General features: G+C 46.6%; 2 protein-coding genes across 2 annotated transcripts; both read left to right on the top strand.

The window, feature by feature from the left end:
• Positions 1–51,406: 51,406 nt before the first annotated feature.
• Positions 51,407–89,102, top strand: B3GNT7 (UDP-GlcNAc:betaGal beta-1,3-N-acetylglucosaminyltransferase 7). The gene is made up of 2 exons (XM_073675274.1): positions 51,407–51,543; positions 87,306–89,102. Exons 1-2 carry the CDS (start codon positions 51,533–51,535, stop codon positions 88,486–88,488), a joined length of 1,194 nt encoding a protein of 397 aa, XP_073531375.1. The 5' UTR covers positions 51,407–51,532; the 3' UTR covers positions 88,489–89,102.
• On the top strand, positions 51,428–243,029 carry LOC141259379 (testis development-related protein-like). Its single transcript, XM_073675275.1, has 4 exons — positions 51,428–51,543; positions 139,842–139,999; positions 238,465–238,568; positions 241,428–243,029. The coding sequence occupies exons 2-4, from the start codon at positions 139,985–139,987 to the stop codon at positions 241,771–241,773; spliced, it is 465 nt and encodes a 154-aa protein (XP_073531376.1). The 5' UTR covers positions 51,428–51,543; positions 139,842–139,984; the 3' UTR covers positions 241,774–243,029.
• Positions 243,030–277,570: the final 34,541 nt, after the last annotated feature.

Genomic DNA, 277,570 nt, shown 5'->3' with positions numbered 1-277,570 from the left:
ACAAACAGCAGGTACTGAAGCAAAGTGTGCAGCCTGGCCTGATAGGTAAGATTGCGGTCTTGCATAGTGGGAGGTGGTAAGCCATGCAAGCACGCCGCCAGGGATGTTACAGTACCCCCCCCCTTTACGCCCCCTCTTCTTCAAGCCTGCAAGGATTTCCTGCAGAAAATTTGGAGGCCGATCCTTCTCTTCAAGAAGATTACCTCTTCTGTCCACTAGAGGGAACGAAACTGGTCTCACCATCTTGGTGACTAGGATGCTTCCGCCCATCGAGCCATCCTCAGCAACAGATGAAGTGGGTGAAGTACCAGGAACAGGACACAGGAAAGTCTCTCTCCATTTGTTAATATTGGGTAGTACCCCAAAGGATTCACGGGACAACTGGAGGTCCTCCACCAGGTTGGAGGGGTGCAGAGACTCGGGGTTAACCACCACTTTGACGTAACTTTGCCAAGCTTACTCGATGATGTGGGCAAAGTACCAGGTACAGGGTGCAGAAAAATCTCTCTCCATTTGTTATCAGGTAGCACCCCGGAGGATTCAGGAGACAACTGGAAGTCTTCCGCCTGGTTGGAGGGGTGCAGAGACTCGGGGGTAACCACCGCCTTGACGTACACTTCGCCAAGCTTACTGGATGAAGTGGGCGAAGTACCAGGTACAGGGTGCAGAAAAGTCTCTCTCCATTTGTTATCAGATAGCACCCCGGAGGATTCAGGAGGCAACTGGAGGTCCTCCGCCTGGTTGCAGGGGTGCAGAGACTTGGAGGTAGCCACCTCCTTGATGGACTCATTGCCAGATTTGTTAGAGATGGAGGATCCTTGCTTAGGGACCAACTTCAGTCTGGTTTCTGAGATGACACGTCTGCAAGGCGGGGCGGTGCCTAAAGCTAGATCATTGGTACAATCGTCGAGACTGTGTGGGGACAATGCCTCTGCTTCCCTTCCTTCGGAGACTTCAGCGCACAGCGAGTCTGCGACTAGCAGATCTGGTGAAGAAGAAGAAGAAACTGCTGACTGTCCTGAAAATATGGGGACTGGACACCCCTTGCACCTCAGCAGTCCCCCAGGAAACACCATGCAGGATCTCCAGACCTGAGCAGGCACTAGATCTCTCGGCTCTGGACGACCTGTGGGTATACCAGACAGCACCTGAAATGTGAACTTCTTCATGTGTAATGCTCCAATCTGGAGCTTAATTTGTACAGACATATTTTGACTGTTTCTGAGTAGGGCTCGTCCTTCCGCTGACAATGTCCAAACCAGCTTCTGGAGTTGTCGGATGGGAATCACACACTAACACTGCAAGGCACAAGGAACTAGCAAAGCGGAGCGGAACAACAGGTGCGGTGAACAAGCAGAGCAGAGCGGAACCGCAGGTGCGGTGAACAAGCAGAGCAGAGCGGAACCGCAGGTGCGGTGAGCAAGCAGAGCAGAGCGGAACCGCAGGTGCGGTGAGCAAGCAGAGCAGAGCGGAACCGCAGGTGCGGTGAGCAAGCAGAGCAGAGCGGAACCGCAGGTGCGGTGAGCAAGCAGAGCAGAGCGGAACCGCAGGTGCGGTGAGCAAGCAGAGCAGAGCGGAACCGCAGGTGCGGTGAACAAGCAGAGCAGAGCGGAACCGCAGGTGCGGTGAACAAGCAGAGCAGAGCGGAACCGCAGGTGCGGTGAACAAGCAGAGCAGAGCGGAACCGCAGGTGCGGTGAACAAGCAGAGCAGAGCGGAACCGCAGGTGCGGTGAACAAGCAGAGCAGAGCGGAACCGCAGGTGCGGTGAACAAGCAGAGCAGAGCGGAACCGCAGGTGCGGTGAACAAGCAGAGCAGAGCGGAACCGCAGGTGCGGTGAACAAGCAGAGCAGAGCGGAACCGCAGGTGCGGTGAACAAGCAGAGCAGAGCGGAACCGCAGGTGCGGTGAACAAGCAGAGCAGAGCGGAACCGCAGGTGCGGTGAACAAGCAGAGCAGAGCGGAACCGCAGGTGCGGTGAACAAGCAGAGCAGAGCGGAACCGCAGCTGCGGTGAACAAGCAGAGCAGAGCGGAACCGCAGCTGCGGTGAACAAGCAGAGCAGAGCGGAACCGCAGGTGCGGTGAACAAGCAGAGCAGAGCGGAACCGCAGGTGCGGTGAACAAGCAGAGCAGAGCGGAACCGCAGGTGCGGTGAACAAGCAGAGCAGAGCGGAACCGCAGGTGCGGTGAACAAGCAGAGCAGAGCGGAACCGCAGGTGCGGTGAACAAGCAGAGCAGAGCGGAACCGCAGGTGCGGTGAACAAGCAGAGCAGAGCGGAACCGCAGGTGCGGTGAACAAGCAGAGCGGAACCGCAGGTGCGGTGAACAAGCAGAGCAGAGCAGAAGGTGCAGGCAGACAGGGCTCTGTTCACATGGAACAGACTGGCAAATACAGGAAGATAGTTAAAACACAGGAGGTAGGTACAGAGGCAGGGAAAGGGGACAAGCAGAACCAGATATACACTAGGTACTTACAATGAAGTAGCGGGTGGACACAAAACTCACAAACAGAAGTACAGAGACAACGAGTTGGAGTTAGGTGCAGGTTCAGACACTGCAGGAAAAGGGAAGGCTCGGACATAGAGACAAACAGGTAATGGGCTAGGACACTGTTCAGACAGGAACTGAACCAGGAACAAGATACAGGAACGAGCCTGGGAACTCAGCCCCAGGGTGGCAGAAACTGACTAGAAGTCACAGATAGGTAATAGGCCTGGGTATACAGCCCCCAGGGGAGTAAAAAAGATAAAATACAGGACAGGACCTGGCAACTCAGTTGCACAGCACACACTGAATGAAAGTGTTGCTCAGGCACCTCCTACTGGGTGGAGGGGGTTTAAGTATCCAGTGACTTACAGCAATAGGCTGGGGACGCATTAGGACTGCGCACACTGTAGCTTTAAGAATCAGAAAGTAACAGCGCAGAAAGATTGCGGTCTTGCATGGTGGAAGGTGGTAAGCCATGCAAGCACGCCGCCAGGGATGTTACACCTTTGAGTATCCAGCATCTGGTTCAGCCTTAATCAGCTGAACAAGATGAGCACAGACCACTCCCCTCTGGTTCACAGCTGAATGCATTCTGTTACAAATATATTGTGGGCCAGGAGTCTGTGGCCATTAGCTGAAGTGTGAGAAACATGAATTAATCCTGAATTGAACCTGAAGGTAACTGGATACTACGGTAAGTCACAGTAAACAATGTTTGTGTTTGTGTTCACTCTCACCCCCTTAATCCTTCACCTTTTCCAACCACCCCTAATCCCTACACCTGGTAACGAATTCTTCATCTCTCCCTCCATTCTCCCCACCCATCTCACCTCCTCCTCAGAGCTATTCCCCAACATACAATCCTTTGCCTCCAAACACAGACAGCCACCTCATGCCCTCTCCTGCTCCCACCTACTAACGCTTGCTCTGCTCCTCCTCACTGCCGGCGACATCTCTCCACATCCCGGCCCTCCTCACCACATCCCTACAATCACGTCCACCTCCTATCCACGATCTATCCCAAACTCTCGTAACCCTTCTAACCTTATACCCATCCGCCCAGCCCCCGCTTGCCCAGTCCCCCTAACAGGAGCTCTATGGAACGCTCGCTCTGTCTGCAACAAACTTTCCTACATTCACGATCTCTTCATCACTAACAAGCTTTCCTTCCTCGGCATCACTGAAACCTGGCTCACCCCCTCCGACACGGCCTCTCCTGCTGCACTTTCGTACGGCGGATTCCACCTCTCCCATACCCCCCGCCCCACCAGCAAGCACGGTGGAGGAATAGGTTTCCTCCTCTCAGATAACTGCTCCTTCACCCATATCCCACTGCCACCCTCAATTACTCTCCCCTCTTTTGAAGTGCACTGCGTGCGCATCTACTCCCCCTCAAACCTCCAACTGGCTGTCATCTACCGCCCCCCAGGATCAGCCACCACTTTCTTTGACCACTTCACCACTTGACTACTTAATTTCCTCTCCGTTGACATCCCCACTATCCTCATGGGCGACTTCAACATCGCCATTGACACTTCCCTCTCAGCTGCCTCTAAGCTTCTATCCCTCACTTCCTCCTTCGGTCTTACACACCCACCCACAAAGACGGCCACACGCTGGACCTCATCTTCACCCGCCTCTGTTCCCTATCTAACCTAACTCACCTCTCCCTCTCTCTGACCACAACCTACTTACATTCTCTACCCTCGCCTCTCCAGGGCAACAATCCCCACTCCACAAACTTGCATACCCTCGCAGAAATCTCAAACACCTTGACCTACACTCACTCTCTGAATCCCTTCTCCCTCTTACAGACATTAGTTCCTTACATAATGCAGATGTTGCTGCCACTTTATACAACACCACAACAGCTGCAGCTCTCGATTCAGTCGCCCCCCTCACACATACCAAAGCTCGCACAATCAACAGACAACCTTGGCACACCAGCCTAACTAAAGGCCTCCAGGGTTGCTGAGCATAGATGGAAAAGGTCCCACTCCAATGAGCACTTTATCGCATTCAAACAGTCCCTCACTACCTTCAAGTCCACACTCACTGCAGCAAAACAAACATACTTCTCATCTCCCATATCCTTCCTGTCTCACAACCCCAAACAACTATTCAACACCTTCAATTCTCTCCTCTGTCCCCCAGTGCCTCCTCCCTCTCCTCTTATTTCAGCCGAAGACTTTGCCTCATTCTTCAAGCAGAAGATTGACACCATCAGACAAAGCTTTTGCCTAAAGCCCCCACAGCCCCTCCCCACACCTACTCAACCCTCCTCCTCCAAAACCACATTCTCTACTATTACGGAATATCAACTTTCCTCTTTACTCTCCAAATCACACCTCACCACCTGTAAACTTGATCCAATCCCATCCCACCTCATCCCAAACCTTACCACTATCTTCATCCCACCCCTAGCCCACCTCTTCAACCTGTCACTAACAACTGGTGTCTTCCCCTCATGCTTCAAACATGCCTCAATCACACCAATCCTCAAAAAGCCCTCCCTTGACCCATCCTCTCTGTCTAGTTATCGCCCCATATCACTTCTCCCCTATGCCTCAAAACTACTGGAACAACACGTCCATTCTGAGCTGTCCTCCCACCTCTCCTCCTGCTCCCTCTTCGACCGCCTACAATCTGGTTTCCGACCGCACCATTCTACTGAAACTGCACTGACTAAAGTCACCAACAACCTACTAACTGCCAAATCGAAGCGACACTACTCTGTCCTCCTCCTCCTAGACCTGTAATCTGCCTTCGACACAGTGGACCATTCCCTCTTACTACAAACTCTCTCATCTCTCGGCATCACAGACTTGGCCCTATCCTGGATCTCCTCATACCTAACAGACAGGACATTCAGTGTCTCTCACTCACAGACCACTTCCTCATCTCGCCCCCTATCTGTCGGTGTCCTCCAAGGTTCAGTTCTAGGACCCCTGCTCTTCTCCATCTACACCTTAGGCCTGGGACAGCTCATAGAGTCTCATGGCTTTCATTATCACCTCTATCACCTCTATGCTGATGACACATAGATCTACCTCTCTGGACCCGATATCACCTCCTTACTAACCAAAATCCCACAATGTCTGTCTGCTATTTCATCCTTCTTCTCTGCTAGATTTCTAAAACGTAATATGGACAAAACAGAATTCATCATCTTTCCGCCATCTCTTTCAACCCCCCCAACTGACCTATCAATCAACGTCAATGGCTGCCCACTCTCCCCAGTCCATCAGGCTCGCTGCCTTGGGGTAACCCTGGACTCTGAACTCTCCTTCAAACCACATATCCAAGCCCTTTCCACTTCCTGCCGACTCAAACTCAAAAATATCTCCCAGATCCGCATTCCTCAACCATGAATCTGCAAAAACACTAGTGCACGCCCTCATCATCTCCCGCCTTGACTACTGCAACCTCCTGCTCTGTGGCCTCCCTTCCAACACTCTCGCACCCCTCCAATCCATCCTAAACTCTGCTGCCCGACTAATCCACCTGACCCCCTGCTATTCCCTGGCTTCTTCTCTCTGTCAATCTCTTCACTGGCTCCCCATTGCCCAGAGACTCCAGTTCAAAACCCTAACCATGGCATACAAATCCATCCACAACCTGTCTCCTCCATAAATCTTTGACCTAGTCACCCGCTACATACCCGCACGCAACCTCCGATCCTCACAAGATCTCCTTCTCTACTCCCCTCTAATCTCCTCCTCCTACAATCGCATACAAGATTTCTCCCGTGCTTCCCCCCTACTCTGGAACTCTCTACCCCAACACATCAGACTCTCGTCGACCGTGGAAACCTTCAAAAAGAGCCTGAAGACCCACCTCTTTCGACAAGCCTACAACCTGCAGTAACCACCACTCCACCAATACCGCTGCACGACCAGCTCTACCCTCACCTACTGTATCCTCACCCATCCCTTGTAGACTGTGAGCCCTCACGGGCAGGGGCCGTCTCTCCTCCTGTACCACTCGCCGTCACATTGTGTTCAAGATTATTGTAATTGTTCTTGTATGTATACCCCTTTTTCACATGTAAAGTGCCATGGAATAAATGGCGCTATAATAATAATAATAATAATAATGTACCGGCCAGGCTGGTGTGGTACAATTAGCAGGTGTTGCCCGTACCTGGGAGAGCGCATGGACTCCACCTCTGTAAGAATGTGGCCACACTCTCCTCCTCTTGCCGGCCTCCTCTCAGCAATCCCCCTGTACTCCCCTTACTTCGTGCCTCCCTCCTCACACAGCGAACTCTCATCCGTAGACTCGTCGCAGTCCAGATAAGATGTTGAAGTGGCGAGTGCTCTGTAATGGCTGCTCGCCAGCGGCATCCCAAAACAAATTGGATGAAGGTGTCCTGGGTAATAGTGCAGCAATAACACAAATGATAATAATAATAATAATAATAATAATAATAACAACACATTTGTGAGGCCTAGTCCCAGTTAGTTAGTATGTTAGTGTAGTGTTAGTGTAGGAAGTACAATTGGGGGAGGAAGGTTGAACTTGATGGACCTAGGTCTTTATTCAACCTACGTTACTATGTCACTATGTAACAGATGTGACAGAGTCACTGGTATGATATATGAGGGGAGGTATGTGTCATGCAGGTTGCTAGCCTGTGTGAACTGAAACCAATAAACTTTCTGCCAGCATGTTTCTGCCAGGGACAAGCGGATGTGAAGCGTTCTTCACATGCATTTCAACATGCGGGTTGTCAAGTGCTTTCCAAGCGATTTTAGCATCACTTGGAAAGTGCTTGACAACTTGGTCACGGCATGGATTTATATAGCGTGTCCGAAAGAATGTTAAAAAATAAAAAATAAATATCATACTTACCTTCTGATGGCCGCCGGAGTCTTTATTTGATGCGTCCCAGCTTGCCGGCAGCTCGCGGTACACTGAAAGACCTGCCGTCACATGACTAAATGACGTCAGCGCAGGTCCTAGAGTCCACCGTGATCTGCCGGCAAGCCAAGACAAGCACACCTTTTTTTAACATTTTCTATGGTACCCGGGTCCGGAGGAGAGTCTCCTCTTCTTCAGACCCGGGTACCATCCGCACATTGAAACGCATGGAATGTGCATGTACAGATCCAGTGATGCGGATTCCATGCGTTCCAATGCAAGTCAATGGCGGCGAAAACACAGAGCTTCCGCAAAATAATTGGTAGTGCTGCGTTTTTTTCCGCAATGATAATCCGCAGCGGAAACTTCCGCAGCATGTGCACAGCACATGCGGATTATCATTGGGGAACATGGCAGGCCTTCTACCAAGCGTTTTTTAAGCGTTTCTGCAGCGGAATTGCCGCTGCTGAAATGCTTAAAAAACGCATCGTGGGCACACAGCCTAAGGGTTAAATGTTGACCAGCGATTTCTCATTTTTACAGCAAAATTTACAAAACCATTTTTTTAGGGACCACATCACATTTGAAGTGACTTTGAGGGGCCTTTATGACAGAAAATATCCAAAAGTGACACCATTCTAAAACCTGCACCCCTCAAGGTGCTCAAAACCACATTCAAGAAGTTTATTAACCCTTCAGGTGCTTCACAGGAATTTTTGGAATGTGGAATAAAAAAAAATGAACATTTTTTATTTAAAACATTATACATCATAATGAATAAGTTGTCATTAGTCTTGAGTGCAAGTGCTCGCTACTTGATTTTGCATCGTGTACTTGGGTATGCACCAAGTATCGCGGGTGGTCCAGTGACATGCTCGAGTCCCCGCCCGCATGTTTCACGGTTATTAGACACCCCAAAAAAACATGCGGGGATCGCTCGTGCATGGCAGGCAATCCTCGCGAGGTTTTTTTGGCTGTATAGCAGCTGCAAAACATGCGGCGGAGACTCGAGCAAGTCACTCGAGCACCTGATGCAAACTCAAGTAGCGAGCACTTGCGCTAAACACTAGTTGCCATATTGTCGTCATTTTTTTTCTTTACTTCTGAAAAAAATCACAACCCCAACACAACCCTAACCCCAACCCTAATACAACCCCAAGCCTAACTCTAGCCTAACCCTAGCCCAACCCAAACCCTAGCCCAACCTTAACCCTAACTCTAGCCCAACCCTAACCCTAGCACAACCCTAACCCTAGAGTTTATTTTTTACGCCGTTCCTTGTGCGGTATAAGTGATTAGACGATTTTATTCTTCGGGTCGGTGCACACACTAAAAAACCCTTTTTTTTTTTGCAAAGACTAGTTTTTGTATTACCATATTTTGACAACTATAATTTTTCCTTAGATCGACTGATAGAGTCATGTGACAGCATGTTTTTTGCAGGACAAGTTGACGTTTTTATTGGTACCATTTTTGGGCACGTGACATTTTTTGATTGCTTTCTATTCTGATTTTTGGGAGACAGAATAAACAAAAACCAACAATTCAGGAATTGTTTTTTTTTTGTTTTTTTTTATGCCGTTCTGCGTGTGGTAAAATTGATAAGGCAGCTTTATTCTTCGGGTCAGTATGTTTACAGCGGTACCACATTTATATTTTTTTTTTATGTTTTGGCGCTTTTACACAAAAACTATTTAATAGAAAAAAGAATTGTTTTTGCATCGCTTTATTCTGAGAGCTATAACTTTTTTATTTTTCAGCCGTTGGAGCTGTATGACAGCTTGTTTTTTGCGGGACAAGATTACGCTTTTAGTGGTACCATTTTTATTTACATTCGTCATTTTGATCGCGTTTTATTCCATTTTTTGGGGGGGTATGATGATAAAGCATTGTTTTTTTTGCTTCGTTTTCTTTTTTTTTTACTGTGTTCACTAAAGGGGTTAAATAGTGGGACAGTTTAATAGGTCAGGTCCTTCCAGATGCAGCGATACCAAATATGTATACTTTTTTGGTTTGCCTTTTTTTTCATAAGATTATTTATTTATGGGTACAATATATTTTTATTATTATTTTTTACATTTTTTTTAAAATATTTTTACAATTTTTTTTTCACTTTCTAACATTTTTCTTACTTTTACAGATTGTCCCACTATGGGACTTTCACTTTTTACATTCTGATCGGCTGTATAGCACAGGAATGTGTAGCACCCTGAGGATTCGGCTGCTACAGGGGTATTGCACCTCAACCCAGAGGTGTGATATTCCACTCCCGGGTAAGGAAGGAGTGTGGAACTGAGCTCAGATAGACTGCATGCACTACATACATCCCATTCCAGAGGAGCAGGCCGACGGCACTCCCACTTAGAAATGTGCAGGTGCGACCGAGCCTGTTCCTGGCTGGAGTGGGAGGGGGGAGGAACATCCCATGTAGTGTAGGGGCAGATAGGGGGAGCAGTCTGGGTAGTGATAGGAGCTCATTGGGTGCTGGTCACCTGAGCTCACACATAGAGGGATATATAAGGAGGGCACCAACTTAGAATCAGGGTCAGTCAGTCAGCTGCAGAGGACAAGTCAGATGCAGAGAGCAGGAAACAGCAGCCCTGGAGAGAGAGAGAGTGGAGTGAAGAAAGACCCAGAGGGGGACAAAGAAGGGACCCAAGAACCCAAATAAGAACACCGGGTGAGGAGTCAGCAGAAGGGTACCGGAACCCAAGCTGGTGGGGGCAAAGACATTCCCCAGCCAGAGACCGGAGACCGTGGGCAGTGTCTGTCACGGTCACCCACTACATTCACCCTGAAGGCACACCACAGGAAGGGTCAGGGAACCTTAGGCCAAAGGTTGCCCAACAGAAGGCCCGAGGGAGCTGGACTTAGGTGAATCACTGGTGGGGACGGCTGAAGAAAGGACAGAGGGAGAGCTCAGGGCCACGCTCCGGACTTGTTTGGGGGTTGACCGGATCCAGGACCTGGTGGACGCAGCACGGCTCGGGAGGTCACTTGGAGCTAGAGTGACCAGGAACATCTGCAGTAAGTAAAGACCCTTAACTGCACAACCCGAGTCTGTCATCATTACCGGCTGCACCGCACCACCACAACCCCCATCCTCTGCGCCTGTCCCCTCTGAGGCTAAACCCCTCCCGTTGGGGGTTATCCCACCAAGCTGCGCATCCACCATCAGCCTCAGCGGACCCTGCTGCAGCGGCGGCCACAGTGACCGCATCACAACGGGTGGCGTAGTCGACACAACGAACTTTAATAACATCAGTAAAGACTGCCACATAACACTGAGCTTGACGCCCTGGGCACGGGACCGGGTCACAGCCGCTCGGAGACTACAACCCCCCATCTGATCCGGTGCCGGGTATTCCCCTCAGAAAGGAATATGTCCCAGGGGGCGCGTCAACTTTGGCGTAGTCGGCAGGATTACGTGCCCGCAACACCCGGGTACTGCGTGCCTGAAGAAAAGTGCAAGTTTACCTCAGAAAGAAGACTCCTGCCGGTTCCGGAGGGTCCACGCCATCGGACTCCATCACCAGTCGTTTCCCGCCGATTGTCCGCCATTTCCAGCTTGTTCCCGCCATCTGCAGAGTTTCCCGCCACTGGGCGACGCTTCCCGCCAAAACCGCAGATTTCCCGCCTTGGAAGAGCAGCGGACGCCATTATGGGCGTGCCAAAGGAGGGCAAGAGGCCACCTCCCATCGTGGGCCAGGACAGAAAATGGCGCCAAAAGTGGAAACCGCCCCCACCAACAGAGACTGTGATGCTGGAGGTGTCTGTCAGCGTGAAAGAACTACCCCTGGAGCTGACAGTCACCGAGTTGCCCCGGGACCGCCCTCGAAGTGGGAGGAGACGAAAGAAGAGAGAAAAGATGGGTGTCGCTTGGAGCAGTCTAGAACGAGCGCACCCGGAGGCAAGGTGTCCAGAGCGAGAGCACCCGGAGTCGAGAAGAGGAAGAGTAGACCCGGGAATGGAGCGGCAGCAGAGCAGCACCGGCCCGCTGGCCAGGAGCCTGCAGAAGGAAGAAGGAGGAGAGCAGAGCAGCACCGGCCCGCTGGCCAGGAGCCTGCCGGAAGCAGAGCAGAGCAGCACCGACCCGATGGTCAGGAGCCTGCTGGAGTCAACAACCCCGCTAGGCTTAGCGGAGATCCTGGCGCAGCTTCCCCGAGATCGGGAGTGCGCGCGGAGTGCCCTGGAGGGCCTCGCGGGAAGGATGGCCCGAGTGCAGAGGGAGATCCTGGCGGAGTGGGGCCGGGAGATGGCCCAGCAAGCTGGAATCCGTCCACGGAACCCGCTCCCTTGGAAGAAGACACCGACTACCTCTGCGGATGACGCGGGAGGACCCAAGGCCGGAGACGGCGCAGAAGAGGGAGCGAGACGTATGGCAGCAGGTAAGGGGGACGCCTATACCCCATACCGGAAGACCGCCCACCTGCCCCAGCTCCCCGTCGCAGAGCCCGAAGGTCCCCCGGCCGTACCCGAGATCGCCATGACACCGCCACCGACTAGGCCCCGACCGGAAGCCGCCGTCGCGACCCCGGTGACGTCACGCGTCGTGACCCGGAGCGTGGCTAAGGAAGAGGAGCCTCCGGCCTGGTCGCAGGGCCTAGCGTTTCCGGGCGCCGCATCCCCAGCAGAGCCATCTACATCCGCGGAGCCTCCGGCCTGGTCGCAAGGCCAGGTAGCCCAGGGCGCCGCCGTGTTAACAGTTCCATTTACCTTCCAGATGCCCCAGGCCTGGCCGCAAGGCCTGGGCAACCTGGGCGCCCCCACCATCGCGCCCGCACCCGCAACATCAAGGGTGCCAAATCTGGGAGAGGACCCCTTCAGCCAGCTAGCGTGGCCGGACGGGCGGCCTTTCATCTGGCCCAAAGAATTCTTGGAACTGGAGCGACAAAAGAAGTTAGGTCCCCTGTGTGAGCCCCTGATCCCGGCTCCAAAGCCCGTGACTCGGGTCTCGCCTCCACTCGAGGAAGCCCAGTTCGTGTGGGACCCCACGGGAGAAGATTTGATGGGGTTCACCGGAGAGACTCGGGCAGCTGCAGCAGAGCGTACCGAGTGTTGCCGTCAACAGCTGGCAGAGTTCAAGAGAGAGCGGGAGGAGAGGCGGGCCAGAGAGCAATGGGCCCGGACCCGCAGCGCGGAGCAAAAGAGTCGGACCAGAAGGGACCCCTATGCAGCAGATCGTCCCCGTACCATCGGGACGGTAATAAAGTTTAATGCGCAGCATGGGTGGGGCTTCATAAAGGACCGGAACACCATGGGTGACGTCTTCGTTACCCGACGGGATGTCGAGTCTCACCTGCCAGAGGGTCACAAAGGCCGTGACCTCTACGTCGGTGACGAGGTAACGTTCACCCGGCACAAGTGTGCCAAGGGACCTTACGCCCTCCACGTGCATCGCCTGACAGAGGAGGAGTTGCGGTGTAGGGAGGAGGAGCCAGAAGACCCGGACGGGTTCAAGGCTAGAAGGTACTATGACTGAGATAGTACAAAGGACTGTAAATAGTTACCTGTCGGGGTACCCAAGTAACCGTGGCTGCTTTAAAGTTTAGTCCCCGTTGGGACCAGTGAACAGTTTAACCCGTGTGTCCCCTACCCAAACCAGGCTGAGGACTGTGAGCAGCCATCCCATTCCCTTTACTTGGCCGGGGACTGAGAACGGCCAAAACTTCCCTGTACATAGTTGCGCTTCCTAAGGCGCCCCCTACTGGTTTTATGAGAAACTGCTTATCAAAAGACTGTCGCACTTTACCTGGTCACGAGTTGCACGGTGACCAGAGGAGGAAGAAAGAAAGAGACGACGAGAATGTTATAATGATGTCTATATGAAAAAGTTATATATATATAATATTTTATATGTTTTATATGTTTATAAAAATTTGTATGTTTTGGTGTTTTTGTCTTTGCAGCCCGAGGACGTGCTGTGATTTACCAGGGGGGAATGTAGCACCCTGAGGATTCGGCTGCTACAGGGGTATTGCACCTCAACCCAGAGGTGTGATATTCCACTCCCGGGTAAGGAAGGAGTGTGGAACTGAGCTCAGATAGACTGCATGCACTACATACATCCCATTCCAGAGGAGCAGGCCGACGGCACTCCCACTTAGAAATGTGCAGGTGCGACCGAGCCTGTTCCTGGCTGGAGTGGGAGGGGGGAGGAACATCCCATGTAGTGTAGGGGCAGATAGGGGGAGCAGTCTGGGTAGTGATAGGAGCTCATTGGGTGCTGGTCACCTGAGCTCACACATAGAGGGATATATAAGGAGGGCACCAACTTAGAATCAGGGTCAGTCAGTCAGCTGCAGAGGACAAGTCAGATGCAGAGAGCAGGAAACAGCAGCCCTGGAGAGAGAGAGAGTGGAGTGAAGAAAGACCCAGAGGGGGACAAAGAAGGGACCCAAGAACCCAAATAAGAACACCGGGTGAGGAGTCAGCAGAAGGGTACCGGAACCCAAGCTGGTGGGGGCAAAGACATTCCCCAGCCAGAGACCGGAGACCGTGGGCAGTGTCTGTCACGGTCACCCACTACATTCACCCTGAAGGCACACCACAGGAAGGGTCAGGGAACCTTAGGCCAAAGGTTGCCCAACAGAAGGCCCGAGGGAGCTGGACTTAGGTGAATCACTGGTGGGGACGGCTGAAGAAAGGACAGAGGGAGAGCTCAGGGCCACGCTCCGGACTTGTTTGGGGGTTGACCGGATCCAGGACCTGGTGGACGCAGCACGGCTCGGGAGGTCACTTGGAGCTAGAGTGACCAGGAACATCTGCAGTAAGTAAAGACCCTTAACTGCACAACCCGAGTCTGTCATCATTACCGGCTGCACCGCACCACCACAACCCCCATCCTCTGCGCCTGTCCCCTCTGAGGCTAAACCCCTCCCGTTGGGGGTTATCCCACCAAGCTGCGCATCCACCATCAGCCTCAGCGGACCCTGCTGCAGCGGCGGCCACAGTGACCGCATCACAACGGGTGGCGTAGTCGACACAACGAACTTTAATAACATCAGTAAAGACTGCCACATAACACTGAGCTTGACGCCCTGGGCACGGGACCGGGTCACAGCCGCTCGGAGACTACAACCCCCCATCTGATCCGGTGCCGGGTATTCCCCTCAGAAAGGAATATGTCCCAGGGGGCGCGTCAAATGCAACACCATCCCTGTGCTATACAGCCTGTCAGAGCTGCACAGGGAAAACTTACTTTGGTCGCGCACTGCGCATGACCAAAGTAACTTCTTGCCTCCTGGTGACCCGGTTGTTGTCATGATGACATCGGGTCACCATGACAACATCTGAGACCGGACTCAGATGCCACGGGACGCCGGAGAGTAGGTAAGTATCGGCGCTTACCTCCTCCTTGCTCCGTCAATGCTGCAATCGATTTCGATCACAGCGTTTCGGGGGTTAATATGCTGGGAGCGGTGCGGGCTCTTAAGTCCCAGGGCGCAGATACGTATTGGTATGCCTTGGGCCGGAAAGTGGTTAAAGGGTGTGGTTTTATGGGAATGACATAGAGATGAGAGGGAAGTCATTCCCCATACCTACACCTTAGGGTGTGGCTAAGCAACGTTTAAATGTTCAGTCCTGTTTTTTTTTCTCTGTTGTGGTTTGAAGAGGCAAGGTCTCCAGACTGGGAGAGCTTCAGCTCAGAACAGAGCTGAAGGCTGGGACTACAACCTGTGTGGGCGAATCCCATATGCATATGGACTCTATTATTGTTTATTCTTTTGTTTTGTCGTTTTGCCAGTAAGGTTGTGTTTATTTTGCTGGAGCGCAGGGATTTATGACATTTAATAAAGCCTGCAGAGAAAACCTGGGTTCCTGAGCCTACTTCCGGAAGCAGCCGAGTCAGTAGTCTACCACAGTTGGTGGAGAATGCGGGCAAGATTCCAGGAACATGTGTACCTGCTACAGAGACCGGTGGATGTCTTGGATGAAGGCTGCCAGCCAGCAGGAGACATGGAAGAGCTAATTAAGCACCTGGTGCAGAGCCAGCAGAGCATGCAGCAGCAGCACTTGCAGAGACAGCAGAGCATGCAGCAGCAGCACCATGAGCAGCTACAGCAGTGTAATAGTGGGGAAGAACGTAGCCTTCCTTTGGCACTGATGTAGTTAAAAGAGGATGCTCCCGGAGTTAAATCTCTCTGAACTGTTGTTAGGCCAAGCTAAGGGGTTAGCTGCAGTGGTCCAGTCAGTTGAGTAAGGTGGAAACTTAGTGCCATTATCAGACATTGAGTGAGTCTGGAGCTTAGTTTAACATAATTCATTGTGGGCTGCAGTACTTGTAATCAACCACAAGATGCCACTGTCGGGTACAGCTGTTAGTGAGAGTCTTCTAGCAGGATGACAGTGAAGAGTTAATTGGGTAAAAGGACAGCCCATAGAGGGTGGGTACTCTAGGCAACGAGTAGTAAGTTTGCAGAAAGGTTCAGTGAGAATTTGGACAATGAACCTTACGGACAGCCTAACATAGTGGCAGCTAGGGTAGAAGGGGACTCCGTACCCTCAGACAGTAGGATCACCAGTGTGAAGATCTCCCTACGCAAAAGTCCTGTTAGACGGCCGAAGAAACTCAACGGAGGTATTGAGGACCCGGGGCACTTTCAGTCTGCAGGCAGCAGAGGAAGATAGGACTCTAGGCTAAGACATGGGGGAGATATAGGATCCGGATATACTGTCGCTGGTGAGGAAGATTCTCTTGGGCTAGAGAATAGAGTCATAGAGGTGCTTCACTTAGAGAGGGAACCAAGGCTGAAGATGTTTCCAGCGCCTGTGAGGGAGATGACAACTTGTCAGGCCTTATCCATTATATCTGCCTGTAAATACTGTATATATTCTTCTTCCCCAAGTAAAGTCCCAGTTATGGTTAAGAACCTCGTGTCCTCTGAATTTATTGCTGCCCTGGTCCCAGAAGAGAAATGCCTGGAGACAGCCACGATCGGATGGTCTGAAGTAAGTGGAGAGCACCACATACACAGCCACACATCAGAGGGAGGACACCTATTGTCTGTAGGGTGCCAGAGCAAGCAGGGGCTACAGATCGCCCACGACTACCTCGCTGAGCCAACTTACAGCAGCAACAAGAGACCACTAAGCTGCTGATACAACAGGTCCAGCTCCAGAAACAGCAGCAACAGGATCAGCATCGCCAACAGCAACAGCGGATCGAGTTACTGGCAGAGGCAATCCGTGGCAAGGCGATGGCTCCGACAAGTCCACGTGATGACGCATACGTCAGGAAAACGATAAGGAGAGCGTTACAGAAGATGACCCCGGGGGATGATGTTGAGGCGTTCCTGACTGTTTTTGAGAGGGTGGCGGAATGGGAGAAATTGCCACTGGAGCAGTGGGAGGAAGTTCTGGCGCCATATTTGACTGGGGAGCCGCAGAAGGCTTATTACGATCTGACATTACAGGACGCAAAGGAATACGCTAAATTAAAAACCAAAATAATGGCACGCTCAGGAGTGACTATGTCTGTCATAGCACAAATGGTCCACCACTGGGCGTATGCTGGCGACAGACCTCTATGCACACAGATGTTTGACTTGTTACACCTTGTACAGAAATGGCTGCAGCCAGAGTCTTCCTCTCCAGCCCAGATGGTTGAGCATGTGTGTAATGGACAGGTTCATCCATTCTCTACCCTCGGAAGGCAGACGACCTCGTAGGTCTGGTAGAGAGATACCAAGTGGTCGAAAAATCCCTGGGGAAACCAGACATAGCCACCTCCCCTTACTGGAGTGCCCAAAAGGGGGTGGGTTCACCATGGAAGGGGTTCAGAGCCATAACTGGGGGGCGTTCCACTTCCACTGAAGGGGCTCCAAGGACTGTTGTGAAGAATGTGATCTGTTGGCGATGTCGAAATCCGGGACACATAGCCGTCCAGTGTCATACGTCTGCTGTGCCAATGAACTGCAACCTAGGCAGACGATGTTCATACTATGCTTACCCAGCCTGCAGTGTGGACTGTCAACCCGGCGAGGGGCCGCAGGTGTGTGCCATGTCCGTTAATGGAGTGATGGTCCTGGGGCTGTTGGATTCCAGTAGTCTGGTGACCTTGATCAGTTCCACCTTTCCCCACCAGCTGATCTCCGCCAGATCTGTGGGCGTCCGCTGCATACATGGGGATGCCAAGAACTCCCTGGTGCCAGAGTGACAGTCGGATACAGACTGTGGTGCCCATTCCCATGAGGTCGGGGTGGTCAAGGACCTGATACATCCCGTCATATTGAGGCGCGATTTTCCCTTGTTCTGGGATTTGTCGGGGAAGGGATCCAGACTCACGGGGACAAAAGCCAGGACCCTAGAGAAATACTAGGGAGAAAAGTGGATAAGTTTCCACTGTGTGTCCTTGTCAGTGACGAGGACGAGACTGTGACTAAGGAGGTCGACTTCCCTGAATTAGAGGTGCCCAGAGAGAACTTTGGGGCAGCTCAAGTTTGGGACTTGACCTTGAAAGGGGTGTGGGACACTGTTACGGTTTGTAATGGTGTTGCCCAAGAGCCGGGGATGGACACCAGGTACTCACACTTTGCAGTTCAGGGGGAGCTATTATAGCGGGTAGCCAAACTGAAAGGTGAAGAGGCAGTGGAACAGCTGTTAGTCCCAGGGCCATACCGTTGGAGGGTACTAGACATGACCCACTCATATATTCTGGGGGGACACCTAGGGGTTGAAAAAACTCAGGAGTAGTGATGAGCGAGCATGCTTGCTACTGCTCGGTGCTTGCCCAAGCATCTCACTGCTCGAGATGCTCGGCGGGAGCTCGGGTCCCCACCCTGCATGTTTGGCGCTCTTTAGAGCACCAATGAGCATGCAGAGATTGTCACTGTAATGCCGCAGCCATGTTGGTTGTGGCATTACAGTGATTGGCTGGCCGCACAGCATCATCAGGTCTATATCAGACCTGCCGCCGCCATGCTCGTCACAGTTTACTCTGGAATCAGGCAGTGTAGGGAGATGTACTGCTGAGCTAGGGAGAGATTTGCTTGTTTCTTAGTTAGTGTAGGTATATCACCATTTATTATTCACATATCCATCTCAACAAACAGTCCTTCTGAGGAATAATCTAGCTGCATAGATATCAGTGCTAGGCAGGCAAGCAGTGTATGTGGCAGACTGCAGTGCATATAGCAAGAGGCTCCATTCCAGTTCTGCCTGTTGCAGCTTCAATCAGGAGGTGGTGGAGGCGGAGCCTGCCGTGTGCTGTCTGGACTGTTTGGCTGTGTTTGGAGAGAGCTCCTGGGAAGGGAGGTAATCTTTTCCATCTGGGACTTTTTGTCTGCCCCCTTCCCAGGAAACAAGGCTCAGAGTGGGACTGGCCTCCGGGGCTGGGCCCCCGGCTCCCACCTCCCGGTCTAATCCGGCGGGGGGTGGGAGGAACACCAACCAGGCTAAGGCGACAACATCAGGCCGAGGCAGCAAGGGGTCCGCCATGAGGACCCGGAGGACCCCCGAGGCTACGACCGCGGCGGCTCCTCCCTCCGGAGGTGGGTCGAGTGCCAGCAGAGGTGCTGCAGCGGTGCCCCCTGATTGGGGTACCAAGGTGGCGAGGGAGGCAACCGTCACCTATGCCTCCCGTGTCCATGCGCACCTCTGTGAGTATGAGGACACCGCAAAAAAGCTAAGTTCCCTCTGGGGGGAGTTGAGGGTAGCTCAGGAGAGGTCCGAAAGGGCCTCTGGCACCAAGAAGCCTGAGCTATCCGCCGTGGTCCGGAAAATCAAGCAAGCCATCCAAGAGCTGCAGGACCGCAGGAGCACCATACTGGCAGGCAGTGGACCCTTCATGGAGAAGCTGCGGAATGATGACCGGTTCAGAGCCATGACCGGTGGGACTCTGGAGGGGTCGCAGGGCCCCGGCCAGGCGGTGGAGGAGGAGGAAGAAGAGGTATGCGTGGAGGAGGTCGCACCCTACCCACCGCCTGGTGGCCTGGTAAGTGATCTCCAGGCATCGCATAGCGGGATAGCCCCTGAGCAGATGGCTCTCCCGTCTGATTCTAGCCCTTCAGAGGGCAGCGGGAGCGAGGGGGAGGATGAAGAGGATGGGAGTAGCAACAGTGAGGGGGGCTGCCTTATCATGCAGCAGATCCAGCAGATCCAGCAGATCGAGTCCCCGGTACGTTTTGGTCAGCTTACGTTCGGGGATGAGATCTGCGAGGATGAGGCATCCGGGAGGGGGACGAAGAGAAAAGCAAAAAAAAAAAAAGAAAACATCTATTGCACATAAATTTGTGTATGTCCCCCTCTCTGGGGCCCCCCTGTCCCGTTGTGCGGCACCCGCCACCCACCCCGGCTTGGACTCTGTTGTGGGTCCACAGCGAGGGAGCGGGGAGAACATAGGCCATGGCACGCAGAGCGCTGCCTCTGTTTGTGGTAATGGAGGCAGCGGGTCCGAGGTGTCTGATATGGAGCATGGCGCGGAGGGCGGCCCGACGGTGGGTGTCATTGGTGGTGGTGCTTGTGCTGGAGCCCCTGTAAAAAGGGGGTCTGGCCTGGCACCTGGTGCTCCTGCTGGCGTGCAGGAGGCGGCGTGTACATCTGCCGCTGCCTCCTGCGCTGCCGGCGGCGCACCGACAGCCGGGGCCGCGTCTCCGGCGGCGTGTGCTGGGGTGTCTGGGTCCCTCACACACGGATCCACTAAAAAATCTGGATCACTTTTAGGGACCCAGAAACCTGGTAAGGTAAAGGGCGCGGGGCCTGCGGCTCCGGCAGAGCCGGCTCATAAGCGTAAGGTGGGGCTTGCTCCCCTGGCAAAATCCGTGGCGAGGTCGGGGCCCCCTGCGCAGGGGCCCGGTAATGGGTCAGCGCGGGGGGCTCCACTGCCGCTGGGTGCTGAGGGGGAGTGGCCTAGCCTGGGGCCGGCCGCCGGAGCTGGGGTGGCCAGGCTTTTTGTGGCAAAGGGTGTGACGGTAGGGGGTGCTATGCCCCTGAGAGCTGGTGCCGCTGGTCCAGGGGCCCCTGTGAGTAGACCCGGTTCTGGGTCGGCTTCGGGGGTCCCGGCGCGGCCGGCTTCGGGGGGCGTGGCCTCCCAGCCGTCCACGGCGCCAGTGGGAGTGGCCTCTGGGGCCCCCACCGTGCTGCCTGGTGCGGGGGGCGTGGCCTCCCTGTCACCAAAGGCACCGGTGGGAGTGGCCTCTGGGGCCCCCACTGTGCTGCCTGGTGCGGGGGGCGTGGCCTCCCTGTCACCCACGGCACCGGTGGGAGTGGCCTCCGGGGCCCCCACCGTGCTGCCTGGTGTGGGGGGCGTGGCCTCCCTGTCATCCACGGCACCGGTGGGAGTGGCCTCTGGGGCCCCCACTGTGCTGCCTGGTGCGGGGGGCGTGGCCTCCCTGTCACCCACGGCACCGGTGGGAGTGGCCTCCGGGGCCCCCACCGTGCTGCCTGGTGCGGGGGGCGTTGCCTCGCAGACAAAACCCGCGTGGCTCCACCCGAAAAGGGGCGGGGCTTAGCGTTGGCAGCTGCTGGGAGCAGTGGTGCCACAGCTGTAACAGACAGCAGAGGTGGTGCCTGCCTGTCGGTGTCCCCTGTGCTCGTGGGCTTATCTGGGGCAGGGGCACCGGCAAAAGTCTCAGCACCTGGCTCACAAATCCCCCCGGCAGGGAAGGTGCTGCCAGCAGGTGGCAGCAGTGGAAAAACTGCTGGGAAAAAATGCTTGCAAAAAATTAAAAACTGTGACCCCAGTGTGCATGTGAGTGAGAGTGGCCCAAGTGGGGTGACTGTTGACATGGATGGGGATGGCGTGGGTATGAATCTGGCTGTGGTTGAGGATACGAATGTTGGCGTGTCTGTGGCCGGGGGTAAGAATGGTATGTCTGTTGGTAGTGGGGGGAGTGGGGACAGGGCTGGTCCATCTGCCCCCCCCGGCTGCTGGTCCTCGGAGTTTTGCGGGGGTAGTAGCCGGGGCCTCGGGGTCTTCTCGGGGGGCTTCCTCACCTCTGGACCTCAGGGATGGTGACTTGCGGCGCCGTTTCCTGGAGGCCCTCAAGAAGGGAGAACGGACGATCCAGGTAGAGGGAAGAGAGGTGGACCTGGCCTTTTGGCTGGATAGACACGGCCAGGCCGCCTTCCAAGATAAAAGGGAGGGGGAGACAGCGTGGTCCCTCCCGACAGCCGGGCAGGGGGTGGCCAGGAGGAATGTAGTCCGTCTTCGGCGGAGGGGCAGTGAAGCGTGCCCGCCAAGAGCGAGGGTCGTGGAGCTCCTCCTAAAGATGGACTTCAGGGCGACTGACATCTTTGCCCTGATCCATCCTTTTGGTACCCCCGTCTTCGACATCAGTTTTGTTCGACCGGAGGGCCTAGAGCTTTTCTGGTCGAATTTTGAACTGGTGAAGGGGAAGCCCGGCTGGCGAGACTTTGCCGTGCAGGCAGTGTCTCGCCAAAATGGCGTAAAGAGGGTGACCGTTCTAACCAATAACGAGTCACTCTCTGGGGTCGATATCTTGACGTGGCTTTCTCGCTATGGGGAGGTCACGGACGTCCCAAAAAAGAACAGGGACGAGTTTGGCATTTGGTCAGGGGGCTGGACCTTCATGATGAGGTTGAAGGTCTCAGGCGGTACTGTCACCCACATCCCTTCCTCAGCATTTCTGGGGAGAGACAGGATCCTGATCTTCTACCAGGGGCAACCGAAGGTCTGCCACAGGTGCGGTGATCCCTGTCACTTCAGCGCGGGCTGCAAGGTGCAGAAATGTGCCTTGTGTGGCGGGGTAGGTCATCTTGCCGCGGCCTGTGGTGACATTAGGTGTCATCTGTGTGGTGACCTAGGTCACCCGTATAGCCGCTGCCCCCGCTCCGTTTCTAACACCATCTCTGGTCAGGCGGGGGAGAGCCGTGGGGGGGTCCCCAGCGGTGCATCCTCTGCTGGAGCTGGAGGTGGGGGCGGGAGAGGAGCAGAGGGGCCAGTGAGGGAAGGCGAGGCCAGTTCATCTGCCCACCAGTGGCAACAGGTGAGGCGCCGTGGGGGTAAGGGGCAGGATAAGCCTCAGGCGGCTGGGGTGATGTCTGTCCCCACCCCAGAAGCGGCAGCCGGAGCCCCTGAGGCCCTGGGGGAGGAGGCGGTGAACGAGGAGATCAGGAGGATGGAGAGGGAGGAGGTGGCTGCTTTTGATGATTCCTCCCAGTATGAAAGTCTGGACGAGGAGGTGGTGGAACAGCCTAAAAAATCAGGTGACAGTAAGGCCGGTAAGAGTCGGAGGAGGAAGAACCGAAAAGGGGCAAAAACATCTAAAGCCCCCCCCTTGGCCGCTAAGGTGCCTACGGAAGGGCTCACCGGCTCCCCTCTGATCCCCCTCTCCAACCGGTTCCATGCCCTCGATGACTCTGCTGTGTCGGAGGTCGGGGGCGAGGGACCGGCGGTAACATCTGAGGTGCCTTCAGGGAGCGGCGGGGTCCGTCCTCCGGGGGGCTCTCTTTCCTCTGGGGGGGGACTGCCCCGGGGTCCAGAGGTGAGGAAACCAGTACTGGGAAGGAGGTGTCTAGTACTATGGACACCTCTGTGTCACTAAAGAGGAGGGGAGAGTCTGGCTCCTCCTCTGAAGGTGAGCACAAAAAATCTGGGGGTACGGTCAAAAAGAAGGCCGTCTAACTCAATCACCCATGATGGCGGAACCTACCCCGCTGACTCTGGCGTCGATTAATGTCGCCAGTATAAAGTCAGATACGGCCAGATTTATGGCCTTTGATTTTTTCAACCGAGTTGAGGCTGACATTTTATTTTTGCAGGAGACCAGACTAACGGACATGGGGGCCATTTACAAAGCAAGGAGGGAGTGGAGGTGCGGGCCCTCATACTGGTCTCTTGCGGCCGAGCCGTATAGCGGGGTAGCGGTCCTTTTTAAGGCCGCTTCGGTGCAATGCAGACGGGTGATCGAGGTAGAAATGGGGAGGTGCTTGGTCCTTGACGTCTTCATGGGGGGACAGGAGCTCCGGCTCATTAACATCTATGGTCCACAGTCAAGGTGGGACCGTAAATGTCTCTTCCTGAAGATCAAGCCCTATCTTTTTACCAGCCGGCAGGTGGTCTTCGGTGGGGACTTTAATACTATAACTAGATCCCGTGATAGGGGAGGCCCCGGAGACCGAAGGCTGGCTTTTGATAGTAATACTCTTAATAGCATAGCAAGCGAAGCTCGCCTGGTGGATGTCCACATCCGGCACACCCCAGGTCACGGGGGTTTCACCTTTCATAGGGGTAGTTGTAGGTCTAGGATAGATAGGTTTTTTTTAAAGGAGGAAGCCGTCTCTTCTGCAGTGTCCGCTGTTGAGGTGGAATTCTCCGATCACTGTTTCATTTTCTTTTCCTTGAATGTTACAGAGACTCCCCGGATAGGGAGAGGCCTATGGAAGCTGAATTCGTCCCTGTTGGAAGAAGCGGATGTAAGACAATCCTTTGAGGATTTTCTTCAGAGCCAGGTACCTCTCTTGGGTCTCTGTAGCAGTAAGTCTGAGTGGTGGGAGATCTTCAAAAGAAGGGTTGCGGGGTTCTTCCGTCAGCTCTCGAGCCTCAGAGGCCTGAACAGGTACCGCCTGTATCGGGAGCTGGGGAGGAAACTCGAGCAGCTCGTCTCGACTGGAGGGGACCGTGAGGAAATCTCCATGGTGAAGGCCTTGCTCAAGGGGTGCCAGTATGATAGGCACACATCCTTAGTTTTTGAGAGGGATTTCAGGAGGTACCGCTCGCCCGACCCCTACAGGAACTGCAGGATGTCAGTGAGTTGCAAGATGGTAACAGGACTGATCGACAGTACGGGTTCCCTGAACAGATCCAAATCAGGGATCCTGGAGGTGGTCAGATCCTTCTACTCGCATCTCTTGGGAAGGAGGGATCCAGATCGGGATGAGATGTCGGCTTTCCTGGCTGAAACCATCCCTGAACCAGGGGATGACCCCTCTCTTCATGTTTTGGCAGAAGCAATCAGGGAAGAGGAAGTGAGACGGGCCATTGATGGGCTCCGGCTCAAAAAATCGCCCGGTCCGGATGGCTTAACATCCGAGTTTTACAGGACTTTTAGGGACTCTTTGGTCCCCCTCATGACTGAGGTTTTTAATGAATGTCTCTTCTCGGACATTCTTCCCGGTTCAATGAGGAAGTCCGCCCTGATTATCCTGTCAAAGGGTAAAGACTCGTCCCTTATTGAGAATTGGCGTCCCATAGCGCTTCTCAATACGGACCGAAAGGTTCTGGCAAAGGTGCTTTTCAATCGGTTGGTGAAGTTTGCACCCCGGCTCCTTTCAGGGGCCCAGCACTGCTCTGTTCCAGGCCGCAGTACTTTTAGTGCTGTGCTCGGTGTCCGGGAGGCAGTGGAGCAGAGCAGGGCAGGTCACTGGAAGGGGTACTTGCTGTCCTTAGACCAGGCGAAGGCCTTTGACCGGGTTAACCATGAGTACCTCTGGTCCGTCCTTCTGAGGTACGGTCTGCCCGGGAGGTTTGTTGATTGGTTGAGAGTATTATACAATGGGGCAGAGACTTTTCCGCTTGTGAACGGTTGGGTCGGACCCCCTTTTGAGGTGAAGTCTGGTGTCCGCCAGGGCTGTCCTCTGAGCCCACTGTTATACGTGTTCGCGATCGACCCCTTTTTAAGGAGAGTGGAACGCGGACCGTTGGTGGGAGTCGGGATTGACCGGGCGGAGCCAGAGACCACCTTGAGGGTAGTGGCGTACGCCGACGACGTTTCCCTTTTTGTATCCTCGAGAGAGGAGGCAGACTGGGTCATGTCTGAGGTTGAGCGCTACTCTGTGGCATCTGGGTCCATGATCAACCGGGATAAGTGTGAGAGTCTCTGGCTGGGAGGGGGAGATCCTAGTTTTGATCTCCCGGACACCCTTCCAGGGCCTCAGGCCACAGCAAAAATTTTAGGCATCAGTTTCGGCCCGGGGGACTATCCCCAGCAAAACTGGGAGGGCAGACTTAAGATTGCCGCCCAGAAGGTGGATCAGTGGAAGGGTTGGTCCTTGACCCTGAGGGAAAGGGTTAACCTGGCCAAGGGGTATTTGCTCCCTTTATTAATATACCTGAGCAGCGTCTGCATCTTGCCAGAACCTCTTTGGACACGGGTCTACAGCCTGTTCTTCCAACTATTATGGGGGAATAGGCTGAACCTAATAAAGAGGGAGGTCACGTATCGCACGAGGAGACTAGGAGGGTTGGGTATGGTCAACCCAGTGGTGTTTCTAGTAAACACCTTTCTTAAGGCAAACATCACCAACCTCTGGTTAGAGAGGGCTCCTCCGTGGGTATTCTCCTGTAGGGGGTGGTTTCGGCCTTTCTTCCAGCAATGGGAGACAGGAGGGCGGGTGAAGGACCTTCGCACGCCTCATGGGCATCTTCTGGCTTATGCTACCCTGGTTGTGAAGGTGATCCGCCGGTGGGGTCTGGGAGTGTGGGAGATCAGGACCTTGTCAAGGAGGTTACTTGACAATAGGGTTCTGTTGACCCACTTCCAGAAGCCCCTGGCCCTCAAGGATTGCCCAAGCCGGGATCTGGAGGTGGGGCTCGGGTTATTAAACTCTAAGCGGATCCCCTTGAAGTTTTGGGACTTGGCTTGGCGCTGCTTCCATGGGAGACTGTATGTGAGGGACAACCTGAAGTACAGGAACTCTGATGACCGGGATTGTCCCCGCGAGGAGTGTGGCGGCATGCTTGAAAGCATGGAGCACTTCCTGCTTCGGTGTCCTTTTAATACAGAGGTCTACAAGAGGGTGGGTGCTTCCATTGGCTGGCCCAGGCTGGCAGGCCTTTCCTATGCGGAGTGGGCCTATGGGGCATTCAGATCCCTTGGTGGCCGAGATCGGGGCACTGTTTTCTTAGTTAGCTTAGTGACTAGGTTTTACACGTGGAACGCACGGTGTTTAGTGTCCACCCAGCAGAAAGTCCTCCCCCGGGAAGAGGTGATTAGGAACATCCTGGGTGACCTGGCAAAAGTGCGCTCACTGGAGTATGAGAGGCTGGGTTCAGGGAGGGCTTCCCTTCTATGGAGGGGGTTCTCATTTAATGTGCCCTAGGGAGAGTTAGGGTATGTGTGTCTGTGATAGGGTTAGTTTAGTCCCTTTCTATATTTTATATTTGTTTGTAGGGTCAGATGGATGTGTAGGGTCAGGGAGGGACAGACAGGGACAGTCTTTAGGGATAGGTAGTTAGCATTAGGTTGGTAGTGAGGGTCAGAGAGGGACAGGTAGGGACAGGTAGGGAAAGATTGGTAGGGCGGTAGGGACAGGTTTTTCTTTTTCTTTAATAGGGAGGGACAGGCTGTTTGTGTGTTAGATTAGGGTGAGAGCCTCGGTAGTCTCCAGTTTCCTGGTGGTGGGCTGCTCCCCTCACATTATAGTTTTTTGTTTTACGGTATTGGAAACCCGAATATAGGGCTTGCAAGCACTGAACTTGGGTCTGACTTTTGGTTCATGTTTATGGTCAGTTGTTTATATTGTGCTATTGTTATGTTGTGTTTGCTTTGGTTATGTTGTGTAATGTATATACGTGTATAGTTTTGTGTATTGTATGGGTGGGGGGGTTTAGTGTAGGTTGGGTGGGGGGTTTCAGGGGGGGAGGGGTTTTGGGAAAATGGACGTCCTACGGGATGCGGGAAAAAGGACCCGTTATTTGTGATTTTGATGGCCACAAACTTTCGTGGCTTGCTGTGATAAGGCCACAAACTTTCGTGGGACCTTGGGTGTTTTAAAAAATGGTGGTGGGGAGGAAAAAATTATATATATATATATATATATATATATATATATATATATATATATATATATATATATATATATATATATATATATATATATGAAAAAAAAAAATAGGGTTGCTGTGTATTAAATTTTCGGCCAGGTGGCCTATTTCTTTATTTTTGGCGATGGGCCAGTTATTTAGTTTTCCTTTTTTGTTAGGGGGTTAGGTATGAATGTGCAGGTATGGATGTTGTGTATGCTGGGGGTCGGGTGCGTTTTAGGGCGCACCCTGGAGGTATGGTAGGGTCTTCCCTTGCTGGGGGGTCTCCTAGAGAGTCTGCTGGAGGACTTGGACTTTGTGTTGTCATATTTTTCTTTGTTGGACTCTATATAATTTCAGATTTTAGGTTATGTCTTGCTGGGTTTTTGTTGGTTGTTAGTTGTTTGTTTGTTGTATAATTGTATCTGTGGTTTGGTTTTTGTGTTTTGTATATGTGTTTTTGTACTTTTATAATAAAATAGAGTTCCAGTTCTGTCTGCTGCTGGTGCTTTGACAGATATTTCTAGAAATAGCTCCAGGTATCAGGGGCCAGGAATAATTTTTTTGGGGATCTTAATCCTGATTATTTGCTTAAAAAGCAATCCAGAGAACACCGTTTTTCTGCTCCATTTGCTTGTTGGCACTGCAGAATACATACACTTCCATATTACAGCGCTAAAAATTCATCTATTTAAAACTGTGGTTTGTCCGTCACACGGATCACATATAAGTGCACTGAAAATTCTGCCATCTCTGGCCTCCATTGAAATTTTGTTGCAGTGTATCAGTGAAGTTATTGACACGAGGTTGCTGTTAAAAATAGTTACCTACAGGCCAGCTATTTAAAACTGTGGTTTTCCGTCACACGTATCACATATCACTGCGGTTCAAATCCAGCCATTTGCAGTGAACGTGGAAAATATTGTCCTCCATTTAAAATGGGCAAGGCACGTGGCAAGGGACGGGGAAGTGGACGTGATGGTGATGATGGTGCATGCAGAGGACGAGGCCGTGGGCTATCTGAAATTGTGCCACAACAAAAAGCCACATCTTCTCGCTTGACCTTCCTGTCCCAATTAATAGGGGACCAAAGAACACCACTACTGAACACAGAGCAGTGTGAAAAGGTTGTTGGTTGGATAGCAGATAATGCTGCCAGTCACTTAGCCACCACCACCACCACCACCGCCCAGTCTTCCACACGGTCAAGTCTCAGTAGCCGTCAGTCTGGATTGCATATTCCTTACCCTGATCCTCCTTCCTCCCGCTATACAGAGTGCCCGGAGACAACTGATCCCACACTTGGACACACTGAAGAGCTGTTCACTTTTCCATTTATAGATTCGGGCCTCTCGCTTGGTCCACTTGAAGCGGGGCAAGAGGAGATCACATGTAGCGATGCCCAAATATTTGAGCAGCCACGGTCACACGAAGGCAACGGTGGGAAACTGTCACAAGAGGTGGACGATGATGAGACACAATTGCCAGAAAGTCAGGAGGAGGACCAGGATGCGGAAGTGGAAGACGAGGTGGTGGATGATATAGTAACTGACCCAACCTGGCAGGGGGACATACAGAGCGAGGACAGCAGCACACAACAGGCAGGAAGAAGCAGTGTGGTGGCCGCAGACAGAAGATGGGCAACCGTTCTCCGTAACATCAACACGACAGAAGTTGCCAGTACAACTATTAGGTCTTCCCGAGTCTAGTTGTTTTTTAAAGATTCTGCCAATAACCCCAAAAAGGCCATTTGCACCACCTGTCAGGCCAGCATCTGAAAGGGTAGCAAAACTACCAGCTTGACCACCACCAGCATGATCAGGCACATTGCAGCAAAGCACCCGACTAAGTTGGCCGAACCACAGGGCTCAGGAACAGTGTCTGCGGGTGGCGCCACTGCTTCTTCCGCTACTGTGCGTGCAAGCCAATCCTCTGTCCATGACGCATGCGAAGATGCCTCCTGCCCTGCACCTGTCGTTGCACACTCTCAAGTAGCACCATCAGCAAGAACGTCCTTGTCCCAGCACAGAATTCAGTTGTCCCTACCCCAGTCCTTGGAACGCAAGCGCAAATACGCAGCCAAAGACCCACAGGCCACACTACTAAATTCACACATTTCGCGACTGCTTGCACTCAAAATGTTGCCTTTTAGGCTTGTGGAGATGGAAGCTTTCCGCAACCTGATGGCGGTGGCCGTCCCTCGGTACTCGGTCCTCAGCCACCACTATTTCTCCTAGTGTGTTGTCCCCGCATTACACGAGCACATGTCCCACAACATTAGCCGTGCCCTCAACAACGCAGTTACTGGGAAAGTCCATCTAACCACGGACAAGTGCTTGTGGGTAGGGACGGTCCATCTCGCTGACGGCACACTGGGTTAACATAGTGGAAGCCAGGACCCAGTTGGACCTTGGGACGGAACACGTTCTCCAGAAGCCGAGGATTCGGGGCCCTGGGTCAATCAGGGTTGCCCCCACATTCTACAGCTCCTGAATATCCTCCTCCTCTTCAGCATCCATCTCCGAAATGACCACATCAGTCGCAAACTGGAAACACTGCAGCACTGCCTCAGCCAAGTGGCAACAGGCTGTGCTGAAGCTAATATGATTAGGTGACAAACCACACAATGCTGAAGGAAAGAGCAGGCAGATCTGTGGCTGACACCGCTGAACTTACAGCCAGGCATGGTCATGTGTGACAATGGCCGGAACCTGGTGGCGGCTCTGAGGCGAGGCGAGCTCACACGCGTACCATGCCTGGTCCATGTGCTTAACCTCGTGGTTCAGCGGTTTATCAAAACCTACCCGGGATCTGCTTGTCAAAGTACGCCGCCTGTGTGCCTATTTTAGAAAGTCACCTACAGCCTCCGCCGCCCTTGCCGTGTTTCAGCAGCGTTTGCAGCTTCCGGCTCACAGACTGGTGTGTGATGTCCTCAGCGTTGGAACTCTACATTACAGATGTTGGGAAGGATATGTGAGCATAAGAGGGCAGTTGTTGACTGCCAGCATCAACAAGGCCATCGGTATTCAGTTCACACTCAACGCATAAGACCTCAGGATTCGACATGGATGTCAGACATATGTACCATCCTCCAAAACTTTGAGGACTCCACCAAGATGGTGAGCAGTGATGATGCCATAATTAGCGTCACTATCCTGCTTCTCGGTCTTCTGAAATGCTCTCTGCTCACAATCAAAGAGGATGCACTGCAGGCGGAGCACGATGAGATGGAGCAAGGAACCATACAGGGTGATTACACACATCCAAGCCTCATCTCATCCCAACGTGGATTGGGTGACAATGAGGAAGAGGAGGAGGAGCTAGTTTCATGCGCTATAGATGGTACTACCTGCACAACTGTCATACCGCCTGTTCAGCGTGGATGGCCTGAGGACAGGGAGGAGGAGGAGGAGGAGGAGGAGAGCATGTTTAGAAGTCCTCTTGGTGAGGACACGAAAATCTTGCCTGTTGGCAGTCTGGCACACATGGCTGAGTTTATGTTACGCTACCTTTCCCGTGACTCTCGCGTTCTCCAAATTTTGGGTGACAGTCATTACTGGTTGGTGACACTTTTAGACCCACGCTACAAGGAGAACTTTCTATCTCTTATTCCCGAGGCGGACAGGTCTACTAAAATGGGGCAGTAACAGAAGGCCCTTGTGGAATTATTAAAAAAATTCCCATCTGAAAACGCTGGCGGTATAGGTCACAGTTCGTTGGACAACCAAGGAGTACAGGTGAGAGAGACACAACTCCAATCCAGCGGAGGCAGGAGAACACTGTCAAAGTTCTGGGACAGTTTTCTCAGACCCTCCCATCTTACAGGCCCTGAGGCGCGGGGTACTCTTACAAGGAGTGCAAAGTTTGGGAAGATGGTGAGGGAGTACCTTGCCGACCGTATCATTGTCCTTCGTGATTCCTCTGGGCCTTATTATTGGGTATCCAAGCTGGACACGTAGCATGAACTGGCTCTCTACGCCTTGGTGGTCCTGGCCTGCCCTGCCGCTAGCGTTTTGTCAAAGCGGGTTTTTAGTGCCGCTGGTGGAATTATAACTGATAAGCGCATTAGCCTGTCAACTGAAAATGCTGAAAGACTGACTCTTATAAAAATAAACAAGGACCGGATTGGGCCAGACTTCTCAACACCACCGAATGATAGCAGCGTAACATAAACTCAAATGCAGTGTCTTTTTTTGGGAGGTCTATTCCCATGCATCTCTTCACACCTACACATGGGTATACGCTTCCTGGTTTTGTCTATTTGCTCTGGTCCTCCTCCTTCTCCTCATCCTCCATCACCATATCATTCACCACCATATCTACCATATCACCTCCTCTATGTGTCTTGCAAGGGGCATTGGAGTTCCTCCAAATTTTTGGCAGCCCTTGGTTCACTGCATAGGCAAACACTATGGGAGACTCACTTCCTAATAATGGAAACATTGTTTTTAGGAGGCTCTCTGACCTCTACATCTCTTGCAAGGGTAATTTTTGGCAGCCCTTGCAGTCACTGCATACGCAACAACAGTATAGCAGACCCACTCATTAATAATGGGAACAACAAAACATAGCCGGCTGATGACTCTCTAACAATAGCGAGGGCCGACTGCTGGTCCTTTAAGAATAGTAAGGGCCGCCTGATGGCCCTATAAAAATAGGCTTTGTGACTTTCAGAGTCCCTCCATCATAAATGAAACAGGATGTGTCTGATGATGTGTCACACACATCATGGCCAGATAAGGTTGTAAAATGTTAAAATGACATTTACCAGTGAATGCATTTGTCTTGGTTGAAAGCAATGCAAAAGTGCAAAAACGCATCAAAAAAGCTACGTGTGAACTTAGCCCAAGGTGTGGAGGAGCATTTTTGTTTTTGTATATTTATTTTGCCTAATATACAAGTCATTACCCTGGAAAGGCTGTTCCTTAACATATTTCCCAGGAAAATCCATTTTGGTTTAGTTTTTGTATGTTTTATTTTGAGTCCGTAAAAGTGGCGTAATACCTCTGACAACGTTGTTGACAGAAGTGACACGGGAGTCATAAATGCTTCCAGGGGTCTTCCCCATGCTGTTCCCATGTCATTTGAGCACTGTTCCCATCAATTTAGGCAATTTTTAGGCTCTCTGCAGACCGCCGGGGGGAGCCGCCTGAAAAATGCTCCAGTTTCTCATAGACTTACATTGGGCTCGTTGCTCGGGTCGAGCACCTGAGCATTCAAATTTGCTCGACCCTAGCATCGAGCACCCAAGCATTTTAGTGCTCGCCCATCACTACTCAGGAGAGAATAGAGAGGAGGTTTTATTGGCCAGGATGTTCCTGGGAGATCTTAACTATTGTAGGTCCCGCCCCACTTGTCAGATAACAGCGCCTATCTCCCACTTCCCCTACTTCCGCAGTCCTTTAGTTCCACTACATGTGATAGAAGTTCCCTTTGAGAGGATTACCATGGACTTCATGGGTCCCTTAGTTAAATCGGCCCGGGGCCATCGATACATCTTGGTCGTCATGGACTATGCGACCCAGTACCCCAAAGAGGTACCCTTAATGAACTCGTCCAGTAGGAACATAGCCCGGGAACTTGTTCACATCTTTGCCAGGACTGGCCTGCCAAAGGAAATCCTGATGAACCAAGGCACTCCATTCATGAGCAAGGAGATGAAGGAGCTGTGTAAAGTTCTTCAGATTACCCAGCTGCGAACCTCCGTTTATTATCCGCAGACCGATGGCTTGGTGGAGCGCTTTCATAAGACCCTGAAAGCGATGCTCAAAAAGGTCATCGAGAAGGATGGTCGAGACTGGGGCTGCCTGCTTCCGTTTCTGCTTTTCTCTGTCAGAGAAGTTCCTCAAGCATCCACTGGCTTCTCTCCGTTCGAGCTTCTATATGGCCGGAATCCAAGGGGTCTCCTAGACATCGCTAAGGAAACCTGGGAGGCCGAGGCCACACCCCGCCAGTCGCCCAGTTACAGGAGAGAATGGCGAAAGTGATGCCCATCGTGAAGGAACATCTCCTCTGGGCGCAGAAAGCCCAGGCGACGGTGTATAATCGGTCGGCAATGTTGAGACAGCTCCAGCCTGGGGATCACATTCTGGTTCTCATTACCACTGTCGAAAGTAAGTTCCTGGCCAAGTGGAAAGGCCCGTATGAGGTGTGGAGAAACTCAGTGAAGTGAACTACCGAGTCCACCACCCTGGCCGAAGAAAGCCACACCAAGTATACCATGTGAACTTGCTCAAGCCGTGGCGGGACCGGGAACCTGTGGAAATTCCTTGCCTGGGAGCCGCTACCGAAGGCAAGTTGAAAGAGGTCACTACAGCAGAGACTCTATCGCCAGCCTAGAAGCAACAGTGTCGAGAACTACTACAGCGGAATTGGAAGCTGTTCTCAGAGTTGCCGGGGCATACTCAAGTGGTAGAGCATGACGAGCTAAGAGAACCACATATAAGAGTGAATCGGAAGCCGTATCGGATTCCGTAAGCACACCGGGAGGTGATTTCGGCCGAAGGTGAAGAGGATGTTAGACCTTGGTGTGATAGAGGAGTCAAAGAGTGGGTGGTCGAGCCCAATCGTCCTCGTGCCAAAACCCAACGGGGAGTGGAGGTTTTGTAATGACTACTGCCGGCCGAATGAGGTGTCCAAGTGTGACGCATACCTGATGCCCCGCATCGAGAGGTTTGGACGGCGAGATATATCACCACTCCTGACCTGACTAAGGGCTATTAGCAGATCCCCATGTCCCAGACGGGCAATGAGAAGATGGCTTTCTCGACACCGGATGGGTGCTTTCAATAGACTCGGATGCAGTTCGGGCTACAGTGGACCCCAGCCACCTTCCAGAGGGCTATGGATTGGATCCTAGTCCCACATAAGAAGTATACCACAGCCTACCTTGATGACATCTACCTAAACTACAGGTCGTTCTGGATGCTCTAAGGAAGGTGGGATTTACAATAAATGTGAATAAATGCGCCATTGGAAAAGAGGAGGCCAAGTACTTGGGCTATGTCATCTGAAAAGGCAAAATAAGGCTGCAAGTTAATAAAATGGAGGCAATCCAGACTTGGCAGCAACTGCGCTCCAAGAAGCAAGCGAGAGCATTCCTGGGAGTGGTGGGATATTACCGGCGGTTTATCCCAAATTTTGCCATGATGGCTGCACCACTGACGGATCTCCTAAAAGTCACCAGGTCAACCATGGTGAAGTGGACAGAGGAAACAGAGACCGCGTTTCAACTGTTGAAGTCAGTACTGTGTAAACAGCCTGTCCTGGTCGCACCAGACTTTAAGAGTTTGTGGTCCAGACAGACGCTTCAGAGCTTGGTCTGGGAGCAGTACTCTCTCAAGAGATAAATGGGGAAGAACATCCCATTCTCTATCTGAGCCGGAAGCTTTTCTCCTGCGAGAAAAACTACGCAATAGTAGAAAAAGAAGTGTTTAGCGATAAAGTTGGCCGTAGATACACTAAGGTACTACCTACTAGGCCGGAAGTTTAAGTTGGTGTCAGACCATGACCCGTTGAGATGGTTGAGGGAAAAGAGGGGTAAAAATGCCAGGGTAACTATATGGTTCCTAGCTCTTCAGGATTTCAACTTTCACATACAGCATAGGCCCGGGAAGTTACACGGGAACGCTGATGCCTTATCTAGAATTCACTGTCTAGTATCGGAAGGTGCCCAAACCGCTGGCTTTGAGCAGAGGGGGGGGGGGGATATGTGACAGTCACTGGTATGATATAAGAGGGGAGGTATGTGTCACGCATGTTGCTGAATGGACAAGTGAGTTGGCCATCTCTCCTGTGTGTGCTGTGATTTGCATGGAGAGCTTCTTTTATTCTGACAGATGGTTGTAAGGGAGGGGAGAAGAGGGGCTTGGAGGAGAGAGATTCTTAATATTTTCTATGACAGTACATATAACTGATTACACACATGTGAGGGTTGTGTGAGGTACATATAACAGATTACATACATGTGAGGGCTGTGTAAGGTACATATAACAGATTACATACATGTGAGAGGTGTGTGAGGTACATATAGCAGATTATATACATGTGAGGTACATATAGCAGATTATATACATGTTAGGGCTGTGTGAGGTACATATGACATTACGCACATGAAGGCTGTGTGAGGTACATATCAGGGGCAGACATACCACCAGAGCAGCCGGTGCAGCAGCATCAGGACTCAGAGGGTCAGGGGGACCTATGCCGGGCGGCTAATATTGAGGGCAATCTGGCCTGCTTCTCGGAGCCCGGAGCGATCCCTCCGCTCCGCTGCTGACAGGAGCAAAATAGCAGCGGAGCTGAGGTATCCGTCCTCTGCTTCCTGCCCGGCGCTTCCTACTTGACACAGACGCTGGTAGCTTGATAACGTCATCATGCAGCGCACGCCTGGGTCAGGGAGAAGGTTGCTGGCAATGAGGATGCTGCAGGGGAGCAAGGTAAGTGGTTTTTTTTTATTTTTTTAACTGAAACGCTGGGGAGAGGAACAGGAGAATGAGGGGAGGTGGGGGAGAGCTATGATGGGGATGGTGGCGATGGGTAGAGCAATGATGGGGATGGGGAGAGCAATGATGGGGATGGGGAGAGCAATGATGGGGATGGGGAGAGCAATGATGAGGATGGGGAGAGAAATGATGAGGATGGGGCTGGGAGAGAGCAATGATGGGGGTGCTGGGAGAGAGCAATGATGGAGGTAGTGGAAGAGAGCAATGATGGGGTGGTGGGAGAGAGCAATGATGGGGGTGCTGGGAAAGAGCAAAGATGGGGGTGCAGGGAGAGAGCAATGATGGGGGTTTCCCTTTGCTTGTACTGTAAAGCCTTGTATATTTTCTGTGTGCACGTAGCCTTACAGTTAATTGGGGAGAGTCACAGAGACTGAATAATTTATATTATTGGCCGGTGGAGATTATAGTTAATGTGGGGCACACTGCTGCTTATCACTTTATATTTTGATTACTAAGTGACTAATAGTATACTAATGGGGGTACATACAGTACAGACGAAAAGTTTGGACACACGTTATTTAAAGATTTTTCTGTATTTTCATGACTATGAAAATTGTACATTCACACTGAAGGCATCAAAACTATGAATTAACACATGTGGAATTATATACTTAACAAAAAAGTGTGAAACAACTGAAAATATGTCTTATATTCTAGGTTCTTCAAAGTAGCCACCTTTTGCTTTGATGACTGCTTTGCACACTCTTGGAATTCTCTTGATGAGCTTCAAGAGGTAGTCACCGGAAATGGTTTTCAATTCACAGGTGTGCCCTGTCACGTTTAATAAGTGGGATTTCTTGCCTTATAAATGGGGTTGGGACAATCAGTTGTGTTGTGCAGAAGTCTGGTGGATACACAGCTGATAGTCCTACTGAATAGACTGTTATAATTTGTATTATGGCAACAAAAGAGCAGCTAAGTAAAGAAAAATGAGTGGCTATCATTACTTTAAGAAATGAAGGTCAGTCAGTGCGAAAAATTGGGAAAACTTTGAAAGTGTCCCCAAGTGCAGTTGCAAAAACCATCAAGCGCTACAAAGAAACTGGCTCACATGAGGACCGCCCCAGGAAAGGAAGACCAAGAGTCACCTCTGCTTCTGAGGATAAGTTTATCCGAGTCACCAGCCTCAGAAATCGCAGGTTAGCAGCAGCTCAGATTAGAGACCAAGTCAATGCCACACAGAGGTCTAGCAGCAGACACATCTCTTCAACAACTGTTAAGAGGAGACTTTGTGCAGCTGGCCTTCATGGTAAAATAGCTGCTAGGAAACCACTGCTAAGGACAGGCAACAAGCAGAAGAGACTTGTTTGGGCTAAAGAATACAAGGAATGGACATTAGACCAGTGGAAATCTGTGCTTTGGTCTGATGAATCCAAATTTGAGATCTTTGGTTCCAACCACCGTGTCTTTGTGCGACACAGAAAAGGTGAACGGATGGACTCTACATGCCTGGTTCCCACCGTGAAGCATGGAGGAGGAGGTGTGATGGTGTGGGGGTGCTTTGCTGGTGACACTGTTGGAGATTTATTCAAAATTGAAGGCATACTGAACCAGCATGACTACCACAGCATCTTGCAGCAGCATGCTATTCCATCCGGTTTGCGTTTAGTTGGACCATCATTTATTTTTCAACAGGACAATGACCCCAAACACACCTCCAGGCTGTGTAAGGGCTATTTGACCAAGAAGGAGAGTGATGGGGTGCTACGCCAGATGACCTCGCCTCCACAGTCACCAGACCTGAAACCAATCGAGATGGTTTGGGGTGAGCTGGACCGCAGAGTGAAGGCAAAAGGGCCAACAAGTGCTAAGCATCTCTGTGAACTTTTTCAAGATTTTTGGAAGACCATTTACGGTGACTACCTCTTGAAGCTCATCAAGAGAATGCCAAGAGTGTGCAAAGCAGTCATCAAAGCAAAAGGTGGCTACTTTGAAGAACCTAGAATAGAAGACATATTTTCAGTGGTTTCACACTTTTTTTGTTAAGTATATAATTCCAGGTGTCTTAATTCATAGTTTTGATGCCTTCAGTGTGAATGTACAATTTTCATAGTCATGAAAATACATAAAAATCTTTAAATGAGGTGTGTCCAAACTTTTGGTCTGTACTGTACATATAACAGATTACATACATGTGAGGGCTGTGTGAGGTACAGTGGTGGCCAAAAGTATTGGCACCCCTGCAATTCTGTCAGATAATACTCAGTTTCTTCCTGAAAATGATTGCAATCATAAATTCTTTGGTATTATTATCTTCATTTAATTTGTCTTCAAAGAAAAAACACAAAAAGAATTGTCCTAAAGCCAAATTGGATATAATTCCACACCAAACCTAATAAAGGGGGTGGATAAAAGTATTGGCACTGTTTGAAAAATCATGTGATGCTTCTCTAATTCGTGTTATTAACAGCACCTGTAACTTACCTGTGGCACCTAACAGGTGTTGGCAATAACTAAATCACACTTGCAGCCAGTTAACATGGATTAAAGTTGACTCAACTTCTGTCCTGTGTCCTTGTGTGTACCACATTGAGCATGGAGAAAAGAAAGAAGACCAAAGAACTGTCTGAGGACTTGAGAAACCAAATTGTGAGGAAGCATGAGCAATCTCAAGGCTACAAGTCCATCTCCAAAGACCTGAATGTTCCTGTGTCTTCCGTGCGCAGTGTCATCAAGAAGTTTAAAGCCCATGGCACTGTGGCTAACCTCCCTAGATGTGGACGGAAAAGAAAAATTGACGAGAGATTTCAACGCAAGATTGTGCGGATGGTGGATAAAGAACCTCGACTAACATCCAAACAAGTTCAAGCTGCCCTGCAGTCCGAGGGTACAACAGTGTCAACCCGTACTATCCGTCGGCGTCTGAATGAAAAGGGACTGTATGGTAGGATACCCAAGAAGACCCCACTTATTACCCCGAGACATAAAAAAGCCAGGCTGGAGTTTGCCAAAACTTACCTGAGAAAGCCTAAAACGTTTTGGAAGAATGTTCTCTGGTCAGATGAGACAAAAGTAGAGCTTTTTGGGAAAAAGCATCAACATAGAGTGTACAGGAAAAAAAAAAGAGGCATTCAAAGAAAAGAACACGGTCCCTACAGTCAAACATGGCGGAGGTTCCCTGATGTTTTGGGGTGGCTTTGCTGCCTCTGGCACTGGACTGCTTGACCGTGTGCATGGCATTATGAAGTCTGAAGACTACCAACAAATTTTGCAGCATAATGTAGACCCAGTGCGAGAAAACTGGGTCTCCCTCAGAGGTCATGGGTCTTCCAGCAGGACAATGACCCAAAACACACTTCCAAAAGCACTATAAAATGGTTTTAGAGAAAGCCCTGGAGACTTCTAAGGTGGCCAGCAATGAGTCCAGACCTGAATCCCATAGAACACCTGTGGAGAGATCTCAAAATGGCAGTTTGGAGAAGGCACCCTTCAAATATCAGGGACCTGGAGCAGTTTGCCAAAGAAGAATGGTCTACAATTCCAGGAGAGCATTGTAAGAAACTCATTGATGGTTACCGGAAGCGGTTGTTCGCAGTTATTTTGGCTAAAGGTTGTGCAACCAAGTATTAGGCTGAGGGTGCCAATACTTTTGTCTGGCCCATTTTTGGAGTTTTGTGTGAAATGATCAATGATTTGTTTTTTGCTTCATTCTCTTTTGTGTTTTTTTCCTTGCAAGCAAATTAAATGAAGATAATAATACCAAAGAATTTGTGATTGCAATCATTTTTAGGAAGAAACTGAGTATTATCTGACAGAATTGCAGGGGTGCCAATACTTTTGGCCACCACTGTACATATAACAGATTACATACATGTGAGGGCTGTGTGAGGTACATATAACAGATTACACACATGTGAGAGCTGTGTGAGGTACATATAACAGATTACATACATGTGAGGGCTGTGTTAGGTACATATAGCAGATTACATACATGTAAGGGCTGTGTGAGGTACATAAAACAGATTACATACATGTGAGGGCTGTGTGAGGTACATATAGCAGATTACATACATGTGAGGGCTGTGTGAGGTACATATAGCAGATTACATACATGTGAGGGCTGTGTGAGGTACATATAGCAGATTACATACATGTGAGGGCTGTGTGAGGTACATATCACAGATTACACACATGTGAGGGCTGTGTGAGGTACATATAGCAGATTACATACATGTGAGGGCTGTGTGAGGTACATATAGCAGATTACATACATGTGAGGGCTGTGTGAGGTACATATAGCAGATTACATACATGTGAGGGCTGTGTGAGGTACATATAGCAGATTACATACATGTGAGAGCTGCGTGAGGTACATATAGCAGATTACATACATGTGAGGGCTGCGTGAGGTACATATAGCAGATTACATACATGTGAGGGCTGCGTGAGGTACATATAACAGATTACATACATGTGAGGGCTGTGTGAGGTAGATATAACAGATTATATACATGTGAGGGCTGTGTGAGGTACATATAGCAGATTACATACATGTGAGGGTTGTGTGAGGTACATATAACAGATTACATATATGTGAGGGCTGTGAGGTACATATAGCAGATTACATACATGCGAGGGTTGTGTGAGGTACATATAGCAGATTACATACATGTGAGGGCTGCGTGAGGTACATATAGCAGATTACATACATGTGAGGGCTGCGTGAGGTACATATAACAGATTACATACATGTGAGGGCTGCGTGAGGTACATATAGCAGATTACATACATGTGAGGGCTGCGTGAGGTACATATAACAGATTACATACATGTGAGGGCTGTGTGAGGTACATATAACAGATTACATACATGTGAGGGCTGTGTGAGGTACATATAACTGATTACACACATGTGAGGGTTGTGTGAGGTACATATAACAGATTACATACATGTGAGGGTTGTGTGAGGTACATATAGCAGATTACATACATGTGAGGGCTGTGTGAGGTACATATAGCAGATTACACACATGTGAGGGCTGTGTGAGGTACATATAACAGATTACACATATGTGAGGGTTGTGTGAGGTACATATAGCAGATTACATATATGTACCTCACACAGCCCTCACATGTATGTAATCTGCTATATGTACCTCACACAACCCTCACATGTGTGTAATCTGCTATATGTACCTCACACAACCCTCACATGTGTGTAATCTGTTATATGTACCTCACACAACCCTCACATGTGTGTAATCTGCTATATGTACCTCACACCGCCCTCACATGTGTGTAATCTGCTATATGTACCTCACACCACCCTCACATGTATGTAATCTGCTATATGTACCTCACACAACCCTCACATGTGTGTAATCTGTTATATGTACCTCACACAGCCCTCACATGTATGTAATCTGTTATATGTACCTCACACAGCCCTCACATGTAACAGATTACACACATGTGAGGGCTGTGTGAGGTACATATAACAGATTACACACATGTGAGGGTTGTGTGAGGTACATATAGCAGATTACATATATGTACCTCACACAGCCCTCACATGTATGTAATCTGCTATATGTACCTCACACAACCCTCACATGTGTGTAATCTGTTATATGTACCTCACACAACCCTCACATGTGTGTAATCTGCTATATGTATCTCACACCGCCCTCACATGTGTGTAATCTGCTATATGTACCTCACACAACCCTCACATGTATGTAATCTGCTATATGTACCTCACACAACCCTCACATGTGTGTAATCTGTTATATGTACCTCACACAGCCCTCACATGTATGTAATCTGTTATATGTACCTCACACAGCCCTCACATGTAACAGATTACACACATGTGAGGGTTGTGTGAGGTACATATAGCAGATTACATACATGTGAGGGCTGTGTGAGGTACATATAACAGATTACACACATGTGAGGGTTGTGTGAGGTACATATAGCAGATTACATACATGTGAGGGTTGTGTGAGGTACATATAGCAGATTACACACATGTGAGGGCGGTGTGAGGTACATATAGCAGATTACACACATGTGAGGGTTGTGTGAGGTACATATAGCAGATTACATACATGTGAGGGATGTGTGAGGTACATATAACAGATGACACACATGTGAGGGCTGTGTGAGGTGCATATAACAGATTACATACATGTGAGGGCTGTTTGAGGTACATATAACAGATTACATACATGTGAGGGTTGTGTGAGGTACATATAGCAGATTACATACATGTAAGGGCTGTGTGAGGTACATATAGCAGATTACACACATGTGAGGGCTGTGTGAGGTACATATAGCAGATTACACACATGTGAGGGTTGTGTGAGGTACATATAGCAGATTACACACATGTGAGGGCTGTGTGAGGTACATATAAGAGATTACACACATGTAAGGGCTGTGTGAGGTACATATAAGAGATTACACACATGTGAGGGTTGTGTGTTCCCAAATCCTGGATCTAAGTGCTCAGATAGCGGTACTGAGGAGCATCGACAACATGGAACGGAGTTTGCTGCTCACCGAGCAGACACTCAATGGGTCAACACTGGGGGTGGAGCTTAGTGGGGAAGCGCAGGCTGAACAGGCAGGGAGCTGGGTAACAGTTAGAAGGGATAGAGGGAAGAAGTATAGGAAGGCTGGTTCAGAACCGGCATTATTGGAGCACGACAGATCCTCTGACCGCCGGGGGAGTGTATGCTCCAGTAATGAGGGGGAGGGGGGAAGTGTAGGGCAGGCTAGACAGGTCCTGGTAGTGGGTGACTCTATTATTAGGGGGACAGACAGGGCAATCTGTCACAAAGACCGGGATCGCCGAACGGTGTGCTGCCTCCCTGGCGCTCGAGTCCGGCACATCGCGGATCGGGTTGACAGGTTACTGGGTGGGGCTGGCGAAGACCCAGCGGTCATGGTCCACATTGGCACCAATGACAAAGTGAGTGGTAGATGGAGGGTCCTTAAAAATGATTTCAGGGATCTAGGTAGGAAGCTTAGGGCAAGGACCTCCAAGGTAGTTTTCTCAGAAATACTACCAATCCCGCGAGCCACACAGGAGCGCCAACGGGAGGTTAGGGAGGTGAATAAGTGGCTAAAGAGTTGGTGCAAGGCAGAAGGGTTTGGGTTCATGGAGAACTGGGCCGACTTCGCTGTCGGCTACAGGCTCTACCGTAGGGACGGGCTGCACCTCAATGGGGAGGGTGCAGCGGTGCTGGGGAAGAAGATGGCTAATAGGTTGGAGGAGTTTTTAAACTAGAGACGGGGGGGGGAAACCAAGGAAATAGGTGGGATGTGAGGCAAGCAAGGGGGAAGGGGAGAAGTGAATATAATGAGGGTGGAGAGGGGGGTGGGGATAGTACAGTTAGATCGTTAGAGAAGAATAGGATGCTAAATAACCCCAAAGTTTTATCTTGCATGCTGACCAACGCAAGAAGCCTGACCAATAAGGCGGATGAGCTGCGGGCGCTTATATCGGAGGAGAGGTATGACATCGTAGGTATAACAGAGACTTGGCTAGACGATAGCTACGACTGGGCGGTAAATTTAACAGATTATAGTTTATTTAGAAGGGACCGGAAACAGGGGAAGGGCGGAGGAGTCTGCTTATATGTAAAGTCACGTCTAAAGCCCAGACTAAGGGAAGATATAGGAGAGGGAGAAGAGGGGGTCGAGTCCATGTGGGTAGAGATAGAGGGGGCAAAAAATAATAATAAAATATTACTGGGGGTCTGCTATAAGCCACCCAATATAACAGAGGAGAATGAGAAACTGCTATTAGGACAAATAGACAAAGTAGCAAAACATAATGAGGTGATTGTAATGGGGGACTTCAACTACCCGGATATTGACTGGGAAACAGAAACCTGTAGATCGCAGAAAGGAAAAAGGTTCTTGACAAATATCAAGGATAATTATCTCTCCCAACTAGTGCAGGAACCAACGAGAGGGAAGGCAGTGTTGGACTTAATATTGACTAATAGGCCTGATAGAATAACTGAGGTACAGATAGGGGGGCACCTAGGTAATAGCGATCATAATATTATCAATTTCAAAATGCCCTTCAGTAGGGTTATCAATAAGGGAACAACTAAAACATTAAACTTTAGGAGGGCGAAGTTTGATCAGCTGAAAGAAAACCTTCAACTTATAGACTGGGACAAAGTTCTTAATCAAGGAAATACGAATAGTAAATGGGAAACCTTCAAAAGAATTCTGAATACTCAGTGCGAGAGGTATATACCGTATGGGAATAAAAGGGCCAGAAATAAGAGGAAACCAATATGGTTGAATAAGAACGTAAAAGGGGCGTTAAATAGCAAAAAAGAGGCATTCAAGAGATTAAAACAGGAAAACAGCAAGGAGGCACTAATGTGTTACAAGGAAAAAACGAGAACCTGCAAAAAACAAATAAAAATAGCAAAGGAGGAAACAGAGAGACGTATTGCTAGGGAAAGTAGATCAAATCCCAAACTGTTCTTTACGTATATAAATAGTAAAAGGATTAAATCGAATAATATTGGACCGATAAAAAGTGATGAAGGCAAAATCATAGAGAAAGATGAGGATAAAGCTAATCTATTAAATAAATTTTTTTCGTCAACTTTCACAAAGGAAAAAGAACTAACAGGCGAAATGAGAAGTGACAAGCTTAATCCTCCACTAAGTATGACAAATGTAACCCAAGCTGGGGTACAGAAACGCCTCAGTAACATTAAAATAAACAAATCACCAGGACCTGATGGCATACACCCACGGGTACTAAGGGAACTAAGTAATGTGATAGACAGACCGTTATATCTTATATTTAAGGACTCTGTTGAGACTGGGTCTGTACCACTTGATTGGCGACAGGCGAATGTAGTGCCAATATTCAAAAAGGGAGCAAAAAGTGACGCCGGAAACTATCGGCCGGTGAGTCTGACGTCCGTTGTGGGCAAAATTTTTGAAGGCTTTATTAATGAGGCAATCATGGAGCATCTTGACGCTAATAATCTATTAACCCCGAACCAACATGGATTCATGAGGAATCGCTCCTGCCAAACAAACCTGATTGACTTCTACGAGGAGGTTAGCTCTCGAGTAGATCAGGGGGAACCAGTGGATGTCGTGTATCTCGACTTCTCAAAAGCGTTCGATAGCGTGCCACATAATAGGTTGGTATACAAAATGAGAATGATGGGGCTGGGGGAAAATGTCTGCAAGTGGGTAGCTAACTGGCTAAAGGATAGAAGGCAGAGGGTGGTTATAAATGGAATATACTCAGATTGGGTAAGCGTCACTAGTGGGGTACCACAGGGGTCTGTACTAGGCCCAATGTTATTTAATATCTTTATTAACGACATAGTCAACGGGATAAATAGTAAAATATCAATATTTGCAGATGACACAAAGTTATGTAAAACAATTAATACAAAAGAGGACAGTGCAGACCTACAGAGGGATTTGGATAAGCTGGGTAGGTGGAGCATTAAATGGCAAATGAGGTTTAACGAGGAGAAATGTAAGGTCATACATATGGGAAGGAAAAATGGAAGTCACCAGTACTCACTGAATGGGAAATCATTGGGGAATTCAGAGATGGAGAAGGACTTGGGCATCTTGATTGATAGCATACTAAATTGGAGTGCCCAAAGTCAGGCCGCTGCTGTAAGGGCAAACAGGGTAATGGGATGTATCAGAAGAGGTATAGCTGCAAAGGATGAGAACATTGTTCTTCCACTGTACAAAGCACTGGTCAGACCACACTTGGAATACTGTGCTCAGTTATGGGCCCCAATATATAGAAAGGATATAAATGAGCTTGAAAAGGTAAAAAGGAGGGCAACAAAATTAATAAAGGGAATGGAGGGACTGCAATACCCAGAGAGGTTGGCAAAACTAGGACTATTCAGCCTGGAAAAGAGAAGGTTGAGGGGGGACATAATAAATGTGTACAAATATGTTAGGGGACAGTATAGAGACCTTGCCCGGGATTTGTTCAAAAGGAGGGATATTACGGTAACAAGAGGGCATTCACTAAGACTGGAAGAGAAAAGGTTTCAGCACCAGCATAGGAAGGGGTTCTTTACGGTAAGAGCAGTGAGAATATGGAATTCACTGAGTGAGGAGACGGTAATGTCGGATTCACTACACCAGTTCAAGCGGGGACTGGATGCATTTCTAGATACCAGGCAGTTTTCTGCATATACTTAAAAATAGAATAAAATAGTAGGTTGATACAGGGATTTATTCTGACTGCTGGTTTCAGAGTCGGGAGGGAATTTTTCCTCAGGTGAAGATTGGCTAAATCATTTGGGGTTTTTGCCCTCCTCTGGATCAACTTTAGCAACTACAGAACTAACAGGTCGAACTTGATGGACGCAAGTCTTTATTCGGCTTTACAAACTATGTATGAGGTACATATAAGAGATTACACACATGTGAGGGTTGTGTGAGGTACATATAAGAGATTACACACATGTGAGGGTTGTGTGAGGTACATATAGCAGATTACATACATGTGAGGGTTGTGTGAGGTACATATAACAGATTACATACATGTGAGGGCTGTGTGAGGTACATATAGCAGATTACACACATGTGAGGGCGGTGTGAGGTACATATAGCAGATTACATACATGTGAGGGCTGTGTGAGGTACATATAACAGATGACACACATGTGAGGGCTGTGTGAGGTGCATATAACAGATTACATACATGTGAGGGCTGTTTGAGGTACATATAACAGATTACATACATGTGAGGGCTGTGTGAGGTACATATAACAGATGACACACATGTGAGGGCTGTGTGAGGTGCATATAACAGATTACATACATGTGAGGGCTGTTTGAGGTACATATAACAGATTACATACATGTGAGGGTTGTGTGAGGTACATATAGCAGATTACATACATGTAAGGGCTGTGTGAGGTACATATAGCAGATTACACACATGTGAGGGCTGTGTGAGGTACATATAGCAGATTACACACATGTGAGGGTTGTGTGAGGTACATATAGCAGATTACACACATGTGAGGGCTGTGTGAGGTACATATAAGAGATTACACACATGTAAGGGCTGTGTGAGGTACATATAAGAGATTACACACATGTGAGGGTTGTGTGTTCCCAAATCCTGGATCTAAGTGCTCAGATAGCGGTACTGAGGAGCATCGACAACATGGAACGGAGTTTGCTGCTCACCGAGCAGACACTCAATGGGTCAACACTGGGGGTGGAGCTTAGTGGGGAAGCGCAGGCTGAACAGGCAGGGAGCTGGGTAACAGTTAGAAGGGATAGAGGGAAGAAGTATAGGAAGGCTGGTTCAGAACCGGCATTATTGGAGCACGACAGATCCTCTGACCGCCGGGGGAGTGTATGCTCCAGTAATGAGGGGGAGGGGGGAAGTGTAGGGCAGGCTAGACAGGTCCTGGTAGTGGGTGACTCTATTATTAGGGGGACAGACAGGGCAATCTGTCACAAAGACCGGGATCGCCGAACGGTGTGCTGCCTCCCTGGCGCTCGAGTCCGGCACATCGCGGATCGGGTTGACAGGTTACTGGGTGGGGCTGGCGAAGACCCAGCGGTCATGGTCCACATTGGCACCAATGACAAAGTGAGTGGTAGATGGAGGGTCCTTAAAAATGATTTCAGGGATCTAGGTAGGAAGCTTAGGGCAAGGACCTCCAAGGTAGTTTTCTCAGAAATACTACCAATCCCGCGAGCCACACAGGAGCGCCAACGGGAGGTTAGGGAGGTGAATAAGTGGCTAAAGAGTTGGTGCAAGGCAGAAGGGTTTGGGTTCATGGAGAACTGGGCCGACTTCGCTGTCGGCTACAGGCTCTACCGTAGGGACGGGCTGCACCTCAATGGGGAGGGTGCAGCGGTGCTGGGGAAGAAGATGGCTAATAGGTTGGAGGAGTTTTTAAACTAGAGACGGGGGGGGAAACCAAGGAAATAGGTGGGATGTGAGGCAAGCAAGGGGGAAGGGGAGAAGTGAATATAATGAGGGTGGAGAGGGGGGTGGGGATAGTACAGTTAGATCGTTAGAGAAGAATAGGATGCTAAATAACCCCAAAGTTTTATCTTGCATGCTGACCAACGCAAGAAGCCTGACCAATAAGGCGGATGAGCTGCGGGCGCTTATATCGGAGGAGAGGTATGACATCGTAGGTATAACAGAGACTTGGCTAGACGATAGCTACGACTGGGCGGTAAATTTAACAGATTATAGTTTATTTAGAAGGGACCGGAAACAGGGGAAGGGCGGAGGAGTCTGCTTATATGTAAAGTCACGTCTAAAGCCCAGACTAAGGGAAGATATAGGAGAGGGAGAAGAGGGGGTCGAGTCCATGTGGGTAGAGATAGAGGGGGCAAAAAATAATAATAAAATATTACTGGGGGTCTGCTATAAGCCACCCAATATAACAGAGGAGAATGAGAAACTGCTATTAGGACAAATAGACAAAGTAGCAAAACATAATGAGGTGATTGTAATGGGGGACTTCAACTACCCGGATATTGACTGGGAAACAGAAACCTGTAGATCGCAGAAAGGAAAAAGGTTCTTGACAAATATCAAGGATAATTATCTCTCCCAACTAGTGCAGGAACCAACGAGAGGGAAGGCAGTGTTGGACTTAATATTGACTAATAGGCCTGATAGAATAACTGAGGTACAGATAGGGGGGCACCTAGGTAATAGCGATCATAATATTATCAATTTCAAAATGCCCTTCAGTAGGGTTATCAATAAGGGAACAACTAAAACATTAAACTTTAGGAGGGCGAAGTTTGATCAGCTGAAAGAAAACCTTCAACTTATAGACTGGGACAAAGTTCTTAATCAAGGAAATACGAATAGTAAATGGGAAACCTTCAAAAGAATTCTGAATACTCAGTGCGAGAGGTATATACCGTATGGGAATAAAAGGGCCAGAAATAAGAGGAAACCAATATGGTTGAATAAGAACGTAAAAGGGGCGTTAAATAGCAAAAAAGAGGCATTCAAGAGATTAAAACAGGAAAACAGCAAGGAGGCACTAATGTGTTACAAGGAAAAAACGAGAACCTGCAAAAAACAAATAAAAATAGCAAAGGAGGAAACAGAGAGACGTATTGCTAGGGAAAGTAGATCAAATCCCAAACTGTTCTTTACGTATATAAATAGTAAAAGGATTAAATCGAATAATATTGGACCGATAAAAAGTGATGAAGGCAAAATCATAGAGAAAGATGAGGATAAAGCTAATCTATTAAATAAATTTTTTTCGTCAACTTTCACAAAGGAAAAAGAACTAACAGGCGAAATGAGAAGTGACAAGCTTAATCCTCCACTAAGTATGACAAATGTAACCCAAGCTGGGGTACAGAAACGCCTCAGTAACATTAAAATAAACAAATCACCAGGACCTGATGGCATACACCCACGGGTACTAAGGGAACTAAGTAATGTGATAGACAGACCGTTATATCTTATATTTAAGGACTCTGTTGAGACTGGGTCTGTACCACTTGATTGGCGACAGGCGAATGTAGTGCCAATATTCAAAAAGGGAGCAAAAAGTGACGCCGGAAACTATCGGCCGGTGAGTCTGACGTCCGTTGTGGGCAAAATTTTTGAAGGCTTTATTAATGAGGCAATCATGGAGCATCTTGACGCTAATAATCTATTAACCCCGAACCAACATGGATTCATGAGGAATCGCTCCTGCCAAACAAACCTGATTGACTTCTACGAGGAGGTTAGCTCTCGAGTAGATCAGGGGGAACCAGTGGATGTCGTGTATCTCGACTTCTCAAAAGCGTTCGATAGCGTGCCACATAATAGGTTGGTATACAAAATGAGAATGATGGGGCTGGGGGAAAATGTCTGCAAGTGGGTAGCTAACTGGCTAAAGGATAGAAGGCAGAGGGTGGTTATAAATGGAATATACTCAGATTGGGTAAGCGTCACTAGTGGGGTACCACAGGGGTCTGTACTAGGCCCAATGTTATTTAATATCTTTATTAACGACATAGTCAACGGGATAAATAGTAAAATATCAATATTTGCAGATGACACAAAGTTATGTAAAACAATTAATACAAAAGAGGACAGTGCAGACCTACAGAGGGATTTGGATAAGCTGGGTAGGTGGAGCATTAAATGGCAAATGAGGTTTAACGAGGAGAAATGTAAGGTCATACATATGGGAAGGAAAAATGGAAGTCACCAGTACTCACTGAATGGGAAATCATTGGGGAATTCAGAGATGGAGAAGGACTTGGGCATCTTGATTGATAGCAAACTAAATTGGAGTGCCCAAAGTCAGGCCGCTGCTGTAAGGGCAAACAGGGTAATGGGATGTATCAGAAGAGGTATAGCTGCAAAGGATGAGAACATTGTTCTTCCACTGTACAAAGCACTGGTCAGACCACACTTGGAATACTGTGCTCAGTTATGGGCCCCAATATATAGAAAGGATATAAATGAGCTTGAAAAGGTACAAAGGAGGGCAACAAAATTAATAAAGGGAATGGAGGGACTGCAATACCCAGAGAGGTTGGCAAAACTAGGACTATTCAGCCTGGAAAAGAGAAGGTTGAGGGGGGACATAATAAATGTGTACAAATATGTTAGGGGACAGTATAGAGACCTTGCCCGGGATTTGTTCAAAAGGAGGGATATTACGGTAACAAGAGGGCATTCACTAAGACTGGAAGAGAAAAGGTTTCAGCACCAGCATAGGAAGGGGTTCTTTACGGTAAGAGCAGTGAGAATATGGAATTCACTGAGTGAGGAGACGGTAATGTCGGATTCACTACACCAGTTCAAGCGGGGACTGGATGCATTTCTAGATACCAGGCAGTTTTCTGCATATACTTAAAAATAGAATAAAATAGTAGGTTGATACAGGGATTTATTCTGACTGCTGGTTTCAGAGTCGGGAGGGAATTTTTCCTCAGGTGAAGATTGGCTAAATCATTTGGGGTTTTTGCCCTCCTCTGGATCAACTTTAGCAACTACAGAACTAACAGGTCGAACTTGATGGACGCAAGTCTTTATTCGGCTTTACAAACTATGTATGAGGTACATATAAGAGATTACACACATGTGAGGGTTGTGTGAGGTACATATAAGAGATTACACACATGTGAGGGTTGTGTGAGGTACATATAGCAGATTACATACATGTGAGGGTTGTGTGAGGTACATATAACAGATTACATACATGTGAGGGCTGTGTGAGGTACATATAACAGATTACACACATGTGAGGGTTGTGTGAGGTACATATAACAGATTACATACATGTGAGGGCTGTGTGAGGTACATATAAGAGATTACACACATGTGAGGGTTGTGTGAGGTACATATAGCAGATTACATACATGTGAGGGTTGTGTGAGGTACATAACAGATTACATACATGTGAGGGCTGTGTGAGGTACATATAACAGATTACATACATGTGAGGGCTGTGTGAGGTACATATAAGAGATTACACACATGTGAGGGCTGTGTGAGGTACATATAACAGATTACACACATGTGAGGGTTGTGTGAGGTACATATAGCAGATTACATACATGTGAGGGCTGTGTGAGGTACATATAGCAGATTACACACATGTGAGGGCTGTGTGAGGTACATATAGCAGATTACATACATGTGAGGGCTGTGTGAGGTACATATAGCAGATTACATACATGTGAGGGCTGTGTGTGGTGGGCATTCAATACACATACTCAACAAATATAGAGTGTGTATAGCCATAATGACATTTCCCCTCCAGGTTTGTGTGCAGGGTACACAGCTCGCCATGTACCTGCCAGGCTGGTGTGGTACAATTAGCAGGTGACGCCCGTACCTGGGAGAGCGCATGGACTCCACCTCTGTAAGAATGTGGCCGCACTCTCCTCCTCCTGCCGGCCTCTTCTCAGCAATCCCCCTGTACTCCTCTCACTTCGTGCTTCCCTCCTCACACAGCGGACTCTCATCTGCAGGCTCCTCTCAGTCCAGTCAAGATGTTGCAGTGGTGAGTGCTCTGTAATGGCTGCTGCCAGCGGCATATCGGCTCCTTCTCCTGGTTACGTCCTGGGTCTTTTAGATGAGAGTACTTGGTGGCTCGTTTATCTCATTCGTCATGTTTAATACCGGGTTATTTTGCGGTTTGCTGTGTTAGATCACATTTGAGTTGTATTAGTGTGTACAGAGACGTGTGGACTGCCCGGGAGATTAGTCACTTTACCTGGGACTTTCTGGAGCTGCACGTCCATCAGTGGCTCGTCTGTACGTACAGGCAGCAGCAGTGTTTGGAGTCCGCTACAGCTCTGCCTGTAGTATGTGGCGGCTGATGGAGCCCCGTCCATGGAGTCATAGTCTTCGCCCTGTCGGACTCTGCTGGTGGCACTGACAGGCCATTACAGCGTTATTGAGACTGGTGGTGTACTACAGACCTGCGGCTAGGTGCGGGTTTCAGACTGGTGGTGTAGTATAGACCTGCGGCTAGGTGCGGGTTTCAGACTGGTGGTGTAGTATAGACCTGCGGCTAGGTGCGGGTTTCAGACTGGTGGTGTACTACAGACCTGCGGCTAGGTGCGGGTTTGAGACTGGTGGTGCAGTATAGACCTGCGGCTAGGTGCGGGTTTGAGACTGGTGGTGCAGTATAGACCTGCGGCTAGGTGCGGGTTTCAGACTGGTGGTGTAGTATAGACCTGCGGCTAGGTGCGGGTTTCAGACTGGTGGTGTAGTATAGACCTGCGGCTAGGTGCGGGTTTGAGACTGGTGGTGTAGTATAGACCTGCGGCTAGGTGCGGGTTTCAGACTGGTGGTGTAGTATAGACCTGCGGCTAGGTGCGGGTTTCAGACTGGTGGTGTAGTATAGACCTGCGGCTAGGTGCGGGTTTCAGACTGGTGGTGTAGTATAGACCTGCGGCTAGGTGCGGGTTTCAGACTGGTGGTGCAGTATAGACCTGCGGCTAGGTGCGGGTTTCAGACTGGTGGTGTAGTATAGACCTGCGGCTAGGTGCGGGTTTCAGACTGGTGGTGTAGTATAGACCTGCGGCTAGGTGCGGGTTTCAGACTGGTGGTGTAGTATAGACCTGCGGCTAGGTGCGGGTTTCAGACTGGTGGTGTAGTATAGACCTGCGGCTAGGTGCGGGTTTCAGACTGGTGGTGTAGTATAGACCTGCGGCTAGGTGCGGGTTTCAGACTGGTGGTGCAGTATAGACCTGCGGCTAGGTGCGGGTTTCAGACTGGAGGTGTAGTATAGACCTGCGGCTAGGTGCGGGTTTGAGACTGGTGGTGCAGTATAGACCTGCGGCTAGGTGCGGGTTTGAGACTGGTGGTGCAGTATAGACCTGCGGCTAGGTGCGGGTTTGAGACGGGTGGTGTAGTATAGACCTGCGGCTAGGTGAGGGTTTCAGACTGGAGGTGTAGCATAGACCTGCGGCTAGGTGCGGGTTTCAGACTGGAGGTGTAGTATAGACCTGCGGCTAGGTGCGGGTTTGAGACTGGTGGTGCAGTATAGACCTGCGGCTAGGTGCGGGTTTGAGACTGGAGGTGTAGTATAGACCTGCGGCTAGGTGCGGGTTTGAGACTGGTGGTGCAGTATAGACCTGCGGCTAGGTGCGGGTTTGAGACTGGAGGTGTAGTATAGACCTGCGGCTAGGTGCGGGTTTGAGACTGGTGGTGCAGTATAGACCTGCGGCTAGGTGCGGGTTTGAGACTGGTGGTGCAGTATAGACCTGCGGCTAGGTGCGGGTTTGAGACTGGTGGTGCAGTATAGACCTGCGGCTAGGTGCGGGTTTGAGACTGGTGGTGCAGTATAGACCTGCGGGTTTCAGACTGGTGGTGTAGTATAGACCTGCGGCTAGGTGCGGGTTTCAGACTGGAGGTGTAGCATAGACCTGCGGCTAGGTGCGGCTTTGAGACTGGTGGTGTAGTATAGACCTGCTTCTAGGTGCGGGTTTACAGATCGCTGTACTCAGTGAATGTCTTCTGCGCGATCTGGAGATGTTCCTTCTTACACACAAATTAATTCTCGTGTTTGATTGTCATGGAAATTAGTGAGCGTCAGATATATTTCAAAAGTGATTAAACTCTTTGTTTCCTAATTAGTCACCTTTCCATGGCATAAATATTTCCTAAAAAATAATTCAGGGAGTATATAAATGCTGGGAAAAGAGAGTCCAGATCACCCGCATGCACTATTTAAAGATCTGGAACAGAGGAAGCATCCGCGCCTTGGATGTGTATGATTGCAAAAAAAAGAAAAATTCAGCTTCACGGAAATCCCCCAAATTTTTTCTTTATCGGTGTGAATGGAAGCACTCCCGTTGGTGAATTTAATGGATTCACTATCTGAAACCAGTTGTTTTATCCATTTCAGTGCCATTTTAAATTCACCAACTGGAGTGCTTCCTTTCTCACCAATAAAGCTATGTGCCCACGATGCAGATTTGAAGCAGAAATTTCCTGAGCGGTTTTGGCTCTCCCTGGCAGAAAAAACACATGCAGATTATCATTGGGACACATGCCAGACCTCTTAACAAGTGATTTTAATGCTTTTCCACGGCGGAAAATCATAAAAACCGCATCGTGGGCACACAGCCTAAAGAAAAGTCTTTTTGGATTTCCGTGAAGCTGAATTTTTCTTTATTATATAAATGCCATGGTAAAATATGGTGCTTAATTAAGAAACTATGCATTATTATACAGTAACTGTCGGAAATGAATTTGACGCCCTCTTCTTTCCCATTAAATATCAATCATGAGAATGAATTTGTGTGTAAGTGAAAATGATCACATCATTGCAACTGATTAAAATGCGCAATCATTGCTCGTTAATGGTTGGGGCTCATGCAGACGATCCTAATCGGACGAGTGCTATCAATCGTTTTGAAGGATCGCACTCGTAGCCATGTTATACAATGAGGTTGGGCACATGGCATATTTTTTTTCTCCGACAGTGTCTGAGTTGGATCCGATATTCGAATTACACTTGGCCATGCAAGTCAGTGAGTCCGTGGAAACTATTGGACTGAACATGGAAGGCAACTGAGTTCAGTCAAATTTCCAACTGAATCGTGAAGATGAAGAAACTTTTTTTTTATTTTTTTTTTCTCCATCATCCAAGAGAATAAGATCACACACTGATCAGTGTGTGATTTGCATAATCAACCCAATTCTCAGATGAGAGAATATACGCTTGTGTGACCCTAATTTTGATCCTTTACTTAGATCAGAAATCAATGTCATATACAAGGTCTGCAAAAAAAACATGGACATGTGGACAGCTCCATAGAGGATAATGGGTACGTTTACTATCCATAAAAAACACAGATATTGGATGACATCTGGGTGCAGTGCAATTTCCAGGGATTAACAGAATGGAGAAGGGGGAGACATTTTTTTTCTCCACATCCGAGGAGAGTCTGATCAGCATGATTGATCAGATTGTCTCACTTGTGAAAAAATATGCTCATCTTTATCTGCCCCTGGACTGTCAATGATTGCTCACATCACTGCGATTGATTAAAACCCCCACAGGTCATGTATTACATTATCAAACCACAGCAATCACCGTATAAAACTGCATTGTTTCCTAATTAGTTGGTCACCTTACTTTATCATGGCATAAACAGTTCCTGAATCTAGAAATATACAGGAAACGATGCATTTTTATACAGTGATAGCTCTAGTCTCGTCAGAAATGTATATACATGATAGTGAAGCACCATAAGTAACCCCCTTTGTGCACTTGTATCTCCCTGCTTATATGATAATTGGGAATAAAATTGATAACTATTGTAATTACTACTGTATTATCTTGTGAGATTGAGGTTAAAATACTGACTATGAACTTGGTTTACATTTTCTCCAGTCTTTAAGCTGACCATATGTGCAATGACTGCACTGACGCTCGTCTCGTAGATAACTATTTTTCTGGTCTCCACCATAAATATGTAGTTGGGGGCAAGGTTATTTTATTTTGGGGAGGGGAATAAGATGTTGACTGACATCTTTTTGGTGGGGGCTTATCTCCTCTGTGAACTACGGATTGGGCATGTTAAAATCAAACAGACCTGCTGTCTCTTCTCGAATTAACCCCCCCCCTCCCCCGCTGCCTTTTCAGGAACAGTCAGGAGGCTATATAGACCATCATACACATTAGACTAATGTTGATCGAAAATGCCGGTATTGACATGTTTGTCTCACAATCTAATGTGCGTGGGGGCCCGAGACGACTGATTGTTGGGGGAGATGTCAGTAGGGCATGACCGGTTTGGGACTGCCGATCACTTTGCTGCGACCAGATTTATCTGTTGTAGAGAACACAGGAGCACTCTAGCGAACAAGTGTTACGGTGTATGGGATTGCCAGCTGAGATGGTAACCAGCTGAATGATCGGCCAAGTAATCTAATGTGCATGGCAGGTGTAAGATTGGCATTTGATTCCACTGAAATTGACATGATCGCTGAATAAATAACATTGCCATCAGAAAATATATAGCGGGTGAAATAAGTACTGAACATGTCACCAATTTTGTCAGTAAATACATTTCTAAAGATGCTATTGACATGAAATTCTCACCAGATGTTGGTAACAACCCATCTATTCCATACAGACAAAGAAATGTTTGTAAATTATGTGTATCTAGATGGAGGCCCGATGCTATCGCATCGGGAGGATGGTAATGTCACGATGGGGGCAGGCTTTGCAGCGTTGAGAATCTCTCCCCCATGTGCTCACCCACTTATCCACTCGCTCTTTCCCCCATGTGCTGACTTCTCCCGTCTGTGGTCTCTTCTTTGACCTGTCTACCCCATGTTCTATCCCCCTTGTCTGCTGTCTCCTCCCTGTGCTGTGTTCTGCCCTCATGTGCTGCCCCCCCATCTGCTGTCTTCTCCTCTCATCTGATCTCTTCTTTGACCTGTCTACCCCATGTTCTATCCCCCTTGTCTGCTGTCTCCTCCCTGTGCTGTGTTCTTCCCCCTTGTGCGCTGCTTCTCCCCCACCCTTGTGCACTGCTTCTCCCCCACCCCCTCTGTGCTCTGCCCCCCCCCCCCATCTGCTGTCTTCTCCTCTCATGTGATCTCTTCTTTGACCTGTGTACCTCATGTGCTCTCCCCCTTGTCTGCTCTCTCTCTCCACCCCTGTGCTGTCTTATTCCCTCATGTGTTCTCTCGTTTGAGCTGTCTCCTCTCGCAGTAAATCAGACCGCCGCCATCTTTGAGCAGGCAGATAGCGGCGGTCACATTAAAACTGCGCATGCACTCCTCCTGTACAATGATGGCGGCGGTCAGTGAATCATTCGTCTGATCCCGGCAGTGGCGTGTTCGCGACGGTGTTCCGCTGGTGGTACTGTGCAAGAGGCTGGTACCACCAGCGGTTTCCATATTGAGACACCCATCACTTGGGTGTCCCAGTATGGCGGTCGACGAACTTCCGCCGTTTGGAATTCTGGGATCCGGACACATCTGGACGGAACAGGATGTGAAGACATTACAAGATAAGTATATTATAGATATTGAGAAGTGACACGTGTAAAGTATTGAACATTTATTTAATACTTCGTACAAAAGCCTTTGTTGGTGATGATGACTTCATGACGCCTCCTGTATGGAGAAGCTAGTCGCATGCATCGCTCAGGTGTGATTTTGGCCCATTCTTCCGCACAGACACTCTTCAGATCCTGAAGGTTCTGTGGGCTCCTTCTAATAACTGAGCTTTACTTCCTTCATTAATTTTCTATTGGATTCAGGGCCATTGGCTGGGCCTTTCTAGCAGCTTTATTTTCTTTCTCTATTAAACCTGACAGGGCACACCTGTGAAGTGAAAACCATTTCCAGTGACTACCTCTTGAAGCTCATCAAGAGAATACCAAGAGTGTGCAAAGCAGTCATCAAAGCAAAAGGTGGCTACTTTGAAGAACCTAGAATATAAGACATATTTTCAGTTGTTTCACACTTTTTTGTTAAGTATATAATTCCACATGTGTTAATTCATAGTTTTGATGCCTTCAGTGTGAATGTACAATTTTCAAAGTCATGAAAATACAGAAAAATCTTTGAATGAGAAGGTGTGCCCAAACTTTTGGTCTGTACTGTACCTATTTAGAAAATTGTTGAAGTTTTCAATACTTATTTCACCTGCTGTATATTCCAAAAGATTTCCTTCTAACAACGTCCATGTAGTAAATAGGATCAGCATACTGATTGGGTTGGCGGTAGATTGTTCTGTGTACACTTAGTGAGTTGACCGTCGTACAGAATAATTTAGTTTCTTCCTTTTTCTATGGTCACAACCAGATTCTGCATAGTGATTCATTCTTGTTCTATCTACTGTTTGCTCAATTATAGAGGGATAGTTGTGGCATTCTAGTTTGGCAACCTAGGTAGGTGTCAGGTTTCCAGGTCTGACAAATCTTGTGTAAATCTTGTCACCTGGATACAGTTTCATTTCATGGTGATCTCAGTTTCTATTTGAGTCGTTTAATAAATACCAATAGAGACTGTCACTGATCATTGATTCACTGGTCATGGCAACAGATTAGTATTAAGGACAAAAGATTTTTCATTTTCCCTACAGCAACAAATTATTTGGCCCACACAAAATAATTTCAGGAGATTGTAATCTGAGTTACTCGTTGAGCTTCATTATATGTTGGATGCTGAAGTCACACGTGTGTGAAACATGGACCGTGCATACAATTGCGATATCCACCCCGATCAGTGTTTGCACACCTGAGCGAACTGGCACATACGTGGCTCATACATGGCTCGCTCAGGAGACATGGTGTACGGCCAGGTATTGCAATCCAAGCACAATCTGAATTTCACGAACATAAGAATTCAGCCAAAGAGCTCATTCAAATTATTGTGTGCTGTCAATGTTAAAATTGGTTAGCACATGCTGTCCAATAGGTCTGTTCAGATAACTGTGTTTTTTTTTCACAGTCTGTATGAAAAAAATCACAGCAATCGTTAGTCTCTTCTGTATACAATTCTATGGGTGCACAAAAAAATCGGATGCCATATGGCTCATCTGCATAGCATCCAATTTTTATGGATCCATTGCAATTATTTACATAGGTAACTGTATTTGGTCTCGTAAATCTTATGTACTTCTGATGTATACAAACGCATATCATGCAGATGTAGAAAACATACTGATACAATACAGTTGACAATAATGGTGAAAATCGTCCCTTTTTTTTCCTATGCTCATATAAACCCAAACCGGCCGAACACTCTTCAAATAGTCTCCAAAATACAGCTATAAGTCCTGATAAATATTGTCAAGAACAGGCAATAATTAATACTGAATACTTTTTCCTTTAAAGCGGTTGTCTGGCCAAAATAATACTTTGCCAGGGAGCGATGTATAGCAAACTCGTTCGTACTCCCTTACTGGCACCTGCCTGGATCCAGTGAAGGCTGCGCTGAGGTCTGCGTAAAGATAGGAAGCAGTAATGTCCCTGTTCCAGCAGCGGCCTGTGACTGGCTGCAGAGGTCAGATGAATCTGAGCAGCGCATCATCCATAAACCATCCAATAATGCACTGCGGAGTGTAGTGGAATGGTGACATTGCTGCTTCCTGTCCCTGTGCAGACCACTGAGTGACCTGTGCTGGATCCAGGTGGGTGCTGGTTGTTGAGTGTGACTGAGTTTATTTTTTTTATATACCTATTCCCTAGGCAAAATTTATTTTGCGTGGACAACCCCTTTAAATTAACCTGTATGAAAATGCACACTGAAATCAACATATGTTATTATAGCAGATTTTGCTGCAGGAATAGCTGTGGTTTTCACTCTTTTCATAGCCATAAATAAACCCTACAGAGTCACACTGCTGCTCCATGCTGCTTTACACTGTGAGTGAATGGGGTTTATTAACTCCTTATTTCCCAACACCGTACTGTATTTTTGTTGAGAATTTTCATTGCGTATAATCTGAAATTCTAAGAACCAATAGTGTGTGAATCCACATAATGGTAGGTTTATACAGCATTTTTTTTTTTGGGCTTGGATTCTACTTCAAAATCCACTTGCAACAAGATTACCCTACTTTTGAAAAGGGAAATGCAGTTATAGTGAACATGTTGCATTTTATTTTTGTTAGTTTTTTTTTAATAGTGGTAAAAGAAAAAATCATGTCAACTATTTTGTTTTCCAACAATCTGGTATTCAACTTCAGTATCCAAGGCAGAACTTATTTAGATCATTCTTGTGATCTCAACACGAAGAGGTAGGTTTTGATTGAAATCTTCTGTGAAGACCATCGGGTCACCTACAGTAGTTACCAGACTTCTTGAAAAATTCTGGGAAAAAGGTTCTGTTGCAAATGGACTGAAAGCTTGATGGCCAAAAACCATAATTGATGGAGTAAGAGCAACCCGTTCTGGCCACATTCAGCAAGAGCCCGTGACGCGCCCCCTGGGCCAGTGCTGTAGTGCGGCGCGCGTGCGCGCGGGGAATACCCGGAGCCGGATCCGATGGGGGTAGTAGTCTTCGTGTGGCGGTGACCCGGTCCGTGCCCAGGGTGGTCAAACTCAGTGGCAGTTATTGGTATGATGGTATTAGTGTCCGACTACGCCACCTGTTGAATGCGGCTATGAAGCCGCCGCTGCAGGGCAGTCCGCTGAGGCCGGTGGTACGGATGTGCAGCGTGGATGGTATAACCCCCAACGGGAGGGGTATGGCCTCAGGGCAGAGGATGAGGTTGATGTTGGGAGTGATGGTGTGGATGTCCCAGCAATAATGGTGCGACAAGGAAGCACGGAGACGCGAGGGTACAGTTCAGGGTCTTTACTGATGGTACAAGGCAAATTCCCCCGGGAGTACTGGCTAGTAGTTGGGGCCTGGTTAGTCTGCGAGTAAGCCGGAGTTCCCCTGGCCAGGTGGAGTTGTAGGCCTTCCCGTTAGTCTGTACCCTTCCTGGCTACCCTGCTTTCGGCGGTTACAAGTAGCCCACGTCCCTGGGTATACCGTGTGGTGCTCACCCGTATGGCTGGTGACCTGGGGCCTCCTGTTAGCCTCCGCTCCGGGATGGCGGTGCTGGTCCCTTCGTTGTGACTGAGCCTCCGGGCTTTTATGGCCAGAGGACCTGGAATCCCCTGCCGGATGGATTCTGCTGCTGGGTATATCTTAGTCCCCACAGCCTCGGACTCCTGTGTCCGGTTTTAGTACCTTCTCCCAGGGCGAGCTCTGCACAGCTCCAGCCCCTGGCGCTTCTCCTTGGCTCCTACAGAGCTCCTGATGTCTATCTGTCCCTGTTTCTGCGTGTCCAGACCAGACTCCGTCTCTGTCTGGAACTCCTCTCCCTAACCCTGCCTCAGCCCCAGTTTATGTAGGGGAAGTTCTTCCCCCTCCCAGGACTGGGCAGGAGGTGTGGCATGCTTAGGATTCCTGCCCAGGAGACCTCCCACCTGCTCACAGACGTAATATTGCTATTACTGTGGAAACCAGACCCCTGGGGTGCCACATTCCCCCCTAGTGAAATTTAGTACTCCCGGACTAAACATATATTTTTTTTTTTTCAAAAACATAACAGGGTATAAACAATAACAATTAAATACATGAGATGGTCACGGCGTGTCCGTAACCGGGAAGCAATAAGGGTGTCCATTTCACCAAAGAACAGGGAGCCGTAACCAGGTAGGGGTCTGTCCTGCCCCGAGTCCTTAACAGTCTTTAGTCCATTCCTGGGTTACGCTCCAAACATATTTACAACAGAGTTCCGGTTACTCACTGTCCATAACCTGTCAGTCCATATAAAGAAATCTGTAACTGAAAAACATAATTAGCAACGGCTACAACAAAACAGGTAAACATAAAATAGTTAAAGCAATTAGCCAACTTAGATTCTCCAACGTACGGGCATCTGGCCTCTGGTAACCCTAGTGGACCTACGGAGCTCACTCACTGGTCCTGCACTACAGGGTGTAGGAGGTGTTATGGGTAAGCTGGGCAGCTTTCTGCGCACTCTTTGGCTCACTAGGGGCACGGCAGGCTCACTACTAGCAGAGGGTTGATCCTCCTGTACTGCTGGTGTGGACTCTTCTGCCTCTTGGGCCGGCTGCTCTTCCAGCTCTTCCGGTTCCTCTGTAGGCACTTGCGGGGCTGGCTGGAGAAAGGTGAGGACGGGTACCACGACAGCACCGTTTACTTGTGTCCAAGACCGGGGGAAGTCTCCGAGTACAGTCCTGATCATTTCTTCCCTTTCCTCTGCGGGTCGAGGGTTTTCTTGATCTTCTTCTTCAGGGTTTTGCAGCTGCTCGGGACACTTCTTCAGGTGGTCTCTGGAGACAACGGCTGTGGTTTCTCCTCCATCCTTACTGATCACGCAAATCTTTGGGTTCTCATGGCTTGATGGCAGTACGGTGTACGGGTCCTTCTCCCACTGGTCGTCCAACTTGTGGAGCCGTCTTTTCCTCTTCAAGACCTGCTCTCCAGGTACCAGGGGAACAGCGGGAGCATACTGATTATAAGCCCTCTCTTGCCTTTCTCTAGCTTGAGACAGACTTCGCTCGACGCTCTCCTGTACTTTCCGATACTGCTGCTGCCGTTCTGTATCCCAGTCTGCCTCTGGCGAGGTGTCCTCGGGCGTCAGGACTCCCATATCCAGGTCGATAGGCAGCTTACCAGGTCTCGCTCTCATTAGGTAAGCCGGGGTACAGTTGGTAGAACCTACAGGGATGTGGTTGTATAGGTCCACCAGATCAGGCAGCTTCTCAGGCCACATACTGCGTTCTTCCAGGGGCAATGTTTTCAGGAGGTCTATCACCACCTGGTTCATCTTCTCGCAGAGTCCATTGGTTTGAGGGTGATAGGGCGTTGTTCTTATCTTCGTGCAGCCATACAGGTTGCAGAACTCCTGGAAGACTTCCGCTTCGAAGGCTGGTCCTTGGTCTGTCAGCACTTGGTCCGGGTACCCGTGTGGACGGCAGAAGTGCTGCTGGAAGGCTCTAGCTGCTGTTTGAGCCGTTAAGTCCTTGACCGGGACCACCACCAGGAACCGGGAGTAATGATCTACGATTGTGAGGGCGTAGACATACCCAGATCTGTTTGGAGCCAGTTTCACATGGTCCAGGGCTACCAGTTCCAGTGGCTGTCGGGTGATGATGGGCTGCAAGGGAGTCTTCTGGCTGGCACGGTCCTTCCTTCTTAGGTGGCACGGTCCACAGTCTCTGCACCACCTCTCGATGGCTCCTCTCATGCCTACCCAGTAGAACCGTTCACGCAACAAGAACTCCAGCTTCTTCCACCCGAAATGTCCTGCTCCGTTGTGGTACGCCTCCAGAATCATAGCCGCGTCTCGTCTGGGGACCACTACCTGCCAGGTCAACTCATGTGTTCGAGAGTTAACCATTCTCCGGCACAACTTCTCCCTGTAGAGGAACAGCCTACTTTTCTCCTTCCACAGTTGCTTAGTCTCCTCTGGGGCGTCTGGGTCCAGACTGGCATCGGCTTGGGTCAGCATTTCCTTCACCAGACGGACTGCGGGATCACTGTCTTGCGTCTCCGCCCAGTTGTAGTGGGGCAAGGGATTGAACGTCGCGGAGCGCCTGTCCTTCACACGGTGGGAATACAGGGTAATCCCATGACGGTGGAACGCAGGGAGCTCAACTTCTTCCAGATCTTCTGGATCTTCCCCTACGTCCGGTAAGTTCGGCATTCTAGACAGGGCATCCGCGTTGGCATTGGAGCGTCCTGCCCGGTATTTGATGGTGAATTCAAAGTTGGACAGGCGAGCCATCCATCTCTGTTCCAGAGCACCGAGCCTTGCAGTGTCCAGGTGTGTCAACGGGTTGTTATCCGTGTACACGATGAATTTGGAGGAGGCAAGGTAATGCTTGAAACGTTCGGTCACTGCCCACACTACTGCCAGGAACTCCAGCTTGAATGAGCTATAATTCTCAGGGTTCCTCTCGGTGGGTCGTAGCTTTCGGCTAGCGTAAGCGATTACCCGTTCTTTTTCTTGCTGGATCTGGGACAGCACGGCTCCTAGCCCGATGTTGCTTGCGTCCGTGTGAAGGATAAAGGGCTGGCTGTAGTCTGGATATGCCAGGATTTCATCCCCCGTGAGGGCCATCTTCAGCTGGCAAAAGGACTCCTCTTCCAGCTTTTCCCACCTGAAGGGCGGCTTCTGGTTTTTGGCTTTTCGAGATTGACCTATCAGGAGGTCCTGCATAGGGGCTGCCATTTTGGTGAAACTGGGAATGAATCTTCGGTAGTAGCCTACCAACCCGAGGAACTGCCGCACTTCCTTTATGCTGGAGGGTCTTGGCCAGTCCTTAATCACGGTGATCTTATCAGGGTCAGGAGCCACTCCGTCAGCACTCACCACGTGTCCCAGGTATTGCACCTTTGGTTTCAGGAGGTGACACTTGGAGGGTTTCACCTTTAGGCCGTAGTTTGCCAGAGCTTCGAACACTTCTGCCAGGTGTTTCAGGTGGTCCTCGTAGGTCTTGGAATAGACGATGACATCGTCCAGGTATAACAGGACCGTCTCGAAGTTCCGGTGTCCCAGACAGCATTCCATCAACCGTTGGAAGGTTCCTGGTGCGTTGCAGAGCCCGAACGGCATACAGTTAAATTCGCTGAGACCCATCGGGGTGGTGAATGCGGTCTTCTCCCGGTCTGCCTCTGCTACAGGAACCTGCCAGTACCCGCTAGTGAGATCCAAAGTAGAGAAGAAGTTAGCAGATTTTAATGCAGCTAAGGACTCTTCTATCCTTGGTAACGGGTACGCATCTTTGTGTGTGATACGGTTGACCTTCCTGTAGTCTACACACATTCTCATAGTGTTGTCCTTCTTTTTCACTAAGACTAGTGGAGCTGCCCAGGGGCTACAGCTGTCCCTGATTACCCCAGCCTCCTTCATGTCTCTAAGCATCCCCTTGGCGTGTTGGTAGTGTGCAGGGGGTACGGGTCGGTATCTCTCCTTTATGGGAGGATGGTCTCCCGTGGGGATGTGGTGTTCTACCCCCTTTACTCGCCCGAAGTCTAACGGGTGTTTACTAAACACTCTCTCGTACTCTTGAACCACCCGATAGACTCCTTGTTTCTGGTGTGAGGGAGTGGAGTCAGTACCCAGATGTAGTTGCTGACACCAGTCCTCCATTGGTTTCTTAGAGCCGTTACCTTCCTCTGGTTGAGATGGAGGCAAGGGTTCCACGGCCTGTACAGAATTCTGGTTTATGGTGAACAATTTAGCTAGCGTGGCATACCGGGGCAGGTGTACTTCTCTCTCACCGATATTTATGATGCGAACGGGCACCCTCCCATGGCGTACATCGACCACCCCCCGTGCTGTCAAAATGGTGGGCCTACTGTCTGAGTAGACGGGTTCTACCATTGCTTGGTAGTCTCTACCTCTTAGACCAATAGCTGCCCGGCACCAAATCATCATCTCACTTTTTGGGGGCATGGCAATAGGGAATGGGTCACACATTCTCACGCTACCTATCTCACCACCAGATAGTTCCACCTGTTGCCGCTTCATCAGTGCCCGGATCTCTTTTTGGAGCATACGCTGCTGGCCGGAACTGGCGTTCTTGGCAACCTGCTGCAAAATGAGAATCACCTCTGCAAGACAATTTTCAATTACATTGGTTCCCAGGGTGATTCTAGGGTGACTCTCATGACAGTCGATGTCCACTATAATCAGTCCTTGTGCCGCTAGTTCGACTTTACCGATTTTAATGGTCACCTCCTTGAATCCCACCTGCGCCACGGGCTGACCATTGCTGGCGATAATACTCAGGTCGTCGTCTGGGTAGCGGGTTATGTCCGAATCATTCCAGTACTGCTTGAAGAGCACGTACGGGATGGTGGTGACCTGTGACCCAGTGTCTAGTAGGGCACTCATAGGAATGCCATCCAGTACCACAGGCAAGATTGGACGTCTCCCTACGTATTTATCACGCCAGTTTGATGGGCCTGATGGTCTTATGCCTGGGGGTTGGCCCTCTACCCCAGGTTGTGCCCGTTTAAATGACAGTACCTTGCCACATGTCCGGGTTGATTGCAGCGGCGGCAAATAGGTCGTCCGTCCTCGTTGTATCGATCGCTGGGTCTTCCTCTGGCCGGTGGGGTCCTCCTTGGTCGGCGCCACGGGATGTCCTCCGGTCCGGATGCCAGCTCGATCTTCCCTGCAGTAGAAACCTGTAAAGACTGCACAGTTCGGGTTAGCGCGGCAACGCTTTTAGTTAGCTCTTGGACCTGATGGTGCAGGTCTGTAGCTGGGTCATTGTTTAAAGCCTGCGCATCAGCTCCCACAGGCTCTGCAGACAAGGGCGCCGTCTCCTGGTGATAAGTGATAGCAGGGCGCCTGTGGGTCACAGCGCCACCTGGTGCCGATTCTCGGAGCACCCGGATGGCTCTGTCCTTGAACTGTGCAAAGTCCAGGTCAGGGTCCTGTAAGGCCATTGCCCGCAACTGGGTTCGGTGGGCATTGCACAGTAGACCCTCAATGAATTGTTCAGTCAACAGCTTATCTTCATTTCCCACGCTGTCAGGGTCTGCCTGCTTAATGGCTCTCAGGGCCTCTTGTAGGTTTAGAGCATAGTCTCTTATACTCTCATGTGCCCGTTGTTTGCACCCATAAAATCTTAGTTTTATTTCGGCTGAGGTGCGGGTGTCAAATGTGTCTTTCAGCCGGGTTAGTATGTCTCTGACAGTCCTCTTCCTCCCAGGTGGCCAGGACTTTACCTCCCTTTGGGCTGCCCCGATTAATTGGGCCACCAGGATGCTCACTTTTTGCGCCTCCGTGAGGGGATACACCTGGAAGAGGCTATCCAGCCTTTCTCTGAAGTCATTTAGGGTATGTGACTCCCCTGAGTACTGGGGTAGCCAGGCTGCCCCCGGGATATAGGGCATGGTGAAAGGCATGACCGCAGCAGCGGTGGCGCTGGCGGCGGTTGTGGCGGTGAAGCTCTCCTCCGTATCCGACATCCTCCTCCCCCCTAGTGGACCGTGGCCTACCTTGCGATGATCCTCTTCTGTAGGCCGCGGCTCCGCAGTGGATCGTCAGGGTTGAGGACCTTCCGTCGCGCTCCTGTGACGTCGGCGTCTGCTGGGCTCCTTCCAGGACCTTACGCAACGTCCGGACGTGAGGCGGGGCTTCAGTTCTCGCGGGCTTTCGGAGTCCACGCCCCTCTTCTTCCCGTGCGGCGTCCCGAAGATGGCGTCCGAAGGCGGGAAGCAGCTGCGGATGGCGTGAAGAAGGCAGAAGACGGCGGGAAACGGTCCAAGATGGCGTCGGATGGCGGGAAACTACTCCGGACGGCGGGAAACTTCACCACAGGTAAGTATAAAAGTCTCTTTTTCAGGCACGCAGTACCCGGTGGTTGCGGGCACGTAATCCTGCCGACTACGCCAAAGTTGACGCGCCCCCTGGGCCAGTGCTGTAGAGCGGCGCGCGTGCGCGCGGGGAATACCCGGAGCCGGATCCGATGGGGGTAGTAGTCTTCGTGTGGCGGTGACCCGGTCCGTGCCCAGGGTGGTCAAACTAAGTGGCAGTTATTGGTATGATGGTATTAGTGTCCGACTACGCCACCTGTTGAATGCGGCTATGAAGCCGCCGCTGCAGGGCAGTCCGCTGAGGCCGGTGGTACGGATGTGCAGCGTGGATGGTATAACCCCCAACGGGAGGGGTATGGCCTCAGGGCAGAGGATGAGGTTGATGTTGGGAGTGATGGTGTGGATGTCCCAGCACTAATGGTGCGACAAGGAAGCACGGAGACGCGAGGGTACAGTTCAGGGTCTTTACTGATGGTACAAGGCAAATTCCCCCGGGAGTACTGGCTAGTAGTTGGGGCCTGGTTAGTCTGCGAGTAAGCCGGAGTTCCCCTGGCCAGGTGGAGTTGTAGGCCTTCCCATTAGTCTGTACCCTTCCTGGCTACCCTGCTTTCGGCGGTTACAAGTAGCCCACGTCCCTGGGTATACCGTGTGGTGCTCACCCGTATGGCTGGTGACCTGGGGCCTCCTGTTAGCCTCCGCTCCGGGATGGCGGTGCTGGTCCCTTCGTTGAGACTGAGCCTCCGGGCTTTTATGGCCAGAGGACCTGGAATCCCCTGCCGGATGGATTCTGCTGCTGGGTATATCTTAGTCCCCACAGCCTCGGACTCCTGTGTCCGGTTTTAGTACCTTCTCCCAGGGCGAGCTCTGCACAGCTCCAGCCCCTGGCGCTTCTCCTTGGCTCCTACAGAGCTCCTGATGTCTATCTGTCCCTGTTTCTGCGTGTCCAGACCAGACTCCGTCTCTGTCTGGAACTCCTCTCCCTAACCCTGCCTCAGCCCCAGTTTATGTAGGGGAAGTTCTTCCCCTCCCAGGACTGGGCAGGAGGTGTGGCATGCTTAGGATTCCTGCCCAGGAGACCTCCCACCTGCTCACAGACGTAATATTGCTATTACTGTGGAAACCAGACCCCTGGGGTGCCACACCCGCAATGTAGTACTTTGCCTCTGGAATGTGGATGATCCTGTCAGAATTTTCTGAATAGGTGACACAGCAACTCCAGATAAACCTCAGATAAACCTTTTGTTTTCCCAAGCAGGTTCTGCTCAGTGATAATTAGAAGTCTGGCATCTACCCTGTGGATAATTGGAGGCATTTTGGGGGGTCAGTGCTAGTTTGCAATGTCAAGTGGACTTTGTTAATCAGTCATAAGGACGATCTAGACACTTTCTGCTTGGGATAATGCCATCCTTCTCATCACCTGTACATAAAAAAAGATGAATGTTTTAATACAACCACTAAACTTATGTTAACATAAACTACACCACTTGCTTGTTTTTTGGGAAAATTTTCTGCAGATTTTGTGTCCCATCTACCTTACCATCTGAAAAAGTGAATTTGAATTTAATGACTGCATTCAAGATGGCTGCAATGTTGGTGACATGGTGGCTTAAAGGGGTTGTCAAGTGTAAAGTCACTATGTGACTGCAGACTTGTGAATCCTCAACTCATGTGCCATGAGGATGTTTTGGTGTCAGCGCCGGGATTGACAGTCACGTGACCGCAAGTATGCGATATGCTTCCTCCCAGCCAGAATCCGACTAGACTGTTTCTGGAGCACTCAAAGCAAGTGTATTGAGCAAGGCCAGAAACAATTTCGTCAGATTCTGGCAAGGTGTATGAATATCGCATACTTGCGGTCGTGTGACTGTCAATCCCTGTGCTGACACCGGAAAATCCTCAGCGTGCAGTGCGTGCACAGTGAGGATCCACAAGTCTGCAGTCACACAGTGACTTTAGACCGGAGAACCCCTTACATAAGGTTACCCCATCTTCCACATCATTTTCATTTTATTTAGGCATTTCCTTACTTTTGAGACATGCTGTATAAATAAAGCAGAAGCATAAACTCAGTAAGACAACAGCGCAAGAAGTGTTAATTTTTATTTAAGCAAGGTGAGAATAATTGTACAACTAACTGTACCCAATGAAACTATGCCGTACAAACGTATTCTCCCTTGGGCTCGTTCATACAGCCATATTTCCTGTTCGAGTGCTGTGGTGAAGAAAATGCATAGCACTCGGACCAATGTTATTCAATGGGGCCACTGGTTTCTTCCATAAATTGAATGACATTCGCCCATTCAAGTCTATGGGTATGAAAAAAAAAATCTGATGCCATATGGAGCCACAGTACAGCATCCGATTAATACGGATACATTACAATTCTGTAACATAGGAAACTGTAAATGATTAATAGCTGCTGCTGTAAAAAAATGGATTGCAAATAGATGAGAGAAAAAAATGCCCCCCAAACACAGTATGATACCCCCATGGTGCATTCCTCCACATTAGCCTCCACATGCACAGTATATAATGACCCTGCAGTACCCCACTTCAACTCCCAAGGCAAAGTATGGTGACACCAACACAGTATGATCCCCCACAGAGCCCTCCATACACTATAATGGGCTTACATACAGTATAATGGCCTGCACTAGCCCTCCAAACAGTATAATGGCCCCCCACATAGCCCTCAAAATATTATAATGGCCCCACATAGCCTTCCATATAGTATAATACGCCACTGATAATCCTCCATATAGTCTAATGCGCCCCCATAATCCTCCATATAGTATAATGCGCCCCCCATAATCCTCCATATAGTATAATGAACTTCCCTTGGTCCTCCATAGAATATAATTCACTCCCCACAGTCCTCCATACAGTATATTACACACCCCATAGGGTAAAATGCAGCCCCCATATAGTATAATGCACCCCACAGTCCTGCAGTATTATGGGCACCACGTACTCACTGATTTTTAAAATACCCGAGTATAAGCCGAGGCCCCTAATTTTACTACAAAAAAACTGGAAAAACGTATTGACTCGAGTGTAAGCCTAGGGTGGGAAATGCAGCAGCTAATAGTAAATTTCCCAATCCTGGTACATATGGCACCTCTCATCCCCCAATCCTGATATGTGTGGCCTCCTCAATCCCCCAGTCCTATCCTGGTATGTGTGGCCTCCTCAATCCCCCCAATCCTATCTTGGTATGTGTGGCCTCCTCAATCCCCCCAATCCTATCCTGGTATGTGTGGCCTCCTCAGTCCCCCCAATCCTATCCTGGTATGTGTGGCCTCCTCAGTCCCCCCAATCCTATCCTGGTATGTGTGGCCTCCTCAGTCCCCCCAATCCTATCCTGGTATGTGTGGCCTCCTCAGTCCCCCCAATCCTATCCTGGTATGTGTGGCCTCCTCAGTCCCCCCAATCCTATCCTGGTATGTGTGGCCTCCTCAGTCCCCCCAATCCTATCCTGGTATGTGTGGCCTCCTCAATCCCCCAATCACTGCACACTCAAAAAAAAAATAAACACTAAAACTCACCTTCCTTCCTCACATCTCCTCCAGCGCTGCGTCCTGTCTGCTGCAGCTCATGTCGCCATCTGAGCAACGCGCATTCTCAGATACCGAGGTGATCTGCTGCTACCGGCATATTTACTCCTCTCCATGCCTGGACTATGGGCGTGGAGAAGCATGAATATGCATTCTCTTTAGTAGCAGGCACTGTCAGCAGGAGCTGCGACTCAGCGCTCCTCTGTGCCCACTACTAAAGAGAATGAATATTCCCTCTTCTCCACGCCCATGGGAGTGGAGAAAAGGGAATATTCATGTCACTTTAGCAGCGGGCACACGTGATAGCTGCTTCAGCGGCTACTGTGTGTGCTCCGCTCCGCCGCAACCTCCCTCCCCCCACCACTATCCACCCATACTCACCTATACAACTCTTCCCCCTGCTGCTTGGGGCCCCGCGGTCACGGGCCCCATAGCAGTGGCGTGGTCTGCCGCCATTGGCGGCACGCCACTGCTTCCAACATTTCAATACAGAATGATAGTGTTCCTTCTCTCTAGCTTCCGCCTGGGATTTTCCCCAAATTGTATTGAAATACTTTTATGCACGTCAGCTTTTTTTTTTTTTTTTCGTCACCAGGTATGTGGCACAGCTTGTTAGATCAGATATTCTATTACCCCAGACCTGATGTATCTAGTATTGGTCCATTGATGGACGCTATGCTTTCTTTTACCTTTCTCTTTGGACTCCTATCTTTGAGCTTAGTGGAATGCATGTAAACGCTGTACTGTGTAAGGGATGACAAAGGATCAACCACACTGTGAATGTAGATAAGTGTGATAATGATCATAAATGTCAGCTTAAGTGCCTATATAACTATTCCCATGGCCTTGAAATATGATGTGACAATAAGATCTCACTTACAATGTTATCTCATACTTTAAAAATGACTGGTTTAGAACAATATACAGTAGGTAAAGTGTATGAAGCCACCACTAGGTATGTTGCACCCAAAACTTTCCATGCAAATCAAGCCATCTAGTTTCTGGACTCCGATTAGATGACCAGGACAACTAAAACATGTTAATTTTAAATTATTTTGACCTAACACAAAATAGCAACGTGAGGATTTATATACAAGTAGTTTATTTTTCCTTTTAGGAACTAAGGCTTCTTATTTTTCTGAGCTCCAATATATAGTTTTATTTTCTCATAGCTATTATATTACTAATATAAATACTACCGTGATGATATAAATAATTTTTATTTTAAAGATGTTTATTGAAATTTTTACAGATGTGAACAAATCTAAAGTATGAACATTGACTTTATCGAGGTCATGCAGACGTCCAGATCCCCTGCGTCTAGTGACTCTATACAGCGACTAGTCAGTCCATTAATAGTTGTATAAAACTTTTTGCACCTATAGATGCTGCCATAGCAATCTACAGGCCTATGTTTGCTTTTTTTTACCTGACTATTCTTGGAAGATTCTTATTCATACCTAGCTGATTACACAAACTAAGATATTTTGTAAGACATCTGTTGATAAAATAAACATGATTGGCTTTAAGTATTAACCCTTTAATGGCTAAGGAATGTTTGCGCTTTAATTTTTCTTTTCCTTATTCCAAAAGCCATACATTTTTTATTTTTCTGTTGACCTAGCATATTAGGGCTTGTTTTTTGCAGTTTTAGTTTTGAATGACGCCATTCATTTTACCGTAGATTTCCAGTAAAATGGGAAGAAAAATCCAATTGCAAAAAAACCCTCTCAATTCTGCCATTTTTTTTACAGCATTCAGTGTTTTAACCTTATTTTAGTGCTGAAAAAGTGAAGAAAATATTTTGGAAAAAAAGTTACCATTTTCTGAGGCTCGTAACTTTCTTTTATTTTACCATAGATGGAGCTGTATGAAGGTGTTTTTTTTTTGTCTTTGTTTTTTTTTTTAGTCTTGAGCTGACTTTTTTTATTGATACCATTTTAGAGTACATGATATTCTGATGACTTTTTTTTCTTAGGTGTAGTGGAGTGACACCACAACCAAAAAGAAAGGCATACTTTGACAGCCTGCCTGCATTGTGTGTGCAGAGCAAGTTGTGCCAGGACATGATTACTGCTGTGCCCTCAGTATACTTATCAGTGATGGAAGCTCTCTCCTGCACCGCCCTGGCGACTTGGCAAGAGTCTTTACTTGTTGTTTACACCGTAATTAAAACTTAATTTTCTCTGTCTGGCAGCATTTCAAGTCAGCCAGATACACAAGGTTTTAACACTATTTACCTGCAAATCAACCCTATAATTTCAAGTAAATATTCTATGTAATCTCTTTCCCAATTATTAGCCCGTCTCAACAGAGACTACAAAATGCTTATTCTCAGGGTTTATTGATTTATCAGCTTGCTTAAAGGGGTTGTCCTCTATTCAATCTGATAATTAACATAAAGTATGCTTACCTCCTGAACCTGCACCGCTCCTCCACTTTGAGTGATGTGTCCCCCAGGGATCTTGTGATGTTTACATCACGCGAGTGCTGCTGTCCATCAGCGGCCACTGATGGACTGCAGCCTTCACAGTTCCATCAGAGTGGACGTGTATTGGCCTGTCTAAGACCACGTTCATACAATCAGTATGTTAACCAAAACCAGGAGTGGGTGGAAAGTGCAGAAGTGGTGACGTGTTTCTATTATACTTTTCCTCTAATTGTTCCACTCCTGGTTTTGGCTTACAAATACTGATGTAAAAGACTGAACATGTGAACATGGCCTAAACCTGCTAATAACCACTGATTATTTAACAGCCACCGTTGGCCAGTATAAATCCAACCTTACATTATATGAGGCAGTGACCGGGATCGTATACTAGGGACGTTATATATCCCCCAGAATGTGTACAGAGACCTATTAAATCCATTGGAGTGCATTGCAGTCACAAACTCACCTGCGGCTGCAATGCAGGAATGAAGGTGATCGTTGACCTGGTCAGGCTATCTGGCTAAGGCGGATTAAGTAAAACCCGGCAGGGCCTTCATTTCTTGGGGGAGGCTACAGGAAGGCAGTGGGGCGGCCTCCTCCCTCCAACCCGGGTTTTCCAGTGGGTCCTGCCACAGGTCCTTTAAAAACCCATGCAGGAGCATAGCAGGAAAGCTCAGCAGGATTGAGTGTGGCTGAACCCCTGCCTGGGAAGGCTCTGCACCTGTCAGGCTCTGAGCGGCCTGGCGCAGCCTTTGCCCATGGCAACCGTTGTTTAAGGACTCGTGTTAACCCGACTGCGAACCGGAGGACTTTTCTGTTTACCCGTGAGCTGCTGAATAAAGCTGTTTATGTTGGACTTGCTTGGGTCACTGCCTCAGTTACTGCACGGTGTGAACACCGCCGCCTTACAATTAGTATGCTAAATTCATATTTTTGTCTTTTATATGCACCTGAGGATACATTCTGTGTATGTTATTTCAACAGAGATGGGATATGCCCAGCTGATATATACCTGTGGTGTCGTTTATTTCCTAGGATAACGTTGAGATATTACATTGAGAATTCAACTTGTCACATCCAAATTTCCATGACAGGTGCCCCTGGCTGAGAGAATTTTAAAGGGAATCTGTCAGCAGGTTTTTGCTATCTCATGTGAGAGCAGCATCATGTAGGAATAGAGACCCTGAATCTAACAATGTGTCATTTAGTTTACTGGGTGCAGCAGTTGTGACACAGTTTTTAGATGTAGCAAGGCTCTGTATGGATATTGTCTATTGACAGTGAGCTGCTTATCAGAGAAGGGGACGTTATCAGTCTAACAAGCGCGTGAGACCTAGTCCTGGCAGTGATAATATCCAGGTGATAAAACCTTCACTGTAAGTAAACAACACACAGCCTGTTAAGTGACTCATCCCTGAAATCTTTCTCTTGACCCCCTACCTCATGCTGCCTTCAGATTACATAACAAAACCTGTTGACAGATTCCCTTGCAACAATGTGGATATTAACATGTAAGAAGAACCAATTGTATCCATAGACATGAAAAAAAATAATGTAACAATTTATTGATAGCCTAAGTTTTCCTTTTACACTATGTTCGCACGATGAGCTTTTGCTGTCTTTTTGGCACTGCATATTTTCGCTCAGCAAAAACTACAGTATTTCCATCATGGATGTGATGTATAGAAATCTCATGCCCACTATGCTTTTATTTATCTTTTTTTTTTTTTTTTTTTTTTTTTTTAATTCTGTGTAAACTGACCTCTTGCATCTTTAGTTTGTTTCCACTATGGAAATCAGACCAAAAGGAGAACGTGTGCAGCCACACACACGCCAGCAGCATTCATACAGTGATCGCTCTGGGAGGGGCCCAATATGCAAATGATGAGGCATAATGGTGCACCAAACTCTCGTCCACGCTAAGGCTGCGTCACAGCCTCCTTATTGGCATATGAATTGTTATCTTCTCGGGCACTGTTCTGGTAGCAGGAATAGTGCCAGTATGGTTGTTAATAGGGGCTCAGTCCCCTAAAACACCATATAACCCATTTAAAATGCATTTTGGGGGTGACACTCTTTAAGTGGAGGTATATTTTTATGGTGTGCTTTCTTTTTTTTTTTTCTTTTTTTTTTTTTTTAATATGGCAAAATATTTGATTACATCCTTTACTTTCATGCCATGGGGCCCTTGGTAGATATTACTTGATGACTTTTGATTGTTTTCTTTTCTCTTATGAAATCCTATTACTTTCACATGGTCTTGTCCTCAGCAGCACTCACCTGATGGTGCGATCAGTGCTATGTGCAACCCTTGTGAATGAGGGCATGCAATAAAACCAACATTCCTTGACTGACACTAAGGCTCTCCCACTATCTGTAATCAGTGATCATATGTGGCCATAAACTTTCATGCTGGGATCACACCTCATGCTATCCCTTCAGTAGGTTCAAACCAGTTGGGGTCAATACCAGACCTACAGTTCAGTGACAAGGCAGCACATGATGCATATACACCCCAGTTTTTTCAAGTAACCCGGTGAACTTCTTTGACATTGTCACTCAAGGCCTTTTAAGGCCGACTCAGACAGCTACAAGTGCTTCTCACAAAACTAGAATATCAAAAGTTAATTTATTTCAGTTCTTCAATACAAAAAGTGAAACTCATATTATAGAGTCATTACAAACAGAATGATCTATTTCAAGTGTTTATTTCTGTTAATGTTGATGATTTTGGCTTACAGCCAATGAAAACACAAAAGTCATTATCTCAGTAAATTAGAATAATTATCAAAAAACACCTGCAAAGGCTTCCTAAGCGTTTAAAAAAAGGTCCCTTAGTCTGTTTCAGTAGGCTCCACAATCATGGGGGAAGAATGCTGACTTGACAGATGTCCAGCAGGCTGTCATTGACACACGCCACAAAAGGTAATTGCTAAAGAAGCTGGCTGTTCAGTGTACTGTATCCAAGCATACTAATGGAAAGTTGAGTGGAAGGAAAAAGTGTGGTATAAAAAGGTGCACAAGCAACCGGGATAACCGCAGCCTTGAAAGGATTAAGAAAAGGGCATTCAAAAATTTGTGGGAGATTTACAAGGAGTGGACTGCTGCTGGAGTCATTGCTTCAAGAGCCACCACACACAGACGTATCCAGCACATGGGCTATAAGTGTCGCATTCCTTGTGTGAAGCCACTCATGACCAATAGACGACGCCAGAAGCGTCTTACCTGGGCCAAGGAGAAAAAGACCTGGACTGTTGCTCAGTGGTCCAAGGTGTTGTTTTCAGATGAAACTAAATTTTGCATTTAATTTGGAAATCAAGGTCCCAGAGTCTGGAGGAAGAGTGGAGAGTCACACAATCCAAGCTGCTTGAGGACTTGTGTGAAGATTCCACAATCAGTGATGGTTTGGGGAGCCATGTCATCTGCTGGTGTAGGTCCACTGTGTTTTATCAAGACCAAAGTCAGCACCGCCGTCTACCAAGAAATTTTAGAGCACTTCATGCTTCCCTCTGCCGACAAGCTTTTTGGAGATGGAAATTTCATTCTCCAGCAGGACTTGGCACCTGTCCACACTGCCAAAAGTACCAATACCTGGTTTAAAAACAACAGTATCACTGTGCTTGATTGGTCAGCAAACTCGCCTCACCTTAACCTTTGTCAAGAGGAAGATGAGACACCAGACCCAACAATGCAGACGAGCGGAAGACTGCTATCAAAGCAACCTGGGCTTCCATAACACCTCAGCAGTGCCGCAGGCTGTTTGCCTCCATGCCACGCCGCATTGATGCAGTAATTGATGCAAAAGGAGCCCCAACCAAGTATTGAGTGCATTTACTGAACATACATTTCAGTAGGCCAACATTTGTCAAGCTGTTATAAAGTATTCTAATTTACTGAGATAATGACTTTTGTGTTTTCATTGGTTGTAAGCCATAATCATCAACATTAACAGAAATAAACACTTGAAATAGATCACTGTTTGTAATGACTCTATATAATATAGAGTTTCACTTTTTGTATTGAAGAACTGAAATAAATTAACTTTTTGATATTCTAATTTTGTGAGAAGCACCGGTATCTGGCCCAGTGTGCCATGTAACAGGAGTGCAGTCATTTTCCTTCTTCGTGTCCCCTTTTCTTGTCTACATCTATCAAGTAGCATTTCTTCCAAATTACAACATGAAGTATAGTCTTCTAATAGACCTCACTGTTGTGGTCACAGACAGAAATACCGGTCAGGTCAGGGTATGAAGATGCCACCAATGAAGCCAGCATTGCAGATAGAAGATGGCTCTTAGAATATTTAAAGAACCTGTTGGGCATGTCACGCGGACCAAAGCATGAGCAGCACAATTACTGCTTTCCTTGTTTTAGTAGGCTGTGTTTTGCTAAGCTTGGTGGTAGGTGGAGGGAAGTTGTGGTATCTTGGAGATAATATAGCTCTAAAAAAAAAAAGTGAGCAGCTCCCTCTGGCTTCTCCCTGCTCCTTTCTTCATGGTTGAAAGGTATCTTTTCCCTTGTGTATAGAGAGATACCTGTTAATCATACTGAGTGAGACAGGGAAACAATTCTTTCTGTACCTATCTTGTATGTTTGTTTTTTTTTTTTTTTTTTTTTTTTTAAGGCATGCTTTCTCTGAAATGCCACAGTTTACTTTCACAAGAATGCCTGATTGTATTTCTTTCTGCATGAAACAGCTAACAGGTTCCCTTTAGGTAACATAGACATAATGTTAGGCTTTTTTGTCCAATATATGTATTAATGTCCATATAAAATATTAAATACTAGATCTGTTCCCATTAAAATGTAATCCTTAGCTTTATTGCTTTTTATACTAAATGTTGCATTTCCATAAAAAATTTAGCCTGGAAGATAAGGTAGGATTATTGATATGTAATTAGTGAGGCACATGTTAATGTAAGTTTATAAGTGTAAGGTTATCTCCCTTAGGTTACTTCATGTACACCGAAAATGTATATCTTTTGTACCGTGTTAGCCAGTAGATAGAAAAATATTAAGATTTGAGAGTCCTCAGTGGTTGATACCTTTTTAATGGCTAACTGAAAAGATGATAACAAATTGCAAGCTTTCAAGACTACTCGGGTCTCTTCATCAGGCATAGTATAGCATGAAATCTGAAGTCACACATTTATACACAATAGGACGCAAAAATAATGCAATAGATGAGACAAGTGACATGAAGCATAACTTTGAGTATGGGAAAGGGATAAACAAATGTGGCCGTAAATATTGGAGCAGTTCATAGATAAGGAGTGTGAAAGTTTTTTATGTAATTGAGGTCTGGTCGAGTTTTTGATGAGAATTCATCCTTGTTCTAAGCTTTTGCCCTGTCTCCCCAACATACAGACCCCTAGCTGGACATTTGGTATAAATAATTAAGTATACCACATTAGATGTGATGCAACTGAAAGTACCTGGGATCTTGTATTTCTGATCCCAGGTACTTTCAGCTGCATGAATTCTCATCGTCACACAATAAAATCTATTGCATTATTTCTGTGTCCTATTGTGTATAAATATGTGACTCTTCAGATTTCATGTTATACTATGCCTGATGAGACCTGAGTAGTCTCGAAAGCTTGCAATTTGTTACCATCTTTTCAGTTAGCCATTAAAAGGTATCAACCACTGAGGACTCTCAAATATTAATATTTTTCATGCACAGCAGGATTCAAACATATGGCATGAAATTTTGGTTGTGAAATCAGCACAGAAATTCTGGAAAAAATGTGCAGTACAATATGTTGGGGTATACAACAACTGCAGGCATATTCTGGGGAAGAACATGTTAAAGAGGTATTCTCAAGTTTGGAAGTTATCCCCTGATAACTGGGGATTTGATGGGATCCCCACGGTTCCCAAGAACCTGAAGAGTGCCATGTGAAGATTCAACCACTAAACCCTGGCTAAGCATGCAATGTTACATTCCAGGAGAGGAAAGTTAACTGCTAACATCCCAGCCAGATCTGTGCATTACGTCAAATCCCTTGCTTTATCTGCAACCAAATCTACATGTAAATAAATGGTTAAATATATGCTGCAATAATTTTTTTTTTTTAACATTATAATTTTACTCCACTAAGATTTAGTTTTCAATGGTTTGAAAATGTACCACCAGTACTACTTAGGCAGACCTGTTTTGGTCACACTGGCAAACTGTTCCTTTCCTCCCATCTATATTGCCAACACCTATTAATGCAGGTTGAGCAGAAAATGTGGCTGCTGGTAATTTGGAAAACTGATTTCTTCTGTAGGAGAGATTGGGCTCCTTAGTCCCATACTGACAACTACACATTCTGCTTAGGACAGAAAAGTCTGATGTAATGTACAGCCTGCACTGCCCGTAGTAGCCCTGCTGTACTGGGAGAGAACATTTGCTGATAAACTACTACTGTAAGAAAGTTCTCTTTTCCAGTGCAGGACTGGTAGGGGAGGCTGTGAATAGCACTCTGTCACTAGAGGATGTGGCTGCCGGTGTTCTGCAGAAACCTCTGTGCAGCAAAAAGCCTTACTAAACAAAAGCCACTACACAAAGACCAAAATTACCACCATATAGTGAGGGGTATAATTTCAGCACAGTCACTCTGCAGATGACTTAAGAAAATATACTAAAGGGGTTGTCTCAAGATGAATCTTCAGGAGTGCACCACTCATGGATCCCTGGTGGTTGTGCACTCCTGTTCAGACTACCTGCATAGTCATGAAACCTTTCTGAACTGTGTTCTTTCCCAGGCTGCTAGCGGAGATAGCTTTCCAGTTTGATTTTATGCTTTGCAGATTTACCCATTTATGAACTTGAGACCACCACTTTTAAATTCTGTGACTCAGAATTTACATTTTAATTTTCCCTTTATTTCTTTCAACCCAAACCTCCATGACTAATTCTGATGACTGTGATTTTGCAGATACCAAGACATCATTGGCCCCTTGCTTTTCCATTGCAGTCCCTACACCAACTGCACATTCAGCTGCCCCTTTAACAGCACCATCCTATGCTACACATGGTAATAGTGCCCCCTTTTGTGCCCCACATGGTAGTTTTGTCTTTTGTACCCGCCAACTCAGTAATGGTACCCCTTTTGTCTTCTCACTAACAGTGCTCCCTTTATGTACACACGTAGTAATGGTATCCCAATATAGTAATTATGACTGCACACACAGTAATAATGCCCCTTAAGTGCCAACCTCACATCAATAGCGTCCCCTTACAGTAAAAATTACCACTTTGTACCACCACACAGAAAGTGCCGCTGAAAGGAGGTGCCTTCTCCTGCTTGCTAGGTGCTGTGCCATTCAATTACTATGGTGATGCACCTCTACAATGTATCTGCACTGGGGTCTGAGCCCACTCTGACACCGCTCTCCTTCTTCTGCCCCTGCCACTAGGAAAACTGCTTATATGCATTCTTGGCAACAGGTTTGTTGTACGTAGGCTTTTCTGAAGAGGAGGATTTTTGGGTTGATATTGAAGGTTTTCAAAGTTGGGGTGAGTCTGGTCATTTGGGGTATAAAAGAGCAAGGGAGACGCACAGAAGAAATCCTGGTGACTGGTTTTTTTTTTTTGGGGTTCCTTCAAGCATCAGTTTTTCACTGCTAGCACTCGTATCTGCGATGGCCTATGGGACAGTTTACATGTCTATTTATTTATTTATTTCCCTAGACCGAGTGGTCTGCATAAAAGCATTTAGACTTGGCTGTTATTGATCCATTTGTAGGTTTAAACTTGCCAATGCAAGTCTATGGGCCTGCTAAACAAATCAGATTGCACTTGGTTGCCATTTGTATGCTGGAAAAATATTAAAATATGGGAGCCCTCAGTACAATCATCTTGTCTCCCTGATGAAAAAATGTAAAGCCTGTCCATTTGTAATGACCACGGACAAGATATACAGTACAGACCAAAAGTTTGGACACACCTGATCATTTAAAGATTTTTCTGTATTTTCATGACTATGAAAATTGTACATTCACACTGAAGGCATCAAAACTATGAATTAACACATGTGGAATTATATACTTAACAAAAAAGTGTGAAACAACGGAAAATATGTCTTATATTCTAGGTTCTTCAAAGTAGCCACCTTTTGCTTTGATGACTGCTTTGCACACTCTTGGCATTCTCTTGATGAGCTTCAAGAGGTAGTCACCGGAAATGGTTTTCACTTCACAGGTGTGCCCTGTCAGGTTTAATAAGTGGGATTTCTTGCCTTATAAATGGGGTTGGGACCATCAGTTGTGTTGTGCAGAAGTCAGGTGGATACACAGCTGATAGTCCTACTGAATAGACTGTTAGCTGTTTTTTTCTTGCCATAATACAAATTCTAAGGCTGAGTTCACACGATGCGTTTTTCGTGCGTTTCCGCGGCGTTTTTGCAGTTGCGTAAACGCCGCGGAAAAGCATGAAAAACGCATGGTAGAAGGGCAGCAATGTTCCCCAATGGAAATCCGCATGTACTGTGCCCATGATGCGGATTTTTCCGCAGCGTAAACGCTGCGGTCAAAAATCCGCAGCATGTCAATTAATTTTGCGGAAACGCTGCTCTTTTGCCGCCATTGACTTGCATTAGACCGCATGGAATCCGCATCACTGTATATGTTGATGCGCTTTTCATGCGGTCTAATGTGCGGATGGTACCCGGGTGTGGATGAGAGGACTCTCATCCAGACCCAGGTACCATTAAAAAAAAAAGAATAAAATAAAAAATACATATTATTCTCACCTTCTGACGGCCCGCGCTGCGTCCTGCTGGCTTCCCGGGCACTTCGCGGTTGAATGAAGGACCTTCGCTGACGTCAGAGTCATGTGACGGGTCACGTGACGCTGACGTCGGAAGGTCCTACAGTCTTCACTGCCGGCAGCCGGGACCGATGAAGCAGGACACTGGGGGCCATCAGAGGGTAACGTATAGATTTATTTTTTATTTTTTGACATCACACACTATATAAATCCATGCCGGTTGCATGGATTTATATAGTGTGAAGTTGACAAGCACTTTCCAAGTGATGCTAAAATCGCTTGGGAAGCGCTTGTCAACCCGCATGCGGAAATGAAAGTGAAGACCGCTTCATTTCCGCATGTCCCTGGCAGGAAACCGCATGTACAATCCGCATGCGTTTTTTCCTGCCAGAGAGATGCAGAAACGCTCAGGAAAAAATCCTGAGCATTTCTGCATCGTGTGCACATACCCTAAGTAAAGAAAAACGAGTGGCCATCAGTTTTTTATGTCCTGCGATCAGCTGGCAGCCAGGAAGGAGCGCAGCAACACACGCAGGGCCATCGGAAGGTAAGTATAGGTTTATTTTTTTATTTTTAACCATTCTCTCTTGTCACACTATATAAATCCATGCTGTTTGCATGGATTTATATAGTGTGACCTAGTTGTCAAGCACTTTCTAAGTGATGCTAAAATTGCTTGGAAAGCGCTTGTCAATCCGCATGCGGAAACGCATGTGAATCCGCATGTATTTCGCAGGAAAAACGCATGTACAATCCGCATGCGTTTTTTCTGCCAGGAAGATGCAGAAATTTTCTGTTTCATTTCTGCATCGTGGGCACATAGCCTTAACGTACAGTCCTTGGATCTGCTTATGAGTACAATGGAAAAATACTGACCAACATAATGCTGTTAAATGCCATACTGGTGCAAATGACAAATTATTCATTTGTACCATTTCCACAGCACTTTAAAATAGCTATATGGTCCTTCATGTCACGCTAAAGTAGCATAACTATTAAAAGGGCATTATGCATGTGTAACAAGAATGCATAAAGAAATAAACATATACTCATAATATCTCCAGTATGCCATTGCTATCATATAATTTGTCATCAGTGCTCACTGCTGGGTAAAAGATTCTAAGAACAGCTGCAAGGATGGGTGCCATAAACTATTGTGTTTATTACTATCCAATTACTGATAAAAAACTTTAACTATATAATATCTTTGATCTATACTGCCACATATTCCGATGTGTGTGTGTGTGTGTGATCTATTACAAATAACAGTAGGCACATTTATATAGAAAATGAGCACTTGTGACAGAATAGGAATTATGCAGTAATAACATTCCTTAGTAAAGAGAAATTTGATCTCTGGAACTTGACTCCTAAAGATTCATTGTTAGATCACACAGGTGCACTTGCTCGCAAACATTCACCTATATGACTGTCAACTATTTCTATTTACAATGGACATATCAAATGTCGTGTTTATTGCAAGAAACTAGCACAATATGTTCATGGAAAGTTATGCAAGAGTATATACCAGAGCAGACTGTATTAATAATTGCAAGTTACAGTGTTGTATTACTGCATATTGGACAATATTGTTAGAGGATGTGGTGCTAATCTTAAAGGGAACCTCTCAGCCCAAAAAAACAAAGTTTTTTTACCTGCAGACATAGAGGTAATCTGCAGGTAAATACTGTTTTAAACATGTTCGACAGTCTAGATCAGGGGTGGGAAACCTCAGGCCCGGGGGGCGTAAATTGCCTTTTTCCCAGCCCCTGGGCAGAATCTCGGGGACTGCAGTGCCCGGGCTGGCAGCTACGTTTTAACGGCTACCGGCCATTTCATTTCTACTTGCTCTGCGAGCACATGTGCAGTGAAAGATTACGTCCTCATGCTGGCCAGTCCCAGCATCAGGACGTACTTCGAGGGTGGAGTTAACGCGCAATGCACTCCCATCCCACACAAGAGGACGGCAGCGTTGTGTTGGATGAATATGCAGCAGCGTCTCCTGTGATGTCTGTGCCGCATCCCCCTCTCTCCTCCTGTGATGTCTGAAGACCCCCATGCCGGTCATAATGGTACTCCTATAAATCCATCCTGTTGCTGCGTTCGTAGGAGACTGTGATATTTTCTATATACAGCAATAGTATGGTATAGCTGTATGTAGCACAGATGATTGCAAGCTCAAGTCCACTGAGGGACTACAAAATACAGTAAAAAGTTTTAAAAAATATGGAAAAAAAAAAGTTTAAATCATCCACATTTTCCCCCATTAAAAATAAAGAAATACATAGGTAGTATCTCCATGTCCATAAAAAAAAGTTTGATCTATCAAAATATAAAATTAATTAATCTGATCAATCAGATGTGAAAAAAAATCTAAACACCAGAATTGTAATCTTTCAGCCGCCGCAACACCATAATTTGAGGCGATCAAAGCATTGTGTATCTACATGTACCCCAAAATAGTATCAATAAGAATGTTAGCTCAGTGCGCAAAAATCAAGCCCTCTCACAGCTTCATCGACCGAAAATTGTCATCATTACGGGTTTCAAGCGAATACTTAACTTTTTTTTTTCATAACTCAAATACAAAACATGCAAAGTGTGTTTTGTTTTTTTTTTGTTGTTTTTTTCACTCTAGTCCTACCATCCTGGAAAATAATATTGACAGGTAATTTTTACTATATAATGAGACTAGACAGCAAAAAAAATGTGATAATCTAAAACATAACTTTTAATATTGTTACATAAAATCAATAATTGCCACCCATAGAATGAGGCAGTTCTCTAAACCAGAATGATCATTACCAATAGCATGGTTAAGAGATACTGTCTCTATATGAACAAAGAAATTATTAAAACTTGAAATCTACCCTACAGTATGGCGACCAAGTTTAGAGGATAGAGTCTATATCCAGGGTGGAGCCAATAATCAGGGATCAATGCAACAGCCCTATAAAATCATCCCCTCCCTATTGTATAGAACTTGCTAGATAAATATATAAACCAATGTGAAGACATTTCTATTTGTCTACATTTGTCCCATAGACTACCAGTTAATTTAGTGCATAGGAACCCATAGTATTAGGAGAGAAATAGAAATTTAGCACAATATGCATGTCTGAGTGCAGACTCGACATATGTATTACAGTTCACACATGATTATACAGAAAAAATGGAATGCTCTCACCCATTCCTCCTGTTTTCCAGAGCGGGAGATTATTGTCCAAAGACTTCCTTCTGAACAAGATGAAGAGGCATAAGCTGGCCCTATTGATCCCTGTCGGCTCAAGCTTATACTAGCCCCACAGAACTCCCGCCCTGACAAGGGTAGTCCACAGCTAGCCCTGTATGGAGACCCTGCACTTTCCCTTTTTGCATGTGGGAGGATTCAGGAGGCCCCCATAAAAATTAGCTGGTTGGCTAGTTCAGCATACCTTTTGTGTAATGAAGGCCTATACTGTGAGTTGTTTTGTGTTCTTAACTGAATACTAAAGTTTAGCTTTCACATTGTCACAGATAATGTCTTTTGGGGGGCTCTTTTTAGATTCAAAATTCCTGTCCCTTCTTAGTTTTCAGCAAATGTCACCGGATCCACCAATCTAAATAGGTGATGTCAGAGCTGACCCTGCTCCCCCTCTCCTCACATTGACCTTTGCACACGCGCATTAGATGCTTCAATACAAAAGATAGATTCTGAGACTGTTCACTTTGGCTATCGACATGTGTAATTTCCTGAAACAGGAAATTCATCTAAAAAAAAAAAAAAAATGCCAGTGTGAAAATTACAAGATTTAAACTTTTTTATTTTTAATATAGATTTGTGATATGGTAAAAAATTGCCTATATATATATATATATATATATATATATATATATATATATATATATATATATATATATATATATATATATATATATATATATATATATATATATATATAATATAATTTGCTTGATTTAAAACAATTAGTTTTTTTTTTTTTTTTTCAGATGATGCCTTTAAATTTGGGAAGCAAAAAGTTTGTCAGCCCCCTCAAGTATTACTTGGGGAAACAAAATCCCTCAGTTCCCTCAAATGTATAGGGCTCCTTACAATATGTATGACCATTTTGAAACTGACACATGACTAGGGTCTGACCTTTCATCAGCAGCACAATCCCTTCTATACACAAAGTGCTAGGACACAAAATTCACCAAACCCACTAATCCACCCATGTAAAAGTCTGTACTAAAAATGTGTGCCGGATCCAGTTTATTCCATTAGTATACCAGAAAAAAAAGTGCTTCAACCCTGGTCTTTGAAAGGGGTATATATATTTTTTTTCTGGTTTGCTGATGAAATAAACCATGAATCATTGCTGAAGAACCCCTTGGATGCTGTCACACTTTTACCAAGGTATGTTGACCTTGACAGACTTCACCAAATATCTATATGCCAAGGAACGTTCCATCTGATAATCACTCAATGCTCAGCTATTCTACACATCTCTCTTTTTCTCTTTCTCTCTCTCTCATAGAGAGGTAGATATTAAAACTAACAAACTCAATGAATTGCACGTAGTTTATCTGTATGAATAGAATGTATTGGTGAGACTTCTCTTAAATAAGTTTCAATAAGTGTCAAACTCAAGTCTACACATGAGGATACTAGGGCTTTTCAGCGCAAGTATTCAAGTTGTGAGACCATACTTTGAATGTCGCACAAACAGTAGAGCAACCTGTCCCAAAGTATTCTGTCTTATATCTGCTGCACCTTCTTCTTAATAAATGCCCCCTCCTTACCCTGGTCATATATTTTACACATCTCTACATAGGTATTCCTGTTTTATACAAATATGAGTGTCCCTCTGCCAGATTGCTTACAAAGCTCAGTTTGATTTCCATGTTCTATTCCCTTCCCGTTACCCAGCATTTTACTGCTCATGAAGTAGAAAGACGTCTTTCATTGCAAAGCCCCATTTAATTGCTTCGAAACTGAAGAGGCTTCTCTGTAATGTAAACGTGCCAGGTAGGGTGTGTAAGAGGCGTTCTGATGGTGATCCGAATCACGTTAACCTCTAAAGCGTCGATCCACATAAGATCAGGAGAGCTTGTTGATAATTGTGCTATTCACTAAAAATGCAAAGTTACAAATTCTCACATCCCCCCAGCTGCTCCTAAATCGTCTCAAGGAGAAAAAAAAGTACAAGGTAAACATTAGAAGCAGTAGTACACATCCTGTGCTAATAAATTGGATGCAGAGAAACTTTCAGAATGCTTTCAGTATCCTAAATCTATTTTTCTGTTTTAGGTGTGTTCTTGAGTTTTTCAGGGGTGCGTATGTTACCACAAGCTTGTCTTACTCAACAGCAGTTTGTACATGAAATATCCAAATAGTTTTAAGCCAAAATTTTTTTTCCCAAAAGCTGACATGTAAGCGTTAAATGAAGTTTTTGTTGAAAAAATTCACAAACTGTGTATGTAATAGCCTATTGCCATTGGGTGTGATATCCTTTACATAGTTCTGTTTGACACTATAATTTACACTAGGAATAATGACACATTTTTACATTTTTGAAAATATTGACGCAAAACAAATAACCTGAAACCGTGACACTTAAATACAAGTAATACTAGAAATAGAAACTGATCATGACAGTCCTGTCTAGGGGCAGGAAAGATTGGTTGTATATAGGTTTTACAAAGACTTATTAAGTCATTATTTTTCTTCACATGCTGTTTAATGGCATCTGGTCTATTTGCAGGAGAAAGAGAATCTTCAAAAGTGTGTGCATCTCATTCGGCTTGATAATCATGTTGACCATCTTCCAGAGGGGGACTTCACCTGGACTTCTTTTCACTGAAAGTAGTATGGATTCAGAGGAGCTTTTGAGTACTATGAAAAGGGACACCTATCCTGTCTCAGATGGGTTTTGGGCAGCCAAAACAGAGAAACAGGTGACCACAGCTTCTGTTACTGATGCATATCCTACTGAATGGGATGTAAATTCCATCAACTGCACTGCTAATTGGAACCTTACCAAATTGGACTGGTTCAATATGCTGGAACCTAACTTCCAGCAGTTTCTTTTGTATCGGCACTGCCGTTATTTCCCCATGATTATTAACAACCCTCAGAAGTGTTTCGGAAACATCGATCTTTTAATTGTGGTAAAGTCAATAATAACGCAACATGACCGCCGGGATGTTATTCGCAAAACATGGGGAAAGGAGAAAGAAATGAATGGCAAGAAAATAAAAACCATATTTCTTCTAGGGACTGCCATGAAAGAAGAAGAAAGAGTCAATTACCAAAAACTGTTGGATTTTGAGAATCAGATATATCGAGATATTTTACAATGGGATTTTTTAGATTCCTTTTTTAACTTGACTCTAAAAGAAGTGCACTTTCTAAAGTGGATGACCATTTACTGTCAGCATATTACCTATATTTTTAAGGGAGATGATGATGTATTTGTCAGTCCAAATAATGTTTTGGATTATCTGGATGGCAAAACCTCACCGGACCTTTTTGTTGGAGATGTGCTCTATAAAGCAAGACCCATCAGGAAAAAGGAAAATAAATACTACATCCCAAACTCCCTCTATAAGAAAAACTTCTACCCTCCATATGCTGGTGGTGGTGGATTTCTCATGGCAGCTTCTTTGGTGAAGAGATTGTTCAAAGCTTCAGAAACCTTGGATCTGTATCCTATCGATGATGTCTTTCTCGGGATGTGCCTAGAAGTTATTAAAGTCAACCCTATCATGCATGAAGGGTTTAAAACATTTGGCATCGTAAAGAATAAAAACAGCAAAATGAATAAGGAGCCATGTTTTTATCGCAGTATGATTGTCGTGCACAAACTTCTGCCTGCTGACCTACTACAAATGTGGGATCTTGTGCATAGTAACTTAACCTGTTCTCGGAAGGTCAACATCCTTTAGTGGCTAGAAGAAGTCAGGAGAGAAATCCTGAAAAAAATATAATAACTTATTTTTATAACTCTTTTCCTGGCCGGTTTCGGGAGAAAACACATGTCAAAAGATTTATTTTCTTAGTTCATTTATCTGTTGGCAATAGGACATTGTGACCCTCGTGTTTAAAGAGTATAAAGAGCCCTCTCCTAGGTACGATAACTTCTGATAATGAATAAAAGCTTGTTTTTTTGCCCTGGATTTATACATTTAACATGGAGAAGGCTCAAATCACAAATCTTTTTCATGAGAAGACAACAAAAATTCAATGAAGTATACACTGAACACTTGGTATAATTGTCACATGGAGAAAAGCCATGAGTTCCTAAGCACAATTGCCTATAAATGGTGCTGTCTATCTTGTGGTATATGGGCTGGGTGTAGCTCTCCACGAAAACCTGCAGATATGTTTTATTATGGACTTTGGAAAGACTACTTCCAAATGCTTGAAAACTCAAATTGTTTTATAATATTTATATTCAAGTTGTTTCAATAATTGCTCTCTACGTTGAATGATTTTTTTTTCTGTTCTGAAAATTGTTAATTTATAAAAGTAAATATTAAATTAATTGGCATCCAAACAATTTTAAAATGCTTAACTTTATTTGAAACTGTGCTTTGATTTATGGTAAAATGCTGTATTTCATTCGGCACTTTATTTTGGTGCAACAATTGCAAAGAGATTCACGTTTTGTTTTTTTTCTAGCTGCATGTGCGAAGCCTGCCAATATTCAGTTTGCAATGACTAGTTAGAGGGTTTCTATAGAAACATTATCAAAGAGCAAAAAATGGGGAAAAAACCTCATTAGTAGTCTTTAGTTTATCATAATTCAACATTTTTCACTGATGTTTTATGCTGTCTTGAGCACTTGTCTGTGTGGTGCATTCTTGCCAAGTTTGCCTCTACTCTGTCAGCTCACACATATGGCTATGTTATAGACACAGGGAATAGTTAGACCGGTTTCATGTCTGATATTCACAGCTTGAGTGTGAACCAACCTGTACAGACTGGCCATGGGTCTCCTGATCCAAACAGCTTAAGAAGCATATATTGAGCTGTCGAGTCATTTCAAGAGATTCTTGGCCGAACCTGACATGTTGCTCTGTACTCTGGCTGAGTAGCAGACATGTGAAACCGGCATCAAACTGACGTTCTTTCATTATACACCGATAAACCTTTTTCATCATTATATCTGCCTTTTATTTTTAACCCTACACACGATATAGTGAATTTAGAACTATGGAGGCATTAAAGAGGTGGTCCACTACCATATGAAATCTCCCAAATGTATTTAAATGGTTGAAATAAGTGTTTTTGCAATTGCCATCTGTTGTGCGTCTTGACTGTGAGCGGCATCACGTGACTGCAGCCTCCTCTGTCATCCGCTGATGTCACATCAAGTCGGGCGTAACTGAGTGATGCGCTCCCCTGAGTGATTGTTTGTGGGTGGGGTTTCCCCCGCGCGTCACAGCCCAGCATCCATTGTGCACTTTCCAAATGAATGCAGGAGAGGGAATGCTAAAGGCTTCCATACACATCAGACTAAAGTTGACCAAATCTGCCAGAGAACAGTGGTTCGGTGGTGCGGGCTTACTGTCTGTGTATTCAGGGGCTTCCAGCTCTCCTCCCAACAAATGTCAACGGAGGGAAGGATCTGGCCTTTTGGGTCTCGAACTGTTTTCCTGAAGATAAGCCTTTACAGAAGTCTGTCTCGGACTCTATCATAATGTTAATTTGCGGCACTAAATGACTGCCGATCATCTGCTTATTTGCAATTTGGCAGTCGTTTAACCCCTTCAGCCCGGAGCTTGTTTTCATCTTCGTGACCAGGCCAAATTTTACAATTTTGACCAGGCCAAATTTTACAATTTTGACCAGCGTCAAGTTATGTAGTAATAACTCTGGAATGCTTCAACATATCCCAGTGATTCTGAGATTGTTTATTCATCACATCTTGTACTTCATGTTATTGGTAAACTTTGGTTGATACGATTTGCATTTGTTTCTGAAAATATTGACAATTTTACACAAAAAAAAGTGGAAACTTTGTAATTTTCAAACTTTTAATTTTTATGTCCTTAAACCTTACCACACAAATTAGATAATAATTAACCCCTTTCTGTCGTATGACCTAATAGTACGTCATGGTGACCTGGGCCGATTGGACCAATGACATATTATTAAGTCATACGGCAATCGCGCCCGCACACAAGCGGTACGGGGCGATCGCCGCCGGGTGTCAGCTGATAGCACCGGGTGTCAGCTGTGACTATGTGCTGAAGTCGATTGCAGCATTGCGGTGGCAAGGGGAGGTGATCGGGATACTCACCTCCTCTTCCGGCCTCCAGCGCAGTCTGCCGCGGCTTCCCGGATGTTGCCATGGCGACCCGATGTCATCATGACAACATCCGGGTCACCAGACAGCAGGAAGATTCTTTGGTCATGCGCAGTGCATGACCAAACTATCTTCTCCCTGTGCAGCACTGACAGCCTGTATAGCACAGGGAGATGGTGCTGCATTCCTGTGCTATACAGGCGATCAGAATAAAAAAAGTGAAAGTCCCAGAGTGGGACACAGAATAAAAGTCCAAAAAGTGTTAAAAAATGAAAATAAATAAATAATAAAAAAAAAAATAATCCACGAAAAATAAAAATATAATGTACCCATCAATAAATATTATGATAAAAAAATAAAAGTACACATATTTGGTATCGCCGCGTCCGGAACGACCTGACCTATAAAACTGTCCCACTAGTTAACCCCTTAAGTGAACACGGTAAAAAAAAAAAAAAAAAAAAAAAAAAGCAAAAAACTATGCTTTATCATACCGCCAAACAAAAAATGAAATGACACGCGATCAAAAAGACGAATATAAATAAAAATGGTACCGCTGAAAACGTCATCTTGTCCCACAAAAAACAAGCCCCCATACAGCTCCATCAGCCAAAAAATATAAAAGTTATAGCTCTCAGAATAAAGCGATGCAAAAAAATATTTTTTTCTATAAAATAGCTTTTATTGTGTAAAAGCGCCAAAACATAGAAAAATGATATAAATGTGGTACCGCTGTAAACGTACTGACCCAAAGAATAACGCTACCTTATAAATTTTACCACACACGGAACAGCATAAAAAAAAAAAACATAAAAAAAATTCTGGAATTGCTGGTTTTTGTTTATTCTGCCTCCCAAAAATAGGAATAGAAAGCGATCAAAAAATGTCAAGTGCCTGAAAATGGCACCAATAAAAATGTCAAGTCATCCCGCAAAAAACAAGCCGTTACATGACTGTCGTCCAAAATATGGAAAAATTATAGCTCTCAAAATATAGCGATGCAAAAACTAGATTTTGCAAAAAAGCGTCTTTTAGTGTGTGACAGCTGTCAATCATAAAAACCCGATATGATTCTGGTATCGCTGTAATTGCACCGACCTGAAGAATAAAGTCGTCTAATCACTTATACCGCACGAGGAACGGTGTAAAAAATAAACTCTAGGGTTAGGGTTGGGCTAGGGGTAGGGTTGTGATGGGGTTGGGACTTTTTTCAAAAGTTAAAAAAAAAAAAAAAAATGACGATATGGCAACTAGTGTTGAGCGCAAGTGCTCGCTACTTGAGTTTGCATCGGGTGCTCAGGAATGCACTGAGTATCGCGGGTGCTCAAGTGACATGCTCGAGTTTCTGCCCCATATGCTTCTTGGCCAAAAAAAACCTCGCGGGGTTTGCCTGCCATGCATGAGCGATCCCCGCATGTTTTTTTTAGGGTGTCTAGTAGCCATGAAACATGCGACCTAACATTAGGTCATCAAATTCTGTCGTACCTCTGGATTCAAAATGTTCACTATACCCCTTGATAAAATCCTTGAAGGGTGTAGTTTCCAAAATGGGGTCACTTGTGGGGTGGGGTTTCCACTGTTTAGGCACATCAGGGGCTCTCCAAACGCGACATGGCGTCCGCTCTCAATTCCAGCCAAGTTTGCGTTTTAAAAGTCCCACAATGCTCCTTCCCTTCTGAACTCTGCCGTGCGCCCAAACACTGTATTTTCCCCACATATAGGGTATTGGCGTACTCAGGAGAAATTGCACCACAGTTTTTGGGGTCCATTTTCACCCCTTACCCTTGTGAAAATAAAAAAATTGGGGCTAAAACATTATTTTTGTGGAAAAAGTTAGATTTTTTTTTTAATTTTCACGGCTCCATGTTATAAACTTCTGCAAAGCACTTGGGGGTTCAGGGTGCTCACCACACATCTAGGTAAGTTCCCTGAGGGGACTAGTTTCCAAAATGGTGTCACTTGTGCCTAAACAGTGGAAACCCTCCACATCAGGGGGGTCCGCCAATTATTCAAGCAAATTTTACAATCAAAAAGAAAAATGGAGCTCTTTCTCTTCCGAGCTCTACCGTGCGCCCAAACAGTGTTTTTTCCCCACATATGGGTTATCTGCGTGCTCAGGGGAAATTGCACAAAAAATTTTGGGGTCCAATTTTTCCTGTTACCCCTGTGAAAATAAAAAAAAATTGAGTCTTAAGTAACATTTTTGTGAAAAAAGTTAAATGTTCATTTTTTTTCCTGCCACGTTCCAAAAATTCCTGTGAAGCACCTGAAGGGTTAATAAAGTTCTTGAATGTTGTTTTGAGCACCTTGAGGGGTGCAGTTTTTAGAATGGTGTCACTTTTGGGTATTTTCTGTCATAAAGACCCCTCAAAGTGACTTCAAATGTGATGTGGTCCCTAAAAAAACAATGGTGTTGTAAAAATGAGAAATCACTGGTAATTTTAACCCTTATAGCTCCCTAATAAAAAAAAAATAAAAATTGGGTTCCAAAGTTGTGCTGATGTGAAGTAGACATGTGGGAAATGTTATTTATTAACTATTTTGTGTGACATATCTCTCTGATTTAAGGGCATAAAAATTAAAAGTTTGAAAATTGCAAAATTTTCTACATTTTCGCCAAATTTCCATTTTTTTCACAAATAAACACAAGTGATATCGGAGAAATTTTACCACTATCATGAAGTACAATATGTCACGAAAAAACATTCTCAGAATCAGGGGGATCCGTTGAAGCGTTCCAGAGTAATTACCTCATAAAGTGACAGTGGTCAGAATTGTAAAAATTGGCCCGGTCATTAATGTGTAAACCACCCTTGGGGGTAAAGGGGTTAACACTTACCACATGGCTACTTTACAACATCATCATTTTTGAAACCTAATTTGTTAAGAAGTTAAAAGGGTTAAAGGTTGATCAGCAATTTCTCATTTTTACAACAAAATTTACAATACCAATTTTTTTTTTTAGGGAACGCATATTTGAAGTGACTTTCAGAGGCCTGTGTGACAGAAAATACCCAAATGTGACACCATTTTAAAAACTGCACCCATCGAAGTGCTCAAAAACCACATTCAAGAAGTTTATTAACCCTTTAGCTGCCTCACAGAAATGTAATCCCTTTCCGACCTGGTCAGTAATAGTACGCACCAGGTCGGAATGGCCGGTTCAGTGGGGGCTCCGGCGTTGAGCCCGCACTGAACCGAGCACATGTCAGCTGATTATTACAGCTGACATGTGCCCGCAACAGCCGCGGGTGGAATCGCGATCCACCCACGGCTGTTAACATGTTAAATGCCGCTGTCAATCTCTGACAGCGGCATTTAACTCGCGCTTCCGGGAAGAGCTTCCTAAGCCCCGCCCATCGGTGACCCATCACGTGTTCGTGGGTCACCAATGGGTGGGAATGACAACCCAGGGTCTGCAGCAGACGCCTGTGGTTGCCATGTCTCAATTGCTATGAGCGCCACCTAGTGGTCAGCGCTCATAGCAAGTGAGCATTTCTTCTGCATACAAGCGATCTGCTCATCGCTTGTATGCAGTAGAATCAATCAGACAACTCCTGCTTCTAGTCTCCTATCGAGACTATAGAAGCAAGCAGAAAGTGTAAAAAAAATAAATAAATAAATAAAAATAAATTTAAATAAAACATTAAATATTAAAAAAATATAAAAGTTTAAATCACCCCTCCTTTCACCCCATTCAAAATAAAATATATATAAAAAAAAAAAAACACATGCACATATTTGGTATCGCCGCGTTCAGAATCGCCCGATCAATACAAAAGAAACGGCGTAATGAGAAAAAAATTCTAAATGCCAGAATTACTTTTTTTTGGTCGCTGCAACATTGCAATAACGAGCGATCAAAACATCGGATCTACCCCAAAATGGTATCAATGAAAACGTCAGCCCGGCGCTCAAAAAAATAAGCCCTCACCCAGTCCCAGATCCCGAAAAATGGAGACGCTACGGGTCTCGGAAAATGTTTTTTTTTTTTTTTTTTTTTTTTAGCAAACTTTGGATTTTTTTTTCACCACTTAAATAAAAAAGAACCTCTACATGTTTGGTGTCTACGAACTCGTAATGACCTGGAGAATAATGATGGCAGGTCAGTTTTAGCAATCGGTGAACGTGGAAAAAAAAAAGGACCCAAAAAACAACTGTGAAATTGCATTTTTTTTGCAGTTTCACCGCACTTGGAATTTTTTTTCCCGTTTTCCAACACGCGATATAGTAAAACCAGTGATGGCGTTTAAAATGACAACTCGTCCCGCAAAAAATATGCCCTCACACGTCCATATTGAACGAAAATTAAAAAAGTTCTGGCTCTGAGAAGGGGAGCAAAAAATGAAAACACAGAAAGACCCAAGGTCGTTAAGGGGTTAAGCAATGTGAAAGGAAAAATTTTAATTTTAATTTTTCCTACAAAAATGTTCCTTCAGCCCCAAATTTTTAATATAAGGGTACTATGCAAAAATGGACCATATAATTTGTTGTTCAATTTCTCCTGAGTACACAGATACCCAATAAGTGGTGGAAAACTACTGTTTGGGCTCAGGGCTCGGAAGCACCATTTGACTTTTTGAGCTCAAGATTCACTGGAATAGATAGTGTCTCATTTACACATACCCTGCTGATGAAACCCCCCACAAGTTACATCATTTTGGAATATACACCCCTCAAAGAACTTATCTAGTTGTGGTGAACACCTTAAACAGACAGGTGCTTCACAGAATTTTATAACGTTGAGACGTGAAAATGAAAAAATTAATTTTTCCCTCAATGTTACTTTAGCCCCAAATTTTAAATTTTCACGAGGGTAATAGGCAGGGCTGTGGCGTCGGTAAGCCAAACCTTCGACTCCGACTCCTCAATTTCCATGACACCGACCCCCTCATACATGGCTCATGTTTAAGTGATAAATTTACTGTAGCACAGATTCATCTCAGCTAAAAGTCTAGACCCTTACATCAGGAATAGAACAGACATTTATAGGACATTTCATAACTTTCCCAAATTCTTATGGAAACATTCCCAGCACATCCTGCATTGAACTACTGTACCTAATTTATTAGATATTTTATGAGTCTTTCCATTTTATTCCGACTCCTCCAAAATGGACACCGACTCTGACTCCACAGCCCTGGTAATAGGTAAAATTACACAACAAACTGTGTGTTCCATTTTGTCCTGAGTACACCGTAGCCCCATATGTACTAGAAAACTACTGTTTGCACACATGTCAGGACTGGGAAGGAGCACCAATTGCATTCTGGAGAGCTTTTTTGGCTTGAATAGATTACAGGTGCCATGTCACATTTGAAAAGCCCCTGACAGTCAAACAGCAGAAACTCCCACAAGTGACACCATTTTGGAAACAACACCTCTCGAGGAATTCATCTAGGAGTGAAGTGAGTATTTTTAGCCCTCATTTAATTCACAGAATTGTATAACATTGGCCTGAGTAAAGGGAAATTACTATTTTTTTCCCCCACTAAAATGGTGGTTTGACCACAAGTTTTTAATTTTCAAAAGGGATAATAGGAAAATTAATGGTACAATTTTACACAATGTCTTCTGAGTATGCCAACACCCCATATATGGTCGAAAACTACTTTTGAGGCACAATGCCAAGCTCAGAATGGAAGAAGCGCCATATAGGAGTTCAGATTTTGCTGGAATGGTTTAAGGGTGCCATGTCTCATTGGCAGAGCCCCTGAGGTGCCAGAACAGTAGAACCCCTCCATAAGTGATCCCATTCAGCAAACTACACCCCCAATGAATTTATCTAGGGGTGCAGTAAGCATGTTGACACCAGACGTGCCTTACATAATTTTAAACCATTGGGCTGTGATTAAAAAATTAATTCCATTTTTACCACTAAAATGCTTTTTTAGCCCCACAATTTTAATTTTTATAAGGTCTAATAGGAAAAAATAAACCTTACAGTTTGTTGTGCAATTTCTCCTGAGTGCACCAATACCCTACATGTAATCGGGAACTACTTTTCAGGCACAGTGGAAAGCTCAAAAGGGAAGGAGTGCCATATTTTTGCTGTTATGATTTGTGGGAGTCATGGCACACTGGAAGAGCCCGTAAGGTGCCAGAACAGCAGAAGCCACTAAGAGCGACCCCATTTAACAATCACCTCTCGGTGAAATCATCTAAGGGTGCAGTGATCATATTGCACCACAAAATGCGTCAAAAAATGTTATATACCATTGAGCAGTGAAAAAAAAAAATGTAACACTAAAATTTGGTTTAACCCCAGATTTTAAATTTTAACACTGGAAATGGGTAAAAATTGCACCAAAATTTGTCACATAATTTCTTCTGAACATGGCAATACCCCATATGTGGCTGTACAGTATTAGCCACACGGCGAGACTCAAGGGACGGAGCGCTATATGACTCTTGGAGAATAGTTTGCGGACTCTATACACAGAGCCCCTAAGAGCTAGAAGAGCAGAATCTCCCCTCTAGTGACTCCATTTTGGAAATTACAACTCTCTGGGAATTTATCTACAGGTGTAGTGACTTTTTGAACTCTTGCATGTTTTCCAGAAACAATCAGCAGTGGATGTTGAGTGAAAATTGCAAATCTGCCGTTGTAGTGTATGTACATTGTAGTGCCCATGCGTTGTGCCCAGCTAGTGCTTTTGGAGGCACGCACCCTGTAAATTAAGCTCACTCTCATCACTACAGTTCTGACAAACATGTGGATGCTAAATGTGGTTTAGGCACACTGGGGCTCAGAAGGGAGGGGGGGCATTTGGATTTAGGAGTGCAGAATTCGCTGGATTTCTTTTGCGGGGCCAGGAGCCATTTCGCTTTTCCAAAACCTTTGTGTTACCAGTAACATGGAAGCCCCCTATGTTTCCATTAACGAATGACAGACATGACTGGGGAATTTTCTTTTGGATCGAGTTGAAGCTTTTATAGGGAACATTTTAAATAACATTTTGGATCACATTTATTCTGCGCTCTACACTGAGCACTTGCATCGGGGTTTCCATCTAAATGGATTCAGATGAAACCCCCAAGAGATCCATTCACTAAAATGAGGCAGCAAAGTTACTCTGGACTACTTCTGACCCCTGTTCAGCATTGTTCTTCTTTTCAGAGGTGTGGAAAACTGTGGCTGACTTCACTTTTATGCACGCTTAAAAAGACGGACACCACCGGATCATAGGCCCGACGGCATCCACAGTATCTTCATCTGCCTCATTATAGGGAATCTTCCAACAGGATTTTTGTCTAAATCACGTATTTCAGAGATTTACACTGAAATCCCTGTGTAAGCGCTCAGCACAGAGTGCAGGATAAATGTGCCTTACTGAGATCTTTTGGAAGGCAGGAAAAACAATTCAACAGCAGGTAAAGAATTGGTTTTGTTTCTTTTTTATACCGTTTCTCATGTGGTTTAAGTGATTAGGCAACTTTATTCTTGGGGTCAGCAATGCCAGATTTCAGATTTATGTCGGCATTTATGTTTGATTACTATCACAAGCTAAAAAAATTTTTTTTTTTTGTGCATCGCCATATTTTGAGAGATAATTTTCCATATTTCTGCCGACAGTCATGTGAGGCAGAGAAGTAGCTAGGGGTTTGGTTCAGGGGGAAGGCAAAACTTCTGAGGGGGCCCCTAATGCTACGGCCCCACTATCAGTATTTGGTCAGGATTTTTTTCTCAGGAGTGGGAGACAAAACCAAGAGTGGGTGATAAATGTAGAATTGGTGCACTTGTTTCTATTATACCTTTTCTCTGATTGTTCCTCACCTAGTTTTGGCTCCCACGCCTGAGAAAAAATACTGACCAAATAGTGATAGTGGGGCCGTGGCCTTGCCATGTAATCCTGATTACAAATATGGTGGCGCACCCTAATAGTGGATGTAGGAGAACTTCAGCAGATGACAGAGCTGAAAAAAATTCTATACAAAGGCCAACACTGATATTACCGCCATATGATGACACATAAAGTGGAAGATATCAGTCCTGCAGAACATGTAAGAGAATAGAGTACAGTTATTGATGTAGACTTACAGCTGCTGTTCTTTCTGGTGGAGTCATTCACTCTTCCCATGTTTTTCATCTGGCCCAGACCAACATGGCAACTTTATCCAGAAATTACAACAAAGACACATATGACTTCTCAGATTTCTGGCACCGTCTCCATCCATTCTCAACCTGCACAAACTAATTATCCTGATGATACCCCAATGCTGAGCCACTGCTGCTACCGTATGTGTCCATATTACTGCACCTGCTGGTGGTATGGTGTTCCCTCTAATTTTCCTCCTACTGGAGCCCTAGATTCCCCTTTCATTGCATTCGTTAAGTATGTGGTCAACCAAAGTGCCCCACAAACACTAAGATACCCCTACAGTGAATTTTTCCACACGCACAGTATGATGACCCTACTGTACCCCACTACTCAACTGCCCTGGAAAAGTATGATCACAGTATGATCCCACAACTGTGACCCCCACACAGGCCTCCGTACAGTATAATGGGCCTACATACAATATAATGGCCCCACACCTCACCACACTGTATAATGGCCCCCACAGAATCCTCCACATAGTATGATGGATCCCACACAAATAGTGTTGAGCGAGCACTAAAATGCTCGGGTGCTCGAAGATCGGGCCGAGCGCGCCGTGATACTCGGGTGCTCGACCCGAGCAACGAGCCCAATGTTAGTCTATGGGAGACCCGAGCATTTTTGCAGCGGCACCCCCGGCAGTCTTTTAAAACAAGTGCCCAAAACGATAGTGACAGTGCTCAAATGACATGGGGACAGCATGGAGATCGCCCCAGGAAGCATTTATGACCCCCAGGTCACTGCTGGCAACAACATGGTCAGAGGTATTAAGCCACTTTTAAGGGCTCACAATAAAACGTTCAAAAGCGAAACTGAAACTGCTTTGCTGTGAAATATGTTAAGGAAGTTCCTTTCCAGGGTAAAGACTTCTGTATAAGGTAAAATAACCCCCCCCCCAAAAAAAATACTCCTCCACACCTTGGGCTATGTCCACGCTCAGTCAGCCGCCGCCAGGGTGCTGCCGCGTGTCCATACTCTGTCCCCAGCCGCCCCGCGGCTGGGTGTCTATAAACGGTCCCCAGCCGCCCCTATTTCTCCTGTCACCTTCCCACACACTTTTCTTAGCCTGGCCTGCTTTAGGGAAGCATTGGACGAGCCCACCAGAGAACCAGACTCCTCCGGTGGGCCCTGGCTTCTCCATCAGGGGAGTTGAGAGTGCCAAGGTGAGGAGCATGATGATGATGATAGAAGTTAGCATCTGCTTTGTTTTCTTTTAATGCAAGCGTAAGTGTGCAGCCTGCCACCCACCCACCCCCAGGCTGCAATGCCATACTGCTAGCTTGCATTTGAAATGGGGCCTTTTAGTTTGAAGGAGGTCGAAGCTGGCCACTACCTCATGGCTGCGTCGGCGGCAAGGTCTCCATACTCAGTACCCAGCCACGACTATTTGTCCCGGGAACCTTCCCCACACTTTTCTTAGCCTGGCCTGCTTTAGGGCAGCATTGGATGAGCCCACCAGACAACCAGAGACTCCTCCAGTGGGCCCTGGCTTCTCGATCAGAGGAGTTGAGAGTGCCAAGATGAGGAGCATGATGATGATGATAGAATTAGCATCTGCTTTGTTTTCTTGGAATGCAAGCGTAAGTGTGCAGCCTGCCACCCACCCCCAGGCTGCAATGCCATACTGCTAGCTTGCACTTGACATTGGGCCTTTTAGTTTGGAGGAGGTGGAAGCTGGCCACTACCTCATGGCTGCTTCGGCAGCGAGGTATCCATACTCGGTCCCCAGCCGCCCCTATTTGTCCCGGTGCGCCTTATACATAAGATTAAGCGCGCATACCAAAACATTACCTGTGCCCTCCCCAGTGCATTTAGTGGGAAGGACAGCCTATTCCGCTGTAGTGTGTGCATGCCAAACCCCTGTTCATGGTACATGCGAAGATGTCTCCCACCCTGCACCTGTCGTTGCAGACTTGCAACTATCCCCATTCAAGTCCTTGTCTCAGGGCAGTGTTCAATTGTACCTTTCCCATTCCTTGCAATGCAAGCGCAAGTATGCAGCCTGCCACCCACCCCCAGGCTGCAATGCCATACTGCTTGCTTGCACTTTAAATTGGACCTTTTAGGCATGTGGAGGCGGAATCTGGCCACCACGTCATGGCTGTGTTGGCGGCCTGGTATCTATACTCAGTCCCCAGCCGCCTGGCGGCCGGGTGTCCACACTCGGTCCCGAGCCGCCAGGGGGCGGCTGGGTGTCCATACTCGGTCCCCAGCCGCCCCGTGGCCGGGTGTCCGCACACGGTCCCCAGCCGCCTGGGGGCGGTCGGGTGTCCATAAACGGTCCCCAGCTGCCCCTATTTCTCCTGTCACCTTCCCACACACTTTTCTTAGCCTGGCCTGCTTTAGGGCAGCATTGGAGGAGCCCACCAGAGAACCAGACTCCTGCGGTGGGCCCTGGCTTCTCCATCAGGGGAGTTGAGAGTGCCAAGGTGAGGAGCATGATGATGATGATAGAAGTTAGCATCTGCTTTGTTTTCTTGGAATGCAAGCGCATGTATGTAGTAGCGGCTAGGCCTGAGGTGGTCAGCGTTTTGGCGCATATCCTACCTCCTCCGAGGATTGCTGGATGTTTTCCTGCTACTATCCCAGTTCTATGACTCCCGTTAAAACAAAGCTTCAGGTGATAAATGATGGATGAGGTGGTGGCAAAGGAGAAACAGCAGGAGGAACAGGGACCATTCACATCAATATCAGGCCAGTCAACCACATATGTCTTGTAGGATATGTTTCTGTAACAAAAGGAGCGGTTCTGCTACACAGTTATAGGGCATACAGTGAGTGCAATGCCTACCAAAAATTTTGAGGCACTCCAATGCCCATTGGTAATGACATGGAGGTCAGAGGGCCTTAACTAAACCGTTTTTTCCATTTATAGCAACTGGGTCTCCTGTACACTGTTGGCCTAAGCAGTGAATGGAAGGCTTTCCAAAAATTATGAGGAACTGCAATGCCCCATGAAACAGACGTGGATTACAGCGTACTAAAAACCTTCTACCCATTATTGGGGAGTGGGTCTCCCTTAGTTTCCGCCTTTGCATTGAAAAGCAAAAGCTGACTAAAATTAGGAGGAAAAGCAATGCCCGTTGGAAGAGTCGTGGAGGTTAGAGGTAATTAAAAACAACATTTCAATACCCCTTGGAAGAGCTGTGGAGTTCAGAGTGGTTTAACAAGACGCTTTTAATGCCCCTTTGAAGAGACGTAGAGGTCACAGTAGCTTAACAAGACTGTTTTAATGCCCCTCGGAAGAGACGTGGAGGTCACAGTAGCTAAACAAGACTATTTTAATGCCCCTTACAAGAGCCATACAGTACAGCATCTTAAAAACATTATTCCCATTTTTGGGGAGTGGGTCTCCCATAGTCTTTGCTTATGCCTTCCAAGCAAAAGCTGCCAAAAATTAGGATGGAGGAACTTGCAATGCCCCGTACAAGAGCCATGCAGTACAGCATATTACAAACATTATTCCCATTATTGGGGAGTGGATCTCCCATAGTCTTTGCTTATGCCTTCCAAGCAAAAGCTGCCAAAAATTAGGAGGAAATGCAAAGCCTGTTCGAAGAGTCGTAGAGGTTAGAGGTAATTAAAAACAACATTTCAATGCCCCTTGGAAGAGCTGTGGAGTTCAGAGTGGTTTAACAAGACGCTTTTAATGCCCCTCGGAAGAGACGTGGAGTCCCAGTAGCTTAACAAGACGGTTTTAATGCCCCTTGGAAAAGTGGTGAAGGTCACAGGAGCTTAACAAGACGGTTTTAATGCCCCTCGGAAGAGACGTGGAGGTCACAGTAGCTTAACAAGACGATTTTAATTTCCCTTGGAAAAGTGGTGGAGGTCACAGTAGCTTAACAAGATGGTTTGAATGCCCCTCGAAAGAGATGTGGAGGTTACAGTAGCTTAACAAGATGGTTTTAATGCCCCTCGGAAGAGACGTGGAGGTCCCAGTAGCTTAACAAGACGGTTTTAATGCCCCTTGGAAAAGTGGTGGAGGTCACAGTAGCTTAACAAGACGGTTTAAATGCCCCTCGGAAAAGTGGTGGAGGTCACAGTAGCTTAACAAGATGGGTTGAATGCCCCTTACAAGAGCCATACAGTACAGCATCTTAAAAATATTATTCCCATTATTGGGGAGTCGGTCTCCCACAGTCTTTGCTTATGCCTTCCAAGCAAAAGCTGCCAAAAATTAGGACGGAGGAACTTTCAATAATGGCAACACGGACCACGGTCACCCTGGTGGTATAGTGGTGGTGGAGGCTGAGGATAAGGAGAAGAACATAAAACAGCCGAAATGAGGAAGCGTATACCCATGTGTGGGTGTGAAGCGGTGCATGGAAATACACCTCCCGAAATAACACAGTGGATTTGACTTTGTTACTCTGCTGTCATTTGGTGGTGATGAGAAGTCTGGCCCAATCCAGCCCTTGTTCATTTTGATAAGGGTCAGCTTGTCAGCATTGTCAGTTGACAGGCGAGTGCGCTTATCAGTTATAATTCCCACAGCGGCACTAAAAACACGCTCCGATAACACGCTAGCGGTAGGGCAGGCCAGGACCTCCAAGGCGTACAGAGCGAGTTCATTCCAAGTGTCCAGCTTGGATACCCAATAATTAAAAGGCACAGAGGAATCACGGAGGATGCTGGTACGGTCGGCAAGGTACTCCCTCACCAACTTTTGAAACTTTCCACTCCTTGTGAGAGTACCCCGCGCGCAGGGTCTGTCCGAAGGGAGGGCCTGAGAAAAATCTCCCAGAACGTTGACAGTGTTCCCCTGCCTCTGCTGGATTGAAGTTGCGTCTCTCTCGCCTGTACGCCTTGGTTGGTCAACGAACTGTGACCTCTGCCGCTAGCGTGTTCAGATGGGAATTTTTTTAACAGTTTTGCAGCAAGGGCCTTGTGGTACTGCCCCATTCTTGTAGACCTCTCCACCTCAGGAATAAGAGAGGGAAAGTTCTCCTTGTAGCGGGGGTCTACAAGTGTCACCAACCAGTAATGACTGTCACCCAACATTTTGACAACGCGAGGGTCACGGTTAAGGCAGCGTAACATAAAGTCAGCCATGCGTGCCAGACTGGTAACGGGCAAGACTTCCGTTTCCTCACCAAGATGACGACTGACCATGCTCTCCTCCTTCTCCCCCCTGTCCTCAGGCCACCCACGCTGAACAGACGGTATGACAGTTGTACAGGTACTACCGTCTACAGCGCATGATACAAGATCCTGTTCTTCCTCCTCCTCCTCCTCTCCCTCATTGTTCCCCAATGCACAATGGGATGAGATGAGGCTGGGCTGTGTGTAATTAACCGCTACAGCTTCTTGATCCATCTCATCATACTCTGGCTGCAATGCCTCCTCTTTAATTCTCTGCAGAGAGCGTTGCAAAAGACAGACAAGTGGAATGCTGACGCTAATGATGGCGTCATCGCCACTCACAATCTTGGTGGACTCCTCAAAGTTTGTCAAGATGATACATATGTCAGACATCCAGGTCCACTCCTGAGGTCTTATGTATGGAGTCTGACCTGAATATCGACTCTACAACTGCTCTCTTCAGCTCACAAATCCTTTGCAACATGTGGAGGGTAGAGTTCCAACGTGTGGGGACATCACACACCAGTCGGTGTGACGGAAGCTGCAAACGCTGCTACAACACAGCAAGGGCAGCGGAATCTGTAGCTGACTTGCAAAAATGAGCTGACAGGCGGCGTACTTTGACGAGCAGATCTGGCAACTCGGGGTACGATTTAAGAAACCGCTGAACCACGAGGTTAAGCACATGAGCCAGGCATGGTACGTGTGTGATCTCGCCTCGCCTCAGAGTCGCCACCAGGTTACGGCCATTGTCACACACAACCATGCCTGGATGTAGGTTCAGCGGTCTCAGCCACAGATCTGCCTGCTCTTTCACAGCTGTCCACAACTCACAAGCAGTGTGAGGTTTCTCACCTAAGCTTAAGAGTTTCAGCACAGCCTGTTGTCGCTTGGCGGAGGCAGTACTGCAGTGCTTCCAGCTTGTAACTGATGTGGTGATATCTGAGATGGAGGCTGAACATGAGGAGGAGGAGGAGGATGATGCGCAGGAGCTGTACACTGTGGGGGCAACTCTGACTGACATGGGGCCCGCAGTCCTCAGTGTGGGGAGGATGTGTTCCGTCCCAAGGTCCGACTGGGTCCCGGCTTCCACTATGTTTACCCAGTGTGCCGTCAGGGAGATGTACCATCCCTGGCCACAAGCACTTGTCCACGTGTCCGTTGTCAGGTGAACTCTCCCAGTAACTGCGTTGTTGAGGGCACGGCAGATGTTTTGGGACACTTGCTTGTGTAGTGCGGGGATGGAACACCGGGCAAAATAGTGTCGGCTGGAGACCGAGTACTGAGGGACGGCCACCGCCATAAGGTTGCAGAAGGATTCCGTCTCCACCAGCCTAAAAGGCAGCATTTCCAACGCAAGCAGTCGTGAAATGTGCGATTTTAGGACTGTGGCCTGTGGGGTGTTAGCTGCGAATTTCCGCTTTCGTTCAAAGGTCTGGGATATGGACAATTGAATGCTGTGGTGGGACGTGGACGTGGACGTTGATGCTGTTTCTTGAGAAACTGCCATAACAAGTGAAGACTGAGAGGAGGGGGCATATTTGCATGCAGTATGGACAGGGGATTGCCTTGCACACACAACAGTGGGTTCTATTGCACGCACAACAGCGGAAGAAGCAGTGGTGACTAGAGATGAGCGTTGTTCTACTCGAACTGTTCGCCAATCTCAAATTCGAGCTGTTTTGGGCGGTGTTCGAGCCGTTCGGCGAACACGAACAATTTGAGAAAAATTCGGCTGTTCGAGGTTATGTTCGATAACTGTTCGTGCACCAAAATCATAACTGGATTTTTTCTCAGTAATGATGAAAATTAATGTTAATACGCAGTTTGAGTGTACAGCGGGGTGGGGGGAGGGGCAGGGGATGGATCTCTGCAGGAACAATGAAGATCTCCATTTTTTTTCCCTCTTTCCCGCATTTACAGTGGGGAGGTGCAATCTGTCAGCCTATCAGCAGCGCACACACGGAGCGAAGTGCTTGTGTCATTGGCAGTGTATGTCACATGTCCTTGCCCTATAAGACCAAGCCATTTTCCCCGTCGCCACCATTTTCTCACTGCTGCAGCTGCGTGTTAGACGGCACCGCTGTTGCTGTGTGCGCTATACCTTGTTAATTTCAAGCCAATTTTGGCACAAATCTACAGATAGCTTGGGAGTAGGGAATAGTTGTGATTGCAGTCCTTTTAAGGACTAGGTTACAGCATTTCCTACGACTTTTATCAGGCAGGTCTGTGCTCTTAAATAGATAGATTGTGGGAGTAAAGACTAATTGTAATTGGAGTCCTTTTCAGGACTAGGTTACATCAGTTCCTATCAGTTTTTGCCAGGCAGGTCTGTGCCAGTGCTGTGCAAGTTTTTTTTCACAGCATTTGGCTGAATCTAGCAAAGCTAATCCTTTTTGGCCTATTGCAGAGTGTGTTAGTCAGTGGAGTAGCCTATCTGTGTTGCAAGATATACCACCTGTGTATAGAATACCAATTTTTTTACTGCACCTAGTGAAGTAAAATCTTTTGGGCATAGCATCATTCTATTAGTCCATCTATACTGACCTCCATCAGGTTGCAAATTGAATATAATTTTTTTCTGCATCTAGCTCTGAAAAAATATTGGGCTTCTAGCTGTGTGTGAGACTTGTTGTATTAGTCCATCTATACTGACCTCCATCAGGTTGCAAACTGAATATATTTTTTTCTGCATCTACCTCTGAAAAAATATTGGGCTTCTAGCTGTGTGTGGGACTTGTTCTATTAATCCATCTATACAGACCTCCATCAGGTTGCAAACTGAATATATTTTTTTCTGCATCTACCTCTGAAAAAATATGTGGCCTTCTAGCAGTGTGTGGGACTTTCTCTATTAGTCCATCTATACTGACCTCCATCAGGTTGCAAACTGAATATAATTTTTATCTGCATCTAGCTCTGAAAAAATATTTGGCCTTCTAGCAGTGTGTGGGACTTGGTCTATTAGTCCATCTATACTGACTTCCATCAGGTTGCAAACTGAATATATTTTTTTTCTGCATCTACCTCTGAAAAAATATTGGGCTTGTAGCTGTGTGTGGGACTTGTTCTATTAATCCATCTATACAGACCTCCATCAGGTTGCAAACTGAATAAAAATTTTTTCTGCATCTACCTCTGAAAAAATATTTGGGCTTCTAGCTGTGTGTGGGACTTGTTCTATTAGTCCATCTATACTGACCTCCATCAGGTTGCAAATTGAATATAATTTTTTTCTGCATCTAACCCAGCCAATAGTTTTGGCCTAATACAACAGTTTGGCCACTCAGCTCTGCTCGGTTCCCATCCATTGTTTTTTAGTGCAAACAACTCCAGAGTTGTGAATTAGTTAACCACCAAAATGAGTGGAAAAAGGCCTGCTGCTGGTGGAAAGGGGAATAGGCGTGTTGGGAAGGGGAAAAAAGGTTGTGTCCGTGGGGTAGGTGTTAAAGCAACAGTAACATCTGCAGAAGAAAGACCATCTTCCAGCCAAACTAAAATGTCTACTTCTTTTAGCGGACAATGTGATAAGATCCCTTTCTTACGGCCACGCCAATCGCTACAAATTCCAGATGAGGCACAAAAACAGCAGGTGCTTCAACGGATATCAAGTGCTCCTTTAAGTGGGCTCTCCTCCACATCAACTTCAACATCACAAATACTCCAGTCCTCAAAGGTGTCACCCCAATCGCACTTGCTTCCTCACAGCTCCCAAATCTCCAGCTGCCCGTCTGAGTATGAGGTAGAACAGATGGTTGAGTCTGCAGAGCTGTTTACTCATACTATAGCCTGGGAATCAGAGGTAGACTCCAGCACTTCTGTGAATCCAGACGAGGAAATGATCTGCACTGATGCCCAGAATCTTTATGAGTCTGATCCAGGACCAGACGCAGAAGGTTCTGACCATAATGTAGACCCTCATTCCCAAACTGTAACTCCTGTTGGTGGAGACAATGAGGAAGACGATGATAAGACTCAAATACCTGATTGGAGCGACAACTTTAGTTTTTTGTCAGGGCAGGAACAGGTTGGCTCTGAGGACGACGGGTGTGATAACGCACAGGGTGATGATGATGAGGTTGGAGATCCCACTTACTGTCAACCCACAGTCAGCCAAGAGATGAGGTCAGCAGAGGAGGTGGAGGAAGATGCTAGTGACGACGAGGTCAGGTTGCGCCTTCCTGGACAGAGACGTAGTACTGGAAGCACGTCAACAACTGCATCCTCAAACACAACTCTGCCTCTCACCACAAGTCGTGGTGGCTCTTCAGGTCGCATGGGTGCTAAGCCTTGCATAGCCTGGGCATTTTTTCAGATCGATAAAGATGACCCAACTCGTGTTATCTGTAACATTTGTCAGCAAAAGCTAAGTAGAGGCCAAAATATACATAGTTTGAGTACTTCATGCATGAACCGGCACATGGACATGAAGCATAAGTTGCAGTGGGAAGCTCAGTGTGCTACAATGCGGCCTAGCCGGCCGGGCCAACCACCGTCTGCCATATCTTGTGCATCCGCGGCCTCTTCATCCTCTGTGACTGGGGGGACAGCAGTCACACCTGTTTTGGGGCGCAGACCTGCCACCTCTTTACCCGCAACAGCCAGCGTGATTGGCAGGTCATCATTTTCTTTGGAGGTGGTAACACCAGCTGGTGTTGAGCGCTGTCCGACATCGATAGCACCACCTTTGGATCAAGGCAACCTAACATGTCCGCCTGCATCTTCCTCACAGACCGGCAGTTTGCCGGGGACACCCTTATCAACCCCGTCTAAACACAATAGCCAGCCCTCGGTCCCTCAGATGTGGACAAGTAAAAGACCATTTCCTCCTAGCCATGAGAAAGCTAAGAGGTTGAATTTCACCATCTGCAAGCTCTTGGCTACAGAAATGTTGCCTTTCCGCCTGGTGGACACAGAGGATTTTCGAGACCTTATGTCCGTCGCAGTGCCCCAGTACCAGATGCCCAGTCGGCACTACTTCTCAAAGAAAGGTGTGCCTGTGCTCCACCAGCATGTCGCACACAACATCACCGCTTCTTTGAGAAACTCTGTGTGTGACAGGGTGCATTTCATCACAGACACTTGGACGAGTAGGCATGGACAGGGGTGTTACATGTCGCTGACTGGGCACTGGGTAACTATGGTGACAGCAGGACAAGGGGCTGCTGTCCAAGTCTTGCCGTCCCCACGAGTTGTGCGTCAATCCTCTTTATGTCAAAGTTCCTCCACTGCTTCTGCCTCCTCAACCTCCTCGCGGTCTTCCACCTGCACCCAAAGCCTGTCTGGTCATGCCACAAGCTTTCTAACTGCGCAGAAGGGATCCTGCACACCTCCTTACTATGCTGGCAGTAGGGCTCAACGTCATCAGGTAGTTTTTACATTGAAATGTCTGGGAAATGTGAGTCACACAGCTGAGGAGTTGTGGTCAGCTCTGGAGAACCAATTTCATGAATGGTTGTCTCCACTGGACCTGAAACCAGGGAAGGCCGTGTGCGACAATGCTGCAAACCTGGGTGCGGCCGTTCGCCGGGGCAATGTCACACACGTGCCTTGTATGGCTCACGTGTTGAACCTGGTTGTCCAGCAATTTTTAGCCCACTATCCCAGACTAGATGGCCTTCTGCAGAGGGCACGGTCGCTGTGTGCTCACTTCCGCCGTTCGCATCCCGCAGCTCAGCGACTTACATCTCTACAGAAGTCGTTGGGCCTGCCACTTCACCGGCTAAAATGCGATGTGCCTACCCGGTGGAATTCAACTCTGCACATGTTGCAGCGACTGTGGCAGCACCGACAAGCCCTGGTGCAATACTTTCTGACGTATAGCCTGGGCCAACGAGATCCAGAGGTGGGGCAAATCACGCTGGAGGAGTGGTCTCAGATCAGGGACCTATGCACCCTTCTGCACAGTTTTGAAATGGCGACGAAGATGTTTAGTGCTGACGATGCCATTATCAGCATGACTATTCCGGTGATTTACATGCTGGAGCACATGTTAAACAGAATTCGGAGTCAGGTGGTGGCACAAGAGGAGGTGGAGGAAGTAGAGGAGGAGGAGTTGTATGCGGAAGGGCTAACATCTGCAAGGTCCAGACGGTCGGCAGCACCAAGGCGGCAGGCATGTGAGGGTGGGGGAGATGGTTTTACCAGGGCGCATGGTAGCAGTCAAACTAGTGAGGAAGGTGCAGGAGCCCAGGAAGAAGTGGAGGGCGAACTGATGGAAGACTCATCAGATGAGGGAGACCTTGATCACATTTCTGTTGTGCGAGGTTGGGGGGAGAGGACAGAGGAAGGAAGCATGATTGTTACCTCGCCACCAACACAACAGGGACTTGGTGCTCCTGGATGCGCAACACACATGAGTGCCTTCTTGCTGCACTACCTGCAACATGACCCTCGAATTGTGAGAATTAGAAATAATCCTGACTACTGGGTTGCCACACTGTTAGATCCTCGGTACAAAAGTAAATTTGCAGAAATTATTCCTGCCATAGAAAGGGATGCACGCATGCAGGAGTATCAGCAGAGACTGTTGCAGAATCTTACATGTGCTTTTCCACAAAATACCAGTGGTGCACGTAGTGAATCTCACAGTTCCAACTTGCCAACCGTGGGACCGTCAAGTGTTCAGCACTCAAACCGTAACAGAACCACAGTATCTGCTGGTAACATCAATTTTGCGGAATCATTTCACCACTTTTTTAGCCCATCCTTTGCAAGGCCACAGGAGACAAGAAGTCTGACACATAGTCAACGCCTAGAGACGATGGTACAGGAGTATCTCCAAGTAAACATTGAAGCCATGACTGTGTCACTGGACCCTTGCTCTTTTTGGGCTTCCAATCTGGATAAATGGCCGGAGCTAGCCACTTACGCCTTGGAGATCTTGTCATGCCCCGCAGCCAGCGTTCTGTCTGAACGTGTGTTCAGCGCTGCTGGTGGTGTGCTGACAGATAAGCGCACGCGGCTCTCCACTGATAATGTAGACAGACTCACGTTCATAAAGATGAACAAATCATGGATCCGAAACGATTTTTCTACCCCTGTGTCATCCTGGGGAGAGTAAAAGCTTGATGATTGGTTAAAATCACCCTACCAACCGTTTTAAGCTTTCAAATTACTAATCATGTTTATCTGTATCTTGGCTGGAAAATAATTTGGGCTTTGTAGCAGTGTGCAGCACTGATTCTATTAGGCCATCTATAATAAGCTCCACCAGATTTAAAATTACTAATCATGTTTATCTGTATCTTGACTGGAAAATAATTTGGGCTTTGTAGCAGTGTGCAGCACTGATCCTATTAGGCCATCTATACTAAAGCTTCACCAGATTTAAAATTAATAATAATTTTTAGCTGCATCTAGCCCGGAAAATAATTTTGGGGCTCAGAGATGCGCAAGACACATAAGTGCCTTCTTGCTGCACTACCTGTAGCATGACCCTCATATTGTCAGAATTTGAAGTAATCATGACTACTGGGTTGCCACACTCTTAGATCCCCCAAACTTTTCGATCAACCTTTTCATTTTAATAAAGACCAAAAAAATGGTCATTTTTGAAATTATAAGCATTAGCAGGTTGTTAGAAACTGAAATCAAACAGTTTTCAACTCAAAACTTTATTCTAGGTGATGTTACATTTTCACATAGGACCCCTTGTTCGAAAGGAGCTTCTGAACTCTCTCGTCCATTGAATTTGTCAGGTTTTGGATGGTTTCTGCTTCAATTGTTTTGCATGAGGACAGAATACCCTCCCAGAGCTGTTGCTTAGATGTGAACTGCCTCCCGTCATCATAGACACTCCTTTTAATGATGCTCCAAAGGTTCTGAATGGGGTAGAGGTCAGGGGAGCATGGTGGTCACACCATAAGTTTGTCCCCTTTTATGCCCATATCAGCCAGAGATGCAGATGTTTTATGTGCAGCATGAGATGGTGCATTATCATGCAAAAAAATGATCTTGCTGTGAAATACACGGTTCTTCTTCTTGAACCATGGCAGGAAGTGCTGTTTGAGAAAATCCACATACATTATGGAGTTCATCTTTAGCGCCTTCAGGGATCCTAAAGGGGCCGACAATCTCTCTCCCCATGATTCCAGCCCAAAACATTACTCCACCTCCTCCTTGTTGGCGCTGTAGCCGTGTTTGCGTGGGGTGTCCATCAACCAGCCATCCTCCACTCCATCCATCTGGACCATCGAGCGCTGCACGGCACTCATCCGTGAACAAAACAGTTTTGAAATCAGTCTTCATGTAATGTTTGGCCCACTGGAGCCGTTTCTGCTTATGTGAAGTGGATAGAGGAGGTCGACAGGATGGCGTATGCACAGCTGCAAACCTCTGAAGGACCCTGCATCTTGTTGTTCGGGGGACGTTGGAGGCACCAGCAGCTTCAAAAACTTGTCTGCTGCTATGACAAGGCTTTTTTGCCGCTGCTCTTTCAACCTGACGTAATTGCCTGTAGGAAAGAGTCCTCAATTTGCCCTTATCAGCACGCACACGTGTGTACTGTGAATCGGCTACATACTTCTTGATTGCCAAGACACTTCATCCTGATCATCGCACAATGTTGATTGTAGTCATGCCTTGACCTAAACACTCCACAATTTGTTGCTTCTCAGCAGCCGACACATCCTTTTTCTTTCCCATTTTGGCAGAAAATGTAGGCTGCTTAATAATGTGAGACAGCCTTCTTAAGTAGTCTTGCCTTTCATTGGACACACCTGCCAAACTAATTAGCACAGGTGTCTGCAATTGCTTACAGTGATATAAAGAGCCCTGACACACATCACCATCAATGAGTTTAACTGACAAACAAATTCTTCCCTTATCACTCCTAAACACTTTTTGCATAATAATTTGGAACACAGTGTACATGTGCTTTTCCACAAAACACCAGTGGTTCACGTAGTGAATCTTACAGTTCTAACTTGCCAACCGTGGTCTGTATGGAGTTGTTCAATAAAGGGCCCAAAATTAAGATAACATAGATGGGAGAGGTCTCTATGAATAGGAATTCCTAAGTATTTGATACCCTGTGAGGGCCAGGCAAAGGGAAAGTTGGACTGGATGGAATCCTATATGGATTTGGGGAGGGAGACATCGAGGGCCTCAGACTTCGCTGCATTGATTTTAAAATTTGACCATGTAACAAAGTGATCTATTTCAGACATAACAGCATGGATGGATATATGTGATTGAGTGATATATACTAGGACATCATCAGCAAATAGAGAGCACTTGTACTCGGTGCCTCCCACCTCAATCCACCTAATATTGGGGTTATGGCGAATTGATGAGAGCAGGTGCTCCGTCACTAGGATGTATAAGAGAGGGGACAGAGAACATCCCTGCCTTGTCCCATTGGTGATTGTGAAAGGTGATGAAAATGTTCTGACGCGCCCCCTGGGCCTTGGGACACCCGGAGCCGGACCCTTTTTGGTGGATGCTGGTGGTTGTAGTCTCCGTGGCGGCGACCCGTTTCCGTGGCTCAGGGCGGTCAAACCAGTGGCGGAACTATTTATGTGGTTTTGATGTTTAAATGTCCGACTACGCCACCCGTGGATTGCGGTCAGAGTGAACCGCCGCTCCAGGGCAGACCGCTGAGGCTGGTGTTGTGGGTGCAGCAGAGCGTAGCATAACTCCCCACGGGAGGAGTATAGCCTCAGGGCAGTGTATGCGGAGGATGGGGGTGATGGTGCAGGGCAGCAGCAGTAACGACACGGAGTCAGTGATGCAGTCCAGGGCCTTTACTCACAGTTCTTATTATCCAGACCACGTCTGCAGGTAACGGCTGCCCACGTCGTACTGTGCTCACCAGGTGAGGGGCTCAGACAACTCCCATATAACTTTGGAGCGCTTCACAGGACCCCCTTTGTGTGTCCTTTGTCTGGCCTTTCTTACCAACCCTTCTGTCCGGCTGCCTCGGGCCTCCTCTTGGTAAACTTGGCGCCAGTTTCCCTGACCCTATGTGGTGCCTTCCTAGCGGGTGTAGCGAGGGGCTGCGCCACATAAAATGTCACAGCCTCCTGTTTCTAGCTGAGGGCCGTTTCCTGCCTCCACTAGTTTCGGGGACCGGTCTCCCCCTTTGGCCTGACCCCTCCACGCAGGTGGATTCGGGCGTGCGGTGGCGACTCGCCCGTCTGCACCCCTGGGATCCCTTCGTTCCTCGTTCCTGGAGCCTTCTCCGCTCCTCTTACTTCCTTCTCCCTCTTCCAGGCCTGGGCCTCTGTTACTAGGCCCGCCTCCGGAGCAGAGCTCATGCAGAGCCCCTGCTCCCTGCCACTTCTGCTCAGACTTCTCTGCACTGAACTAAGATGGTGCCCACCTTTTATACTCCCTTCTCAATGCACCCAGGAACTGCTTCCTCCCTGCTCCTGCACTACAGGGTTCCCCTTCCTCAGTGTTCCCTCCCCCCACTCCAGCCAGGGACAGGGACTGTCGTGCCCATCTCAGGGGCATATTGGTCGCCCTGCCCCACGGCAATGTGGTGTAATGCATGCAGGTGTCGGGTCCTGATCCACACTACATCCTTACCTGAGAGTGAGATATCACACCTCTGGGTGAGGTGCAATACCTCTGTAGCAACCGAGCCCTCAGGGTGCTACCGTTCCATTTATCTTCAGCCTAGGTGATGTATTGCGATACAGGGCCGTGATTTTGGCTATAAAAGGGTCCCCTAGACCCCTACCCCAAGCTTTTTAAGAGAATCATATATGGCGTGCCAGGAGACTCTATGGAATGCTTTCTCAGCATCCAACGAGAGTATCTAATTACAAATTTTTAACTGCATCTAGCCCAGGAAATACTTTGTGCCTAGTAGCAGTGTCTGCTAGTCAGCGGATTATCCCGGCTGTTAAGCAAGCTACACCACCTGTAGTTTGGACACTTAATTTTTTCAAAGGAAATGCTTCGGGACCACGGGATACTCAGTGAAGAGCATCAGGAGGCACCCCAAGGCATAGCGGCTGGGACTGGCAGTAGGATGCCTTGCGGTGGACAGCCGAGCTCGATCCTTATAAAAGCTTTTTAACTGCAGCAGCTTTAGTGGACGCTACTGGAGCTGGAATTACGCGGCTGCTGGCATGAGACTTGCCCTCCAATAGATCCTTGTAAATGGATTTAAAGTGTATTCATTCAAATTAGAGAGACAATTTAAATTAAAAAGCTTAGAGCTGCCTCCACCACAGGGGGGCTCGCTCGACCCACCAGCGGACAGGCACCAGTATTGGGAGAGGGGGGCTGGCCGTCAGGGTTCACCGCGGCTCTGGCACAAACCCGGCGACGCGGAGGTGGCACGGGCAGGAGCGGACTGAACGTGTCGGCTTCTCACTTTTTGGATTTTAGAAGGGCATGACATGCCTATATCTGTGTCTCCCCCTCCTTTTACTCCTCCACCTCTTTTCTTTTCGCATGACTATATGTACTTGTCACTTTTCCATGTGTTAGTTGTGTCTTCTGAGCAGTTTGTCAGCTTTTGGACACCTTTGAAGGTGTTTTCTATGTGTTTCTATGTGTTTTTGTTTGCCTGCCATTAGTTTTAACGGTGTTTGAAGGTGTTCGACGAACAGTTCGGCGAACACACGGGTGTTCGACGAACCGAACCGAACTCGAACACTACGGGGGTGGCTCAACACTATTGGTGACACCCGCTGACACTGGTAGTGGACCCTGGGGTTCGCCCCACAAAGTCGGGTGCTTTGCTGCCATGTCCCTGATCATGCTGGTGGTGGTCAGGCTGGTAGTTTTGTCACCCCTGCTGATGCTGGCATGGCAGGTGGTACAAATGGCCTTTTTGGGGTTATCAGCAGAGTCTTTAAAAAAATTCCAGACTCTAGAAGACCTACAGGTTGTACTGGCAATGTCCCTCGTGGTGGTGTTACGGGGAACTGTTGCCTGCCTTCTGTGTGCGGCCACCACACTGCTTCTTCCTGCCTGTTGGGGTACTCTGCCTCCCTCACCCTGTGTGCTGCTGGCCTCGCTCTGCATGTCCTCCTGCCACGTTGGGTCAGTTACTAGATCATCCACCACCTCCTCCTCTTCCACTTGCGCACCACAATCCTCCTCCTCACTTCCTGGCAATTGTGTCTCGTCATCGTCCACCTCTTATGACAAATTGCCAGCGTCGACTTCCTGTGGCCGTGGCTGTTCAAATATTTGGGCATCGCTACATGGGATCTCCTCTTCCACCACTTCAAGCGGAGCAGGCGAGGGGCACAAATCTGGAAATGGACCAGTGAACAGCTCTTCAGAGTGTCCAACTGTGGGATCAGTTGCTGTCTGACGACACTCGGCATGGTGGGAGGAAGGAGCATCAGGGTGAGGAGGAGTATGCGGTCGAGACTCACGGCTACTAAGATTTGACCGTGTGGAAGACATACCGGAGGTGGTGGTGCCCAGGTAACTGGAAGTATTATCTGCTATCCAATTAATAACCTGTTCACACTGATCAGTTCGCAATACTGGTGTTGTTCTGTGCTTCCCTAGTAATTCGGTCAAGAAGTGGGAGCGAGAAGATGTGGCTGTTGGTTGTGGAACATTTTTACCTTGGCCACGGCCCAGTCCTCTGCACGCACCATTACCAGAACGTCCAGTTCCACTTCCCTTGCCACGCACCTTGCCCATTGTAAAGGAAGTAAAATAGCTTACACTCGCACTATCAGTGGAAAAAGGGTAATATAAAGTAGATTAGAACCGTGGAAGAGGAAAACCACAGTTCTATTTCTCTGGCTTACACCCGACTCTTTTAAACAATCTGAACAATCAGGGAGAAACTATTACTGTTTTTCTTTACGGCAAAAAATGCCAAAAGCAGGATAATATAGATTTTTTACCGTGGAACAGCAAAACCACAGTTATAATTTACTGGTGTATACCAGACTTTTTAAAATATATATATTTGCGGCTGAACAGTGAGCGACACACTCAAACTGTTTTTTTTTAGATACAAATGGCCCAAAAGTGGATAATACAGAGGTTTGAACCGTGGAACTGCAAAACCACACTTCTGTTTCTCTGGCCTACACCAGACTATTTTCAACAGATATATTTGTGTCTGAAAAATCATGGAGACACTATTTTTTTTTTTTTTTTTTTGGGGGGGGGCGACGACACCAAAAGGTTAATAGAACGGTATTTGGACAGTGTGAAGGAGGAAAGAAAAAATAGGATTTTTCCTAGCCCCCGAGACCTGGAGCTAAGTCCAGCAATTTCGGCAACAGGAGCACCCAGGACTATAATGCAGCGTTTGCTGGTATGACCACTGCGTCTCCTATACAGCCTGCCTGCCTGCCTGATATCTGAGATGGATATTAGTCCTGAGAAGTACTGTTTGTTTGATCTGGCAGCCTTTACAGACCCTACACTAACTATTTCGCAGTATATATCTCTCCCTAAATCAGCAGCGCTGTCCCTACACTGTCTGATCCCAGCCGTCTGTGTCCAAGATTGCGGTGCCCGGTTTTAAATACTCGAGGTAACGCTGTGCGGCCAGCCAATCAATGTAATGCCCACAACCAACATGGCTGCGGCATTACAGTGACTGGCTGGCAATCCCTGCATGTTCATTGGCTCTGTAAAGAGCGCCAAACATGCAGGGCGGAGACCCGAGCTCCCGCCCGAGTAACCCAGAAATGCTCGGTGCTCGCCGAACATCCCGAGTAGCGTGATGCTCGGGCGAGTACCGAGCAGTGTCGACCATGTTTGCTCAACACTACACACAAACCTTCATACTGTATAATTGCTTGCATACAGTTTAAAGGCTTACACATAGCCCTCCAAATATTATAATAGCCCCCACATAGTCCTCCTTGCAACATAATGCACCCCATAGTCCGTACAGCATTATGCACCTCATAGTCCATACAGTATAATGCACCCCATACAGTAAAATACACATCATAGCACATATAGTATAATGCACCCCATAACCCATACAGTATAATGCACCCCATAGCCCATACAGTATACCGCATCCCATAGACATATAGTATACTGCACCCCCATAGCCCTTACAATATACTGCACTCCCATAGTCCATACAGTATACTGCGCAACCAATAGTCCTCTGTATGGTATAATGCACCCCATAGCCCATACAGTATACTGCACCCCATAGCCCATACGGTATACTGAATCCCATAGTCCATACAGTATAATGCAGCCTATAGCTCATACAGTATACTGCACCCCATAGCCCATACAGTATAATGCACCCCCATAGTCCATACAGTATATATACTGCACCCCATAGGCCATACAGTATATATACTGCACCCCATAGCCCATACAGTATACTGCACCCCCATAGTCCATACAGTATAATGTACCCCCTTAGTCGATGCAGTATATATACTGCACCCCATAGTCCATACAGTATGCTGCAAAACCAATAGTCCTCCGTATGGTATAATGCACCCCATAGCCCATACAGTATAATGCAGCCCATAGCCCATACAGTATGCTGCACCCCCATAGTCCATACAGTATAATGCACACCATAGCCCATACAGCATAATTCACCCCATAGCCCATACAGTATACTGCACAGCCAATAGTCCTCTGTATGGTATACTAAACCCCATAGCCCATACAGTATACTGCACCTCATAGCCCATACAGTATAATGCAACCCATACAGTATAATGCACCCCATAGCATATATAGTATACTGCACCCCCATAGCACATACAGTATACTGCACCCCCATAGTCCATACAGTATACTGCACAACCAATCCTCTGTATGGTATAATGCACCCCATAGACCCACTAGTATACTGCACCCCATAGCCCATACAGTATAATGCACCCCTTAGCCCATACAGTATAATGCACCCCTTAGCCCATACAGTATAATGCAGCCCATATCTCATACAGTATAATGCACCCCATAACCCATATAGTATAATGCACACCATAGCCCATACCGTATACTGCACAGCCAATAGTCCTCTGTATGGTATACTGCACCCCATAGCCCATACAGTATAATACAGCCCATACAGTGTAATGCACCCCATAGCTCATACAGTATAATATAGCCCATATAGTATAATGCACGCCATAGCCCATACAGCATAATGCACCCCATAGTCCATACAGTATACTGCACAGCCAACAGTCCTCTGTATGGTATACAGCACCCCATAGCCCATACAGTATAATACAGCCCATACAGTGTAATGCACCCCATAGCTCATACAGTATAATGTACCCCATAGCCCATATGGTATAATGCACACCATAGCCCATACAGCATAATGCGCCCCATAGTCCATATAGTATACTGCTCAGCCAATAGTTCTCTCTATGGTATAATTCACCCCACAGCCCATATAGTATTATGCACCCCAAAGTCCATACAGTATATATACTGCACCCCATAGCCCATACAGTATAATGCACTCCATAGTCCATACAGTATATATACTCCACCCCATAGCCCATACAGTATAATGCACCCATATAGTATAATGCACCCCCATAGTCCATACAGTATAATGCACCCATTAGTCCATACAGAATAATGAACTCCATAGCCCAGACAGTACAATGCACCCTATAGCCCATATAGTATCATGCACCACATACCCCTTACAGTATACTGCATCCCATAGTCCTCAATGCAGTTTTATGTCAACCACAATGTTCTAAAAAAAAAAAAAAAAAACCCACAATACTCATCTCCTCGTTCCCAGCTGCTCCGTTCTCCACAGCTTGTCTTCTGAAACATTGCACATCTCAGCGTAGAAGACGCCATGTAGTTACGTCATTGTGCTGAGATGTCAGACGCTGGGGAGGAATGTTGGGGGAAGAAGCATCAGCTGCTCCCATATTTAACTGTATAAAATGCGCACGCTTATACAGTTAAAAGTAGCGTAGCTCCGGGTGGGCCCCTCTGAGCGCGGGGCCTGGGGCGGCTGAACCCTCTGCCCCACGGTAGCTACGCTACTGATGTAAGCGCTTGTTTTTTGCGGGATGAGTCAGAGGTTTAATTGGTGTCATTTTTGGGCCTATAACATTTTTTGTTCTTTCTATTTCGATGTTTGTGGGGCGGAATGAGCAAGATTCAGGAATTTTTTTTTTTTATATGCCGTTCACCATGTGGTAAAAGTGATGAGATACCTTTTATTCTTCGGGTCAGTACAAATACAGTGATACCATATTTATATAATGTTTTTATGTTTTGACGCTTTTAAACAATAAAAACAATTTTATAAAAAAAAAAAGTTTTTGCATTGCTACAGTTAGGTCCATATATATTTGGACAGAGACAACATTTTTCTAATTTTGGTTCTAGACATTACCACAATGAATTTTAAACAAAACAATTCAGATGAGGTTGAAGTTCATACTTTCAGCTTTCATTTGAGGGTATCCACATTAAAATTGGATGAAGGGTTAAGGAGTTTCAGCTCCTTAACATGTGCCACCCTGTTTTTAAAGGGACCAAAAGTAATTGGACAATTGACTCCGAGGCTATTTCATGGACAGGAGTGGGCAATCCCTTCGTTATGTCATTCTCAATTAAGCAGATAAAAGGCCTGCAGTTGATTTGAGGTGTGGTGCTTGCATTTGTAAGGTTTTGCTGTGAAGTAAACATGCGGTCAAAGGAGCTCTCCATGCAGGTGAAACAAGTCAGCCTTAAGCTGCAAAAACAGAAAAAACCCATCCGAGAAATTGCTACAATATTAGGAGTGGCAAAATCTACAGTTTGGTACATCCTGAGAAAGAAAGAAAGCACTGGTGAACTCATCAATGCAAAAAGACCTGGGCGCCCACGGAAGACAACAGTGGCAGAATAATCTCCATGGTGAAGAGAAACCCCTTCACAACAGCCAACCAAGTGAACAACACTCTCCAGGAGGTAGGCGTATCAATATCCAAATCTACCATAAAGAGAAGACTGCATGAAAGTAAATACAGAGGGTTCACTGCACGGTGCAAGCCACTCATAAGCCTCAAGAATAAAAAGACTGGGCTTTGCTAAAAAACATCTAAAAAAGCCAGCACAGTTCTGGAAGAACATTCTTTGGACAGATGAAACCAAGATCAACCTCTACCAGAATGATGGAAAGAGAAAAGTATGGCGAAGGCGTGGTACAGCTCATGATCCAAAGCATACCACATCATCTGTAAAACACAGCGGAGGCAGTGTGATGGCTTGGGCATGCATGGCTGCCAGTGGCACTGGGTCACTAGTGTTTATTGATGATGTGACACAGGACAGAAGCAGCCGAATGAATTCTGATGTATTCAGAGCCATACTGTGTGCTCAGATCCAGCCAAATGCAGCCATAAAGATTGGTCATCGTTTCATACTACAGATGGACAATGACCCAAAACATAAAGCCAAAGCAACCCAGGAGTTTTTAAAGCAAAGAAGTGGAATATTCTTGAATGGCCAAGTCAGTCACCTGATCTCAACCCAATTGAGTATGCATTTGACTTGTTAACCACTTCGCACCAGAGCCTGTTTTTGCCTTCGTGACCGGGCCAATTTTTTCAATTCTGACCACTGTCACTTTATGAGGTAATTACTCTGGAACGCTTCAACGTATTCCCCTGATTCTGAGACTGTTTTTTCATGACATATTGTACTTCATGATAGTGGTAAAATTTCTTCCATATAACTTGCGTTTATTTGTGAAAAAATCGGAAATTTGGCGAAAATTTAGAAAATTTTGCAATTTTCTAACTTTGAATTTTCATGCCCTTAAATCAGAGAGATATGTCACACAAAATAGTTAATAAATAACATTTCCTACATGTCTACTTTACATCAGCACAATTTTGGAACCAAAATTTTTTTTTGTTAGGGAGCTATAAGGGTTAAAAGTTGACCAGCGATTTCTCATTTTTCCAACAAAATTTACAAAAACATTTTTTTAGGGACCACATCATATTTGAAGTCACTTTGAGGGGTCTTTATGACAGAAAATACCCAAAAGTGACACCATTCTAAAAACTGCACCCCTCAAGGTGCTCAAAACCACATTCAAGAACTTTAGTAACCCTTCAGGTGCTTCACAGGAATTTTTGGAATGTGGAAAAAAAAAATTAACATTTAACTTTTTTCACAAAAATGTTACTTTAGACCCAATTTTTTTTATTTTCACAGGGGTAACAGGAAAAAATGGACCCCAAATTTTTTTGTGCAATTTCTCTTGAGCGTGCTGATACCCCATATGTGAGGGAAAACCACTGTTTGGGCGCACTGCAGGGTTCGGAAGGGAAGGAGCGCCATTAGACTTTTTGAATGTAAAATTTGTCTGAATAATTAGCAGACGCCATGTTGCGTTTGGAGAGCTCCTGATGTGCCTAAACAGTGGAAACCCCCCACAAGTGACACCATTTTGGAAACTAGACCCCTTAGGGAACTTATCTAGATGTGTGGTGAGCACCTTGAACCCCAAGGTGCTTCACAGAAGTTTATAATATTGAGCTGTAAAAATAAAATTTTCACATTTTTCCCACAAAACCGTTTTTCATCCCTTAATTTTGCATTATCATAAGGGTAATAGGATAAATTGCACCATGAAATTTGTTGTGCAATTTCTCCTGAACACGCTGATACCCCATATGTGGAGGCAAATTACTGTTTGGGCGCATGGCAGGGTTTGAAAGGGAAGGAGCGCCATTTGACTTTTTGAATGTAAAATTTGTTTGAATAATTAGCAGACGCCATGTCGCATTTGGGGAGCCCCTAATGTGACTAAACAGTGGAAACCCCCCACAAGTGCCACCATTTTGGAAACTAGACCCCTTAGGGAACTTATCTAGATGTGTGGTGAGCACCTCGCACCCCCAGCTGCTTCACAGAAGTTTATAATATTGAGCCGTGAAAATAAAATTTTCACATTTTTCCCACAAAAAATCTTTTTCATTCTCTAATTTTGTATTATCATAAGGGTAACAGGATAAATTGCACCATGAAGTTTGTTGTGCAATTTCTCCTGAACACGCCGATACCCCATATGTGAGGGAAAACCACTGTTTGGGCGCACGGCAGGGTTTGAAAGGGAAGGAGCGCCATTTGACTTTTTGAATGTAAAATTTGTTTGAATAATTAGCGGACGCCATGTCACATTTGTGGAGCCCCTAATGTGTCTAAACAGCGGAAACCCCCCACAAGTGCCACCATTTTGGAAACTAGACCCCTTAGGGAACTTATCTAGATGTGTGGTGAGCACCTTGCACCCCCAGCTGCTTCACAGAAGTTTATAATATTGAGCCGTGAAAATAAAATTTTCACATTTTTCCCATAAAAAATGTTTTTCATCCCCTAATTTTGCATTATCATAAGGATAACCGGAGAAATTGCACCATGAAATTTGTTGTACAATTTCTCCTGAGTACGCCGATACCCCATATGTGGGGGAAAACCACTGCTTTGGTGTACGGCAGGGTTCGGAAGAGAAAGGAGCGCTATGTTGGCTGGGATAGGCAGCAGACACCATGTCACATTTGAAGAGTCGCTGACATGCCAAAACAGCAGAAACCTCCACAAATGACCCCATTTTGTAAACTACACCTCTCAAGGAATTCATCTAGGGAAGTAGTGAGTATTTTTTAATTTTTAAATTTATACCATTGGGCAGTGAAAAAATCATAATTATATTTTTACCACAAAAAAATGTTTTACCCTCAGATTTTACATTTTCACACAGGGCAATGGGTAAAAATGGTGCCGAAATGTGTCACACAATTTCTTCTAAAAGTGTCAATACCCCATATGTGGCTGTATCGTACCGCTTAGCCATACGGTGAGATCTGGGGGGGACGGAGTGCTATTTGACAATTGGAGAACAAATTATTGTAGAATAGGCATTTGGATTTGGGAGCGCAAAGTTTTCTGAATTTCTTTTGGGGGGCAAGGGCCATTTTGCTTTTCCAGAGCCTTTCTGCTACCAGTAACTTGGAAGTCCCTTATATTTTTAACAGATGACGGACCTGAGTGGGGACTAGCTTTTTTTGAGGACTGAGTTGAAGCTTTTATTGGGAACATTTTACGTAACATTTATCCGGCGCTCTAGGCTGAGCACTTACATCGGGGTTTCCATCTAAATTTCCAAGTGATGTAATTCAGATGAAACCCCTGCAGGATCCATTCACTGTAATGAGGCAGCAGAGTTACTCTGGACACCGTCTGGCCTCTGTGTAGCGGTGTCCTTTTTTTCAGAAGTGCACAAAACTGTGGCCAACCGCACTTTTATGCACGCCTAAAACAAATGACACCGTGGGATCCCAGGCTAGACGGCGTCCACAGTGGCCTATATCTGTCTCATTACAGGGAATCTTCCGTCATGGGTTCCGGCTGAATCATGTATTTCAGAGATTTACACGGAAACTCTGGTGTAAGTGCTCAGCGCAGAGCACAGGATAAATGTGGGCAGAGCCTTACTGGGATCTTTGGGGACATAATAAACAAATCAGTAGCAGGTGAAGAATTGGTTTTATTTATTTTTTACGCCGTTCCTAGTGTGATATAACTGATTAGATTACTTTATTCTTCGGGTCGGTGTGATTACAGAGATACCAGATTGATATCGGGTTTTTATGACTGACAGCTGTCACACACTAAAAGACGCTTTTTTTGCAAAATCTAGTTTTTGCATCACCATATTTTGAGAGCTATAATTTTTCCATATTTCGGCCGACAGAGTCATGTGACGGCTTGTTTTTTGCGGGACGAGTTGACATTTTTATTGGTACCATTTTTGGGGATGTGACATTTTTTGATCGCTTTCTATTCCGTTTTTTGGGAGGTAAAATTAACAAAAACAAACAATTCAGGAATTGTTTTTTGAGTTTTTTTTTTATGCCGTTCTGCGTGTGGTAAAAGTGATCAGGCAGCGTTATTCTTCGGGTCAGTACGTTTACAGCGATACTACACTTACTGTATTTTTTTTATGTTTTGGCGCTTTTACACAATAAAACTATTTTATAGAAAAAAATATTTTTTTTGCATTGCTTTATTCTGAGCGCTATAACTTTTTTCATTTTTCGGCTGATGGAGCTGTATGGCGGCTTTTTTTTTGCGTAACAAGATGACGTTTTCAGTGGTACCATTTTTATTTCTATTTTGTTTTTTGATCGCATTTTTTTCCACTTTTTGTTTGGCAATATGATGAAAAAGCATATTTTTTTGCTCTGTTTTTTATTTATTTTTATTACGGTGTGCACAGAAGGAGTTAATTAGTGTGACAGTTTTATAGCTCGGGTTGTTTCGGACGCGGCGATACCAAATATGTGTACTTTTTTTGGTTTTGTAAAAATATACGGATTTATTGGTTTAATATTTTATTTATTTATTTTTATTTATTTTGTGATTTTTTTATTAATAGTTTAAAAACTTTTTTTTTACTTTTTTTCACATTTTTTCTTAGTCCCTGTATGAGACATTAATTTTTATTTTTCTGATCTCTGATCTCATGTAATGTAATAGACATATATTACATTACATGAGATCTTCCCTGACTGTTTCAGTCAGAGTCTCCTGTCTGGCTACAGCTGCAGCTGAGCCAGACAGGACACCATATATGGCAGAGCTGGAGGCGGTCATGTGACCTCCAGGTCCTGGAAGGACTCGGAGGTCTTCGGAGAGGTAAGTTGACAACCCCCTCTCCTCCTGCTGTCTCCTATATGCCGCGATCACTATAGATCACAGCATATAGAAGACAGCTAAGGGTTAACATCACTGGGACCTGATCTAATCAGGTCCCGATGATGTTCCCTGTCAGAGCTAACGCTCTGCACCGGAATCGCAGCGCTTGCAGGACCCTGGGGGTCCTGAGCGCTGCGAGACCACCCACCGTTTTTAAACGTCGGCACTGCACAGAGCCCGGCAAGCGCCGACGTTTATCTACAGTGGGCAGTCGGGAACCGGTTAAAGACTAAACTTAAGACAGAAAGGCCCACAAACAAACAGCAACTGAAAACCACCGCAGTGAAGGCCTGGCAGAGCATCAAAAAGGAGGAAACACAGCGTCTGGTGATGTCCATGAGTTCAAGACTTCAGGCAGTCATTGCCAACAGAGAGTTTTCAACCATGTACTAGAAATGAACATTTTATTTACAATTATTTAATCTGTCCAATTACTTTTGGTCCCTTTAAAAACAGGGTGGCACATGTTAAGGAGCTGAAACTCCTAAACCCTTCATCCAATTTTAATGTGGATACCCTCAAATGAAAGCTGAAAGTCTGAACTTCAACTGCATCTGAATTGTTTTGTTTAAAATTCATGGTGTAATGTCTAGAACCAAAATTAGAAAAATATTGTCTCTGTCCAAATATATATGGACCTAACTGTATGTTCCGAAAGCTATAACTTTTCTATTTCTCCGCTGACAGAGGTGTATGGCAGTTTCTTTTTTTTCGGGACCAGATGGCGTTTTTAGCGATAGCATTTTTATTTTTCATTCGACTTTTTGATTGCATTTTATTCAACTTTTTGTTCGGCGGTATGATGATAAAGCATAGTTTTTGGCAATGTTTTTTTTTTTTTCTACATTGTACACTAAAGGGGTTATTTAGTGACCGTTTTTTATAGATCAAGTCATTGTGTCTGCGGCGATACCAAATATGTATACTTTTGTTTTTGGTTGTTTTAGATTAATATACAGTACAGACCAAAAGTTTGGACACACCTTCTCATTTAAAGATTTTTCTGTATTTTCATGACTTTGAAAATTGTACATTCACACTGAAGGCATCAAAATTATGAATTAACACATGTGGAATTATATACTTAACAAAAAAGTGTGAAACAACTGAAAATATGTCTTATATTCTAGGTTCTTCAAAGTAGCCACCTTTTGCTTTGATGACTGCTTTGCACACTCTTGGCATTCTCTTGATGAGCTTCAAGAGGTAGTCACCGGAAATGGTTTTCACTTCACAGGTGTGCCCTGTCAGGTTTAATAAGTGGCATTTCTTGCCTTATAAATGGGGTTCGGACCATCAGTTGTGTTGTGCAGAAGTCAGGTGGATACACAGCTGATAGTCCTACTGAATATTCTGTTAGAATTTGTATTATGGCAAGAAAAAAGCAGCTAAGTAAAGAAAAACAAGTGGCCATCATTACTTTAAGAAATGAAGGTCAGTCAGTCTGAAAAAAATTGGGAAAACTTTGAAAGTGTCCCCAAGTGTAGTTGCAAAAACCATCAAGCGCTACAAAGAAACTGGCTCACATGAGGACCGTCCCAGGAAAGGAAGACCAAGAGTCACCTCTGCTTCTGAGGATAAGTTTATCCGAGTCACCAGCCTCAGAAATCGCAGGTTAACAGCAGCTCAGATTAGAGACCAGGTCAATGCCACACAGAGTTCTAGCAGCAGACACATCTCTACAACAACTGCTAAGAGGAGACTTTGTGCAGTAGGCCTTCATGGTAAAATAGCTGCTTGGAAACCACTGCTAAGGACAAGCAACAAGCAGAAGAGACTTGTTTGGGCTAAAGAACACAAGGAATGGACATTAGACCAGTGGAAATCTGTGCTTTGGTCTGATGAGTCCAAATTTGAGATCTTTGGTTCCAACCACCGTGTCTTTGTGCGACGCAAAAAAGGTGAATGGATGGACTCTACATGCCTGGTTCCCACCGTGAAGCATGGAGGAGGAGGTGTGATGGTGTGGGGGTTCTTTGCTGGTGACACTGTTGGGGATTTATTAAAAATTGAAGGCATACTGAACCAGCATGGCTACCACAGCATCTTGCAGCGGCATGCTATTCCATCCGGTTTGCGTTTAGTTGGGCCATCATTTATTTTTCAACAGGACAATGACCCCAAACACACCTCCAGGCTGTGTAAGGGCTGTTTGACCAAGAACGAGAGTGATGGGGTGCTACGCCAGATGACCTGAGCCCAGTCGAGATGGTTTGGGGTGAGCTGGACCGCAGAGTGAAGGCAAAAGGGCCAACAAGTGCTAAGCATCTCTGAGAACTCCTTCAAGATTGTTAGAAGACCATTTCCGGTGACTACCTCTTGAAGCTCATCAAGAGAATGCCAAGAGTGTGCAAAGCCGTCATCAAAGCAAAAGGTGGCTACTTTGAAGAACCTAGAATATAAGACATATTTTCAGTTGTTTCACACTTTTTTGTTAAGTATATAATTCCACATGTGTTAATTCATAGTTTTGATGCCTTCAGTGTGAATGTACAATTTTCATAATCATGAAAATACGGAAAAATCTTTAAATGAGGTGTGTCCAAACTTTTGGTCTGTACTGTATGTTGTTCATTTTTTTTTTTTTTTATATTTCTACAATTTTTTTTACCTTTTTTTTTTTTTAAAACTAGTTCCTCTGAGGCACCAACTTTGCCTGTCCTGATTGCTGATCTAATACTCTAAAATGTTTTTGCAATGCAGGGTATTAGATCAGTCTCTCGCACACAGGCAGAAGGCGTGTCAGGTCCTGCTGTCAGCAGGCCACTGTACCTGGGTGACCCCGGGAACACCATGGAGAGCATCGGTACTGTGCAATTGCGATCACGTTGTGCCTATCGGAAGAGAGAGGGAGCTTCCTCTCTGTTAGCCGATTGATGTTGATGTTGCTGCCGCTGCCGCTATTGACTCCAGCATCAGAGGGGCTAAACACCTGCAATCGGTGCTAGCACCAATTGTTGGCATTTCTGCAGTGTGTCACTCTGCGAGTGAGCCGATGCTATCGTCGTGGTGTACATGTATGGTAGTTTGCGGAAATTAATTTCCCGCGGCGCTGTATATGAACGGCGGATATCATGAGGGTGTTAAAATCAAATACACACGTGGTCAAAATTGTTGGTACCCCTCGTTTAATGAAAGAAAAACCCACAATGGTCACAGAAATAACTTGAATCTGACAAAAGAAATAATAAATTATAAATCTCTGAAAATGAACAAATGAAAGTCAGACATTGCGTTTCAACCCTGCTTCCCTTGAATTAAAAAAAAAAATGAAACTCATGAAATAGGCCTGGACAGAAATGATACCCCTGAAAATAATGTGACTAAAGGGACATATGTTAAATCAAGTTGTGCCCACTAATTAGCATCACAGGTGTCTACAATCTTGTAATCAGTGGGCCTGTATATAGGGCTACAGATACTCACTGTGCTGTTTGGCGACATGGTGTGCACCACACTCAACATGGACCAGAGGAAGCAAAGGAAAGAGTTGTCTTAGAAAGAAAATTATAGACAAGCATGTTAACGGTAAAGGTTATGAGACCATCTCCAAGCAGCGTGATGTTCCTGTGACAACAGTTGCACATATTATTCTGAAATTTAAGATCCATGGGACTTAGCCAACCTCCCTGGACGTGGCCGCAGGAGGAAAATTGATGACAAATCAAAGAGACAGATAATACGAATGGTAACAAAACAGCCCAGGATAACTTCTAAAGAGATTAAAGGTGAACTTCAAGCTCAAGGAACATCAGTGTCAGATCGCATCATCCGTTGTCGTTTGATCCAAAGTGGACTTCATGGGAGACGAACAAGGAGAACACCATTGTTGAAAAAAAATCATAAAAAAGCCAGACTGGAATTTGCCAAACTACATGTTGACAAGCCACAAAGGTACTGGGAGAATGTCCTATGGATAGATGAGACAAAAATGGAAGTTTTTGGCAAGGCACATCGGCTCTATGTTCACAGACGGAATAATGAAGCATATCAAGAAAAGAACACTGTCCCTACTGTGAAACATGGAGGAGGCTCTATTATGTTCTGGGGCTGCTTTGCTGCATCTGACACAGGGTGTCTTGAATTTGTGCAGGGTACAATGAAATCTCAAGACTATCAAGGAATTCTAGAGAGAAATGTGCTGCCCAGTGTTAGAAAGCTTGGTCTCAGTCGCAGGTCATGGGTCTTGCAACAGGATAATGACCCAAAGCACACCGCTAAAAACACCCAAGAATGGCTAAGAGGAAAACATTGGACTATTCTGAAGTGGCCTTCTATGAGCCCTGACCTAAATCCTATTGAGCATCTTTGGAAAGAGCTGAAACATGCCGTCTAGAAAAGGCAACCTTCAAACACGAGACAACTGGAGCAGTTTGCTCATGAGGAGTGGGCCGAAATACCTGTCGAGAGGTGCAGAAGTCTCATTGACAGTTACAGGAATCGTTTTATTGCAGTGATTGCCTCAAAAGGTTGTTCAACAAAATATTACGTTAAGAGTATCATAATTTCTGTCCAGGCTGATTTCATGAGTTACATTTTTTTAAAATTTCTGTGGAAGCAGGGTTGAAAAGTAATGTCTGACCTTCATTCATGCATTTTCAAAGATTTTTAATTTATTACTTTTGTCAGATTCAAGTTATTTCTGTGACCATTGTGGGTTTTTCTTTCATTAAACGAGGCGTACCAACAATTTTGACCACGTGTGTACAACATGATTTGATTTACATCTATCTTTTTGTTTCACGCAGTGTACTTATGTCCGGTTTCTATCTAATTTTTAAAAAAACAGGATTCAGATAAACCGCAGTTGAGGATTTATTTTTCTTTACACTGTTCACCATGTGGTATAAGTGATAAAACAGCTTTACTCTTTGGTTCAGTACACTTACAGCAATACCGTGTATGTGTAATTAAAAAAAAATACATTTATATACTGGGTGGTCCAAAAGTAGGTGGACAGAAAGTGTAATAAGGTTATGAAGGGGGAGATTTATCAAACATGGTGTAAAGTGAAACTGGCTCAGTTGCCCTTAGCAACCAATCAGATTCCACTTTTCATTCCTCACAGACTCTTTGGAAAATGAAAGGTGGAATTTGATTGGTTGCTAAGGGCAACTGAGCCAGTTTCACAGATCTAGTTTTCACAGATAGATCTCCCCCAAATCTGTTTTCTTTTCAGATAATTTAGATAACACATAATGGCAAATACAGTGCTGGCCAAAAGTATTGGCACCCCTGCAATTCTGTCAGATAATACTCAGTTTCTTCCTGAAAATGATTGCAATCACAAATTCTTTGGTATTATTCTCTTCATTTAATTTGTCTTCAATGAAAAAAACACAAAAAGAATTGTCCTAAAGCCAAATTGGATATAATTCCACACCAAACCTAAAAAAGGGGGTGGACAAAAGTATTGGCACCCTTTGAAAAATCATGTGATGCTTCTCTAATTCGTGCAATTAACAGCACCTGTAACTTACCTGTGGCACCTAACAGGTGTTGGCAATAACTAAATCACACTTGCAGCCAGTTAACATGGATTAAAGTTGACTCAACCTCTGTCCTGTGTCCTTGTGTGTACCACATTGAGCACGGAGAAAAGAAAGAAGACCAAAGAACTGTCTGAGGACTTGAGAAACCAAATTGTGAGGAAGCATGAGAAATCTCAAGGCTACAAGTCCATCTCCAAAGACCTGAATGTTCCTGTGTCTTCCGTGCGCAGTGTCATCAAGAAGTTTAAAGCCCATGGCACTGTGGCTAGCCTCCCTAGATGTGGACGGAAAAGAAAAATTGACGAGAGATTTCAACGCAAGATTGTGCGGATGGTGGATAAAGAAACTCGACTAACATCCAAACAAGTTCAAGCTGCCCTGCAGTCCGAGGGTACAACAGTGTCAACCCGTACTATCCGTCGGCGTCTGAATGAAAAGGGACTGTATGGTAGGATACCCAGGAAGACCCCACTTCTTACCCCGAGACATAAAAAAGCCAGGCTGGAGTTTGCCAAAACTTACCTGAGAAAGCCTAAAATGTTTTCGAAGAATGTTCTCTGGTCAGATGAGACAAAAGTAGAGCTTTTTGGGAAAAAGCATCAACATAGAGTGTACAGGAAAAAAAAAGAGGCATTCAAAGAAAAGAACACGGACCCTACAGTCAAACATGGCGGAGGTTCCCTGATGTTTTGGGGTTGCTTTGCTACCTGTGGCACTGGACTGCTTGACCGTGTGCATGGCATTATGAAGTCTGAAGACTACCAACAAATTTTGCAGCACAATGTAGGGCCCAGTGTGAGAAAGCTGGGTCTCCCTCAGAGGTCATGGGTCTTCCAGCAGGACAATGACCCAAAACACACTTCCAAAAGCACTATAAAATGGTTTGAGAGAAAGCACTGGAGACTTCTAAGGTGGCCAGCAATGAGTCCAGACCTGAATCCCATAGAACACCTGTGGAGAGATCTCAAAATGGCAGTTTGGAGAAGGCACCCTTCAAATATCAGGGACCTGGAGCAGTTTGCCAAAGAAGAATGGTCTACAATTCCAGCAGAGCATTGTAAGAAACTCATTGATGGTTACCGGAAGTGGTTGTTCGCAGTTATTTTGGCTAAAGGTTGTGCAACGAAGTATTAGGCTGAGGGTGCCAATACTTTTGTCTGGCCCTTTTTTGGACTTTTGCGTGAAATGATCAATGATTTGATTTCTGCTTCATTCTCTTTTGTGTTTTTTCCTTGCAAGCAAATTAAATGAAGATAATAATACCAAAGAATTTGTGATTGCAATCATTTTCAGGAAGAAACTGAGTATTATCTGGCAGAATTGCAGGGGTGCCAATACTTTTGGCCAGCACTGTAATTTAAATACAGATCAAAGAAAATGAATTTTAACAGAGTATTGTAAATCTCAAAATGCTGATACTGTTAGAGCAAATTGGGTTGAAACATTTGGTACTCAAACCCCAAAGAGACAAACCATTTACCGCATTCGTGACAAATTCAATGCCACTGGCTCAATCCTTAATGCTCCAAAAACTGGTCGACCCAAAACAGTCTGTACAGAAGATAATAAACAACTTGTTGCTAAAACATTTGTTCAGAGTCAAAAAAAGTCCACCAGAAGAGCCTGTTTGGAATTGGGAATTTCACGAGCTTCTATCATGTGAATCCTGAAATCTATTGGGTGGAAAGCTTATCGTCCACGTTTAATATTCATGGTTTATTGGAGGATGATCCAGACAGGCGGCTGCAATTTAGTGTTTGATAAATCTCCCCCTTCATAACCTTATTACACTTTCTGTGTCCTACTTTTGGACCACCCTGTATATATATATATATATATATATATATATATGTGTGTGTGACAAAGTACTAGAGGGGAGATACAGTACAGACCAAAAGTTTGGACACACCTTCTCATTTAAAGATTTTTCTGTATTTTCATGACTATGAAAATTGTACATTCACACTGAAGGCATCAAAACTATGAATTAACACATGTGGAATTATATACTTAACAAAAAAGTGTGAAACAACTGAAAATATGTCTTATATTCTAGGTTCTTCAAAGTAGCCACCTTTTGCTTTGATGACTGCTTTGCACACTCTTGGCATTCTCTTGATGAGCTTCAAGAGGTAGTCACCGGAAATGGTCTTCCAACAATCTTGAAGGAGTTCCCAGAGATGCTTACCACTTGTTGGCCCTTTTACCTTCACTCTGCGGTCCAGCTCAACCCAAACCATCTCGATTGGGTTCAGGTCTGGTGACTGTGGAGGCCCGGTCATCTGGCGTTGCACCCCATCATTCTCCTTCTTGGTCAAATAGCCCTTACACAGCCTGGAGATGTGTTTGGGGTCATTGTCCTGTTGAAAAATAAATGATGGTCCAACTAAACGCAAACCGGATGGAATAGCATGCTGCTGCAAGATGCTGTGGTAGCCATGCTGGTTCAGTATGCCTTCAATTTTGAATAAATCCCCAACAGTGTCACCAGGAAAGCACCCCCACACCATCACACCTCCTCCTCCATGCTTCACGGTGGGAAGCAGGCATGTAGTCTCCATCCGTTCACCTTTTCTGCGTCGCACAAAGACACGGTGGTTGGAACCAAAGATCTCAAATTTGGACTCATCAGACCAAAGCACAGATTTCCACTGGTCTAATGTCCATTCCTTGTGTTCTTTAGCCCAAACAAGTATCTTCTGCTTGTTGCCTGTCCTTAGCAGTGGTTTCCTAGCAGCTATTTTACCATGAAGGCCTGCTGCACAAAGTCTCCTCTTAACAGTTGTTGTAGAGATGTGTCTGCTTCTAGAACTCTGTGTGGCATTGACCTGGTCTCTAATCTAAGCTGCTGTTAACCTGCGATTTCTGAGGCTGGTGACTCGGATAAACTTATCCTCAGAAGCAGAGGTGACTCTTGGTCTTCCTTTCCTGGGGCGGTCCTCATGTGAGCCAGTTTCTTTGTAGCACTTGATGGTTTTTGCAACTGCACTTGGGGACACTTTCAAAGTTTTCCCAATTTTTCGGACTGACTGACCTTCATTTCTTAAAGTAATGATGGCTACTCGTTTTTCTTTACTTATCTGCAAATTCTAACAGTCTATTCAGTAGGACTATCAGCTGTGTATCCACCAGACTTCTGCAAAACACAACTGATGGTCCCAGCCCCATTTATAAGGCAAGAAGTCCCACTTATTAAACCTGACAGGGCACACCTGTGAAGTGAAAACCATTTCCGATGACTACCACTTGAAGCTCATCAAGCGAATGCCAAGAGTGTGCAAAGCAGTCATCAAAGCAAAAGGTGGCTACTTTGAAGAACCTAGAATATAAGACATATTTTCAGTTGGTTCACACTTTTTTGTTAAGTATATAATTCCACATGTGTTAATTCATAGTTTTAATTCAGTGTGACTGTACAATTTTCATAGTCATGAAAATACAGAAAAATCTTTAAATGAGAAGGTGTGTCCAAACTTTTGGTCTGTACTGTATGTAGCACTGAGAATGTTGGCTCCAGTAATATAAACACAGAAAAAATGTTCCAGTGCACAAAGTGATGAGAGGGGTTAATTAGCCATGCTTAGTGATGCGCCCCAAGGGCCGTGGGGTACTCGACAGCCGTGCCTCTGGTTGCTGGGGGATATCATGGTAGCTGGCCCTGTCCGTGACCAAGGGCAGTCAGTAAACAGGGCCGGGATTCTATTTATATGGGGGTTTTGGAATAGTGTTCGTGATGCCACCTGTGGATTGCGGCCAAAAGGGAGCCGCCGCTGAGGAGCTGTCCTCTGGAGCTGGTGTTACGGCAGCAGGGATGGTGTGGCTCTCCACAGGTAGAGCTAGCTCCAGGGCAGTGTAAGGAGTGTAGGTTGCGCTGGGTGTTGTAGTGCCAGGAGGGAGAGATGGCGCAGATGAAAGAAGGGACGGAGGCAGTGCGGTGCAGTCATCCGAGTTTTTACTCACAGTTCTCATGAGAGTTCCACTGGTGCACTGTACAGGTGTCAGCCTCCAACGTCGCGCTGCATTCACCAGGCCGGGGTTCAGCACTTCCTCAGGCAGATCAGGAGTACCTGGCAGAACCCCACTTTCTTGTGTTCCTAGCTAGACCGTCTTCACGCTGGGTCTTTCTCCCTCCTGCCCTGCGCTTCCCACTCTCAATCCCGCTCGGGTGCTCTGAAGTCCCTCCTGTCTCGTCAGAGTTCCCGGACCTGCTTGACCCTCCGCTTCGGCTTCGGCAACTGACTATAGAAGCCAGAAGCCTCCGGTTTTCCCAGCCGAGACTTGAAGTTACACGGCTGGACCAGGGGCCGGTCCCCTTCTTGCGGCCTACGATCCCTCTGTCTTCTGACAGATGCGGGGTGTACGGGTGCCGTCCTGCACTCGCCATACCCACTAGGATCCCTTCTTAGAACGGAGCCTACTCCTCTGCTCTCAACCTGGGCCTCTAGGACTGGGCCCTACTTGTGGAGCAGAGCTCCTAAAGAGACTCTGCTCCCTGACTGACTTCAGTCACTGACTGTCCTTCTGTTCTCACTGCCACCCTAAGATGGCTTCCCTTTATATATCTCACTCTATAGTGCTCCCTCAAACTGCTTCCTCCACCCACACCCACTACTGGTTCCCCCTACCTCTGGGTTTCCCCCACTCCAGCCAGGGACAGGGCTCAGCAGCTGCGCACATGCATGTTGCCCCTCCAGCCGGCCTGGAGTAGTGTAGTGTTGGATGCAGGTGTTGGGGTTCCGGGCAGCACTCCCTCCTTACCTGAGAGAAGGAGACACCACACCTCTGGTTGAGGTGCACTACCTCTGTGGCGACTGAACCCTCAGGGGCGCCACACTTAGTGCTACAGTGATTAAACACCTGTAGAGAGGGAGGAGTTCAGAGGATAAATTCCCAGCCTTTTAGAGCATTTGGTGTGGGGTGGCTTTGGAAGTTCAAGCTCTGGAGCTTTATTGTCATGTCAAGAAAAGCTAAACCTTGTGTTTGTTCCTGAAGCGGGAGGTTTCCCGTAGCATCAAGGACTGTGCCATACTTTATGTTTTGTTTTCCTGTTAGTCCGGGAAGGCCGTGTTTATTTTACTAACATTGACGATTTTTATGCAGTACTCTTAATAAACCAGTGGAAGCTTTAAAGCGAGAGTGTTCCTGTGTCTATCTCTATGTGCAGCCGAGTGAACCGATCTACCACAGTTGCTGGAGAATGCGGGCATGATCCCCAGAAAGCAAGTGTGACAGCTGGGAACAAACAGCATGTCATGGATGAAAATGGCTGTAAGGATAGAACAGCGGTCAGATAAAATGGTGGAGCTTATCAAGCACCTGGTCCAAATCCGGCAGCAGCTGCAGCAGCAACAGCTGGCACAACAGGATACAATTAAGCTGCTTATGCAACATCTGCACTAGCAGCAGCAGATTGATTTACTCACAGAGGTGGTTTGTGGCACGGGGGCAGCTCCCACTCCAATGTTAGCTGATGATTTCTCTGTCCCGAAGGCGGTGCGGAGATCCTTAAAGAAAATGACCCCGGTTGTCGACATAGAGGCCTTTTTAACAGTTTTTGAAAGGTACCCTGATAGGGAGAAACTCCCGCCAGAGGAGAGTATTAAAGCTGCCTCTTTAGGCTCTGGCTACATGGCGACATGCCCTACGGCACAAATAGGACAACTATAGATCGCTATAGGCTGCAGCTATATTGTAGCGTATTGCAGGTGAATGGGACTACATTACAACCCCTAGAGGACCTTGACAATGAAAGCACAAAAGTCAAACCCAGTAAGAATTTTTCTGACTTGCTTGTCACGGTCCCCTAGGGCAGCGGTGGCGAACCTATGGCATGTGTGCCAGAGGGTACATGCAGAGTCCACCCTTTTGGCAAGCGTGCTATCGTCTCCTCATGTGAGTGTCCGGGGCCCGCTGACGCCAGCCCCTACTTCAGCTGGATGTGCGTCCTTGGATGCACATCCAGCTGAAGTGTATTGCAGCGCACACAAACGTACTGGATCCGTGCACCGAAATACAAGCTGACAGCCCATCAGAGGTCAGCAGCTTGTGAGAGTGTGAACTGTGATAGCAGCAGGAGAGAATTAGGACCCTGTGAGTTTTGCCTGGCTGAGCTCAGAGCAGGAGCAGATCAGGAGACCCTGTGTGTTCTGATGGTGTCTGCTGGGTGAGACGCGGGACGGGGTGTCTGAGGAGAACTGCGAGGACTGAACTGCAAAAAGACTCTCTCTCTACAAGCTTTCCTGTGGGGGTTGTTAACCCTGGCCCTGGTGAAGCTGTGTCCCTGCTTAAGAACAAGTGCTGAGCTGGGGAAAGCTGTGTGGCTCTTTGGAGTTTTGTGGAAGTCCATGCTGAGTGACTAGAGACTTTGTGCTGAAGGAGCCAGGTGTCCAGTGAGAGCGAAAGAGACTGAGGATATCATCTCTGTGATGGAGCGCGTGGTCGGTGGTCTGGAATACAGTGAGTGACTGCGAGAGGAGAGAAGGGGTCCGGTGCCATTCACATTGAGAGGATGCTGACAAGCCTTGTGAAGAGTTCTTCCCAGACCTTAACCTGAGGCTTCAGGACTAAAGTCCCCGGCGTATGGGCTCGGCATCGGCCGACAAGACAAGGAACCTTTGCTGTTTTTGTGAACGTTGCTTTTATTTGGTGCCAAAGTTTTCCCGGGACTAGCTGCAGCCACCGCGATTCACAGGCCTGTGATAGACCACATCTGAGGTTAACGATAATGTAACTTTAAGATACCCGGGTATCCCTATACTAGGGGAATAAGAGCAATTGGTATAGTTTCATGCATTGTTATTGTTAATAGTGGTAGGATTGTACTCGGTGTGCCATCTCAGGGGTCCCTATACACTGTGTTCAGAATTATTAGGCAAATGAGTATTTTGATCACATAATACTTTTTATACATGTTGTCCTACTCCAAGCTGCATAGGCTTGAGAGCCAACTACCAATTAAGTAAATCTGGTCATGTGCATCTCTGTAATGAGGAGGAGTGTTGACTAATGACATCAACACCCTATATAAGGTGTGTATAATTTTTAGCTAACTTCCTTTCCTTTGGCAAAATGGGTCATAAGAGAGATTTGACGGGCTCTGAAAAGTCCAAAATTGTGAGATGTCTTGCAGAGGGATGCAGCAGTCTTGAAATTTCCAAACTTTTGAAGCGTGATCACCGAACAATCAAGCGTTTCATGGCAAATAGCCAACAGGGTCGCAAGAAGCGTGTTGGCCAAAAAAGGCGCAAAATAACTGCCCATGAATTGAGGAAAATCAAGCGTGAAGCTGCCAAGATGCCATTCGCCACCAGTTTTGCCATATTTCAGAGCTGCAACGTTACTGGAGTATCAAAAAGCACAAGGTGTGCGATACTCAGGGACATGGCCAAGGTAAGGAAGGCTGAAAGACGACCACCTTTGAACAAGAAACATAAGATAAAACGTCAAGAATGGGCCAAGAAATATCTTAAGACTGATTTTTCAAAGGTTTTATGGACTGATGAAATGAGAGTGACTCTTGATGGGCCAGATGGATGGGCCAGAGGCTGGATCTGTAAAGGGCAGAGAGCTCCACTCCGACTCAGACGCCAGCAAGGTGGAGGTGGGGTACTGGTATGGGCTGGTATCATCAAAAATGAACTTGTGAACTTGTGGGACCTTTTCAGGTTGAGGATGGAGTGAAGCTCAACTCCCAGACCTACTGCCAGTTTCTGGAAGACAACTTCTTCAAGCAGTGGTACAGGAAGTCAGTTCAAGAAAAACATGATTTTCATGCAGGATAATGCTCCATCACATGCAACCAACTACTCCACAGCGTGGCAGGCCAGTAAAGGTCTAAAAGAAGAAAAAATAATGACATGGCCCCCTTGTTCGCCTGATCTGAACCCCGTAGAGAACCTGTGGTCCATCATAAAATGTGAGATCTACAGGGAGGGAAAACAGTACACCTCTCGGAACAGTGTCTGGGAGGCTGTGGTGGCTGCTGCATGCAATGTTGATCGAAAACAGATCAAGCAACTGACAGAATCTATGGATGGAAGGCTGTTGAGTGTCATCATAAAGAAAGGTGTCTATATTGATCACTAATTTTTTTGGTTTTTGTTTTTGCATGTCAGAAATGTTTGTTTCTAAATTTTGTGCACTGATATTGGTTTACCTGGTAAAATTAAACAAGTGAGATGGGATTATATTTGGTTTTTATTAAGTTGCCTAATAATTCGGCACAGTAATAGTTACCTGCACAAACAGATATCCTCCTAAGATAGCCAAATCTAAAAAAAAACCACTCCAACTTCCAAAAATATTAACCTTGGATATTTATGAGTCTTTTGGGTTGATTGCGAACATAGTTGTTGATCAATAATAAAAATAATCCTCTAAAATACAACTTACCTAATAATTCTGCACACAGTGTAGAACACCCTCACTAGATCGACACAGTGTTTAGGTAAAATTGTTCCAGATCTTTAGAATAATTCACAAACTGGAAACCTTGAGATTGGCACATTGATTTCGGCTTTTGCTGATTGTGTGTATTTAGTAGAGACAGTGTCCCAGGTAGAACCTGAGACTGATTCATGCAATACTGAATTTTAGTCTAATCCCTGTTTTAGTAAAGAAAGTGTTGTTTATTTCTGTCTCTGTCTCAGTTTGTGACTCGCTGGATCCCTCTCGGACCTCCGGTCATTTCAAGCTGACGTCCCCATGCACGTGACTGAGCACATTGCAGTGATGTCATGCGCCCCGATCACTTGGACGCTGAAGTCTGCTGCTAGCTTCAGAAGAAGACAATATGCAACCAGGGAAGGTGAATAGGAGTCTTTTTTTTTCTATGTATTTAACAGCGGCGCCAGCAGAATGGTGAACATATACAAGGATGGAGGGGGCACATAAAAGGATATGGTGGGCCATATACAAGGATTGGGGGAGCTATATACAAGGATGGGGGAGCATATACAAGGATGGAGGAAACATATACAAGGATGGGGGCTATGTACAAGGAAGGGGAAGCATATACAGGATTGGGGGCATTTACAAGCATGGGAGCTATATAGAAGGGTGGGGGAAGCATATACAAAGATGGGAGCTATATACAAGGATGGGGGAAGCATATACAAGGATGGGAGCCATATACAGGGATGAGAGAGCTATATGCAAGGATGGGGGAAACATATACAAGGATGGGGGAGCATATACAATGATGGTGGACATATACAAGGATGGGGAAGCATATACAAGGATGGGGGGGCATATACCAGAATGGGAGCTATTTACAAGGATGGGGGCCTATGCCATGATGGGGGGATAATATACCAGGATGGGAGATATATACCAGGATGAGTGGCATATGGGATGGGGAAGCATATACCAGGATGGGGTATATATATACCAGTATGAGGACATAAACAGTCGTGTGAAAAATATAAAAGCATGTGCTCTCCCCATCCTCGTATATGCTCTCCCATCCTGGTACATATAACCCATCCTGGTATACAGTGGTGTGAAAAAGTGTTTGCCCCCTTTCTGATTTCTTATTCTTTTGCATGTTTGTCACAATTAAATGTTTCAGATCACAAAACAAATTTAAAATATTAGACAAAGATAAGACAAGTAAACACAAAATGCAGTTTTTAAATTACGTTCTTTATTATTAAGGGAAAAATAAATCCCAACCTACAGGGCCCTATGTGAAAAAGTGATTACCCCCCCCCCCCACCTTTAAAACATAAATTAACTGTGGTTTAGCACATCTTTAGGAAGCTGAGTTCAATTTCCCTAGCCACACACAGGCCTAATTACTGCTACCCCTGTTCTCAATCAAGAAATCACTTAAATAGGACCTGCCTTACAAAGTGAAGTAGACCAAAAGATCCTCAAAAGCTAGACATCATGCTGCGATCCAAAGAAATTCAGGAACAAATGAGAAACAAAGTAATTGAGATCTATGAGTGTTGAAAAGGTTAAAAGCCATTTCTAAAGCTTTGGGACTCCAGAGTACCACAGTGAGAGCCATTATCCACAAATGACAAAAACATGGAACAGTGGTGAACCTTCTCAAGCCGGCCGACCAAAATTACCCCAGGAGTGCAGCGACAACTCATCCAAGAGGTCACAAAAGACCCCACAGCAGCATCCAAAGAACTGCAGGCCTCACTTGCCTCAGTTAAGGTCAATGTTCATGACTCCACCCTAATAAAGAGACTGGGCAAAAATTGCATGCATGCATGGCAGAGTTCCAAGACAAAAACCACTTCTGAGCAAAAAGAACATAAAAGCTTATCTCAGTTTAGCCAGAAAACATCTTGATCACCAAAATTTTTGTGAGAATACTCTGCGGACTGACAAGACAAAAGTTTAACTTTTTGGAAAGTGTATGTTCCATTAAATCTGGCATAGAAGTAACCCAGTATTTCAGAAAATGAACAGCATACCAACAGTAAAATATGGTGGTGGCAGTGTGATTGTCTGGGGTTGTTTTACTGCTTCACGACCTGGAAGACTTGCTGTGGTAAATGGAACCATTAATTCTGCCTTCTACCAAAAAATCCTGAAGGAGAATGTCCGGTCATCTGTTCATGACCTCAAGCTAAAGCGCACTTGGGTTAAGCAGCAAGACAGTGATCCAAAACACACCCGCAAGTCCACCTCTGAATGGTTAAGAAAAACAAAATGTAAGACTTTGGAGTGGCCTAGTCAAAATCCTGACCTTAATCTGATTGTGATGCTGTGGCATGACCTTAAAAATGTGGTTATTGCTCGGAAACCCTCCAATATGGCTGAATTACAACAATTTTGCAAAGATGAGTAGGCCAAAAATCCTCCAGAGCGTTGTAAAAGACTCATTGCAAGTTATAGCAAACGCTTGATTGCAGTTGTTACTGCTAAGCGTGGCCCAATCAGTCATTAGGTTTAGGGTGCAATCACTTTTTCACACAGGGCCCTATAGGTTTGGATTTATTTTTCCCTTAATAATAAAGACCTTAATTTAAAAACTGCATTTTTGTTTAATTTGTGTTATCTTTCTCAAATACTTAAATTTGTTTTCTGATCTGAAACATTTACGTGTGACAAACATGCAAAAGAATAAGAAATTAGGAAGGAGGCAAACACTTTTTCACACCACTGTATACCAGGATGGGTTATACGTACCAGGATGGGGAAGCATATACGAGGATGGGGAGAGCATATTCTTTTATATTTGCAGTCTGGTGCCCCTGCTCCTGTCTGTGGCTGCACTTTGTTGCCACTGCTTGCTCTTTGTTGCCTCTGCCTGCTCTCTGCTGCCCCCGTCTGTTCTCTGCATGAGTTGTTTTTTCTAAACTAAAACCTCAGTATTCAGGTTATATTGCCATGTTGGCACTTTGCGATAAATAAGTGGGTTTTGGGTTGCAGTTTGGGCACTCTGTCTCTAATAGGTTTGCCATCACTGCCCTAGGGGGTCGCTACATGACCTCTCCACACCCTCCATTCACTTGTATTATGCTGCAATATAGCACATAGCTACAGTGGGAAAATAAGTATTTGATACACTGCCAATTTTGCAAGTCCTACAAAGGTTGGAGAGGTCTGTAATCTTTATTGTAGGTACACTTCACCTGTGAGAGACAGAATCTTAAAAAAAATCCAGAATATCACTTTGTATGATTTTTACATAATTAATTAGCATTTTATTGCATGAAATAAGTATTTGATACAATAGTAAAACAGAAATTAATATTTGGTACAGAAACCTTTGTTTACAATTACAGAGTCAGATGTTTCCTGTAGTTTTTGACGAAGTTTGCACACACTGCAGCAGGGATTTTGGTCTACTTTTCCATACAGATCTTCTCCTGATTTTTCAGGTTTTGGGGCTGTCACTGGGCAACATTGAGTTTCAGCTCCCTCCAAAGATTTTCTATTGGGTTCAGGTCTGAAGACTGGCTAGGCCACTCCAGGACCTTAAAATCTTTCTTACGGAGCTACTTCTTAGTTTCCCTGGCTGTGTGTTTCAGTTCATTGTCATACTGGAAGACCCAGCCATGACCCATCTTCAATGCTCTTACTGAGGGAAGGAAGATGCTGGCCAAAATCTAACGATACATGACCCCATCCTTCCTCCCTTCAATACCGTTCAATCATCCTGTCCCCTTTGCAGAAATTATAAATATTTCCCCCACCATGCTTAATGGTTGGGACAGTATTCTTGGGGTTCTACTCATTCTTCTTCTTCCTCCAAACATGGCGAATTGAGTTGATACCAAAAAGTTCTATTTTTGTCTCATCTGACCACATGACCTTCTCCCATGCCTCCTCTGACTCATCCAGATGGTCACTGGCGAACTTCAAATGGTCCTGTTCATGTGCTGGCATAAGCAGGGGGGACCTTGCATGCCCTGCAGGATTTTAATCCATGACGAAATAGTGCGTTACTTAGCCCTTGGCACCACTATCAGTATTTGGTCAGTAAGTTTTTTTCAGGAGTGGGAGCCAAAACCAGGTGAGGAACAATCAGAGAAAAGGTACAATAGAAACAAGTGCACCAATTCTGCATTTATCACCCACTCCTGAGAAAAAATACTGACCAAATACGGATAGTGGGTCTGTGGACTAATGGTAATGTTTGAGGCTGTGGTCCCAGCTCTATTCAGGTCATTGACCAGGTCCGCTCGTGTATTTCTGTGCTCATTCTTGATCTTTCTGAGAATCATCCTTACTTAACGAGGCGAGATCTTGCATGGAGCCCCAGACTGAGGAAAATTGACAGTCATCTTGTGTTTCTTCCATTTTCTAATAATTGTGGCAACAGTTGTTGCTTTCTCAGCAAGCTGCTTGCCTGTTGTCCTGAGGCCCACCTCAGCCTTGTGCAGGTCTACAATTTTGTTCCTGACAGGTGTTTTTTATACATGTAATGAGTTCAAACAGGTGCAATTAATACAGGTAACGAGTGCAGAGTAGAAGGGATTCTTAAAGAAAAGTTAAATGACAATGATCATTGCTAGCATCATGGCCGATGCAGCAGGGTGTGAGCTGTTTTATAGCAGCATTGAGGAATAAGGACCCTTAAAGGGGTATTCCCATCTCCAAGATCCTATCCCAATATGTAGTAGGTGTAATAATAATAATATTAGCAAATATCTCCAATTAGAAATGTACTATAGTATTTTTGATTCGCTATGTCTCTTTCCTCATGTGCAGGCATCGCAGGACCTTAGGTATCCATGGTTACGACCACTAGCAGCTAGCTAACTAACTGTGACTTTATCAGTGGACATAACCATGGATACCTAAGGTCCTGTATTGCCTGCACATGAGGAAAGAGACATAGCGAATCCAAAATACTATGCTACATTTCTAATTGGAGATATTTGCTAATACTATTATTATTACACCTACTAGATATTGAGATAGGATCTTGGAGATGGGAATACCCCTTTAATGATCACCATAAAAAGGCATAATAGTGGTCATTAAGGCTAAGTTCTCACAATGAGTATATATTTTTTTTCGTTCTACTACTCATTTTAGAAAAAATATTGTAAGAAGATCCAGTTTGGGACTGTAGGAAGAGAGGAGCCCAGTCCGGTGCCTCACCTGGACGGCTTCTCCTTGTATTGCTCCTGTTGATTGACAAGTCTTTCACATAGCGAGAAACCTGTCAATAATCTGGAGCAGTGCTGAGAAATCCGGCCAGGGGCAGAGCCAGATTATTTTTATCTCTGGTTATGGTCCCCGGCTGAATCTTTCAACTATATTTTCACTGAAACTCTAGTGTTTCAGAGAAAAATTTACCTGGCTGCAGTCATGCAGACAAGCTCTGCTTCAGGCTTCCTATAGTTTGGGCAACATGAATCAAGTGACAGATTCCCTATAAAGCTGCGGGCATTGACCTGTGGTCCTCCTTTTTTTTGAAAGCCGTAGCATGTCAATCTCTCTTGCGGTAAATGAGTTTTATTTGGAGATTCTTCCAACAATGACTTGAATGAGGTGCAGATAAAAAATGCACATGCGTTGTTAATGTGTTTCCACAATGGAAATCTGTACTTCATCAATAAAATTCTATCAAAGCTGAACAGGAAGTTTGCAAAACAAATTCGTTTTATTTAAAACATGACTAAACAAAAAGTGCTAAAAATCCATGTAAAAACTTAAAATGCAATAAAATAAGAAAGTAATCTAAATTAACTAATTTGTGCAGAAATGCTGCAAAAAATCTGCAGCATGAAACAAGCAAGTACTCATTGCGGGAACTTGGTTTAATGCAGACCTGGGTAAAGTGCACCCCATGGGCAACATCTAGCCCTTCAAATGTTCTTATCTGACCTGCAGACTGGGCAGTGAAGGGATTGGATACATCTGTGACCCGCACCAATCAGCCGCCCCATTCCCAGCATCTAAATTTCACCAGATGGAAATATCTGTCAACATAATGATGGAACAGGAAACCACCAGCTCCTTGTTCCATCATTCAGCCTGTGCGACTGAGTGCCTGCTTAGTGGGCATGATAACGTGAACCAGCTGTTGCCTGCTGTGCAAAGATTCAGAACAAAAAGTGTACAGAGTGGAGGAGCGCGTCGGAGGGAACTGGGTGAGGTGAGTATTTTTTCTTTTTTTTCTGTTAATTATCAGGCAGTACTTGTGGAGGGTCCTATTACTGTGTGAGGAGCTGTGGGAATAACACGTGTATGTGTGTGGTCATAATACTGTATGAGGGGCTGTGGGGACATCATACTTGTGTGTGTCTGTGGTATTTTCATATTGTATGTGGGGACTTCTTCGGATGTAACTGACATTTGGAGTAAGTCAGAGAGCAGGTGCGATGCTGCTAACTTCTTCTAGGTGTAAGCTTCCTCCAAAATAAGTGAAAGTGAAGTGGTCGCTGATTGGCTGCAGGGCTCATGTGGCATAACAACCTCACGCAAGCCCCGGGCGACCAGACTTGAGTAGAGGTTGCTGTTCTTATACAAGAGGGAATATAGCAATTGAGAAGGGATTGTCAGAGTATTGCAGACGCCTTTAATGTTGAATAACAGGAACAGTATGATTATTCCTTTTTATAAAAAGCACTAAATTATATGATTTTGATTAGGATCTACAGGTAAGAATATATATTATAATAAGCCCTATCGTAACATGTAGACTGTGTGTACCCCTCAGTCACATGCCAGGCATGCATCACACCCACAACCCCTTCTGCCGATAAATAAAACAATGTACAACTTGATGGATGAAAGACGTCACAGCTTTATTATTTATTTGTTTTATTTCGCTTAAGAAAGGCACTTAACTCTTGTCAAAGCGTTCAACGCCAAATGCCCTGTTCTGTCAACCACAGGCAAGTTGGTTCATGAGCAGTAACTTCTCCATGTGTCCTTTCTTTCTCATTTTAAGGCTGCTGTAACTTGTAAGGTTTCGGGAAAATACCAATATACCATTTTTTTTTTTGTATCAAAACAAAACAAAAGGGGAGGGAGGGTGCGACGAGCCGACAGGGAAAGAGGAAGAGGTCGGGTCAGTGTTGTTCTTTTTGTTCCTGTGGGAAGGGGCTGTGCTAGCCGTTCCTAGCATCTTATTGGTCCCGTATTTTACCTGCAGAAACTGGGTGGTGATGGAGGCACAGGCACTCCTACCGACAGAGGAGGGACCACACAGTCAGAGGCACCCTCCTTAGTTAGTATGGTGCCTACCAGACTGTGTGAACCCCTTAGTCACGTCAGGCATGCATCACACCCACCACCTTTTCTGCCGATAAATAAAACAATGTACAACTTGATGGATGAAATTTGGTCACAGCTTTATTATTTATTTGTTTTATTTCACTTAAGAAAGGCACCTAACTTTTGTCAACGTGCTCGACGCCTAATGCCCTGTTCTGTGAACCACAGGCAAGTCGGCTCATGAGCAGTAACTTCTCCATGTGTCCTTTCTTTCTCATCTTAAGGTCACGGAGGATCATGTGTATTCCTACACAGGACTCCGACCCCCATCCATCATCCGCATTGCTTTCTCAATTCCTTCTTGTAACCCGGACAAAAATATATAGTTTCAATGTCGGTAAGGTGCACTCCATCTGACCTTTGCAGGTTTGCGTTTTCTCCTTCTAATTGCCAATGGCGTATCACCACTCCACCTCTTTCTCTCACTAATTTAGACATTCGTGTATTAATTTTTCACCTTGATTTTTCGATAGCCGTTCCATCTCGGGCTCCTTGCCAAACCGATTGCAGCACCATCTCTGACCAAACCAATATAAATTCTGAAAAAAATGCTTTGAATCTCTCCATATCCGATTTCATCCTTGTATATAACTCTGCAATCTTGTAAGAGCAAAGGTCGTTGCCCCTGGTGTGTAAGACCAACACCACCGGACCTCTTGACTCTCTTGCAATGTTTCACTTCCAGAAATACCTGTGGCCACCTTAAACCTCTTATACCTCTCCAATTAACTGTAATTCCCTTAAAACCCAAGTTCCTCCCACCCGGGCAGCATTCAGCCCTTTGGGCTGCCCAATATATATATATGAATGTCCTAGCAGCCAAACTGTTGGCTTGACGACATCTGGAAGAAAATAAACAACTATATTAACAAATCTGGCCTTATATATCTCGCAAAGCAATCGGAGCACCAGCGACCTATTCTCTGAACTTCTGTTTCTGTCAATCCTCCTTTTGACGCCTCTCTAGCCACGCTTATGCGGAATGAGTGTATGCCGTAGTCTTTGGGGTGGGGTGGACCCCTGCTGCTTTTAAACATTTATGGACTATTGTTTGAAACTGGTACCTTGTAAGTGCCGAGACGTCGATGTGAACTAAGAAGAAACTGTCTTGGCCTCTAACGGATAGGTAATTATTCACTAGTTTAACCGGACAGACTGCATCGTTTGTAGGGTGCAATAGCACTGAGGCATCCCTGCCGGATGGATCTGATTTAGACTTACGTATCCTAAGACATATATCATTATTGCCAATTACTACGTTTTCGTAAATTAATCCTCCGCTAGTATTTTTCTTAGACCGAGGGACTAGTTCACTGACACATAACGCCCCAAAAAAGACAATCCCAAAAGCGACAGACAGGAGTGTCAACTCATATTAGGAATGGCATGTTAATGTCCTGAGGGATATGATGCAACTTAACAGATTTAAAGAAATGGGGCGTCTACACTCCTTGCTTGGTTGAGGTCTTTTCCAACCTTTCAAGGCTTGTCTAATAATAAATGCTTTTGTAACATCTTTCCAATTCAATAATTGAAAATGGAAGGCCAACCCCTCTAGTCGCTGTTGTGCCGACGTCCCCGAAATGCCGTTGTTAAAGAGCTGGAAAAGAAACTCGATTGTGACGTCTAATCTGGCCTGGTCGCAGCTGTCCACACGTCTGCCTGCAACTAACCGTAGCCACTATTCCCATGTCTTACCATAAGCTTGCCATGTAGGCAGTGCAATGGAAGATCGAACTAAAGGCATCAAGCGTTCGCGGCTGCGTCCCAAAGGGAGGGGGGGCAAAGGGAGCCCTACGGATGGTCTGTAGGGAGAAGCTCTTTGAACACCTGCCAATTAAATTGTGATAATGAATTAGCGATAAAAGTTCTAAAGGTGTGTTGTCCGTTCGGTTCACACTCTTTCCGGCGTAATGGCTCCTGCTAATAAGAAATTAAAATTAAGCATACTAACATTCGGACTTCTAATGTACTGGTTTATTGTCTCTATGGTGTTGTTTGGATTTTTTTTGTAGATACAGATAGCCTATTTTTTTTTCTTTTTCTTTTACTAAGCTAGTTGCGACAGTATTATGATGAGTTTATTTTTCGTACTGACCTAACACCTTCATTTATATGCACTGTTTACTTATTTATTTTTATATTATTCTAGCTATAGGACTCATATCGCTTCTGTTCATTTAGTGTCTTTTGATTCTGTATGTGGCATTTTGGTTGGTAATTTACCAGCAGGGTGAGAACAGCCTGCAGCCGGGTGGACACCCCCGCAAGCCGAACATTCATGTTTATATTTACTTAGACTGTAGAAGCGGCAATGTCCTTCGTTAAACAACCAGCAGGCCCTTGGTCTACATACAATTACTGTATTTTGGCCTGCTGTTGCAGAATGACCCATAGAGGTTGATGAAAAGGGGGACTGCTTTTGGGACAACATAAGCTGTAACCAAACGTCAGTTGCTTTTACCCCCCAACCTATTTGTGGTTGCAGGGCCAGCCGGCGCCGGAACTCCTCGTTGTAATGCCGCCAGGCGGAACCGCCGTGGTCTTTGTAGGAATTGTATATCATATTTTGATATATGAATAATTCAGAACAGTGTTCCGGATGCTTCTGGCCCATAATGCAACCAAACACAGCAAAGGCTTTCAGCCAATTGTTCATTGTTTTAGCGACCTTTTGTTTGTACCTATCAAAAGGTCTGTCAACTGGTCTCCTATCTTTATTGCTGGTATGCTCATCCACAGATATTAGTGACCATATTTCTATATAATCATTATTCCGTATTTTGTTCTTGGTTTCCTCATCTATATGGGATCCTAAGGGGCTAATCCCACAGAAAAAGGCATCTTTATGTATGCTAGCTAGGGGAGTTGTTAATTTGTTAGTATTAGATAATGAACTTTGCGAGGATAATTAGTTCATTAAAATCTTAAGGGTGGTTAATAAATCAGAATTTCTTTCATCTATTCTCATCAACTCTTGCTCACCCGTGTCTGCATGCGGAGAAGGGACTCCGCCAGATGGAGGAACTCCAGCTCCGATGTTGAAAGACGTGCTTGGTTGGATGCGGCTTGCAGTCATGATGGACGCCGACAGCTCTACTCGGCTGGCAGAGGATGTCCTTGATTTGCACATGTCTCCCTGTTTGCTAGATCGACGTGATAGGCGGTCGGGGCTTACAGATGCGCTCAATATCTCGCTACAGGATGATGGAGACGCCATCTAGAGGACCGAGATCTACAGTGGGTACGGAAAGTATTCAGACCCCTTTAAATTTTTCACTCTTTGTTTCATTGCAGCCATTTGGTAAATTCTAAAAAGTTCAATTTTTTTTTTCTCATTAAAGTACACTCTGCACCCCATCTTGACTGAAAACCCCCCAGAAATGTTGAAATGTTTGCAAATTTATTAAAAAAGAAAAACTGAAATATCACATGGTCATAATCATTCAGACCCTTTGCTCAGACACTCATATTTAAGTCACATGCTGTCCATTTCCTTGTGATCCTCCTTGAGATGTTCTACTCCTTCATTGGAGTCCAGCTGTGTTTAATTAAACTGATAGGACTTGATTTGGTGTGAAAAATTTGTTGCATTATTCCCAAGAAGACTCATGGCTGTACTAGCTCAAAAGGGTGCTTCTACTCAATACTGAGCAAAGGGTCTGAATACTTATGACCATGTGATATTTCAGTTTTTCCTTTTTAACAAATTTGCAAATATTTCTGCATTTTTTTTTCAGTCAAGATGGGGTGCAGAGTGTACTTTGATGAGAAAAAAATGAACTTTTTAGAATTTACCAAATGGCTGCAATGAAACAAAGAGTGAAAAATTTAAAGGGGTCTGAATACTTTCCGTACCCACTGTATATCGTCTCCTGCGGGATCTCCGACGGGAATAAGTAGAACGCTTTCTTTGGCGACTTGACATACGGTGTCCATGGCGGTGGTATGAAGAAGTATAAGAAAAGGAGTTGGAACTATGGCGCCTACGTCTGTCATTTACATTTCTATGAGGGGTGGCAGCTCTATCGTAATTAACATTTTTTTTCTATTTGAGCAGCCTTTGGCATTGCCCTTGTGGGGCCATGCGCAGTGCTGCTTGGCAAAGTTAATGGTATCTGAACTGGAACCATGTCCAAGAGCAGGGGATTCAGATGCTCCGTTGTGGGATTGGAGGAGAGTGTAATGATTTGTGTGTTGACACATGCAGAGTTTTCTGTCACTACGGGAGCATGTGCAGGGATACTTGGGGCAACGAACAATGTATTCTGAGCACTTATAGTGAGTGCAGCTGCTATATCAGCTGCTGCCTTTTTTAAATTGGCGCCGCACTGCTCCTGTGTTAAGGAGCGCAGCCTACATCCTGGCCCCTCCGCTGCTGCAGCCGCATGAAGAGGGGCACAGGCAGTGAGGGACCAGCCGGTGCAGACAGCGGTGATCCACTCTGCACCCACGGAATCTCGGTATTTGGTGCAGCCAGGGAGGGGGGAACGGCTGCTAACAACGAGACACTGCTATGTGCCACCGGCGGAGGGACCGTAGACACCGGCAGTAGGGACGCTTCAAGCATTGATAGGGAGGGGGGGAGCGGACACAGGCAGTGGGGGAAACTCAGGCATTGTCGGCGAGGGGTGAGTGGGCAAGAAAGAAGGGGGAGGACAGGATACCGGAGCCAGGGGGTGAGAGTCGGCCAGTACAAGGAGATGAGCCCTAAGCCCATCCATGAGAGCTTGGAACCAGCGCTCACCTCCCTGAGCCATACCCACACATAAGGCCTCCATATCTTCACCAGACAGCACGCTCACGCTTCCAAGCACTTCCAGGACAGCCGACAGGGAAAGAGCAAGAGGCTGGTTCAGTATTGTGTTTTTGTTCCTGCAGGAAGGGGCTGTGCTAGCTGTTCCTAGCATCTTATTGGTCCCGTATTTTACCTGCAGAAACTGGGTGATGAAGGCACAGAGGAGGGGCCACACAGTCATAGGCACCCTTCTTAGTTAGTACAGTGCCTACCATTAACAGCAGCTGCTGCTCAACATACCTAATTCTGCTCAACATTAAGTGATAAACATTAATATCAGACTATAAGCAGATTTAAATTCGGACGGTTGGTTTGGCCCTCCACAACACTTATCGTCTCTCATGTGGCTCCATGGGAAAATTAATTGCCCACTCCTGGTCTAAGATATTAGATATAAAATATTATATACTTCTCTAGATAGATGTACCTCCACTATTTGGTAAAATTCTTTGACAAAGAATATAAACATGACCATCAAAGAGTACCATTTTTTGACATGAGCTAAAATAACTTTTAATGTGAAGCTGACACAGGTTACATTGATTATGTAGCTCATACTTTCGCACAGTAATAATTTTTTTTTACACTTTATGATGTTAAAGGAATGGCCAATGTAAAATGAAGTGGCATCCTCTTTACTGCTTTTATATGAAATTGGCTTATTCATTAACTACTGCTGGAATAAATATCCAATCAGCACATCAAATGTTAGTTCTGCATCTGTACAACGGGGACAATAATTGTGTGGTGGACGACACTTGAGTGACTGGCAGGGACAGAGTATATTTGGCTGCTGTTTCTTTAGTGCCATTCAATACAGCACAAAAAATAAGGACCTGATAATGCTTAAAAAACATGACACGTGTTGTGTGTAGACATATTTCCTTTCCAATATATTTAATATTTTCTTACTACTTGATTCATTTATTGGATCAAACAAATGAATCATTCCATTAGATTGTAGTGTTCTTGTTCAGTATTATAAGTAGAGATATTTCACATTAAAGGGATGTTCTTGTGTTGGACATTTGTCCTATCGATAGTATATGCCATAAATGTCCAATAGTTGCGGATTCCAAGGCTGAAACCGACATCTATCTCGAGAACAGAGCTCTGGTGCATACAGTGGCTTGTGAAAATATTCACCCCCCCCCCCCCTTTGGCTTTTTATCTTTCGTTACATTACAGTCTGTGCTTAAATATTTTTGTAATCCAATTTGTGTGTGATGCATCAACACTAAATAGTCTATGATGGTGAAGTGAGAAAAATATAGGCATAAATTAAATTTATGGGATGAAATAACTAAAAAAATGGCATGTGCATATGTATTCACCCCTTTTGCTATGAAGCACCTTAATATTTCTGGTGCAAGCAATTACCTTCAGAAGTCACATGCTTAGTGAAATGAAGTCTACCTGTGTGCAATCTCAGTGTCACATGGTCTGTCAGTATATACACACACCTTTTCTGAAAGGCCACAAAGGCTACAACACCATTAAAGCAAGAGGCACTACTAACCAAACACCATGAAGACCAAGGATAACTCCAAACAAGTCAGGGACAAAGTTGTTGAGAAGTACAAGTAGGGTTGTGACTCGCCCCCTGGGCCGTGGGGCACCCGGAACCGGGCTTCAGTGCGATGATGGGGGTAGTAGTGGAACCCGATCCCGTGGCTCAAGGTGGTCAGACCAAATGCTGTGGCAGTCTATTTTTAGAGTTATGGATGTCCGACTACGCCACCCATGGATTGCGGTCAGAGATAACCGCTGCTGCAGGGCAGACCGCTGAGGCTGGTGTTGGTGTGCAGCACTGGGATGGGATAACTCCCCACGGGAAGAGTGTAGCCTCAGGGCAGTGTAATAGGATACTGGGGGTGATGGTGCAGACGCAGCAGAAATCACACAGAGTCCAATAATGCAGTCCAGGGTCTTTTACTGCAGATCTTATTACTGACCCAACAGGAGTACCGGGGAGGAATGGGCCTGGGTATCTGAGAGCATTCGGGCGAGCCCCACTGGTCAGGGTGAGTGTGAAGGCCTACCGTTCTCTCTCTGCCCTTGCTGACTATCCCCCTTTTCGTGGTGTGATAGCCCACATCCCTGAGCTGGCCATGTACTTTGCCTGTATGGCTTGTGACTCGGGCCTTAGGTACCTTTTGCTTTTCCCTCTGTGTGGCGGAGCCTCCAGGCTTCTTAGGCCAAGGAACCTGAAATCCCTTGCGGGTTGGTTATCTGCTGCAGGGCTTGCAACCCTGACAGCCTCGGACCCCAATGTCCGGTGGTGACTCTCTCAGCCAGGATCGGCTCTCGTCGCCTCTGTCCCTGGCTCGCAGATCCTCCTCTGCCTCACAGACTCCTCAGCTGCAGCTGAACTGTCCCTCTTCTCTGGGACTAGTCTCAGTCCTGAGCTAGGTCGTCCAGTTCTCTCTCTAACCCTGCCCCCAGTACCAGCTTTTATAGGGGCAGCCAGCTCCCCCTACCGGCCTTGGACAGGAGGTACTGTATGCTAATTGTCCCTGACCAGGGAACCTCCCTCCTGCTCTCAGACACAGCCTTTAATCTTTGTGGCATCCAGGCCTGGGGTGACACATTCCCCCCTAGTAAAATTTAGTACTCTGGGACTAAACAGGAAACACAAATACAGGGTATGAATGCATGACCATAAACACAACAGGGAAGGAAATAATGAACAACACCACATATTGAGTTCTTTAGGTCACAGTGTGGTCTGTGACCAGGTGTCCATATCACCAACAAAAGGAGAGGGTCACAGTATGATCCGTCACCGGGTGTCCATTTCACCAACACAAAGGGAGCCTTAATCAGGTGGGGGTCTGTCCTTGCCCCGAGTCTTTGACAGTCTTTATTCATTCCTTTGGTTAGGCTCCGAACATATTTACAAGGAAGTCCCGGTTACTCAAAGTTCATAACCAGTTAGTCCATATATCTAGAAAAACTGGGAAAACAGTATTAATAACCAGGGTACAAACATAAAACATTAAATATATACACTGTGCATTTAGATCTTCCAGCGAGCTGGCATTTGACCCTTAGTGGTCCTGGTTGACCTGCGTAACCCACTGTCTGGTGGTGGTCTAACCTGGCTTTCCCCACTAGTAGTAAGGGTACAGCTACTAGCTGGGTTTACAGGCAGGGCAGGCAGCTGTCTGCGGGTCCTTTGGCTTACCGCAGGCATGGCAGGCTCACTGTCAGCAGAGGGTTGACTCTCCTGGGCTGCTGGCATGGGTTCTTCTGCCTCTGGGGCTGCTTGTTCTTCTTGTTCTTCCTGCTCTCCTGTAGGCTCTTGCTGGGTAGGCTGAAGGAAGTGTAGGACGGGTACCACTATTGCATCATTTATCCGAGTCCAGGACCGGGGGAACTCTCCGAAAACAGTGCTGACCATTTCTTCCTTGTCCACTGCGGGCTCAAGGTCATCTTGATTTTCTCCTGCACTCCGTAGTTGCTCGGGGCACCGTTTTAGGTGGTCTCTGGAGACAGTGCTAGTGGTTTCTCCTCCATCCTTGGTAATTACACATACCTTTGGGTTGTCATGGTTGGACGGCAGTACTGTGTACGGGTCTCTCTCCCACTGGTCGTCCAGCTTGTGAAACCTTCTCTTCCGCTTCAGGAACTGCTCACCAGGTTCCAGGGGACCAGTAGGGGCGTGTTGGTTGAAGAGCCTCTCTGGCTTTTCTCTCGCTTGAGCCAGACTCCTCTCCACGCTCTCCTATACCTTCTTGTACTGTAGCCGCCGTTCCGTATCCCAGTCTGCATCTAGGGAGGTGTCCTCGGGTGTCAGGACTCCCATCTCCAGGTCCATAGGCAGCTTACCTGGTCTTGCTCGCATCAGGTAAGCCGGGGTGCAGTTGGTAGCATTCACCGGGATATGGTTGTACAAGTCTATTAGGTCTGGCAGCTTCTCCGGCAACAGGCTGCGTTCTTCCAGGGGCAACATCTTGAGGAGATCAATGACGATATTGTTCATTTTCTCACACAGCCCGTTGGTTTGCGGGTGGTAAGGCGTTGTCCGAATCTTCCTACAGCAGGTTGCTGAACTCCTGGAATACTTCAGCCTCAAACGCTGGACCTTGATCTGTCAAGACCTGTTCCGGATACCCGTGTGGACGGCAGAAGTGTTGCTGGAAGGCTCTGGCCACTGTTTGGGCTGTCAGGTCTTTAACAGAAACCACCACCAGGAACCGGGAGTAATGGTCCACAATCGTGAGGGCATAGATGTAGCCGGACCGGCTTGGAGCCAACTTCACATGGTCCAGAACTACTAGCTCAAGAGGCTGCCTGGTGACGATGGGCCTCAAGGGTGTCTTCTGGCTGGTACAGTCCTTCCTTCTGAGGTGGCATGGGCCGCAGTCCCTGCTCCACTTCTCTATGGCCCCTCTCATACCGACCCAGTAGAACCGCTCTCTCAGTAGGAACTCCAGTTTCTTCCACCTGAAGTGTACCGCTCTGTCATGGTAGGCCTCCAGGACCATTGCTGCATCTCGCCTCGGGACCACTACCTGCCAGGTCAGCTCGTGCGTCCGGTGGTTAACAAGCCTTCTGCACAGCTTACCCTCGTAGAGGAATAGCCTGCTCTTCTCCTTCCATAACTGCTTGGCTTCCTCTGGAGCGTCCGGGCCAGGGCTAGCATCTGCCTGGGTTAACAGGTCTTTCACCAGGCGAATTGCAGGGTCACTATCTTGCATTTCAGCCCAGCCATGGTGGGGTAAGGGGTGGAACATGACGGTGGTTAGGTCTTTGTCTCTTACCCGGTGAGAATACTGAGTGGCCCCATACCGGTGGAACGCAGGGAGCTCTACTTCCTCCAGCTCTTCCGAGTCTTCTTCTCCTTCAGGTAGGTGGGGCATTCTTGATAGGGCGTCTGCGTTGGCATTGGTCCTGCCTGCCCGGTATTTGATTGTGAAGTCATAATTTGATAGCCGGGCCATCCACCGCTGTTCTAGGGCACCTAGTCTTGCATTGTCCAGGTGTGTCAACGGTGAACTTTGCGGAGGCCAGGTAATGCTTAAACCGTTCTGTGACGGCCCACACCACTGCCAAGAATTCTAGCTTGAAGGAGCTGTAATTCTCCGGGTTTCTTTCAGTGGGCCTCAGCTTCCGGCTGGCGTACGCGATCACCCTTTCTCTGCCCTGTTGGTTCTGTGACAGTACGGCTCCCAGCCCCACATTGCTGGCGTCTGTGTGGAGGATAAAAGGCTGGCCATAATCGGGGTAGGCCAGGATCTCATCCCCCGTTAGGGCCATCTTCAACTGGTGGAAGGACTCCTCTTCCGGCTTGTCCCACTTGAAGGGTGGCTTTTGGCTTCTGGTCTTGGATTGACCTATCAGGAGGTCCTGCATTAGAGCTTCCAACTTTGTGAACCCGGGGATGAACCTTCGGTAGTAGCCTACCAACCCAAGGAATTGCCTCACTTCTTTGATGTTAGAGGGGCTTGGCCAGCTCTTGATGGCTGTAACCTTGTCGGGGTCGGGGGCTACTCCCTCTGCACTCACCACGTGTCCTAGGTACTGGACCTTCGGTTTCAACAGGTGACACTTTGAGGGTTTCACCTTCAGGCCATAGCCTGCCAGGGCTTCGAACACCTCGGCCAGGTGCTTTAGATGGTCCTCGTAAGTCTTCGAATAGACAATCACGTCGTCCAGGTAAAGTAGGACCGTCTCGAAGTTTCGGTGCCCTAGACAGTATTCCATCAGCCTCTGGAAGGTCCCTGGTGCGTTGCAGAGCCCGAAGGGCATACAGTTGAATTCGCTCAATCCCATCGGGGTGGTGAAGGCGGTCTTCTCCTTGTCAGCCTCTGCCACAGGAACCTGCCAGTACCCGCTAGTAAGGTCCAAAGTAGAGAAGAAATTAGCTAATTTTAGTGCGGCTAAAGACTCCTCTATCCTAGGTAACGGGTACGCATCTTTATGGGTGATACGATTGATTTGTCTATAGTCCACGCACATTCTCATGGTACCGTCTTTCTTTTTTACCAGAACCAAGGGGGCTGCCCAGGGGCTACAGCAATCTCTAATGACCCCAGCTTCTTTCATTTCTCTCAGCATGCCCTTTGCGTTCTGATAATGTGCAGGGGGTACAGGTCTGTGTCTCTCTTTTATTGGTGGGTGGCTCCCCGTGGGGATGTGGTGTTCTACTCCCTTTACTCGGCTGAAGTCTAGCGGGTGCTTACTAAAAATTCTCTCGTACTCCTGAACCACCCGGTAGACTCCTTGTTTTTGGTGCAGGGGAGTGGAGTCAGCACCCACATGGAGTTTCTGGCACCAGTCCTCCTTGTGTTTCTGGGAGCCATTACCCTCCACCGGGGGAGATGGAGGCAAGGGTTCCACAACCCTGATAGCATTGTGTTCACGGCAAACAATTTGGCTAGTGTAGCGTACCGGGGCAAGTGTACTTCCCTTTCCCCGATGTTTAAGATCCGGACGGACACCCTTCCATGGCGGACATCAACCACCCCCCTGGCTGTCAAAATGGTGGGCCTGCTGTCTGAGTACACGGGTTCTACCATGGCTTGGTAGTCTCTCCCTCTTAACCCGATTGCAGTCCGACACCAGATCATCATTTCACTTTTGGGAGGCATGGCAATGGGGAACGGGTCGCTCATCCTCACGCTACCAATCTCACCACCAGACCGTTCTACCTGTTGCCGTCTCATCAGGGCTCTTATCTCTTTCTGGAGGACCCTCTGTTGGCTGGAGCTCGCATTCATCGCCACCTGCTGCAAAATTACAATTACTTCTGAAAGACAGTTTCAATCACATTAGTACCCAAGGTTATTTTAGGGTGACTTTCACGAAGGTCAATGTCCACAATGATCACTCCCTGTGCCGGCAGTTCAACCTTACCAATCTTGATAGTCATCTCTCTGAACCCCACCTGCGGCACGGGTTGGCCATTGCTGGCGATGATGCTTAAGTCATCGTCTAGATAACGTGTTATATCAGTGTCACTCCAGTACTGCTTGAAAAGTACGTAGGGGATAGTAGTCACTCGAGACCCGGTGTCCAGCAGTGCACTCATGGGGATACCGTCCAGCACTACGGGTAAGACCGGGCGTCCCCCCACGTACTTATTGCGCCAATTAGACAGGCCTGGTGACCTTATGCCTGGGGGTTGGCCCTCTGCCCCAGGTCGGACCCATTTAAAGTACAGTACCTGGCTATGTGTCCCGGCTGGCTGCAACGGCGGCAAATCGGCTGTCCATCCTCAGTGTAACGATCGGCGGGCCTCCCTCTGAACGACGGGATCCTCCTCCGTCGACGCCACGGGACATCCTCCGGACTGGAAGCCAGCTTGATTGGTCCTGACGGTTCCATCTGCAATGACTGTACGGTCCTGGTCAATGCAGCCACACTCTTTGTTAGTTCTTTGACCTGATGGTGCAGGTTTGCAGGCTGGGATGGATTTAGGGCCTGTGCATCAGCCCCCACAAGGTCTGCGGGATAGAGCGCCTCCCCCTGGTGGTAAGTGAAGCTACAGCGCCACCTGGTGCGGGTTCTCGGAGCACCCGGATGGCCCTATCCCTGAACTGCGCAAAAGTCAAATCGGGGTTCTGTAGGGCCATGAGGCACAGCTGGGTTCTGTGGGCGCTGGACAGCAGACCTTCTATGAACTGGTCAGTCAACAGTTTATCAGTGTCCTGCACGCTGCCAGGGTCGGCTTGTTTGATTGCTCTCAGGGCTTCTTGCAGGTTTAAGGCATAGTCTCTGATACTATCTTGGGCTCGCTGCTTACAGCCATAGAACCGCATTTTGATTTCTGCTGAGGCACGGGTATCAAAGGTACTCCGCAGCCGGGTCAGAATGTCCTTTACAGTCCTTTTCTCCTCATCTGACCATGATTTCACTTCCCGCTTGGCTGCACCGGTTAGCTGCCCCGTCAGAATGCTCACTTTCTGTTCTTCTGTCAGGGGATAAACTTTAAATAAACTGTGCAGTCTTTCCTTAAAGTCAGTTAATGTATGGGATTCCCCTGAGTATTGGGGCAGCCAGGCTGCTCCGGGGATGTAGGGCATGGAGAACGGCATCACCGCTGCTGCAGCCACGCTGATGATAGAAGGTCCCTCCGCGTCCGTCATCTTCCTCCCCCCCAGTTAACCGTGGCCTACCTTCCGTTGATCCTCTTCCGTAGGCCGCGGCTCCACTGGTGCTGCTCCGGGCGAGGACCTTGCGTCGCGTCCTGGTGACGTCAGCGTCGCTCTCTCTCCTTCCAGGACCTTGCGCAGCGTCGGTGCGTAGGGCGGGACTTCAGGTCTCGCGCGGTTTGGACGTCCACGCCCCTCTTCTTCCCATGCGGCGTCCCGAAGATGGCGTCCGATGGCGGGGAAACGGCTCTGAATGGCGGGAAACTTCCTTTTGAGGTACGTGTACAGTCTTTTTCAGGCGCGCAATACCCGTTTGTGGCGGGTCGGTCACAATCCTGCCGACTATCGCAAAAGCTGACTCGCCCCCTGGGCCGTGGGGCACCCGAAACCGGGCTTCAGTGCGATGATGGGGGTAGTAGTGGCAACCCGATCCCGTGGCTCAGGGTGGTCAGACCAAATGCTGTGGCAGTCTATTTTTAGAGTTATGGATGTCCGACTACGCCACCCGTGGATTGCGGTCAGAGATAACCACTGCTGCAGGACAGACCGCTGAGGCTGGTGTTGGTATGCAGCACTGGGATGGGATAACTCCCCACGGGAAGAGTGTAGCCTCAGGGCAGTGTAATAGGATACTGGGGGTGATGGTGCAGACGCAGCAGAAATCACACAGAGTCCAATAATGCAGTCTAGGGTCTTTTACTGCAGATGTTATTACTGACCCAACAGGAGTACCGGGGAGGAATGGGCCTGGGTATCTGAGAGCATTCGGGCGAGCCCCACTGGTCAGGGTGAGTGTGAAGGCCTACCGTTCTCTCTCTGCCCTTGCTGACTATCCCCTTTTTCGTGGTGTGATAGCCCATGTCCCTGAGCTGGCCGTGTACTTCGCCTGTATGGCTTGCGACTCGGGCCTTAGGTACCTTTTGCTTTTCCGTGCTGTACCGGTCCCTCTGTGTGGCGGAGCCTCCAGGCTTCTTAGGTCCAGAAACCTGAAATCCCTTGCGAGTTGGTTATCTGCTGCAGGGCTTGCAACCCTGACAGCCTCGGACCCCAATGTCCGGTGGTGACTCTCTCAGCCAGGACCAGCTCTCGTCGCCTCTGTCCCAGGCTCGCAGATCCTCCTCTGCCCCACAGACTCCTCAGCTGCAGCTGAACTGTCCCTCTTCTCTGGGACTAGTCTCAGTCCTGAGCTAGGTCGTCCAGTTCTCTCTCTAACCCTGCCCCCAGTACCAGCTTTTATAGGGGCAGCCAGCTCCCCCTACTGGCCTGGGATAGGAGGTGCTGTATGCTAATTGTCCCTGACCAGGGAACCTCCCTCCTGCTCTCAGACGCAGCTTTAATCTTTGTGGCATCCAGCCCGGGGGTGACACAGTTGTATTATACATTTTTTTTCCCAATCTCTGAAGGTTCCCCCCCAGGAGCACCATCAAATCCATTATCATCAAAGGGAAAGAACATCGTACCACGTCTCAGCCAGGTCAAGGAGGGCATTAATCAGAAAGGCAGCACAGAGACCAAAGGTAACTTTGAAGGAGCTGCAGAGTTCCCAAGCCGAGAGTGGAGTATCTGTCCACACGACCACAGTAAGAGTATGTGCACACGATGCGGATTTGCTGCAGTTTTGACCAGATATTACAGCATAGTGGATGGGATTTATGCACCACACGGAAACTGATATGACGCGCGTCTTTCCAGACCGCAGCATGTCAATTTCTCTTGCGGAAACGCCTGCAGATTTTCCCCATAGACTTGCATTAGATGAGGAAAATCCGCATGCGTAAAAAGCGCATGTGTGTTTCAATAGCGTTTCCGCAGCGGAAGCACACACAAAAACACTACATGATGATCAATAAAGTTTGTTTAAATAAACCCTATTCTCTGAAACTTTGCAAATTTCAACATGAAGACATGAAAAGCGCATGCATAAAAAAAAACCGCATGCGGCAAAACCGCATGTATAAACCACACAAAAAACTGCAAGTAACCTAATTTGCATATTAGGTGCAGAAATTCAGCAGCGTCAAAAAAGCAGCAAATCCGCACCGTGTGCATGTACATTGCAGATTTGAAGCAGAAATTTCCTGAGCATTTTTGTCTCTCCTTGCCAGAAAAAATGCATGCGGTTTTTACATGCATTTTTGACGCGTTTTACATGCCTTTTTTAAGCGTTTTTTGAAGCGCTTTTGAGCATCAATGAATGATTTTTGGAGCTAAATAAAGTTGATGGGACATTGCTTAACCCCTTCGCAACTCTGGGATTTTCCGTTTTTGCATTTTCGTTTTTTGCTCCCCTTGTTCCCAGAGCCATAACGTTTTTATTTTTTTGTCAATATGGCCATGTGAGGGTTTATTTTTTGCGGGACGAGTTGTACTTTTCAATGCCATTACTTGTTTAACCATATTGTGTACGGGAAAATGGGAAAAAAATTCAAAGTGGGGTGAAATTGCAAAAAAAGTGCAATGCCACAGATGTGTTTTTTTTTTTGTTTTTTTTACCACGTTCACTGAATGTTAAAACTGACCTGCCATTATTATTCTCCAGGTCATTACGAGTTCGTAGACACCAAACATGTGTAGGTTCTTTTTTATTTAAGTGGTGAAAAAAAATTCCAAAGTTTGCTTAAAAAAAAAAAAAGGTGCCATTTTCCAAGACCCGTAGCGTCTCCATTTTTCGGGGGCTGGGTGAGGGCTTATTTTTTTGCGCGCCGAGCTGAAGTTTTTATTGATACCATTTTGGGGTAGATCCGATGTTTTGATCTCCCGTTATTGCATTTTATCGCAATGTTGCGACGACCAAAAAAACGTAATTCTGGCGTTTAGAATATTTTTCTCGTTACACCGTTTACCGATCGGATTAATTATTTTTTTATATTGATAGATTGGGCGATTCTGAACGCGGTGATACCAAATATGTGTATGTTTTTTTTTATTATTATTATTTTATTTTGAATGGGGCGAATGGGGGGTGATTTAAAAACTTTTATATTTTTAAAAACTTTTTTTTTCACTTTTTGCTTGCTTCTATAGTCTCCATAGGCGACTAGAAGCAGCACTTGTCTGATCGCCTCTGCTACATAGAGGTGATCAGCAGATCACCTCTGTGTAGCAGAAATGGTCCTGTGCTACGAGCGCCGACCACTAGGTGGCGCTCATAGCGATCAGCTCATGACAACCACTGGAGTCTGCTGCAGACCCAGGGTTGTCATGCCCACCCATCAGTGACCCGCGATCACGTGACGGGGTCACCGATGGGCGGGGTAAGTGACGCGCTTCCGGCGCGGCGATGTTAAATGCCGCTGTCAGAGATTGACAGCGGCATTTAACATGTTAACAGCCGCGGGTGGATCGCGATTCCACCCGCGGCTGTTGCGGGCACATGTCAGCTGTAAGAATCAGCTGACATGTGCCCGGTTCAGTGAGGGCTCAGCACCGGAGCCCTCACTGAACCGGGGGTTACAGCCTTGTGCGTACAAATACGGCACAGGCTGTAAAGTGGTTAAGCCCTTGGATTACCATAAGAACTGGGGTGAGTATATTGGTTCATTTAAATTATTAAAGAATGGGTCTGTTGTATTTCAAATAAAGTGTTTACGCTGTGTCTGTGTGTTTCTTTACTTTATTTGGTCATGAAAAGGTCTGATTGACACCTTGACATCACCAAACAAAAGAGCTGGGTGTCAGCTAGTCCCATTCATCCAATCTTCATTAGCATTATTATTCACATAATTTATTTTTTTTAGCCTAGGAATGTGCCACTAGGCAAACATTTTCCCTGGCCATAATTAACATCTCACAGCTGGTTCTTTAGCCCCTATGTCCCCCCTCCCACTCAGCAGTGCTTTGGACACAACGTATTTATGTTGTGACCAAAACGCGGAGTTATAATGCTGCACTTTTGTTGTCGGCACATGTGAATCCACCGCATATAATAACACTTCAATCGGTCAAAATCTGCAGCAGAGACTAGCGTGTCCGCTACAGAAGTTGACATGCTGCGGGTAAGTTTGGGTACGTGGTCACCGTCAGGAGCCGCTGGAGGTTTGACGCTGCATGTTTGTACAGCGTCAAACCCGCAGCGTCCAGATGTTACAGCATAGTGGATGGGTTCTCTAGAAATCCCATGTCCGCAATGTGTGCATCTGAGGCTGCGAATCACCCACGGACACTGACATGCGGCGTGTCTTTCAGGACCTCAGCATGTCAAATTCTCTTGTGGAGTCGCTAGTCTCCGCAACAGAAATTTGACGACTAGAATGTATAGAAAGCGGTAAATCCGCATGGTTCAGTGAACATATGTGGATTTACCTGCATTCAATAGAATGCAACGTTTTGGACGCAGCAAAAATTTGCATCCAAAGCGGTGCTAAGTCTGAATTCTGGGCACAAAGCCTAAAATAAAAAAAAAAAAAATTGACGTGGGCTCCCGCGTCATTTATATAACCAGCAGAGGGAAAGCCGACAGCTGGGGGATGATATTAGTAGCCACGGAAGGGGCCATTAGCCAACAATGTTCCATGATTATTAATATCAGCCCACAGCTGTTAGTTTATCCTTTACCCAGAAAAAAATTGACGTGGGGTCCCCCTATAAAATCGAGCCAGCAATGGCTAAACTAGACCGCTGCGGGCTGATATTAATAGCCATGGAAGGGGCCATGAATACTAGCCCCCTCCGCGGCTATCATGGGCGTACCCAGGATCAAAACTAGGGAGGGGCAAGCCATGGTCACAGATACCGAAGATAAATATATATATAGTACAATGCAAAGATTTCACTTCTTACATTACATGAGTGATATCTATTGTAAATTCCACAATAGCTCAGAAACCGGCGAATCGCTCCACACAGTATACTGGCCCCCATGAAATGCCCCATACAGGATACTGGCCCCCATATAATGCTCCATACAGAATACTGGCTCCCATATAACGCTCCATACAGGATACTGGCCCCCATATAACACTCCACACCGAATGCTGGCCCCCATATAACGCTCCATACAGAATACTGGCCCCCATATAACGCTCCATACAGCATACTGGCCCCCATATAATGCTCCATACAGAATACTGGCCCCCATATAACGCTCCATACAGAATACTGGCCCCCATATAACGCTCCAGACAGAATACTGGCCCCCATATAATGCTCCATACAGAATACTGGCCCCCATAAAATGCTCCATATGGAATACTGGCCCCCATATAACGCTCCATACGGAATACTGGCCCCCATATAGCACTCCATACAGGATACTGGCCCCCATATAACGCTCCATACGGATTACTGGCCCCCATATAACGCTCCTTACGGAATACTGGCCCCCATATAACGCTCCATGCAGGATACTGGCCCCCATATAACGCTCTATGCAGGATACTGGCCCCCATATAACGCTCCATGCAGGATACTGGCCCCCATATAACGCTCCATGCAGAATACTGGCCCCCATATAATGCTCCATGCAAGCTGTTCCCCCCCACATAATGCCCCACGCAGGCTGTTCCCCCCACATAATGCCCCACGCAGGCTGTCCCCCCCCACATAATGCCCCACGCAGGCTGTTCCCCCCACATAATGCCCCACACAGACTGCCCCCCCATATAATGCCCGACACAGACTGTTCCCCCCACATAATGCCCCACACAGACTGCCCCCCCACATAATGCCCCACACAGACTGTCCCCCCCACATAATGCCCCACGCAGGCTGTTCCCCCCCATATAATGCCCCATGTAGGATGTCACCCCCCTTACAATGCCCCATGCAGGATGACACCCCCCCTCCCTTATAATGCCCCATGCAGGATGTCACCCCCCCTCCCTTATAATGCCCCATGCAGGATGTCACCCCCTCCCCTTATAATGCCCCATGCAGGCTGTTCCCCCCCCACATAATGCCCCACTCAGGCTGTCCCGCCCCCATATAATGCCCCATGTAGGATGTCACCCCCCCCTTATAATGCCCCATGCAGGATGACACCCCCCTTCCTTATAATGCCCCATGCAGGATGTCACACACACCCCCTCCCTTATAATGCCCCATGCAGGATGTCACCCCCCCCCCCTTATAATGCCCCATGCAGGATGTCACCCCCCCTTATAATGCCCCATGCAGGATGTCACCCCCCCTTATAATGCCCCATGCAGGATGTCACCCCCCTTATAATGCCCCATGCAGGATGTCACCCCCCCTTATAATGCCCCATGCAGGATGTCACCCCCCCCTTATAATGCCCCATGCAGGATGTCACACACCCCCACCTCACCCTCCTCCCTTATATTGCCACAGGCCTCCATACAATAAAAAAAAAAAATCAAATACTTACCTCACGTCTCACCTGCTGCCGCTGCTCCGGACTCCAGCGTGACCGGCCTCATCCCGCTCTGCGCTGTGACTGCTCAGGAGAGAGCGCGGTGTAAAGACATCACCGCGCCCTCTGACCTGAGATGTCACAGTGCAGCAGCCGCGGAGGATGCAGGAGCTGCTGCGGAGGCATGGGGAGGGGTAAGTATTGTGCCGGGTGCCGGGGCCCTGAGCAAGCGGGGGGGGGGAGGGGGCGCTGACATTGAGGGGCCCCCCCCGCCTGCTCAGGGCCCCGGCATTTGCCCGGGTGCTGACGCCGGCCCTGGTGTGCGGCGTGCGTCCCTGCTTCTAGGGGGGTGCAGCTGCCTCCCCCTGCCCCACGGTGGGTACGCCCATGGCGGCTATTAATATCGCCCATCAGCAGTCCCAGAAATGGCGCATCCATAAGATGCGCCAAATCTGGTGCTTAGCCTCGCTCTTCCACACTGCCCTGTAGCGGGGGTGATTGGGTTGGGGTTCACGTCAGCCTTGTATTGGCAGCTGATGTGAAGCCCAGGTTAGTAATGGAGGGCATCTATAAGAATTAAGTATTTTCATGAAATAAAAAACACACCGTTCTACAATTTTTTTTTCATTACACACCTCCGCAAAGCCCTTGATCTCCTGAAAAAAACATAAAAAAACAAACAACAATATCCCTCACCTGTCCGCCGTAAACGACGCAGTCCACGATCACGACTGTCTCACGACAATACGGATCATTTCTACAGCTGTCACATCAGCCATCACTGATGTCACAGCTGTAGAATACAGCACTGTATACTGACAGGGGTGTAAAATCACCCCCTGTCAGTATACAGTGCTGCAGGTGGTCACTGGGGTTCATCAGCTGAAGATCAGCTGATGAGCCCCGGGGAGCTAGAGACCATGGGAACCTTCTTGTGAAGGTTCCCATGGTAAGCATCAGCTGATCGGTCATGAGACCGATCAACTGATTACCGGCTTCAGCAATCAACTGATGGTCATGTGACCATCAGCTGATTGCTGCCGGTACTGATCACTTGATGGTCACGCGACCATCAGGTGATCGCTGACGTCACCAGTCAGGTGATCAGTGACGTCACCGCAGGTCCTGGTCAGTGTACCATGAGCTGCCGAAGAGACGACATCGCAGAGGACGACACCGGGGGCCGTCGGACAGGTGAGTATGAAGTTTTTTTTTTTAATTTTTACTCTTTTATTCTTTTTTAACTCCCGCTGTCACGCGGGCTCGGAGGAGCAGGCTGCTGCTTCTCCCATCCACGTTGCTCTCGCTGTTATCAGCCAGAGCAGCGGTCGGATGAGAGAAGCAGCAGCCTCCTGTTCCGACCCGGGTACCAGCAGTGGCGCGATTTTGCGCCTATTAATTTACATTGAAATGCAGCAAATCCGCATGTATAGATATTATACATGCGGGTTTGCTGCGATTCAATGCAAGTCAATGGGCGCGATTTTGCTGCAAAATCGAGCCTGAATTGTTTGTGCTGTGGTTTGTGCCGCAATGATAATCCACAACGGAAATTTCCGCATCATGTGCACAGCACATGGGGATTATCATTGGTATACATGGCAGACCTCTTACCAAGCGATTTTAATGCGTTTCCGCGGCGGAATAACCGCCGTGGAAACACATTAAAACCGCATTGTGTGCACTCAGCCTAAGGGTAAGTTCACACTAGGTGTTTTTCTGTGTTTTTTTCTGCAGCAAAACCTGATCTCTTGGCAGGAAAGAAGGTGACTCAAAAACGCAGGTTTAGGTACGTTTTTTGGTGCATTTTTTAGGATCCCAAAGTTCAGCTTTGCTTCCACCACAGAAACATGAACACAGGTCACCAATGCAAGACATGTGTGAAATCAGAATTTCATATGTGACAGTGGGGGCGGGGGAGGTGAATTGCACTGGCAGTACATTGAGAGGGTAGGACACTATTTATTTTCACACTATGGTCTGCCATTGACTTGCTCAGGCATTGTTTAATCTCACACCTAGGTGAGCCAATGTTTACACCTCAAGCATCAGAAATGTAATTAAACTGTCCTAATCCAAACTACCATCTCAGGTGACCAAGACAAGATGGTAAACTTGAGAAAAATCACAAAAATAAATGAATTTCACACACTGCTGTACTTGCTTTTTTTCACTAAAAACGCAGCAAAACCTGATAGCTATGTTCACACTAGGCATTTTTTAAGTGTTTTTTCACCACCCATTACTTTCAATGGGAGAAAAACGCTGAAAAAAAACCTTGAAAGAAGTGGCATGTTCTATTGTGCAAAAAACATGCAAAGCACAAAATAATGATGACACAAAAACCAATGTGTGTGCATTAGATTTCTGAAATCTCATAGACTTTGCTGGTACTGTAAAACACATCTTAAAATTTGCATAAAAAAGCATAAAAAAACGCCTAGTGTGAAATTACCCTAAGCTGTACATTTCATAGAGGTGACCTTTATGGAAGAGTGGACAAAAAAAGCCTTTACTTACACACAAATTGTAAGGCTCGTTTTGAGTTTTCTAAAAGGCATGTGAGAGACTCCTCAAATGTATGGAGGTAGGTGCTGTGGTCAGATGAGACCAAAATTAAAATTTTTGGCCACCAAGGTAAATGCTATGTCTAGCGTCAAACCGACACAGCTCATCACCCCATAAAAATCATCTCCACTTTCAATCATGGTGGTGGAAGCATAATGCTGTGGGAATGTTTTTCTGGAGCACTGACAGGGAAAATGGTGTGAGTTGAGTGGAAGATGGATGGTGCAAAATACAGGGATATTCTTGAGCAAAACCTGTTTCAGTCTGTCAGTGATTTGAACCTTAGACAGAGGTTCACCTTCCAGCAAGACAATGACCCAAAGCATGCTGCTAAAACAACACTCGAGTGGTTTAAGGGAAAATGTGTAAATGTTTTGGAGTGGCTTAGTCAAAGCCCAGACCTTAATCCCATTGAGAATCTGTGGTCAGACTTGAATATTGCTGTTCACCAGAGGAAACCATCAAACTTATAGAATCATAGAAGCATAGAATGGTAGAGTTGGAGGGGACCTCCTGGGTCATCTGGTTCAACCCCGTGTTCAAAGCAGGATTCACTAAATCATCTCAGACAGATATCTGTCCAGCCTCTGTTTGAAGACGTCCATTGAAGGGGAACTCACCACCTCTCGTGGCAGCCTGTTCCACTCATTGATCACCCTAACTGTCAAAAAGTTTTTTCTAATATCTAATCTGTGTCTCCTCCCATTCAGTTTCATCCCATTGCTTCTAGTCTTTCCTTGTGCAAATGAGAATAAAGATGATCCTTCTACAATGTGACAGCCCTTGAGATATTTGTAGACCGCTATTAAGTCTCCTCTCAGTCTTCTTTTTTGCAAGCTAAACATTCCCAAATCCTGTAACCGTTTCTCATAGGACATGGTTTGCAGACCGGTCACCATTCTGGTCGCTCTTCTCTGAACTTGCTCCAGTTTGTCGATGTCTTTTTGAAAATGTGGTGCCCAAAACTGGACGCAGTATTCCAGATGAGGTCTGACCAAAGAGGAGTAAAGTCCGATAATTACTTCACGTGATCTAGACTGTATGCTTCTGTTAATACATCCCAGAATTGTATTTGCCTTTTTTGCTGCTGCAGTTTACCCTCAATTCCTTCATCTAAATCATTGATAAAGATGTTGAACAATACAGGTCCCAGGACAGAGCCCTGTGGTACCCCACTTGAGACATTCATCCAACTGGATGTGAAGCTATTTACGACCACTCTTTGAGTCCGATCACTAAGCCAGTTATGAATCCACCTAACAGTTGCCTTGTCCATTCCATACTTGGTAATTTTTTCAATAAAGATGATGTGAGATACTTTGTCAAATGCTTTGCTGAAGTCAAGATATACTATATCTACAGCATTTCCCTGATCCACCCAGTCAGTGATTCTGTCATAGAAGGAAATTAAGTTAGTCTGACATGACTTGTTAGTTACAAATCCATGCTGACTCTGGTTAATCACTTCATTCTTATCCAGGTACTTACATACATGTTGTTTAATAATTTGTTCAAAGATCTTTCCTGGTATAGAAGTCAGACTCACCGGCCTATAGTTCCCTGGGTCCACCTTCTTCCCCTCTTTGAAGATAGGAACAACATTTGCTCTTCTCCAGTCTTCTGGGACTTCTCCTGATCTCCAAGAATTTTCAAAGATTTTGGAGAGTGGTTCTAAAATTTCTTCTACGATCTCCTTCAGTACTCTGGGGTGTAATTCATCTGCACCTGGAGCCTTGAACTCATTTATGTTAGCTAAATATTCCCTCACAATCTCTGTTTACAGATAACTTGGATTTTTCTATTCCTTTAATAGGACAGTGAAGATCAGTTGATGTTACATTTTCTTTCTGAGAGAAAACAGATGCAAAATAGGAAGTAAAAAGTTCGGCCTTCTCAACATTCTTACCTGAAGGATCTAGAGCAGTTTTGCTTTGGGAATGGGCAAAAGTACCAGTGGCAAGATGTGCAAAGCTCATAGAGATTTATCCAAAGTGACTTGCAGCTGTAATTGAAGCAAAAGGAGGCTCTACAAAGTACTGACTTAGGGGGGTGAATAGTTATGCATACTGAAGATTTCTGTTATTTTGTCCTATTTGTTGTTTGCTTCACAAAAAAAGAAAACCAAATGTGCACAGTTGTAGGCATGTTCTTTACATGAACTGATGCCAACCCTCAAAAAAACCCTGTGAAATTCAAGGTTGTGAGGTAGCAAAACACGAAAAATGCCAAGAGGGGTGAATAGTTTTGCAAGCCACTGTACTTTCAGCATTGGAGAGGAGCCCATGTATTTGAGGCTCTCACTATTCACTTCTCTTGGAGCCTTGAAATCTGCGAGTCACTACAGCAATTACTTCAATTTCACGTTACAGAAAAATTAGCACCACTTCCTCGTTTTGACTTACAAATATAGATGCAAAATGCAAACCAAAATTCTATTATGTTTTCTCTGTGCATATTCCATTCCTAGAAACATAATCTGGCACTGAATGACAATTCTGTGCTGTGCACAATTAATAACTTCTGATATTTATTGTAAAGCCTCATTCAAACAGCCGTTTTTCACGTGCAGGTTTTATCTGTGTTTTTTGCAGACAGAACATGTACCCATTATGGTCTATGGAGCTGTTCACAGGTGTATGTGTTTTTGCAGACTGTGTGTCCAACGTCTGTTTCTCATCTGAGTAGTAACTCGAAATTACACATGCAGGGCTATGAGCAGTCTGTGTGCTGTCCGTGATAGGAGAAGCTTTGCAAATGGTGGTAAAAACTGACAAACGGATGAAAATCAGATAAAAACACTGATGAACCACTGCTACATTAATACTGATGTATTTTTAGATACGATAAAAATCATGGCCATCTGAATGAAACCTAAGGCTGGGTTCACATTGCAGTGGCAATGAGTCTTGGGGTATGTGCACATAAATGTTTTTCGGTCTCATTCCACATGAAAAAGACAATCCGAAAACGATCAAAAGAAAGAACATATCTAGAAGAACATTTCTATGTGCAAACAACTTGATTTGCATATGTTCAGTTTTGAAACTTTTCAGGTTTCTAAAAACACCAACGTGGTGACATGTCCGTTCTTCTGCTGTTTTCCGCTCTGAAGACACTCAGTACTTTTTACAATATAAATAAATGGGAAAGCTCAAAAATACGCCCAGACGTCTTTTGGAGCATTTTGCCATAATTTTTGTTTAAAGAACAGCCAGCAGTCTCTTTGTTATTCAATGGAATGAAAAAAAAAAATGTCCTGAAAACAACGCAAAAAAAAACCTCGCTAAAGCCATGGGAAAAATCGCAGGTGGCCAAAACCATCGTAAAAACACTCTGGATGGAAATAACCAAAAAGCTTTGTAAAGGACGTTTCAGAAAAAAAAAATCAAAATTATGAGGTATATCTTCTGCTTGAAAAAGAGCAGGGTCACCTGAATTTAAAACATGCTGTGTGCACATACCCTTAAAACGTTGGCTTTGATGTTCGGGCATCAGTTTTGCAAATAACTGCAGCTAAAGGCTTTGTTGATGGCCGCTGAGTGAACTGCAGTGTCACTACATAATTATGCTGTCAATAACAATAAATGTGCTTTCAACTGCAGTCATTTGCAAACCATGGTGACCTTGTTTATACTGACGCTCTTGCTCCAGTTTGTGAAGTATTTTTCCAGCACCTACGATTGTATCTCATACATGGCTGCAATTTTGAATTCTTGGTCATGAGTATTCTAAACTATGGCACTCGCCATTGCCTTTGTTAACATGGATAAGAGTACAAACCAAGACAGGAGGAGCAGTCCTACTGGACAATGGTCATTTCTTGTTCAGACATGTTTAAGGTCTCGTGGGATCACACTTGTACCATAAAACAAATTACTAGGGAGGAAATTATACGACAAACGTCCAATTACTTAGATATGAACATATATGAGGAAATGGCAATAGCTGACCATGAGATTACACATAGAAATATCAGTTTACAAATGAACCAAGTAATATAATATTCACAAATCCTTATGTAGGATTTTTTCTTTCACTTACAACGTAAGGGCGTAACACATTACTCTTTATAATGCAGTGTGTTTTGTAATTTTTGGGATGGTCATACCTATTGTTTTTTGGTTCCTTTCAATTTCAGCAAAGGATTATATTAATGTCACCATTTTGAATTCAGGTATAGTAACATAGTTTGTAAAGCCGAATAAAGACTTGCGTCCATCAAGTTCGACCTGTTAGTTCTGTAATTGCTAAAGTTGATCCAGAGGAGGGCAAAAACCACAAATGATTTGGCCAATCTTCACCTGAGGAAAAATTCCCTCCCGACTCTGAAACCAGCAGTCAGAATAAATCCCTGTATCAACCTACTATTTTATTTTATTTTTAAGTATATGCTGAAATCTGCCTGGTATCTAGAAATGCATCCAGTCCCCGCTTGAACTGGTGTAGTGAATCCGACATTACCGTCTCCTCACTCAGTGAATTCCATATTCTCACTGCTCTTACCGTAAAGAACCCCTTCCTATGCTGGTGCTGAAACCTTTTCTCTTCCAGTCTTAGTGAGTGCCCTCTTGTTACCGTAATATCCCTCCTTTTGAACAAATCCCGGGCAAGATCTCTATACTGTCCCCTAACATATTTGTACACATTTATTATTGTCCCCCCTCAACCTTCTCTTTTCCAGGCTGAATAGTCCTAGTTTTGCCAACCTCTCTGGGTATTGCAGTCCCTCCATTCCCTTTATTAATTTTGTTGCCCTCCTTTGTACCTTTTCAAGCTCATTTATATCCTTTCTATATATTGGGGCCCATAACTGAGCACAATATTCCAAGTGTGGTCTGACCAGTGCTTTGTACAGTGGAAGAACAATGTTCTCATCCTTTGCAGCTATACCTCTTCTGATACATCCCATTACCCTGTTTGCCCTTACAGCAGCGGCCTGACTTTGGGCACTCCAATTTAGTTTGCTATCAATCAAGATGCCCAAGTCCTTCTCCATCTCTGAATTCCCCAATGATTTCCCATTCAGTGAGTACTGGTGACTTCCATTTTTCCTTCCCATATGTATGACCTTACATTTCTCCTCGTTAAACCTCATTTGCCATTTAATGCTCCACCTACCCAGCTTATCCAAATCCCTCTGTAGGTCTGCACTGTCCTCTTTTGTATTAATTGTTTTACATAACTTTGTGTCATCTGCAAATATTGATATTTTACTATTTATCCCGTTGACTATGTCGTTAATAAAGATATTAAATAACATTGGGCCTAGTACAGACCCCTGTGGTACCCCACTAGTGACGCTTACCCAATCTGAGTATATTCCATTTATAACCACCCTCTGCCTTCTATCCTTTAGCCAGTTAGCTACCCACTTGCAGACATTTTCCCCCAGCCCCATCATTCTCATTTTGTATACCAACCTATTATGTGGCACGCTATCGAACGCTTTTGAGAGGTCGAGATACACGACATCCACTGGTTCCCTCTGATCTACTCGAGAGCTAACCTCCTCGTAGAAGTCAATCAGGTTTGTTTGGCAGGAGCGATTCCTCATGAATCCATGTTGGTTCGGGATTAAAAGATTATTAGCATCAAGATGCTCCGTAATTGCCTCTTTAATGAAGCTTTCAAAAATTTTGCCCACAACGGACGTCAGACTCACCGGCCGATAGTTTCCGGCGTCACTTTTCGCTCCCTTTTTGAATATTGACACTACATTCGCCTGTCGCCAATCAAGTGGCACAGACCCAGTCTCAACAGAGTCCTTAAATATAAGATATAATGGTCTGTCTATCACATTACTTAGTTCCCTTAGTACCCGTGGGTGTATGCCATCAGGTCCTGGTGATTTGTTTATTTTAATGTTACTGAGGCGTTTCTGTACCCCAGCTTGGGTTAGATTTGTCATACTTAGTGGAGGATTAAGTTTGTCACTTCTCATTTCTCCTGTTAGTTCGATTTCCTTTGTGAAAGTTGTCAAAAAAAATTATTTAATAGATTAGCTTTATCCTCATCTTTCTCTATGATTTTGCCTTCCTCACTTTTTATCGGTCCAATATTATCCGATTTAATCCTTTTACTATTTATATACATAAAGAACCGTTTGGGATTTGATCTACTTTCCCTAGCAATACGCCTCTCTGTTTCCTCCTTCGCTATTTTTATTTGTTTTTTACAGGTTCTCGTTTTTTCCTTGTAACACATTAGTGCCTCCTTACTGTTTTCCTGTTTTAATCTCTTGAATGCTTCTTTTTTGCTATTTAACGCCCCTTTTACGTTCTTGTTCAACCATATTGGTTTCCTCTTATTTCTGGCCCTTTTATTCCCATACGGTATATACCTCTCGCACTGAGTATTCAGAATTCTTTTGAAGGTTTCCCATTTACTATTCGTATTCCTTTGATTAAGAACTTTGTCCCAGTCTATAAGTTGAAGGTTTTCTTTCAGCTGATCAAACTTCGCCCTCCTAAAGTTTAATGTTTTTGTTGTTCCCTTATTGATAACCCTACTGAAGGGCATTTTGAAGTCGATAATATTATGGTCGCTATTACCTAGGTGCCCCCCTATCTGTACCTCAGTTATTCTATCAGGCCTATTAGTCAATATTAAGTCCAACTTACTGAGTAACTGAGTGGCAGTGTTCCCTATTCTTTTAAGGAGAAGATGTATTGTCTTTTCAATGTAATAAAAGTTATAAAGACAGTAAACCATATAAACTATAAAAATCTGAACAGGATGTTATAAAGTCTGTGACCTTGTATTTTATTGCATTATTTCGTAACTCTGGCACATTGTACATCTAGGAGTAGATAGGCTTTAGACAGATTCGCCTTTGGTAAAGAACGGTTTATAGGGTTGTTCCACTACTTTAATCTACTAAAATCAGATGGCTGGTCGTCCGACAACTCAACTGATCAGCTATTCTCAGTGCCAGTGGTAAGCAGTCCCAGAGCTAAACAGTACAAATTTGTCAACCGTTTTGTAACCTCTGCTGGGTACTGCAGATCCGCTCCTATAGTGCTCATCCACTACAAATCATTTGCCAATAAACTGTTGACCTTTGTGCAATTCAGTTCCGCAACCACTTACGGTACATCCAGGCTACCGCTAGTACTGGGAATACCTACCACTATACTATTTTAACATAATATGGCTTTATATTAGTCAAATAATAGTTTCAATCAGGATTTTTAAATTGCTATCATAAATGTGTTTCCTCCTAGCATGGTCCTACCAGATCATGGAATTTTGTCAGAATTGCTGCCAGATAAATATTGGGTAATATTATGGCACATTTTGGTAAGTTTTTATGAACTAGCTGCTAACACACTGGCGGACACAGACAGAAGAGGGCCCTTGTACGGGAGCAATATATTTTGGCCCTTTACAGTCCAGTGGCTCATCATAATGCATGATTCCACATATTTTGGAGGTGGAAATGGGCCCCCTTACCTCTTGGGCCCCTGTGCGACTGCACAGGTTGCACTAATGGTATGTCCGCCCCTGTGCTAACATACAAAAAAGTATTATAGGTGTTGTCTCATCATTTTTTTTTTCTTGGAGCGCATGGCTCTCCTGCCTTCCTGCTTCCTGTTTGCCAAGGGCAGGCACTCTTGTTTGATTACCAGCTCATACCAGCAGAATTGTTGCGCTGCTTGGCCTAAACGGTTTGCTCTCTGATGCTTCAAATAGAGGCCACTTTGCCTCTACAGCATTGGAGGAGTGCAGTGGAAATGAAGCTGTCCAGAATTGGGAGCGCACAGTGTGTTACAGCTTCAGAGCAGTGATTACCAGCTCTAAAGAAAAGAATCCGGGCAACAAGTTTTATAGCAAATAAAAAAAAATTCCTCCCTTCTTAAAATTGGAGGAATTTGTAATAACAACTTGTTTTTGCAAACACTTTGTTGGAATAACGCTTTTTAAAATGGGTAAAATTGCAATTTTTTTTTTTTTGCAAAGCACCGTATCATCATGTCTATTGTTAATAAACCGACCAAGTCCAACATAATTTTTTTTTCTTGTCAAAAGAAAAAATGGGAGAAAAGGTGGGGGTTGGGGGGTTCAGCTCACCAAGTGTGGAAGAAATGCTTCCATCAAAAACTGTGGTGCACTGACTCCAGACCAGAGTTAATCAGGATTAAGAGTGTTCAGCTCGCACCGCATAGACCTGTGTCCCACTTCCCCCCCCCATGCCCACCCCCCTCTTTTTGTCTCCCTGATTTTATTGACATGTTTTGTTCTTACATATTTAAAAAAATGTCATTAAAAGTCCTGTTTTAATATTTCATATCATGGCGGATGCAGGAATTTTTCTTCTCTTCGTTTTGTTTCTTGTACCTTTTGTCTTTTTTCATCTTTCTGCTCCTCTGTTCATCAAACTTCACCAAGCTGAATGGGCAGCTCTTCCTTGTCATGCCGGTAACCCGCACGGTTTGTAAGCGCCATCTTACTCTCTGTGTCCACCACTCTGCTCCTCCCAGTGTCAGACCATCTTGCTGGATGGCCTGGTGCAAATACTTCCAGCACTCCTATATCCACCTGTTGCTGGAAAGTCTCAACCCAGCTATTGAGACGTGCGGCCAGACTCTGCAGGAATTTAAAACCACTGGTCTGCAAAGTTTTGCTTCTCTGGCCTATCCCCTGCCAGCAGTTAATATATTAGGCAGCTCCTCCCTCCACATCTTGACGGAGCTTAAGTGCTAGATGAAGTTTGTCACTAGTTCCCTGTCTAGGTACATTTTTGTCTTTACTCTCCTGTTATTGACCTGGCTTGTTTAGTCTGATCTTTCCGCTCCTGACCCCGGCTTCGTATTTTGAACCTGAGCTGCCTGCCCCATCCTTGGACTGTCTGACCATCTCACCATCAGAGTCTCTAGTGAAGACCAGGTTGTCACTGAGATATGCCCCTCCAGGGTAAGCCTGGCCAGTGACATAGTCGTCACACCCACCGTCGTCACATTCCTATAGCTGCTAAAACATAATTTCCCAGAAGTATCCTGCTTCTCCTCAGTGCTGCAGATCCCTCCCTCTGCTCATCTGTATGCTTACTGTGTTAGCACACCTTTTCAACTGCTATATTTAAGATAAATAGGATAGACCACATAATATTCTTCCATATTACACAGAAGATGCTAATCTAGTTGTAATATAGATTATTGTGTTATATATTTTTTTAGTTTTGTCTGTCTTTTGCACAATCATAAAAACACCAGCATATACAGACTGTAGACTATTTATGTAGACTGTATCCTACAGAAAGAGTGAATAACGCCAAGAAACTAGGAAATAATGATAGAGACCTATTTAAATATAAAAAGTATCAATTTTTATTACACAAGTCAAAAATAGCCAAAGTAGTTTTTGTCAATAAAATATATATAATAGTGGATCAATGGTGAGGACACAAAAAGAGAGCACCAAGGACAAAAAAATATACAATCAGCAAATAATTGGGTAGTAAAAAATAAATGTAAACATGGTTAAATGTCACTAGCCGTAAAAAAATGCACAGAATATACAGTACAGACCAAAAGTTTGGACACGCTTCTCATTTAAAGATTTTTCTGTATTTTCATGACTTTGAAAATTGTACATTCACACTGAAGGCATCAAAACTATGAATTACCACATGTGGAATTCTATACTTAATAAAAAAGTGTGAAACAACTGAAAATATGTCTTATATTCTAGGTTCTTCAAAGTAGCCACCTTTTGCTTTGATGACTGCTTTGCACACTCTTGGCATTCTCTTGATGAGCTTCAAGAGGTAGTCACCGGAAATGGTCCTCCAACAATCTTGAAGGAGTTCCCAGAGATGCTTAGCACTTGTTGGCCCTTTTGCCTTCACTCTGCAGTCCAGCTCACCCCAAACCATCTCGATTGGGTTCAGGTCTGGTGACTGTGGAGGCCAGGTCATCTGGCGTAGCACCCCATCACTCTCCTTCTTGGTCAAATAGCCCTTACACAGCCTGGAGGTGTGTTTGGGGTCATTGTCCTGTTGAAAAATAAATGATGGTCCAACTAAACGCAAACCGGATGGAATAGCGTGCCGCTGTAAGATGCTGTGGTAGCCATGCTGGTTCAGTATGCCTTCAATTTTGAATAAATCCCCAACAGTGTCACCAGCAAAGCCCCCCCCACACCATCACACCCCCTCCTCCATGCTTCACGGTGGGAAAGAGACATGTAGAGTCCATCCGTTCACCTTTTCTGCATCGCACAAAGACACGGTGGTTGGAACCAAAGATCTCAAATTTGGACTCATCAGACCAAAGCACAGATTTCCACTGGTCTAATGTCCATTCCTTGTGTTCTTTAGCCCAAACAAGTCTCTTCTGCTTGTTGCCTGTCCTTAGCAGTGATTTCCTAGCAGCTATTTTACCATGAAGGCCTGCTGCACAAAGTCTCCTCTTAACAGTTGTTGTAGAGATGTGTCTGCTGCTAGAACTCTGTGTGGCATTGACCTGGTCTTTAATCTGAGCTGCTGTTAACCTGCGATTTCTGAGGCTGGTGACTCGGATAAACTTATCCTCAGAAGCAGAGGTAACTCTTGGTCTTCCTTTCCTGGGGCGGTCCTCATGTGAGCCAGTTTCTTTGTAGCGCTTGATGGTTTTTGCAACTGCACTTGGGGACACTTTCAAAGTTTGCCCAATTTTTCGGACTGACTGACCTTCATTTCTTAAAGTAATGATGGCCACTCGTTTTTCTTTACTTAGTATTTGTATTATGGCAAGAAAAAAGCAGCTAACAGTCTATTCAGTAGGACTATCAACTGTGTATCCACCAGACTTCTGCACAACACAACTGATGGTCCCAACCCCATTTATAAGGAAAGAAATCCCACTTATTAAACGTGACAGGGCACACCTGTGAAGTGAAAACCATTTCCGGTGACTACCTCTTGAAGTTCATCAAGAGAATGCCAAGAGTGTGCAAAGCAGTCATCAAAGCAAAAGGTGGCTACTTTGAAGAACCTAGAATATAAGACATTTTCAGTTATTTCACACTTTTTTGTTAAGTATATAATTCCATATGTGTTAATTCATAGTTTTGATGCCTTCAGTGTGAATGTACAATTTTCATAGTCATGAAAATACAGAAAAATCTTTAAATGAGAAGGTGTGTCCAAACTTTTGGTCTGTAGGTGGCTCCCACACAAAGGCACAATGCTCATATAGCTATCGTATAACCCAATGAAACATAATGAAAAAAATCAAAATGTAAAAGCAGCAGTAAACGGAAGGAAAACCATGTATGGATGTAAAGTGACAAGTGCTTACCTATAGAGTAATATGTCCCTGCATTCGTCTGTAGCCCTGATGCACGTTTCGCGTGGGCTTCCTCGGGGAGCATAGCAAAAGTTTTAATTTGGCCCCACACCTCCCTCTTCGACAAAGTCAACACACACAGAAGTGGTTGAAAAGAAACGTCTGCAGATTCAGCTATTTAATGGTCTGCTGAATCTGCTTCTGTCCATAAAATATGCTGGACCTGGGAGTCGGGACCAGGTTTAGAAAAGTGGGTCAGTTTTAATGAGGACCAGGCAGGAATAAGATTAACTGAATTCATTTTAAGCAACACGCCACTTAATAAATTTGGCACATTTTATCAACAGTGTGCACCACCGTGTGCCAAGCCGGAAATGTTTTTCCAGTCAGGGAATAACATGTCAGACAGTAAGATTCTCAAGTGGCTGGCACGGATTCACCATTAGAGACATGAGGGTGGGGTTTTGTGGAGGAATGGCACCAGGATCAAGATTTTTTTCCCCTCCTCTGTAAAGATGCTGTCTGGAGGATGAGAAAAAATATTAATTTGTATTTGCATATTTAAAACATGAATACAAATGAACCTCTGAGCATGCCAGCAATCTGGAGTCAGAGGAGTTGCAATCTGCTCCCTGTGAGACGTGTGCTCACGCTGCGGACATCACTGCATTGTTCTGAGATCACCTCGTAATGCTACAGATGTCGCTGCAGAGCTCAGCAAAGGAGAAAACATTGGAGACAGGAGCAGCTCGTATAGCTGAAGATTCAGGAATCTTTTTATTATAGACTGGGGGTTAGGGGCGCTTACAGAGTGTGGGATAGTGTGATGGACAAAATAGACAAGGGACAGAGTAAGGGGCTCAGTATGGAGAATGGGCATATTGAAGGTCTCAGTTTGTAGAAGAAGCATGAGGGGCTCTGTATGGAGAGTGGGGCAGCATGGGAGGCTCAGTATGAGGAAGGGGCAGCATCGTGAGGTCAGTATGATAAAGTGACAGCATGGGGAGGCTCAGTATTGAGAAGGGGCAGCATGAAGTTCTTAGCATGGAGAAGGGGCATCATGAGTGTCTCAGTATGGTGAAGAGTCAGCATGAGTGGCCAGGATGGGTGGCTCAGTATGGAGAAGAGGCAGCAAGTGGAAGATAAACATACAGCAGGAATCAGCATGGAAGGGCTCAGAATGTTGAGTGGGGCTTCACGAGGGTCTCCATAAGTAGAAGGAGAAGTATGGGGGCTCAGTATGGAGAGTGGCCAGCATGGGAGGTTCAGTATGGAGAAAGATCAGCATGGGAGCTCACTATGGAGAAAGAGCAGTGTGGCAGGCTCAGCATGGAGAGGAGGCAGTGTGGCTGTGGGACAGTGTAGACAGGGGATAGTGTGGAGATTATACTTCATAAGTGAGGAAGGTGTGGTGGATATAATACATAAAGAACAGAATGGCAGTTTTAGCTTCAGGTGGTGGTGTGGCAGTCATAGTTCACAAGGTTGAACAGTGTGGTGGTCATAGTATATTAAGAGGATGGTGTGGCGGTTATAGTTCATAGTATAAAAGGGAGTGGTGTGGTGGAAGTTATTTTTAGGAGAGGATAGTGTGGAGGCCATGTACCATAAGAGGAACAGTGTGGTCGGTCATTTTTGGGCAAGGAGCACAGTGACAAACATTTATTTAGAGGCACAACATAGGGATTATTTAGGGCATAGCAATGTTGGTTCTTTTGATTAAGGCAGAATTAATTACACTTATTTTTAATGGCACCTAGGTAGGATGTGCTGCAGAAGACCAACAAAGAGGGAAGTCTTTAGATATGAGCTTGGGATATGACAATTCATCATGGCATCAAAGCCAGGACCAATAAGGTACCTAGATCGAAGGGTTTATTTACACTGGCAAATCGCAACATTTGCTACATGAAGCTGATCGCAAGTCATTTAAGAGCCTGTTTAAACAAGACGGGACTACACTTTCATGTGCACAGAACGATTGTTAGCATTATCATTCTTTGTGCATAGAATTGCCTTGTACTAACTCGACCTCACGTGTGTTCACAGGGCAATTTGCTGCCAAGAAATATGGTAAAGGGAATCTATTGTCCCCAAGAGGGCAATTAAACGGCAACAGTCTGCTTGCAGTTCTGTGACATAGGGATGCAAGGGCCATAAATCTGTCACTTTCCACATTCTTTTGCAAGCTGTGCAAGGAATTTGTGTCTGTAATCCATCAGATGATCAACTTTAATTACCTGTTTGCAGCAGGGGGGTATCTGCTGAATAAAGGTCTTGTAGAGGTTACTAGTGTGCTAGACTTGCTTCAATGTTCACTATGATATGAGCTATGAGATGGCTTTATAGATTTTACAATTACATCTATGACAAACATTAAGGCAAGAGAATGCAAAATTAAATTTTTTTCACAAAAATGTTGCTTTGGCCCCAAATGTTTTATTGTCATAAAAGAAGCAGGAGTTATTGGACAACACAATTTGTTGCAAAAGAGAAAACTCTTTCTATTCAACACAATTTGTTGTGCAATTTATTTTGAGTATGCTAATTCCCTAGATGTGGTTGCAAACTACTGTTTGGGCACACGGCAGGGCTATGAAGGGAAGGAGCGCTATTTGAATTTTCGAGCGCCATTTTGGCTGGAATAGATTGCGAACGCTAAGCCATGTCACATTTTAAGAGCCCCTGACATGCCAAAACATCAGAAACACAGTGAATTCATCATTCATATTGACACTAGGTGTGCCACAGAATGTTATACCATTAGGTGGTGATGGAAAAATAATTACAGTATTTTACGGATTATAAGACGAATGTGGGGGGAAATTGGGGGCTGCGGTGGAGTGGAGTCCCAGGGTCGCTGCTCCATGAAACTTCGGCGGCGGTAGGAATGGAGTGATGCTGCATGTCCCAGGCTGGCAGGAGGGGGTATTTGGCGGTGCAGGGGCTTCGCCAACATTTTATGAAAAGCCGGATGCCTCCGTACTTTCCATGCTTTTCAATGCGGTGGACTCCGGGAAAATTGCCACCAGAGGTGGCGCATGCTCAGATTCAGATCTCAGCACTGAGTTCTCGTCTCTTTATATAATTGCTTTAATGTGTTGTCTCTTTTACACAATAAAAACTATTATATAGAAAAAATAATTGCTTTTGGATGGCCTTATTCTGACAGATATAGCTTTTTTTATTTTTCTGTTGACAGAGCTGAATAGGGACTTGTTTTTTGCGTGACAAGATAACTTATTCAGCTATATCATTTTTATTTACATTCAACTTTTTGATCACGTTTTATTCCACTTTTTTTCAGCAGGTATGATGAAAAAGCCTATTTTTATCGATCACCCATGACAGCACCATGATAGAGGGGATCCACCCACCAAGGACAGGAAACCTACAGGCTAAAAAGGGTGGTACCTCTCCCTCGCATCAGTTGGTTTCCTGTCCTTGACGAGGGAACCTCATACAGGCTTACCTGTATTGGTGAAAAATAAAGATGAAGATGAAGTTTGCCTTCCCAAGCCTGGCCGGCCAGCTCAGGCACAGATCCCTTCTCCTCCTTGGCCAGTGCAGAGTTTCTGGAAGCACCACGGTGGGTCCAAGGGGACTTTCACGGGTGTGGGGACGCTGGTGAGCGGCCTCCCCGGGCAGGTGATGGATGGCTGTGGTGTGGCTCATGACCGGTGTACTCTCCCAACAGCGCGGTATTGGTAGTGTGGCCGAGACCGGAAGTGAGCGTGCTCCTGGAGGATCCAGGCCAGAAGGCAGGCGGTGTGACGTGGCTGGTGACACGCCCGGAAGGGTGGGCGCACTAGGGTGACAAGCCAGGAGGAGTGTTCCGATGATGTGGAGAGACGAGCCCACTTGATGGGCGGGCGTATGAGTGATGGCGCCAGGAGGCATGTCGGGTGCACCTGGATGATGTAGGCCGACGCAGGAGCCACGTGACCCGAAAATGCCAGGGGAAAAAGCACAGGGGCCATTATATAAATATAGCTGGCACCCCTGTTCAGGTGCTTCCTAGCTCAACTGTCCCCTTAAGGAGAATAAGGACAGATGCGGAGCAGCAGCAGCCAGATGGGAAGCCCAAGGAGCAGGTGCAGCGGCATCGTCATGTGCCAGGGCGGGGGGGGGGGGGGAGGCAGCTGGACCATGGAGAGACCTGGTTCTGCAAGAGAGTGCAGATCCAGTCAGTGAAGCTCCAGCAGGGTGGACGAATCTACAGCCTCCAGAGATAATCTCCAGGCGGATATCTCCCGGCGGTGTTCTTCCTGTAGAGAGATGCCATTAGATTGCGTCAGGGTGATAAGTTATCTTCGTGAAAGTTAATTTGCTAATGTCTTTTCCTCATCTCTCTTGTCATTTATTGCCAGGGAAAGAACTTTATAAGACCTTATTGCCCGACTCTTATTAGAAGAGGTTTTGTCAATCCTGCATAGAGCAGACCGTGGCGGAGGAGACCCCTAACTTCGCCACTGACTTAAGATCCATCATAAAGGCGGAGATTAAGGAGTCCCTTAGATCCCTCTCAGGGAAAGTAGAAAGGGAAGAAGGATAAAGGGGTTAGGGAAGTCTTCCCGGTGTCGGATACTTCCTCTAAATCAAAGTACAAGGATGACTCAATTGGTTCTTCTTCGCCGGCCTCCTCTTCAGATAGTGGCTTAGGGCGCCATTGTTTTCTGCTAGAAGAAGTGGTAAGGCTGGTAAAAACAGTCAGATCCACGATGGGCATTGTGGACACCAGGCCGGAAAGATCGGTGCAGGATATAATGTTCCGGGGCCTAGATCAAAGAAAATGGAAATCCTTTCCATTGAATAAAAGGATCCAGGCTTTAGTACAGAGAAAGTGGAAGAGGCCAGAGAAAAGAGGCTTGCTTCCCCATCCTTCAAAAGGAAATATCCCTTTGATGAGCCTTCCTCATCATTATGGGATAAAGTTCCTAAATTGAACATGGCAATAACTAAAGCCTCCAAAAAAAAGCTTCTATGCCCTTTGATGATATGGGGGCATTGAGAGATCCCCTTGATAGGATAGCGGACACTTTTCTTAAGGGTACATAGGAGACATCAGCAGGAGTCCTGAAGCCCGTGGTAGCAGCGACGTCTACTGCCAGGTTCTTAATGGTCTGACTGGATCATCTGAAATCCCAGTTAAAGGACAGGGTGGCAAGGGACAACATCTTGGCCACTATTCCGCTTATATGGGGGGCAGCAGCTTTCCAATCTGTTGCTTCTGCGGACTCTGTAAGGCTGATGGCAAGGTCAGCCGCCCTTTCTAATTCAGCACGTAGGGCCTTGTGGCTAAAATGCTGGCTGGGAGACATTCAGGCCAGATCGAGACTGTGTTCCATCCCTTGTAAGGGAGAGTATCTCTTTGGTCCAGCCCTGGACGAAATCCTGGAGAAAGCGGGGGATGCCAAAACGGGATTCCCTAGTCTGTCTATTCCTGTCTACAGACTATCCTTCCAAAAAAAAGAAGTTTGTCCAAAGGAAGCCTTCCAGAGAGCAAGAGAAATGGGAAGATCGCAGAAGAAAAGGTAGAGGCCTCATGTTCGGAGCCTCTTCCCAGGAGACCAGGAAATCAGGTCAATGACTCCCAGCCCAGGTAGGGGGAAGGCTTTCTTCCTTCTTCCCTGCCTGGGAGAGCATTTCGGCCAGTAGCTGGATCCTCAACCTGGTTAGATTTGGATTGAGATTAGAATTTCTGTTTTGTCCCACAAGGAAAATTTGTTTTGAACCCCCTTGTTCTTCACTAAGAGAGCAAGTGGCTCTTCAGACAGAAGGGCTGGACCTAGTTCAATTCAGAAAGCCATTCTCCTGGATGTCCTGGAGTCTGATAGGGGGGGGGTTTCTAATAAGCAAGCCAGACAGTTCCATCAGTGTGGCGCCCCTGCGGGTTCATTCGCCACAGAGGTACTGCATATCACCCAGAGGTGTGGTATCTCACGCTCAGGTAAGGATGGAGTACTGACCGGGACCCAAACACTTGCATCCAACACTATACTACTCCAGGCCAGCAGGAGGTGCAAGGTGCTCTGCTACATGGCTGAGCCCTGTCCCTGGCTGGAGTGGGGGGAACCATGTAGTGGGTGTGGGTGGAGGAAGAAGATCAGGGGAGCACTTGAGAAGGAAGATATAAAAAGAGAAGCCATCTTGTAAGTCAGTTGTTCAGAAAGAGAGAGAGAGAACAGTCAGAACAGTCTGAGTGTTCAATGAGTCAGATCAGTCTGAGAAGAGAAGTAGTGGGAGCAGGAGCTCTGTAGGAGCTCTGCCCAGGAGGGCCTAGTGAGAGAGCTCCAGGACAGACTGAAGAGAGGAGAGGAGCAGGGAGAGAGGCTCCAGGAAGAGAGAAAGGATCCCAGGGGCACGGGCAGTGCAGATGCCACCCGTGCGCCCAAATTCACATGTTGAGGGATCAGGTCACAGAGGGGACCGGCCCCTAAACTAGCGGAGTTCTTTAAGTCTCAACTAGATAACCGGAGGGTGCAGCATTTCAGGTGCTGCAGCCAACAGCCACATCTAATCGCTAAAAAAGTGACCATAGAGGACCCAGGGGACAGAGAAGACGTCGCCCGACAAGGTCCGCGGTCACTGGCTTGGGACACTGGGTGTGAGGTGCAGAGAGACGACCAGCAGGAACAGACAGAAAGGGGTCCCGTTAAGTACTCCTGAAATACCTGAGGGATCGCTGAACCCCTTCCTTGGTGAACGCAGGACGGCGTGGGAAGTTACCCTGGCCCTGGTAACTTGGAGTCTAAAAATCGTGAGTAAAACCCTGAAGACTGCACCCCACGGTCTCTGCGAATTATTACTGCGCCATCATCCTCTGCACCACCCTGCACACCTACTTCATCTATAACATCCCTGCAACGCCCTGGAGCTAAGCTCTACCTGTGGAGAGCTAAACCAACCCTGCTGCATTAACAACAGCTCCAGAGGACCTGCTCCGCAGCGGCGGCTCCCTTTAGCCGCATACCACAGGTGGCGTCACGAACATTAACTTTAAAAACTATAATCCCCTGTAAAATCCCCCTTTTATTGACCGCCCTGGGTCACGGACCGCCACTGTGACATCTCCCCTAGCAACGACCGGCCCGGCTACAGAGTACCCCACGGCCCAGGGGGCGCGTCATCAGGACTATTGTAAATCTGAAGGTTCTGAACAAATTCCTGAAGGTTCAGTCCTTTAAGATGGAATCCATTAAACTACAATAAAGTTGCTTTTTCCAGGTTGTTTCATGGCAGTCCTGGATTTGAAAGATGCATACTATCATGTGCCCATGCATGTGGAACATCAGAAATACCTTAGGTTGCAATAACCATTGATGGTATAGCTAGGCACTTTCAATTCAGGGCCCTCCCATTTGTGCTGGCTGTAGCTCCTCAGGTATTCACGAAGGTGATTGCGGAGTTCATGGCTCATCTCTGGGAAAAAGATGTGTTGATCATCCCATATCTAGATGATTTCCTGGTGGTAGGTAAATCAATCCACCAGTGTAACGCACCTCCGGGGCAAAGGGGTACTCGGCAGCCGGGCCTATGGATGCTGGTGGGGGATATGTCACAGTGGCTGGCCCGGTCCGTGGCCCAGGGCGGTCAACCAAAAAGGAAATTGTAACTTGGAAAGAAAATAAAGATAAAGTAAATAGTTTGTGACGCCACCTGTGGTACCTGGTAAGGATTACCAGCGCTGCTGCAGACCTCCGGGGGGTGATGGGATGGCAGCTGAGGCGTTTCTGCTCCCCACAGGTGGAACGGGCCCCCGGGGCAGTGTGGAGTTTGATGGTGGCGATGCTGGGACTTGTAGTGCAGGCGGATGGCGCAGCAGGAGTAACTGACAGAGACAGGGGATTCGCTTCAATACCTTTACTGGTGTGGATGTCAGGTACGGTCCAGGGTACTCAGTAGGATGGGTGCACTTCAGGACTTCTCCCCAGTGAGCGGGTATAAGGCCTCCTGGTCCATGTCTGCCTCTCTGTATGCTCCTGGCCAGCCTGCAACTGGGACTAGCTTATGTGTCGTGCTGTTCCTTCACCTGTCGCTCGGTAGTAGGACCTTCTGCTGGTAACCACTCTCCCTGGACGCTGGGGATTGTGGTTCCTAGTCCTGTAATGGGTCTAGCTTCAGGTCGTCCAGGGACTTGTAGTCCTCCTGGAATGCCGGTGATCCCTACTGGGTATAAAGGGACCCTGTAGGCGCGGACCCACTGTCCAGTTTGTATATTCGGGGTGAGCCTATAATGCTCCTCTGCCCCCTCAACTCCTCTCTCCTCTCCTCCTTGCCGTCGGCCACACTCGGGGCCCTCAGAACTCAACTCGTGCTGCGTCTTCACTGGTCTAAGTGCCAGCACACTCTCCAACAACCAACTGAGCTGCCTGGCTCCACCCTCCATATATATATCCCTAACGGGCTCCCTCTGGTGGTGTGAGGTGGAAGGGTGGAGGTGTTTGTATGTAATGAGGGCCTCTTGTGGAGAAGTCCATCCATGCACCCTGGGTCCTGTGGTACCTGTGCGCAGCAGGGTGCCACATTCCCCCCTAGTACAATTCAGTACTCCTGGACTGAAGCATTTTTTCCAAAACAGGCAACAATAATAAAAATAATTATAATAATAATAAAGTTACAATAAGTCCCGTAACCTGCTGTCCATTTCACCGATGAAAGAACATGAGGGACCCGCCTGAAAACCCTCAACGTAGGCCCAGGGCATAAGTGATCCAGGTGCTGGACCACGTCTTCGGCCACACCAAAGGGGTTCTTGTTCTGTGGTCAACTAAAGGGGCACTTTTGATAAGTGCAAGCTATTTACAAATAAAGTCTTTGGCTGCTCACAGTCCTCAGCCTACGAGTCTTTGTACCCTGACGGGTTAGTAAAGGCACACATATTATTGACAGTTTACATAGCAAACAATAGGCAATACCAACTGGGTAACTATTTACATGGTAGACACCTCGTGCTTATTCCCTAAACCTGGCAGGGATTTGTCCTTGTGTGCTGCGTGTGGACCTTCGTAGCACTGGGGTGTCACTAGTGTCTGTGCATGCACTCTCTGGTAATCTAGCAGGTATACGTGCTGGTAGATTGTAAAACTGCCTTAATCTCTCTATGGGACTGGCAAGTGCACTGTCCCCTGGGCCTTCAGGCTCTGCTTCAACTGGTGCTTCTCTTCTTTCTGGGGACTCTTCTTGCTCCTGAGCAGGCTCTTCCGGGGCGCTTACAGGTTCTTCTGGTTGTTGATAGAAGTGTATCACCGGTATTATAACTGCTCCATCAAGTTGAGGCCAGTCCGCAGGGAAATCTCCTAGAACTGTGTGAAGCACTTCTTCCTTGGGTTCTTCCGGTGCTCTAGGAGGTACTTCTTCCTCCGTTGTCTTCAGTAGACCTGGGCACACTTTCAGGTGGTCTCTTGAGACTGTTGCGGTTGTTTTACCTCCATCTTTGCTAATCAGGCATGTTTTACGGTTGTCAAATTTGGAGTTTAGCACAGTGTAGGGCTCTCTTTCCCACTGGTCATCGACCTTGTGACTTCTCTTCCGCTTTAGCACTATCTTTCCAGGTGCCAAAGGTTCTGCTGGTGCATGTTTATTGTACTGTTCTTCCTGTCTTTCCCTTACTCTGTTCAGACTGTCTTCGACACAGGCCTGTACTCTCCTGTACTGCTCTTGCCGATTTGTATCCCAGTCTTCAGTGGACATATCTGCTTCTGGTTCTACCACTCCGAGTTCCAGGTCCATGGGCAACTTTCCGGGTCTTGCTCTCATGAGGTACGCTGGAGTACAATTAGTAGAACTCACAGGTATGTGATTGTACAGATCTACCAGGTCAGGTAGTTTGTCTGGCCACAGATTTCTTTCTTTCAAGGGTAAGGTTTTCAGCAGGTCTATGACGATGTTGTTCATTTTCTCACACAAACTATTGGTCTGAGGGTGGTACGGCGTAGTCCAGATCTTCTTGCATCCGTACAGGTGGCAGAATTCTTTAAACAGCTCGGCTTCAAAGGCAGGGCTTTGTCCGGGTATCCATGGGGCCTGCAGAAGTATGCTTGGAACGTTCATGCTGCAGTTTCTGTTGTCAGATCCTTGACAGGGGCTACCACCAGGAACCGGAAATAATGATCCACCATGGTCAGTGCATAGGAATAGCCTGACCTGCTGGGTGACAGCTTGACGTGATCCAGAGCGAGAATCTCCAGGGGCTGAGTTGTTTTGATGGACTGCAAGGGTGCTTTCTGGCTGCCGTAGTCTTTCCTTCTGAGGCTACAGGGCCCACAATTCCGGCACCACCTCTCTATTTAGCTCCGCATTCCAACCCAATAGAACCGGTCCTTCAGCAGGGTTTCCAGCTTCCTCCAGTCAAAGTGACCTGCCTGGTCGTGGTAGGCCTCCAACACCATCTGGATATCCGTTCTGGGTAAACAATCTGCCACACCATTTCATGGGTCTTGGGGTTGACATACCTTCTGCACAGCTTCTCTCTGTAGATGAACAGCCGGCTTCTCTCATTCCACAGTTGCTTGACTTGTGGAGGAGCATCCTTCTCTAGGTGAGAACCTTGCTGGGTGATCAGTCTTTTGATGAGGCTGACAACCGGGTCACTGTCTTGAGTCTCATACCAACTGTGATGGGGTAGGGGATTCAGCATCCTTCCCTGACGTCTTCTGGTGACGTGTTGCTCATAGACCACTCCGCTTCGGTGGAAAGCAGGTAGTTCAACTTCCTCTAAATCATCCACTTCATCCTCGGTGTCTGACTGGTGGGGCATCCTTGACAGGGCATCAGCATTGGTGTTCTTGTGACCTGCCCGATACTTGATGGTGAACTGAAAATTTGACAGTCTGGCCACCCAACGCTGTTCCATGGCTCCCAACCTGGCTGTCTCCAGGTGTGTCAAGGGATTGTTGTCAGTAAAAGCTGTAAACTTAGTTGAGGCTAGGTAATGCTTGAACCTTTCAGTGATAGCCCAGACCAAGGCCAGGAACTCCGGCTTGAAGGAACTGTAGTTCTCCGGGTTCCTCTCGGTAGGACGTAGCTTCCTGCTGGCATACGCAATTACCTCATTGCTGGCGTCGGTGTACAGCAGGAAAGGCTGGCTGTAGTCAGGGTAAGCCAGGATTTCTTCACCAATCAGGATTTCCTTCATTACTGCAAAGGATTCAGCCTGTTCTTTGCCCCACTGGAATGGGGGACTCTTTCCTCTTTTGGACTGTCCTACCAGGAGGTCTTGTAGAGGTGCTACCTTTTTGGTATAGTCCTTTATGAACCTCCTGTAGTACCCGACCAGTCCCAGGAATTGCCGTACTTCTTTGATGCTTCTCAGTTCAGGCCACTTCTGGATGGCAGTGACCTTCTCCGGGTCTGGTGCTACTCCCTCCAAGCTGACTACGTGACCTAGGTACTGAACTTTCTTCTTGAGCAAGTGGCATTTAGAAGGCTTTAGTTTCATCCCATACCGGGACAATGCTTCAAATACCTCCGCCAAGTGCTTCAGATGGTCCTCATATGTCCTCGAGTACACGATAAAGTCATCCAGGTACAGCAGCACTGTTTCGAAGTTCCGATGTCCCAAGCAACACTCCATCAGCCTCTGGAACGTTCCGGGTGCAATGCAGAGTCCAAACGGCATACTGTTGAACTCGCACAGTCCCATCGCGGTGGTGAAGGCCGTCTTCTCCCGGTCTTCCTCAGCAACTGAGACTTGCCAGTACCCGCTAGTGAGATCAAGTGTAGAGAAGTAATTGGCAGATTTTAGTGCAGCCAGGGATTCCTCTATACGAGGCAAAGGGTATGCATCTTTATGTGTTATGCGATTAATCTGTCTATAATTAATCCTCATGCTGCCGTCCTTTTTCCTGACCAGGACCAGGGGAGCTGCCCAATGGGCTACAGCTATCCCTTACTACCCCTGCCTTTTTCATGTCGTGTAACATTTCCTTGGCTTTCTGATAATGTGCTGGTGGTACTTGTCTGTAACGCTCTTTAATGGGTGGATGGTTACCGGTGGGTATGTGGTGTTTTACCCCTTTGACCCTACCAAAATCAAGTGGGTGCTTGCTAAACACTTGTTCATATTCCTGAACCACTCTGTAAACACCGTGTTTTTGATGGACAGGAGTGGCGTCAGTCCCAACATGGAGCTGTTGACACCAATCCTCCAACTGAGCTTCAGAGTCATTGTCCTCCACTGTATCTGGTGGGGTCAAGGACTCCACTGTGTGTATGGCATCATCATTCACAGTATACAATCTAGCAACCGTGGCATACCTTGGCAATTTAACTTCCTCCTCCCCACAATTTAGGAGACGTACAGGTACCCTCCCATTGCGTACATCAACTACCCCTCTAGCAGTTAAGAGTGTAGGTCTGTGCTCCGAGCTAATGGGCTCCACTACTGTCTGGTAGTTCTGTCCTTTGAGACCTATTGCTGCCCTACACCAAATCAGCATCTCACTCATTGGGGGAATCACAATGGGTATCGGGTCTGTCACCCGTACATTACCAATCTCACCACCTGTTAGCTTTACCTGTTGCTGGTATAGGAGGGCTCGAATCTCTCTCTGGAGCACCTTCCTCTGCCCTGGTTTGGCAGTGTCAGCAATCTGTTGGAGTAAAAACAACACTTCTCCCAAACAGTTACCAACAATATTTGTACCAAGTATCATATACAAGTCTGTATCACCAGGGTTAGATTCCACTACAATCAGTCCTTGGTCCTTTAGTTCCGCTCTCCCCACCTTCACTGTCACGTCCTTAACCCCTACTAGGTTAAGAAGAAGGCCGTTAGAGGCATACACAGAGAGGTTCGGGGCTGGCTACTGGAGTTCATCTACGGACCAGTACCTTTTGTAGAGGACATCAGGTATGATGGTTACCTGTGAGCCGGTGTCCAGTAATGTAGGTGTGGCTATACCATCCAGCACGATGGACTGGAAAGGCCTTCCGCCTACAAACCGATGGTACCAGCTTAATGGGCCTGGTTGATTTACTCCTGGGTGTCGGCCCTCGGCCCCAGGGTTTGCCCGTTTAAAGGACAGTTCCGCGCGGTGTGGCCTGCCTTGTGGCAACGGTAGCAGATGAAGTCTCCTGGAGGGCGACGTTGGTGGTTGGTCCTCCCACGGGGTGGCGTTGTCCTCCTCCGGGGTGGCATTGTCCTCCTATGGGGTGGCGTTGTCTTCCTTCTTCTCCTCATCCAGGGGACATCCTCAGGGCTGTTGGCGAGTAGGATCCTTCCTTCCGGCTCGGGCTCCGTCTGTAGCTGCAGGGTGCTCAGGACAGTGGCCAGGGTTTTACTTAGCTGACGCACTTCAGAGCGCAGGCTGTCCAGCTCGCTAGGGGGCACTGTTTGCATTTTTGTTTCAGCCGTTAATGAAGGAGCAGTGGGTGCTGCAGGCACTGGGGTGGCCCCACCCTGGTAATGCTGGATAGCAGTCCCTGATGTTTCCAGGGGCTGTAGACCCTTAATAGCCGTGTCCTTCAGGATGTCAAAGGTGGCGTCTGGAGGATCTAAAGCCCACCACCGTACAGTTCTGCTCTCCTCCTGGGACCTCAACCCCCGGATGAACTGTTCCATCAGCATTTTATTCTCATCTTGTATGCTCCCTGGACTAACCTGTTTCAGGGCCCGCAGGGCTTCCTGTAAGCGCCAGGCGTAGTCCCGGATACTGTCCTCAGGTTTCTGGGCATAGTGGTAGAACCTCATCCAGAGATCTGTCTCAGTGCGGTTTTCAAAGACAGTTTGCAGTCTCTTAAAGATAATGGATACAGATTCCTGGTCTGCGGCTGGCCAGGTTTCAACTTCCCGCTCTGCGGCACCAGTCAATTGTCCCAGCACAACAGCGGCTCTCTGCTTACCAGTCATAGAATACATGTCATGTACACCGCATATTTTTCTCTTGAACCCAGACAGGGTGTCTGGTTTGCCATCATACTGGGAAAGCCATTTCGCTCCAGGGATATAAGGCAGGGCCATGGGTATCAACGAAGTCACGACCCCTGCTGGTGGGGCAGCCGCTCCGGCCTGTGCAGCGCCGAGCGCAAGTTGGGCATCAGGAGCGTTAACCGTTAACCGGTGCTCCGGCGGCTTGCTGGTCGTCGGCCATGGTTGCGCCCCCCTAGTAAACTGTAGCCTACCTTCTTTACTTGGATCGGGTAGGCCGCAGCTCCGCAGGCGACGGTCTCCTTCCAGGACCTTGCGTCTCCCTCACGGCTGACGTCAGAGCGTGCGCTTGACAACGGTCTCCTTCAAGGACCTGATGCTTCCTGGTTCGTCGTCAAGGCGTGAGGCGGGGCCTGGGCTTCGCGCGCTTCCAGCAGTTACGCCTCTCTGATTCCCGTGGTTACGCGCCTCTTCTTCCCTTGCGGCGACAGGAAAATGGCGGATAATGGCGGGAAACCTCGGGAATGATGGGAAATCTTCACCACAGTAAGTGTTACAGTCTTTTAAGGCGCACAGTACTCGGTGGCAACGGGTACGGAATCCTGTTCGTGACGACAGAAGTTGACGGGCCCCCGGGGCAATGGGGTACTCGGCAGCCGGGCCTATGGATGCTGGTGGGGGATATGTCACAGTGGCTGGCCCGGTCCGTGGCCCAGGGCGGTCAACCAAAAAGGAAATTGTAACTTGGATAGAAAATAAAGATAAAGTAAATAGTTTGTGACGCCACCTGTGGTACCTGGTAAGGATTACCAGCGCTGCTGCAGACCTCCGGGGGGTGATGGGATGGCAGCTGAGGTGTTTCTGCTCCCCACAGGTGGAGCGGGCCCCCGGGGCAGTGTGGAGTTTGATGGTGGTGATGCTGGGACTTGTAGTGCAGGCGGATGGCGCAGCAGGAGTAACTGACAGAGACAGGGGATTCGCTTCAATACCTTTACTGCTGCGGATGTCAGGTACGGTCCAGGGCACTCAGCTGGAGATGGTGGCTTAAGAAGTTCAGGGAAATTACATTGGTAGCACCACTACAGCAATGAAAAATATTAACTGCTGTAGTGTTGTGAGCGCTAGCAGGCTTGTGTATACACTTTTTAGCTTTAAATTTTCATGCTCGCCAAAAAAACAAACACAATCTTTAATTAATCTTTTATTTATGAACATACAAAATAATTTAACTTAATAACAAACATTGTCATTTATTTGAACCCCGTACCGACGTGATACGTATTAGCACGCACCACGTCAGTACCCCCAGTTCAGCGTGGGCTCTGGCGCTGAGCCCGCACTGAACTGAGCACATGTCAGCTGATTTATACAGCTGACATGTGCCAGCAACAGCCGCGCGTGGAATCGCGATCCACCCGCGGCTGTTAACCAGTTAAATGCCGCTGTCAATCTCTGAAAGCGGCACTTAACTCGCGCTTCTAGGAAGCGCGTCACTGACTCTGCCCATTGGTGACACCGTCACGTTATTGCGGGTTACCGATGGGTTGGCATGACAACCTGGGGTCTGCAGAAGACCCCTGTGGTTGTCATGTCTAGATTGCTATGAGCGCCGGCCAGTGGTCAGAGCTCATAGCAAATGAGCATTTCTGCTACACAGAGTTGATCTGCTCATCGCCTGTGTGTAACGATCAGATCAGATAAGTGCTGCTTGTAGTCTCCCATGGTGACTATTGAAGCAAGCAGAAAGTGTAAATGTTTTTTTTTAAAAAAAAAGTATAAAAGTTTAAATCACCCCCCTTTCGCCCCATTTAAAATAAAACAATATAAAAAACCCACATACACATATTTGGTATTGCCGCATTCAGAATCGCCCGATCTATCAATATAAAAAAATAATTAATCCGATCGGTAAATGGCGTAACGAGAAAAAAATTCTAAACGTCAGAATTATGTTTCTTTGGTCGCCACAACATTGCAATAAAATGCAATAACAGGCGATCAAAACATCGGATCTACACAAAAATGGTATTAATAAAAACATCAGCTCGGCGCACAAAAAATAAGCCCTCACCCGGCCCTAGATCCCGAAAAATGGAGGCGCTACAGGTCTCGGAAAATGGCAACTTTTTTTTTTTTTAAGCAAACTTTGAATTTTTTTTTCACCACTTAAATAAAAAAGATCCTATACATGTTTGGGGTTTATGAACTCGTAATGACCTGGAGAATAATAATGGCAGGTCAGTTTTAGTATTCAGTGAATGTGGTAAAAAAACAAACAAACAAAAAAAAAAACAACAACTGTGGTATTGCACTTTTTTTTGCAATTTCACCCCACTTGGAATTTTTTTACTGTTTTCCAGTAGACGTTATGGTAAAACCAGTGATGTCGTTCAAAAGTACAACTTGTCCTGCAAAAAATAAGCCCTCACACGGCCATATTGACAAAAAATAAAAAAAGTTATGGCTCTGGGAACAAGGGGAGCAAAAAAGCGAAAACGCAAAAACGTAAAATACTCCTGTCATTAAGGGGTTAAAAAGGAAAAAAATGGTTGTACAGGTTGAAGATATTGAATTGTTTGGTGTTATATCATAAATCAATAATACACAAAAAAAATAGTAATCTCTTTGCAGAGAAATCTGCTTCTTTCTCCGCCAGGAGTGATCATTACAATAGGTCACAATGAACAAAAAATATATTTTCCCTGTCAGAAAAAGAAATAGACTTGTCTGCAAAAATTAGAAATTTTTTTTTCAAAAAATGTTATAAATCTTCAACCTCTAACCATTTTTGTGAACCAGAATACAGAAAAAAAAATAACAATTACAGATTTAAATTAACTTCATTTTCAGTACACTCAAGGTAAAAAACAGACCTCTGGAGAATAATTATAGCTTGTATGGCTATCTGTGCTCATAGTAGAGTTAGGTGAGGGGAAAGTCCTCTGTGCAACATTTGTATGATGCACAGGGTTCTGGCCAAACAATTGGCTACCATCACCACCTTCAGTATGAGACGAAAATGTGTTGGCTGGTCTACCAACATTGTAATGTTGGTGATGGGGACATTGACCAGCTTCAGCATATGCAGACATGTTGGCTGGTCTGCCAACATATTGTTGATGGTGAACTTCCAACGACAGTGTTCTGTCAATTGGCTTCCAAATATTTGAGATTCCTGTCACAATGGTACTTAGGGGGGGGAGTCGGTGAATGCGATTCATATGCATCTGAGACTGAACACGGAGGCCATAAAAGATTGCTGCTTATCCCGTGGCATTTCCCGCATTCTACTAGCCACAATATAACCAAAGTGATCAAACTCCTCGCCACTACACTTTTAATCAGGCTTAATGCTTGCAAAGTTAGATTTTCATAGTCTGAGTCCATTTTTTTTCTTTTGACCATTTATCTTTAGATTTTTTGCTTTGTGTTTTCCATAGCTGCTCCGGAACCTGATACTGCTTGGGAAACAGAAGCAGGGCCGGAAAAAGATGCAGCATCTGAAACACATGCAGTGTCAGAAACAGATGCAGCGCTGGAACATGTTGGATTGATGTCTGTCACACAGACTGCATCAGGAATAGAGATGAGAGAACATGTTTGAAAAACGTCTGCCAGTTTCAAATTCCACACGACGTTGCACATTCAGATTCGTGATCGGTCACCTGAGCGTTTTTTTTACTGAGAATCGGCAAAATTCAGTAAAAGTGCGGGAAATAATTGCGCTTTCACTACAGTATTTTTTATCACTTTGGCCTAGACAGTGGTGCTGTACGATGAGCGGGGGAACATGTTTGATGAGGGGAGCCGGTGGGGAGAGGTCAGAGAAGCGGTGTGCTGGTAATCTAATTTTTTTTTCTTGCCTTAATGTGTGCAGATTGCAGCTAGCCAATCAGGACACAGGAACCATCCACAATGTCCAGACACAAGGGCTTGTGCCATTGGCTGTTGAAATCACATGTCCCTCTCTATATTAAGAGCGGACATGTTGTTTTAGCGCCATTTTGTCAGTATGAGGGCTCATATTCATTTGCAAGAAAAACGGACGAGTGCAATCCGATAAAAAATCGGATTGCACTCTGACCAATGTTATTCAATAAGTTATATCTCATCTGCGATTTTTTTTCTCAGCTGAAATTGAACTGAGAAAAGAAATCGCACCATGCTGCGTATTGCCGCGTATATCAGAAGAGAATCGCCAATGCAAGTCAATGGGTGCGAGAAAAAAACCGGACTGCATACGGACCATCCATATGCCATCTGATTTTTATGGATACATTATCATTCTGTAGCATAGAACACTGTAAATGGTCCTGTTGTAGATTGTAGATTAATAGTTGCAGAGAAAAAAAACGCATTGCGTACGGATGTCATATGGATGTCATAGGGATGCTAGGAGTGAAAAATCGCAATGTCCTCTCATGAAAATCGCATGACACTCGTCCGATTTTTCTGTCCAGAAATCGGACCGTTTTTTTCCTCACATATGGGTATGAGCCCTAACAGGTCAGAGAGGATGCTCCTGGCGCTGTTCCTGGATACTGAGAGATTTTAAATAGTTAGCTAGGCAGTTGCTTCTAAGTCAGATAGTTTAGATAGATAATATCCTGTGTGGCTGTGAAATCGACCTTCCAGCAGATAACTATTTTTTGCTATTAGTGAGGTCCAGACAGAGACAGCAGAGCACATTTCATCATAGATGCTTCTATTGTGCTCCATGCATGAGTACACCTTTGAAACTCTATTTTTTTTCTGTTACTACCGTGATACATATAGCTGGTCACATCTCAGTTTGAAATTTTTTGGCACATACTATATGCAGAGCTCGTCCACAGTAAAAAAATCTATTTTTTTCTGTTACTAATGTGGCGCCCTGCTGCGCATGGTGCCACAGAACCCAGAAGGGTTAACGGACGGATTTCTCCACAAGAGGCCCTCACTACATGCAAACACCTCCACCTTCCACCTCATACCAGCAGAGGGAGCCCTGATAGGGATATATAAAGGGAAGGTGGAGCTAGGCAGCTCAGTTTTTAGTCTAGTAGTTTCTAGTTAGTGTTCAGAGAGGAGCACGCAGGCTGCTGTGTGAGGCAAGCTAGGCCTCCAGCAGCCCTGAAGCCTAGTGAGGGCCCCGAGGGTGGCCGAAGGTGAGAGGAAGGAAAGAGAGTGACATAAAGGGGGCAGAGGAGCATACCAGGCTCACTCCAGTATATACACCGGACACCGGGTCCGAGCCTACAGGGACCCTTTATGCCCAGTAGGGTTAACCGGAATCCTAGGAGGACTACAAGTCCCTGGCAAACCTGAAGCTAGACACATACAGGACCAGGCACCACGAAGGCCCTGACGTCCAGGGAAAGTGGTTACCAACCGAAGGTCCTACTTCAGAGCAAAAGGTGGAGTAGAAAAAGCAAGACACATAAGCTAGGCACAGTTGCAGGCTGGCCAGGAGCTTACACAGAGGCAGACACGGATCAGGAGGCCTTATACCCGCTCCCTGGGGAGAAGTCCAAAAGTGTGCCTTTCACCTAGAGTACCCTGGACCGTATCTAACAGCTGTACCAGTAAAGGTAACGAAGCAAAAACCCCTGTCTCTGTCCGTTACTCCTGCTGCGTTCTCTACCTGTATAACGCCCAGCGCACGCACCATCTATCTATCTACACTGCCCTGAGGCCCGCTCCACCTGTGGGGAGCTGTACCATCTTTAGCTGCCTTGTCACCTGCCTCAGAGGACTGCTGCAGCGCTGGTGACCTTCACCAGACACCACAGGTGGCGTCACGAATTTCTCTGAACTTTATTAGTAATCGCAACCCCTTTTGTGCACTGTCCGCCCTGGGCCAGCCACCAGTGATACATATATATACTGTCCCCAAACAGTAAGGCCCCCGGGGGCGCGACACTAACAAGATACAGCAGGCCTCATTTCAGTTTGCAATTTTCTGGTGGCGCAATTCAGCTATATGCAAAGCTTGTCCACAGTAAAAAAAAAATCTATTTTTTTCTGTTACTTACATGATACAGCAGGCTGTTGCACAGCTTCTGGATACCCACAGTTGCAGTAGAAACTTCACAGAGCAGATTACATGGGATAACAAGCTTTTACATCTCAGAACATGAGGTAAAAGAAAAAAACGCACAGTCACTCAGTACTGCACCAGGAAGTAAGAACAAAACAGAAAGTACAAGAGAGACTTTTTTTCTTTTACAATACAGTAAACAAGGAAACTTTACACAACATCGCCATCTACTGTCAGATCAGCATAAAGTCCTCCTTCATAAGACTCCATAAGAAGTCCACAACTGTTGCATATACCAACACAGGCCACATCCCAGTTTGACATTTTTTGGAGCATATATTCTGTTTTATACAGGCCTCATCCACAGTAAAAAATTAAATTTATTCTGTTATTAACATGTTACAGCAGGCCACATCTGAGTTTGAATTTTTTTGGAGCATATATTCTACTTTATACAGGCCTCATCCACAATCTAATTTTTTGTTGCTAATAGTGTGCTCCAACCACACTATCTGAGCAACATGAGTGGGAAAAAGCGAGGTCTTGGTGGAAGGGGGAATAGGCTTGGTGTACTTGGGGTAGGTGGTAATGTTAGTGAAAGCTCTAGTGAACCAACACTGTCATGTCCTATCCAAAGACAACTGACAACTTCTGTTACTGGATGAGTTACTCTACTCTCTTTCTTTGGCAGCCACACAGCGGTACGCATTGTGCATGAGGGCAAGAAAGAGCATGTGCTTCAGTGGATGGCAAGCGCTGCATCAAGTGGCCTCTCCTCCTCTTCCTCCACCTCAACATCACACACAGTGCTGTCCTCAGAGGTGGCACCCCAATAACCTTTGTTTCCTCCCGCGCCACAACTCTCCAACCGCCCAACTGACTGTAGGGAACCACAGATGGGCGAGTCTGCAAGCTGTTCACACATTCTATGCCACGGGCATCAGATTTTTTATGTTGGATCTGAGGCAGGATGAACGAGGGTCCGAGCAAAATCCTGACCCTCGTCACCAGATGTTAACCCCCGGGGGGAGGTGATCCTGATGAGACTGATATACCTGAGGCTCATGCGGACTGTACTTTGTTGTCAGGGCAGGAAGAGGAGGAAGTTGACTCACATGGCGAGGAATGGGAGAACAGAGAGGATGATGATGAGGTTGTAGATCCCACTTTGTGTGAACGCAGAGGCATGCAGCTGAGTAACTCATCTGAGGAGGTGGAGGAGGAGGAAGATGAGAATTTTACATTGCACCCTATGGCACAGACACGGAATGATGCAACCACGACGAGCACTTAATCCTTAGCCACAACTGTGGCCAGCAGATTTTGCGGGTCTTCAGCTCGCAGGGGTGGCAAGGGTTGCCTAGCCTCGGTCTTTTTTGACACCACAAAGGATGAGCCAACTCACGTTATCTGCCAACTTTGCGAAAAAAGACTCAGTAGAGGGAAAAATTGGAATAATTTGACTACAACATCATGAACCATCACATGCGCAATAAACATGCATTACTCTGGCAATCTCACTGCGATAAAATGCGGACCAGCAGGCCTCACCAACCATCGGCCACCCTATCAACCGCATCTGCTGCTTCTTCCTCCTCCATCACCGTGCCATGTGTTCTCACGCAGGTGTTCAACCGCAGAACCTCCACTTGTTTACCCGCTCCAGTCAGGCTGAGAGAGAGATCGTCAGCTGTAACAGAAGTGGACATGCCCGATGTTTTTGCTTCACGAGCACATTACATCTTTCCCAATCCACCGTAACATCTCTGCCTGCACCTCACTCATGGTTCAGCAGTTTGTCATGTTCACCCTTCTCTGTCCTCTCTCAGCACTGGAGCCAGCCCTCGGTCCCACAGTTGTGGTTACGTAAAAGATTGTTTCCTCCTACATATGACAAAGCTAAGAGGTTGAACTCCACCATCTCCAATCTGTTGGCCACGAAATGCTGCCTTTCCACAAGGCGGATGCAGATGGTTTCCAAAAGCTGATGGCCTTCCTGACGGATAAGCACAGCCGGATGTTCCCTGAAAGTGTAGACTGCCTAACTTTCATCAAAATGAACAAGTCATGGATCTCCAAGGACTTTTGAATCCCAATCGCAGACTGTGCAGACAAGGCAATGGTGTTGTTTTTAGTGTGCTTTATTGATCTTGCATAATAGCAGTCTATACTATCTTTGTTGTGGCTTCTGCGCCTGCTGTTGCTGCAGCAGATGTTAACAATAATTTTTCTAAATGTGGAGACTCCTGGTTGGGTCTCCATCTGCTGGGTTGGCTGTAGTGGAAGAGGTGTTGGTCACCATTATACTATTTTTACTCTAATGAAATTGATGCCACTTTGGTGGTGTCTGCCCCTATTTTTTTTTTATTTAAAGACTACTGATTGGGTCTCCATCTGGTGGGTTTTCTGTAGTGGAAGGGTGTCGGTGTCTTCCCCTAATTTTTGGAAATGTGAACACTCCTGATTGGGTCTCCATCTGCTGGGTTGGCTGTAGTGGAAGAGGTGTCGGTACCCATTATACTATTTCTACTCTGGTGAAATTGATGCCACTTTGGTGGTGTCACCCTCTAATTTTTGGAACTGTGGAGACTCGTGGTTGGGTCTCGTTCATGTGTGTTGCCTGTAGGAGTAGGGCTCCCAGACCGGCAGAGCTCCACTTTATTTCAGTCAACTACCTGTGTTACTATCCTTACATTTTTGCACCAATACTACTCTATGAAACTGATTTTTCTGCCATGGGTGTGGCTGAGCAGAAAAGCAGCTTGAACTGTTGCATGTGATATCAGGGCTCTCAACACAGCAAGCCTACACTGATCCATCACCCACCTTGTATTAATTTGAAGTTATTTGTGCCATTATAAAATTTGTACTGTAGGTCAATTGATGCCACATTCCCTGGTGTCTGGCCCTAATTTAAGCTGTTTTGGCAGCTTTTGGGCCCCTTTGAAGGTGTTGTGTATGCATTTGTTTTTGCCTCCCATTGCATGCAATGGGATTCGGATATGTTCGCACAACTGTTCGACGAATTACTTTGAGAACATCGGAAAGTTCGCCGATCTAAAAAGCATCAAACCTTGAGAGATTTGCTCATCTCTAGTCAGGAACCTCAACAATGTCCAATGGAATTTCTAAGCCTTCTTGCTGCACTCTTGATGTTGCCATATTACTTGCAGTGCTGTGTAAAAAAAACAAGAAATAAAGTCTTCATTAGTATTTACTAAATATATATATTTTTAATTTTTAAACAAGGTTAAAAATTACTGCCATAATGAGAACTTTCCCACGGGCGCTCGCAGTGAGGTGAACGAAGTTCATTGGCTCTGAACACTGATTACCTTATTCCAGTCATCGTGAGGCACTGAGCTGCGCTAGCACCCGCAGCCCAGTGTCTCTGCTGGATGACAGGCTGAATGCTTGCATCATGCAACCATTCAGCCTGTCATCTAGATGTAGCAGAGTAAAGCCCCCGTCTCACATAGCGAGATCGCTAGCGAGATCGCTGCTGTGTCACGGTTTTGGTGACGCAACAGCGACCTCACCAGCGATGTCGCTATGTGTGACACTTGGTAAACATCGGGTTACTAGGGGCACACGCGCACCTAGTAACCCGTTGTTTATCATGGTTACCACTCTGCTACAGTGAGCGGGAGGTTAGCGCTCACTTTAGCAGGCTCGTAACCATGATAAACATCGGGTTACTAGGGGCACACGCGCACCTAGTAACCCGTTGTTTATCATGGTTACGAGCCTGCTAAAGTGAGCGGTAACCGCTCACCGTAGCAGAGTGGTAACCATGATAAACAATGGGTTACTAGGTGCGCGTGTGCCCCTAGTAACCCGATGTTTACCATGGTTACCAGCCTGCTCCTGCTTCAGCAGGCTCGTAACCAGGAGCAGGACATCGTGGAAAGATTCTTTCCACGATGTCGCTGCTCCCCTGATCGTTGGTGAGCCTGCCTGTTTGACAGCTCACCAGCGACCACGTAGCGACGCAGCAATGATCCCTGACAGGTCGTATCGTTGTCGGGATTGTTGCTGCGTCGCTAAGTGTGACGGGGCCTTTAGACGCGTCATGGAACAAATGGATTATCTACACATCAGACAGTTGAGCAATATGGTTGTTTATTATTTTTATTCATTTACAGGGAACATGGGCTTTAGTGGATTAGATGTAAGGTGAGTATAAACTGTTTTTTTTTAAATTTTTATATCAATAAAGGAGTCTGTGTCATTATTTCAAATAAAGGACTTTATTCTGGGTGTTTTTTATTTACAATATGACTATGGGATTAGTAATGGGAGCGTCTTATAGACGCTTCTCCATTACTAACCCCTGGTCTTGATGTCAGCTGCCTATACAAAGCTGATATCAACCCAATCCTATTACCCCACTTGCCACCACACGAGGTGAGCGGATTCTAAGCGCCAGAATTGGTACATCTTACGGAGAGCTGATGTTTTTAGTCTGGGAGGGGGCCAATATCCATGGCTCTTTCCTAGGCTATTAATATCAGTCTGTAGCTGTGTGCCTAGCCTTTGCTGGTTGTTAAAACAGGGGGGACCCCATGTCATTTTGTTTGGGAGGTCCCCCATTTTAATAACCAGTAAAGGCTAAGTATACAGCTATAAGCTATTATTAATAGCCTGGGAAGATCCAAGGGTATTACCCCCTTCCCAGGCTATAAACATCAGCCCCCAGCTGTATGCTTTCCCTCTGCTAGTTAATAAAATTTCAGGGGGTCCCACACCATTTTTTTTCAGAAATGTATTCATTTATTAATTAAATACATGTACAGTAAGCTGCACATGCAAAGCAATGATTATATACAGTTATATGAAAAAGTTTGGGCACGCCTATTAATCTTAAGCTTAATGTTTTATAAAAATTGGTGTTTTTGCAACAGCTATTTCAGTTTGATATATGTAATAACTGTTGGACACATTAATGCTTCTGCCTTGAAATGAGGTTTATTGTACTAACAGAAAATGTGCAATCTGCATTCAAACAAAATTTGACAGGTGCATAAGCATGGGCACCTCACCAGAAAAGTGACATTAATATTTAGTAGATCCTCCTTTTGCAAAAATAACAGCCTCTAGTCGCTTCCTGTAGCTTTTAATGAGTTCCTGGATCCTGGATGAAGGTATTTTTGACCTTTCCTCTTTACAAAACAATTCCAGTTCAGTAAAGTTTGATGGTCGCCGAGCATGGACAGCCCTCTTCAAATGATCCCACAGATGTTCAATGATATTCAGGTCTGGGGACTGGGATGGCCATTCCAGAACATTGTAATTGTTCCTCTGCATGAATGCCTGAGTAGATTTGGAGCTGTGTTTTGGATCATTGTCTTGCTGAAAGATCCATCCCCTGCGTAACTTCAACTTTATCACTGATTCTTGAACATTATTGTCAAGAATCTGCTGATACTGAGTGGAATCCATGCGTCCCTCAACTTTAACAAGATTCCCGGTGCCGGCATTAGCCACACAGCCCCAAAGCATGATGGAACCTCCACCAAATTTTACTGTGGGTAGCAAGTGTTTTTCTTGGAATGCTGTGTTTTTTTGCCGCCATGCATAACGCATTTTTGTATGACCAAACAACTCAATCTTGGTTTCATCAGTCCACAGGACCTTCTTCCAAAAAGAAATTGGCTTCTCCAAATGTGCTTTTGCATACCTCAGCCGACTCTGTTTGTGGCGTGCTTGCAGAAACGACTTCTTTCGCATCACTCTCCCATACAGCTTCTCCTTGTGCAAAGTGCGTTGTATAGTTGACTGATGCACAGTGACACCATCTGCAGCAAGTTGATGCTGCAGCTCTCTGGAGGTGGTCTGAGGATTGTCCTTGACTGATCTCACCATTCTTCTTCTCTGCCTTTCTGATGTTTTTCTTGGCCTGCCACTTCTGGCCTTAACAAGAATTGTCCCTGTGTTTTTCCACTTCCTTACTATGTTCCTCACAGTGGAAACTGACAGGTTAAATCTCTGAGACAGCTTTTTGTATCCTTCCCCTGAACAACTATGTTGAATAATCTTTGTTTTCAGATCATTTGACAGTTGTTTTGAGGAGCCCATGATGCCACTCTTCAGAGGAGATTCAAACAGGAGAACAACTTGCAAGTGGCCACTTTAAGTAGCTTTTCTCATGATTGCATACACCTGGCTATGAAGGTCAAAGCTCAATGAGGTTACAAAACCAAAAAAGTGCTTTAGTAAGTCAGTAAAAAGTAGGTAGGAGTATTTAAAACAAGAAAATGATAAGGGTGCCCATACTTATGCACCTGACAAATTTTGTTTGAATGCAAATTGCACATTTTCTGTTAGTACAATAAACCTCATTTCAAGGCAGAAACATTACTGTGTCCAACAGTTATTACATATATCAAACTGAAATAGCTGTTGCAAAAACACCAATTTTTATAAAACATTAAGCTTAAGATTAATAGGGGTGCCAAAACTTTTTCATATAGCTGTTTCTCACTCACATATTTTCTATCTGACAGTTTGGGCTGTGATTTTACAGCATGTGGCACAGGAAATGTCCAGTTTCACGCAAAGCAATGATTATATATATCACTCACATATTTTCTATCTGATAGTTCGGGCTGTGATTTTACTGTACGCGGCACAGGAAATGTCCAGTTTTCAAGGAGATTGGTGCGTAAAAATCGGATGGCACTCGCATGGTCCGTGGGTCATGCAATTTTGTTTTCGCACCCATTGACTTGCATTGGCGAGTCTCGTATGATATACGGGGACAATCTCAACATGCTGTGATTTTTTTCTCAGTCCGATCTGAGAAAAAAATCGCAACTGAGCAGGGACTCATAGAATAACATTAGTGAAAAGTGCAATCTGATTTTTTTATCGGATTGCACTCATCCGTTTTTCTTACAAATCAGTATGAGCCCTAAACAGCAGGGGGAAAGCCAACCGCTGAGGCTCATGTTAATATTCTGGGACTGTGTCCATTAGCCACAATGTTCCCTGGCTATTAATAACAGCTCACAGCTGTTTGTGTAGCCTTAATTGGTTAGTTTACAGGGGGACCCCAAAAAAAAAATTATGTAGGCTCCCCTTATAATCACTAACCAGCAAAGGCTAAACAGACCGTTAATTGTGGGCTGATATTACTAGTCAGGGAAGGGGCCATGGAGATCGGCCCCCCTCCCAGGCTAAGAACATCAGCCCGCAGCCGCCCCAGAAATGGCGCATCCATAAGATGCGCCAATTCTGGCGTTTAGCCTTGCTCTTCCCACTTGCCCTTGTGCTGTGACAAGTGGGGTAATAGGTTTGGGGGTTGATGTCAGCTGATTTATGGCCGCTGACATCAAGCACAGGGGTTAGTAATGGAGAGGCATATATAAGATGTCCCCTAGGGTGGTCCTTACTTTCAAAAGTGTGTTTTCTTCAGTATGCACCCCTTGATTTTGTTTCTGTATGTAAACTAAAAATGAAGAAAATAATTCAGCCAGATACACACAGATTTAGGGGTTCCTACCATCAAACTTTCTGGATTTTTGCCATGGCTGAGTCCCATTTGCACCTTGTCTAAAAGATCTGGTTGTGGCAGGACGGCGCGAATTTTGCTGAATATAGCCTGACATTAATAACTTTCTGCTTCTCCAGCTTGCTCATCCAATCAGTCCTGTCCTATGAGAGGTTACATCACTGTTCTACTATGAGAAAATGACTAAACGGACAGTTCATGATGCAGCTCGTTTAACAACTAATGATGTTCTCAATGTTTGGGCAAAGGCAGGCATCCCCACGAGACTGAAAAAACTGGTGGTTGAAAAACTGGAAGGTCTCTTCAAAGAATATGACAAGCTGAAGTAAAACAAAGAAAACAAAACTAAACGTTCTGATAGTCTGAAGAAGTAGGAGGAAGAATGGTACGCAGGTTTAGACAACTTGTTTGATATTGCACATGCTAGGGCTATGGATATGACAAGAATACCGGAAGACAAGGAGTTTTTGCTAGCTCAGAGACAAACTGGACAACATTGAAAAATGGGAAGTGTTGACAAAGAGTTTGAGAAAAAACAAAGAAATCTTGAATAAACAGAGGCAAATTACAAGAAAAGAATTGAGAAAGAGAGACGAGAAAGAAGTGCTAGAGAGGAAAAGGTGGTGTTGCAGTTGTCACCTGATGAAGTAGATACAGGTACGGAAGAAGATGAAACATATGAAACATCTACATTTTTAGCGCATAGATGGCCTTTGCCATCCATCTGGCTCGGTGCAGTCCTGCTGGAGCTCTGGATGAAATTCCTCTAGACTGAACACCACCAAAGAAAATGATTATTAACTCCAATAATTCTCGGCAATCCTCGCAGGGTTGGTACTGAAGCAGTTGCATCTCTGCAATGGCTATGATTTCAGCTGTAATATGGGAAACAGTTGTTGACATGATCTGGTCTGATAGTAGTGTCTGAAAGGTAATCAAGTCCGTGATAAGGCAGTTGTTCTTGAACCTGCTGAAGATCATTTTTTCTGACCCTTTCGACGGACCAAGGCAAAGAACAACCACTGCTTCCACTATTTCTAGAATATGATGGCGGCATACAAACCACAGCATGTCCTTGCCAAGCTTCCGCTCTAGAAGTTTGCAGGTGCTGTTCCTGAAACTAGTGTTGACAGATGTGGTATCAAAACACATGCACTTTACATTGTCAGTAACCTTCCAGGTCACTGCTGCAGCATAAACAGCATGACGTTGGTATTGTCAATTCCAGGGGGGTTGGCCTCCAACCCATCTTACTTCCACTCTTCCCTCCCTCCAAAGAAGACAGGCACTATGGCTTGGGTGAAATTGGCCGCAGTGGCATTTATTAATGCATAAACAATGTATATATAGTACAGACCAAAAGTTTGGACTCACCTTCTCATTTAAAGATTTTTCTGTATTTTCATGACTATGAAAATTGTACATTCACACTGAAAGCATCAAAACTATGAATTAACACATGTGAAATTATATACTTAACAAAAAAGTGTGAAACAACTGAATTAACACATGTGGAATCATATACTTAACAAAAAAGTGTGAAACAACTGAAAATATGTCTTATATTCTAGGTTCTTCAAAGTAGCCACCTTTTGCTTTGATGACTGCTTTGCACACTCTTGGCATTTTCTTGATGAGCTTCAAGAGGTAGTCACCGGAAATGGTCTTCCAACAATCTTGAAGGAGTTCCCAGAGATGTTTAGCACTTGTTGGCCCTTTTGCCTTCACTCTGCGGTCCAGCTCACTCCAAACAATCTTGATTGGGGTCAGGTCTGGTGACTGTGGAGGCCAGGTCATCTGGCGTAGCACCCCATCACTCTCCTTGGTCAAATAGCCCTTACACAGCCTGGAGGTGTGTTTCGGGTCATTTTCCTGTTGAAAAATAAATGATGGTCCAACTAAACGCAAACCGGATGGAATAGCATGCCACTACAAGATGCTGTGGTAGCCATGCTGGTTCAGTATGCCTTCAATTTTGAATAAATCTCCAACAGTGTCACCAGCAAAGCACCCCCACACGTTCTCCTCCATGCTTCACGGTGGGAACCAGGCATGTAGAGTCCATCCGTTCACCTTTTCTGCGTCGCACAAAGACACGGTGGTTGGAACCAAAGATCTCAAATTTGGACTCATCAGACCAAAGCACAGATTTCCACTGGTCTAATGTCCATTCCTTGTGTTCTTTAGCCCAAACAAGTCCCTTCTGCTTGTTGCCTGTCCTTAGCAGTGGTTTCCTAGCAGATATTTTACCATGAAGGCCGGCTGCACAAAGTCTCCTCTTAACAGTTAGAATCATAGAATCATAGAGTCATAGAATGGTAGAGTTGGAAGGGACCTCCTGCTCAAAGCAGGATTCACTAGATCATTTCAGACAGATGTCTGTCCAGCCTCTGTTTGAAGACGTCCATTGAAGGGGAACTCACCACCTCTCGTGGCAGCCTGTTCCACTCATTAATCACCCTAACTGTCAAAAAGTTTTTTCTAATATCTAATCTGTGTCTCCTCCCATTTAGTTTCATCCCATTGCTTCTAGTCTTTCCTTGTGCAAATGAGAATAAAGATGATCCTTCTACAATGTGACAGCCCTTGACATATTTGTAGACAGCTATTAAGTCTCCTCTCAGTCTTCTTTTTTGCATGCTAAACATTCCCAAATCCTGCAACCGTTCCTCATAGGACATGGTTTGCAGACCAGTCACCATTCTGGTCGCTCTTCTCTGAACTTGCTCTAGTTTGTCTGTCTTTTTTAAAATGTGGTGCCCAAAACTGTACACAGTATTCCAGATGAGGTCTGACCAAAGAGGAGTAAAGACCGATAATAACTTCACGTGATCTAGACTGTATGCTTCTGTTAATACATCCCAGAATTGTATTTGCCTTTTTTGCTGCTGCATCACACTGTTGACTCATGTTCAGTCTATGATCTATTAGTATACCTAAGTCTTTTTCACATGTACTGTTGCTTAGCTCTATTCCTCCCATTCTGTATATGCTTTTTTCATTTTTATTGCCCAGATGTAGTACTTTGCATTTTTCCCTGTTAAAAACCATTCTGTTGGTTGCTACCCACTGCTCCAGTTTATTTAGGTCTTTTTGAATCCTCTCTCTCTCTTCTCTAGTATTAGCTATCCCTCCTAGCTTTGTGTCATCAGCAAATTTAATCAGTTTACCCTCAATTCCTTCATCTAAATCATTGATAAAGATGTTGAACAATACAGGTCCCAGGACGGAGCCCTGTGGTACCCCACTTGAGACATTCATCCAGCTGGATGTGAAGCCATTTACAACCACCCTTTGAGTCCGATCACTAAGCCAATTATGAATCCACCTAACAGTTGCCTGGTCCATTGCATACTTGGTCATTTTTTCAATAAGGATGGTGTGAGATACTTTGTCAAATGCTTTGCTGAAGTCAAGATATACTATATCTACAGCATTTCCCTGATCCACCCAGTCAGTGATTCTGTCATAGAAGGAAATTAAGTTAGTCTGACATGACTTGTTAGTTACAAACCCATGCTGACTCTGGTTAATCACTTCATTCTTATCCATGTACTTACATACATGTTGTTTAATAATTTGTTCAAAGATCTTTCCTGGTATAGAAGTCAGACTCACCGGCCTATAGTTCCCTGGGTCCACCTTCTTCCCCTTTTTGAAGATAGGAACAACATTTGCTCTTCTCCAGTCTTCTGGGACTTCTCCTGTTCTCCAAGAATTTTCAAAGATTATGGAGAGTGGTTCTAAAATTTCTTCTACGATCTCCTTCAGTACTCTGGGGTGTAATTCATCTGGACCTGGAGACTTGAACTCATTTATGTTAGCTAAATATTCCCTCACAATCTTTCTGTTTACAGATAACATTGATTCCTCTATTCCTTTAAAAGGACAGTGAAGATCAGTTGATGTTACATTTTCTTTCTCAGAGAAAACAGATGCAAAATAGGAATTAAAAAGTTCGGCCTTCTCAACATCCTCTCTTACCATTTCTCCATTTTCATCCTGTAAAAATCCTATAGCATCTTTGACTTTTCTTTTACTTTTGACATACCCCCAAAATCCTTTTTTATTGCTTTTGACATCTCTTGCAAGCCTTAATTCATTGTCAGCTTTAGCTAACCTGATACGTGCCCTGCAGGATCTGCAGACTGCATTATAATCTTCTTTAGATATGCCTCCCTCTTTCCATTTAATAAACATTTCTTTCTTTCTTTTTAGCATGTGTTTAAGTTCTGTGTTCATCCATCCTGGTTTCCTTAAATGCTTCCCATTCTTCCTACTTTTCGGGATTGTTAACGATTGTGCTTTGAGAATCTCATTTTTAAAATTTTCCCATCCTTCCTGGACATTTTTGTCCTTAAGGACATCCAGCCATTGGATCCCTCCTATTCTCTTTCTGAGTCTCTTAAAATCTGCCTTTCTAAAATCTAACCTTGAAGTTTGAGTCTTCACATGTCTTCCTCCTCTAGTTATCCAAAATTCTATAATAGCATGATCGCTGCCTCCTAGGGTCCCAGCCACCTTTACCTCCTCAACCATTTCCTCCCTGTTTATAAGGATTAGATCCAAAGTAGCAGATCCCCTTGTTTTCTCCCCTACCTTTTGGAAGATAAAGTTGTCAGCAAGAGAGGATAAGAATTTGCTTGACCTGTTAGTTTTACTTGAGAGAGATTCCCAACAAATGTCTGGATAGTTGAAATCTCCCATGACCACTACGTCATATTTTTGGAGCACTTGGTCATTTGATACATAAAGAGTTCATCCATATCTTCAGCTTGCCCAGGTGGCCTGTAGTAAATGCCTACAATGGTGTCCTTTCCGTTGTTCTCTCCTTGTATTCTTACCCAAACAGTTTCCACAGAACTCCCAGTCTCTGAAGCTTCAATCTCTGTGCAGATATACGCTTTTCTAACATACAATGCGACACCTCCTCCTCGTTTATCAAGTCTGTTTCTTGCAAATAAGTTGTATCCTTTTAGCCTTTTATTCCAATCATGTGTATCCTCCCACCAAGTTTCAGTGATTCCAATGACATCATATTCCTTTTCCTGCATTAGTAGTTCCAATTCTCCTTGTTTGTTGCCCATGCTTTGTGCATTTGTATAAAAACATTTTAGTTTGTGATTGGTTTCTCTTCCTCCCATATTTTTATTATTTAGATTTTTTTGTCTTTGTTCTTCTTTTCCACTTCCAGTAGCAGAGATCTCAATAGTATTTGTCAGCTGTATGGCTTTTTCTGGCCTTTTACTTCCCTTCCCACATTGTTCTAGTTTAAAGCTCTTCTGATGAGTGTAGCAAGGCGACTTCCAAATACATGTTTTCCAGTCTTCGTAAGGTGCACCCCATCTCTAGCAAGTAGTCCATCGTATAGGTAATTCATTCCCTGATCCAGAAATCCAAATCCTTGTTGACGGCACCATCGACGTAGCCAGTTGTTCACCTGTAGAATCTTATTCCACCTCATTGTTGAAGAGATGTGTCTGCTGCTAGAACTCTGTGTGGCATTGACCTGGTCTCTAATCTGAGCTGCTGTTAACCTGCGATTTCTGAGGCTGGTGACTCGGATAAACTTATCCTCAGAAGCAGAGATGACTCTTGGTCTTCCTTTCCTGGGGCGGTCCTCATGTGAGCCAGTTTCTTTGTAGCGCTTGATGGTTTTTGCAACTGCGCTTGGGGACACTTTCAAACTTTTCCCAATTTTTCGCACTGACTGACCTTCATTTCTTAAGGTAATGATGGCCACTCGTTTTTCTTTACTTAGCTGATTTTTTCTTGCCATAATACAAATTATAACAGTTTATTCAGTAGGACTATCAGCTGTGTATCCACCTGACTTCTGCACAACACAACTGATGGTCCCAACCTCATTTATAAGGCAAGAAATCCCACTTATTAAACCTGACAGGGCACACCTGTGAAGTGAAAACCATTTCCGGTGACTACCTCTTGAAGCTCATCAAGAGAATGCCAAGAGTGTGCAAAGCAGTCATCAAAGCAAAAGGTGGCTCCTTTGAAGAACCTAGAATATAAGACATATTTTCAGTTGTTTCACACTATTTTTGTTAAGTATATAATTCCACATGTGTTAATTCATAGTTTTGATGCCTTCAGTGTGAATGTACAATTTTCATAGTCATGAATATACAGAAAAATCTTTAAATGAGAAGGTGTGTCCAAACTTTTGGTCTGTACTGTATACATATTTATATATATATATATATACATATATACCTAAAGACGTGGTACGGTCCTTGAAGCTATAAGGGGGTGGGGTCTGGTGCTTCTGATGATAAAACCCCACTTGCTCCTGGCCCCGCACCACCAGCCCGGGAACCCCCCTCGAATCCCCCAAGCCCGGAGGGTTTGAACAGTTTGAAACCACCACATCCAGGACTCGACATAACTCTGACGTAAGTCCCACAACTCACCAAACTCCAATACCAGACATATAACCTAGGGATCCATGTCCTGTGGACACTCCCATACCAATTTATACCCACTTCTAGGACCCTACCCCTGCTTGACCACTACAGTCCTCCAGGGCACACCTCCGACTCACCGGGAGTTGTCTTACAGCACTTAGGAGAGGAAAAAACCCCATGTGGGGGAAACCTCCAGGTAACCATTTCTGATGGATTGCCCTTCTTCTGGGCTTAGGAGGATGCTTAACGGCAATTCCTTTTTTTTAATGTACATCAATAAACAATACATATCACACAGTTCTCTTACTCCGGTTGGGTCACTCGTCCTTGGCGATTGTCACTGGAACCTGCAGGGTTTCCAGTTTTCCAGGGAGAGCAGGTGGGACTTGTGTTGTGTCCGAGAGCTGGGAAGGAAAGACCGAGCCACTCCCCCGGTGGTCCTATAAGTTCACCTTCAGCCCCGACCTTTTCTATCTCATCCCCACCTATGCCGCACCCCTGTCATGCTGGCTTCCGCCCACGTGCCCTCAGGCCGTTTCTCCAGCCTTTTCTTGATGTTGGTATCGTCAATTCCAGGTGGGTTGGCCCCCAACCCATCTTACTTCCACTCTTCCTTCCCTCCACAGACGATAGACACTATGGCTTGAGTGAAATTGCCTGCAGTGGCCTTTATTAGTGATGGGCGAGCACTAAAATGCTCGGGTGCTTGTTACTCGGTTCGAGCACATTGGAATACTTGAGTGCTCGATCCAAGCAACGAGCCCAATGTAAGTTTATGGGAAACTCGAGCATTTTTCAGGCGGCTCCCCCCGGCGGTCTGCAGAGGGCTTAAAAATTGCCCAAATCGATGGGAACAGTGCTCAAATGACATGGGAACAGCATTGGGAAAACTCCTGGAAGCATTTCTGACTCCCAGGTCACTATTGTGAACAATGTGGTCAGAGGTATTACGCCACTTTTACAGACTCACAATAAAACATACAAAAACGAAAGCAAAATGGATTTTCCTGGGAAATATGTTAAGGAACATCCTTTCTAGGGTAATGACTTGTATATAAGGCAAAATAAATAACCAAAAACAAAAATACTCATCCACACCTTGGGCTATGTTCACACATAGTGTTTTTGAGGCGTTTTTGCACTTTTACATTGCTTTCAACCATGACAAATGCATTCACCGGGAAATGTCATTTTAACATTTTACAACCTTATCTGGCCATGTGGTGTGCGACACATCATCAGACAAATCCTGCTTCATTTATAGTGGAGGGACTCTGAAAGTCACAAAGCCTATTTTTATGGGGCCATCAGGCAGCCTTTACTATTCTTAAAGGGCCAGCAGTCGGCCCTCACTATTCTTAGAGAGCCATCAGCCGGCTATGCTTTGTTTTTCCCATTACTAAAGACTGGGTCTCCTATACTGTTATTGCGTATGCAGTGAGTGGCAGGGCTGCCCAAAATTTGGACGCACCCCAATACCCCTTTGAAAATGTCGGCGCACTCCAATACCCCTTTGAAGAGACTTAGAGGAGGGCCTCCTGAAAACAATGTTCCCATTATTAGGAAGTGGGTCTCCCAGTGTTGGCCTAGGCAGTGAATTCAAGGGCTGCCAAAAATTGGGAGGCACTCCAATGCCCCTTGGAAGAGACGTTGAGTTCAGAGGGCCTCCTGAAAACAATATTCCCATTATTAGGAAGTTCGTCCCCGATTGTGTTTGCCTCTGCAGTGAATGCAAGGGCTGCCAAAAATTGGGAGACACTCCAATGCCCCTTGGAAAAGAAGTGGAGGAGGGCCTCATAAAAAAATATTCCCATCAGAAAGGAGCGGGTCTCCTATACTTGTAATGCCCATGCACTAAGTGTATGGGCTGACAAACATTTACCCCTGGGGGTATACATGAACATACTGAATAAAAAAATTTTTTTTACGGGCATCATAAACACCCTTTAAAAAAATTATGTGGTTGTTGCATTATGGACCATGGTCACCCTGGTGATATGGTGGTGGAGGATGAGGATGAGGAGGAGGACAAGAGCAAATAGCCAAAATCAGGAAGCGTATACCCATGTGTGGGTGTGAAAAGGTGCATGGGAATACACCTCCCAAAACAAGACACTGTATTTGAGTTTATGTTACGCTGCTATCATTCGGTGGTGTTGAGAAGTCTGGCCCAATCCAGCCCTTGTTCATTTTTATAAGAGTCAGCCTGTCAGCATTTTCAGTTGACAGGCGGATGCGCTTATCAGTTATAATTCCACCAGCGGCACTAAAAATCCGCTCTGATAAAACGCTGGCGGCAGGGCAGGCCAGGACCTCCAAGGAGAGCCAGTTCATTTCATGTGTCCAGCTTGGATACCCAATAATTATAAGGCACGGAGGAATCACGGATGACGTTGGTACAGTCGGCAAGGTACTCCCTCAGCATCTTCCCAAACTTTGCATTCCTTGTAAGAGTACCCCGCACCTCAGGACCTGCGCGATGGGAGGGGCAGAGAAAACTCTCCCAGAACTTTGACAGTGTTTCCCTGACTCTGCTGGATTGGAGTTGTGTCTCTCTCGCCTCTCCTTGGTTGTCCAACAAACTGTGACCTCTGCCGCCAGCGTTTTCAGATGGAATTTTTTTAATAGTTCCGCAACAAGGGCCTTCTGGTACTGCCTCATTTTTGTAGACCTGTCCGCCTCCGGAATAAGAGATAGAAAGTTCTCCTTGTAGCGTGGGTCTAGAAGTGTCTCCAACCAGTAATGGCTGTCACCCAAAATTTTGAGAACGTGAGGGTCACGGGAAAGGCAGCGTAACATAAACTCAGCCATGTGTGCCAGACTGCTAACAGGCAAGATTTCCGTGTCCTCACCAAGAGGATGACTGACCATGCTCTCCTCCTCCTCCTCTCAGCCCTCAGGCCATCCACGCTGAACAGACGGTATGACAGTTGTGCAGGTAGTACTGTCTATAGCGCATGAACCTAGCTCCTGTTCTTCTTCCTCCTCTTCCTCATTGTCACCCAATCCACGTTGGGATGAGATAAGACTGGGCCATGTGTAATCACCCTGTATGGTTCCTTGCTCCATCTCATCAAGCTGCGCCTGCAATGCATCCTCTTTGATTGTGAGGTGAGAGCGTTTCAGAAGACAGAGAAGCGGGATGGTGATGCTAATTATGGTGTCATTGCCGCTCACCATCTTGGTGGAGTCCTCAGAGTTTTGGAGGATGGTACATATGTCTGACATCCATGTCCACTCCTGAGGTCTTATGTGTGGAGTCTGAACTGAATACCGACAGCCTTGTTGATGCTGGTGCTCAACAACTGCCCTCTTCTGCTCACAAATCCTTCCAAACATCTGCGGTGTAGAGTTCCAACACGTGGGGAAATTACACACCAGTCGGTGAGTCGGGAGCTGCAAACGCTGCTGAAGCACAGCAAGGGTGGCGGAACCTGTAGCTGACTTTGTAAAATGGGCACACAGGTGGCGTACTTCGACAAGCAGATACGGGTAGGTTTTGAGAAACTGCTGAGTCATGAGGTTTAACACATGGGCCAGGTACATGTGGAGACTGAAGAGGAGGAGGAGGCTGAGGAGGATGAGGTGCAGGAGCTGTTGACTGTGGGGGCAACCTTGATTGACTTAGGGCCCACAATCCTCAGCGTCGGGAGGATGTGTTTTGTCCCAAGGTTCGACTGGGTACCGGCTTCCACTATGTTAACCCAGTGTGCCATCAACGAGATGTACCGTCCCTGCCCACAAGCACTTGTACATATCAGTGATTAGGTGGACTTTCCCAGTAACTGCATTTTTGAGGGCACGACTAATGTTGTGGGACACGTGCTTGTGTAATGCGGGGACGGCACACTGGGAGAAATAGTGGCGGCTGGGGACAGAGTACTGAGGGACAGTCGCCACCATCAGGTTGCGGAAAGCTTCGGTCTCCATGAGCCTTCAAGGCAACATTTTGAGCGCAAGCAGTCATGAAATGTGGGAATTTAGTAATGTGGCCTGTAGGGCGTTGGCTGCGTATTTGTGTTTGCGTTCCAAGAACTGGGGTATGGACAACTGAACGCTGCGCTGGAACAAGGATGTGCTTGCTGATGGTGCTACTTGAGAGTGTGCAACGACAGGTGCAGGGCAGGAGGCATCTTCACATGCACTAGGGACAGGGAATTGGCTTGCACACACAACAGCGGCAGAAGCAGTGGTGTCACCCACAGACACTGTTCCTGGACCCTAGGGTTCGTCCCACAAAGTCGGGTGCTTTACTGTCATGTGCCTGATCATGCTAGTGGTGGTCAGGCTGGTAGTTTTGCTACCCTTTCAGATGCTGGCCTGGCAGGTGGTGCAAATGGCCTTTTTGGGGTTATTGGCAGAGTCTTTAAAAAACAACCAGACTCGGGAAGACCTAATAGTTGTACTGGCAACTTCCGTCGTGTTGGTGTTACGGGGAACAGTTGCCCGCCTTCTGTCTGCGGCCACCACACTGCTTCTTCTTGCCTGTTGGGGTCCTCTGCCTCCCTCCCACTGTGTGATGCTGTCTTTGCTCTGCATCTTCTCCTGCCAGGTTGGGTCAGTTACTATATCATCCACCACCTCGTCTTCCTCTTCCGCACCCTGGTCCTCCTCCTGACTTTCTGGAAATTGTGTCTCATCATCGTCCACCTCTTGTGACACTTTCCCAACGTCACCTTTGTATTACCGTGTCTGCTCAAATATTTGGGCATCGCTACATGCGATCTCCTCTTGCCCCGCTTCAAGTGGACCAGGCGAGAGGCCCGAATCTATAAATGGAAAAGTGAACAGCTCTTCGGCGTGTCCAAGTGTGGGATCAGTTGTCTCCAGGCACTCAGCATGGTAGGAGGAAGGAGGATCAGGGTGAGGAATATGCGGTCCAGACTCACGGCTAATGAGACTTGACCGTATGGAAGAAAGGGTGGAGGTTAAGTGACTGGAAGCATTATCTGCTATCCAACCAATAACCTTTTCACACTGCTCTGTGTTCAATAGTGGTGTTCTGCGGTCCCATATTAATTGGGACAGGAAGGTCGAGCGAGAAGATGTGGATGTTTGTGGTGGCACAATTTCAGCTTGTCCACGGCCTTGGCCTCTGCATGCACCATCACCATCACGTCCAGTTCCACGTTCCTTGCCACGCGGCTTGCCCATTTTAAATGGAGGACAATATCTTCCACGCTCACTACAAATGGCTGAATTTCGAGCATACTTATATGTGATCCATGTGACGGACAAACCACAGTTTTAAATAGCTGGCCTGTAGGTAACTATTTTAACAGCACCGACCTCGTGTCAATAAGTTCGCTGACACACTGCAACAAAATTTCAATGGAGGCCAGAAATGGCAATATTTTCAGCGCAATTATATGTGATCCGTGTGACGGACAAACCACAGTTTTAAATTGCTGGATTTTTAGCGCTGTAATATGGAAAGGACCTGGCTGTATTCTGCAGTGCCAACAAGCAAATGGCGCAGAAAAATGGTGTTCTATGGCTTGCTTTTTAAGCAAATAATCAGGATTAAGATAAAAAACTATACATAGACTATACAAACATTGCTTTTAACAAACCAAACACAACAAAATACGAAAACCAAAACAGACCTGTAAGGCCAAAACAAGACCCCCCCAGCAGAGGAGTAAACCTATTACTTCATCATACACCTAGCTTACCAGTTTTTCACATACTCTCACATTCACACCCCCAATACAGTTTTTTTTTTTAAGAAAATGAAAAGAGAAGAAACTCTGGCCCACTCCCCAAAAGAAAAAGCAGGCCATCTGGCCAAAAATAACACCACAAATAAAAAAAATTTTTTTTCTTTTAATTCTCCACACCTAGACTAATTTTATCCCAGACACCTGACCACAAGGTCCACTAGAGTTTATGGCCTGTTCCCCGCACCACACCACAAGGTCTAGAGTTTATGGCCTTTTCTTCCCGCACACTGCACCACAAGGTCCATGAGAGTTTATGGCCTTCATTTGCCTCCCGTAGGACGTCCATTTTTTTTTTTTTTATAGAAAATCCATCCCACCCCCACATACCCCCCACCCAACCTAAAGCTAACCCCCCAACAAACACTATTACACAAGAATAACAATAGCAACAATAACAACCTTACAATACTAGCAACAATAACAACAAAACTAACCTATTACAGAAATAACACCATAACCTACAAACTTTATCCAGACCCAAGTTCGGTGCCTGCAAGCCCTATATCCAAAACTTTGATATTCTTTTCAAAACAAAAAGCTATATGTGAGGATAACAACCCACCACCAGAAACTGGAGATCAAAGAGGCCCTCGCCCTAACTTACGTATCATCCAGTCCCTCTCTAACAAAGAAAGAAAACAAATGGTCTGTCCCTAAGGCCCTACCAACCTAACCCTATCTCTCCCTATCTGTCCCTCACTGCCCCTCACTAACAAACCTAATACTAACTGCCTATCCCTAAAGCTGTCCCTACCTGTCCCTGATTGTCCTTACTAGTGTAGAGCGAGCACTAAAGTGCTCGGGTGCTCGAAGCTCAGGCCGAGCTCGCCGTGATACTCGGGTGCTCGACCCGAGCAACGAGCCCAATGTTAGTCTATGGGAGACTCGAGCATTTTTGCGGTGGCACCCCTGGCAGTCTTTTAAAAGCCTAACAAGTGCCCAAAACGATAGTGACAGTGCTCAAATGACATGGGGACAGCATGGGGATCGCCCCAGGAAGCATTTCTGACCCCCAGGTCACTGCTGTCAACAACGTGGTCAGAGGTATTAAGCCACTTTTACAGGCTCACAATAAAACGTTCAAAAACGAAAGTGAAACTTTTTTCCTGTGAAATATGTTAAGGAACATCCTTTCCAGGGTAAAGACTTGTGTATAAGTTAAAATAAATGACCAAAAACAAAAATACTCCTCCACACCTTGGGCTATGTTCACAAGTAGCATTTTTTATGCGTTTTTGCACTTTTGTATTGCTTTCAACTATGACAAATGCATTCACTGTGAAATGTCATTTTAACATTTTACAACCTTATCTGGCCATGTGCTGTGTGACACATGCATAAAGTGCTGAAAAGACAAGGGAACAGCATGGGGAAGACGCCTGGAAGCATCTCTGACTCCCAGGTCACTGTCTAAAAGTGTGCCCATCATAAGTGATCCTTACCGCATCAGAAGATGCAGACTTGCAACTATCCCCATGCAAGTTCTAGTCCCAGGGCAGTGTTCAATTGTACCTCCCCCATTCCTTGCAATACAAGCTCAAGTATGCAGCCTGCCACCCACCCACCCCCAGGCTGCAATACCATACTGCTTGCTTGCTTGAACTTGAAATTGGGCCTTTTAGGCATGTGGAGGCGGAATCTGGCCACCACGTCATGGCTGTGTTGGCGGCCTGGAATCCATACTCAGTCCCCAGCCGCCCGGCGGCCGGGTGTCCATACTCGGTCCCCAGCCACCCCGCGGCCGGGTGTCCACACACGGTCCCCAGCCGCCTGGGGGCAGCCGGGTGTCCATAAACAGTCCCCAGCCGCCCCTATTTCTCCTTGGAACATCCCCCCACACACTTTTCTTAGCCCGGCCTGCTTTAGGCAGCATTGGACGAGCCCACCAGAGAACCAGACTCCTCCCGTGGGCCCTGACTTCTCCATCGGTGGAGTTGAGAGTGCCAAGGTGAGGAGCATGATGATGATGACAGAAGTTAGCATCTGCTATGTTTTCTTTTAATGCAAGTGTAAGTGTGCAGCCTGCCACCCACCCACCCCCAGACTGCAATTCCATACTGCTAGCTTGCACTTGAAATGGGGCCTTTTAGTTTGGAGGAGGCCGAAGCTGGCCACTACCTCATGGCTGCTTCGGCAGCGAGGTATCCATACTCAGTCCCCAGCCGCCCATATTTGTCCTGGTGTGCCTTATACATAAGATTAAGCGCGTATACCAAAACATTACCTGTGCCCTCCCCAGTGCATTTAGTGGGAAGGAGAGCCTATTCCGCTGTAGTGTGTGCATGCCAAACCCCTGTTCATGGTACATGCGAAGATGCCTCCCACCTTGCACCTGTCGTTGCAGACTTGCAACTATCCCCATTCAAGTCCTTGTCCCAGGGCAGTGTTCAATTGTACCTCTCCCATTCCTTGCAATGCAAGCGCAAGTATGCAGCCTGCCACCCACCCACCCCCAGGCTGCAATACCATACTGCTTGCTTGCTTGCACTTTAAATTGGGCCTTTTAGGCATGTGGAGGCAGAATCTGGCCACCACGCCATGGCTGTGTCGGCTGCCTGGTATCCATACTCAGTCCCCAGCCGCCTGGTGGCCGGGTGTCCCCGCTTGCTCCCCAGCCTCCAGGGGGTGGCCGGGTGTCCATACTCGGTCCCCAGCCACCCCTATTTGTCCCGGTAACCTTTCCCACACTTTTCTTAGCCTGGCCTGCTTTAGGGCAGCATTGGCCGAGCCCACCGGACTATCAGACTCCTCCGGTGGGCCCTGGCTTTTCCATCAGGGGAGTTGAGAGTGCCAAGGTGAGGAGCATGATGAGGATGATAGAAGTTAGCATCTGCTTTGTTTTGTTGTAATGCAAGCGCATGTATGTAGTAGCGGCTAGGCCTGAGGTGGTCAGCGTTTTGGCGCATATCCTACCTCCTCCGAGGATTGCTGGATGTTTTCCTGCTACTATCCAAGTTCTATGACTCCCGTTAAAACAAAGCTTCAGGTGATAAATGATGGATGAGGTAGTGGCAAAGGAGAAAGAGCAGGAGGAACAGGGACCATTTACATCAATATCAGGCCAGTCAACCAGATATGTCTTGTAGGATATGTTTCTGTAACAAAAGGAGCGGTTCGGCTACACAGTTATAGGGCATACAGTGAGTGCAATGCCTACCAAAAATTTCGAGCCACTCCAATGCCCCTTGGAAATGACATGGAGGTCAGAGGGCGTTAACTAAACCTTTTTTTCCATTTATAGCAACTGGGTCTCCTGTGCACTGTTGGTCTAAGCAGTGAATGGAAGGCTTTCCAAAAATTATGAGGAACTGCAATTCCCCTTACAAGAGCCATGTGTGGCACCCCAGGGGTCTGGTCACCACAGTAAGAGAGATATTACGTCGGAGAGCAAGTGGGAGGTTTCCTGGTCAGGATCCCTTAAACATGCAACATCCTCCTGCCCCAATCCTGGGAGGGGAGAATTCTGCCCTTATAAACTGGATCTGGGGCGGGGTTGAGTGAGTCAGAGACCAGTCAGAGTCAGAGTGAGAGCAAGGGAAAGTAACAGCAAGGAGCTCTGTAGGAGCCAGGAGCTAAAGACCAGGGGCTGGAAGCTGAGCAGAGCTCGCCCTGGCAGAAGACAATAGGAACCGGACACAGGAGTCCGAAGCTGTGAGGACTTATATATCCAGCAGCAGAAACCAGCCGGCAGGGGATTTCAGGTCCTCTGGCCATAGAAGCCCGGAGGCTCAGTCACAAGCAAGGAACCAGCACCGCCGTCGTGGAGCGGAGGCTAACAGAAGGCCCCAAGTCACCAGCCATATGGGTGAGCACTACACGGTACACTCAGGGACGTGGGCTACTTCTACCCGCTTACAGCAAGGTAGCCAAGAAGAGTGCAGACAGACGGGGAGGCCTACAACTCCACCTGGCCAGGGGAACTCCTGCTTGCTCACAGACTGACCAGGCCTCTTATGCTAGCCAGTACTCCCGGGAGGGTCTACCTTATAATCATCAGTAAAGACCCTGAACTGCACTGCAAAGACTCTGAGTCATTCCTGCTGCGCTCATGCACCATCACCCCCATCATCCACACTCACTGCCCTGAGGCTATACTCCTCCCGAGGGGAGTTATCCCATTCTATGCTGCGCACACCACACCAGCCTCAGCGGTCTGCCTCGCAGCAGTGGTACTCCCTGACCGGAATCCACGGGTGGCGCAGTCGGACAATTAACCTCAAAACCTAAGAAAGACTGCCACTGGTTTGACCAGCCTGAGCCACGGGACCGGGTCACCGCCACGGAGACTACAGACCCCAGAGACCCGGCACCGGGTATCCCACACACGTGTACACACGGCCCAGGGGGTGAGTCACATGCAGTACAGCATATTACAAACATAAGTCCCATTATTGGGGAGTGGGTGTCCCATGGTATTTGCTTATGCTTTCCAAGGAAAAGCTGCCAAAAATTAGGACGGAGCAACTTGCAATGCCCCTTACAAGAGCCATGCAGTACAGCATATTACAAACATAAGTCCCATTATTGGGGAGTGGGTGTCCCATAGTATTTGCTTATGCTTTCCCAGCAAAAGCTGCCAAAAATTAGGACGGAGCAACTTGCAATGCCCCTTACAAGAGCCATGCAGTACAGCATATTACAAACATAAGTCCCATTATTGGGGAGTGGGTGTCCCATAGTATTTGCTTATGCTTTCCCAGCAAAAGCTGCCAAAAATTAGGACGGAGCAACTTGCAATGCCCCTTACAAGAGCCATGCAGTACAGCATATTACAAACATAAGTCCCATTATTGGGGAGTGGGTGTCCCATGGTATTTGCTTATGCTTTCCAAGCAAAAGCTGCCAAAAATTAGGACGGAGCAACTTGCAATGCCCCTTACAAGAGCCATGCAGTACAGCATATTACAAACATAAGTCCCATTATTGGGGAATGGGTGTCCCATAGTATTTGCTTACGCTTTCCCAGCAAAAGCTGCCAAAAATTAGGACGGAGCAACTTGCAATGCCCCTTACAAGAGCCATGCAGTACAGCATATTACAAACATAAGTCCCATTATTGGGGAGTGGGTGTCCCATAGTATTTGCTTATGCTTTCCCAGCAAAAGCTGCCAAAAATTAGGACGGAGCAACTTGCAATGCCCCTTACAAGAGCCATGCAGTACAGCATATTACAAACATAAGTCCCATTATTGGGGAGTGGGTGTCCCATAGTATTGGCTTATGCTTTCCCAGCAAAAGCTGCCAAAAATTAGGACGGAGCAACTTGCAATGCCCCTTACAAGAGCCATGCAGTACAGCATATTACAAACATAAGTCCCATTATTGGGGAGTGGGTGTCCCATAGTATTTGCTTATGCTTTCCCAGCAAAAGCTGCCAAAAATTAGGACGGAGCAACTTGCAATGCCCCTTACAAGAGCCATGCAGTACAGCATATTACAAACATAAGTCCCATTATTGGGGAGTGGGTGTCCCATAGTATTTGCTTATGCTTTCCCAGCAAAAGCTGCCAAAAATTAGGACGGAGCAACTTGCAATGCCCCTTACAAGAGCCATGCAGTACAGCATATTACAAACATAAGTCCCATTATTGGGGAGTGGGTGTCCCATAGTATTTGCTTATGCTTTCCAAGCAAAAGCTGCCAAAAATTAGGACGGAGCAACTTGCAATGCCCCTTACAAGAGCCATGCAGTACAGCATATTACAAACATAAGTCCCATTATTGGGGAGTGGGTGTCCCATAGTATTTGCTTATGCCTTGCAAGCAAAAGCTGCCAAAAATAAGGACGGAGGAACTTGCAATGCTGGCACCCTGGTGGTATAGTGGTGGTGGAGGCTGAGGATAAGGAGAAGAAGATTAAACAGCCGAAACGAGGAAGCGTGTACCCATGTGTGGGTGTGAAGCGGTGCATGTGAATACACCTCCCGAAATAACACAGTGGATTTGACTTTATGTTACTCTGCTGTCATTTGGTGGTGATGAGAAGTCTGGCCCAATCCAGCCCTTGTTCATTTTGATAAGGGTCAGCTTGTCAGCATTGTCAGTTGACAGGCGAGTGCGCTTATCAGTTATAATTCCCCCAGTGGCACTAAAAACACGCTCCGATAACAGGCTAGCGGCAGGGCAGGCCAGGACCTCCAAGGCGTACAGAGCGAGTTCATTCCAAGTGTCCAGCTTGGATACCCAATAATTAAAAGGCACAGAGGAATCACGGAGGACGCTGGTACGATCGGTAAAGTACTCCCTCACCAACTTTTGAAACTTTCCACTCCTTGTGGGAGTACCCCGCGCCTCAGGGCCTGTAAGCTGGGAGGGTGTCAGAAAACTGTCCCAGAACGTTGACAGTGTTCCCCTGCCTCTGCTGGATTGGAGTTGCATCTCCCTCGCCTGTACGCCTTGGTTGGGCAACGAACTGTGACCTCTGCCGCTAGCGTGTTCAGATGGGAATTTTTTTAAGAGTTCTGCAGCAAGGGCCTTCTGGTATTGCCCCATTTTTGTAGACCTCTCCACCTCAGGAATAAGAGAGTGAAAGTTCTCCTTGTAGCGGGGGTCTACAAGTGTCACCAACCAGTAATGACTGTCACCCAACATTTTGACAACGTGAGGGTCACGGTTAAGGCAGCGTAACATAAAGTCAGCCATGCGTGCCAGACTGGTAACGGGCAAGATTTCCGTGTCCTCACCAAGATGACGACTGACCATGCTCTCCTCCTCCTCTTCCTCCTCCCCCCTGTCCTCAGGCCACCCACGCTGAACCGACGGTATGCCACTTGTACAGGTACTACCGTCTACAACGCATGATAGCAGCTCCTGTTCTTCCTCCTCCTCCTCCTCCTCTCCCTCATTGTCCCCCAATGCACGTTGGGATGAGATGAGGCTGGGCTGTGTGTAATCGCCCGCTACGGCTTCTTGATCCATCTCATCATACTCTGGCTGCAATGCCTCCTCTTTAATTCTCTGCAGAGAGCGTTGCAAAAGACAGACAAGTGGGATGCTGACACTAATGATGGCATCATCGCCACTCACCATCTTGGTGGCCTCCTCAAAGTTTGTCAGGATGGTACATATGTCAGACATCCAGGTCCACTCCTGAGGTCTTATGTGTGGAGTCTGACCTGAATATCGACGGCCTTGTTGCAGCTGGTACTCCACAACTGCTCTCTTCTGCTCACAAATCCTTTGCAACATGTGGAGGGTAGAGTTCCAACGTGTGGGGACATCACACACCAGTCGGTGTGCCGGAAGCTGCAAACGCTGCTGCAACACAGCAAGGGCGGCGGAAGCTGTAGCCGACTTGCGAAAATGAGCTGACAGGCGGCGAAATTTCACGAGCAGATCTGGCAACTCGGGGTACGATTTAAGAAACCGCTGAACCACGAGGTTAAGCACATGAGCCAGGCATGGTACGTGTGTGATCTCACCTCGCCTCAGAGCCGCCACCAGGTTACGGCCATTGTCACACACGACCATGCCGGTATGTAGGTTCAGCGGTCTCAGCCACAGATCTGCCTGCTCTTTCACAGCTGTCCACAACTCACAAGCAGTGTGAGGTTTATCACCTAAGCTTATGAGTTTTAGCACAGCCTGTTGCCGCTTGGCGGAGGCAGTACTGCAATGCTTCCAGCTTGTAACTGATGTGGTGATATCTGAGATGGAGGCTGAACATGAGGAGGAGGATGCGCAGGAGCTGTACACTGTGGGGGCAACTCTGACTGACATAGGGCCCGCAGTCCTCAGTGTGGGGAGGATGTGTTCCGTCCCAAGGTCCGACTGGGTCCCGGCTTCCACTATGTTTACCCAGTGTGCCGTCAGAGAGATGTACCATCCCTGGCCACAAGCACTTGTCCACGTGTCCGTTGTTAGGTGGACTTTCCCAGTAACTGCGTTGTTGAGGGCACGGCAGATGCTTTGGGACACGTGCTTGTGTAGTGCGGGGATGGCACACCGGGCAAAATAGTGTCGACTGGGGACCGAGTACCGAGGGACGGCCACCGCCATAAGATTGCGGAAGGATTCCGTCTCCACCAGCCTAAAAGGCAGCATTTCCAATGCAAGCAGTCGTGAAATGTGCGAATTTAGGACTGTGGCCTGTGGGGTGTTAGCTGTGAATTTCCGCTTTCGTTCAAAGGTCTGGGATATGGACAATTGAACGCTGCGGTGGGATGTGGACGTTGATGCTGTTTCTTGAGAAACTGCCATAACAAGTGAAGACTTAGAGGAGGGGGCATCTTTACATGCAGTATGGACAGGGGATTGCCTTGCACACACAACAGGGGGTTCTATTGCACGCACAACAGTGGAAGAAGCAATGGTGACACCCGCTGACACTGGTCGTGGACCCTGGGTTTCGCCCCACAAAATCGGGTGCTTTGCTGCCATGTGCCTGATCAAGCTGGTGGTGGTCAGGCTGGTAGTTTTGTCACCCCTGCTGATGCTGGCATGGCAGGTGGAACATATGGCCTTTTTGGGGTTATCAGCAGAGTCTTTAAAAAAATTCCAGACTCTGGAAGACCTACCGCTTGTACTGGCAACGTCCCTCGTGTTGGTGTTACGGGGAACGGTTGCCTGCCTTCTGTCTGCGGCCACCACACTGCTTCTTCCTGCCTGTTGGGGTACTCTGCCTCCCTCCCCCTGTGTGCTGCTGGCCTCACTCTGCATGTCCTCCTTCCACGTTGGGTCAGTTACTAGATCATCCACCACCTCCTCCTCTTCCACTTGCGCACCACGATCCTCCTCCTCACTTCCTGGCAATTGTGTCTCGTCATCGTCCACCTCTTGTGACAGATTGCCAACGTCGACTTCCTGTGGCCGTGGCTGTTCAAATATTTGGGCATCGCAACATGGGATCTCCTCTTCCACCACTTCAAGCGTATCAGGCGAGGGGCCCAAATATGGAAATGGACCAATGAACAGCTCTTCAGAGTGTCCAAGTGTGGGATCACTTGCTGTCTGACGACACTCAGCATGGTGGGAGGAAGGAGCATCAGGGTGAGGAGGAGTATGCGGTAGAGACTCACGGCTACTAAGAGTTGACTGTGTGGAAAACAGACCGGAGGTGGTGGTGCCCAGGTAACTGGAAGTATTATCTGCTATCCAATTAATAACCTGTTCACACTGATCAATTCTCAATACTGGTGTTGTTCTGTGCTTCCCTAGTAATTCGGTCAAGAAGTGGGAGCGAGAAGATGTGGCTGTTGGTTGTGGCACATTTTCACCTTGGCCACGGCCCCGTCCTCTGCACGAACCATCACCAGAACGTCCACTTCCACGTCCCTTGCCACGCTCCTTGCCCATTGTAAATTAAGTAAAATAGCTTACACTTGCACTATCAATGGAAAAAGGGTAATAAAGAGTAGATTAGAACCGTGGAAGAGGAAAACCACAGTTATTGTTTACTGGGGTATACCACACTTTTTTAAATAGAGATATTTGCGGCTGAACAGTGAGCGACACACTCAAACTGCTTTTTTTTTAGATACCAAAGGCCCAAAACTGGATAGTACAGCGATTTGACCCGTGGAACTGCGAAACCACACTGGGATGTCGGGCCTACACAAGACTATTTTCAACAGATATATTTTTGTGTCACAACAGTCAGGAGACACTACTGTTTTTCTTTACGGAAAAAACTACCAAAAGCTGAATAATAGAGATTTTTTACCGTGGGATGGCAAAACCACAGTTATTGTTTACTGGGGTATACCACACTTTTTTAAATAGAGATATTTGCGGCTGAACAGTGAGCGACACACTCAAACTGTTTTTTTTTTTTTTTTAGATACAAATGGCCCAAAATGGATAATACAGAGGTTTGAACCGTGGAAGTGCAAAACAACACTTCTGTTTCTCTAGCCTACACCAGACTATTTTCAAGTTATATTTGTGTCTGAAAAATCAGAGACACGCTTTTTTTTTGGGGGGGGGGGGGGAGACACACACCAAAAGGTTAATAAGACGGGTATTTGTACAGTGTGAAGGAGGAAAAAAAAGGAGGATTTAGATGAAAAAAAAAGGATTTTTCCTGGCCTCCGACACCTGGTGCTAAGTCCAGCAATTTCAGCAACAGGAGCACACAGGACTGTAATGCAGCGTTTGCTGGTATAACCACTGTGTCTCCTATACAGCCTGCCTGCCTGGTATCTGGGATGGATATTAGTCCTGAAAAGGACTGTTTGTTTGTTCTGGCAGCCTTTACAGACCCTACACTAACTATTTCGCAGTTTATATCTCTCCCTAAATCAGCAGCGCTGTCCCTACACTGTCTAATCCAGAGCGACTGTGTCCAAGATGGCGGCGCCCCGTTTTAAATACTCGAGGTGACGCTGTGCGGCCAGCCGATCACTGTAATGCCCAAAACCAACATGGCTGCAGCATTACAGTGACTGGCTGGCAATCCCTGCATGTTCATTGGCTCTGTAAAGAGCGCCAAACATGCAGGGCGGAGACCCGAGCTCCCGCCCAAGTAACCCGGAAATGCTCGGTGCTCGCCGAACATCCCGAGTAGCGTGATGCTCGGGCGAGTACCGAGCAGTGTAGAGCATGTTCGCTCAACACTAGTCCTTACCCATCTACCTGGCCCTGCCATAGCAAAGAAACAAAAACAAACAAAAAAAAAGGCTAGACTCTCCCTATCGCACTCGTGCAGAAACTAACTCTCCCTAGGGTACATTAAAAGAGAACCCCTTCTACAGAAGGGAGGCTCTCCCTGCACCCAGCCTCTCAAACTCCAAAGAGTGCACTTTTGCCAGGTCACCCAGGGTGTTCCTAATCACCTCTTCCCGGGGGAGGGCTTTCTGCTGTGTGGACATTAGACACCGTGCGTTCCAAGTGTAGAACCTAGTGACTAAACTAACTAAAAAAACAGTGCCCCGATCTCGGCCACCAAGGGACCTGAATGCCCCATATGCCCACTCCGCATAGGAGGGGCCTGCCAGCCTGGACCAGCCTATGGAAGCACCCACCTCACTGTAGACCCCTGTATTAAAAGGACACCGAAGCAGGAAGTGCTCCATGCTTTCAAGCATGCCACCACACTCCTCGCGTGGACAATCCTGGTCATCAGAGTTCCTGTATTTCAGGTTGTCCCTCACATACAGTCTCCCATGGAAACAGAGCCAAGCCAAGTCCGAAAACTTAAAGGGGATCCGCTTAGAGTTTAATAACCCGAGCCCCACTTCCAGATCCCGGCTTGGGCAATCTTTGAGTGCTAGAGGCTTCTGAAAGTGGGTCAACAAGAGGGAGGGTATTAATTTTATATGTGGGGAAGATAGTGCAGATAGTGACCTGGGCACAAATAAAGAAATTGGGGGTGAGGTTAGAAGAGTCAATATAGTAAGAAGGAATAGAGGTACAGAGAGATACATAAAATGCATGTACACTAATGCCAGAAGCCTCACCAACAAAATGGAGGAATTCAAATTAATTTTGTTGGAAAATAATTATGACATGGTGGGGATATCTGAGACATGGCTGGGCGAGAGCCATGACTCGGGAGTTAATTTACAGGGCTATATTCTGTTCAGAAGTGACCGTACAAACAAGCGAGGGAGGGGGGTGTTTATATGTAAAATCATCCTTAAAACCCATCTTGCGTGAGAATATATGTGAATCTAATGAAAATGTAGAGTCCCTGTGGGTGGAGATAAGGGGAGGGGGAAAAAATAATAAATTACTGATAGGGGTTTGTTATAAGTCTCCAAAAATAATGGAAGCAGCAGAGAATATCCTCATAAAGCAAATAGATGAAGCAGCGACTCAAGGAGAAGTGATTATTATAGGGGACTTCAACTACCCTGAAATACATTGGGGAACAGAAACCTGTAGTTCAAGCAAAGGTAATAGGTTTATGACAACTTTGAGAGACAATTACCTTTCACAACTGGTTCAGGACCCAACAAGAAGGGGGGCACTGTTAGACCTAATATTAACCAACAGGCCTGACCGCATGTCAAATATACGAGTTGGGGGTCACTTAGGTAATAGTGATCACAAAATAATAAGTTTTCATTTATCCTTTAATAACATGTGTAGTAGAGGGGTTACAAGGACACTAAACTTCAGGAAGGCAAATTTCCAACGGTTGAGAGATGATCTTAGTGCAATAAACTGGGACGATATCTTGAGACATAAAACTACACAAAGCAAATGGGAGACATCTGTTAGCATCCTGAATAGGACCTGTGCACAATATATACCCTATGGGAATAAACATGCAAGAAATAGGAGGAAACCACTATGGCTAAATAGAGCTGTAAGAGGCACAATAAGTGACAAAAAATAAGTATTTACACTGTGTGCAGAATTATTAGGCAAGTTGTATTTTAGAGGATTATTTTTATTATTGATCAACAACTATGTTCTCAATCAACCCAAAAGACTCAGAAATATCCAAGCTTAATATTTTTGGAAGTTGGAGTGGGATTTTTTTAGATTTGGCTATCTTAGAAGGATATCTGTTTTTGCAGGTAACTATTACTGTGCAGAATTATTAGGCAACTTATTAAAAAACAAATATAATCCCATCTCACTTGTTTATTTTCACCAGGTAAACCAATATCAGTGCACACAATTTAGAAACAAACATTTCTGACATGCAAAAACAAAAAAATTAGTGATGAATATAGCCACCTTTCTTTATGATAACACTCAGCAGCCTTCCACCCATAGGTTCTGTCAGTTGCTTGATCTGATTTCAATCAGCATTGCATGCAGCAGTCACCACAGCCTCCCAGACACTGTTCCAAGAGGTGTACTGTTTTCCCTCCCTGTAGGTCTCACATTTTATGATGGACCACAGGTTCTCTATGGGGTTCAGATCAGGTGAACAAGGGGGCCATGTCATTATTTTTTCTTGTTTTAGACCTTTACTGGCCAGTCACACTGTGGAGTAGTTGGATGCATGTGATGGAGCATTGTCCTGCATGAAAATCATGTTTTTCTTGAAGGATACCGACTTCTTCCTGAACTCAGCTTTAAGAAGTTGTCTTCCAGAAACTGGCAGTAGGCCTGGGAGTTGAGCTTCACTCTATCCTCAACCCGAAAAGGTCCCACAAGTTCATCTTTGATGATACCAGCCCATACCAGTACCCCACCTCCACCTTGCTGGCGCCTGAGTCGGAGTGGAGCTCTCTGCCCTTTACTGATCCAGCCTTTGGCCCATCCATCTGGCCCATCAAGAGCCACTCTCATTTCATCAGTTTATAAAACCTTTGAAAAATCAGTCTTACGATATTTCTTGGCCCATTCTTGACGTTTTATCTTATGTTTCTTGTTCAGGTGGTCGTTTTTCAGCCTTCCTTACCTTGGCCATGTCCCTGAGTAGCGCACACCTTGTGGTTTTGATACTCCAGTAACGTTGGAGCTATGAAATATGGTAAAACTGGTGGTGAATGGCATCTTGGCAGCTTCACCCTTGATTTTCCTCAATTCATGGGCAGTTATTTTGTGCCTTTTTTGGCCAACACGCTTCTTGCGACCCTGTTGGCTATTTGCCATGAAACGCTTGATTGTTCGGTGATCACGCTTCAAAAGTTTGGAAATTTCAAGACTGCTGCATCCCTCTGCAAGACATCTCACAATTTTGGACTTTTCAGAGCCCGTCAAATCTCTCTTCTGACCCATTTTGCCAAAGGAAAGGAAGTTGCCTAACAATTAAGCACACCTTATATAGGGTGTTGATGTCATTAGACAACACCCCTCATCATTACAGAGATGCACATCGCCAGATTTACTTATTGGTAGTTGGCTCTCAAGCCTATGCAGCTTGGAGTAGGATAACATGTATAAAAAGTATCAAAGTGATCAAAATACGCATTTGCCTAATAATTCTGCACCCGGTGTAGAGAACTAAAGCAAGTAGGTAGTGATGAGGCATTAAATAAATACAGAAAATTAAATAAATTCTGTAAAAACCAAATCAAGGCAGCAAAGATTGAGACAGAGAGACTCATTACCAGAGAAAGTAAAAATAATCCCAAAATATTCTTTAACTACATAAATAGTAAAAAACTAAAAAATGATAGTGTTGGCCCCCTTAAAAATAGTCTGGGTGAAATGATGGATGAGGATGAGGAAAAAGCCAATATGCTAAATGATTTTTTTTCAACAGTATCTACACAAGAAAATGGCATGACAGAAAACATGATTAGTGATAACAAAAATTCTTCATTAACCACTTCGCGCCAGAGCCTGTTTTTGCCTTTGTGATCAGGCCAATTTTTTCAATTCTGACCACTGTCACTTTATGAAGTAATTACTCTGGAACGCTTCAACGGATTCCCCTGATTCTGAGATTATTTTTTCGTGACATATTGTACTTCATGATAGTGGTAAAATTTCTTCGATATCACTTGCGTTTATTTGTGAAAAAATCAGAAATTTGGCGAGAATTTTGAAAATTTTGCAATTTTCAAACTTTGAATTTTCATGCCCTTAAATCAGAGAGATATATCACACAAAATAGTTAATACATAACATTTCCCACATGTCTACTTTACATCAGCACAATTTTAGAACCAAAATTTTTTTTCGTTAGGAAGCTACAAGGGTTAAAAGTTGACCAGCGATTTCTCATTTTTCCAACAAAATTTACAAAAACATTTTTTTTTAGGAGCACATCTTATTTGAAGTGACTTTGAGGGGCCTTTATGACAGAAAATACCCAAAAGTGACACCATTCTAAAAACTGCACCCCTCAAGGTGCTCAAAACCACATTCAAGAAGTTTATTAACCCTTCAGGTGTTTCACGAGAATTTTTGGAATGTGGAAGAAAACAATGAACATTTAACTTTTTTTCACAAAAATGTTACTTTAGACCCAATTTTTTTATTTTCACAAGAGTAACAGGAAAAAATGGACTACACAATTTGTAGTGCAATTTCTCATGAGCGCGCTGATACCCCATATGTGAGGGAAAACCACTGTTTGGGCGCACTGCAGGGTTCGGAAGGGAAGGAGCGCCATTAGACTTTTTGAATGTAAAAATTGTTTGAATAATTAGCGGACGCCATGTTGCATTTGGAGAGCTCCTGATGTGCCTAAACAGTGGAAACCCCCCACAAGTGACACCATTTTGGAAACTAGACCCCTTATGGAACTTATCTAGATGTGTGGTGAGCACCTTGCACCCCCCAGCTGCATAAATATAATATAATATAATATAAATATACGGATTTATTGGTTTAATATTTTATTTAGGTCTAAGGGGTAGTGTTTCTCCTTATGGAGAGTGACAAACCAGCTCTGGCACGTCAAGGTAAGGAGGCTTATTCGCCATGCAATGCTCCTCTGGGAAATTTAATATGCAAATTGCCTCTTCAGAGAAAAAGAGGACTTGTACTCTACAACGCCACCTATTGGAAGTAGCAATCCTACAAGTCACAATCAACCCATTAACGAGTCGTGCAATATGACTTAGGATAAAAGCCAAATCAGAATCTCAATTTGCAGACACGGTGTTTCGGGCTGTTGGCCCTCATCAGTGCAAAGTATGAGAACTGACGAGGCAGCTGCTGCAAAGGCAAATAAAATAATGGGATGAATTAAAAGAGGCATAGATGCTCATGAGGAGAACATAATTTTACCTCTATACAAGTCACTAGTGCAACCACACTTAGAATACTGTGTACAGTTCTGGTCTCCGGTGTATAAGAAAGACATAGCTTAACTAGAGCGGGTGCAGAGTAGAGCGACCAAGGTTATTAGAGGACTGGGGGGTCCGTAATACCAAGACAGGTTATTACACTTGGGGTTATTTACTTTGGAAAAACGAAGGCTTAGGGGTGATCTTATTACTATGTACAAGTATATGAGGGGACAGTACAAAGACCTTTCTACTGATCTTTTTACTCTGAGGCCTGAGATGGGGACAAGGGGGCATCTTCTACGTCTGGAGGAAAGAAGGTTTAATCATAATCACAGACGAGGATTCTTTACTGTAAGAGCAGTGAGACTATGGAACTCTCTGCCGCATGATGTTGTAATGAGTGATTCACTACTAAAATTTAAGAAGGGCATGGATGCCTTTCTTGAAAAGTATAATATTACAGGTTATATATACGAGATTCATTGATAGGGCGTTGATCCAGGGAACTAGTCTGATTGTCGTATGGAGTCAGGAAGGAATTTTTTTCCCCAATGTGGAGCTTGGTGTTTTCCATATGTTTTTTTTTTTGCCTTCCTCTGGATCAACATGTTAGGCTATGGGTTGAACTAGATGGACTTAGTCTTCCTTCAACCTTAAAAACTATGTTACTATGTTACTATTGTCAAGAAACTTCCTCGACATGGTCCTGATCTTCCACAATCCCAGACCCCACTGGCGTATCACCTTCAAAACCGGGGTAGCATAAGCCGGAAGATGTCCATGAGGTGTACGAAGGTCCTTCACCTGCCCTCCTGTCCCACATTCCTGTAAGAAAGGTCGAAACCGCCCCTGCAGGAGAATACCCACGGAGGAGTCCTCTCTAACCAGAGGTCAGCAATGTTTGCTTTAAGAAACATGTTCACTAAGAACACCACGGGTTGACCATACTCAACCCCCCTAGTCTCCTCGTGTGGTACGTGACCTCCCTCTTGATTAGGTTCAGCCTATTCCCCCATAATAATTGGAACAACAGGCTGTAGAACCGTGTCCAAAGAGGCTCTGGCAAGATGCAGACACTGCCCAAGTATATTAACAAAGGGAGCAAATACCCCTTGGCCAGGCTAACCCTTTCCCTCATGGTCAAAGACCAACCCTTCCACTGATCCACTTTCTGGGCGGCGATCTTAAGTCTGCCTTCCCAATTTTGCTGGGGATAGTCCACCGGGCCGCAACTGATGCCTAAAATTTTTGCTGTGGCCTGAGGCCCTGGAAGGGTGTCCGCGAGATCAAAACTTGGATCCCCCCCTCCCAGCCAGAGACTCTCTCACTTATCCTGGTTGATCATGGACCCAGATGCCACCGAGAAGTGTTCGACCTCAGGCATGACCCAATCTGCCTCCTCCCTCAAGGATACAAAGAGGGAAACGTCATCGGCGTACGCCACTACCCTCAAGGTGGCCCCTGGCTCCGCCTAGTCCATATCCAACTCCCACCAACGGTCCACGCTCCACCCTCCTTAAAAGAGGGTCGATCGCGAACACGTATAACAGCGGGCTCAGAGGACAGCCCTGGCGGACACCAGACCTCACCTCAAAAGGGTGTCCGACCCAACCATTCACAAGCGGAAAAGTCTCTGCCCCATTGTATAAAACTCTTAACCAATCAACAAACCTCCCAGGCAGACTGTACCTCAGAAGGACGGATCAGAGGAACTCATGGTTAACCCGGTCAAAGGCCTTTGCCTGGTCTAAAGACAGCAAGTACCCCTTCCAGTGACCCGCCCTGCTCCGCTCCACTGCCTCCCGGTCACCGAGCACAGCACTAAATGTACTGCAGCTTGGGACGGAGCAGTGCTAGGCCCCCGAAAGGAGCCAGGGTGCGAATTTCACCAACCGATTAAAAAGCACCTTTGCCAGAACCTTTCGGTCCGTATCGAGAAGCGCTATGGGACGCCAATTCTCAATACGGGACGAGTCTCTACCCTTTGACAGGATAATCAGGGCCGACTTCCTCATTGAACTGGGCAGAGTGTCCGAGGAGAGACACTCATTAAAAACCTCAGTTAAGAGGGGGACCAAGGAGTCCCTAAAAGTCTTGTAAAACTCAGATGTTAAGCCATCCGGACCTGGCGACTTTTTGGTCCGGAGCCCATCAATCGCCAGTCTCACTTCCTCTTCCCTAATTACCTCTGCCAAAATATGAAGAGAGGGGTCATCCCCTGGCACAGGGATAGTTTCAGCCGACATCTCATCCTGAAAGCCGACATCTCACCCCGATCAGGATCCCTCCCACCCAAGAGGTGTGAGTAGAAGGATCTGACCACTTCCAGGATCCCTAATTTGGATCGGTTCAAGGAACCTGTACCGTCAACCAGTCCTGTTACCACCTTACAACTCACTGTCATCTTACAGTTCCTGTAAGTGTCGGGCGAGCAGTACCTCCTGAAATCCCTCTCAAAAACCAAGGATGTGTGCCTATCATACTGACACCCCTTGAGTAAGGACTTCACCCTGGAGATCTCCTCACGGTCACCCCCAGTCGAGACGAGCTGCTCGAGTTTCCTCCTTAGCTCCCGATACAGGTGATACCTGTTCAGGCCCCTAAGGCTCGAGAGCTGACAGAAGAACCTTGCCACCCTTTACTTGAAGATCTCCCACCACTCAGACTTACTACTACAGAGACCCAAGAGCGGTACCTGGCTCTGAAGGAATTCGTTTCCCTCTGTCTGCCTCATTTTCAGTAAGGCAGCAGGACAGCTTTGTAACCCAATTAATCTGCAGATTGACCCTATATTTGCAGGTTACTTGTGCTTAGGGACATGACAGATTCATTTTACTATTATAATGTGTTGTAATTAATTGAGTTCCTGAAGTAAGTTATCAGCAAGAACAAGTGAAATATATCACTTTTACTGACTGTTTCTGTATGATAAATGTTCGGGAAGATACAAAATAAACTTCCAAATATACACTTTGTATTCATCTGCTCGCCCTTGAGAAGACGCACTTACCTGCTCTCTCGAGATAGGTCTGCCAAGTAATTTAAAGTACATTCAATAGGAGAACTGAACAAAGAAACCTTTATTTGCTGCTGCCTACATAAGTAGAGGTTTGCTTTTAGACTACTTATTCTGTATTGTTCAGATGACTGAGACAAACTTTTAAAATTCTTCAGGGCTGTTATTGTTATGTGAAAACTCTCTCCAGAAGGTGATAAAACTTCATGTTCCAAGCAGTGGAATAAAACACTCAATGTTTGCCTGCATGTTGATTCTGGGAATGAGTTCTATGCAGAATTCATATTCGCCATGTAAATTAAAGAGAAACGCTGAACCATCTGCTGCACCTATACTTATTTCATTGTCCAGATCACATGAATAAGCTTTTCGTCATTCATTTCCAGGTCCAGGGTGCTAGCTTTCGTGGCTGGAAGGATGTGACATCCATATTTAACAAAGACGATGAACAACAACTGCTAAAAGGATCAAAGTCTCCAAAGTCAAAAGTGTAAGAACCAAAGATAAAAAAATATACTAGTCTGTACTCCACAATTTGTCAATGTTATGTTACTCTGTAATAATACATGACATTTACCGGTATATATCTGTCATGAGTGCTGGTAAATAAATGCTGCAATATATCCATCATGCTGATCGGGCAACTACTGTCGCTGTACTCACAAGATTAAGAATAATTACAATTATGAGTTACAGAATATGATGACACAAAAACAAATGTTTTTTCAATGGATTTTTTTAAAGAAAAGTAAATAAAAAAACGTGTGTGTGTAAATATAGTATATGTGTGTGCAAAAATATTATTTATAGATAGATCTATCTATCTATATACAGTTGAAACCAGAAGTTTACATACACTATATAAAAAGACACATATGCATGTTTTTCTCAATATCTGACATGAAATCAGAACAAACCTTTCCTGTTTTAGGTCAATTAGGAGTACCATAATGTTTAATATTTGCCAAATGCCAGAATAGTGAGAGAGAGAGAGAATGTTTTAAGGCATTTTTATTACTTACTGCAAAGTCAAAATTATAAATACAGTAAGATTTCTATGCCTTTAAACAATTCTGGACTGTCCATGTGATGATGTCATGTGTTTGGAAGCTTCTGATAGTTTTTTTGGCAACATCTTAGTTAATTAGAGACACACCTATGGATGTATTTTAATGAACACCTGAAACACACTGCTCCTTTGTGTAGCAACATGGGAAAGTCTAAAAAAAAATCAGCCAAGATATCAGGAAGAGAATTGTGGACTTGCACAAGTCTAGCTCATATGCTTTTCTATTTTTACACACCAAAAACAGTATTTTACAAAAATAAATTTGTTTTTGCATCGTCACATTCTGAGAGCTGTAGCTTTTTTTTTTTTTTTGCTGAATAAGCCATATTGGGGCTTGTTTTTTGCTGGATGGTTTGGTGTTTTGGTTTCTACAACTCTTTTTTACATACGACTTTTTGATCGCTTTTTATTCACTTTTTTTGTGAGTCAATGTGATGAAAAAGCGACATTATTGGCGTGTTTTTTTTTTTATTTTTTTACGGCGTTTGCCATACGGAATAAATAATGTACCATTTTTATAGAGCGGGTCGTTCTGGACACAGCGATGCCAATTATGTGTACTTGTTTTGTTTATTTTTGTTTTATCACAAACGCTGCGTTTTGTGTAGCGAAACAGATTTTAGTGATTTGCGTGCATTTTTTTTTTTTTTTACATATTTTATTTCACTTTTTTTTACTTTTACTTTTTCCACTGTGGGACAAGTATCATTTTCACTCTGATTTCTGGTCTTATACACTGCAGTACTCATGTACTGCAGTGCATGAGAGCAGTCAGTGAGTCATTGACTCAGCCTGTGAGACCCAGCTTATAGCTGGATCTCACAGGCCACGATACCCCGAAGTCATTACATGGGTACCTCAGGGTACCATGGTAACCATCGGGACCCACGATTCTCATTGCGGGGGTCCGATGGTTACTAAAGGGGTCTTGTGACCCCCTTGTAACAACTTAAATATCACTATCACGATTGACAGTGGGGTTAATCGGCCCTGATCTGCTTCAAAACTGGCCAGGACCGATACTGCAGGGTGTCAGCTATCATATATAGCTGACGCCCGCTGGAAATTCGGCCGCGGGGCAGCGCCATACTATTATATCTCAGTGCCATTAAAGGCGCTGAGGAATAAGTACCCTTAACGACCGCCGTTAAACGCCATATTGGCAGTCGTTAAGGGGTTAAACATAGATCCATGTGTCTAATCCATGATACTCAGCTCTGGTCCTATTCTCAACCATTTTTTGAGGCTCAGACTCTGCCATTAATTTCTATGGGGATCTGTATAAAGACAGATGACACAAGGAAGACAGACTTCATACTTCAGACTTCAATCCAAGTCTAATCCATTTTTAACTGATACATTGTTAAGAGACAATGAATAAAAAAAGGCTCAGATATCTACCCGCTTCAATAAAAAAAAATGCATATAAGAAAAAAACTGACGCAACTAGGATTATACCTGAGAAAATAATCAGTCTGCATCTCTCGGATAGCAACACACACACAGCATGGGCAGCACGGTGGCTCAGTGATTAGCACTGTTGCTTTGTAGTGCTGGGGTCCGGCTTTCAAATCCCACAAAGGACAACATCTGCAAGGACTTTGTGTTTTTTTTAATTTTACTCACTTATATAGCGCTATTAATTCCACAGCGCTTTACAGACATCATCATCATCACTGTCCCCATTGGGGTTCACAATCTAAATTCCCTATCAGTATGTCTCTATTGTGGAAGAAACAGAGAACCCACACAAACACGGGGAGAACATACAAACTCCTTGCAGATGTTGTCCTTCGTGGGATTTGAACCCAAATCCAAAAAGCAAGCAACAGTGCTAATCACCAAGTCACCATGCTGTTTCCGTGGGATTCCTCTGGGTTCTCCAGTTTCCTCCCACACTCCAAAGACATACTGATCAGGAACTATGAGCCCCAATGGGGACAGTGATGACAATATATGTAAAGCGTTGTGGAATATGTTGGTGCTATAAAAGAAAGCATAATAAATAGATGTGTGAATCAAGCCTTACAAAATGATGGTTATGTGTGGTCAACGTACATGCTTATACCTCTTTTGATTATGCCAAAGAGCAGAATAAAGCCTTGGTGGTGTTTTAGCGGGTGTAAACCAACGTACTGATTCTGTTTCATTACCATACTATTAAACTTTTCCTCATGTGAGACTGTTAAATGCTATTGACTTGACACAAATGAGTTTACCCTTCGTTTTCACCACCTTACTCACTTTTCTAACCACCTTGTTTATTCTCATCATATATAGAGCTTCTGTGAAGACAAAAGATGAAGTAAAAACCGAGAAGAAATCTGGCTTTTGGGACAGTTTGGCAATTAAACAAAATATTCAACCAAAAAAAGCTGATGAGATTGAAGGTTGGGAGCCCCCACAAATTATGGTTGAAGACCCCCCATTCTTTTCAGAGGACCCTTTAGATGACAACCATTCTTGGCAAGGCTGGGAAGAAGAAAGCCAAGGATCCTCTAAGTATACAAATTTGGCAAGTTCTGGAAACAGTTCTAGGTGGAGTATTAAGTCAGCTGGCAAACTAGTTAGTATTAGACGGCGAAGCAAAGGCAACCTCACTGAAAATTGGGAAGAGTTAGAATGACATAGCTAGAAATCTCGTAATATGCAATATCTTTCCACAGGTTTCATGGATTCCATGTCATTTTATACCAAAATATCCGAAGTATTGTATACCTATGTACTTTTATATTTAAATGAGACCTTCGAGAATAAATTTGCACTCGTAACCTGTTTTTTTATATTAGAACTTAGTCTAAAATGGCTCACTTTTCTTTCAAAGGAAAAAAAAAACCCACCTGTGAAAACGTTAGGGTGGCCTTGATTGTGCCTACATGACACTTGGATAACTGAAATGAAAGTTGGTGTTACCAAAAACAGTAATTCCGTAGAGAATGTATACACTGGTTGTAACTTAAGATGGCCTTATACTGTTACCAGTAGAGGGTATCTGCCTTGCACATTATACTGTCAAGTGCCTGTATTTCACCTTGATAATGTATTTGAGATGCACAGCTTAATTTATTGATAAATTAATTTACATTTTTGCTTCTTTTGACAGAAAGATGTCTTTTTTTCCTTTTTGGCATTTTTAGTTTTAGAAAAGAATTACATAGAAATGTGCTTTTTTCATAGCATTTTATTACATGAGATTTTTTTTTCACCTAGTAGAGTATACATTGTACTTTACATATGACCAGTAGATTATGTCTGGTTGTATAATATCTATGTAGAGCTGCCCCTTTAAACTGGGCTTTATAGCATTGTGAAACTACTGGACCCAGCATGCTTGGCTATTTAATGAAATGTGTTAGGGATCATTGACTTTAGCATTTTTAAGTTCCGTACAGAGGAAAGATTTTTTTCCTTCTTTTCTCTGCTGGGATCTGCTGGAGCTTAAAAATATAACTGTGAACGAACCTTTAGACTGACTGATCGTAATGGGGTCTACAGCTGCTGTAGAGTCGCAGGCGTTCTACCTCTGCTGTAGACCAAAACTGGGGTTTTATTGTTATTGCATAGAAGATGTCATTTTAAAAGGCTTTTGCATGTTAGACTCATTTTGTTTAGATGATATTTTTGTATATATAGGAAATCAAATGTCTTTTAATGAGTATTGGATTGTCATCTTTGCCCTTTTGTAGATATGCATGGTTAATAGCGAAGACTTTAACAAGGTGAAATAACTTAGACTGATGGCTTCAGTCAGTCTCTCCATGCAAAGTAGCATCTGTTCTGTATGTTTAGTGCATTGTTTTGTCAGTGTCTATGTTTAAGTAACTGAAGAATAATATCCTTTGTATTTTTTCATCTGGAATAAAGAATTCAGTTGCACCCACATCATTGGTGGTGATTCACTTATACACAATGCTTTTATGAATGAAGTAGCAATAAAAACTCACATATTATTTTGTATAAAATGTGACGAAAGCTTTGAAAAGATACTGTCAGGGCTCTTTCACACGTCAGTGTGTCCGGTACGTGTGGTGACAGTTTCCACACGTACTGGAGACACTGACACACATAGACCCATTCAAATGAAGCGGTTTGTGCACATGTCAGCGTGTTTCCACAGTCCGTTTGTCTGTGGGCAAAACACATTGACATGTCTGTTTTTTACCTGCTGCACGGGCCACAAAACGTCCCACACTGATGACACGTGGATGACATCCATGTGTCATCCGTATGACACGTACAGGTGCTTGGGAATCATTGTACAGTTAACGCTGTTCCCAAGTGCTGAACGCTGCCCTCATTATTGTTCCCTGCTGGCGCTGCAATCAGCACTAGCAGGGGACAATGTTGACAGTAGTAGTCTGCTCCCGCAGTGTCCATCTGTAAGAATAAAATAAAAAAATATTTATACTCACCTGTCCTAAGTGTCCCCCGCTGTAATCCATGCGACCGCTCACGCCGGGGAGAATGACTCACTCCAGCGAGCGGGCCCCGGAGCTGCGCTCAGCTAGCGATGTGTCCTGCCACTCACTGAGCTCAGCGGAGGTTCGGGGCCCGCTCGCTGGAGCAAGTCATTCTCCCCGGCTCCTCAACGTGAGCGGTCGCATGGATTACAGCGGGGGACACTTAGGACAAGTGAGTATATGGATTTTTTTATTTTATTCTTATTTTTACAGTTGGACACTGCGGGAGCAGAATACTACTCTCATCATTGTCCCTTGCTTGCGCTGATCGCAGCACAAGCAGGGAACAGTGATAAGGGAAGCGTTCAGCACCCGGCACTTGGGAACAGCGCTAACTGTACTGCTGACTCTCAGGCGCTGGTATGTTTGCTCCTGATGCAGCACATGATTGTCACACGTGTGCCACACAGGTGCGCACAGACACTGATATCTCCGTTACTGGTTTTTCCAGTACCGGAAATATCAGGACGTGTGAAAGAGCCCTAAGATGTAGTTTTTATGCCTTTTACATATATAAATGGGTTTGTCCAGGACAGAAGTATTTGTCATGTATTCATATTATAAGTCGTCGGCATGCGAATGGTGGGGAACGGATTCCAGGCACCTCTACTGATGAGCTGGGCCGGGAGCTGAAGTACCGAGCAGAACACATCACTTAGTGGAAGCTGCTGGGTACTGCAACTTATCTCCTATTCAAAAGGAAGGGAGATAAAGCAAATACTGCAAATAGGAAATGAAGAGAAGTACTCGACAACAGTCACTTAGCAATGTACAGGCTGCTGTGTTTTGCCCCACACATTACATAGGTCCCGCCACTGCGGATTTCAGCTGATTTGGTAAGTATGCCAGGTATTTGACCTCCACCGATCTTGTATTCTATCCTGGACAATCTCTTTAATAAATAAGAAAAGAGAAGTGAAGTACCTTGATATTTTAAAATGTGTGTATGTGTAAGGCTTCCTGCTATCTTATTACAGGTTTTCAGACATTCCAACTTTTCTTACATTTGACTATATACTTCCATGAACTATTTTACATTATTATATATTTTGAAGGTTACCTCTAATTTCATTAGACTAAACACACAATATTCTCATAACTAGGATGTTCCACTTCTTTATGATCAGTGTTGGGGTATGGGGGGGTGGTAAGGTTTGACCTCTCGGACCCCACTATTATGAGAATAAGGGCAGCTACTCTGATTTAGTGATTTGTCCCTTTCAGTGATTTCACCTGAACAACTGCATCATAGCTCCATTAAAGTGAAAACCCGAAAATCATAGAAGTGGACATAGAGTTAAATAGTCAATGTGGTCTCTTCATTCTCACATTTTCAACCCCCACTGATCCCAAAATAATGGTGTATCCTATTCCTTTATATGTTGGTGATTATCCATTAAATAGAACCGGTCAGCAGGTTTTTAGACCCCTAAATAACATTATCACAGCAAAGTACTTTTAAAAAAGCTGTCCATTACTTAGACAACCCCTTCTCATATCCCACTCTTGGCCCCTATATAGTAAAAAAAAGCCTATACTCACATCCTGTACAGATGCCGTTCCCGCGGTGTCGGCACTCGCTCTCCCCAGGGCTCCCGTACTGCTGTTGTGACACATGACCCCGGCACCCAATCAGCGCTGGCGTCACCGTCCCCGCCTTAGTACAAATTGAACAAGAAGAGGAAGTCCGAGATCGTCTGCAGCCCGGACTTCCTCTTCATGTTCGATTCGACAAAGCGGGGACAGTGACGTCAGCACTGATTTGGCGCCGGGCATCACGTGTCACAACAACCGCACGAGAGCCCTGAAGTCGAGAGTGCCGACACCACTGGAACGGCACCATCACGGGAGGGGAGTGTAAGCTTTTTTATTTTATCAGGGCCAATCGTTTAGATCAAGAAGGGGTTGTCCTAGTAGTGGACACCTTTAATGACGATTACTTCCATACCTTTATATTATAATTCTGTGTATCCATTGTTTCGTAATCCATGGACAAATTACCGGCCAAGCACAAATATTTACATGGTACATGAATTCCCTGTAATAAAAAAGTTTATACCACACTTACATTGTATAGAGAGGGTTGTCCATCTTACTTTTTTTCTTAAGGGCTGGACATAGGTATTTCACACAAGGTGATTGGTTTCATCTATGGAAGCATACGTTACAACATTGAAAATAATAACCAATATGACTAGACACTCTATTGGCCTTAAAGGATATCTGCCACAAGGTTTTTGCCACCAAATCTGAGAGAAGCATAATGTAGAGACGGAGATCCTGGTTCCAGTGATGCATCTCTAACTTTTGCTGAAGTTTTGATAAAATCATGAGCGCTATGTAACCCACCCCCACCACTGATTGCCATCTTACTGAATATGCACAACGCACACATGAAGCTGTGAATCAATGGTGTGGTTGGGATTATACGGAGCTCAGCAGAGAACTGGTAGATCTACAGCAGATAAAAAAGAGATTTTATCAAAACTGCAGTAAGCAGCAGTGATATATCGCTGGAATCAGAGTCTCTGCCCCTACATCATTCTGTTCTTAGATGAGGAAGCAAAAACCTGGGGACAGATTCCATGAATATCTTTTACTGTCAGGATGTGAGGCACCCGTCATGCTCAGGTGGTTCTTTTGAAATCACCCCCCTTTACAAACCTCACACTTCTTTGTCAGTATCTTCATATACTATGTGCTTTTCACCTATATTTTATTAAGATAAGCTCTTTATTCGATATTCTTGTCAATTAAATCTTCATGAATATTGTTATCACTTGCACATAATGTTTTATTATTATTCCTTAACCAGAGACTGATTTCCGTACATGGATGTTTGTAAGCAATTTCATTGTATTTGTATTTTAAAATTCCTGATGACATTTTGGAGGGTCTGTGATGAAATGGATACGTGTCACTCATTCGCATTTGAAGAGACTTTTCAATTACAATAAAAAATGGAACAAAAGTCTATTATTTGCAAAGTTCTTTGTTTGCTTTCCTCATGTCTTGGCAGCTAAGAAGTAATACAGATCATTGACAGATTCTTTTATGTAACTTTTTTTGGAATAAACTTTTGTGCTATCAATGCTGATCATATTGGTAAAACAATAATGGATGGCTTCAGATGGATAAATGTCAAATCTGTTCCTCTTACCTTGTTCCACAAATATACTGTAATTGCTCTAAGTGAAGCTACATATTCCATGACTCCCTGTCAAAGAGACTATTGTAGGTAGATGGATGCACAAGTAAAACAAAATGCCTGCACCCCATGTACCACTCATATACAGCCCGCACACCCATATAGAGCCTGCACCCCCCACACATATAGCCTGCATGCCATGTACCCCATATACAGACTGCACCCCCCCATAGAGAGACTGCACACTCATATGCAGACTTCTTATCCCCATATATACACTGCACCCCCATATACAGCCTGCATCCCTCTCCATATGCAGCCTGCACTCCATGTACCCCCATATACAGCCTGCATCCCACGTACCCCCAACCCTTACAGCCTTTACCCCATGTACTCCCCATATATAACCTGCACCCCTATATACAACCTTCACCCCCCACATTCACCCTGCACACCATGTACCCCCATATACAGCCTGCATCCCCCTCCATATGCAGCCTGCACCACATGTACCCCCATATACAGCCTGCACCCCATGTACCACTCATATACAGCCTGCACACGCATATACAGTATGCACCCCCATATAGAGCCTGCACGCCATGTACCCCATATACAGACTTCACATCCCCATATACACACTGCACCCCGTGTACTCCCCATATATAACCTGCACCCCTATATACCACCTTCACCCTGCACACCATGTACCCCCATATACAGCCTGCACCCAATGTACCTCCATATGTTGCCTGCACCCCATGTACTTCCATATGCAGCCTGTACCCCATGTACCTCCATATGCAGCCTGCACCCCATTTACTCCCCATATATAACTTGCACCCCTATATACAGCCTGCACCCCATGTAGCCCCCATATGAAGCCTGCACACCCCCATATACAGATTGCACACCCCCATATACTGGCTGCACCCTCCCATATACCTACTGAGCCCTCCATATAAAGCCTGCACCCCGCCATACACAGACTGCACACCCCCAAATACAGCTTTCACATCCCCATATACCAACTGCACATTCCCATACACAGATTGCACCCCCATACACAGCCTGAACTCCCCCATATACAGCCTGAACACCCCCATATACAGGCTGCACACCCCCATATACAGGCTGAACCCCATGTATCCTGATTGCCTGTCACTTGTGCCCCCATCTTCTCCAGCTACTGCTTGCTGCATGGGAAACCACTTCACTTTCTGCAATCTCTAGGATGTCTCCTCCCATATGAGTCACATGGACATGACATCATCACAGGTCCTTCACTTTTAGGCCACAGCCCCATTATCAGTATTTGGTCAGTATTCGGTCAGTATTTTTTCTCAGAAGTGGGAGCCAAAACCAGGAGTGGGTGATAAATGCAGAATTGGTGACTTGTTTCTGTGGCACCCCAGGGATCTGGTTTCCACAGTAACAGCAATGTTATGTCTGAGAGCAGGTGGGAGGTCTCTTGGTCAGGAATCCTATGCATGCCACACCTCCTGCCCAGTCCTGGGAGGGGAAGAACTTCCCCTATATAAACCTAGGGCTGAGGCAGGGTTAGTGAGTAGAGAAGAAGTAGAGACAGAGAAAAGAAGCAAATATAGGAACAGAACATCAGGAGCTCTGTGGGAGCAGTGTTACAAGGAGTCAGGGGCTGGCAGCCGCAGAGCTCGCCCTGACTGAGAAGATTTCTTACCGGACCCGGAGTCCGAGGCTGTGGGGACTAACTCCTACCCAGCAGCAGAATCCGTCAGGCAGGGGATTCCAGGTCCTCTGGCCAAGAAACCCGAAGGCCCCGAGTCACCGGCCATACGGGTGAGCACCACACGGTACACTGAGGGACGTGGGCTACTTATACCCGCCTCTAGCAAGGTAGCCAGAAGAGTACAGTTAGTTTGAGAGGCCTACAACTCCGCCTGGCCAGGGGAGATCCCATCTGCTCAAGGACTGACCAGGCCCCAATCGCTAGCCAGTACTCCGGGAGGGTCTATCTTTGTCACCAGTAAAGACCCTGAACTACACCGTACCGTCTCCGAGTGGTTCCTGCTACCCCCATCATCCACGTCGGCTGCCCTGAGGCCATACCCCTCCCGTTGGGGGTTATACTATCACGCTGCACAATCCTACCACCGGCCTCAGCGGTCTGCCCTGCAGCAGCAGCTCCTTAGCTGTACTCAACGGGTGGCGTAGTCGTCCAACATCTACCGCTGATACATCGCCGCTCAGTTTGACTCCCTGGGCACGGACCGGGTCACCGCCACGAGACTACAACCCTCAACAGATCCGGCTCCGGGTAAGCTCCCGCGTGCGCAACGCAGCGCGACACAGGCCCAGGGGCGCGTCAACTTTTGGCGTAGTCGGCAGGATTTCGTGCCCGCAACCACCGGGTACTGCGTGCCTGAAAGAGACTGTTCAAAATTACCTGTGGTGAAGATTCCCGCCATCCGGCGCCATCTTCAGCCTTCTTCCCGCCATCGGTGAAGATTCCCGCCATCCGGCGCCATTTTCAGCCTTCTTCCCGCCTTCCGTGGAGTTTTCCCGCCGTTGGACGCCATCTTGAAGACGTCGCGCGGGAAGAAGAGGGGCGTGGACTCCGAAAGCGCGCGAGAACTGAAGCCCCGCCTCACGTCCGGACGTCGCGTAAGGTCCTGGAAGGAGCCCAGCAGACGCCGACGTCACAGGAGCGCGACGGAAGGTCCTCAACCCTGACGATCTACTGCGGAGCCGCGGCCTACGGAAGAGGATCATCGCAAGGTAGGCCACGGTCCACTAGGGGGGAGGAGGATGTCGGATACGGAGGAGAGCTTCACTGCCTCAACCCCCGCCAGCGCCATCGCTGCTGCAGTCATGCCTTTCACCATGCCCTATATCCCGGGAGCGGCCTGGCTACCCCAGTACTCAGGGGAGTCACATACCCTGCATGACTTTAGAGAAAAGCTGGATAGCCTCTTCCAGGTGTACCCCCTCACAGAAGAGCAAAAAGTGAGCATCTTGGTGGCCCAATTAACTGGGGCAGCCCGAAGGGAGGTAAAGTCCTGGCCACCTGGGGGGAGGACTGTCGCAGGGATACTAACCCGGCTGAGGGACACCTTTGATACCCGCACCTCAGCCGAGATCAAGCTTAGATTCTACGGGTGCAAACAGCGGGCACATGAGAGTATAAGGGACTATGCCCTGAACCTACAAGAGGCCCTGAGAGCCATTAAGCAGACCGACCCTGACGGCGTGGGAGACGAGGACAGGCTGTTGACTGAACAATTTATAGAGGGTTTATATTGCAATGCCCACCGAACCCAGTTGCGGGCAATGGCCTTACAGGACCCTCATCTGGGATTTGCACAGTTCAAGGACAGAGCCATCCGGGTGCTCCGAGAACCGGCACCAGGTGGCGTTGTGACCCACAGACGCCCCACTACTACTTACCACCAGGAGGCGGCGCCCTTGTCGGCAGGGCCTGTGGGAGCTGATGCGCAGGCTTTGAGCAATGACCCGGCTCCAGACCTGCACCATCAGGTCCAAGAGCTAGCTAAAAGCGTTGCTGCGCTAACCCGAACTGTGCAGTCTTTACAGGTTTCTACTCCAGGGAAGATCCAGCTGGCATCCGGACCGGAGGACATCCCGTGGCGTCGACCAAGGAGGACCCCACCGGCCAGAGGAAGACCCAGCGACCGATACAACGAGGACGGACGACCCATCTGCCGCCGCTGTAATCAACCCGGACATATGGCAAGGTACTGTCCTTTAAACTGGCCCAACCTAGGGTAGAGGGCCAACCCCTAGGAAAAAGATCATCAGGCCCATCGAACTGGCGCGACAAATATGTGGGAGGACGTCCAGTCTTGCCTGTGGTACTGGATGGCATTCCTATGAGTGCCCTACTGGACACCGGGTCACAGGTCACCACCATCCCGTACGTGCTCTTCAAGCAGTACTGGAATGACTCGGATATTACCCGCTACCCTGACGACGACTTGAGTATCATCGCCAGCAATGGTCAGCCCGTGCCACAGATCGGATTTAAAGAGGTGACCATTAAAATTGGTAGAGTTGAACTGGCAGCACAGGGACTGATCATTGTAGACATTGACAAACACGAGAGTCACCCAAAGATAACTCTAGGAACTAATGTAATTGAAAATTGTCTTGCAGAGGTGATTTTCCTTTTACAGCAGGTTGCCAAGAACGCCAGCTCCGGCGAGCAGCGAGTGCTCCAAAAAGAGATCCGGGCACTGATGCGACGGCAACAGGTGGAACTCTCCGGCGGTGAGATTGGTAGCGTGAGAATGTGTGACCCTTTCCCTATTGCCATGCCCCCAAAAAGTGAAATGATGATTTGGTGCCGGGCAGCTATTGGTCTGAGAGGTAGAGATTACCAGGCAATGGTAGAACCAGTTTACTCAGACAGTAGGCCCACCATCTTGACAGCACGGGGGGTGGTTAATGTACGCCATGGGAGGGTGCCCGTTCGCATAATCAATATCGGGAAGAGGGAAGTGTACCTGCCCCGGTATGCCACGCTAGCCAAATTATATACCATTAACCAAAATGCTATACAATCTGTGGAACCCTTGCCTCCATCTCACCCGGAGGAAGGTAACGGCTCTAAGAAAACAATGGAGGACTGGTGTCAGCAACTACATTTGGGTACTGACTCCACTCCCTCACACCAGAAACAGGGAGTCTATCGGGTGGTTCAAGAGTACGAGAGAGTGTTTAGTAAACACCCGTTAGACTTCGGGTGAGTCAAGGGGGTAGAACACCACATCCCCACGGGAGACCATCCTCCCATAAAAGAGAGGTATCGACCCGTACCCCCTGCACACTACCAACACGCCAAGGGGATGCTTAGAGACATGAAGGAGGCTGGGGTGATCAGGGATAGCTGTAGCAGCCCCTGGGCAGCTCCACTAGTCTTAGTCAAAAAGAAAGACAACACCATGAGGATGTGTGTAGATTACCGGAAAATCAACCGTATCACACACAAGGATGCGTACCCCTTACCAAGGATAGAGGAGTCTTTGGCTGCTTTAAGATCTGCTAACTTCTTCTCTACCTTGGATCTCACTAGTGGGTACTGGCAGGTTCCTGTAGCAGAGGCGGACCGGGAGAAGACCGCATTCACCACCCCGATGGGACTTAGCGAGTTTACCTGCATGCCGTTCGGACTCTGCAACGCACCAGGAACCTTCCAACGATTAATGGAGTGCTGTCTGGGCCACAGAAACTTCGAGACGGTCCTGTTGTACCTGGACGATGTCATCGTATATTCTAAGACTTATGAGGACCACCTGAAACACCTGGCGGAAGTGTTCGAAGCTCTGGCAAGCTACGGCCTAAAGGTGAAACCCTCCAAGTGTCACCTCCTGAAACCAAAGGTGCAGTACCTGGGACACGTGGTGAGCGCTGACGGAGTGGCTCCCGACCCTGATAAGATCACCGCAATTAAGGAATGGCCAAGTCCCTCCAGTGTAAAGGAAGTGCGGCAGTTCCTCGGGTTGGTAGGCTACTACCGCAGGTTCATCCCCGGTTTCACCAAAAAGGCAGCTCCTATGCAGGACCTCCTGATAGGCCAGTCCCGGAAGGCCAAGAACCAGAAGCCGCCCTTCAGATGGGAGAAGTTGGAAGAAGAGTCCTTCCGCCAGCTGAAGATGGCCCTCACGGGGGATGAAATCCTGGCGTACCCGGATTACAGCCAGCCCTTTATCCTCTACACCGACGCAAGTAACATCGGGCTAGGAGCCGTGCTGTCCCAGATCCAGCAGGGGAAAGAGCGAGTAATCGCTTACGCCAGCCGAAAACTGCGACCCACCGAAAGAAACCCTGAGAATTACAGCTCATTTAAGCTAGAGTTCCTGGCAGTGGTGTGGGCAGTCACCGAACGCTTTAAGCACTACCTCGCTTCTTCCCGGTTCGTCGTGTACACGGATAACAACCCGTTGACACACCTGGACACGGCAAGACTCGGTGCCCTAGAGCAGAGATGGATGGCCCGCCTGTCCAACTACGAGTTCACCATCAAATACCGGGCAGGACGCTCCAATACCAACGCGGACGCCCTGTCCAGGATGCCAAACCTACCGGACGTAGGAGAAGATCCAGAGGGACTGGAAGAAGTCGAACTCCCCGCGTTTCACCGTCATGGGACTATCCAGTATTCCCATCGGGTAAGGAGTAAGCAAGGCGCTACGCTTAACCCCTTACCTCACTACAACTGGGCGGAAACGCAAGACAGTGACCCTGCTGTCCGGCTGGTGAAGGAGATGCTGACTCAGCCAGAGGCTCGCCTTGACAAAGACGCTCCGGAGGAAGCCAAGCAACTGTGGGCAGAAAAGAGTAGACTGTTCCTTTACAAGGGGAAGTTGTGCCGCAGGATGGTTAACTCCCGGACGCATGAACTAATCTGGCAAGTAGTGGTGCCACGACGAGACGCAGCCATGGTGATGGAGGCATACCACGATGGAGCTGGGCATTTCGGATGGAAGAAGCTGGAGTTCCTGCTGCGCGGGCGGTTCCATTGGGTAGGCATGAGGGGAACCATCGAGAGGTGGTGCAGAGACTGTGGCCCGTGCAACCTGAGGAGGAAGGACCGTGCCAGCCAGAAGACTCCCCTGCAGTCCATCGTCACCCGGCAGCCGTTGGAACTGGTAGCCTTGGATCATGTAAAACTGACCCCAAGCAGAAGTGGCTACGTCTACGCGTTAACCATCGTGGATCATTACTCCCGGTTCTTGGTTGTCGTCCCCGTCAAGGACTTAACGGCTCAAACAGCAGCTAGAGCCTTCCAGCAGCACTTCTGCCGTCCACATGGGTACCCGGACCAAGTGCTGACGGACCAGGGACCTGGCTTTGAAGCGGAGGTCTTCCAGGAATTCTGCAATCTGTATGGCTGCCGGAAGATAAGGACGACACCCTATCATCCGCAAACTAATGGACTTTGTGAGAAAATGAACCAGGTGGTAATGGATCTTCTGAAAACGTTGCCCCTGGAAGAACGCGGTCTGTGGCCTGAGAAGCTGCCCGATCTGGTGGACCTATACAACCACATCCCGGTAGGTTCCACCAACTGTACCCCGGCTTACCTAATGAGGGCGAGACCTGGTAAGTTACCTGTTGACCTGGAAATGGGAGTCCTGACACCCGAGGACACTTCACCAGAAGCAGACTGGGACACAGAGAGGCAGCAGCAGTACCGGAAAGTACAGGAGAGCGTGGAGCGAAGTCTCTGTCAGGCTAGGGAGAGACAAGAGAAAACTTACAACCAGTATGCTCCCGCTGTTCCCCTGGTGCCCGGAGAGCAGGTCTTGAAGAGGAAAAGACGGCTCCACAAGTTGGACGACCAGTGGGAGAAGGACCCGTACACCGTACTGCCCTCAAGCCACGAGAACCCGAAGGTCTGTACCATCAGTAAAGACGGAGGGGAGACCACAGCCATTGTATCCCGGGATCACCTGAAGAAGTGTCCTGAACAGCTACGGAACCCTGAAGAGGAACAAGAAGACCATCGACCCGTAGAGGAAAGGGAAGATATGGTTAGTACTGTGCTCGGAGACTTCCCTCGGTCTTGGACTCAAGTCAATGGTGCAGTTGTGGTACCCGTACTCACCTTCCTCCAACCAGCATCCCAAGCACCTACGGAGCAACAGGTAGAGCTGGAAGAACAGCCGGTCCAGGAGGCAGAAGACCCCACACCAGCAGACCAGGAGGATCAACCCTCTGCTTGCAGTGAGCCTGCCATATCCCTAGTGAGCCAAAGGGCCCGTAGACCGCTGCCCAGTTTACCCTTAACAGCTCCTACACCCTGTAGTTCAGGGCCAGACAGTCAGCTCCGTAGGTCCACTAGGGCCACTAGAGGCCAGTTACCCGCACGTTGGAGGATTTGAAGTGTATAAATTGTTTTATTTGTGGTTACCTGTTTTTCTTGTTGCTTGTGTATAATTATGTGTTTCTAGTTGTTTATAGGAGTCTTTGGTGGATTTACCGGGAATCCTGTGTACATAGTTGGAGCGTAACCCAGGACGGACTAAAGACTGTTAAGGACTCGGGGCAGGACAGACCCCTACCTGGTTACGTCTCCCTGTTTTGGTGAAATGGACACCTTGCTTTCTTCAAAGATTGCACCCGGTTACGGACATGCCGTGACCACCTTTATGTGTTTCTTTATTGTATTGTTATTGTTATATCTTGTTATGTTTTTCTAAAATATGTTTAGTCCTGGAGTACTAAATTTCACTAGGGGGGAATGTGCCACCCCAGGGATCTGGTTTCCACAGTAACAGCAATGTTATGTCTGAGAGCAGGTGGGAGGTCTCTTGGTCAGGAATCCTATGCATGCCACACCTCCTGCCCAGTCCTGGGAGGGGAAGAACTTCCCCTATATAAACCTAGGGCTGAGGCAGGGTTAGTGAGTAGAGAAGAAGTAGAGACAGAGAAAAGAAGCAAATATAGGAACAGAACATCAGGAGCTCTGTGGGAGCAGTGTTACAAGGAGTCAGGGGCTGGCAGCCGCAGAGCTCGCCCTGACTGAGAAGATTTCTTACCGGACCCGGAGTCCGAGGCTGTGGGGACTAACTCCTACCCAGCAGCAGAATCCGTCAGGCAGGGGATTCCAGGTCCTCTGGCCAAGAAACCCGAAGGCCCCGAGTCACCGGCCATACGGGTGAGCACCACACGGTACACTGAGGGACGTGGGCTACTTATACCCGCCTCTAGCAAGGTAGCCAGAAGAGTACAGTTAGTTTGGGAGGCCTACAACTCCGCCTGGCCAGGGGAGATCCCATCTGCTCAAGGACTGACCAGGCCCCAATCGCTAGCCAGTACTCCGGGAGGGTCTATCTTTGTCACCAGTAAAGACCCTGAACTACACCGTACCGTCTCCGAGTGGTTCCTGCTACCCCCATCATCCACGTCGGCTGCCCTGAGGCCATACCCCTCCCGTTGGGGGTTATACTATCACGCTGCACAATCCTACCACCGGCCTCAGCGGTCTGCCCTGCAGCAGCAGCTCCTTAGCTGTACTCAACGGGTGGCGTAGTCGTCCAACATCTACCGCTGATACATCGCCGCTCAGTTTGACTCCCTGGGCACGGACCGGGTCACCGCCACGAGACTACAACCCTCAACAGATCCGGCTCCGGGTAAGCTCCCGCGTGCGCAACGCAGCGCGACACAGGCCCAGGGGCGCGTCATTTCTATTATACCTTTTCTCTGATTGTTCCTCACCTGGTTTTGGCTCCCACTCTGGAGAAAAAATACTGACTGAATACTGACCAAATACTGATAGCGGGGCCCTGGCCTTATCATTAATTGTCTCTTCAATCCTGGCAAGGAGTTTATTACTGCTGCTCTGCCCATGCAGCGCTCATCTCATCAACTTTCACCACCTTCCCCCTCCCTCCCCCCCCCCAAACTAAAACAGCAGTATTGACACTATGTCAATCAGAGAAAAAGGGGCAAATTTAATTTAAAAAAATATATATTTTTTTTACTTTATGATGGCGCTGCCCCCTGCAACCTGCTGCCCTGGCAAATATGGCCCTGTTTGTAGCGCTATTGCTGGCGCCCCTGCATGGCTCCCCTTCCCCATCTCACCACCTGACAGACAGTCATACGGTGTCTAGCTGTAGAAGGTCGCTGCATTTGGCCTTACAAACATTTCCCTGATCCTTTTATGTTTCCTCTCCCTTTAGGACCCAGCGGTGATCCTCAACTTGCTTGGGGATTATACCTTTCCTTTTGGGACCCTGAGGTATCCTCACCTTCATGCTGTTAATCAGCACTTCCTTCCTGTGTCCTTAGATTGCTCAGAGAGTTGCTGGTGATAGTATGTTATACATATTCAGACTTGGGATTCTAGTGGGCGGCTAGAATTACCTTGGAGTTCCTTCGTGGATTGTTGCCGTGCTTTCTCCGGTGTCATCTTGGAGCTAAGTGTATTCCCCTGTTTGTTTCGCTTGTGTGTACTTTAGTTGGTAGTGGGGCTGACTCAGTGCTCACTCCTGCTCCATACCTAGGGCCCAGCCTTAGGGTCAGCTATGGCCATGTTCCCTGCTCAGCAATAGGTGCAGAACCTATTTAGGGTCTATAGGGGAGTCAGGGTATGTTGTTAATATCTGTTTAGTGGTCTTCACTCTCCCTTTCCCTAGTTGTAGGGCTCCCTCCCCTTTTCCTGTTGTTGTGAGCTGGGTTCTCTCCATACCTAGCGTGACACCCCCCCCACTCCATGCACGAAGGCCGACATATTCGCCGCCGTGGCCACTCGGTCACCTCCCTGTCTTCGGCACATCTCCCTGCTTCCTGCGCAATAACTTCCGGAAGCGCGAGTAGTATTCCTGCTCTTAAAGGACCAGCACACACACAGTGTAAATGCCTCCAGCCAATAGCTGGGAGGCATCTAAGTATAAAAGGCACCCTACCCATTAGGGAGGTGCCTGAGCGACCCCTATAGTTTCCTGAGTGGTAGTGTGTGTGCAACAGTATGTTGCCAGGTCCCTCGTCCCATGTAGTTGAGAGTTAGCCAAGGGCCTGAACCCTAACCCCTGGTCCTTGTGTGGCCAGGGCCTGAACCTGAAACCATATCTGGCGGTACCTGAACCCTGAAACTGTATCCGTCAGTACCTGAACCGTGAACCCTCTCTGGCGATACCTGAACCCTGAAACTGCATCCGGCGGTACCTGAATCCTGAAACCACATCTGGCGGTACATGAATCCTGAAACCGCATGCGGACCTGATTCCTGAAATAGCATCCAGCGGTACCTGAACCCTGAAACCGCATCCGGCGGTACCTGAACCTTGAAGCTGCTCTGGCGGTACCTGTGAACCTTGATTCCGCTCCGGCGGTACCTGGACCCCGGAACCGCAACTGCAGTATCCGAACCTGATGCTGCTCTGTCAGTACTAGAACCTACACCTGTGTCAGTCTTGGATAGAGTTCCAGAGTCTGTGCCTGTTCCAGGATCCGAACCCAGCCCTGTATATGACTCCATGTCGGTATCCGTTCTGCCCGAGGATCCAGATCCTGTGCAGTCTGAATTAAGTCCATATCCTGTCCTGCCAAATTACTCCAAGACCAGTCCGTCTCAGCGTACCTGACCTTTGGGGTCAGCAGCTGCTGTACCGGGGACTGCCTAGGAGTGGTACCTGGTGGCTAATTGCAGCTCAAGTCTGATTCCTCCATAAGGAGCTAGAGTGAACACCAGGTAGCTTCTTAGCTCCGCCCCTCCTAGGTAAGCTCAGCCTCGTGGCACAGTGGGTCCGTGTGTCACCTGCGTGCGTGACACCATTAAATCCCTGTAAAGGTGTCTTATCATGGGCCCCGGGTTGAATCTACAGAGTAGCTGCTGGCCGGAAAACCAAGCAACTGGCTATAGTGGTTGACTCAACTCTAACTAAGCTTTTTTTCTCTTAATGTTGGGATCTGTCTAAGGGCGTCAGCTCAAAAAGGCTTTCTCGGACAGACTTGACGCAAGCCACTCCATCCTGCAAGTTACAAAGGAACCCTGGCCTTTATCCTCCAACCCCTATATAAGACGAGTGACTTACCATATGGCCAGGGTTGCATCTGCAGAGTAGCTGCTGGCCAGAGGAGCGAGCTCTATCTAAATTCTAAATGCAGCCCATGAAGACAGACACCCTAGTTTACAAGGCCAACATTGATGGGTTTGGCTGCACCCTGAATAAAAATAACATGCAAAAAATATATATGATGTATATGAGGTATTGGTCGATATTTTGGCCAAAGTACAGAAGCTCGCAACCCGCTCAAGGGTCTTTATACTTGCGAGTCCCTACTCTAAAATTAAAAGCAAAACCACAAAAAAAGGACATAAAATGCCCCCAAAATTCAAGAATTAACAAAGCAAAAATGGCATCAGTATTTACCTGCCCAGGTCTCAGAAAGGATGCAGCAAATCCATTTAATAAAGATGTCGGCAACACAGGTGCAAAATACTGATGAGACAATCACTCACCACCTATCAATTCATGGAGGGGATGATTGCTTAGTATTAAAACTGCACACAAAAAAGGCTAGTAAAAGGCAAAGGTCACACACAGGTAGTGCACAATGTCAACTATTAGATTAGGCGGGCTGCAAAGCGCAATCTAAGTGCACCCTATGAGGACAGACACCCTAGTTTACAAGACCAACATTGATGGGCTTGGCTGCACCCTGAATAAAAATAACATGCACAAAATATATATGATATATATGAGGTATTGATAGATATTTTGGCCAAAATACACAAGCTCGCAACCCGCGTCAAGGGTCCTCATACTTGCGAGTCCCTACACTAACATTAAAAGCAAAGTCACAAAGAGGAATTAAGATTCCCACCAAAATTCAAAAATTTACACAGCAAAAAAGGGCAACAATATTTACCTGCCAGGTCTCAGAACTAATCATACCATATAATAAAGATGACAGCAACACAGGTGCAAAATATTGATGAGACAACCACTCACAACCTACCAATTCATGGAGTGGGTGATTAATTATTATTAAAACTGCACACAAAATTATATGGGATTGCTACATCCTAAAAGTGCATTAGTTCTGAGATCTAGGCAGGTAAATGCTCTGTTAGTTCTTGAATTTTGGGGGGAATTTTAAATCCTCTTTTGTTGCCTTTTCTTTTAGTCTAACTGAAATAAACAAAAGCTTTTTTCCTAAACATTAGGATCTGTGTAGAGCCATCAGCTCAAAAAGGCTTCATCGGACTTGGCGCAAGCCACTCCATTCTGTAGGTCCCAAAGAAACCCTGGCCTTTACCATTACACCCCTGTACAGGTATGGAGACTTACCACAGGCCCAGAGCTGCATCTACAGAGTAGCTGCTGGCAAGAGGATCGAGCTTGAGGCTATAGTGGTTGATTCAATTCTAACTAAAGCTTTTTTTTTTTCCTAAATATTGGGATCTGTCTAATGCCGTCGGCTCAAAAAGACTTCCTCGGACAGACTTAGTGCAAGCTACTCCATTCTGCAGATCACAAGAGAACCCTGGTCTTCACCATTACACCGTTTTAGAGGGATATATACTTACCATAGGCCAGGATTGCATGTACAGAGTAGCTGCTGGCCGGAGGAGCAAATTTGAGGCTAAAGTAGCTGAATTAACCCTAACTAAAAAAGAGCTGTCTAATGCCACTCTCTTGTTAGGACCTGTATGAGGCCATTGGCTCAAAAAGGCTTTTTTGGACAGACTTGGCACAAGCCACTCTATCCTACAGGTTCCAAAGGAACTCTAGCATTCACTCTTACAGCCCTGTACAGTACTAATGACTTATCACAGGGCCAGGATTGTATCTACAAAGTAGATGGTGACCAGAGGGGCGAGCTTAAGGCTAGAATTGCTCAACCAAACCTAACTAAAATAAACTCTAACTAATGCTACTTTCCTAAATGTTAGGATCTTTCTGAGGCAGTCGGCTCAAAAAGGCTTCCTCGGACAGACTTGGAGCAAAACACTCCATTTCTGATAGTTCCAAAGGAACCCTGGCCTCCACCCTTGAACCTCAATATAGGGACAATTTCATAGTTTTAAGGTTGAAAGACACAAGTCCATCAATTTCAACCTAAAAGCTGATGTGTTGATCCAGAGGAAGGCAAAAACCCCATGAGGCACATGCTAATTGCCCCATATTAGGGGAAAAATTCCTTCCTGACTCCACATATGGCAATCAGACTAGTTCCCTGGATCAACGTCCCATAAAAAATCTAGTACGAATAACCTGCAATATTATATTATTCATGAAAGGCACACATATATGCCCTCCTTGAATTTTTTTTAGAAAATTAAGTATTTTAAGTTCATGTGGTAGATAGTTCCATAACCTCATTGCTCACACAATAAAAATGTCAACTAACTTCCTTTAGACAAAGGGAATTATGAGCTTTATGTTAGGGTAATTGAATTAACCCTAACTGAAATAAATGAATGCTTTTTTCTTAAATGTTAGAATTTGCCTAAATCCATCAGCTCAAAAAGGCTTCCTCGGACAGACTTGGTGCAAGCCACTCCATCCCACAGCCTTCATTCTTACAAACCAGTACAGTGATAAACACTTATTATACATGCCTGGATTGCATCTACTTAGTAGATACTGACCGGAGGGGCGAGCTTAAGGCTAGAATGGTTCAGCTAACAATAACTAAAATAAACTCTAACTAATGCTACATTCCTAAAAATTAGGATCTTTCTGAGGCCGTCGGCTCAAAAGGGCTTCCTCGGACAGACTTGGCACAAGCTACTCCATTCTGCAGATCCCAAGGGAACCCTAGTCTTTACCATTACGCCCCTGTACAGGGATTGATACTTACCACAAGCTGAGGGTTGCATCTACAGAGTAACTGCTGGCTGGAGGAGTGAGCTTGAGGCTAGAGTAGTTGAATCAATCCTAACTAAAAAAATCTATGTAATGCCACTCCCTTGTTAGGAGTTGTCTGAGGCTGTTGGCTCAATTGGACAGACTTGGACCAAGCCACTCCATCCCACAGGTTACCTAGGAACTCTGGCCTTCACTTTTACAGCCCTGTACAGTGATAAAGACTTATTACAGGGCCTGGATTGCATCTACATAGTATATGCTGACCAGAAGGGGCGAGCTTAAGGCTAGAATGGTTCAGCCAGCCCTAACTAATGCTACTTTCTTAAAATGTTAGGTTCTTTCTGAGGACGTTGGCTCAAAAAGGCTTCCTTTCACAAACTTGGAGCAAAACACTCCATTTCTGATGGTTCCAAAGGAACCCTGGCCTTCACCCTTGAATCTCAAAACAGGGACAAATTCACAGTGTTAAGGTTGAAAGACACAAGTCCATCAACTTCAACCTAAAAGCTGATGTGTTGATACAGAGGAAGGCAAAAAACCCATGAGGCAGATGCTAATTGCCCCATATTAGGGGAAAAATTAGTTCCTGACTCCATATATGGCAATCAGACTAGTTCCCTGGATCAACGTCCCATAACAAAATCTAGTATGAATAACCTGCAATATTATATTATTCATGAAAGGCACACACACATGCCCTCCTTGAAATTTTTAGAAAATTAAGTATTTCAAGTTCATGTGGTAGAGAGTTCCATAACCTCATTGTTCACACAATAAAAATGTCAACAAACTTCCATTAGACAAAGGGAATTATGAGCTTTATGTTAGAGTAATTGAATTAACCCTAACTGAAATAAATTAATGCTTTTTTCCTAAATGTTAGCATTTTTCTAAATCCATCTGCTCAAAAAAGCTTCCTCGGACAGCCTTGGCACAAGCTAATCCATTCTGCAGATCCCAAGGATACCCGGGCCTTTACAGGGATAGAGACTTACCACAGGCACAGGGTTGCATCTACAGAGTAGCTACCGGCCAGAGGAATGAGCTTGACACTATAGTGGTTGATTCAATTCTATCTAAAGCTTTTTTTCCCCTAAATATTGGGATCTGTCTAAGGCCATCAGCTCAAAAAGGCTTCCTCGGACAGACTTGGAGCAAGCTACTCCATTCTGCAGATCCCAAGGGAACCCTGGCCTTTACCATTACACCCCTGTACAGGGATAGAGACTTACCACAGGCACAGGATTGCATCTACAGAGTAGCTGCTGGCCGGAGGAGTGAGCTTGAGACTACAGTTTTTGATTCAAGTCTAACTAAAGCTTTTTTTCCCTAAATATTGGGATCTGTCTAATGCCGTCAGCTCAAAAAGGCTTCCTCGGACAGACTTGGCGCAAGCCACTCCATTCTGCAGATTCCATGGGAACCCTGGCCTTTACCTCTACACCCCTGTACAGGGATAGAGACTTACCACAGGCACAGGGTTGCATCTACAGAGTAGCTGCTGGCTGGAGGAATGAGCTTGAAACTACCGTGATTGATTCAACTCTAACTTAAGCTTTGTTTTCCCTAAATATTGGGATCTGTCTAAGGCCATCGGCTCAAAAAGGTTTCCTCGGACAGACTTGGCACAAGCCACTCCATTCTGTAAATCCCAAGGGAACCCTGTAGAGGGATAGATACTTACCACAGGCCTAGGGTTGCATCTACAGAGTAGCTGCTGGCCGGAGGAGCGAACTTGAGGCCAGAGTAGTTGAATCAATCCTAACTAAAAAAAGACTATCTAATGCCGCTCTCTTGTTAGGACCTGTCTGAGGCCGTTGGCTCAAAAAAGCTTCTTTGGACAGACTTGGCATAAGCCACTCTATCCTACAACTTCCCAAGGAACCCTGGCCTTCACTCTTACAACCCTGTACAGTGATACAGACTTATTACAGGGCTTTGATCGCATCTACTTAGTAGATGCTGACCGGAGGGGCGAGCGTAAGGCTAGAATGGTTCAGCCAGCCCTAACTAAAATAAACTCTAACTAATGCTACTTTCCTAAATGTTAGGATCTTTCTGAGGCTGTTGGCTCAAAAAGGCTTCCTCGGACAGACTTGGCGCAAGCTACTCCATTCTGCAGAACACAAAGGAACCCTGGCCTTTACCATTACACCCCTGTACAGGGATAGAGACTTACCACAGGCACAGGATTGCATCTACAGAGTAGCTGCTGGCCGGAGGAGTGTGCTTGATACTACAGTGGTTGATTCAACTCTAACTAAAGCTTTTTTTCCCTAAATATTGGGATCTGTCTAATGCCGTCGGCTCAAAAAGGCTTCCTCGGACAGACTTGCCGCAAGCCACTCCATTCTGCAGATTCCATGGGAACCTTGGCCTTTACCTCTACACCCCTGTACAGGGATAGAGACTTACCACATGCACAGGGTTGCATTTACAGAGTAGCTGCTGGCCGGAGGAGTGAGCTTGAGTCTACAGTGGTTGATTCAACTCTAACTAAAGCTTTTTTTTCCCTAAATATTGGGAACTGTCTAAGGCCATCGGCTCAAAAAGGCTTCCTCGGACAGACTTGGCACAAGCCACTCCATTCTGCAGATCCCAAGGGAACCCTGTAGAGGGATAGATACTTACCACAGGCCTAGGGTTGCATCTACAGAGTAGCTGCTGGCCGGAGGAGCGAACCTAAGGCCAGAGTAGTTGAATCAATCCTAACTAAAAAAAAGACTATCTAATGGCACTTTCTTGTTAGGACCTGACTGAGGCCGTTGGGTCAAAAAGGCTTCTTTGGACAGACTTGGCACAAGCCACTCTATCCTACAACTTTCTAAGGAACTCTGTCTTCACTCTTACAACCCTGAACAGTGATAAAGACTTATTACAGGTCCTGGATTGCATCTATTTAGTAGATGCTGTGCGGAGGGGCGAGTGTAAGGCTAGAATGGTTTAGCCAACCCCATCTAAAATAAACTCTAACTAATGCTACTTTCCTAAATGTTAGGATATTTCTGAGGCTCTTGGCTCAAAAAGGCTTCCTAGGACCGACTTAGCGCAAGCTACTCCATTCTACAGATCCCAAGGGAATGCTGGCCTTTACCATTACACCCCTGTACAGGTATATAGACTTACCACAGGCACAGGGTTGCATCTACAGAGTAGCTGCTGGCCGGAGGAATGAGCTTGAAACTACTGTGGTTGATTCAACTCTAACTAAAGCTTTTTTTTCCCTAAATATTGGGATCTGTCTAAGGCCATCGGCTCAAAAAGGCTTCCTCGGACAGACTTGGCACAAGCCACTCCATTCTGCAGATCCCAAGGGAACCCTGTTCTTTACCATTACACCCCAGTAGAGGGATAGATACTTACCACAGGCCTAGGGTTGCATCTACAGGGTAGCTGCTGACCGGAGCAGCGAACTTGAGGCCAGAGTAGTTGAATCAATCCTAACTGAAAAAAAAGACTATCTAATGCCGCTCTCTTGTTAGGACCTGTCTGAGGCCGTTGGCTCAAAAAGGCTTCTTTGGACAGACTTGGCATAAGCCACTCTATCCTACAACTTCCCAAGGAATTCTGGCCTTCACTCTTACAACCCTGTACAGTGATAAAAACTTATTACAGGGCCTGGATTGCATCTACATAGTAGATGCTGACCAGAGGGGCGAGCGTAAGGCTAGAATGGTTCAGCCAACCCTAACTAATGCTAATTTCTTAAATATTAGGATCTTTCTGAGGCCGTCGGCTCAAAAAGGCTTCCTTGGACAGACTTGGAGCAAACCACTCTACTTCTGATGGTTCCAAAGGAACCCTGGCCTTCGCCATTGAACCTCAATACAGGGACAATTTCACAGTATTAAGGTTGAAAGACACAAGTCCATCAACTTCAACCTAAAAGCTGATGTGTTGATCCAGAGGAAGGCAAAAACCCCATGAGGCAGATGCTAATTGCCCCATATTAGGGGAAAAATTCCTTCCTGACTCCACATATGGCAACCAGACTAGTTCCCTGGATCAACGTCCCATAACAAAATATAGTACCAATAACCTGAAATATTATATTCTTCAAGGATTATTTTTCATCAAGCAGTCAGAAATGTGCTGCACAACTGTTTGAATCTCAGTAAATTCCTGCACAACTTACATTTGAATACTTTTGACCTTTTTACACCCGCTCTTTTAACTTCTTAAAAAGTGAACTGAGCTTAGCTGGACAGCTTGTGGCTTAGCTTTAACTGAAAATTTATTAAAATTTAGGCTGCAAAAGTGGTTTAAAATAGGACTGAAATTGACTCCATCTTTTGACTGGAGTACATTTCTTGAGGTGTAGTACGTCAGCTTTCAGGGGATATTTCAATAAATGAATGACCCCGGCTGCAGGTATAAAGAAACAAACTGTGTTGTCCTGACTATTCCTCCATGGGTCCTCCTCCGATACTCCCGGTATCTGGGATTTCGTATGTCACTGACATCGCCTTGACACTGCCGCAGCCAACAAATGTAATCAGACGCAATGTTCAGTTGAGCGCACTGATTGGCTGCAGCTCTGAGATGGTTGAACCTTTTTTTTTTATTATATGTCCTGCAGCTAGGGACATTTACTGAACATAAAAAACCCCTTTAAGGCCAGTTTCACACATCTGCATATCTCTGGTACCGGAAAAAACGGTACCGGAGATATCCGTGTGCCGTGTGTCCGAGTGTGTCACACGTGTGCCGCACTAGGATCACACGGACCTGTGCCTGGGAATCAGCGCTAGAGGTAGCGCTGTTCCCAGGCACCGGGTGCTGAACACTGCCCTCATCATGGTTCCCTGCCGGCGCTGCCATCAGCACCAGCAGGATCATGATGAGGGTAGTGGTAGTCTGATCTCGGTGTCCACTTGTGTAAAAATAAGAATAAAATCCATATACTGACGGTGTCCCCCGCTGTATCCATGTGACCGCTGCTGCAGAGGAGCCGGGGACAATGAGCCGCTCGGGAGCTGCGGTCAATGAGTGACAGGACGCTGCTCCTGAGCTGCAGCTCCAAAGCAGCTCATTCTCTCGGCTCCTCTGCAGCAGTGGTCGCATGGATTGCAGTGGGGGACACCTAGGAGAGGTGAGTATATGGATTTTATTATGTTATTATTTTTACACAGGCTCCCAAGCGCCGGTACGTGTCGCACGGATGACACACGGATGTCATCCGTGTGGTACGTTTTGCGGACCGTGTGTTCGCAAAAATGGACTTGTCTCTGTGTGGAGCGCCTGGACACATGGTCCATGAAAAAACACTGAGGTGTGCACAGACCCATTCATTTCAATGGGTCTGCGTGTGTCAGTGTCACTGGTACGTGTGGAAACTGTCACCACAGGAGATACTGACGTGTGAAAGAGCCCTAAGGATGAGTCAAATTCATTAAGAGGTTCAGACTTTTTAATGAATTTGGTGCACGTTCCTCCAATAGGCGCTTCATAAATGTTAATGCCTTTATTCAGTCATCGAGTATGGTCAGAAGAATTTAGCATATTCCGTGATGTCACAAACATCTGATGTCACTACAATGAGAACAGACATGAACATTCTATTCGGAACCCGACCGCCATCATCAGCAGAACCTTCACTGCTGTCAGATTGGCACTAAAAACAAAAAGAGACAGCGGAGAACCAGGACAGTGACAATTCACAGGGACAGTGACTGCTAAGCGTTCTTCATGTCAGGTGTTGTGCAGTTTTGTCAGAAAAAAACATAAAATATATAAAAGGCAGGCTCCTATAAACTTTAAACAGTGGGCTGTAATGACAGATTCTCCCCTCTTGCAGCACATTGCTCCCATCTAATCCTCCTCTCCTTGCAGCACATCGTTCCCTTTCTAAATATCCCCCACCTGCAGCACATCACTCCCTGCCTAATCCTCCACCTCTTGCAGCACATTGCTCACTGCCCAATCCTCCCCCTCCTGCAGCACATCACTCCCCTGCCTAATCCCCTCCCCCTCCGGCGGCACATCCCAGCCTATACAGCCACCAACTGCAATATATCACTCTTCTCAGCACCGTGCTGCAGTACATCGCTCCCCTCATCTATATACTGATTATTTCTGCAGCACATCGCTAACTGCCTAATCCTCTCCCTCCTGCAGCACATCGCTTCCTGCCTAATCCTTTCTCTCTCCTGCATTATATCAGTCTGCTGCCTAATCCGCCTCTTCTTGCAGCACATGGCTCACCTGCCTATCCCCTCCCCTTCCCGCAACACATCTCTCTCTGCCTATATAGCCACTTACTGCAATGTATCACTCCTCTTAGCACCATGCTGCAGTACATCACTCACTTCATCTATATACAGGTTACTTCTGTAGCACATCGCTCACTGCCTAATCCCCCCCCCCTCCTGCAGCACATTGCTCCCCTGCCTAATCCTCCCTCTCCTGCATTACCTCACTCCCCTGCCTAATAATGCTCTTCCTACAGCACATTGCTCCCCTGCCTAAGCCTCCCACTCCTGAAGCACATCGCTCCCTGCCTTATCCTCCCACTCCTGCATTACATCATTCCCCTGCATAACCCTCCTCTCCCTGCAGCACACCACTCCCCTACCTAATCCTCCCCCTCCTGCACATCGCTCCCTTTGGTGCACGTTCCTCCAATAGGTGCTTCATGAATGCTGGCATAGAAATCCACCAGCCTTGATGAATCGGCCACCATAGGTTAACATGGCATTGTGGCACCCCAGGGGTCTGGTTTCCACAGTAATAGCAATATTATGTCTGAGAGCAGGTGGGAGGTTTCCTGGTCAGACATCCTATGCATGCCACACCTCCTGCCCAGTCCTGGGAGGGGAAGAACTTCCCCTATATAAAACTGGGGCTGAGGCAGGGTTAGGAAGTTGAGAAAAGAGTAGAGAGAGAAGAGGAGAAGCAGCTATAGGAAAGAGAGATCAGGAGCTCTGGGGAAGTCGTGCTAAAAGGAATCAGGGGCTGGCAGCTGTAGAGCTCGCCCTGATTGAAGAGTTACCACCGGACCCAGAGTCCGAGGCTGTGGGGACTAATCCTTACCCAGCAGCAGAAACCGACCGGCAGGGGATTTCAGGTCCTCTGGCCAAGAAACCCGAAGGCACGGTCACACGCGTGGGACCAGCACCGCCGTCGTGGAGCGGAAGCCACTAGAAGGCCCCGAGTCACCGGCCATACGGGTGAGCACCACACGGTACACTCAGGGACGTGGGCTACTTTTACCCGCCTCTAGCAAGGTAGCCAGAAGAGTACAATTAGTTGGGGAGGCCTACAACTCCGCCTGGCCAGGGGAAATCCCATCTGCTCAAAGACTGACCAGGCCCCGATCGCTAGCCAGTACTCCGGGAGGGTCTACCTTGATTACCAGTAAAGACCCTGAACTACACCGCATCGTCTCTGAGTGGTTCCTGCTACCCCCATCATCCACGTCGGCTGCCCTGAGGCCATACCCCTCCCGTTGGGGGTTATACCATCTACGCTGTACAATCGTACCACCGGCCTCAGCGGTCTGCCCTGCAGCGGCAGCTCCATAGCTGCATTCAACGGGTGGCGTAGTCGTCCAACATCTACTGCTAATACTCAGCCACACAGTTTGACTCCCTGGGCACGGACCGGGTCACCGCCACGAGACTACTACCCCCAACAGGCCCGGCTCCGGGTAGTCCCCGCGTGCGCAACGCTACACCAAGTAGGCCCAGGGGCGCGTCAACTTTGGCGCAGTCGGCAGGATCTCATGCCCGCAACCACCGGGTACTGCGTGCCTGAAAGAGACTGTTCAAACTTACCAGTGGTGAAGATTCCCGCCATCCGTGGAGGTTTCCCGCCATCCGGCGCCATCTTCTGCCTTCTTCCCGCCTTCCGTGGAGTTTTCCCGCCGTTGGACGCCATCTTGAAGACGCCGCGCGGGAAGAAGAGGGGCGTGGACTCCGAAAGCGCGCGAGAACTGAAGCCCCGCCTCACGTCCGGATGTTGCGTAAGGTCCTGGAAGGAGCCCAGCAGACGCCGACGTCACAGGAGCGCGACGGAAGGTCCTCGACCCTGACGATCCACTGCGGAGCCGCGGCCTACGGAAGAGGATCATCGCAAGGTAGGCCACGGTCCACTAGGGGGGGGAGAAAGATGTCGGATACGGAGGAGAGCTTCATTGCCTCAACCCCCGCCAGCGCCACCGCTGCTGCAGTCATGCCTTTCACCATGCCCTATATCCCGGGAGCAGCCTGGCTACCCCAGTACTCAGGGGAGTCACATACCCTGAATGACTTTAGAGAAAAGCTGGATAGCCTCTTCCAGGTGTACCCCCTCACAGAAGAGCAAAAAGTGAGCATCCTGGTGGCCCAACTAACCGGGGCAGCCCAAAGGGAGGTAAAGTCCTGGCCACCTGGGAGGAGGACTGTCGCAGGGATATTAACCCGGCTGAAGGACACCTTTGATACCCACACCTCAGCCGAGATTAAGCTTAGATTCTACGGGTGCAAGCAGCGAGCACATGAGAGTATAAGGGACTATGCACTAAACCTACAAGAGGCCCTGAGAGCCATTAAGCAGACCGACCCTGACAGCGTGGGAAACGAGGACAGGCTGTTGACCGAACAATTTATAGAGGGACTATATTGCAATGCCCACCGAACCCAGTTGCGGGCAATGGCCTTACAGGATCCTCATCTGGACTTTGCACAGTTCAAGGACAGAGCCATCCGGGTGCTCCGAGAACCGGCACCGGGTGGCGTGGTGACCCACAGACGCCCTACTACCGCTTACCACCAGGAGGCGGCGCCCTTGTCGGCAGGGCCTGTGGGAGCTGATGCGCAGGCTTTGAACAATGACCCGGCTCCAGACCTGCACCATCAGGTCCAAGAGCTAGCTAAAAGCGTTGCTGCGCTAACCCGAACTGTGCAGTCTTTACAGGTTTCCACTCCAGGGAAGATCCAGCTGGCATCCGGACCGGAGGACATCCCGTGGCGTCGACCAAGGAGGACCCCACCGGCCAGAGGAAGACCCAGCGACCGATACAACGAGGACGGACAACCCATCTGCCGCCGCTGCAATCAACCCGGACATATGGCAAGGTACTGTCCTTTAAACTGGCACAACCTGGGGTAGAGGGCCAACCCCCAGGAATAAGATCACCAGGCCCATCAAACTGGCGTGACAAATACGTGGGAGGACGTCCAGTCTTGCCTGTGGTACTGGATGGCATTCCTATGAGTGCCCTACTGGACACCGGGTCACAGGTCACCACCATCCCGTACGTGCTCTTCAAGCAGTACTGGAATGACTCGGATATAACCCGCTATCCAGACGACGACTTGAGTATCATCGCCAGCAATGGTCAGCCCGTGCCACAGATCGGATTTAAAGAGGTGACCATTAAAGTCGGTAGAGTCGAACTGGCAGCACAGGGACTGATCATTGTAGACATTGACAAGCGCGAGAGTCACCCAAAGATAACTCTAGGAACTAATGTGATTGAAAATTGTCTTGCAGAGGTGATTTTCATTTTACAGCAGGTTGCCAAGAACGCCAGCTCCGGCCAGCAGCGAGTGCTCCAAAAAGAGATCCGGGCACTGATGCGACGGCAACAGGTGGAACTCTCCGGTGGTGAGATTGGAAGCGTGAGAATGTGTGACCCTTTCCCTATTGCCATGCCCCCAAAAAGTGAAATGATGATTTGGTGTCGGGCAGCTATTGGTCTAAGAGGTAGAGACTACCAAGCAATGGTAGAACCCGTCTACTCAGACAGTAGGCCCACCATTTTGACAGCACGGGGGGTGGTTGATGTACGCCATGGGAGGGTGCCCGTTCGCATAATAAATATCGGGAAAAGGGAAGTGTACCTGCCCCGGTATGCTACGCTAGCCAAATTGTATACCATCAATCAGAATTCTGTACAGGCCGTGGAACCCTTGCCTCCATCTCAACCAGAGGAAGGTAACGGCTCTAAGAAACCAATGGAGGACTGGTGTCAGCAACTACATCTGGGTACTGACTCCACTCCCTCACACCAGAAACAAGGAGTCTATCGGGTGGTTCAAGAGTACGAGAGAGTGTTTAGTAAACACCCGTTAGACTTCGGGCGAGTAAAGGGGGTAGAACACCACATCCCCACAGGAGACCATCCTCCCATAAAGGAGAGATACCGACCCGTACCCCCTGCACACTACCAACACGCCAAGGGGATGCTTAGAGACATGAAGGAGGCTGGGGTAATCAGGGATAGCTGTAGCCCCTGGGCAGCTCCACTAGTCTTGGTTAAAAAGAAAGACAACACCATGAGAATGTGTGTAGATTACCGGAAAATCAACCGTATCACACACAAAGATGCGTACCCCTTACCAAGGATAGAGGAGTCTTTGGCTGCTTTAAAATCTGCTAACTTCTTCTCCACTTTGGATCTCACTAGCGGGTACTGGCAGGTTCCTGTAGCAGAGGCGGACCGGGAGAAGACCGCATTCACCACCCCGATGGGACTTAGCGAGTTTACCTGCATGCCGTTCGGACTCTGCAACGCACCAGGAACCTTCCAGCGATTGATGGAATGCTGTCTGGGACACCGAAACTTTGAGACGGTCCTGTTATACCTGGACGATGTCATCGTCTATTCCAAGACCTACGAGGACCACCTGAAACACCTGGCGGAAGTGTTCGAAGCTCTGGCAAGTTACGGCCTAAAGGTGAAACCCTCCAAGTGTCACCTCCTGAAGCCAAAGGTGCAGTACCTGGGACACGTGGTGAGTGCTGACGGAGTGGCTCCCGACCCTGATAAGATCACCGCAATTAAGGAATGGCCAAGCCCCTCCAGCGTAAAGGAAGTGAGGCAGTTCCTCGGGTTGGTAGGCTACTACCGAAGGTTCATTCCCGGTTTCACCAAAAAGGCAGCTCCTATGCAGGACCTCCTGATAGGCCAGTCCAGGAAGGCCAAGAACCAGAAGCCACCCTTCAGATGGGAGAAGCTGGAAGAAGAGTCCTTCCGCCAGCTGAAGATGGCCCTCACGGGGGATGAAATCCTGGCGTACCCTGATTATAGCCAGCCCTTTATCCTCTACACCGACGCCAGTAACATCGGGCTAGGAGCCGTACTGTCCCAGATCCAGCAGGGGAAGGAACGGGTAATTGCTTACGCCAGCCGAAAACTGCGACCCACCGAAAGAAACCCTGAGAATTACAGCTCATTTAAGCTAGAGTTCCTGGCAGTGGTGTGGGCAGTCACCGAACGCTTTAAGCACTACCTCGCTGCTTCCCGGTTCACCGTGTACACGGATAACAACCCGTTGACACACCTGGACACTGCAAGACTCGGTGCCCTAGAGCAGAGATGGATGGCCCGCTTGTCCAACTATGAGTTTACAATCAAATACCGGGCAGGACGCTCCAATACCAACGCGGACGCCCTGTCCAGGATGCCGAACCTACCGGACGTAGGGGAAGATTCAGAGGAACTGGAAGAAGTTGAACTCCCCGCGTTCCACCGTCATGGGACTATCCAGTATTCCCACCGTGTAAGGAGTAAGCAATCCGCTACGTTCAACCCATTACCTCATTACAACTGGGCGGAGACGCAAGACAGTGACCCTGCTGTCCGACTGGTAAAGGAGATACTGACTCGGCCAGATGCACGCCTTGACCCAGACGCTCCGGAGGAAGCCAAGCAACTGTGGGCTGAGAAGAGTCGACTGTTCCTTTACAAGGGGAAGTTGTGCCGCAGAATGGTTAACTCCCGGACGCATGAACTAATTTGGCAAGTAGTGGTGCCAAGAAGAGACGCAGCTATGGTGATGGAGGCATACCACGACGGAGCTGGGCACTTCGGATGGAAGAAGCTGGAGTTCCTGCTGCGCGGGCGGTTCCATTGGGTAGGCATGAGAGGAACCATCGAGAGGTGGTGCAGAGACTGTGGCCCATGCAACCTAAGAAGGAGGGACCGTGCCAGCCAGAAGACTCCCCTGCAGTCCATCATCACCAGACAGCCGTTGGAACTGGTAGCCTTGGATCATGTAAAACTGACCCCAAGCAGAAGTGGCTACGTCTACGCGTTAACCATTGTGGATCACTACTCCCGGTTCTTGGTTGTCGTCCCCGTCAAGGACTTAACGGCTCAAACAGCAGCTAGAGCCTTCCAGCAGCACTTCTGCCGTCCGCACGGATACCCGGAGCAGGTGCTGACGGACCAGGGGCCTGCCTTTGAAGCGGAAGTCTTCCAGGAGTTCTGCACCCTGTATGGCTGCCGGAAGATAAGAACAACACCCTATCACCCGCAAACTAATGGACTTTGTGAGAAAATGAACCAGGTGGTGATAGATCTTCTGAAAACATTGCCCCTGGAAGAACGTAGTCTGTGGCCTGAAAAGCTGCCCGACCTGGTGGACCTATACAACCACATCCCTGTAGGTTCCACCAACTGTACCCCGGCTTACCTAATGAGGGCAAGACCTGGTAAGCTTCCTGTTGATCTGGAGATGGGAGTCCTGACACCCGAGGACACTTCACCAGAAGCAGACTGGGACACAGAGAGGCAGCAGCAGTACCAGAAAGTACAGGAGAGCGTGGAGCGAAGTCTCTGTCAAGCTAGGGAAAGACAAGAGAAAACTTACAACCAGTATGCTCCCGCTGTTCCCCTGGTGCCCGGAGAGCAGGTCTTGAAGAGGAAAAGATGGCTCCACAAGTTGGACGACCAGTGGGAGAAGGACCCGTACACCGTACTGCCCTCAAGCCACGACAACCCAAAGATCTGTACAATCAGTAAAGACGGAGGGGAAACCACAGCCATTGTATCCCGGGATCACCTGAAGAAGTGTCCCGAACAGCTACGGAACCCTGAAGAGGAACAAGAAGACCCTCGACCCGTAGAGGAAAGGGAAGATATGGTTAGTACTGTGCTCGGAGACTTCCCTCGGTCTTGGACTCAAGTCAATGGTGCTGTTGTGGTACCCGTCCTCACGTTCCTCCAACCAGCATCCCAAGTGCCTACGGAGACACAGGTAGAGCTGGAAGAACAGCCGGTCCAGGAGGCAGAAGACCCCACACAAGCAGACCAGGAGAATCAACCCTCTGCTTATAGTGAGCCTGCCATACCCCTAGTGAGCCAAAGAGTCCGTAGACGGCTGCCCAGTTTACCCTTGACAGCTCCTATACCCTGTAGCTCAGGACCAGTCAGCCAGCTCCGTAGGTCCACTAGGGTCACTAGAGGCCAGTTGCCCATACGGTGGAGGATCTAAATGTTCAAGCTATTTTATTAATGTTTACCTGTTTATTGTTGCTTGTGTATAATTATGTGTTTCTAGTTATTTGTAGGAGTCTTTGGTGGATTTACCGGGAATCCTTTGTGCATATAGTTGGAGCGTAACCCAGGACGGACTAAAAGACTGTTAAGGACTCGGGGCAGGACAGACCCCTACCTGGTTACGTCTCCCTGTTTTTGGTGAAAAGGACACCCTTGTTTTCTTCAAAGACTGCACCCGGTTGCGGACACGCCGTGACCATCCTAATGTTTTTCTTTATTGCGTTGTTTCTGTTTGTAATTTGTTATGTTACAAAAATATGTTTAGTCCCGGAGTACTAAAATTCACTAGGGGGGAATGTGGCACCCCAGGGGTCTGGTTTCCACAGTAATAGCAATATTATGTCTGAGAGCAGGTGGGAGGTTTCCTGGTCAGACATCCTATGCATGCCACACCTCCTGCCCAGTCCTGGGAGGGGAAGAACTTCCCCTATATAAAACTGGGGCTGAGGCAGGGTTAGGGAGTTGAGAAAAGAGTAGAGAGAGAAGAGGAGAAGCAGCTATAGGAAAGAGAGATCAGGAGCTCTGGTGAAGTCGTGCTAAAAGGAATCAGGGGCTGGCAGCTGTAGAGCTCGCCCTGATTGAAGAGTTACCACCGGACCCGGAGTCCGAGGCTGTGGGGACTAATCCTTACCCAGCAGCAGAAACCGACCGGCAGGGGATTTCAGGTCCTCTGGCCAAGAAACCCGAAGGCACGGTCACACGCGTGGGACCAGCACCGCCGTCGTGGAGCGGAAGCCACTAGAAGGCCCCGAGTCACCGGCCATACGGGTGAGCACCACACGGTACACTCAGGGACGTGGGCTACTTTTACCCGCCTCTAGCAAGGTAGCCAGAAGAGTACAATTAGTTGGGGAGGCCTACAACTCCGCCTGGCCAGGGGAAATCCCATCTGCTCAAAGACTGACCAGGCCCCGATCGCTAGCCAGTACTCCGGGAGGGTCTACCTTGATTACCAGTAAAGACCCTGAACTACACCGCATCGTCTCTGAGTGGTTCCTGCTACCCCCATCATCCACGTCGGCTGCCCTGAGGCCATACCCCTCCCGTTGGGGGTTATACCATCTACGCTGCACAATCGTACCACCGGCCTCAGCGGTCTGCCCTGCAGCGGCAGCTCCATAGCTGCATTCAACGGGTGGCGTAGTCGTCCAACATCTACTGCTAATACTCAGCCACACAGTTTGACTCCCTGGGCACGGACCGGGTCACCGCCACGAGACTACTACCCCCAACAGGCCCGGCTCCGGGTAGTCCCCGCGTGCGCAACGCTACACCAAGTAGGCCCAGGGGCGCGTCAGCATGAGCATATACAGAACAGTTGTGTGGTAAATGTTACCAGGCCTTCTTGATGCTCATGGTCCTGGGTGGCCTTCCACGGTCTGTTTTCTTGCTTCATTCTCCTGAAGGGATCCACTTTCTTTTCTTCTGGCTGGCATGGTGCGTCTCTATCATCTTGCTCCTTTAACACGAAGGGACAAATGGCTGTAAAGCTGCCAGGAGAGTTTTTTTATACCCTTTGATCATTGTGACATAACAAAGTGATGACATAGACAAGAGTGTGTGGTGCCTTTATTCAGTCATCGGGTGCGGTCAGAAGAATTTAGCATATTCTGTGATGTCACAAACCTCTGATGTCACTACAATGAGAACAGACATGAACATTCTATTCGGAACCCGACCGCCATCATCAGCAGAACCTTCACTGCTGTCAATTGGCACTAAAAACAAAAAGAAACAGCGGCGAACCTGGACAGTGACAATTCACAGGGACAGTGACTGCTAAGCGTTTTTCATGTCAGATGTTATGCAGTTTAGTCAGAAAAAATATATAAAAGGCAGGCTCCAATAAACTTTAAACAGATCGCTTCCCTGTCTAACCCTCCCCCTCCTGCAGCATATTGCTCACTGCTTAATCCTCCCCCTCCTGCAGCACATCATTCCCTTTCTAAATCTCCCCCCTCCTGCAGGACATTTCTCCCTGCCTAATCCTCCCTCTCTTGCAGCACATATTCACTGCCTAATCCTACCCCTTCTGCACCACATCGCTCCCCTGACAAATCCCCTCTTGCACCTTATCACCCACTGCCAAATCCTCCACCTCCTGAAGCATATCGCTAGGTTACTTCTGCAGCACATTGCTCACCGCCTAATCCTCCCTCTCCTGTAGCACATCGCTCCCCTGCCTAATCCTTCTCCTGCAGCACATCGCTCCCCTTCCTAAACCACCCCTTCCTGCAGCGCATCGTTCCCTGCTTAATTCTCCCCTTCTACAGCACATCACTCCCTTCCTAATCTTCCCCTCCCTGCAGCACCGTGCTGCAGTACATCACTCACTTCATCTATATACAGGTTACTTCTGCAGCACATCGCTCACTGCCTAATCCTCCCCCTCCTGTAGCACATAGCTCCCCTGCCTAATCCTCCACCTCCTGCATTATATCGCTCCCCTGTCTAATCCTTCAACTGCAGCACATCGCTCCCCTGACCCCCTCTTATGTGACATCTTTCCTATCAGTTACACATGTGAAGTAACCACTGTCTCCTGTGAGCAGTGGAGAGTGAGGCTGAGAGCCAGGAGGCTCCACCCCTCCTTGTGACATCATCGTCCATCAAGACCAGGGGTGTCAAACGCCAAAATTAAAAGCTTGGACAAAGTCGCGGGCCAACCTTGATATTTATTAAACAAATGTCTACAATTGAGGAAGTTTCTTCTTAACATCAAATATACAGTAACTATCAACCTTTTCATATGGAAACAAACCTAAAGGGGCTGTCCTATGAACAAAATACATTTTAACACCTTCCCAACATGTGCCGTATACATACGGCACATGTCGTTTCTCCTCCTTTGATGTGGGCTCCGGCGCTGAGCCCACATCTTTCCCGGCACATGACCTTTCATCTGATCAGCTGTCATGTGCCCCTAACAGTCGCAGGTGGAATCGCGATTAACATGTTAAATGCCGCTGTCAATGTCCAACAGCCGCATTTTATATGGCCTCGTCGGAAGCGTGTCACTAGTCCCGCCCATCAGCGCGCCCATCACATGATTGCGGCTTGCCAATGGGTTGGCATGACAACCCGGGTCTGCAGGAGACCCCTGTGGTTGTCATTGCTGATCTGCAATGAGGTCGGTGTTCATAGCAGATGAGCATTTATGTTACACATAACCGGGCTGAAGCCCTGCTGTGTGTACCACAGGCAATCAGAAGATCCCAGCT

Source organism: Phyllobates terribilis, unplaced genomic scaffold (assembly GCF_046119375.1).
Source record: "Phyllobates terribilis strain yellow unplaced genomic scaffold, ASM4611937v1 Scaffold_3__8_contigs__length_932513732, whole genome shotgun sequence".
Taxonomy (NCBI): domain Eukaryota; kingdom Metazoa; phylum Chordata; class Amphibia; order Anura; family Dendrobatidae; genus Phyllobates; species Phyllobates terribilis.
Note: the sequence above shows the minus strand (reverse complement) of the source record. Positions and strands in the feature narration are given on the sequence as shown.

Coding starts and splice junctions, on each gene's coding strand:
- LOC141259379 (XM_073675275.1), top strand. Junction 238,569..241,427: donor AAGTCTCCAAAGTCAAAAGT/GTAAGAACCAAA, acceptor CATCATATATAG/AGCTTCTGTGAAGACAAAAG.